The following is a 237,706-nucleotide window of genomic DNA, read 5'->3' as shown; positions in this document are numbered from 1 at the left end:
GCTCGGCCGTCGCCCCCCGGCACCCACTTCCCACTCTGTGTCGCCCAAATAGCCAGGGACAGGACCCGTGTCTGAGGAGATTGCTTTTGGAGTGCTGTGACTGGACCCTGATAGAGGAACACTTATCTCTGCGTAATTACCCTATGTGCACAATGAATAAAATGAGAGACAGCTCCATAATCTAAGGTCTGGCAAACTCAGAGATTACACAGCCACTTATATTATTCGCCGAGACTAATATGCAAAGATGATAAACAAGTGAGGTTATCTTTGGCTTGTCTTGATATAGAGTAGAGGCTGTTCAGATTTATTTTACACTGAAATATATTTAATTTTAATTACTGTAACACATATTTGGAAAACCACTCTATTACCAGATCTGTAGTGTTTCCTTGGAAACACAGTAAAATTACTTTTGTACACCACAGGGAATTGAACCCGCAAGCTTGTTTTAAACCTTGTGTCCACCAATTTGGGCCACATGCACACACACACAACACAAAAATGCATATTTGATTTCACTTCTCAGGAAGGTGAGTCTTTTCTGCAAAGTCACTCCACGCTTATGGATATTTTGAGCTCTCTGTAGTCTCTTGTCTTTGTGGAGGGTATAAGACTTCCCCACTCTATTGTTGAGCTTTGTAATTGGCTGTGTGTTCATGACAAAAGAGGCTCATGGAGGGACCCTGATGAGAAACTGCCTCAATCCAGCTCCTCTGTTTCTGGATGGGCTTAATTAGAATTGCTGCAAAGACCCCGAGGGCCAGAGAGAGGGCCTACTTCATTTTCCTGTTGTCTTTTGTCATACTCACATCGTCTTCCCTAATTATTTCACAGCCAAAGAAATCTGCTCGAAGGATTGGGTAAGTGCCTGAAGAGGTCAGTCTCTTAGATTATCTAGAAATGTATCATTAAAACCGCGAGAGAATTAAAGTTTGGGAGAGATGAGACTAATTCAAATAAGGTTCTGTATAGGACAAATATCATGCATGCATAATGTGCCCTACAATATGTGTAGGGCTTGGCTTATGTACTTCATAATTCAACCAATAGAGTTTATAGCCAATTATATAGAAGATTCTTGTGATTCAGGCCATCATTACACCATTCAGGCTTACAAATATATTTTTTGTGCAAACACAATGCCTTTTATAGCAAAGACCAGTTGCACTGGTTCTTTGTAAGTTCAAACTTAGCCTTGTTGTAACAGAAGTGGAGATTTCCTCATCACTAAATTAAAACAGGTTGGACCACACAAACTAGTACACACAGTTACGCACAGTAGAGATTAGTTGTTACTTAATATTTACACCCAGTAACTGCTTAGTGTAAGTGTTATGCAGCTAACGGAAAACTGACAAAAGTATCATTAGCTAGCTAATGTATGACCCGTTTAGAATAAAATAGATAATATGGAATACAGTCGGCACGAAAACATCCTTTGAATTACATTTAGCACTATATACCCCAAATTACAAAAACATTATGCTAATAGCGTCAGACTGAATGACTAAATAGAATGGGTTAGGTTAGCATAATCAGATGTTTCCCACTTGTTCTACAGCTGAGTCTGAAACACATATTTCACGTTGTACAGTAATACAGGCTTTGGCATTCAAGTTTAATGCTTGCATGGCTTTCTAAAACTGTTATTTCTAGCAGTTATGTTACATTTTGTGATGCTACAGTGACTTCCTGTTTTTAGTTAATTGCTTTTGTGCTGCAGATGTTTCCTAGCTATGAATTTAAAACATTACTACATTTTTTTTTAACAGCTAAGATATTTCTTAGCTACTGAAAAGAAATAGTAATTAAATTACTAAATTCAATTTAGGTGCAATTCAATTTAGTAAATCACTAGTTTGAATCTAGCTAGCTAGACATTACAAACTTAGAAGACAAACAGCAGTCAGCACAAATTCACTTCACATACTGTACATGTAACTTCTGCATATACGGACTGAAAATACACGCTGGCATAAATAATACCTGACTGTGCAATCTGGATCACAGAATTTTACATTTAACAAAAGGTGCGAAAGAGGCTGCTGTGCAATTACTGTACACAATATGACTCATTCGGTGAAACTGTTGGAGCAGTTAATCACTTGACATAAATAGCTTTAAGAGTAACAATTTACCTGTCGAATTTTACATGTAAAGTCAATCACATTCGTTCCTACTGCACATACTGCCTGTACTGTAGTACAGAGCTATTTAGCGGGGATGTTGCGCTGTATGAGGGTGATAGGAGTAATCAAGGAGGGGAGGGGGCTTCTCCATAGGAAGTTCCTGCAAACAGAGTGCACCCACTTTTTAAACCCCATTTGTCTTGTTAATGCTCCCCTCTGATTACCTGATTGCACTGGATGACTGTGGAGAAATCTGATTGCGTAAAATTATATAGAGCAAACTTTTGATTGGGGAGGGATCTGGCGAGCTTGCTGCCACCATTGACAGGCTTTGTGAAATTTGGCCTCGCTGATTTGAAATCAGCTAAGTGTCACGTCCCGTAATTGTAATCAGAACTTAATTTTTTATCCTTGTTCTCTTTCACAGCACAACTTTTCTCACGCAAACTTTTCAAGCTTGAACAATACTGCAGCTATGTTCTACATACAGTAATGAAAATGCAGTCATCCCTCTTCAAAATGATCTTTCACTGAGACATACTTTGCATCTATATGGGTCAATGAGAATGGATACTCATTATCTTCAGTGTGTGCAAAGCTGTCTTAAACATGGCACATAATGGATTCAATAGCTTCCTCCGCTGTTTAAACCTATTGCTTTAACCATATATACTGTACGTGTTCCTGCCCATTCTCACTTCATTTTGCATTCTGAAGCATTTATCAAAGAATTGAACCTCTGCCTGGCCCCTTCATCATCTGGATCAAAGCTGCTTAAATGTCGGGAAATGAAAATGAATGCTAAATAAAGTAGATACCATCTTTATTCAAAGCCAGCAGTTGGATCATAACTTGATTTAGTAGAATTTTGTACAAACATGTTTGAAGGCCTAAAAAAGAAGTCAACATTGACAGGCTGAAAATGATGCTCTTGGACTCACTAATGTTATCAGTCCTTTAAAATAGTCCACTTAGCCCCTACTAAGTCAATGGTGTAGTTCAGAAAATGTATATTGCAGTGTGAGTTGTTGGTCACAGGCAAAGCTAAATACGATGTGTCCTTTATTACATCAAGGTATAAAAGGTAGTACATTTTTCAGATGTAATACTGGTGACATTTCAATGATTGGAACACGATCATAGGCGTTCAGAAATCCATACTTCACAGCATTGCATACTCTTCATTAATTAACTTCCTATTGATCGCTGACCTCACCACTTCAACTTATTTCCATTTCACACATCAGCTTACAATTCAGTCAACTTGTGTTTTGGGAGAATTCAGTGCAAAGGAGTAAGAGGAAGTGATGAGGGCAAGTGGAAGTGAATTAAATGTTAGCATGTTCAGAATAATGTAAGCTCCATTTTTTCTTTTGTCAGTCAATAAGTTCATCTTGTTGATGATGGATTTTTCAGAAATTTAAATGTAGGCTTTAGACTTACAGTCAAGGACCCACCCAACAGCAGGCTCTCAGGGCTGGAGGGTTTTATGAATTCTTTCTGGGTCTTACATTGTCTGTGCTTTTCACATATGGTCAGAGCTCATTTTTCACGCTTAAGAGTTAAGTTCAAGTAAAGCAAAAAATGCAGAAATACCTAGATTTTTATGTAATGCTGTATGGATAGTGTATGCAGAAATCTCACAATAAGGTTTCAATTTCAGTAAAATACCGGCTCATTGCTATTTTCATCTGTCTGCTGTTTGGTGCTGAGCAGGAGGTGTACAGGTGGTTTATTAGAGCTTTTTCATTGAAATCAGCTACCTGCTGCAGCTGGAAATAAGATTGATGAAAGCACTGAGACTGAACCAAACAGTGACGTTGCAGGCCATAAAACCAAAACAATCAGCTGAAAAATGCTGAAAAGCTCCATAGCGCTAAGGAAGACTACAGAGACGGTTGTATTCCCCCCTTTATAATTATATATTTGATCCACTGTTTATATGAAAATGTTTATACAGCTTTAAGGATTATAACTTTAAGAGTAGCTGAGTCTCAAATCTACCTCAAATGAAAAAGACAAATCAATAAAATGTTAGTATCACTAACAGTTTCAAAGAAAGGGGGTGGCCCGTCAATGTTTTGTAGAAATTCCTGGAATGCCAAAAAGGTGATAGACCTGCTTGCTGTGCAAAGTACACCATGGATACCATAGCAGCGTGTGCAATTTCCTGTATTTAGGATGGAGTTAGTTTAAAGGACTGTGTCAAAGGAGGAGGCTTACATAGAGCCTTTAATCTGGGTTTGTTCACACGTCAAAGTCAAACATCTTAGTTGGGTAGATTGCAGCATAGTGGGAGGTACACTGAAGGACAATATTTCTGCTTGTTTTGTCCAGTGTGCTTCTTCAAGTTTTGACAGTATGTCAGCAGAGACTGTCCTAAGTATAGTGACAGTCATACTGCAATACTGCACAGAGGAAACATAATTATAAACTCAACAACTCCTCAACATTTTGGACCATCTCCATACAGCGTTCTTTTTGGCTCCTGAGCCTCCAGCCACCTGCACAACTTGTAATAAAACTGTCACAAATGAATGAAAGTCGGGAGGAGGAGGAGGAGGAGGAGGAGGAGGAGGCAGGGGGGTTTAACACAGATGTCCAAATAAAGTGTGAATGATTCATTTTGCCAAGATTAGTGGCATTCTCAGGCAGAAACTTTCCCATGGCAAAGGAACTCCGCTGCTTTCATTACTGCCCTGCGGATTGTCATCATAAATTGATTTTCTCTCTGAAAGACAAATTAAATTGCATATGAAATACAACAGAAAGAACAAGAAAGTGTCTGTTTCTCCATTTTCTTCCACAGCTCCCATTCCCTCCCTTCTCTTTGTTGTCCCCTTTTTGTCAATTTCCCATGTCTCTCACATCTAAGTGATCCAGAGTGTTCAAACTTAAATTAAGATCTCTGGCAAGATAAACAGTTAAAACCAGTTCCCATAGTTACGGCTCACACAGCGTGGTGATTGCATTATAATCCGACAGCAATCAACTCTAAATGAAACAGGGATGATAAGGGTGCTATTTTCTGTGTGTGCGTGTGTGTGTGCGTGCGTGCTTGAATGTAGCTTATTTCTTTCCTTTGTTCGACTTAGATTTTTATTACCTTCCAATCAGGTCAGCTCCACAGCAGAGGCTTTTTGGACAAACATGGCCATGATGTGGGCAGAATGAGATTAAGACACTACAGCAAGGCCTCAGTGAAGGGCCTTCTGTTGTTGTGGAAAACTCAGTGTCCTCCGAGGAAAGGAATGGCATTATGTATGAAAGTGAGTTTTCCCTTAAACCTTGAACGCCTGTCTCATTCTACAATACATTTATAATAAAATAAAAAATATACAATACAAAATATATCAATGTGATGTCAGTCTGGACCTGTAAACATTACTGTTCTACAAAGACAGAATAAATAAATGTCCAAAAATACTTGGTCAATGAGCATCTATTGAATCTCATTATGAAACTAATGAAAAGATGTGTATTTGACTATTCAATACAATATTTTATTTATCATAGTTAGTCCTTGGTACAACCTTTAAATGTTACAGAGATAATAGGAAGTAAGACTCACAGGAAACTGTACTGAAACTGAGTGTCAGTGTAGAAGAAAGCACAACAATGGCACTAAGTGGTCTGGTTTCTATAATCAAACATACTCCGCCCACCTTGGCACAAACAGGTCCATGAAAATACCAAACAAACGCAAATGTAAAAACATAGACTAATGCGTTTGCGCTAGCGCTAGCTTTCGTGAGTTATTCATGACAACTACTACACATTGAACTTCATGTGTGAAAAGGGTGGAGTGCCCCTTTAAAGTTCTTCTAATCAATGACTATGTGTAATGTGAAAGGTGTCGCTTGTATTAATAAACCCTCCGATAATTCTAACTGTGTAGTTCTCCTAAGCTATACGGAGCTTTTTAGTGTCCTTCAGCTCATTGTTTTGGTTTTATGGCCTGCAACATGACTGGTTTTACTGTTTTTAATGAACAAGCTCTGATAAACCTATTGTACACTACCTGCCCAGCACCAAACAGCAGACAGACACTGAGGAATTGTTGGAGAACAAAATAGAGCTAAAAGAAGAGTGAATATTGAATTCACATTTGTCTGGCGGACAGAAACAAGACTCAAAATGGATGCTAATGTTGCTCCATGTCTGTATTTGTGGGCAACTGTTTGCTAACAGGTTTGCTATATCAACTTTATAAGGTGATAAAATGTCAATATTATGTTTACAGCTTGTTTTTGCTGCCCCTGTGTGGCCAAAAAACACTGAATGTAGGTTTAAAGTTTGGTTAGGTTGAGACACAGGTTAGGGAATGATTGTTGTCATTCAAGGATATAAGAAACTTTTGTTGACAGTCAGTAGGAATTGACTCTCTCATCATGAAATCACACACTTTATTGACCCTAACATCCACCTGTCCTCCTCCCTAAGAGGTTTAGTGACATCTCGTAACTCCTGACAGACATGACAGTTATTATTCACAACCATAACGGTCCTTGTTAGGTACGCATTGTTTTAGGAATTTGAACAAACAACCAACGCTGTAATTTTTCTCCAAATTGGATCCATTATTGCTCACAAACCAAGATTTCTCAAGAGATATCGAAAACATTTTTTTTCAAATAGGAGCACCACACAGCTGAAATTGGTTTGAAATGCTGACGCATGCAGTAAAGTCAGACGTAATTTCTTGCAAATGAATGCAAGTCGCTGTCTTTCAAATTTAAGTTTGACTCGCATTTGTTCTAGGCCCATAATCTTCACAAATCCTGAAGCTCAACCAACTCCTGAACCGCCACCAAGAGCTTCTCTCCACCATCAGTTTCTCATGGCCTCGCAGAAACAGCAACACTAAACAGAGAGGCTTTCCTGTTCATTCTTCCATGTCTGAGACTTGGTGTCTCTGTGGGAAGAATGCTGCTCATCTGAGATGTCTGCAGGTTGTCAGAGCAAGAGGGAGAGGAGCGAGGGTAAGGCGAACCCCGAGGCAGCCCCAAGACAAACAAGAGAGGCATCTGTGAGTGGAAGCCATCATCAGTCATCCTAAAGAAATTATCCTCTCTGCCGTGTGCCACTGATCAACAAGGAGCTGCGTGCTCAGACCATGGCCTCCTTGCAAAAAGACAAAACCCTCTTTCATTATAGGCTTGTTTAATCTACATTAAAGGGAGAAGATATCACTGCTTCTTACCACTTCTTTCATTTGAAGTTCTAGATGAATCAATAAAGATGGACCGGGTAGATTTGGCTCAATGCCTCACTGAAAGAAAAATGAGCAAATTCAGAGGAGGAGGCGAAGTTGAAGAAATGCCATTCCTGAAATAAACAAAAGAACCACATCATCTCCCACACTGTTGTATTGTATAACAGAGACTGTATGCACTCTGTGCAGTGCAGAGCACCTCGCTGTAAATAAAAAAGGGAAAGAGCAGTCATTCAATAAAGTGGGGTTAGAGCCAAATGAAATATGCTCCCAATTATGGCAATGGTTGTAAGGAGCTAATAAAGTGAATGTCCCTACAAGACACTGAACCCTAATGGATCCCAACTAATTTGCTTCGACTGATGAATTTCCCACCCCAGTTGTGTGGGGTTGAATAATTATGAAATTTATCACAAGACATTGAGACTCATTAAGGATTCACGACATTTCATTAAAGCAATGTTGTTAGAGGCAGCACATGGTGTTCTGTTTGTGTTTGTACGTGTGCACTTGCAGAGAGTCTGAAATAGTGTGTAGAAGTAATTATCCAATGATTAAAGCACTTAAAGGAAGGGCTGTTTTGGTTCTCTGTCATTTAGTTTCTGAATTCCATCATTCCACTTTTTTTCCCCCCCATCGCTGAGATGTTTTCTGGCTCTGTTATGCACATTCATTACTGTCAAGGGCTTCTGGTGTGTTTGAAAATGTGCACCCTGATCCATCAAAAACCTACAAAATCCATTACATTTATATGAAAATGTCATGACAGACTTGATGGTTTCATTATATACTGTAGCTTCACAGGAAAAGTCTGCATTCTGAGGCACAAAATCCTGTACAGACTGCAAATTTTGGGGAACAAAAGTCCCTTCTTGTTTAGAAAGGTATCAAATGAGAAAAGCTTTGTGGGAATGAGGATACATTTTTCAGTATACTGTAAAGCTGTAAAAATGACAAATAATTCAAAAAATTCAGCCAAATATGCAGACAACAAACATGAAACAAAAGAACAGAAATTCTTATACACTTTGATCACCTCATGAAAGGGTTAGAATGAGGATTACTGTCGATTAAAGTGTAAAGCACCCATTGGACCCTTTTTTTCGTTTTGCTTTTTGACTAAAATCTTGTCATTTGCTTCACTATAGATACTTATGTCTGGCTAGTCAGACTGAAGCCCTTCAGGTCAGTCCATTTGCAACAATGGACACTTCCAAAATTCAACAAAAGCAGCACATCTTGTTCCACACTATGATGACTTACTAAAGACATATGGGTAAAAGATGTACATAAAGGTAATTTATTCTCTTCTTCTTCTTTCCTTACAAGAGTGAAAGGCAGGGATGGATATCAATCTTGTGTTGGTGCATGAAGTACAGAGCTGGGGTCAAGGCATGGTTAGCCTAGCTTAGCATAAACAGCAAGGTGTAGTTATTGTGGGCAGCATTCTTACACCTGCATTAACAGATTTTTGGCAGCAGAAACAAGCTGTAAACACTCTGTTTGGGTCAAATAGGGAGAGAAATATCTGTTTGTTTTTATCTGCTAAACATTCCACTATCGCTAACTTGGCTAAATTGCTTCAAATTGCCGTCTGCTGTGGTAAACAGCTCTGATGAGACTGGTGAGAGTGAACCAAACCTGTAAAGTTGCAGGCTGCCAAACCAAAACAATAAGTTGAAAGGCGCATAAATGTTCCATAGAGCTGACGGGAACTACAGTGTCAGGTGATTATCTGTGGGGGCATCATTATGGGTGATACAATTCCTAAAATGTTTAACTATACCTTTAACACTAGGAAATAATGCTACTATAGCAGTTTGGATTGTAATATCTTATAGTATGTGTCACATAGAGGACAAAATGAGCTGGGCTAGATTCACAGATCACTTTAACTACAATATTTCTTAAGGTTTTTTTTTCCATCTCTTGATCTTCAGAATATTGTATTGGCTCTGACAGAGAGGGCTTTAGAAAAATCAACTGACATACTGTACAGGGGCTATTTATTGAGTTGTTCACTTGTTCTCTTTTTAATTACAAACGATAAATGAACAAGATCAATAACACCGAATAAATGAGGTGAGTCATATTTTGAGCGGAGAAAATCGAGCAAAACACTTCTCGCTGTTTCATTGTTTCGTGACCCAAGTCGAGCTGGAACCACATGGGAAAGTGGAAGGAGTACAGAGAACATACCACAAGACAAAGCAACGCAGCCTTGAGCTCAGATTGAAGGGTTTGATTACACAAATTTAGTCATTCTGAATGTGCTTATTTTCATGCCATTTCAACTACACATTGCATGACTGTAGTCTACCATAACCATGAACTCACTGAAGTGTATTGATTTACAATGTGTTGAACTGAACATGGTTTTATTCATTATTTTTCACAAATGCACCAGAGTTATTTTTTTCTTTTTTGTATCAAACATTTCACCAGGCTTTCATATGAGAACTGTCACAGTTGTTAAATGTTTAAAGATCCCCCACACACATGTATTAAGACATACAAAAATACAATAATGTGTGACATCATTTTTGCAGTATAATTAGACATTAAAATTGTTAAAATGGCATTTACTCCTTCTCCCTCATTAAAAATTCTGGATTCTATAAAATATTGTAGATAAGTGCAAATATTTTTAATTTCAAACATTTAACTGCTGGACACAAGATGTCTCCTACTTCACTGTAAAGTCCGTTCTTAGTGTTTGTGCACTGGAGGTTTCAAGTTTCCACATCACACTTATGTAAATTGAATTTTAGACCAGAATTGGCTTCCAAAATAGTTATGATGTCACAAATCATGCTCGTAGACCCACCCCCTAAAATTGGATTTTCAATGAGCACAGAGAAACTTTCCACTTTCAGCAAATGAATGTGAAAACAACCTTCTAGTGTCATTCTCTGCACATACATCATTCTGCACAGTGAAGCTCAAACATCCAAATGTAGGAACAAGGAGAGAGTGGTACAGATCTTCCCATCTAACTCTCAGCAAAATCAAGCAAATAAGCATAATTCCCCAAATGTCCAACTAGTCCTTTAATGCATTTTTAGGTAAGTAGCCAGTTAATCATTCAGTAGATTTCATTTGGAGATCTTTCTGTGGAGTCTGCCATCCTCTGTGCGGTCATGGAGTGAGTGGGTCCTCTCTATCTGTAGATAATCTGAACTCTAATCTTCCTTCATCAGTTGGCTCAGCTAACTGAATATCATTCTCTCTAAAAGACAGCCCACACACACACACACAAACGCACACATGCGAGAAAGCGAATGTGATGCTATATCACGCACAAAGCCACACTTTGCTGTGGTAAACAGTCCAACGTGATCATTTAAAATGAGCGTGAGAGAAAGTTATGGTGACCTGTGTGTTGTTTGGATAGAAGATTGCCTGTGGTGTGTAAACGTACAGATTGAAACAGGCCTCTGTATGGCACAATGTCATGTTAATAGAAGATAACGTTGAGCGAATCCAAATCTGAAGTTAACCGGCATTCTGAATGTGGCTCTCTTGCTTTTTCCCACAGGACAAGCAGCTTCATTATGAAGCACCGTGGTCTCCTTTTCATCTTGGTGAGATCACCCCTGTGGGGAGTATCAACACTGCGAGCCACATCTGACACTCTCTTGTCCCTGTTTAAACATTGAAATAGTGTTCTGCCATATTGTTGTGTGCCGCTATTTTTTTTTTTTTTTTTTTTATCTGGTCTGCTTCATAATGCAGCTGCTTGGAAACTGCCACAGGACTGAAAGATCTCAACGGAGAAAGGAGATGATCAATTTCTGAGGGAACGCCCCACCCCACTCCTCCCCCTCAGCCCCCCCACACAGCTCCCTGAACCCTCCACCTCCTCCTCCCCCTCACTTCAAATAGCCATAATTATTTTGCAAAAGAGCTCCAGAAAAAGAACACGCAAAGTAATTTCTCTTGCCCAGTTATGAAAAGCTCATTAAAATAGGCCTGGAACAAACAAAGCATTTCCTGTGAGGCCCCTTTTCAAATTCATTTCATAATTTCCTACTGTTTTAATCATTTATATCAATTAATCATTCCTTGGTGGAAAAGATATTCTTCGCCATCTTCTGTGGTTTTTGTTCTAGTGAGTGAGAGGCTTGATGAGAATGTCAAGAGAATGTGGCTCAAACCAAGGTGGAGTAGCATTGGCTTTGCCAAAGGGAAATCAGCTTGATGCAACACAATCTCCTTGGAGCTGCAGGAATAATTAAACAATTAAAGTCAAGAAAAAGATCATCTTTATACATCTGATGTCTTTCTAATGAAGCCGGGGGCATCTTTATAATAAAGCTGTTTTGTCATGTAAAACCACTAAACCTGGTGAATCTCAAACAACTTTTCTCTTGAGCAACTTTTGTCCAATAGCAACTCTTTTTAGTTGACGTCACTTGTTTTTTACAGAACAATTTTAGGCTGGTACACTGCAGCTCTTCAGCTCTTCTTTTGTTAAAAAGCCAAGTAGACCTATTAAAAAAAGGAGGAATTCACTTGTCTTTCAACATCATGTTAGAAAACATGTCAGCACCACATTACTTTTATTAAAAGGTGCTGCAATTGCTTCCCATTTGTCTCCCCTTTGATGTCTCACATGATGGTGAAAAACCAAAACTGTGAGACTGAATGAATTTAAGGATCTCAGCCAAATCGAGGTCTTGCAGATTAGCCTTAATAGGTGTTGAAACCAATGACCTGAGGTTTAATGAGGTTGTAAACGACAGCAGGCCTTGCTGCGATTATTTTCAGTGACAGACGATGGCGCCACTACGCAGCTATTAGGCCTTGATATCTCCCAGAGGTTGGAGTCACCCCCGGTAAACTAAGTAGTTATTGAATGTCAACTAATTAAACTCAGACGTGAGACGAATGCAGCTCACTGGATGTTGCCATGCAGCTAGTATTTAGAAAAATGCTCTGTGTGATCTGATAGGAAACCAGTCAAAAAGGAGAGAGAGCCAAATCCATCAGTTTTATTGGGATGATATTCTGCTATCACAGCCAATTACACCCTTTATGAATAGTGTAGACGATTAAAGAAGATAATAAATTACAGTTTATTAATTCAAACGTATCAAACTGGACACGTGATAATTCACATTCAAACTGGCTTATTATAAAGGTTTTCTTTAGCGTCTTGTCAGTCGGTGTGTTTCTCTCATAAGTATCCCTGTCAATGTTTTTGAGTGTGTACGTTTGACACTCGTCTCTTCTCCGTTTCTTTCGCACCTCTCCGGTCCATCTCTGCCGTTCACCTCCGTCTCCATCCCTCTCTGATTGGCTGGATTTGTTATTCCTCTTAAATGGGCTGCTCGCCGATTGGCTGCGGCCGCCCCTTCGTCACGCGGCTAAAAGGGGTTTTTACTGGAGGTTTCATCCTGTCAGCGACACATGTAGAACAACCAGCTAACGGGACCCGCAGACCAGAGCAGAGGACAGTCAATTACAGCCTCTCTGCCAGCCTCGTTATATTCTTCCTTCCTTTCTTTCTGTCTGCCAAAACACGCACTTGTCACGGTTTGAGGACATTACGGCATGCGCAGACCTGTAATTACGTCTCGCAATGGACTCCTTTTGTTCCAGCGGGGAAAAAAAGAGCTCTGAAGCAGCAACAGCAAAGCGGGAAGCATCCAGTGGAAATACTATCTGATAACTCCATTTGCTCGGCTCTCTCTCTCCGCTTGTGGCCGGTGAGCTCAGGTCCTCGCTCAGGTTGGCTGTCCGCGCGGAGCTGGAGGCCGACCACGCGCGATAGTGTGTCCGCTTTTTTTTTTTTTTTTACCTGTACTTTTTTGGGGGGAGACTGTTGTACCTGTTTACCTGCCTACCTTCAAGTCATTAACTTCACAGCCATTACTCTTAAAAGAGGCGAACGAGGTGAGTATTTGTTGGTATTACAGCTGTGCTGCATGGTGACACGGTAAAAAAAAATTAAGTGTTTTTTTCGAGCTAATTACAGCTAGTTTACACAGGAAACAAGCCCAGTGTATTCTACTTGTATCTTTTTCCGGTGTGTTTTTCTTTTAAGAATGCTTGTCGTGATATTTGATAGCCTGTGTTATTCTTGCGACATTATCTTCCTCCTTATCACTTACTCACGCATTTAGCCCGTAATAACACCAATGTGATGCTACATTTCTTTTCTTTTCCATTAAAAAAGCAGCAGCCAGTGGACAGGACCTTTTAGCACATGGCTGCCTGATATGTTTTCTCTGTCTTCTATTTCCATGACTTACTCTCTGCGCCCAAATTGCCTGCCCGTGTAATTACTTGAGTTAGCCCATTTAAGTTAAAAGCCAGCCCCCTCCTCCTCCCCTTCCCCTCCTGTCCCCTCCATCCCTCAGCGGAAAAAAAAAGAAACTCTGAATGAAACTTGACGATGGTCCGTCTTGTTTATCCAGGGAGTCACTTTCAGGTCGGCTTTTTGATTCATCTCCTTTTAGATTTAATCAGCACTAAGGTACGCTGTGGTTTGTCCCTAAGAGCCATCGCTAATGGGCTTACTGAATGCTTTTCTCTGTGCACTCCCTCCCCTTCCCCCCCACAACTCTAATTAGCCTACCTGCCTTTCAACAAAGATTTGGCTTTATCCAGGCATGTAGTCTGCCTGACCAAATTGGAGAGGATTACATTTGAAAGATCCCACATTCATTTTGTGGGTGAAACAAATGCCTGCATTGCATTAGATGCATTAGATTAGAACACTTGGCATCATTACAGTAGATCTGTGGTATATCAGGGATATCTGTCCTTTTCTAATGCTGTTCAAATATTGGTTTCTAGTTGCAAGACGAATCATATCCATCGCTTAGGTCAAAGGCCTACCGGGCGTCAAGTGTTGGTAAACAGAGAGCCAAACTGTTTCACATGTCAGTTTGAAGCCAGTCCTGTCTCAGCCTATTCATACTGTATTCCTTTGTGTTTTGCAATAACCATCAACTCCCAGCTATTCAGAGTGCAATCGAGTGAAGAATTGTGTGGTGAAGTATTGTGCTATTTAGAATTTTAACAAAAGCCCATGCTGCATAATTGTTCCTCTGGCCCCCGGTGTTATCAGTTAACAGACATTCATCATGAGAGGTCCAATGAAGCAACAGCACGGGGATGAGACTGAGATCAAGGGCAGATTAGTTCACTAAATGACTCGGAGCTCTCTTGTAGCAGAACAGGACGCGGAACTGTTCCCTTAATGAGATCAGCTATTGTGCTTTGGTACGAATTGCAGTCTGCAGCCGCTCAAAGACCACGCTGGTGCAACAAGATGTTCAAGGGGCTGGAATTTTAATCTGATAATTGATAAATTCACTTGTGGTTGTTTGTGGTTGACGTGATCATATAACCCTGTTCTATATGTAACCAACAATCCTTCTCAGGTCCTGACCCCATTGTGTATAAAATAATAGTTTCCTGCTAAAAGTATCAAACTGCAACCTTCTGGGTGTGATATGAACAACCGCCAGACTGTCAATATCATCTTTTCTGTGTCTGTGTGTGTTTTTTTAGGGACAATGGTGAATCCCGGAGGAAGCAGCCAGCCACCACCGGTGGGCACAGGCTCTCTGTCCTGGAAGCGGTGTGCAGGGTGTGGGGGTAAAATCGCAGACCGTTTCCTCCTTTACACCATGGACAGCTACTGGCACAGCCGATGTCTCAAGTGCTCCTGCTGCCAGGCCCAGCTGGGTGAAATCGGCACGTCGTGCTACACGAAAAGCGGCATGATCCTCTGTAGAAATGACTATATCAGGTGAGAAAAAGAATTGACAATGCCAGCATGCGTTATTTAGAATAGCACTAACTTTGATTGTTATTACCACAGAAGTAATGTTTCAGCGCAAGTTAGAAAATGTATCTCACATCTTGCGTTATTTTTTTAAGAATTGTATTTCTCAGAAAGTATATAACTTTACTTTAAAAAGTCCTGGAATATATGAAGAAATGGTATAAAATTATTAAAGTTAAAAAACAGAAGAAAACAGGGCTGAATTAACATGGATTTTTGCTGGTTACGCAGTGATCGGCAAAGGTTGGGTATATTTCTGTGGAACATGTGTCTCAAATTGTACTAACATCATCAGTGCTCATTAAAGTGTTGTGGTTGAAGTCTCCCTGGTCTACCCTGAAAGAGGTCAAACACGCTGGCACGGAACACAAAGCAAAAGAGTTCTGCATCTGTCCTGTTTGCTGTTCATGGTCAACTGAAGGACAGAAAAATTGGTCTTGTAGGATTTATGTTTGCTCTGCAAAACATTTGCACAGTGTTTGGGTTGGGCACACATTATTATTTATTTTTTAATTGTGTTGTGGTCTTTTTTTTTTATATAACAGAAAAGGACCATTTAATTAGCAAAGAGAGCCTTTTTAAATATTCTAGTAGGTGTGCCAGACTACCCAACCAGAGCTTATTGATGACACTCTCATTCTGGTAATGTGGAGCAGTCTGATGTGTCGGGACGAGTCACAGTTTACTGAAAGTTCAAACACTTTCTTGAATCACTCTGAGGTGCAAGAATGGTATTGATTTTAACCCTTTTAACCAAACGTTTAATTCTTAAACACTTCATTTCACTTTTATATTTATACAAGACATGTTTTAGAGTATAATTGTTTGAAACAGATATAAACACATGTATCTGACTTCATTTCTTTTGCGTTAATAATCTAGAATATGGAACTGTACTACACTCAACATGAACATGCAACACTGCCATTAAATCTGCAGGGATAATTCAAAATCTAAAGTGTGCCTGTGCGCTCTCACACCCACCTCATAAAAAGGATGAGGAAGTCAATGGGGTACTTCATTCATAATGGGACTATAACGTAATTAAAATTGAAGGGGGGGGGGGGTGGATACACCTTTCCACTTGTAATGAGAGCATGCTTGGTGGAAGAGCTAAAACGCATATTATGGAACCATGAGATCTCTGTAGAGATAAAGATAGGAGCGGGGAAAAAAACATCTGACAGTGAGTCTACACAATTAAATGCTTTAATTATAGTCCCCCTCCATTTCCTTTAGTCCTGATGGGTTTTATCTAATGAGATCTGGTCCCTGGCTTGTATCCGCTCCCAATGACGTGTCCGAAATGAATGAGAGCCACACTGCAAACAAAACATTTAATTAAGCAAATTGGCTTTTGAGAGAGAGCAAGAGAGAAAGACAGATAGAGAAGAGGGATTATTGCGAAGGCCATTTGCCGCTGTTTTTTCCCCCCCCTCATCTTAAAGGGCCAGACTCTCTTTTGTAATAGATTGCTAAACTGCTCATACCACATACATTTTAAGCTGTAGCTCCCAACTTCTATTAATACAGCTGATATAGAAAATGCTCATCAGATTGATTCGGAACGCATCACATCACGCCTATAATGGGATGTACGCCTGGTCCGGGATGATATCCATCTCCCATCAATCAAGTAGGAATATTTACACGCCACAGACATCACAGGACAAGCAGCCAGTCTGTGTTTTTCATGCAGTGCAGCCATCAAAAGCTTTAATGTCAAACTTAATGGCAAAGTTGCATTTGCTGTGGGGGATCGTGTTGTTTTTAGCTGGAGGTGATATTATTTCTGTGGGCTGCTACTGTAGTAGAGGGAGAATTAATTTACTTGTGGCTGCTGGATTCAGGGAGAATGCTGTCCCCTTAATTGAATAAGCCTAGGTAATTAAATGGCACTTTTCCAATAGAACGTGTGAGGTAAATCTAATAGTTGGTTATTTAATATCACTTTGAAGTCTGCCCACTCGAGCACTATGACAGCACAAGAGAATGTGAACTATTAGGCCAGGAAAAACTGGGATCTCAGAAATTAATTAAATCGCATGCAATTTAGGGGAAACGTTTATCTTGATTTGTCATAACAGAATTAATTCAAGGCCTTCAATTCACTTGGGGCCAGATCTGTTACTCTGAATTAACCAAGTGTAATTTGGCTGATCCCCCCCACCGCTGCCGCCACCACCACCACCACCCACCCACCCTACACACACACACACCTCCCCATCCCCCCTCCTCCCAAAACACATGCACATACACAACACAGATCCACGCGCACCCTCCCTCATCCCCGCAATCTCCCCACCCATCCCCGTCCCCATCCCCACACCCGGCCCCTCCACCCCTCTCTCTAATGCAGCTCTTGCCATTATGCAAAGCCCCGCTTCAGTATCAATATGGCCTAGTGCTTTTAAGGTGCTTTGGCTGCTGATGTAGAGAGGCATTTTTAATGGACTGTGTTGCAGAAATCATTGTTGTGGGGTAATTTTACCCTACTCAAAGGCCTTGGTGAATGAGGTCTGCATTTGCCAGACAGCCTAGCAGCAAGCCTCACTATATTTCACCTGGCAGTCAGTGCTGAAATGAAATCCAAGTCATTGCCTATATAGACAACGGACAGCTCCAAATGTGTTTTTTGTTTGTTATTTTATTTAATCAAAGATGTTGTTCGTAGCGAGTCAGATTCACGAAGGGAAGAAAACAGATAAATCAAGATAAAGCCATCCTCCAGTGTCTGTACAGCATGAGAAACATAGGAAGAAGCACTGATATTTTTTGGGGGGGGGAAAGCTGAAACCAGATGTGTCATTGCAATTAAAGAGTCCCTTGGCCTTAATTATAGTGACCTGCGGTGTCTACTTCACCTCGGTGCTGTAGTTCACTGGCAGAAGAGGCCATTAGAGCCCAAGTTCAAACCGATATAGCAACTTAATTGAGCACCTAAAGGCTTTGGCTCCTTAAATCAAACACTATCAAGAGCTATCCCATGGTAAAATAATTAACCTGGTATGAAATAGAAAGAGCTGTGGTGAAAACGTCCCGCAGTTTCAACAGCATTCACACAGAGGAAACTCCTCTAGGAATAATTTCAACGATTTGAGCAAAAGTTCGAACGAGAGAAGGAGGCGGCTTTGAAATCAGGAAATGTCTTCGCAAGGTGAAGTGTAGTTTGCTTTTCCTACACGCGTCGCACGAGCACGAGAGTCTTAAAGCAAAGGCCTATATGTTCATTTCCACTATCATGTTTGTCCCAGTGAGAGCTGAGAATTGGCAGTGTTGTGACGAGTCTCCAGTTAATTAGTTTCCGAAATTGAGTTTTGATGGATCCTTTCCAAATGATGCCAAGACAAAATTTGCTTCTGCCTAGGCTGTCTTATTGAAAGCCATTTCTGTGTCCCTTTGCAAAGAGCTCTCGCCTGTTTGTTTGTCAATATATCCAACAACTGCTTGGGTTATGGTTGGGATGGTAGAAGCGTTTATTCCCTCGCTCTGTCTCAGTATGAACTTGTTAAATACTTAACATAAAATTGTCCTCCTTACAACACTTTGTTTCCTTTTCTTGTTTTTTTTTTTTTTTTTAGCCAAATAACTTCATCTGATCCACGCACACCACTGTTAACCACTCCCCCCTATCCCTTTCTTTTTCCATCCCTCTCTACCTCTCTCCCCCTTCTCTCCGGAGCATGTCAGATGCCGTGGTCTTATTTGATTGCTTAGGAAAAGTGCAGTGATAGAGCAAACACCCGGTGAGATATGATGACAAATGGGTCCAGATCCCAGTAAATTACTTTCTGCTCAAATCGAAATTTCATTCAGTTTGCTGCTCACCGAGATGAAGTAATCTAAATTGTGAACTCAGAAGGAAGATAGAAGGGAAGCTGGAGCAAGCATTTCATTATCAAGAGGCAGAGGGAGAGAAGGAGAGAGAGAGAAGGTTAGGGACGAAAGAGATGAGCAGAAGCAAATCTAAAGTGTTGACACCATGATTGAAAAGGTTAACCCATGCACATTATATATCAACCCGAGTAGCTACGGGTTTCTAATGGAAACACGGCACTGACAGAGCATTCACAGGAGTCCTAATGGCAAAAGCACTATGTCTCCGCCTGGATGTACAATCAAATCCTCTTAGGTCGTGATTGCTTATGTTCCAGGTTATTATTAGGTTGCAAAAAATGTGCAGCAAAAGTAATATGCAGTTTCAGTGCTAGATGCTGGTGGAGAGCAGAGTACTGGAGGATTAATTTTTTAGTTGATATTGTGATGATTTTCTATTTCTTCATGAAGTCGGATTTCTTTTTTTTTTTTCTCTCTCTCTCGTATGTTTTCCCTTAAAGTTCGAAATGGAGCCGAGGAATAGTAGTGAACTTGGCACTGAATATAGTTTTCATTCAGCCTCATACTCAGCAGCCTAAAGTGTGGATGCCACACTCCATTTCACAAGACTAAATCTATGCAGACACATACAGTGGCTCCATAGTAACACTTCACCTCCCTTTTTTTTTTTTTTTTTTTTTCCAGATTATTTGGAAACAGCGGAGCTTGCAGTGCTTGTGGTCAGTCCATTCCAGCCAGTGAACTGGTGATGAGGGCACAGGGCAACGTGTACCATCTCAAGGTAAACTTCAAGTTTGATGAACTAAAGAATGTTACACACAGATGACAGGGTGAGGGTTTGGATTATGATTTTTTTATAAGGCCAGTAAAAGTTGAAAATATGGCTGAAACGAATGATTATTTTCATTATTGAATAAGCTGTTAGATTCATCGATTCTTTTGTCTACAAAACGTCAGAAAATCATGAAAAATGTCCCTCACAGTTTTCCGTAGCTTAAGGTGACATCTTTTTGTCCAATCCACAGTCCAAAATCCAAATATAGCAAAACTTCACAAATGAGATGCTGGCAGTAGCAAATGTTTGGCATTTTTGTTGGAAAAATGAATCAATTTTCAAAATAGTTCCAGATTCATTTTCTGTCAATCGACTAATTATTTCAGCTCTGGTTAAATAGCCAAAATCTTTGTTCTCTTGGAAAATGAAGATTGACAAAATGTTTCCAAGTGGCATAAAAATTCTACTCGAAAGTATGTAAAACTTTGATTAAAAGGATGACCAAATGAAGGAAACAATATTTTTGTTTTTGCAGTTCTTTAAATCATTCTAATTAGCATCTAAAACGGAGTCGGTAGATATTTTAATTGCTGTTAATTTGTTGTGCCTGTGTTTTTCACCTTTAACCCACACCTACACATACAGTTGTGTGGTAGACATATTACATAATAGAGTTTAGTGTTGTCTCGTGGTCCGTGGGCCTGGTTGTGATGGGTTCTCTCTCCGTCCCCCCCTGCAGTGTTTCACATGTTCCACCTGCCGGAACCGGCTCGTCCCCGGGGACCGGTTCCACTACATCAACGGCAGCCTGTTCTGCGAACACGACAGACCCACAGCACTCATCAACGGCCATTTGAGTTCACTGCAGACGAACCCACTACTGCCCGACCAGAAGGTAAGACTCCCCCCTCCTCCCTGTGCACCAGTGAAATATGTCGGGGGGCTCTCTGGTGGTGGAGAGCGCTCCACAGTTCTTTGTGGTGTCATTTCAAAGTATTAAAAGGGGGCGGCTGCTAACTTCAAAGTAAAGGACAGTCAGTAAAAGCTTGTCATCAGTCAGTTGGAGTCATTAGCAGGAGGAGAAAAACATCTGTAATTTTCATGCCAACATTTTTCACTCTGTTTATATTGATGTAGTTGATTCAACTTTACTGCAAGGCATGCAGCAGATATTAAATCTTTCAGAGCAGAGATGAATTTTATTTTCAGGCAGCCAATGGATTTTTCCATCATTCTTGTTGGAGGACATGCACTCAGAAAATCTGTATTAAACGTCAGCACAAAACATGTGAAAATGATTTTTTTGTACCGCTGTCCTCACACTCGGTTTGTTATGAGCAGATACATATTTGACTCATCTTGAATTTATTTGCTGTCCCGAGCTAGACTTCAAATTGTGCTGAAAAACGACACGTTGCCATTAATACCGAGTGTTTAAAACAGCATTTGACTACTCTATCAACAAGACTGGGATCACCTGGGCTAAGTTATCACTCCAAGGCCAAAAATATGTATCCAGGGCCCGAGGTTGAACACAGACAGCAAGCTGCAGCAGCTAGTATATCATGAAAGCTGTCATCATGGCTTTCCCTGATTTGATCTTGATGCCTCCAGTGAAAGCAAAACAGAAGGCCTAATCATATAGGAAGGATAACTTCATTCTGCCTGCAGGAGATGTAATCATTTTTGCCTCACAACAAGGAGCTTTATTGATACCTTGTCTGCACACACAGCACTGAGAGATATGGGAGGTGTTTGGAGTGTGTCAGAGTCTGACTGAAAGAGGAATTATATTGTTGGGAGCATGCATTTCACCTTGAGTGGTTTTGTGAGTAGAGGAGAGGTAGAACTCCATTAAGCCCCCCCCCCCCCTCCTCCTCCTCCCTCCCTGCCTCCACGTCACAGGCCTTTTAAGGGCTTGTCACTTTTACAAATCAGCTCTTAGAGCTCTTAGAGCTCCTCACATTTAAATTGAAAGCCGTTGCATTATCTAGCTTAATTTTAAATGTCTGTTTAAGTCCTTACTCCCACCCCCATGTCTCTGGTACCATGGCTGGTGTAGTAAATATGAGGCCTCATTGTTTATTTATGTGCTAACATCAATTGTAGTGAAAACTGCTGAATTATTGATGCTAAAATGCAATCTGAATATTGGCCCTGGTGCTTTAATTATAGCAGAGAGAGAATTATTAAATAAACAGAGACACATCGCTGAGTGGGAACAGTCTCAGGATGCTTTTGTTATCTCCCTGAGTGAAATAAGGAGAATTATCCCGCCGCTGAAGCACTTTATCACGCAGACATTCACATTTCTTTTGCTAAAACATAATTTGCACGACCTCAAATAACACAGACTTACAGTAGGATAACAGCTCGTGGTGAGAGGTTCTCAAAATCAATATACCTCATGTATCCTGAGCAGCACAACGTAAATTGAGGCACACAGGCTGGTTAAGTGAAGGAGAAAATGAAGTAGTCACTGCTCACACAGAAAGGCAGGGTTATCTACTGACCATTGTTTTGATGATGCGCGATTTTGCCGTGACATAATTGGTGTTGCTGGCGTTCATGGCACAGGACATTTGATGCTCATTTATTAAGCTTTCTTCCCAGCTTCTTCCTAATCTCTTTGTTCAGAACAGACAAATTACCTCTCTCATACAGAGCTGCTTTGACCCAGGGGAGTGAGACCCTCCCAGCGTCAGTCACTTTAATTAGCCCCCAAGTAGGAGTTTGCAATTACTAATAGACTGAAGCCCTCCTAGTGATTTGAGGGATGAAGGGAAAAGTAAATCGCCCCTTAGAATCATGAAAAAAGAAGCAGGAAAGATGAAAAAAAGTTGAATGCTGGTGGAGCCCAGACAGATAATTGTCTTTACTCCCCTGCATTTTTCTGTTTCACAGGACTGAACACCTCCCGCAGTTATGTTGGAGCATGGTTATAATTATACCAAAGAGAATCGCTTCATGAATGCACTTTTAAGTTAATGCAAAGTAAATGGGACACCAGATGGTTTTCAAAGCCTGGCTGATCAATAAATTAAACGAGGGCCTTACACTGGAGCTGCTGGAAGGTTGATTTATCAGGATGAAACATTTTGTGAACCGATGCTCTCTCAATGACATTTTTTAATTTTTTTTTTTTGTTTTGTTTGAATTTTCCACTATTCAGGTGTGTTAGACGGACGACGTGCAGGAAGCAGGATGTGTGCCTTCATTTTAGCCCTTACTCATTGTCACCCGAGACAGCGTGGATCAGCAGCACCCCGGCCTTTTAGCTGTGCTCCCAGGCCCTTTTGCCCTAAAGGAATCCTCCACCCATCTTACCAGTAACCTGACATTTATTTCTGCAACCCATACCCAACGCTCAGCCTTCAACCTTGGCTTTTCCCCAAATATGGGTGGATACTTGCACTTAATGCACCTGAATCGGGAAGCTGAGGACTCCATGACCTTGGAATAACAAAGGAGACCGATCAGAATCCAAGGGACTCTTCAGGAAGAGAAAATTAAATAACACACAGAGGATGTTGTGACTGAAGTGAGGGAAAGAGAGAAAAAAAAAAGACTAATGAGGTTTAAGAGATGCAGGCTTTTCAACGCTGCATATTTGTTTAAAGACATTTTGGGGAAAAACCAGGACCTTTTTCATTTTTCCTCTCTTCCTTTTCTATCCTCATTTCCCAACAACATGGTGTTTCCACTTTATATATTTTAGGTGTTGTCAAAGGGGAATGTGTTTTTTTTTTTTTTTTTTTCTTTCTTTGGTGGTATATATTAAAAAAATGGGGTTTTAAAAAAAAAATCTGTGGCTTTTTGTGGAAAACAAATCATGAACACACTCTTGGTGTATTTGTAAAACTACCATGTATGTACAGTATGCATGTAAATGTCGTTGTCCAGGCGTGGCTACAGTACATTCAACCCTCCGCACTCAGCTCCAGTCCTCCCTCCTCCCCCCCCCTTTCAAACCTGAACCCATGGCAAACTGAAGAAATTTGCTCATAGTCAGTAATGTAGAGATCATCACCAACATATAAATGCTGAATGAAAGAGAAATTTATTTGTGATATTTTCCGAGACATTTGCTCCAGTATGGTGTATTTAATTAATAAAAATATTGAAGATTTAAAAGCCTCCTTAAATTCATTGTAAGCTTCACAATCTTCACTCAAAGTTACTGAACTTGCTTTATAGATTCTGTAATCATGACTAATGAGAGTTCTAGTTAACACACTCAGAAGTGCATCTTTACAGCACAGCGCTGTGAGAATGTCACTTGTTTTTACCAATGAAGCATTTCAGGGTCGCCTTTATGTCTGAATTACATAATTACTACAAGATCCCATTTGCCAAGTGTCCAAGAATTTATCTTTCACGCAAAGGTCTGATATCAGTGCATGACTTGTCTGCTTCACCATTGAAAATAGTCCATTGAAGATACTGCAGCGCTGCCATTCAATTTCCAGCCTAGCAATCATCAAGGCGCATGATGAGCCTCTAACAGAAAATGGATAAACATGTATCCTCTCTTTCTGTTCAAATGACCGTTTGCTATTCATCACTCTAATACCTGACAGAAATAGAGGAAAATGTCCCTTTGAAGATTCAATTACTGCAGAGAGGGAGAGAGGTGTCTCTCTTTGGCAGGCACAAATTGAATGGGCTATTTGCAGAACAAATTGGTGTTTGAAGTCCTTGCAAGACCTAATAGGTCTGAAGGAGGAACCCAGTAATGGCAGATGTGCTTATCTGTGGAGTCTGGGCCCCTCATGAGCCCGCCGCTGCCACTGAAACAATGCTGCTCATACATACAAGACCTCATGCAAAAATCTGCTCCAGCAGAAGAGGAAAGAGTAAACAGATTTTTATATTCTTTTTTTTTTTTTAGATAATTTTATACCTTTATTTGACAGTGATAGTGCAGAGAGGCAGGAAATGTTTGGAAAGAGAGTAGGGGAATGACATTCAGCAAACGTTTCAGCCAGCAGGGAATCAAACCAGGGACTTGCAGCTCAGAGCATCTGCACCCATGTGGTACACACACACTAACCACTCTGCTATCAGGTCGCCCCAGAGTTTTATATTCTAAAATGGACTTTTAATGCTTCAAAAGTCTTGCATAGCTGGATAAACTAATCTTTTCTAAATGTATTCAGTCCAATGTCAGGAAGTATAATACTAAACAAGGCGATGCCTCATGTTTAAAGGAGAATTCCACCAATTTTACACATGAAGGTCAGTTTACTCATCATAAAGAGCCTGTAAAACAGTTGAATAATGTCCTCTGTGGCTCTGATGGGAGCTTTCTAAATTGTGAAATAATAACCCAGATGATCAGTTATCACACAGTTTAGACTTGAGATGCACTTTGAGTTTCATTATGAGTGATAAGTGTGGTACAAATTACAGGATCCAGTGTTTTTTTGGAGTTTGATCCAAAACATCATGACTATTCTCTTCATCAGTCCAATGCTAAATCACTGTCCTAGAGTTTGTCGATGATGGAGCATTCTGAGCCTGTGTTTTGAATGACTGTGGATCTGTCTACAGCTCATGAAATCTAAATATAGCTGGGCAAAAGATCAACTATTTAATCTTTCATCCACATATGATCCTTTATACAGTAGATCACGGTTTATCTCTGATGAGTGTAAAGCAGATCAATGATAACATGCACCTTACAGTAGCAAACATTGGTACCAACATAACAAAACAACAATGGTGCAGACTTAAGATAGAAGTTTGGAGGATAAATGCACATTTTAAGCTTAAAAAAATTTGGGCTGCATCTACTGATTATTGTCCTGATCAATCATTTCATCTTTTAAATGTCAGAAAATAGAGTAAAATGTTTATAATAATTTCCCAAAGTCCTAGTTGCCTCTTAAAATGTTTTGTGTTGTGCTACTAACAGCCCAAAACGTAGAGATATTTAGTTACTAGTATAAGAAACAAAGAAAAGCAGCAAAGTCTTCACATTTGAGAAGAGTTTTTGGTTGAAAAATGATGATTGACAGGTAAAAAAAAGTATTGTTCTGTCATCTAACCCCACACTTCTCCTACATGTGGTGGAGAAACATTAGAGGTATCAAAGTGAACTTTTCAACCTGCTCTTAGAGCTGCAAAAGCAATAAGGTCAGACTAACAAATATAAAACAATCTCGAAGGATAAATCACATGACATGGAAATGTAGTTTTGGCTGGAGGTTCTATGAAGCACTTAGAACTGGAATTTTGTGGAACAGCTATGTAAACATCATCAAAATGTAGTCAGCATTAATACTTGGATGACTGCAAAATGTTTCAAAACCATCATCCTCATTTAGCTTAACTGTTGCATTTGATTTAAGGTCTTTTAGGATGATTTGAGTATGAATTATGAAACATGCTACCGTTGTCATGTGGGTGTCATGTGAGCGTGCATTCCACTTTCACCTGCTTATTAAACGCCTCTCAGGCCAAAGAAGCCTCTGAGTATCAGGTTTTAAAAAAATGAATTATCCTTTAAGTTGATTTTGGGTTTGATTTGAAGTGACCTCAGTAATCCACATCATAACAACACTATTTCGTGCTACACCACGTTGGCCTTTTCCATTATGAAATCCGCTTGGTTCCATTAAGCTGTTTACACACACACACACACACACACACACACACACATGCATATACACATAAATATACATAAGCTGTACACATGCACGTGCACACACATCCATTCATACGTCTTCCTTTTCCAAATCAATTTATTGAACAAGTCAAATTGCTCAGTTCCAGACTCACAGAAATTATTTTTTTTTAAAAACCACTATTTACACATAATCCATATGTGAGAATTGACTTTGATGTGGCGAACCAGAGTGAGGGCTAATGGGTCTCACCCACAACAATGGAGCACACTTAAATGGCATGTCTGCCTGAGGGAAATCACTTTGCTTCAACTCCAGCTCCTTCCTGCTCTCGCTGGGGAGTCTGCTGATGCACCACAACTGGATTACTTATGATTAGTCACCTTGTATTTATTTATAATTAGTTTATGTCCTCATTCTGCTGTATGTTTTTGATTATCGTTTATCTCAGTATGATTGGTAGATTTTTATGGCAGAGTACATGTTGTGTTCTGCACCATCGTCTGCGCTGAGCAAGGAATTCTATTTAGAAATCTCAGTTTCTGCCAAACTACTTTGCTGTCTCAGAAATAGTAGAAGTTTAGATTTATTTGTTGTATAATGTGAAGGATATTTTTTTTTGTCTAAAATGCTTCTTTGCTTAGTTATGTAACACAGGCCTCAGTGCTTCTGAATTCATGAATTAAACTTAAAAGACCTCTATTTAAAAGTAATATTCATCCAGCCTTGTGTCGTGAGCTCAGTCCATTTAAAAAACTATTTACACCCAGAAGCGAATCTTAAAGTGGAACAGCTTGGCACCACAGGTACCTCTACCATCCACTCAACTGCCAAATATTGTATTTGAAAAAAATATTGTTGCACACAATTTGTTATGATGGCCGATGCAAACAACAAGATGTATCGTGGCAGTTTTTTAAGAAATGACAAAATGTCATTTTGTGTAAACACATAAGTTTTGAAGACAAGATTTAAAAGCATTAATATTCTTTTAGTATTAAAAAATCCTTGTTGTCTGGTCAAAAATAAAAATTCTGACCAAACAGGCTGATAGAAAGAAAAAAGAGTCTGACTTTGATCTGAATGTGACTTATAGATGGAAACTTGAATATTAATGACATAGACACTTTAATATTAATCAGCTAGAGTTTGGTTAACATGTTTGTCTTTGTGAGTCGTGTAGTTAACTTTAACCAATGTGACAAACATAGTTTCAAGTTCAACTTGTCATTTCAACCATAAAAAATAAACTGGAATAAAATATTGTCAGAGAAAACAGGGAAACTGTTTGCCAACAACTATAGAATGGCTAAAGCAGAAAGCTAACGCAGCCATCTTCCTCTTGTAATGACATGCCAAAAACATAAATTATTACTATGCTACAGCTTTATTTCATGTTATCTCATGTTTCCTTAGAATTGATCTAAAATAAATGTGTAGCCTCCTGTATTAGCCATTCCCTGTATTTCTTCAATACATCTTCCCCCATACCATCATTCAACTTTCACTTCTTTATTTGTTGCTTCATTAGCTCAGCCATCCATCTGTTTTCTTGGCCAGTCTTGATCAGATTTTGCCAAAACCTATGAAAATTATGCATCTCACCATGGTGTTCCAGCATTTCTGTAATTACACTGATTAGGTCCAAGGGGCTTTGTCTGTTCCTTTGTTCATTTGTATCTCATAAACCATTTATCAGAATTTGACAAAACTTGGGCAAGTGATGCATCTCATCACTACAGTTTGTTCTCTACTTACAGGTAAAAACACAGTAATACAAGGAATTTACTCCTGATTGATCAGATCCAGGAGAGTATTTGGCTAATGACTAACCCTTCTCCTCACTGTTGCCTCGTTCAGTAAGTTAAATAGATGACTAATAATACTAATAATCATTCGCATATTACAATAAATTAGTTATTTTAGAAATATCCTCTTTCCTGAAAAACTAACATCAGGCAGGTCTAAGTGTTGGTGCATAAACATAGTATTCAGTCGGCCAGAATCCGAGCTTCCAGTGAAACTTGAAGCCCTTTAAATCACCATAATGGTGTGAAATGTGGTTCATAATTGTCTTGTTTCAGCCCACCGTGGAATCAGCAAACAACTTAAAATAGTGCCTGGGCCAGGCTGCCCAGTTACTTAGCAGGGTGTTCAATAACACAGAGAGGGACATGCAAATATTGGTAAGGCAATTATTAGCAGTCATGTTTGGCCTGAAGTAGCAGTATGCAGTAACTCTATCCTCTCCATTATGTATGCTGTGAACTCCGGCGCAAGGAGAACTGTTAAAGCTCTGCTTTTTACTGTTAAAAGGCTTACCTTCTGACGAAAAAAAGGCTCACTTTACACTCAGATGTCCTTCACAGTGGAAATGCACTCATAATGCAACTAGAGAAACAAAGCACCTCCTGCCCCAGAACTCTTTATCTTCTTAAGGCCACGTTTACTGTGGTGTTTACAAGCAGCGCTGTTTCTTGAAAAAAAGAATAAATCAATTTCACATAGAAAACCTTCTTTCAAATTTCCTAAAAGTATGTGAAACAAAATGTCCCGTCTCTGTATTTCTTTACCAGAACTTGCAAATCATAATGACACAAGGAACAACTATTATAAGATTAGGATACTTGATCGGTTTACAAAAAAGTAACTGCATCATCTTTTTCACAGAGAAAATAAATACAAAAAAGGAATGGGAGCCACTTGTTCTCCATTGACATAAATGTTTATTTCACGAGAGATTATTACAAACATGACATCTGGGCCCACACAGCTTTTATGGGACGCTATTGAAAAAAATGAGGATAAATACAAAAGGAATGAGATAGTCAACATTCATGTTATGTTTACCCTCTGCACACACACACACACACACACACACACATACGCACACACACTTCTCCCCTTTTACTGGTTTGCCTCTTGAAAAGCATTCCTTGTTCCATTTTCCCCCATTCTCCTCAAGAATGTAGTAACAATAATAATGCATTAAGTGGGCTGAGTACTCTAAACACTCAGAGCTTCCTCTCACAGTAAGTGCAGAACCAGTTTGCCTGCTGTTGAAAGCATCTTACACAGAGTCCTACAGAGAGTGGAGAGTTTACCCCTACACCCCCCACCTCTCTTTTTCTGTCTGTCTGTCTCCCTCTCTCACACACACACACACACACACTAAACTCCTACACACTGTCTGTGACTCTGAATGATGAAACGAAAGCACAATCGCTGTCAGATTCTGGGTCTCGCATTGTCCGGTGAATCAGAGGACCTCAACATGTAATAGAGTATTTGCGCAGGCGTCCTGTGATTCCTGCAGAAAAAGTCCCATCTGAGTTCCAGCGCACATCATGCTCCTGTCTGCTGGAGCCACCAGCATGGTGCAGCTCTGAGCAGGGGGTTAAATCCCCCGTAAGAACACCAAAAGGTCACCAAATGCTGTTGTTTATCAGCCATCCTAAAATGAAGCGCTGAGCAGGTATCCTGTGGATTGATTATAGCCCCTCTGTGCCTGCAGCCCTCTAAACAAACCACAATGATCCTCCCGATATGCCTTTTTACACAAATACTGTGTAATAAATACAGGTTCAAATTTCAAGGAAATTCTTTAATTGGCTATTGGACTTAGCAATCAATCTGGTTGATTGGTTTCAATCTGAAACATAACGTGCATATTTTTCCATAATAACAGCCTTTTTAACTACTGGCATGGTACATAATTGCCACGAAATCCAAGTAAATTTGGTATTTGAGCAATAAATGAAATAAACATACTTTAAATTATAATAGCAAAACAATACCTTCACTTAAAAGTGAAGTGCTCTAACTCTCTTGTGTCACTATTCAACAAATGGCCCAGAAAGTTAAAAATATTAAATATAAGATATGCCGGACAGATTTGGCACTTAATATAGAGCTATAACAATCAGTCAATTAATTGATTGTCAACAGAAAATTAATCAGCAACTATTTTGATAATCGATCATTTTTGAAGCAAAAAGGTCAAAATGTCTCTGGTTCCAGCTCCTCCAAAGTAAGGCTTTGCTACTTTTATTTGCTAGTTTTACATCAGTATAAACTTGAATATTTTGGGGGGTTTTGGACAGTTGATCAGACAAAACAAGACTTTTGATGACATCACCTACACCATAGGAAAATGTGATATGTGTGTGAATGTGATGGACGTTTTTCAATATTTTATGACATTTTAGAGATGGAAAAATAATCAGCAGATTAATCAGTGATGAAAATAGAACTGCAGAGATTAGTCGATTAATTGATTGAAAGAAAATCAGTCAGCAACTATTTTAATGATTGACATTAAACCGTTTAAGTAAAATTTCAAGCAAAAATATCAAATATTTGATAGTTCCAGCTTTTCAGATGTGAGAATTTTAGCTTCCTTTCCTTGTTGACTGGTCAAAACCATAGACTAAAAAATAATCAGTCACCGTGATTTCACCCATTGGTTTATGAACTCCCACTTTAAAGCCTCAAGTCTGGCATTTTGACTGTCGCCATCTTGGGTTGTTGGAGCCAGAATGAGAAGTGACCGTACTTGGATGAGAGGGTGGAGCTGACCCTAACGCTAGCTGCTAGCTTGGTTAGCATGGTGCATTTACAGTCTATGTTTAACTGTGATAATGCTAATTTTCACTAACAGAAAATGGGCTTAAAACCATTAAAACAAAATGTGCTTACCAGAGAAACTGAACATCCGACTCCTTAGAGGGACTTTTAGTACAACAACAAGACTTTCTTAGGCATCCAAAATGTTACAATTAACTTTCATGAACTGAAAACACACTGAAAGAGCGACGGCTACAGCTACGCCTATACTCTGTGAATCTGCGGTTATCCAATGTTTACGTTACCTAACCAATATTGTTGCCATGGTAGTGATTGTCAATCACAATGTAGCCACACCCTAAAGCATACCCTGCTTTATTGTCAAATTTAAATTAAATGGGACCATAATTTACAAAACGAATATAATGCTGTGTTGAAGAAGACTTGAAATAGCGATTAAGGCCATGAACTCACTGGGAAACTGTTTACCGAGATAATAAATCAAGTGAGAAGTTGGATCATTTTCTGATAGACTTCTATACAATCGGACTTCTTTTTGGAGCCAGTGGAGTCGCCCTCTGCTGGCCATTAGAGAGTATGCAGGTTTAAGACACTTCTACATTGGCTTCACTTTTCAGATCAGGAGCTACCCACTGGGTCAAAACAAGACATTTGATGATGTCACTTTAGGCTCTCAGATTGAGCATTTTTCAGTCTTCTGACATTTTAGAGACCAAACGTTTATTTGATTAATCAAGAAAATAATCTGTAAATTAATTGATAAAGAAAATAATCATTTAACAATTAGTATAAATTAGTTACAGCTGTAATAGATAGTCTAACCAAATTTTTCTTGTATCAACAAAAAGGGCCAACAGCAAATAGCTGTTACCAAGTAAACATAAAATATGTTACACTGGTCTGGTCTTACTGGCTTTATATAAGAAAACAAACATACTTTAGCTACATGAGTGTTGTTTGTTCACTGTAGCTAGTCCAGCTGATGAAAACACCTGCTCAGGTGGAGCACATGTCCCACATATGCACAAATACTTCTGTTCTACTCCACCAAACTGGGGAACCTTTCAACACTTCACTTCCACCAGTAAACTGGATTTACACCCACAAAATGGGGAATGTTTCTTAAAAAGTTCATGGGCATTGTTGTAAATTACCGCAACGGCAGCGGTGCTCTCCGCTGTCTGACGCACAGAGGCCTGAGGTGATTGGTTCTGTTGAAGCTGGTATTTTGGCATTAGCATAAGCTTTTGAATAGCTAGGTAAACCAGACAGCCACCAGATACCAACTCAGTAGGATTCACAGTGTTGCTTTTTGTTACAGGAGTCACACATCAATCACTGGCATCCATAAAAAGAAGTGATGGGAAAATCTGCTTGCATCTAAATCTTTTCTAAATGAAAACATAAAACACATTATTTTTCAGTTATGGTTCCAGTCCAGATGAGCTGCTTGACACTATGAGCAGGAACGAGGAATTTCTCAGAGTCGTCAAAGTTGGAGCCATTAAAGAGCACTAAATCAAGTTGCCAGTTGTCTCAGCAAAGGTCTGTGTGATTTGGCATTATCTTTGCAATTACAAGGAAGGGAGGAGGATCTGCGTAAGATCTCTCTGTCTCTGCCCTTTACGCGCACACACACACACACTCACACACACACACACACACACACACACACACACACACACACACAGTGAGTGAGTGCGAAAGACAAGCACTCTAGGGAAAGAAAATACACCTGAGGGATATCCTCTGTCTTTGATTTCATAGCTGTGCACTGCCTAAGTCCTAAATTAACTTAAATACCACAGTAATATAAAAAAGACAGTGGGGGTGGTGGGGTGGTTTGAGGGTGGGGGCATTTTGTGTTCATCTAAGTTGAGTTATGTCCATTAATCATTGCTTTTTTGCCCAAAGTATCATTTCATTTTGCTGCAGTTGTCATCATATATTAAAGGAAGTACTTCACGGATGTAAAGAACAACAGATTTCATTAATACCCGAAGACAAAAGTGCAAATCACAAGACCTGAAAGTGAGATTTCTATTCATCCCCCGGTCAATGACCTATACATATAATTATGGGACCAGTTCAAGCAGCTTCAAATATACCCTGAAGAATGTCCTGCACCATCACTTCATCGCCTCAGAACTGATGTTTTTTTTTTTTTTTTCAGGCATTACAACTCGCTGTTTCTTCATATGTCACAAAGATTCAGAATCTGTGACCTGAAACAGCCTGAGGAGAGCGACTTCACAGGCAGTTTCCTCGGGGACTAATGTGTTTTCAGAGCGGCGACCATCTTTTTCCCTGTTTAATGAGCTCAGTCATAAATAAATGCATGGCCTTAATTAGCCTGCGTGTGGCGGGAGCACTGGAATTAGCATGGAGCTGTGGAGATGGAGGCTTCATGCCCGAGTTCTTCTGGAGATGGTGATCCGGGCGTGGGGAGGTGGCCTTTGAGCAGATGCTCTCCTCACTCTCTGCTGGTTGAGGCTACCATGACTCCCTCCTTTCATCTAAATCTATTAAGCTGCTTCTCACCGAGCTCTGCTTGGCCAGTGCTGGGGCTTCTATCAGACAGAGGGCCAAACAGCAATCTGTTTTCTAAGACAATTAGGTGAGAACAAAGAAATTAAGCTAAAAAAAAAAGGGGGAAAATGACACTTTGGTAAAATTGGTAATATATGTTTGTAGTTGCAGAAATGAAAACAAAGGTGAACAATAAAATAATTACCTAATCTGTCTGTTAAAAGAGATTTTAAAGTCTTGGGTTCAATTTTTGATCTGCCATATTGAGTGTGCAGGCAGTGATACAATTCTGATGATTAAGATCACATCATTTAGGGGGGATGGTAGAGATGGGAAAGATTCCCATGTTTACGACTTCTGAACACTTACATCATTATGTATAGTGTAACTGAATTGGTCATGTGAGGATTAAAAATACTGTGCACTGGCAATACAGAATCATATCCATTAAATTTGGACTTAATTACCTTGAATAACAGACTTTAGTTGACATGAGGCATCCATCCATGTGTTTTGTTTTCAAGCACTTAATAATAAAAATAATAATGCTTAAGTACCGAGTCTGATATATGGGAGCTCTGGGTTTCCTAGTCATAATTACAACTTGGACATTGACGTGAACGCTATTTACAAGTGGGAAACTACAGTAACTCTGACATAAATGACATAAATGTGGCATTTGATTTTTGCCATTTTAACTGAGTGTCCAAGTATAAATTAAATAGTGCCCTAAAAAATTCCCTCAAAGGAATGAAAAATTTGGATTCACAGCATGTGCACTTCCCTCGCCTTTGATGTGAAAAGTTATGTGACACTACACCAAAATGATGATACATAAGTGTCAAAAAATATTAATTTATTGCTTTCTAGAATTAACTATTTATGTGCTATTCATGTACAGTAGCTATTTATTATGTAGAGAATACTAAATGTGTGAATGAGTGATTTCAGGCACAGTGCTATCAAGTGCTATATATGGTTAAACAAGTGGTCAAATGGGAAAAGCCATTTATTAGCCTGCTAGTTGTAGTGTGGGCCTGAGATAACAGGAATTTCTGACAACTGCTATACCTCCTACTTAACAAAAAGAAGTCATCAAACTATTAGCAAAATAGCAGCAAAGGCGCTATCAGCAGCAGTTACATCGAAATAAAATTTTCCATTAGCCATTAAGCCAATTAAAAACAAGCTTTATAGCATTTTTTTGTTTCTAGCTTCACTTGTTAACACAATAAACTGCAAATTTACACTAATTACATGATGTGGCTAAGGGTAACCTTAGGATAATGTGTGAATGCTTCCAGAATTTGGCATACCTGCCTAGTTGCTCATACAGTGCCTTTTGTTTTTTTATTGTGAAGCTGTGTAGGGATGTTGTTTAATTTCTGACTCAGTAATAAGCTGGTAAGCAAAACATGACACAACCCATAGTGATATGTGAACTAGCTACTAAAAACTTTCAACAACACCTGAGGTTAGATTCAAATGTATAGCTACACACCAGCTCAAGTATAATTTATGTAAAAGCAAAGTTATAAATGCTTAACAATGAAAGTAAAATCATAGTGCAAGAGGTAAATGATCTGTATTGACATGTCAACTGACAAAAAAGCACCATTGTATTACTAACCACAAGCTAGCAGGTTAACTTCCCAGCTGGCAGAGGTCTTGAATGCTAACGATGCTAATATTATGCTGCCATTTTAGCCTAATTGAGACAAACACAAAATTAGCAACCATCTCTTCTTAAGGTGACTTAAGTATCTACTTGAGAGTAAGTAAGAGGCTAAATAGTCGGAGTCATTGCTTATGATCGATGATGATCAATTGTTTTTAGTTTACAATTACAATTCATGTAACTTTAATGTAGAAGCACCGGAAATGATCAGGTTAGTCAATTTCTATTCAAAACTCCTGAACAAAATCTTTCACATTCTGCTTTAAAAAAATCTACTACGTGGGAGTTACTGTAGAGCAAGATTCTTGAATATAAATTATTGATTGACAGATTGATTGATTTTCATCAACCAAAGGTCCAGAAGTGAGGTGAGTAACTCAGTTTGATCAGATCAGGTGGGCAGCTGCAGTGAGAGACAGGGCCATTTACAGCACGCAGGTGGTGACAGAAACATTACTAAAGTGGGCAAATGCCTGGTGGCGACGTGGTGACTAATTCCACTCTCAGATTGCATTCTAGGTTACAGTGCAACTATGAGAAGGCTGGGGGCTCCTCCGCTTTGGCGCTGGCCGAAAACCTGAGCCCACACACACACTGTTGACTAACCAGCCTCACACTTATGAGAGCGTCCGTTGTCCAGAATGTTACTGCTCTTGACCACCGTTACCAGCTTCACTTTGCCATCTCACCACACATCAACATTTGTCCAAAACAATTTTTGGAGAGTGGTCCTGGATCAGGATTGTTAAAATACATTAGGCACAGACATTAGTAATATTGCTGGGCCATATGTGTGGTAGACCACTGAGGTCACCTGGCACTGAAGGTCACCTTTTTCTGTTCAAATTATTAAGTGCTTCCCCTCTAATCAGATGAGATGTCCCACATACTGCCCATGCACATAGCAACCAGTTTATTTATAGGCTCCAAACTGAAATGACCAGTTGGTTTAATTTAATAGTGAGCAATAGGATTATACATGGAAACAAATTACCTAAGTGGGGGTACTCAGTACCAAAATCTTTTAACAATGATGGAAACCACGGACATGATGTCTCCCAGTATTATTTCATTATTGGGTTTAGCCTCTGCATCTGTCATCTAGGCCTGGCTTCTGGATGGGCCCAGTTTGTGTCCAGACTGACGCACAGCTGCTAGCAGCTCACATAGACCCACACCCCGGCCATCCCGCACTGCAGGGTCATGGAGAGGAAGGGCAGCATCCTATCCCACCAGCAACCCGCACACACAGGCCTATTACTCAATTACAATTCAATTTCATACCCTGCTGTGGTCAAAAGAAACAAGCCAGACATGAAGGTTTCACATGTTCTCTACCCCGTGCATCATGGGAGACCAACAATGACTTTATCTGCAAATCATGATATCTGTTATTGTGTCTCCCGCATGCTCCTGGTAGTAAACAGACGCTGAACCTTTTGAGTAAATGAGTAAGAGCAGACATCATTTAATCTGATGGAGTACAAGGGGCCAACATCAGTATACAAGCAGAAAGCTTAAAGACGTTGTAGTAAACCATTTCTCCTCTAAAAGAGTTGTGCTGGTGACAAGATTTTTTTTTTTTTTATTATCAAGGAATGCAATTAGACTTCAGCCTTAATATCTCAGAGGCTGTCACATTCTCAAACTACTCTGTTATGCTTGCCAACTGCAATCAGAAATAACTCTGTCCCTTCAACTTAATGAAAAACAAGTACTTGGCTATAAACTTGTAGTCATCCTCTATCCAATCACATTGTCTTGAGTAATTAAAATGATTAGCTTAATTAGCTTAATTAACTAAATTTGACTACAGGACATGGCCATATGGTGAAGAAAAACAAAGATGGGAGCTAATTAAAGTTAAAATAATGCAGGTTTTAATTAACTCAACCCTTAGGCATCAACATTTTCAAATTTATCCAAGCTGATAATTAAAAAGTCCTCTTGCCCAAGCAACATTTCTTCTCTGAGCTAATTAAATCTGGAAATAAATTAGCAACATGACGCTCCAAATATTAATTCCTGCTAGAAGATGACTTCACTTTCTAATGAAATTAATTAGCTGCACTGGACCCTCAATCAGATGCCAGGCACTGTCCGTGAGCATAGACCTCATGTAATCTAGCGCCGGGCTAAGGGCCCGAGGGCAGAAATTTACAATTGTAATGAACACTCTTTAACTGTCTGTCTCTCTTAATATACCAAATGAACATGTAGATCTATTTATGCCAAGGGCTTCCTCATTTATAAAGGAGTGGTAAGACCAGCTAGTTAAAACTTTCTCTTTTTTTCAGGAAGAATGTGTAGAGCACATAACCACATACATAGCTGCCAAAAGCAATGCCAAGACCAGCTTCAGCAGCCTGTAAGGTTCCACAGGCTGTGCCTGTGTGTGTGCCAGCCTATTACAGAAAACCCTCATGAATTCACCCCCCTACACTCTCTTGGCAGCTTAAGGGGATGACACTATGGTCGGGGAAAATGCAGTAACATGTATCCGTCCGCATTTTCAACTCTGTGTTGTCCCTTTCGCCTGTGCATATAATTTACAGTATATACTGCGCTGGGGCAGTGTTGTAAAACAAACTTCATTATCGAACGTTATGGCTGTTCAAACAGCAGCCTGCATTTCTCTGAGACGTCTGGTGTGGACGCCTTAAAGAGTCAGCAATGGCACGATTTTACCTCATAGTTTTATACATTTTGGGAGACCTTAAGACTTTAAGCATTGAGCACAAAATAACCAGTTTACTGCATCAGTGGAAAAGCAGGTTACAACATATTCAAACAGATTTTAAGATATGATTAGCACGATAAGATCAAGGATGAAATTTTAATGATCCCCAAAGGGAAAGTGCATAAAAATTCAATAATTGCAGCTAAATCAAAAAGTTCCACTAATGCAGAGCCACGACAAGAAGTCAGGTATACAATACTTACAGTATATCACAGATTGATAATGTACCACAACTACTGCAGTAAAATAATCATACATGCATCATTTGAACAGAAATAATTCATAGATATGCCTCAAACACACCGGAGAAAGACAGTCATTCAAGTCCCTCTTGAATGTATTTATCTTAACTGATGCTGTCATTAATAAGATAATCTACAGCTGCACAACAGTGAAGAGTCTGCTCTACCTGGAATGAATGTGCACAACAATCTGCAGCTCTGTGTCCACTTCTTTGTTAGCATACTGCTTTATATTCAATAATTAAGTCAGAACAAGTACTCACGCTCAATGACACTGATCAATATGATGCACTTTCTATTATTCAGAGCCTGCTCAGCACATCAGCAGCCTGACACACAAACAAAGATGCAGACTGTACTGTAGGTGGCTCTCCAGAGGCTGTACCGCGGCCTCTCTCTCAGACGCTTGTTACAGCCTATTGGGGGGAGTGCAGCATGAAGGGCAAACCTTCATTTTACTGTGGTGACAGAAGATGCTCCGGCCTTTGTGTTGAGCGTGTTCTCTCAAGAAAGCCTGCAATGTCTTTAAAATTGAGATAATTGTGTTTACTGGGCATAGAGTGGCTTTCAGTCTGTGCAGACAACAAACTATGAAGAGGAAAAAGCTGGTCTTTTGATTTTTATCAGTTTTTTTCAATAATTAATGCTCTCCTCTGGCAATTTTGATCCGATATGTAAATCGTTTCTCATCCTATTATGCAGAGCATTGATGAATATGACAAAATTCTAAGAGATGACAGTCCAGCTCACATAGTTGTGGGCAAACATTATAATACGCTAATGACCCCGGCCTTTAATGTCAACCCATCTGAGACATTAGAGAATTTGAAATTAAAGGTACAGTTGGCTCACATGACAAAGTGGAATACTCACATCAGTCAGGATGCAGCCATGATGCGCCCGAGCCGGGCTTAAAGCTAGTTATAGCTCACATCAAAGGAACGTCATCATGCCCAACAGCTACCCTTGCCATTTGGATCCCACTGAATCCGATCCTTTAGTTACATTTTTCGAGCTATCTCTCCTCCAGCTTCCACGCTTAAACACCATTAAAATGGAAAATATACTGTTTTCTGCATCAGCCTGGCCTTCGTTATTTCACAGACTTGTCCTTGTTATCTTGATCGCAGTAAACAAGCAGCATATACTCCACTCTGAATCCTCGGCTCTGGTGTGGAGTTGTCTGACAAAGTGGTCAAGAATGTAGACACAATTAGCGCTACAAAGAAATGTCTAGATATCAACGAGGTGGTGCAATGACCTTTAAAACAAAGGATCATAAACACTGGGATCATAGAAATGCACTGGCTGCTGCCATACGGGTCGAACTCATTTATTTCAGGTGTTTTTCATATGTTGTGCTTTGAAGAATAATAAATCTCAATACTCTAATCATGCTGCTCGAGGCTGTGATTCTTCTCAGATATTAATAACACACAAAAATATATAGAGTATCTGAGATTGCGTCACATACAAAGATGAAGAAGCTGATGATGATTGTTTATTTGATGTTGAGCTACAGATTGAGAGCTTCAAGACTAATTATCTTACTGAGGATTATAGAGATTCAGATTTTTTTTCCCTTTTTTGGATGCAGATTCTCTTTAAACTAGTTCAACAGAGCATGACTGCGATTAACTTTAAAGGGTCATTTAAAATAGCTTTCAGGAACCATGCGATGAAACCTGGTTGAACGTTTCTAAATGATGTTCTCGGAGATGAAGACACTACACCAGTCTTGCTCAGCGACCCCAGAAATACACTTTATGCTTTAATAACCCCTGACAGCATACAGAAGTCATTTCTAGACCTCCCGGCACATGTACCTGCAGCAAACACAAGCTGTCTATGAGCAATAATATATCAAGATTCCCCTTAAATGAGTCTTAACATGTCTCCAGCTGCACCTTTTGTGACCTACCTCAGACATGAAAGGTTAATCCATGACAGGGTTAAAAACTTATCTGGCCTTTCTGGTCACATAACATCCCAATTACTTTAACAATCTCCCAGTGAAGGGGTGAGGGTGGGGGAGAAAAATACAATAGATAAAAGTCTGTCTCAGAGTAAAAGATAAGTTCTTATCTTAATCTAATGACTCCACAGCCTTAATTTGTCAGACCTGGCTTGCCTGGAAGGTGGGAAAAAAGAGAGTTTCTTGTACACAGTGTTAATAAGGGACATCTCTCAAGTCTCGGTGTCTGCGAGCGGAGGAGAAAGGATCATCCGCGGAACATTCAGTGGCAACAGCAAGATGTGCTTCATTCTGTGGATGTAATTTTTTTTACTTCTGCTAACAGTCGCTAATTAGCACCTTATCACCCTCCAAGTAGCTCCATACTGTGGAGACGCCAAGCACGGAGTATTTATAACCCAACTCCAGTGACTGAGGAAATAAACAGCTCAGTGTGGCCAATGGCCAGATCAAACATTTTGCTGGTGTTGGAAACTATTTAGCTACATTAATCTAGACAAAATGTGGGGATTCATAAAGAAAATATTGCCTTTTTAGATCAATTTTATTGCTTCAAAGGGCACTCTGGGTATTGTAGTGTCTTGTAGGTTGCAACACCAGAAATGTAGTTTAAGTAATTATCCTTAAAATCAGTTTATGAGTATTCACACGGCCATAACATGTCTCCGAGATGTTTTTTTTTTTAGCCAAATCACTCCAGTGTTAGCGGCCTGCTAATGCTACATGTGTATTCATTTATTGCTTGGATGGATCCCTTTGGAGTCAAAGCATGAAACCTGGCAGTGTTGGTGACATGCTTTGCTAACGGAGCTACACAGGACCAGACTGACGTAAATGACATGAAAAAAAAAAAAACTAAAAAAAAAAACTCATGCTGCAGTTTCTTTGATGAGACAAAGAAATTAGAATGTGAGCATTGTGTGAGAGCAAATCTCAATAGATTAATTTGAAGTGTTCACTGAATTGTGATTCCTTTTAATTAATGATAGAATTAACTGCTTTGTTAATGCGTTCCTGGAGGAAATGAGCTGCTGGCAAATTCTGCAGTGAACAAAAGGAGGACACATCTCTCTTGACATTTATACAACTCTAACTTTGCCAGTGCCAGGGTGCAACAGCTCATGTTGGGTGAAATTTGTCTTGAAGGAATGTTTTCCTGCTTGGTTAGGAGACAGAGACTCAAAACCTCGACTGTGTTTGAAATCAATAAAGGCAGCACTGCTAAAACTAACTGAGACCTTGTGTTTTCATGGTAGCTGAAGGTGAGACATGTTACAGGGGTGTTGATATGATTTTAAAGCTGCATGTATGTTGGCTGCTGTGAATGATTATCTGCTTGCTGTTGTTGTTAAAAAGCAGTATGTCATCAGCTGAAGTCTAACGAATCACCAACAGAGCTGCCTGTTTAAAGGATCATTTTGGTTCATTACAACATTTTTGTTGTTGCGGCCGTCATTTTAATAGGTAATAATAAGATTGTACTCACCGAGGTAGTAGGGTAGGAAATTAACTTTTTTTTACAAGGGCATTTTTTGGTCTTCATGAAATATGTTTCGGGGGCATTTTGGATAATTTCCAGGGTATTTTTTTCAAATGATGGGAAATACCTCAGTTTTATGTTGCATGACAGGCCAATGTTCAATGACTCTTATTAAAAAGAGTGAAAGGAGCAGCCAAACTTACAATGCAAGAACATTTAATGAGTAAAAATACTCACACTGAGTTATAATCCCAATTACAGATTATAATTGTGAGTATTTTTACCATTTAATGCAGATTTTATTTTCAAAAGTATGAACAATAAACACAACATTACACATCAACGTTCAACATACCAACAACATTGCTCATTGTCTGGCATGTTATGTGCGGCACTCTATGCTTTAAAAGCTTTGGTAGTTTTTTTTTTTAAAACAGAGCAGACTGGGAGAGGGTCAGAGACTGCCGTAAGTACTTTCATTTTGAACTGATTGTGACTCAGCTGGAAGTGAGACAGGTTTGTGAATTTAAAAACGCTCCATGTTGGTAATGTTACTGTTATTAGCTGTCGCAGCTGCCTCACAACCTCACAACACTTGAGCAGGAGGAGGGGACGGGGGCTGTGCAGGTACGGAGGCCTTACTGTCAGCCATTTCCGAGCTGCAATTTGAATACAGAGCAAAATCCAGACACGCTTTGCAAAATGTATTAAGTCTGTGTTTCACTGTTTATTTTACATGACCGTTTAAAAACCCATCATCTCAGTTCCATTGACAATTTTACATTTTTTTAGGGACATTTTGTCCCGAGCCCCCGTCAATTTAGGACCTTGCGAGGTAGTTATGGAGATCTGTGAACGTTGCAAAATTGCAAGAAAGAAGTCAAAAGGGGTAAGAAACACAAACAGTGAAGTGATCGGACAGGCTGTAAACATACTCTACTATTAGCCTAACTTACTTTGGATTGGACTAACTTGAATTTGCAATTGCCCTCAAAGAAAAAGTCATAAATATACTTTAACACTTACCGCCTGGACCTCTGAGAGAGATGAGTGTTTCCACTTTTACAGATAAGAATTCTGTTTCTAAGCACCAGAGTTGTTTTTGTAAGAAAAGGTCATGTTACATGTTTAACTACTATACATACTGAAAGAGGTCATTGAAATGAACAGTCTGCTGCATTAAATGAACTTGACAACAAGAAAAATCATTACAGCATCTTTGTTATATTCCACAAAAGCCTGCAAAAATGTAAATATGTTTTTCACAGAATGACTGGAGACTCGATACTCCTTCAGTGCTCCTCTGTGCTCTCCGACAACACCGTCTATGTATGTTTGGAGTGGATTCCGTGTTTCAGAACATTTTCCTTTTTGACAGTATACTTTGTGATGATTTTGTGGTCGGGCAAGATGTGGAGACAGAAAATCATTGAGATTTCAGGAACAGTGATATTGGAAGTGGAATTGAGTGAGTATTACAGGCTCCATCCCTGCAGCGGCTTTTAACACATACTAAATTACTCTGTGTCCACGCCCATACTCGATATAAATCCATCAAAGGCGAGAGAGGAGAAAAATATCAAATCTGTGTGAAAAGTGAACACAGCGCTGTATCTGTTCATCCAGTCATTCTAGGCATTTAATGAACTATTTGATGTATCCTTTAGTAAGAGGAGACTTTGAAGGAGGTGTTTATCCAGAAACAGCAGCATGTTCCTCAATCCTGTGTCACTGGGTATCATTTGAAAGCACAATGTGCTCTTTGAAAAGGGCAAATGACCTACGTAGCTCAAAATTAAACTGACTTTAACTGACAATCCACTTTCCAGTGGATTGATAGGTACATATAAGCACTGGCATAGGATTTAAACATCCATGGATCCTGTCGAGGCCGAGATTTCACGATGGTCCAGTCATGAGGCAAGCAGGTGCACACAGGAAGCACGTGTTCAAGCAAATGTCACCTTGTGTGAGTAGCGCTACCCCCACCGACCCTCCAAAAAACAAACAACAGCTGCATATTCTATTCAAGAGCAGGGCAACGGGGCATCCATACGGAGCATAATATCATCGAGCAGGCGATTCCCTGCACAGGCCTGTCGAGCATGATGTACGTAGTGGACCGGTATCTTCCCCACCAGAGCTCAGATTGTTTTGATATTTTTATTAACATGTCCTCAATCATAAATCACCCTGGGGAAGTGAGGCCGATCCCTCCTCTCCGCACAGTATCAGATTACAGGTAGAAGACAAAGTTATCGGACACCTTGCCACGTGTCTTGCGTTTAAGCTACAACACTTCTTCCTGTGTTCGCTCATGAGGACTTAAATTCAGTTTACATTCAAACATTAGAATGGAGCGGAATACAATATACATAACATTATGTAAATTGACTTTCCCATATAGTGGCTGCATGGGATTCAAAAGTAGCCTTCTATCCTTCATCTGTTTTTATCAAAGCTGGAGACAAAACCAGTTGGACAGGCAGTAAGCACTTCTTGCAATGTCAGGATTTGATGTCACACCGCTTTAAATAACCTCGGAGGACATCATTTTGTGTTATTGTGCATCTTGTGATGTTATCTTCTCGAAAGGGATGTATTAATGCATTGTTTAAGCACAATACTGTGTCCATTTGCATCACAATAACACTCCACGCTCTTCTTCTTTTTTTTTTTTTTTTGACTTCTCAACAAGCCAACCACTCAGTGTCTCCGACTCGGGCCAAGCAGCAACCGAGCCCTTCTGCAGCCGCACACATTTTCATGTCATACTAACTTGCCAGTGTGCGCAAAACTGTCAGACTCTCTTAAAGGCTCTGGATGCTATGTGTAATTCCTTTAACACAAGGCCACGCAGATATCCTTATCATTGTTGTAATGGCATGCTCATGCCACCCTGCATCCTGCGAGCTTGCACAGGGCAGCTGGTAATTTGTTTAATTTATTCAACTCGACCCATGGTGGATCAGACCGTGCCGGCTGGAATACATGACCGGACACTCAGCAGCCTTCGTCCTTCAGAGGTGATCTCAGGGTCATATATGATTCTATCACCGGCCAGAAAAACATCATTCATGACTTCCTATCAGCAGCCAGACACTCTGCTTTCATGAAGGAACAATGTGGTAACACAAAAAGGAAAGAAGTGTCTTGATCAAAACAGTGATGGTTTATGAAAAGCAGTAGAGTAGATGTATTTCAGCTATTTAATGTTATCTACTGTGTTATCTTCCACATTTAAATATGACCTCATTGATGAAAGCATTTTTCGACACCATCAGGACAGAGATTGCCTTTGTTTGTTTAGTATGTAAACACCATCTGTATTTTCTTTAATCCTCCTCAACAGGTAGCCAACTCTAAAGCGGATCCCCTGTCACTCACAACCTAGGACATTTGGCACTCTGACACGCTGATTCAAATCTGTGTGTTGGTGCTTCAAAGCAAATATCTTGTTCACATGTGGTCTGAAGCACTGCTGGTGTGTTCAACTGGATCTCAGTCAGTGCAGAGCGGGAGCTTTATCTCCCCTGATGGATCTGGCCATTCATTATGAGGTGGACTGTCTAATGAGCCCTGTTTTCACAAAGGCCTTGGCTTGAATTTAGTTAATCAGGAGTGTGGTTCATTAATAAGTTTGTGCTGAGTTTTCTGAGCATACTCAATGCAAAATTTAATTTGAAAAAAGAATGATTTACGGTTTCGAATCTGATAATTTGTACATCTTACATTAATAATTAGCAATTTGTAGGTACACCTTTTTGACTGTAACCAATACTGTACCAGTGTCGCAATGTAGTAATTGTGGTGATCTACAATAAACTGGGCTGCAACTAACAATTATTTTTCTATTATTTTGACGTTTTCAAATCAATTTACAATGACAGAAACCAGAGAGAAGCAACTGCAACATTTGCTGTTTTTACTTATAAATGACTGAAAGCTGCACCAATCTATATTTTTATATAAACAATGGATCAAATGACAATGTGTAAAATTGTCACTCATTGTTTGGGTTTTACAGACTGCAACTTTACTGTTTTGGTTCACTCTAATCACTCTCATCAACTTTATTTCCAGCTGCAGCAAGCAGCTGTTTTCAGAGAAAAAGCTCTTGTCCAACACCAAACAGCAGACAGACAAAGTTAGTAACTAGCTGGTTAACATTGTGACACATTTAGCAGGATAAGAGTTGGATATTTCCTTCAGTAGTAGTGGGTGGAGACCAAAACAGCAGGCTAGAAACACAACTCTAAGTGAATGCTAATGTTGCTCTGTTTGCTAATACATTTGCCATAATAGCTTTGAAGGTGATTATAGGTCAACGTTTACTGTGTGCTGTGCTCGCCCATGGTGGCCAAAAATCAATTAATACTGCTTTAAATACTGAATTTTCTGATTTATTAACCAATTATTGACTATTTTTTCCTTAAGCCATAGATTATTACCTTCTTGTCTGCCTAATAAACCTTCTATTGTCTGCATGAGCTTGTCTGACCGCTGATGGTGCCAGCATCCCATTTCACAAATGATTGTCACTCACAAATTGTAGATAAATTTGTAAGTCCTACAGTCCTCTATTCTCATGCATGGGTCGCAAATATAGTGTTTTTTTGATGAGTTCAATGAGTCTAAATTAATGTAAGAGGATCTCATGTTGCAAGTCGCAGCTTGCATGTTGCAAATTTGGTGAAACGGGCCCCTGAACATAATGATATAATGTTTTGATTGCGGTGGTGTGCTCATCATAGGGGCAGTTGTAGCTCAGGTGGTGGAGTAGGTGGACCATTAATCATAGGATTGGTGGTCCACATTTTGAAGTGTCCTTGAGCAAGACGCTGCACTCCAAATTGCTCCCAACATGTGTGATGAATGTTACAGAGAAAAACATCTGCCAAATAAATGAAATGCAGAGAACGTTATGGTCGCATCTTACAGTGAACACACCTGGAAAAAGTGGTCTGTTGTTGTCAGACAGGAAGCTGAGGACAGAAGACATGCTGCTTGCCAGGACTCAGAGAAGCATTTGTCTTGCAGGATGGTCTTGTAACCTTTCGGTTTGCCATTTGCGTTGATGCCCTGTCGGTGGGTATAGATGTTAGAGAGCCCACTGGAGGGGTGCCCTCCCCACGTGCCCACCTGCCTCTCTTACTGCAGTCTGCTGTACCATGTGGAGCCCCAGATGTAGCAGGCAGAATAATCCACACTCATACACTCATGAAAGTGTCCATCTGGCCCCACACGCACACATTAAGCCCTGGAACCATACAGGCACCGGGACACTGGGAAGCCTCTGCAGTCCTGTTGTTGTGGCATTTACCAGATTCAGGAGTGTGAGATACCGCTGTACTTCTTCTTTTCTGTCCGCCCATAGAAAGGCCCGAGCTGAGGTGGTGCACAGCTGAGAGTCACTTGGCTGTGACCAAGAGGTGAAACGGAGAGGGAGTGAGCGGGATAAGCCTGTAGAGCTCACTGCTAGCAGAGCAGAGCAGAGTGAGGAGGATCTTTTTACATTAGCTGTGCCTCAGGCACATGCAGATAACAGCAAAGCTCCTGGCTGGCAGGACAGACACCAACATTACAGCCCTGTATCACAGCTGCCAGTGTTTATCCAATCAAAAGAAAGACTACTTTTTATATATTTCAAGGTTTTCTTTGCAGATCTGAATAATATCACATGTATTTACCTCTGCCTGAATGCACATAGATCAGAAAATCATTCAAAGAGATCAACAGATAGAGGCCTGCCTCAGTTTTTATTTTATTAATCAATATAATTACTTAATATACAAGACATTTTCCTATGGAATACATTTATAAAGACATTTATAAAAAAAACCATTATGCATTAAAGGGAGACTCCTGTAAAAACGGTTGTCTAATGTCCTCTGTGGCTCTGGAGGAGCTCTGTCAGGTCTGACAAAATGACCCATGATGATCTCATCAAGGTAATCAGTTTGGGCTTGTAGACTATAACTTTATAACAGAAAGCCGGTGTTACAAACTGGAGTAATGAGCATTTACTGAGCAAGGACGTTCTAACAAGAAGGTGCTATTAGTTAAAATGTAGAAGGGAAATGTAGGAACCAGTGTTTTTGGAGAATAACCCATACTAGAGACAAAAGATCAGGATATCTCTACCACTACTGCATCAATCGTGACCTTTCTTTTTGAGTCCCCCAGTTTTATGAAATTACAATACTACATTGCTGGAGCCATACTGTTGCATGGATGACATATAACTGCATTACCGTGATAGTTTATTTTGACTCAATTCTACATACACCATCCTGCTGCTGGAAGTTATAAAGCATAAAATGTGTATTAATTTGCAACTGAAAATAGTACCAAAGAAAAAGCCCCTATAGAATAATGCCAGCTTTATCCTTGAATTAAATGTTCTGTTTCCTAACTTTAACTATACATTAACCCATACTTTAGTTGCCAGTTAATCAGTGTATGTCTTATGGCTACGTCCAGTATGAACGCTCTGTCTGATAAACTGAATATATGTGTAATACGGCATTGCATCTCCCCCAAAACATACAGTAGATGTTAATTCAAAGCTGTTGTATATGACCATAATCTGTAGACGATATGATTGTAATATAACATGAGGGCTACTTGTTAGCACTTTTTCTATCTGTATGATAACGGTTTATGTTTTAAGAACTAGTGTCTCACTGGGAAGCTTTACTCTCATTTCTGAAGCAGCAGCGGCACAGACGTTGCTCTCGCCCCCGTCCTCGTCACCACTTCACAGGCTATTCAATTAGCAGAAGAGGCATGGGAGATGCAGCCATAATGGAGCTGATGAGATGCACAAGGACAGGTGACACTAATCAGAGCGGCGCCCCATTGTCTCTGTGTGGGCATCATTAAGGAAAGAGAGTGATTTCAGGCTTTTTTTTCTCTTGGAGCCTGAACACACTCATGCAAGCTGCGTGCGTTCTCTTCCTTATCATCAATTTGCAACATGTGAGAATATATCCACTGAATAAAGTAAGAGTGTAAGGGTTTGACATAGAGGAAAACAAGAATGTTTGACACCTTGAAAATAGGTTTTAAAGTGTAAGATCTCATAAACGCCACGCTGATAAACTGATGTGATATCTCAAATGGCTGTTAGACACATTGTAATACCCAAAGGATTTACTCTCACCCTCTATTCTGTAAACTCATTCTGTTGAAGGTTTAGAAAAAGCAGAGACATCCACTCTTCACCACATCCACTTTCCTCTCCTCCACTTGACTGGGTGAGGCTGCTGATGAAGCGTGACCTGCCGCTGCTGAAGCTGCCTCAGACTGATCCCAGGGGCCCAGGCTTGTTCTGTCCTCTTTACAACCTCTGGCCTGGACTGTGAAGGAGCTCTGCTCGGCCTGCCGGTAACGGCTGCTGAGGTAACTGGACAGACACCTGAGAAAACACCAGAGAAGTACAAACATTAAGAACAGACAGAGACCCAAGCTCTGACTACTTCATCCCACATATTTCTGTCACACAGAGTCCAATTAGCTACATTCACACTTCGGCTCATCCCAAATAACTTTGTTAATATAATAACATAATCCTAATCCCATTATTAAGTCCCTCTTCACCCATTAACTCAGAGTATGTGAGAACCTCCTGTGGAATCCGGGGTGCTGGAGCCTCCTGACAACATGTGAACATACAGTCCAGTGACACCTTGTCTCTCCAAAGACTTTTGTGTTCAGTGTTCACAAAATATTCAAGAATTGATGCAGAGGTTAAATATTGAAAAAGTAAATTATACACATCTTGCTTTAAGCCACCACTGACTTTTTCAGTATTTTACCAAGAACACAATCTCTTTCTAACATTAAAGCTGCAGGTGTGTTTGGCTACTAAGGGGCAACATGACAAGCTGTACACACAATATTGACATATTGTCACATTATCACAAGTTAATATGGCAAACGAGTTAGTGAACAGTTGCCTATTTACGCTAGTTAATAGTCACTACCTTTTAGATCTGTTTTTGGTCTCCACCACCTCCTAAGAGAAAAATCTACTGCTTTAGCCACTAAATGCTCCATTTTGTCCACCAGCTAATCACTAACTTTGTCTGTCTGCTGGGCAGGTAGTGAACAGTGGGTTTATCAGAGCTTTTTGCTGCCTGCTGTGTCTGGAAAAGACAGAGATGAGAGCAGTAAGATTTAAAGAATGAAATTGTGGGTTTTACAACCAGAGCAATGAGCTAAAAGATGCTAAAAAGCTCCATAGAGCTGAGAGAAACTGTGGAGTCTTGTGATAATCCTCTTTGGGTTCATCACTATGAGTGACTCCTTTCACATTAAACAAAGACATTTCATCCATCCAATATTGGTTAAAGAGCAGCTTTAACAGCTTTGAATTGCCTGAACATACACCATCAAATATTAATCATGCTTCAGTTTCTAGAAGCAGATTTGACAGGAAAACTAATTAAATAGGTTGACACTGAACATCTGAAGAACAGATACGTTCAATTTAAATGTTTCCTCATGTTGATAAAAGCATAATCCATAGGACATTACCTTTCTTACAAAACACATTTGCTATTCAAATGAGTTGTATATGAATGTAATTCTAAGGAGGCAAAGCTGTTAAAGTATACAGTATCACTGCCAAAGGCTGCAAGTATCTCTAATAATTTCCACCAAGTCATGCTGTGGGCAATGTTTAAGACATAATGAGCAAATGTGCATACATTCTGTTCTAAAAGATCTGAAAGTTTTACACTAAAAATATAAATAAATATTATGCAAATCATAAAACTGTAACAAACCTAACAAAAGGTACAGTGTTTCAGCTTATTTTCTGACACAAAAAGCATGTTTTAGTCTCTGGAGAGGGTTAAATGCTTCATGTTGGTGCATACTAACTATCATTGCAATGAGTTGCTAGTTGACCTGAGGTTCATGTGACTGATGTGGGAGCTAATCATGACAGCTTGTCTCCAAGGTGGTTGGATGGCCTCATACTGTATCATTTCCTATCATCAGTAGCCACTTAATATCAAGACATCCACCTTTCAGTACTGCCTGGAAATCTGATTGGGCACCTGAGGAATCAAGGCCGTTTTTTTCCACTTGTGCTTTTCCAACTTTAACTGGATGCGTAAAGCTGTATACAGCAGCACCTTAATACATTTTAATTCAACAGTTTAACAATTTCAGGAACTGTTTGGCACAAAGTAATACATTGGACTGCAAACAGAAAGTCACTCACCCAGCAAATAGACTGAATGCATAACCTCAGTCCACATCGTAATTGGCTGCTGAGGCAAATCAATACCTCAGATCAGAAATGAAGCATTCTGCTTGTTTACAACATCTATCATTTGCTCTTATCAAGTGTGATCAGAGCAATTTTCCCTCCCTTAATATAGGTTTGATGGGACAAAAAAAAGCTCAATTCTCAGAGAATTGGGAAACACATTTTTTGTGCTTTGTGGTAACTAAACTGTCAACAGATAAGAGAATCCATAGTATCAACTTGTGGGTAATTCATCTTACAATTGTGCCCTTGTGTTTTCCTTTTGGAGCAGCTTGGAAATATGGTTTGAGGCCTTTGCTCAAATGTCACAGCAAATGTCTCGTCCAAAGAAAAATGTAAAGCAGAATGTAAAATGTGTATACTTTAAGCACTGTGCTCTCTGTGTCCCCAAATTCTTTTCACTTATGTGCATAGTACTGTAGCTGCTACTTCAAAAAAGCACATTTGTATCCTTGTGTACACTTATATCTGCAAAAGGGCGATGAGCTACTCGTCCTCCGGCAGCTCTGCAAACTGCTGTAGACAGTAGCGTGAGGTGAGAGAGCAGTGTAGGCCACTTTGTATCATGTCAGCACTAGCGGTTAGACGCGATCTCCACAGTGTCCCTTGTCACCAATCACATCCTTTTAAACCACCCAGGGAGCTCGACAACCCCCCCCCCCCCCACCCCCCACACACGCACATACACACACACACACTCCCTTATCTGTCAATGCTGCTTAAATAATGTAATTAATGACTTAATTAACATTTCCATAATCTATTTTAATAAATCTAACACGGCATAATGAGAGTTTCTAACCTCCAGGCAATGGCATATAAAAATTCAAAGTGCAGAGCTGCATGGTCAGGGCACTGTCTCAGTGCTGCTGCTCTCCCCATGACAGTAAACGAAGGAGAGGGTGCATATTGTGTGACAGCCTTCTGAGAGGCAGTTCAAGCCTGACAAATGTCATGTGACTTTGTGAATGTGTCCAATAAGAGACCTGCAGCAGGACGAGGAGGGCAGAAAGGATTATTTTGCAGGTTCAAAATATTTAAATGAAGCCAGAGCGCCACTGATGTGGTTGATTGTGAGGAAAAACAAGCCATTCAGTCAACTAAAATTGTTCAGCGTGTTTTCTTTAATTTTTTTTTTTTTTAATTTTGTCTTACAGCACTTGAAAGAAAATTAAGATCTTTTTCTTAAGTAAAACTAGCAAAACCACAATGTGAAAATACTCCAGCACTCAGAATTTTTCAACCCTCACCCTAACTACATTATAGTGTGTTATTAACTATTTATTAACTGTTTATAACTGCTTATAAATACTAAATAGGGAAATTTTAAATTAAGTGTTACCCAGAATTCTATTTGAGTATTACCAGCAAAATGTCAATAAAAGTACTAATTATGCAGAATAGCCCAATTCAGAATGTTAAATGGACACCCCAAGGTCCCAAAGGATTATATTTTTTTATCTTATGTGCACAAGATAATAATTTGTCAAGTTACTATCTTGCGCAACAACATAAAAATATTTTAATGGTTTAAGAGTTTTGTTGCAGGATAAGTCACAAATCATTCTTATTATTGCATGGAGTTTGGTGACCTCATATAAATCCCACCATAGCTTTGCACAACTCCAAACTGAGCAGAGATTTATTTAGCCACAATAACTGAAACACCTGTGCATGCAGGACATTTAATCTAGGGTTTGCAGTACATCAGAAGATGCCATGTTTCAACCATTTTAAATGGAAGTAGTCTTGGCCAAGAGGAGAGGTCATCAGGTGGTATCCCACCTTCACAGAGCCTTCGACCCTTATCCACAACACTCTCCAGTTGGTGGCTTCCAGCTGGTGTCCTCCCTCTTGTGACAGAGCCAACAGGAGGCTCTTTCTGCTGCTTCCTCCAACCTTTGGGCAGCTGTTTTTCTCCTGTGGCCCCTCACTCCTACTTTTGTCAGCAGATTCCTTACAGATTGGGCTGGGAATCCACGACATCTCACCTCCACTGCAAACAGCCATGTTGTCAACCCTTTTTCCTGGCAATCCTGGACCAGTTTTTGGTACTTGGTCTTCTTTCTCTCTGCTGCTTCTTCACAGACCTCTTCCCACCGAACTGTTAGCTCCACCATGATAATTTTCTTTCCTCTAGGAGACCAGGTGATGACATATAGTTTCAGGGTTGTGGACAGCACTGCTTCTGGGAACTGGAGTTTTCTGCCCATGTTGACCCTCCTCTCCCACCCCTGGGTTAACTGCAAAAGGTTTTGTTTGGCTTGACCCTAAGCAACCAGCCTCTGCCCTCTTTGATTAGGGTGATGGTGTTCGCAGTGGTTTTGTTTTGGCTGGATGCCTCTTTCTCCTTTTCTGCTCTAGGATGTCTGCAAGTGTTGTCAACACCCTATCATGATGCCATTGGTATCTCCCCTGGGTCAAAGCAGTTTCACACCCTGACAGGATGTGCGCCATGGTTCCTTTCCCTCCACATAGCTTGCAGAGATGATTCTCCCTCACCTCTCACTTGTGCAGGTTGACTGGTGTTGGTAGGGTGTTGTACACTGCTCTGAGCAAGAAGGAAATGCGAAATGGCTCCAGCCTCTACAGTTCAGCCCATCTGATAGCTCTCTTAGGGAGCTCCCACCCTGTCCAGGCACTTTGAGTTCCAAGCTCTATGGAGTTAGCTCTTCCCCTTTCTTCCTCAGTGTTGCAGACTTCATCCTGGATTATGGTTCTCTTCTCCCCAAGGCTAGAATTTGACCACTGCTGGAAAAGTTCCTAGGCCTTCTCTTCCAATGCAAGGGTTTCCAATGATGTCTCTGGTCTGAAGAGCGCATTCTGCCTGGGTGCCTGCAGTGCTGGTGGCCCACTTCCACCCGGATCTTTTTCTTATGCCAGCTTCCCTGACGAGTGGATCTTGGGAATCTCTGTATGTCAAAGAGAGTCTGCACTTGGCAACTTTGTACTCCTCTACTATAGAGGACAGGGTGAGGTGGAGCTGTCCAGATCTTATGTGTAGCTCAATAGGTGTAAAACTTGGGGGTATCCCCAACAATCTGCGAAGGTGCTTATTGACCTTCCTCTCCACTCCCTTGACTGTTGTCATAGGCACTTCATACACAGTAAGGGGCCACATAAGTCTCGGAAGCATGTGTTGTTGGTAAAACCAAAACTTGAATTTTCCAGGCAAGCCAGACTTGTTGATCTTTTTCAGCTATTTTTCCACTTGCTTCTCTATGTGGGATATGCTTTTTTTGTCTGTCAGAGTTTCATTGTACCATTTTCTAAAGCATTTGATCAGATTTCCTTGTATTGTTGGAATCACTTCCCCTTGAACAAGTAGCTTGAACCTGCTTGTTGGTTTGCCCTTTTTGCTCTGATCAGCTGTTCTCTGAGACTGGTTGTTAGTTATTTTATTGTTTGGGATTTTTATCTCCTTTAGTTGTTTGATTTTCTTTTCTCTTCTGTTGGGCTGCTTTTCCAGTTTGACTTTGTGCTCTTTCTTTGACAATGTTCCAAAGCATTCTTTGGCCAAGTTGTAGGTGATGGCTGTCAGTGAGTCGACTTTCCTTTCTGCAGTTCATGCTTGAGTATCTTCAAGCACTTTGTCCAGGTCTTTGTCCAATCTGGACCAATCCTTGGCATCACTTATCTTGGGCCACTTGATTCTTTCCTTCACTGGCTTGGGTGGGCTTTCTGGGATGGCACTGGAGGTGATCCTCATGTGTTCTTGGGAGATGCAGACACTGAGAGGTCTCTAGGACTGTGGTGTGCCTCCTGCCCAGAATTCTCCTGCGTCTCACCTGAATGTAAGTCTGTGTGGCGCGTGTGAATCACTCCTTGTCCACACTTGGACCTGCTCTGATGTATCTTGAGCCCTCTTGCACATCTTTCCGCAATGGCATTTGACTTCACATACCTCCCCTGTCAAGGTTGTTTGTTTTAGCCTTCTCTGTGTCCATGTCCTTGTCCTAGCCATCACTGTTGTGTCCATCCTGGTGAGTCTCTCATCCTCCCCCCCTCTTGGGAGACACTGGGGATATTGCTCATTTGTCATTTCTGTAGCTTGCTTGGTGCCCTCTTGCAAGTGCTGCACTGGGGTTGCTGGACCCTGTTGCCCATGCCAGTCTTTCCTGGAGGTCACTGGCTTTCCAGGGAGTTAAGGTTTGCATTATAAATAATGCATCGTATTCTATAGATTAATCTAATGTTTTGTATGTTAAGTCAATGTAATTAGTAACTATAGCTGTTAAATAAATGTAGTTATTTAGAAAGCCCAACATTTTCCCTTTCAAATATAGTAGGGTAGAAGTATAAAGTAACATGAATTGTAAGTATTTCACATTTGTACAGTTGTTGAGTACATGTAATAAGTTACTTTCTGTCACTGAAAGATACAGAAAAGCAAGTACAAGCACTAATCATAATTCTTTCTTTTGATTAAAGGATACTTTTTCAACAAAACTAAAATGTCTAATTTAATTAGGCCTTCACATGGACTCCTGTAACGACTTTCATAAAAAAATGACATTAACTGCAATACAGCAAACTAAACGTGCATCTGAAGTGATGTAGCAATGGCAACTGACAACAGGTAACAGAGAAACAGAGGCTCAGTCACTGGGAGTGTAGCAAAATCCTTTAAACCCCCCCCCCCCGCATTAGACATGACATGACCACATGTTACCATTTCACTGAGAGTCAGTGTAAATGATCACAATAAAAGGTCAACTGTTTACTTGTTTATTTTTGTCTTAAAGTCTAGTTTCAAAGATTACCAGGCCATGTGGTCGGTGAGAGACATGAAGGTTGCTCCTTACAAGGACTTCCCCCCTAAGGGTGAAGAGTGACTGAGATGCACCCTGACAGGGGGCAGCAGGAGGCTGGCACATCCCAGGCAGCACAAGCACCATGGGGCATGGGTCTGTGAGGCCCACCGATCCTATAAAGGGCACCCTCCAACCTTCCTATTGTACCAGTAATAATGTAAGTACTATCTGACAGCTAACCTGTGTAATGCAATTGGGCACCTCCATTATCATACATTATATTGATTTGATTTATTTATTTATTGAATGGGACAGTGTGCAGTTTATTAAAGATGCACTGCACCAGAGTTAGCTTAAAGCTAATGTGCTAATTTGCCCCCCCCCCCAAGAAACCAAACAAACAAACAAAAAAACACACAGAACACACCATACAAAATACAAAGCTACACACAGCACATCACATACACTCACAATGTCAATTAGAAATAATGTAATGGTAGGCATAAAGATGTACAGTATGTATATGATCATTTCTGTTCTATATAATATAGTTGTATATAGACTTTGAAGTTTCAATAAATATATAATTGGTTATTTTGAATGATTCATACACATTAATAAAGTGTTAGTATATTAACAGTATAACTGTTAGCATGACAACATATTTGAACCTCTTTCAACTCAAACAATGAGCAAATACCTGCAACAAACGTCTGCCAAGAATGTAGCTTGTCTGAAGCTGCTGAATGTGTTGTAAACAAACCAATTTCCTGTCATAAAATTACAGCTCATTACTAGCACGGATATGGGCTTAAACAACATAATGATGCAGAAGCACATTACCAGTGCAACCATATTTATTAATTACCAGTTCACTAGCCACATTCCTTGCAAAGGCGGTTAATGGGGGGAAAAAAAAGTTACGAGCCTTGTTGAGTTAATTACAAACAGCCTCTCTTATTTTAGTTGATACAAATATTGGGGAAAGCACAGATGTAGAACACAAAGTTTTAATTTTGCTACTGGCACGAAAAGCAGTTTAGGGTGATTGGAGGGTTACATCACTTCTACTACTAACATCATATTTTACAATTAATTCCAAGAAGCAGGGGGGCTTGTCTAAATCCCAGCATTCAGTTGATTAAAGTCAGTTAGTAAAGTAACATTAAAAATGGGGGGTTGTTTTTACTATTAGGAACATACAGTCAAATTACTATGGACTATCATTTCAATATTAATTCTAAGTAATCCAGTAAGTATATATTTTCTAGAAATTTGAAGCCTGCGTGAGTTACTGCATTGGGCAAAAACAGATTACATAACCTGTATTTGTAATCTGATTACAGTATCAGCCATATGTTGCTTTCTAATCACAGAGTAGATATTGTTTATGCCAGGAATCTAATGCATTATTTACAAGTTAGATGCTAATAAAAACAGACTGTTCATTTACTAATGGTTTACAGTACCGCAGGCATCGTTCCAATTAGCAATATCAAAATGGGAAAGAAGACTAAGTGAAAACAAGAGAAGGGGGGGTGTTGGGGGTTGGACAACAACATGTTTTCAGAGATGATTATTTGGATGACACGGGCACTCACTGCATCTTGTTTTGAAACTCACATAAAAATGAAATGTTACTTGAAAGTATTGTTTGCATTTGGCAGATGAAAACACATCTGACCAGAATGGGAAGATACATCATCATATTAATCATTCATATTCTGACTGTGTCCACAGTGGCAGATCAGACCAAAGGGAAACACATGTCTAAAAAGTACAAATACACAAGTTAATAAATACTAAGTGAAAAATGAAATACTCACTTGATCAGGAGGATCTCTGTTAGCAGACCAAAAGAGGCTGCTGCCACTTTAAAGGTGCTGGGAGGAGGAGGGTCGGTGAAGGCGGTCATCATGCAATGAACAAGATAAGGCACCAGTCCCAGCAAAACAAACGCAATGATCAGCACAAGCCACGTCTGCCACTGGACGCTCACCGATCGCCATGGAGATCTCCTCTGAAGCTGGTACTGGATGAGACAAACAAGCAAGCAAGTCTGAGTCCTCATGACTTCACACAGTCACACTGAAAATCCTCAATATTCATCAACATGGTTCTTGTTTTAGATGCATAAGAAATAATAAAAGCTACAAACACATTTTAGCAACATTAGCAGCATGGCTCTGTGGATGACTGTCGGTTGGTGGGTCCACCACTTTGGTCCACGAATAACAACTATTGGATGGATTGCTATGAGGTTTTGTACAGATATCATTGTCCCCATAGGATGAAGCCTACTGATTTTGGTGATCCTCTGAGATTTCACCTACGCCACCATGAAGTTCACATTTTTGGATTTGAGTGAACTGTCTCAACAACTATTAGATTGCCATGCACTTTTGTAGAGACATTCATGTCCCTCTTAGGATGAATTGTAATGACTTCAGTGATCCCTTAACTTTTCATCTAGAACCATCATCAGCTCAAAATTTCAATTTGTCCAGAAATAATTACATTTCCATTAGCCCAAAATGTATTTTGTGTGTATACTAATTACCGAATGTGAGCATGCTAACATGGTAAAATAAGGTGACCATGGTAAACATTACCTGCCAAACATCTGCATGTTAAGATTGTCATTGTTAGCATAATGATATTAGCATTTAGCACTGCTGTGCCAAAGTACAGCCTCACATAGCTGCTAGCATGGCTGTAGATTTAACCTGATAATTAGACTGAATAACAATTTCTGTTTACCTCATTCATTTTCCCTGACATAGTGTTCTTGTTTCTGGTCAGAAAAGGGAGTTATTTTGTTTAATTTTTGCCCAACCAGTCAGTTGCAAATGGCACATTGATGCGGAAGCTGCAGTAGCTGCTGCTAGAACCAATTTACATTTTTGATGACAAAGAAATAAGCAGATTTAAAGCTTGTTATTCTGTACGTTGACTTACAACCACCTGCACAAATGCGCTATGCTTGTTGCCATTTTTCTGATGCTACTTGTCATGTATGTTGCTATAAGTAGCTAGCTATTTATGAAGATGACTGTCAAGACCATTCATAATCCCGCCTACAAAGCTCTGATTAGTCGACTGTTTCTCCAACCTGCTGAAATAGCTGTTAATTGGCACAACAAAAGATCTCTCTGAATCACTGAACAAATCTGAGATGTGGGCAACGATTCAGAGGTCTGAAACCAGGCAAGTGGACTCTTAGTGTTGTTGAATTCTAAGCCAACTGTGAAAAGAGTTGGTTTCATTAATGTCTGGCAGATTACAGGCATAGCCCCCTGTGCTTAGATGTGTGTTTTAAACCAGTGTAACATACATGATGATTTGTCCAGACTCTAGTTGTAATAAACACTTCCTAAAAGTCTGAGATAAGCGTTTTCATCCTAAAGCCTCACATTACAAGATAATGTCTGCTTACATTGTCTATGGTGACCTGCCCTGTTTGACACAAACTAGTGCACTGGCCAAATTGTGGTTGTAATTGGGTTTTAAATTGTGTAGCGTGTTCTCAGCTCAAAACAGTCGATATCTGCTGAGCTACAGAGCCAAAGAGTATAAAACAGGACAAGTTTTTTTCCCCCAAATGAAAATCCTAGTAACTGTAGTGTGATACCACAATGGAGAGTAAACTGTTCTGTGCATCCAGCATTTTTTTAACTTCAGGCTTAAAACAATTAAACAGATATAAAATACCCACTAGTAACATACACACATAGTCACATACATAAAAACACTGAAGCATGCATGCAGTCATCAAGCCAGCATGCAAACACTGCCTTAAATCCTGGCCAAATATTGCCTTACTCTGGAGACAAACCAAACCACTTGAACAGCGTTTGATTAGTGTCTGGAATTCATCTGCAAATGCACACTTGCCTTGTCCTCTTTCATGGCTGCTATTCATTAATTAGATTCTTTGTGCAACTGAGCTATCCTCAATGTTTAAGGTTACATCAGGCCTCAGTAAGTGGCTGCCTGATAACAGAATGCATCCATCTTCATTACTCAGCCCTTTCTGTCTAGGCTTGCTCCTCCACAAGTGAGCTATGTCAGTAGGTTCTAAGGAACTGATACATTTCATTGCATTTAGATCCTGAACTTTTGCCTCCTTTGATTTTGGTTGCTCTGATTAAATTACTGGGTTGTGTTTTCCACTCTTTAGTGGTGATTTTTCCTTCTCAAGGTGGAACGGTGGTGCAGCCAAATGGAAACCAAACACATTCTTTTGGTTTTTAGATGACCAACTCTCTTTATGAATCCACAGTAAGGATTGTCGGATAAACAGCCACGTAATTTGTAAATCTTCTGTTAACGTTAGTCTTGACTCATTTATGCAAGAAACATTCCATCCTGTCGTAGTGGATCAATTAAAAAAAAAAAGTCATTATTGTCAGTTGTGCCAAGCAAAGAAAGTCTGCAACAAGGTTCTTTTAAATGAATCTAGTCTATTACACATTTTGAACATTTTGTCTGATCTTCAACATCAAGTTAAAGATCATATTAAGTTTATTCACTTTAAGTCATTACTTCTGTTTTAACTCATGCATATCATGTCAACCAATAATTTAGAAATGATTAAATTTGAAATGAGATTTCTATCAAATTACTAATTTAATTAATCATATATAAATTAAAAGCTCATGTTGAATTTATGAATCTTTTTGCATTTGGTTTCATGATGAAAACCAGTCTGCGTTTCTGCTGGTACAGAGGCTATTAGAGAAAGAGAGAGACAGAATAAAAAAATGTAAGCTTATTCCATCTTTTTTGCCAAAGAAAGCCCAGGCATTCAGATAAATGTCTTCACAAACCAAAACACATGTTTTCAATCTTTGAGGAAATATGAATAGACTCAACTCCCAAGGTAACAACGGAGTGAATGTATTGCCACACTGTGAAGGCTTTCTTTTGTTATTTAGGAATAGAACCTGATAACACAAGCAATTACAATGGAACTAAATGTGGTGGTCAGTCCTTAAGGTTTGAGTGACTGAAAGCAATTGAACATATTTTGGTAACAATCTTGAAAAGACACATTTAATTGAGGCTGTTTGCATCACATCCATCAAGCGGGGCCTCAGCTTTTAGTCATATCAAGGCCAAGCCAGTTTGAATCAGGTTAAAAGCAGCTCAATATGTTTATTGTATTCCCTCTGCCAAATTAATTATCTGTGAAGAAGCTGAGTAACCATAAGGAGACAGACCATCACATCTGTCCTGTCTCCACATGACTGTGTGGAATGTAAGCATGTTTTATAATATTTTGGAGAGATAGAGAAAGACCAGTGGTTCAGATAACGAGACACAATGGTCCATTTATTCCTTCAAGGAGACATATGATTAAAGACACTGTATATGATGATATGTATCACAGACCTGGCAGACTCACCTGCCCCTTTTTTGGTTAAGAACACTGTCTCATCAGAAATTACATTTGCTGTGTGTCTAATCTGGAATTCAAATAACACGTGGTAATCCAAACACTGCACTGAGAAGAAAGCTGTAGCTTAAGAAGTCAACACACAATACATTAACCACTGGTTAAAAATCACAGTGTGTTAATTACATCCTGATGTTTTATGACTGTGACCTTTAAACACTATACCAATCAATCAATACAGGAGGGAAGCAGCCTATTGGGAATATTTAGATCCACAGATTCTGAAAGTAGGGCACTATTTATCCAAGTACAATCATTATTAATAGCTGGACAGTCAACCCAAATACATTTTCTGCATATTTTCCACCTTACCCCTTCTCCCTCCAGAAGTACAACCGCTACCACATACACCACCAGAGGTTCTCAACCTTTTTTGGGTAAAAGACCCCCCAGTAGGGGAAACCTACATTGCTTTATTGTAATACAACTGCATAAAACAGCATATGTATACACAATCAAAATGAACATGATCTTTATATTGCCTCTTTTTGCTCTCTGTCTTGGTTTTCTTCTCCTGTGGACCAGATTCTGTTCGACCGGTGTCTGAAACAGACAGTGGTTTGTTACCTTTTGGCCATTTCTCCATATTGCTAATGCTACAGTGAAAAACACTTCTTCGTGTTTGTTTGTTTGTTTGTAGCTACATTTCAAGTGCTGTATGCCGAACCATGCAAGTCAATGTTTTCCACAACACATTCCTGCAAATGTTTCTCAATAAAAGCCTTGTTCAGAAATGAAGGGTTTCTGTCCACTGAAACACTAGAGGGCCTTTAATTTGAAATGGATACAGGAGGTGTTGAGTTCTGGATTAACAGTGTAATGCAGTAATTTTAAAAGGGCAAACGGGAGCGGATCAAAACAAGGCTTCGTACTAAAATATGACCAATTATCAAATAGAGGGAATGAAAAATAATGGCCTGCTATCTTCTGCAGCTGAGGTAAATAAAGGCCTTGGTCACTATTTGAGGAAATACGGTTTGTCTGTAAAGGCCATAGGATTTCACGGACCCCTTGCATTTACACCATGGACCACTAGGGGTCTGCAGACCCCCGGTTGAGAAACAGTGACACACATTGTCCAGCAAGGAGATAATTAACCGGAGTTATCACATTGGTACAGCAAAGGGAACAAAGGGACAAATGCAATATCATCCTTGTGAAGTCATGGTCAGACATGTTTGACCCATAAGTGACTATGATATTTCCCCTGATATTATATCGAACACCAATGATTATAACAAAAAAGTTTTATCGTAATGTTCTCAGATGTAATGCTCAGGGTGGAACAAACTGCTGCAGGAAAAAAGTAATGATACAGCATACTCAATGCAACAACTGTATAGCTTTCATTTTCATCCCTTTTTACTTTGCATTCTAGCACGGTATGTATGTAGCAGTAGCAGATGACACAAAAACAGGTGGCCGTCATTTTGCTAGCTGAAATTACAGTTGCTGTAATAAATGTTACCTCTGTAAATTAGGCAGAAATGTAATCTGAAGCTGATTTTTCCAGCTGACTTGTTTGAAGATGAGAAACCTGCAAAACAGTTCTAAATATGATTTGGTTACATAAATGACATCATGCTAACGCACTTAATGATAAAAAAGAAATCGCTAAAGCTAAAGCTTAGAGGTGCCATAATTGCACATAAGCACACAAAGGTTACATTTATGCTGTACTGTTAGTAATAAAACATGTTTTACTTTTATAGGGGAAGATAATTCAATATCTCTTCCTTGAATTCAATAAAGAGCAGGACAGAGTGGCTGATGTTAGCCTAAACGTTGTTATATATAATATATATTGGATATATTGGGTTTCCACCATAATTATTAGAAGTTATCCACATATGCTAATGTCAGCGGCTTTAGATCAGATAAATAGGGTTTGGTCAGTGTCCAGTTTTGCAGGTCCGGTTTACAAGCTTAAACCAGTTTGATTTTATGCAAACCGACTAAAACGGCATTTGTCATTATGAGACGTTCTGGCAAATTAAAAAGTAGCCTACATCAGCAACCTGCGCCAACGATGCTAAATCCAACTTGTATTGCATTAGTAATAAGTGATATGACAAAGTGATTGACATAATATTATGTTTGTTTATAAACAGAGCCACTAGTGCCTGAGTACAAAAAAAAAAGATTGACAGGCCATGCGCAATTTAGCGCCAAGGCCGGCAACAAGGAGATCAAATTTCAGTAGACCAATCAAAGGTGGGTGGGGAGAAGACATTGCCCATGGCACATGGTGTGTTGTTTACTAGAAAGTTCATGTGTTTTTTGGGGAGATGAGACAAAACATGGCAGAGTTATAGTCAAAGAAAATGCAAACTGTGCAAATATAGCAACAAACTGATGAAAGAGGTGAGCCTAAAAACACAGATGAGGCAACGTGTAAACACTGCATGAAAAAAGTCATGGCAAAGGGTAGTAATACATCTAACTTGTATTCCCACCTGCGAAAATATCATGCCTGCATTGCTGCACAGATGGGCCCCACAGTGAAAGGGGGGCAGTCATCTGGGCTTACTTCAACACAAATGTCCATAGAAGGGATATTTACCAAGGGCTTGAAATGCAAAAGAAACAGTGCTAGATGGAAGAAGTGCACTGAAGCATCACTGCATTAGTTTATTTATTAGTTTGATGTTAAATTTTAGAAGAAGAAGTTGAATGGTTGTTGTGAGAAATATAAACGCAATGTGTTCACTCAGTTGTCCTGACTGTGGTACCACTACACACTCATTCATGGGCTCTCATTATGTTCCACTACCAGTATCTGGCTTACTATCAAACCGGTTGGCCAAACCCTACAGACAAATACATTGTTTAATCCATTCCATATATATATATATATATATATATATATATATATATATATATATATATATATATATATATATATATATATATATATATATATATATATATATATATATATATATATATATATATATATATATATATAAAAATTATTCGTTGTTCACAGCTGAGGGTGTAGCCAACGGTCAATTCCACCTTTAGATGTCAAAACAAACTAACATTTGGAAATGAGGCATCATACACATTTGCATATGTGATAATATATGGCAAATTTAGCATTTGGCATATTTACCAACTAATTTTTTTTTAATTACCATAATTCTTAATTGTACCTGCTGCAATGGAGATCTGAATTTGTTTTCTTGAACTGGCTCAGTACTTAGTGACCTTTTACTGGCAGTTATTGGTTTATTGACAAACTTAAGTTAGATCTCCTAATTTCAGGTACAACACAAATTAACTGTGTAATGTGGAAATGCCAAACAGCTCTTGAGTCTCCCATGTACATGCTGCTTGTTTGCTAACAACAGGGATGAAGTTCTACTTAGCAGTACCAGGCTAGAAAGTCTATTAACTTATTGAGATTAAAAGCCTGATGCCTCCCACCCGCCCCTCCGTGGCCCCTTCCCCCGGCCAGCATCACACCTCCAAAGGAGAAAGGTGATTGATGAGAGCCATCAGGCAGCTTGGAATCTCTTCTCTCATTAGACTCCTTATGCATCTGAGCTGTTTCAACACACTGGGAGAGCAGGGCAGGGGAAGGGAGAGAGGAGGTGTCCATCCTCTGACTTTTTAGAAGATAAGTACTTGCACTAAAATATTTATCTTGTACATTAATCTCTGGGAAATTTATTTGCCATTATACTTTCCCTGAGAAAAAAAGAGACTTTTTTTTTTTAAATAGAGAAGTGTGGTTTCCACTCCCTAATCTTCATGCTCAGTGAGCTTTCTCTCTTTCGACTCGCTCATGGGACTGGTTGGAAATTAATGTCCCTGAGGGAGCGGTGTTTGGACAGTCAGGGTGGATCCTGTCATCGACCACTGAGGCTCTCTTGAGGAGGGTTAGCTGGAGTGGCAAAAAAGAAGGGAAAGAATTTTACATATGCAGTTCCCTAATGCAGATGTGTTCAATCACATTAATACTAGTGTAGCACATTATTATGTACTAATTGCCAATGGATAGTAGCATTACTATAATTTGCTGCTGATTAGATCACTGCCATTCTGTTCAGATAAATAATATCATTGTACCTAAAACAATAACCAAGATGAATGGTCAGAATCATTGCCCTGTGCGGAAACAATTTAGTTTAGTCAGTCAAGTGAAATGTTTTTGAGGAACTATGGACCAAGGAGGAACAAAGAACTATGAACCAACAAAACTATGCAGTGTAAATATCACATATAAAATGAGGAAGATACGGAAATCGTGCCTTTTATGTGATTGAAACATTAAAATTGACCGTTTGCTAACACAAGAGCGAAAGTGGAAGGAACTAATTATACCGTGACCATAACATAAACTGCAAACATTAGCATGTCCAGCTAACAATAGCTGACTACCTACAGTAGTAACCCAACCCTGTGTTACTACGAAGGCCATATCATTAGCTAATTACACTGCTTTGTGGGTTACAGCTTGTTTAATAAAAGCCTTGTTCATGAGTTGCACGTCCACTGAGGGGGAGCTGGCTGTTGATTATCAGTGTGCACGTAATGTTAGCAGCTCAGTCTTGCTCTTTATCGGATTTGGGGAATTTTACACTCCAACAACCTCCACCAAACTTGTTACCCAAGATATTTCTTGAACATTAAAGTTTGCCAAACATTGATTAGTTCATAAACTCAAAGCCTTTTCTCATTGAATGTTATGCTGCATTCACATGCTCCTCACACGGTCCCATTTCCCCAGTTGGGAAGTCATTCTTCTGACTTCAGTGTGTTCATGTGCTTTTAAGTCGTAATATGGAAACAACATGGATGCTACAAAGATATTTTATATTTTTTCCCCAGACTTGTTGCTGCAAGTCCGGGGATATGTAGCTTTATCATCAGTCTTTTAACATGGTATCACATATGTATCCCTCAAATGCATATTTAATACCCTTTTTACGGGCTTCTCTTTTAAAAACAAGTCAGCTGGAGACCACGTTATCAAATAACTCATGTAGCTAACATTAGCTTAATTAGCTAGCTACCACGGATAAAATTTGCTAGTGACAGTTTTAATTTCAGTTGTGAAAATTGATGGTTTCCAGCTAGAAATATGAAGCCTGCTTTTGTCTAGGCTACTTCTGTTTGAACCTATTGTTTAAAAAAATTACTGACATTTTCAGTGGTAAATTTGCCAGCGTTATCATTGTAAACTTTGTATGTGCCGTGTGAGAGCTTGACAGAGGTGGCAGGGCTTAGCTCACAGTCAGTTGTGGCTGTGTGCGTCTTTGTGTGTGAGGAAGTGTAAGAGTGTGGGAGGATGTGCACGTGTGCATGTGAGTGAGAAAGACAGAGAATGCATTGTGTGAAACAGTTTGTGTGTCAGAGAGCGAGAAAGAGGGAGAGTTTGTCTGTGAAGGGTGGGGTTTTGGTCATCTGCCATCGGATAAGATATCCTGACAAGGCAATCAGAGAGAAACAAATTCTGCAGCCACACGGGTTCAACTCTCTCGTTCTTCACCCTGATGAGCTTTTGAAAAATGGAGTGCAGTTGAAATTGGTTTTGTATGAGAGCCTTCAGATCTGTCTCTTGTCAGGATTATTGCCACCTGTCTTCATTGGCTGCAAAGGTCTGTTAATTAATCTGCCTCTCCTTCTTAGTGGCCAGAGAGGCCCGGGGTGCAAATGGAACATAGTGCTGCCTTCCCTCCTCAGCATTGGTGTGTCAGATTAAAAGGTTAAATGTGCTATGCCAAACAAATACATGTTTAATTTAGGATAAGAGTACTGTGATGTTAAGCAACATGTCTAATCAGTATTATTAAAATACTACATCATGTCCCTCTTTTCTAATTTCATGAGTGAAGCTCTTTAATTGGATATTCAATTTAATTTTGTTAATGAAAGTCCAGGGAAATTTGGTTTGAGGGACAGTGATATGTCTTGTGATCAATGAAGCTGCAAATAGAGCTCTTCAAAGATCTTCTCCTGAGTGATCGTGAATGTTTTTAACTGTGAAACTGCTTAGTAAAAAACATGACTTATAAAAAGAGGGACAATTGACAATTTGGCATTACATAAAAAAGCATAAAAGTAATGCAATGTGCTATGTTCTATATGAAGGTGGTCCTTGATAAAACATGTCAGCTGATATCAGTTAATGTAAGTGGAGGCTTGCAGTTAAGAGCACCAGCGTGTGATCCAGCATTGATTAATTGGACATGGATAGATTAATATACCACTGGATACCCATGCCAAGCTTATCAGAGTAAAAGTGTTATTACACAACCATCAGCTGTGATGCTGTGAATGAGCAGGAGGAACACATAGAGCATAGATGGATTTACTAAGCCAGGATACTGCAAGATAGGAGGTGTGTGTGTGTGTGTGTGTGTGTGTGGGGGGGGAGACAGCGAAATGGACTTCTTTCTTTTGTTGCATGAAGCCCAGTCACAATCCCACAGGAACTTGCCATTGGCCTCGGCCCTGCAAAATGTCAAATTGATCAAGTGTTAGCAAGCAGGGATTGTCTGCTGCCGAGTGTCTGCACCTGTGCATTCCTCTAAGCGTTGAGATCCCAGCAATTCTTGAAGGGAAGTTTGAACTTGGCCTGCTGTTTGCGGCTCAGGCGTACCCAGACTTGCCTGGCTGAGAGCAGCTTGTATTGTACACACTCCTGTCACTCTCTGCTGTTCCTTTGGAATGTAAACCACCAGTGTCACAGCGGTGTGATATACTAGGGCTGCATGTTTTGCAGTGCAGGTGCAGTTCGGGGTGCAGCACAGCCCTGTTTTGCAAAGTTACAGCGTGCAGACCGTTCAACATCACAACAGTTACTTGGACTTCACTGCATGCACAATAAAGTTTCTTTTCCCTTTACAAGTCTGAACAAAGAAAATCATCAGATAATGTTCATTAGATATTTTCCCTCTGAATGCATGCCACAGTACCCTTAATTAACAGCACTTTTACATATGTTTGATTAAAGTAAAAATGGGCTGTTGTTTCTCCAAGGACGTCTTTTCATGTGAAGAATACTTTTTCATTTAGCAGATGCTTATATGCAGAAGAGTGTTGTTGCCGCCCACAGGTATAATCAACCAGAAAATTAATAATCATTCTGCAGGACTACAATAAATCATTACGTTTTGGACAATTAATAATGGAGGCGAAGCTTGGGATGTCTGATTACAATAGTTACGATGCATATCATCAAGATTTAAATTTAACATTTCACAATGGAATTTCAGACACCAGTGCACATTACTGATGTTTAAATTTGGCATTAGGGTGGGTCATGGCAATTGAGGGATGGTGTGTATCTCCATTAAAACTCTAACCAAACTGCTATTGAAAAAATTACAGTGCAGAACTTTTTTCAGCAATAAATTTACGTTTGATACAGGATAAGAGCTTTAATGCAGATGACGTGGATGACCTGCTGCTTATGGTTGTAATATTTCTGTAGTTAACAGGATGAGAAGCTGGTGGAGGATAAAAGGTATTTTTCTTTCTTTCACAGTTCTTTTTACTGAATTTTACATTTTACAAAAATTTACAGCAAACACTCCCCACCCCTTGATGTCACACGATGGATGTTAAACTTGCTCTACTTTATAGAAAAATGCACAACATGGTATGCATGTATATCAAAGTGTACACAGTGAAAGACCATAGCTAATGCAAGGCACTTAGTAATGCTAAATGAAATTCAGAAATGAAAAGCATTAATGTTGTAATATCAGGTCAGACAGCACACCCAGGCCCAAGGTGTTGGAAACAATACCCAAATGTGTGTCCAGGGCCGAAACATGATCATTTCCAGTATCTATTCATGTGCTTGTGTGGAGGGGTTGTCAAGGATCGTGACAAAAGGTATTTTCAAATCGTACTGTGCCTTAATCATATTAATACGGTATGATTTCTTGGGGCCATTCCTTTTCTCTTTCCTCAAAGCCAATTTAACAATGTTTGCTCATCTGCTAATGTGGATAATTTAAATAGAATATTGAGAACAATTTAGTTTTAAAAAATAAAGAGCAAGGTTTTTGGCTGCAGCCATGCATGGAGGAGAGAAAAATCAATTATGTCTCCTCATCAAGGCTATTTCTGTAGAGCAGAGGCTATACTTGTCGTACATACAACTTTTTGGAAATATCCGTGGAAACAGTGTTAAGCTTCAAACCTAACTAGGTGGGCATTTCACATGGCAGCGGGAAACGCTGGTGCACTACTGAATGGTCATAGCTCTGTATGGACCATGAACATTGATACAAGTTCATTTTACTCTGTTTCAACAAACCCACATAAGGTTGGCTATTGTCATTATTGTTAGCGGCTCAAGCCACTGTGCTAAAAACCATTGTGCTAAAAAGTTTGCATTCCCTTTGGAAAGTTGAAGCTAGTAAGCTAACATTGGCGCAAAAGCTGGTAATTGCCTGTGTGGACGTTGGACTTGAAGTGATAAAACATACTATATTTAGTGCCCACATATTGCACAAATCAAACTACCTGTACCAACATTGTCAGTTGGTATCAAAAGTTTCCGCCCTCTGGAGAACACTAATGTAGGGGGTGCTGTCACTGTAGTTCTATTTGGTAATCACAATTTTGACCAAATAAGCACAGCAGTCAAAACAAACATAAATAATAAACCGATTTTTAGTAAAAAATCATTTTAATTTCAGTTCAACTTTAATATTGACCTCAACAAGAGTACTAGCTTCCAAGGTTACAACTAATGGTAATTCAAAATAAACAATAAACAACAAACAATACCACTTAATGTTTATTTGCAAAGAAAAGTTGCTAACATTGAGGGCCTTGTCTCCCTTCTTCTTTGGCAAAATAATCGCAATTTATGAAAAAGGCTTTTTTCTCTGACTAGCTGGCAGGATCACCAGTAAATCAACCACACATGCAAAAGCTTGACTTCTAAGTAAAAATCCCAAATGTTGCCATTATTTTTTACAGCACCCTCACATCCCAGGTGTGCAGATATCTTACACGCTGCAAGGCTAACCTACATTGGCCCCTCTCAGTTTTGACATCAAGCTTTCAAGAGTCAAAGAAGAAACACCAAAGAGCACGGGGGTCCAATACCTGAGTGAGGTAGTCAGCTCATTGAGTGGACATAAACTTCCTCTGAGAGGGATACACCTGACATGTGATGGGAAGGGGGAAAGAAAAAGGATTAGTTAAACTCACTCAACCTTGGCTGACTCACAGTTTGTGGAACCACAAAGTAATCTCAAGCACATTCACTTCGGAGGCAGCTTGATGAGCCCAGGCCAGTGATTTATTCATCTTAGGCACGTTGCGAGGCTGTAAGAATTTGTCAAGTTAGAATCCTAATTAAAACTGTTAATCACAGATTCCTGTTTGTTCAGCACTCGAGTGAAATGAAAAATGTGATCAAATTATTCATTGCTCCCTTTCAGACAGGTAAGTCAGCATAGCCCGGAGCGTCAATGTGCCGCACAACTGTACAAAGTTTTTTTTTTTAAAAGGCTTATGAAGACTTTAATCCCTGACTTTTTAATTTATTTGATATACATAGAAATGAGAAGTTGACATCAACAATTTAACCACCTGATCAGTTTGAGTTTATCCATTTATGTAGATCAGCATAAGTTGAGACATCTAGAAAATGGGCTCCAGGCAGTGTAAAGTATGCAGCAGACTGGATCAAAGTGCATGCTCAGAACTCACAGAAATGTGCTGCTCCTACTGAGAGTGAAGCCTGCAGCTACATTACACTAAGGTTAAGTGATTAAGGAAAAATTGCTTTATTTTCTCATCCCTAATACTTCATACGGCTTACCAGTCCTTGTTTTTTCATCCTGTTCAGTTTGACTCAGTCATTGTGTCATTTGTGCTTCTTAAGCACAGGTCACATAATAAGTAATGTGCTATACTTCTGATCAAAACAACATACGAGCTTGGATGAAAAGCCCTGTCTCCTTTTAGTATTACTGTACTTGTAGAAAGGAAAACCAAGGAGTCTAGAAGAAGGGCCCAGCAACACAAATGGTTGTATCACCTCCTGCTGTGATGACTCTATCAAAAGAAATGTGGACACCAGCAAGCAGTCAATCTAAAGACCACTAGTGGGTTCCTTTGATGTACAGTAGCTGCCTGATAACAACTCCAAAAATGGATGAAATATTGCATCAGACAGTTTGACTGAGACATTTTTCTAAGTGTACTACATGGATGCAAGACATTGATTATTGAGAGGTTAAAGCGTGCTGAGTGAAAAGTCCTCTGAAGCGCTCATATCATGTCAGAATTTTGTTCCAACCTTAAATAAATATTCGAGTTGTGATCCTTAAATATATTTATTGCTCATGTTTAGCAGTCACACACACAGGTTAGAGCAAAGAGCTGTCAATCAGTATGATTTACTGTCCTGTAAGCTCCAGTAGGATCCAAATGATGGCTCCACAGGGGAAGCTTGAGTTAGGCCTCGTAGGATGAGGTGGTAAGAGGTAAAGCCTGACCAATAAATCTGCTGGCTGATATTAGCTTATCACAAATATAAATGGTCGGATACATACAGTACATGTAGTGGTACAAACAGTGTTAAAACTACATTTTGACACAGGGTACCTCTTCAAGATCAGGTTATAGAGCAGGTCTTTAATAATCAAATTTAAGGGACGCATATCAAAAATGTTAGATTATGTCATGCATTTATGTTAAAAAATATATATTGGATGACATATCCTTATCTTTTTTTAAAACTCTCAAATATTGATATGGGTATCAGATTCAAAAATTCAGTAGGAGATAGAAAAAATACATAATAAATAGAATTTTTAAACAGACATGTTTTTTTAAGTCGTGGGTGCCAACATTACATAAGGAAGCAGGATGTGACTGCACAGCAGAAGGTGGTGAATGACTTCAGCAGTCATTTGACCATTTTTGCCAGTTTTTCATGGTGAGCCATTATGTTGCAGGATGGACAAACTCCAGCCTCTCAAGACATCAAGTGCACCCTTTTTTCAACAGGAAAAGGAACATTGCTAGCTATAGTGGCTGAGTATGTTTTAACAGGTAAGGAGAAGAAATGCATGAAGAAAAAGGCAGTGTGCTTTACTAATTTTAAGCAGGAAGATTGTGTTGCAGGCGTGCAAACCCCACTGAGTTGTAAATATCAATCATTATTGATATGACTGGGCTGGTCTAGATTAGTCCATGAGACAATCAAGGTGATTTAGGTTAAATCTGTAAACCTCTTATTATTTACTACTATAGTAAATAATGTGTTTAGACTGTAATACCAAACAAAAGTGAGGGCTTTCCCCTACTGTCAGGATGCTCCAACACACATCAGATGTACTGTAATTCAAATAAGCTAAAAAGCAGTATACACAGATCGTCTGCTTTTAAGCCCAATAGTGAAAGCTGTTAAATGTATTGAGTTACTGATGTTACACATTCACGCGTTGCTGATGTGATGTATTCAGTGTGAATTCTAGGTGAGACAAAAACTGTTGCTGTTGCAGCCTGCAAGCATCCTGTGATGCTACTTCATCTAAAAATCTAAAATACATATAGTACATGTCCAATGTTCAGATGCTTATTTAAAGTGGGTTAGGTTAAAATGATAGCATACCTGTGTACAGAGAACTAGCCTTAAGTCAGCTTCAAATAGCAGTCAGATAGAACACAGAAATGTGTAAAGAGTAGGGACGGGTATCGTTAGGATTTTATTGATACTACTACTCTTATTGATACTCCTTATCAGTTCAGTTCTTTATCAATACTCTTATCAGTTCTTTTTCACAACTAAATAATTGCTTTTTAAAAAATATATAATTTAAAAAAAGAAATTCAGAACTGGATTAGAATTGATCTATATTTTAAATATAACTAAATATTGTTTCTAGAGCAGCAACAGTAATGTTTACAACATTAAGTCACTATATAAACTCAATAATATCTCACTGTAAACTAGTCTAAAATGTCAAAAACACAAATAATATTCCTGAAATCAAAATACTGAGTGAAGTTTAGAAAGAAGACCTGCCTGCAGGTACTGCTGGTAGAGTGAAGGGGGTCTGGTTTGGAGGGGGAGCTGCTGTCTCAGCGAGTAGCTGTTTACTCAGTAGCTGAGTAGCAAGTTTACAAAAATTTGCCAAATTTTAAGATGTGTGGCAAACTAAGATAAACAGACTACATACAGACAGCTTTCATTTTAGCTTGTTTGTACCAATTCACTATTAGCCGAACTAGGCGGCTGTGCTTATGTAAAACATACCGGCGGTGGATGAGAGACTGCAGACAGAGCAGGTAAAAACATCACTCTTCTACATGTTTATGCTTATTGAAAAGGTGTATTGATAAAGTATTGGCTTTTTACTTGCAAAGGTTTATTGCACTTACAGTAATGATTTGAGTTGTTGTCAACTCTGTGTGTGTGTGTGTGTGTGTGTGTGTGTGTGTGAAGGAGCTGAGCCCCGCCCTCGGTCAAACAGTGACACAGAGAGCAGAGGAGAGGACAGAGGAGAGGCTGCAGCATGATAATAAATCACACCAAAACGGGTTTTGGGGGGCATCCCTAGTTTAGAGTAGGGAATAATCATTTCAAATAAATCAAATGAACTGCCTTGGGCAAATGTAATTACTGAATTTATTTCTTTAAGTAGTTGGATTTTTGTTTGTGGCTGACATTACAATGTTGATTATGCTGTAAAACAAGTGTCACATAATGTGTGTGGACAATGAGCAAATTATTTAATCTCTTAGTGATTATCTGTTTAGTTTGGTTGGATTGGACAGCTGACAACATTCAAACTCCAGCATGCCCCAAATCGCCACATCAAGAGCCAAACAAATAGCTTATCAACCCACTGGAAACTCTCCAGGGACTCCACTTTGGGAAACTCCTGGTTAGTGGATAATAGTGAAGAATGTGTGGGGGATACTGCAGATTAATTGGCCTACTTCCTCCAGTGTGACATCCTGTCTCAGTCACCAATGAAACAAGGCAACTGTAAAAATGTACAAGATAGGGCTTGTCCAAAGAAACCAAACCCACACAGTAAGGGAAATGAGGGGCCTGGTGCTGCACACTAAGTGGCTGTGATAAGATATAACGCATTACATCATGCCATGGTATATCAACATGCAGGTTAGTGTCTATAACTCAACAGCAGTTTTTGATCACTCCCAGCCATTCCAGTCAAATGTAAAACTATAAAAAAGGGCAAGATTGATGTAACTAGGGTAAGTCTATCTAGGCCAAAGCTTACAAGATAGAAGTCCTGGAGAGCACTGAGTAGTGAAACTAAATACAGCAATATCATGCTCACTGATAATACTTATACAGGGGGTCTTACTTTAGCTTTATCTAAAAAGATGCTTCTTTGGGTTTCTTAAAATGATTTTTGACTCCAGCACTGCAGGAGTTCGGATCTTAAAAATCTAAAAAACTAAAGGCTTGTTTCGCCCACATGTTGAAGAGAAGAGAAATACACTGGCTTTGTACGGACTTTAAATCATACACCAGGGTTTCTGGATTTGGAGCATTTCCCTCTAAGCCCCTTGAAGGAGGATCTGAAATTTCTGATTTTAGCAGCTACTAGTGGAAGAAAACAAACATGCAACAGTATAGTTGCAGATAGAATTTCTTCTCATTGTTACACCAGGGGCAAAACTAAAAATCTATTTATTATTATCTAAGTCAAAACACTGGGCTTTGATTTAAAATCATTACAGTATGTTTGAATAAAGAAAACAATACAAAAAGGTGATACAATCTGTGTGCAGTCCTTGTTCTCCATTTTTAATATGAAATTTTAACATATTTATAGAATAGCCTATAGATACAGTATTGGCCTCAGATTTTGACCTCAGCACTGTTAACAATATTTATAACAAGGCACAATCTTTCAGTTGAGGAGGTACAAATTATGTACAGTAAATCAAACAGTTGCTTAAGGTCCATTTATTTTCTAAAACCTAGAAAAACATGGCCAATGTTACCCAAAGCCACCCTGCAGCACGGGGTTAAAATAAGAAAAACAAGGGCAGTGCTGATGACTGCAGATGATTTTGGGGATTTTTTCTATTTGCTAACAATATATTCATCCTGCTCTGGTTACTAGATATACGTATGCCCTGGTCACCAAAGTTGCAACTAACCATGATGCACTGACTACAGTAGTTTATCCCACAAAAAAACAAAATGCAGAGTTAGATGGGTATAATTACAGCAGTCCAAATATGAATATATGGCACTGCAAATATCTTGTCAAGGGCTGGTGACATCAGTTCTTTAGGTGAACCTAGTTTCATTGAGCTCATGTTGTTCTTTCAAAGTTTGGTTATCCTCTTTTAATGTGTAATAATTGGATTGGTTTAGAGAGAATTAATGCATGTGCATTCAAAATTTCTTAACCATTTTCATTCCTCCTCAGGGTCTACTTATTACATGACTGGATAACAAATATTCAGTACATTAATGGCAAATAGCAATAAGCCAACAAATCAGAGACTACTAGAAATGATCAGGTAAAGTACTATAATATTGCTTCCTTAGTTTTATTTATTGCATGTTACTGTGATAATGTGATGTTAGCAATGCATTTCAACTTAATGAGCTGAGACAATGGTAAATTAGCAGCTAGTAAATTGATACATTGCTGTTCTTTTCACTGATTTTTCCTATGGGAATCTGCTGCTGCTGATGGGCCCATGCTGAGAGTTGTAACATTTTTTCTGACTCTTGGGCCTTTGTGTCACTTCCCTGCAAAATAAATAGGGGTAGTTATTTTCAATTGGTGTCTATAACTTCTGAATAAAACTAAACTGAATTTAGAATTAAAGTTATGTTAAGTAAATAATATTGTAATATTATAGCATTATGTATGTACAGTTTGGCCATCATCACCGTTTCCATATGTCAATGGATTATTACCACATCAACCAAAGAGAGATTTTGGTAACACTTTATTTTGCAGGTCTGTATTTCCTAACAATTTCCTGGAGAGGATGATGTAATTTGGTAAACATTTTAGGGAAATTGAAGTTCTGAGGCTATTTATTGAGTTGGTATAATTGTGTTGAGTTTAAAAGCTGTTGTTGATTTCTAGAGGAATTTTCTTGAAATAACTGCTCCACTTAAACCTATTAAATATTCATTCATAATTCATTTATTATTGGAAACATTATTCTCCATAAATATCGAATTGCCTGTAGACAGATTGCTAACTTTTACATGTATAGTGAACCTGCTGTGCTCTGACTAAAAGACTCTAGGTTATGCTAGCTTGTCATTTAATTGGAAATAATTCACTGGAGGGGGAACAATTCAACACTGTCTATTTTACCTAAACTGAGAGCCAAATGATATAGTTCTTTCTTGGAAAGTTTACTTAGAAGTAGAAAGTAAAGTAGTATAGGAATTTACAGACCTGTAAAAAGTGTTACCATGATTTTCTCCCCCTTGTTCTATTTGGAGCGGGTTTAGAGGCCTAGTTGTAAAATTATCCAGTAATCCAAAATAAGAAATAGTCAAACTGAAAAAATAAATACAATTGTTTATCATATCGCCACCCATCACATTTATCTTACTGATCCCTGGTTGGGAACCACTGGTACAGACAATTCCATATTACAGTATATGTATAATGTTGCTGTGCAGTCAATAACATTTCGAAATAGAGTAGAATAAATGAGTCTGGTGTTATAAGTGCAACTCAAAGTGATGTCTGAACAACTAACTACAGCAACTAATTGTCGGAGCATTTTTAAATGGAAGGTGTGGTTCAACATGGGTTACATTTACGAATTAGTCCGAGTAGCTGTCACTCAAGTCCTCTTCATCTGTGGCAAATATCCTAAACCTCAGCTCAGCTTAAGGTGTTCATTCTACCATGTGACATACCCTGTAGGTGAGTGGTCCGTACTCTAAAAGCCCATCCAGACATAGATGCGTAGCACTGGTGACCTTTAATTTCATTCAGACTGTGTACAAATGACTTCAGCATAGCCCATTTAAGGAAAAAAAGCTTGTGAAAGAAAGTCTTTGCAAGATTGTAGCTACTCTGGGTTTCGGCACACTGGCATTATCTACTCCCTGGCTTTAATGACTTCCTGCCGAGAGGAGCCACGGTGAGAGCCTTGGCAGTCAGACTAAGAATAGCATTAGACACAAGGTTATCTGGGCATTACACTCACTGTAACATGCAATTAACTCTACTCCTCCATTTTCATTACACAATTATTCATTAATGTCAATTTAATTTTATGCATTGTTCTACATGACCAAAGCCTGATTACGGGGCCCTTGCACTCCAATATCCCAAGTTAACTGGTGCCAGCCTCACTTGCAGGCCGACTAATTGCAATTTAGCCCTAGACAGCACCTCCCTCTTTAGGCCCTCCTTAATGGAGCAACTGATTCACAGACAGGTAACGATTGGAAAGACAAAGTGCTTCTCTCTGTGAATGGAAAACAAATGCACTGCTGCTAAGCTGGTTTCTTTGTGATAGCACTAACGTCTGCCCTGTGTATTCAGAGAGGGACAAAAGGTAATATGTTTCCTTAAATCCTATTTGTCTTCCAATTCTATCTCCATATAGAAATAAGAAACTATTAAATCACACAGGAATGTCTATACAGCAGGAGCAATGGAATTTAGTTTATGGACAGATAACAATTTGCATTTGCAACGTCAAGATAAAGGTAAATCTTACATTATGAACTCGCCAAAAATATTCTAAAATGGTCTAAAGATATTGGAAAGAATACACTTCTGATCCATTTATTCTCTGTTTGGGTTGTTGTTGTATTCAGTTCTGTGACTCCCCCTGTAGCTATAGCCCTCGTACTTCTTCTAAAAGTTTGGGCCTTACCAGCTTTAGGGAACAATTGTTTTTGCAAAATATATCAGGAGAATAAAAGGAATCAAAGGAAATTTACAAGGAGTGAAAACTGATGCTTAGTTGACTGTCTCTCTTCCATGTAGATATATTTTCATGCCTCATACCTCCATTGCTTAGCCACAAGGAGCCTGATGAAAGCAAGCCTAATTTATATATATATATATATATATATATATATATATATATATATATTTAAAACACAGTGATAAGGTAGCTAACGTTACGTTTGTTGCTATGCAGTACTGCTGTAGCAGTAGGAAGCTGCCTAGTTGTAGGCAATTTCTGTCATCATGCCAACTATGGTTAAGTTTAGCTTATTGGGTTAGAGAAGTTTGTGTATCTCAGTCAATTTTGGTGCAGTGTTGTTGGGAGTTTGGTTAGGGAGGCTAACCAGACTAGCCGCCTATTCATTGGCACATGCCAGTTTATATACTTGTGTGAGGCTGTGGTTCACTGATAATCTAGCATTTGGTTATCCAGCAAGTTGCCTTGGAAGCAGATCCTAATGAAATTTGCTACAGTAGCTAATCCAAGGCCATAATTATGTGTTTACTTTTGGTGATTTATGTAAAATGTAAGTTTATTTGAGAAGCTGGGAAACAGGAAGCAGCACAAGCCTTAGGAGGCTTGTGCTGCTTCCTGTTTCCCATTTCAACAATGGAGGTGGTGAGTACAGAGTTCCATAATCAAAAAAGGCCAAAATTATGAGAATAAAACCCAGGTTGAAATATACCATAATTTTACTTTAAATTTACTACCTCCGCTTAGTCCATGAGGTAGTTTTCATGTTGTGTATTTGGGCAAGTCAAGCTATGGGTTGACTGGTGACCAGACTATGCCCAGAAAGCACCTTTCAGTGGGAAACCTGATGATTCTGCTCCGGGAGACATTATCTTGGCTATTGTTGAACCAGTCATAGTGGTCTTGTTTAACCATGGTTTATCTTGACTGGACTTGACTGGTACAAAGTAGGTGGACTGCAGTGCTCGCCATTGATTGTTCAAAACAATAACTGTGTTTCAACACCAGCACTGAAAAAAAATGACTCTGTAGTTGTTTCATTACTTTGGGTCAAATGTTTAAATGTTGAAATACTGTTAACTGATCACTATCTTGTGGTGAGATGCCCGGAACAGCAGTGATGACTGTTGAAAAGGCCTGCAACCCAACAAACGTCTAATGAGACTTTGATGGGAAGGCCTGGTGGATGACTTTGCCTGGAAGAACCACACCTCAGAGCAAACATTTTCTTTTATGTGGTTGGGGGTTTCAGACAGAGTCAACACAAGGAATACTAGCCAACTTGTGGTTGGTCCTGTTATGGCAGCAATCCTAAAACTCGCTGGTGAACACTGGTAGCAAAGAGGCTGAGGAACAAGGCCTACTGTGTCTGGTTGGACTGGGTGACTCTGGTGAGAGAAGAGAGTTTGAGAATGGCTAGAAGTGAAATGTGAAGAAAAAATAAAATGAGAAAATGAAGATATGTACTTTGTAAGGCTTGGTCCAAGATTCAGCCTTAAAGATTTCAGCTGTCCCTTCTTGCTAATTTACTTTCATTTGTACAGTTTCTGATGTTCAGCAAGAAATGTTTACCATATTTACATGCTAACATTTAGCATGTTGGTATTAGGGGTGTATAGATTAACCAATAAGTATTGAAAAATGTAGCTACATTGATACACAACCACAGATGAAAATCAAAGTCTACATGAAATTTGTAAAAAAAAAAAAAAAAAAAAAAAAAATCAAATAGAAAAATGTGATGAGCAACTTATGCTACTTCTAAGTGGTCTGTACCTCCTCATCAACTCCTATTTCTACTGAAGCCATGTGCAGTTTTACATGACATGAAAAGGATGACAATAACTCAGACATTGATGAAAACCATATCCAGTAAGCAGCATGTTAGTGAAGGATTTCTCCTTCTCATGGCCAAAAACTTTATTTGATTCACACTTTTATTATTATTAAAAAAATAAAAATATCAAATTCTACTCATAGCTGAATCAAATTGTTTCTAATTGTTTTTTTGAATTGTCTTATTGCACATTCTATCTACATAGTTTTTGTATAGGACCATGGTCTGTTTGTCTACATGTGTGTTGAATCATCTGAGAGGGAGCATACAGATCCCTAGTCAGTGTGCTTAATGTTGGATAAATTTCAACCTGCTGGTTGTGCTTGATGAAAAGCTAGGTAATCACCAAAGTCATGAGGATTCATCGTCTAGGGATCATGAATGCCTTAACCAAATATCAAGGAAATCCATTCAATGTTTTCAAGATAACTCACTCTGGACCAGACCAACATCAATATCCCCAGAGCCACATTGGTAGCGTGGCTAAAAAAAACTACGACTGACCTTTCAGTTCCATGCATCTGATGGTAATTAGGTGCTGCAATACCAGTGTTTATGAAGGTATTAACACAACAACTGTTTTGGCTTTTCCTCCCATCCTGTCTCTGTCCTCTATAATGTCTTTAGAACAGCTAGCAGTAGTGTTTTTGTGTGATAGCTAAAACCATATTTAAGGGCAGAAAATTGTTTCACACTCTTCTGTCAGGAAATGTGCCTCATGCAATAATGGTAAAAAATTATAAACCACGAGAGACCATTTTTTTCATACACCTGACATGGAACACATGATTAAAGAGTGCAAATTTGAGGGTCACCCGAGGCCAATTGGACCTGTCTTTCATGCACTGATTCACATCAAAGACTCTCAGGCAAGACTCCTCAAGGCATACAGTATGTGATCAAAGCACTCTCCTCTTTGTAAATTCTATTTTATGCTTGTTGTTCATATTATGTTTCAGAGTAACCATACAAATCTCATGCATAATTGGGAGGGTAAAAGACATTTTAATTTCTCCAGAACCATGTTTCATGCACAAAACAAGAAATTGTAATGTAAGATAATGATTAATGTACTTCTTTGTTGATTGACCATTGAAAAGACTACTCTTTTATTCTTCTATTCTGCAGACTTTGTAAGCAGTAGGGCAGCAATTATTGTTCATTTTCAGACTGGGAGTAATCAAGGCCTTCAAAAGAAAATTAGATAATAAGCATATAAAATATGAAGGGAAAGAAACAGCCAACTAGAGTCTTCACCGGGAATAAAAGAAGATGTGATTAGCATGGCCAAAGGTTTACAACATTTTGTTTGAATATAATAGATGTAATTACTTTCATGTTGAATTGAATTCACTTCATAACAATATATCAGAATGAGGTGAAATATGTCTGGATTAAAGATGTGTTTTTTCTTTCTTCCATGTCTTTGCTTGGAGTGAATGTGGATCATATTGCAGTCAGTTGTTGTTGTTATTTTTATAAGCATAAAAAATATTTTAAATAGCATGGTAATTAGATAAATGCTTTTTTGCTCTTACATCAACATACAAATTCAGACTGCTAGAGGAAAAAATACTGCAAAATCATTCAACATGTATGATGTGTGTAGTGGCTTTCATTGCACTTGAGAGCCTCTGAAGTAATCAACAAAAGTGCTCTCCATGAGGTTTGACGTATTTGCTGCTCCATCGTACGTCTCACTACACTGAATTCCTCTCATAGTAACACATATGGCACCCTTTAAATTAATGTTACCACTTCAGATAATCTCAGTGTTTGGAAAAGAGCCACACAATGTGCTAAACTAGCTTTTAGTGTATCATCTCTCCTTAAGCACGAATACACTTCTGAATAACTCTAAATCAAGTACTATAATAACAAACTTTATGTAATGATAATGATCCAATAATTTATGAATTACACCCATCAGAATCAAAATTCTCAAAAAAGAGACAATCATATTCAGTGTAAATATACATAATTATTCACTTCCATATTTATATTATTTTTATTATCAGCTGCACAGCCACACCGGATGCTGGCAAGCTAACTGATGATATAACTGAAGCTGATATACTGTATAAGGTTCATCCCTCACAAAATGTTCACGTTAACTTCCTCTTTGCTTTAAATAACTTTATTTCTGTAAGCCTCAGCTCTTTCTCTCACTGCCTCTGTCGCCACTATTTACAAGGCATTTTCACTGTAAACAATATGCAAAAGTGAAGTTTCAATTATTAAACTGTTAAAAGATGAAGCTGGTGTAGGTACAGTCAACACATCCCCCGAAAACCAACCAAAAACATACATCTATCTTTCAATACTTTCTGACTTTCCCTCCCTGTCTGTGGCACTCAGGCCCAAGCCCATTGGTTCCTACTGAAGTAATTTATACTTTATAGACAAATACATTATCTATATTTGTCTGAAATCTTAAAAAAGACGGTTACAATATATAGTTTCATTAAGCGAAAAATGCTCAGTAATTACCTAAAACAGCTAGGCACTGTAGTTTTTAGCAGACATTTTCTGGGGACTATTTTCAACCACAGATTAATACACATTTGGTAAGATGGTATTTACAGCAGCAGGATGGTATATTTGGAACTGACTCAAAATAAAATATGTTGTCAATTAGGTTCAAGTCAGGATTTCAAAAAATCGAGTTCAACCAAATCTGAACTACACATAATTAGTTTGAATTAATACAAACACAACCCACATAGCCCCATATCCTAAACTACTGTCTATAATCAATGCTCTGTTGACTCACGTTGCTTATGCTGCCCCACTTGAGTGACAAGCTATTGTTACTGTAAGGCAACTGCCTTTTACAGAGTCAGCAAACAGCTTTACCTTCATCCACAATTTTTCTCAATCTATGGTGTAAAATCAAATGATCTTACTTTAATTTTCGGATGGTTTTGGACTCGCCAGTGTTATCATTTTGTGTTAGCAAAGACAAAAATAGTCTAGTTAACTGATGGCTAACTTTGGCTACACTTGTTAGTAGAATCAATCCATTTTTAGTTTTCAGGGAATTTGTTCATAAAAAGAAAATATATCACATATCCCTTGCCTTGTCCCTTAACCTTATAGCCAACAACAGTCAGCAATGAACATTTTACAATGGGCCTTCTTCACAGCAGACATTTTGACTTGGCATAGTGGGCAAAGCACATGTGTTACTCATAACATTAACGATGGCTCTAACGAGCCAGCATGCACAATACCAGGAACCTGAGACTGAAGCAGCTAAATGGATTTCAGCCATCATTCATTTTATTATTTACACCTGTGCTTTCCCTACTGTGACCTGTCAAAATGTCAGTAAGTATGAGTACTTCTAATGAAATAAAAGTTTGCCAGATGTTAATAGATGTTACAAAGGTTCAGGTCCAACAACAGACAGACCCCAAAACGTATACTTTTGAATGTACACACCATTTCATGTTTCTGCGTTTCTCTTTTCTGCGTTTCTCTCTTCTCAAACTGTATGTAAAACTGTATGTGGTGGCTAAGCTGGTGCAGTATAATCTACAAAGTAGTGCTAATTTAGCAGACATAAAAGCTTTCATCATGACTGCAAATGCTGATTTAGATTAGTGATAAAGGGGGAAATGTTATCAATCTGTCTGCTCTCTATTCTGTTTATGCTGTTGATGGCTGTGGTGCCATCATCCAGGCTGATTGGTGAGGATTGATTAACAGCTCTGTGCAATCCCCCAACTTCTAATTTCTCTTTGTCTTTTAATTAAAACCCAGTTCACTTCACCTCTGGCTGTATTGTGCAGCAGTATAACTAAAATGAATGAACCGCTGCCTTGGGGTTAGAGCACTCCTCATAAGATTATAATTGTCAAGATGAAACTCTCTCCTAAACAAGCTTCAGTGAAACAAATCTTTGAGTATGAATTTCATAGTGCATGCATACAGTATTTTGTTATTGTTGTATTACTAACCCTTACTAATACATCATAAATGCCACTGTAAGTGTCTTGAAGCATGAGACATTTTTCATAGATTTTCCTTCCTTTCATAATTTATCATTTGGATAAAACAAAATGAAAAAAATCTGAAGCACTACAACCAGAGCTGTAGTGGAGACTAAACACACCTAAACAATACCTCTAAAACCTCTCAAATTCTGAAATAGCGTTCCCCCCGAGCGTTAACACATATTTACGAGGGCTGGGTATCGATTCAGATTTCCTGAATTGATTCAATTACGATTCACAAAGTCCCGATTCAGTTCAATTCAATATTGATTCAGTTAGGGATATTTCCGTTACAAAACCAATTTTGCTTGGATATGAAAGAGTTTCAAGGAACATTAATGTTTACATTAAAATTGACCCCAAAGCACTTAAATGTACTTTTTTATTTAACATGAACACACTACAGCAGTCAACACAATATAGTGCTACAGACTCTACAGTCAATGAGCACTGAGTGACCAGATAAGTGCATTCTTTAGTGCAGTGTATAACAAAAACTTCAGATTTTAAATCTAATCACCAGGCAGCCAGTGTCAATAAGGTGGCTACAAACATCCTCGCTGTAATGTAAACATCACTAACACCTCAGGAAAACATGCACTTTGCTGTGATTGTCTCACAAAGCTTTTGTGCACCAGGCTTGGCAGTGCCTTCAGTGGGGCAGCTCCCGCAATGTCTAAAGGCAGATAGCTGGATTGATTTATGGATTTAAAGTCTATCGGAAAAGGCATATATTGAAAGATTGATCTCAGATTTTATGAATCGATATCAGAAAATTTAAATGAAGATCAATTTGAATCGGAAAATCCTTTTTTAAAACCCAGCCCTAATATTTACACCTATTAATGCGCTAAAAGTGGATTTCCTCTACTTGTTTCTTCTGCAAATTATAGGATTGCTTGTTTTGTTCTCAGCTGTAACGTTGTATTCCCATATCAGCACCACTGTATTCTGTTTCCAAAACTGACCAAACCTTTGCACTGAAACTAGTTGGCAGTCCGGAGACACTTTAATGGAGCAGAGTTAAGAGAGTGGACACATTTTATGAAACATGCTGCATCAAATAATACCTGTCAAACAAAAGACCACGTAGTAAATAAATCTGCAGATTTATAATTTGGCAGTTTTTGTTAGGAACAGCTGAGAAACACAAAATGCAGATTTTTCATATGTAAGTCAAGCTGTCCACTGATTGTATGAATGTGATGCAGCGTAAAGTTCATGGAAATTAATTTCACCTCAGTCACTTTTATCATTGAGTTATATTTCAAACAAACACTGATCTATCATAAATACCACAAACATAGGGCTAGCTGTTAATGGAGATATATGTATTTGAGAGGGGAGACTGTCTTTTGAGATACTGATTGGTTCCTCTTTACCTCCATCACAGCCCTCGTGTCCTACAAAAGAGTACTGTAACTGAGACAGGGTAGGGTTTACACACCCTTTTCTTTTACCTCTACAGTCCTGACTACAACATATTTTCATGTCAAACAGAAAATCAACTGAGGATTTTTTTTTCCTTCCAATATAACATGGCATAGATACAATGTTATTGGTGTGAGTGGAGTGATTTTCATCTAATCTTTACAATGGGATAATTACAACAACAGGAAAATATGCAGCTTTTAAAATGCAGTCTTAACATTAGGCAGCTGATATGCTGCATATCAGTATTTATGCACAATTAAAGGACATGTGGGAAAACATTAGCGTGAGCACAGGAGGCCTAGGATGTTAATGGAAGACTGAACTCTATCTGTACTCAGTTCTCCAGTTGGAGTGTTGAGATGGGTCCTCTGATTGTCCACCGAGAGTTGTTTACATTTCTTCAAAAGCTCCATTTAGTTTCCCCTGACAAGGTGGAATAAGTGACTTGGCCATGATGGATGGAGGCACCTGTCCTAATGGTGGCTCAAACTGTGCCCACTAGTGCACGATACATTGATAAATTGACAACAGTTGGGACATGCTCTGCTAGCAGGGAGAATGAGGCTACTAGGACATCCGACTGCTCACCATGTTTCCATGTCAGCGTTACGGAACCTCACAACGCCGAAGTCCCCAAACAGCTGCAATGGAGGAATGAGTGCTTGGAGGGGTATTTGACGATTAATGTTTAATCTTTGTCATTGCCAAAGAATAGAGACTTGCATCTATAATGGTTTACATTGTCTGAAAATCTGCCACTGGGTAGGAAAAAAAAAAAAAAATCAGGAATTTGAATCATTTTTGTGTTCAAGAAAACCAAATTTAAATTTTTATAATAAATAAGATCAGATTAGACTAGTTCTTATAATGCTGTAATGAGAGCTATGACTTTTGGACCCTACTGTATGTAAACAGTAAACAACAGTAAACAACACCTTAACAGCAGTTTATTTCACTTTCTCTTTTGAGTCTTAAAAAGTATTGCTTTGGTGTTAAACCAAATCTAGGCTTTAAAGCCGCACTAATCAATATTTTTATATTAACAATGGATCAAATAACAATGTGTAATGTTAAAAGTCTCGCTAGTTTTAATGAACCAACAGAGAATCATCACCCAACTTTGCAGTTCCCCACAGCTCTACAGAGTGTTTTAATGACTTTACTGTTTTGGTTCACACTCATTGCTCTCATAGACCACATTACCAACTGCAACTGGCGGCTGTTTTTACAAGAGAGCTCAGATAAACCCACTGTACACTACATGACCAGCCCCATATGGCATAAAGACAAAATTAGCAACTTGTTAGTGAACACAGTTGAGCATTTAGCAGCTATAAAGACATATATTTTTTTCAGGAGTTGGTGGAGACCAAACAGAGAATATAGGACTTACATTCTGCAGGTGGCCAGAAACACGGCTTTGAATGAATGATAATTTTGCTTGGTGTGTGCTAAGTAGACATGTTCACCACAACAACGTTATAAGACAATAGTATGTCAATGTTGTGTTTACAGCTGGTTTTGTTGCCCCCAAATGGCCAAAAAAACAAAAGTTTTCTGACTTAGCTTCCATATTAGCAGAAAAACACTGTGGCCCATGAGATTTAAAAAAAAACAACCAAGAAGACAAAGATTAATATGACTGTTTTCCAATCTGCCAAGATGGTGAGTGAATCCTGGCCAGGTGGTCAGAAACATGACAACAACTTTAAAATGTGATAATATGTCAATGTTGTGTTTTAAGTTTGCCCTGCTGCCCCCAGGTGGCAATAAATGAATGAATAATAAACAAATAAATAAATATCAATCATTACTGCTTTATTTGCTGAATTTGAACAAATGAACAATGGTGTCATTTTGTTGGTGAGGACTTTATTCTGAATTTAGGCCTCCAAATAACTTGAGACATAATGCATGAAATAAAATTAAATTCCACTAATAATGACTACACAAACTGCAAATGACTATTTAATGAGCTCCAGATAGTTATGTAATCTGTATTTCTGACTATCTCTCATACAACTCATACAACTACAGTTTATAATGAGCGTCTGTTCAGCTTACCTCAAATGAGACTCATAAAGCTTCCCTTGGCATCCTCCCTGCCAGTGGTGAACTGGCTATTGGGCATACCGGGACAAATCCCGGTGGACCACCACATTGGTGGGCCGGTGGGCCTCTCTGTGTGCCTCTCTGTGTGCCTGTCATTCTGGGTGCGCATGAGAGTGTGTTGCGTGCGTGTTCCTGGACTGGGCTCACTGGCCAATCACAACTAAGTTAAATACTGTACATATGTAATCAACCCTCACCGACCCGACCAGTCCCAGCGGATAAGTCCAGGGCTGAATTTCTTTCTCAGTACACCCCTGATCCCTGCTGTCTGTTTTGCCTTAGTGTGATATGAAGTCCATAACAATCAGCACTGCTCTAATTATTTTTGGCACTCAGAACTTGTTCTGAAGGAGAAAAGACCAATTTGAAGCTTTTAAAATGCCTTAACCTTCTTTTAAAGAGCCAATTAGTCAGCATATCTACCCATGAAGCCTAGCATTACACCATTTCTGTCACTTCTTTGGAGAGAAACCTATTTTGCACAATTAATGAGGATGCTTTTGCAGCTTACATTTCAAAGTCCAAGCTCTCTATTGTTGTCTGTGCGAGTTTGTCTTTCAAAATCTCCAGCACGTATTCTCTACCGCGACCTAACAACAACAAAGACCCAGTTTTGAAGGGTGTTTAATTAAATTAGAACATGCACAGGGAACTTTGAACATACATTATGCTCTTTGATAAGTCTCTAATAGCATATCCCTTTACAGACTGTGGCAGGTTCTGTTACACTAAGAAGAAGTGGGAAAATGAAAAAGGTCAATCACCCATCACCCCTCGTATTGACAGAATAACTTCTGCAAATTCTAAATGAAGTTATTTGGAGAGCCGGTCCCTGCAATTATCTCACATCTGCAATAGTTTACTTGGGTTATTCTGGTGATTAGTCAGACTCCTCAGGCCTTACTGAGATCAAATCCAGATGTGGTTGTTTGTTCACAGCTACGATAGTAAAAAAAAAAAAAAAAAACCCATCATGTATCTGAATTGTTAACAATTGGTCTAAACACTGACCAAACTCTGAAAAACATCCTCACTATTAAGGATAATTTCACATAACAAACTGACTGAAACAGATTTGTCTAACGGTAACTGATCTACATCTCAAATATCTGACATCCTATAGGCTATGATTTTGATACTGTATCACAGTAACACCACATTTGGAGGCTAAAGCCGGTCTACACCACAAGTGACTCATGTTAGTTAGTCATTTGTCTCATGGACATAAATGTCATACATGCTCTCATATCAATTAAAGCTGTTGTCTACTGGCTCCGTGCAGGCATGTGCTCAACTTTGTCACACATGCGTCATTGCAACCTGCTGCGTCCTGGAACACTTCAGTTCATGCACTGTGTTTGAAACACACAGCAAAGCTTTCTACCCATTTTATTACTGGTTTTGTTTGTTTTTTTTTTGTTTACTTATTAAAGTTAACAGGCTGTGATGTTAAGTGAGTGGGAATGGATATTTTAAACTAAAATCTCTCAAGTGCCGGAAAGGCCCCATCCTTCCTTTACTTACTCCAATTTTTTTGACTTTCAATGTCTGTATTTTTACTTAAAAATAATATTTATTCCTAACAAAAACCCTCTAAGAGTAACAGTACAGCAGACTAAAGGCATTGGTATTCAAACATGAGTCTCTTTACTTTCTCCATTGCTCAACACTGAACTTTTCATTGATCAAGTGAGCACCATCACAACTCCATGGAAACTGATTTCACATAGAAGATTTACTTGTATACCTTTGCAACAGCAGAGTGACGAATTCACACATGACATATGTCTGTGGATGAACTGAAAGAACTGTCATTCTCAGCAGGTCTGCAACAAATGTGACTCAAGATAAAAGGTGTTCATTACCTCTGCAGTTAGTTATGTTGCTAAAAATGTGGTAAATGGTGACACTTTTTTAACTGGAGGACTTCACAACTCCTCACATCCCTAAACCTCCCACCAATGCGTGTGTGCTGTGTCAAAAACACACATGGCCATGTTATGCGTGCATAACAGTGAGCTGGGTTTTAGGCCCATTTAGCTGAAACTCTCAGTCAGCCACAGGAAACCTTGACCCCTTCTTGTAAACTGTCATTACTCCTCCTCAGTCAGAGATTTCCTTTGCTGCATTCACTGACAGAAAGTTCATGCCCCCTGTTTTAGTAATTTTTCTTTTCATATTTCCAATTTACCTTTTTCATTTTAAATTTTTCAGTTTTATTTAAGTTTGGTTTAAAAGGGTCTATTTAAAGTCTTATTTACTTACTTTAAAAAGACTTATGAGGAAATGAACTAATTAACTTACAATGGTAGTACAATGTCATTACAATTTTACATTATAGACCAGAGTAAAATAAAAAATACATTTTCAAAGTTTTATTCCTGCGTGAATTCTTCAGTTATCTCTTGTATGTTAAAAAAACATTGTTTTTATAATAAAATCCCTATAAAATGTTAAAATATTTTTGATGACTCATGCTGAATTCATGGTCTTGAAATATAAATGTCCCCTCTCAAATGTGTTTTGGGGCCTCGCTCATATACTTGACAGTCAGCAGAGCAATATTTGGATGTCAGCTGGCAAAAACTTTGTTTACCTTTCCAAAGAATGTGGTTGAGGTCTAATTTATTCATTTCTCCCTCCTCCTCCTGATATAACAACATGGGTGAAGCTGTGTGTGGATGGAGGGTGGCAGCCCACTACTGCTCCATGTCTCTCCACAGCTCTGTACTGCACCTTATTTACTACGCCACACCTGCTTTTGAAAAAGCCAATCAAATCTGTAGGATTTGATTTTAATACCTCTTGTGACTAAACTCATCACAGATATTCAGTAGGAAACATGTCACATTATGGAAGCTAAAGATGTTGTAACTTTAAAAGGTCAGGAGGACAATTTGCTATTGGTCAGTGGTGCAAATTTGCATGTAAAAGTTCACCAGTTAAACTTGACAGATTGATTAATTTTGCCCCCACAAACATTCATTGATTTTGCTGCAAAATTGCAGGATTTTAAATTCTGGTGTGGCCAGGCCTTAAAGCCAAACCCCCTATTTTCAATTTCCAATGTCATTATAATTTTACTTACTTTAATTGAATACCAGTTTAATAAAAAAAAAAATCATTGTATGGCAATGACTCAAATCACTGCTGGGATGTTGCAGTGAAAAAGAATTTAATTTCCTTGCTCTAATTTTCTACCTACAGTAGGCTATACATTAAAGCATAATCAGTACAGTGTCATTTGTGAATTCTGTTTTCACTCCCACAACTTGTATTTGTCTTGGAGTTTTACAGCATTGTGTGAATTATACTATTTTTACGGTGGACCAGAAGACTCAAAGTCATCAAAGAGGTCAATCTTGAAAAAGTCAACAAAATCAAGAGTCACTTTAGCAACTCAAAGGCAAAGGACATCCATTATCTAGATTCTGCACTGATAAAGAAATACAGAACCCAACTGCTTAAGCCAATAACACACCTTGTAAACTTATCAGTTAAAACAAGAACTTTCCCTCAGACCTGGAAAACAGCCGTTATCAGTCCAATCTTTAAATCTGGTGAGCAAGACTTGACATGTAATTACAGACCTATTGCCATTCTCCTAGCTGTCTCCAAGATCTTGGAAAAAATTGTAGCAGAGCAACTCATATTGCATTTAGAGACAAATCAGTTACTGCATCGACAATAATTTGGATTCAGACCCAAGCATTGAGACTGCTAACTGCTATTTAATTGAAAAAATAAGAGGTCTTTTGGATAAAGGTCATGCTGTGGGAGCAGTCCTCTTAATCTTGAAAAAGGCCTTCGACACTGTTAACCTCAGCATGTTGATATCCAAATTTCCCAAATTCCAATTCTCTGACGATGCCTCACAATGGTTTGACTCGTACCTCAGGGGAAGAGTACAACGTGTGAGAGTGAATGGGGAAAAGTCCCTCTGTGCCAATAACATGGGGATGGTTCTAGGTCCATTGCCATTTAGCAAGTATATAAATGACCTACCTGAGAGTTGTCCTGGGGTTGGCTGCCAAATGTATGCAGATGATACGGTCATTTATACATCTGCTAGAAAATCTAGCAAAGCAGCTGACCAGCTTACTAAATCCCTATATTCTGTATCGCAATGGCTGGAGTCCTCTCACTTAACAAGAATGTAAAAAAAGCTTTTCAATCTGTTTTTCTATATCTAAACAACACAACAATGAAAGAGTCATGGTAAAAACAAAGAATGAGGTCATCAGTGAGGTTGACAAAGTAACGGACTTGAGAATCATCTTAGACTCACATCTAAGATTTGATAAACAAGCGAATAATCTGCAAAAAGGTTAAATCAAATCTCAACTGCTTCATATTCATCAGAAAGTATCTGCCTTTCAGCACAGCCCAGCTCTACATGCATGCCATGATATTCTCACACCTATCATACTGCATCACCACCTTGTCACAAGCCTCACAATCAAGTATAAAACCCATCATATCACTATATAATCAGACAATAAAAATCATGGACAAAAAACTAATGAGGTGGCACCACTGTCACATCTTGGAGAAACAATATATTCAGTTCTGAAAGCTTCATAAGCTATTCCAACCTAAAGCTTATTTTAAACGCCTACATGGTCATGCTCCTTCTTTGCTTAATGAATTTGTTACAAGATACCAGCACTCTAGTAGAGTCAGCACACAGGCCTCGATAAATGGTAACTGCCGCATTGCAATGTGCAAAGCCTCATTTGGACAATCAGTTTGTGTGTGTGTGTGAAAGAGAAAGACAGAGAGAGCGGTGGGGGGGTGGGGGGCCATGTCAATGTCACACATTTCAGGAATCACCCCCTCTGAGCCTAAAATCATTTATAGGCCTATAAGCACGTTGCCATGCATCTGTTTGACTTTGTCACTTCTATGATGTTGTCATCAGCTTAGCCCAGATGTTGGGAACTATTATAAATTTTGAGAACGTGAGTTTATCATACCTTTCACTTGTGTAAAGCTACATAACCTACATGATTTTTCACTAACTCTTTAAGCTTTGGTGATCACACAGCAAATGCAGAAAGCATTTGACTTATAAAACAAACAAAAAAATGAAACAGCATATGCATGAGTGAAGTGTCCCAGCTTGCCAACACAGCAGTGAATCAATCAAACCAAGAGTAGAGGCGATTGTCTATCTCACTGATAGCTGCAGGGCAAAAGTTGCAAAGCATAGGGCCAGAAAAAACAACACCTAAAGGCTGATGTATTTTCTTGTTTGGAAGTAATATGAGTTCACACAAACCTTCTTGTGATTTAAATCAAGGTCATTAACTGTGATGTGTTGGAGGATGCAGAAATTGGGACATTAATCCTTAGGAAATAGTTATCTGCCTGAAGAGGTGTGATCAGAATGCAAAGAGACTACATAGATAGTAGTGGATGAAAAATGTGACAACAAGTCTATGTCACCAGACATTATCTTCCACAACTTTTGCACATAACTCCTGAACCATTCGCAGTGTCATTGAGGGAGGAAAATCTAGGACCGTACCTCTTATTCCCATGAGCCTCATTTTCTCAGCTATTTATTGTGCATTGCTGAAATTGTCCCTCTGTTCTGGGCCTACATTTCAAGAGGAAAGACACATTAACAACAGGCTTTAGTTGCATTTTAGATAAGAGTAATGGTGGAATTGCGGAGGTGTGTGTTATCAGGCATATTTGGCATTGTCTGTTTTCAAAGGGTGAGACCTGAGGGTCAGCTTCCCTCCTTTCCTCTCACATTCTGGCCTTTAATTACCTAATTTCTAGAGAAAAACAGGCCTTTATTTATTTACCCATTTTATCTTTATCATGTATTAACAAGACACCTTCTTGTTTCCTGATCTGCTTCTGTTGAGTATCACATAACTCTGATGTTGTACTGATGGAATTAAGGTTCTGTTCTGTTCATGTATCATTGTTTAAATGGGCTATATTATGCTTTTTCTGGCTTTCTGTTATTTATATATTGTTTAGATTTTGGATATCTATACTAAACATGGTCAAGGTACCAAAATGGTTAACGTATGTAAAAATACTCTCTGCAAGTCAAAAGCCTGCTCTGACAGCTTCATTTGCGAGGTTTTTTTCTATTCTTTTGAAGAGCTGACGTCGTCTCATCGCACATGCTCATAAACGGCCATCCTCTCCGTAGCCTTGGTTGCAGAGGTTGTTGCTAAGGTTGGTTGGATCGGATTTTGGCTCAAACATATAAGGATGTATTTGAGAAGTTTCCATTTTGTGTAAAGAACTGGGAAAAAAAGCGACATCAGACTGCTATAGTTTGTTTCATCGTTTGTTGATGTAGCCTCTGGAGCCACCGGAAGTCTCCTGAGGGGCAGCTTCCAAGAGCTGGCCAATTCGGACAGAATGGGTTTGTCAAGATGAGGTTTTTTGAATGCAAATCATGCAAAGATATTCCAGTAGAGCCTTAGATTAAAAATACAGACCTTGAAATGTGAAAAGGCTCAAAGCTGTTAGAATTTTCATCCTAGCACTGCTATTATGTCATTGTATTTTTGATACTTTTTCAAGTGAGAAAGTAACTATTTAGACTTTGAATATGTGGTGAATTTATTAGATTTGCAGCAATGTTTCCTGAGATGGCAGAACCCCTGGGCTGTGTGAAACCTTCACTTTTTCTTCCCTCAGTTAGACTTTGGTAAGGCGACGACACAGAACTCGACCACACACACTGACTGACATTTACCAGTAGTTCAAATACAGACATAGTGTCTCAATGAAAAATGAAGATAGGGCCGTAACAACGAAATAACAAGTGTACGTGACAAAGAAAATGACTAAATATTTTTATTAAAATGACAGTGACAGCTGTTTTTCATAGTGAGGGAGTGCTGGCTTTCCTATAGGTTCCTGAAAGAAAATCCCACAGCATTTCAGGGGCTCCAGGCTTGTTTTCACTGTGGCACCGGTCCTGACTGGCTCCTGCCCAGAACCGCAACAGACTACACCCCTCTGACGTGCCTAGTTACAATTGGTAATGATTTATTTTCAGGGGAGAGGTTTAGCTAACAGTCAATTCCACATTATTTAAAGATAAGATCAAAACTAGATCAGGCCATTCCTGACAAACACCTCTCCTTACCTCGCCAACATTTAGCTGCCTCATGGTTTAATGAGTTGAAAGACATACATCCTTTTCTGTATTTTTCTCTATTATAAAGGAGATTATGATATTCTGTGCATGTATTAATTAGACTGGTGCATCTGCAGCTTGTGGCAAAGGTAAATCCCTTTGTTGGGAATTGGCAGGTGTATAAAATGTCTGAGAGGTTGAAGGCTCCTTGTGTATTGCGTTTCAGTCCATGTGCTAACATCTCACTTCACACTTCATGGCCTTTATATTTTCTACCTTTGGATTCTGTGCTGTAGGTTAGAAAAGCACATCAGATCTATGTGTAAAAAATGGGATTTCTCTCTACATCAAAATTAAATTGTGACCAAAGGAGATTAGTTAAGCTAAACCCAATCTAATTTCAGCTTTGCTCTCCAATTTGCATATTCTGGGGCTATAAGATAGGATGATTCACCTTTTTACACGTTCACAGATGGGATCATCAAGGATCAACCGATGCATCAATGTATTTAGATTTTTCTTTTTTCCGGCATTAAGTAGCTTTTGATAAGGTCTTAATTTCCTTACTACATCATTATTAGCTTTTGATACCAACGTGCCATCTGGCAAATGTTAAAGAACAAGCAGATAAGAATTCATAATGAATATGGTTGACTCTATGACAGATTGTAATAAAAGAGAGGGGCTGCGACAATTATTGCAGAGACAGAGCGTGAGGGCATTTGACAATGTGGCAGGCCTGCACTTGTTAATTGCAAAGCTGCTCGTACATTTCCACTATCTCACCGACCATCAGAATTCCTTTATGTGCAATCACATATTTTTTTATGTATCCACTCCTAAAATCCCACTCTCCTACATAAGTCAGATTGTGTATTTAAATGGATCTTATTTAGCAGTTAAATTGAGTTCAGTGATATATAACAGAAGACCTATAACACTCTCCCACCTACACATGGTGAGAATGAATCCAAATCGTTCTATTTCGCAGCCGTGTCAACTCCTCCCCAGCACCACCTGTCATCAGGATATTTTGCAGCAATATCAGAGGAAACACTTTGGAGATTGTACAAGCTGTGTGCTTTCATCAGTGTCCCTTAATTAAATCTACCTTTCCCCAGGCTCTCCCATGATCTCTGCAAATAAAATACAGAGTAAACACACCTAATTAAAGAAGTTAAAACACAACCCAAGCAGGTTCTGCCTCAATGTCAGTGGCTGGCATATCTGCAGAGGCTCTGCAGTGCACTGTAATTCCTCCCCGACTCACAGGCAGTGCAGGCTAAAATCATGTGTCATTAGTAAATTACACAGGTGCCAGAATGAGTTTATCATCTTGAGTATGAAAAGCCTCATAATAACCTAAGGAGGTGCTTCTAAAAGGGTCCTATCTTTTAAGCTAAATGAACACGCCACACTGATATGAGATTATCCAGCTTTGGAACAGACACTGTTGCCCCGAGGCCTGCAGCCAGTTTATGATGCACTATTTTCCCCTAATCTTTTTCAACCTCAACAAGCACAAGTATGGGGCGAGTGGAAGAAGAGAAGAGAGAAAAATGTGTTGTATAGGTACAAAAATGTATGTTAAAAAAAAAAAAAAAAACTGTTTTAAGACCCTACTATTTCCAGAAAAAATCTTGGAGACTAGTTGACAGTGGTGGTTTACTGTTGCTGTGAATTTTCAGTGCTGCTGTACAGCTGTGTAGTGCTTTTCACCCAGATGCCTTATGGTGGGATGGAGGTTTAGCACTTTACTCATGCTGCTGCATTATAGCAACAAAATAATTTGTTTCATTCATATTCAACGCCTATATTTTAAAAGGCAGTTTTGTGATTCATATCCTGGATCTCTCTGGTAAAAAAAAACAAAAACTATAATAATAACATCTTACATCTGGGGCATTTATTCTTGTCAGTATCTAGTATTTGTTAAAGTTAATTATTGCCAGTAAATTAATTATTTGAATCCCTCCCATGTCTATAAACCATTAGGTTTGGAAAACCTAAAAAAAAATTGATACATTCAACCTGTTTTGCTCCTCCTCAGCATATTTGAGAAGACTCATGTGAGTTTTCAAAATCCAATAAATATCCACCAGTCCAAATGCAAAAACGCTCTTATTTATCTTAAGAAAAATGTCCTTTACATTATAAAAATACAGTTTGTTAAACATAAACCATAAACCTTAAAATAATTAAATAAATGAACTTGGACTTCACTTTCACTTTTAGTCAGAACATAAAATCAGAAATATGTTTTAACTTGTTTTAAAATGTTAGTAACCTGTGCTTTTTCATGGCATTTATAAAGCGTATCTGTGTGCTTCCGTTACATAGCAAACCTTCACTGGATTGAGCTGCTCAGTTATGGGACCCTCTGATTGTCATATGGTATTTTGCACACTGGGTATACTGTATCTTACAAACTAATGCCTCAAAACCTACTTAACAGTTGAATCAATAAGACTTAAACACTATAAGCTTCAAACAAGGAAGTAAGCATGAACTATTTACTGGATTGATTTAAAAGTGTTGTGATTATCATGTTTATCCCCCTGTCTGGTTCTTGTCATCTTTGTCTATGACACAATGTAGATGGCTGCATCTACTCTTGCCAATAACCAGATCAGACTTCTTCTTGCACTTGTCAGAAGATTTGAATGTGTCGGCCAGATGCAGATTGTTCATGTCTTAAATATATCGCAGGAGGGAGTGCATACATACCTTTGTACTTTTACGTTAATAAATGTATAGGATGTGTGTATGCTGTGAGGTGCATAAATAGATGAGGTGATTAACAAAGTGACTGATTCTATGTGAGACCATGTTTTAAGAAAACATGTTGGATTAGCAGTCTATAATTTACTCTACAGTCCTATAGGCCTGGGCGCATACTTTTCTGAGCGAGGGTCCAGGAGCTCAAACATTGTCAAACAAAGAGATTGCCATATTAATCAAGATTAAAATGGAAAGGGTGGAACAGGTGACTGTGAGAGTACCCAGGACAAGGTCCATTGTCTAAATCAGAACTCATAATACCACTGCAAAATGACTTATAGTGTTAATGTTGAAATAAATGCCCTGTTTATCCACAGAGTTGGGGGTTGGTTTAGCCAGTATTCATTCAAACATTCAAATATTTTTTAAAAAAAGCTGAAATAAAGTAGTAAAAACAGGAAAGTTTTTACACTTGGCTGAGGTGGAAAATTTTTTTACACGGAAAAATCCAAAATGCAACACAGGATAAAGGAAACAGATTTTTAGAATACCCCTTACTGTCACAGTAGCTGCTTCTTCTACTGACAAAACATTCATGTCAAGCTGCTGCTCACAGTCACTGGCCTCTATTCCACCAAAAAGCCCAACAATTAAAGAATAAAAAGAGCAGAGGTGGAACGGATGTACGTGACTACAACACCGCCATCACCCTCCCTCCCCCCCTATAACACCAGGGATGCATAGAAACACTACAGGGTACACTGTGGATCAGAAGTGACAAATTCATCCAAAAAACAAGAGACACATGTCCTGATTCACATTTTATTTTGCTAAAATTTCAAAAACTTGGGTTAAAACTCGGGCAATAACTTAACGATAACAAAACCGAAGTGCTGTATTTTAGTACAATATTTTGGTACTTGTACTACTCAAGTATTTCAATTCTATGCTATTTTATACTTCTGCTGCACTACATTTCAGAGGGAAATATTGCACTTTTTACACTTGTTACAATTATATCCACCTTAACCAACTGTAACATTAAAATGTTGCTACATGTTAAGAATGCAATAATAATCAAATAATATAATATTTAGTGCAATAATTGCTTTAATTTTTGATAATTATTTACAATAATTAATTTAATTTTTGATAAAGTATATTTTTCCACCATTCTGCACTTTAACTTGATTTGTCAATGAATATTTTTACATTGTGGTATTGTTACGCTTACTCAAGTAAAGGACATTAACATTCCTTCACTATTGCTAATGAGGAACATACAAAAAACTGATTAATGATCAACAACTATATATTATACAAGTCAGGAAAACACTATAAAATGTGTATTTGAATTGCAAGGTTGTCTCCAACCAAAAAAAAAAAAAAACGTATAATTTGACTGTGTACTTTAGCCTGTAAACGTGTTTGTCAGTCTATTGCACTTCCACCTGTAAGGCCTCCAGTATGTGGCTGTCTGACGTGAATCTCTCCAGGAGTTATAGGAGTTAATGAGAGCAGCTTGACAATGTGAGACTACCTGGAGCCCGAGGGCCTGTCGGGGAGTGAGTAAACCATTAGCCCTAGCCCCAGGGCAAACGTCTCCTAAAAAGTGGAGAGTTCTACAACACCATTTTATTACGAAGTCTCAATGTAAGGGTTGATACTGTGCTGTTATTTACTGGAGACAGGGACAAGCTGCTTTGTCCTGCCACTGCCATGGCAGATATCTAATGCTGTGTATTGTCCGAAACTTGAAGCCAAGACTGGTCAAAACACACCAGAGATATAACACACTGATATAACACTGACATACAGTAATCCCTGCAACTGACACACATGCTCCAGCTTTTTAGAAAGGCAGTGAGAGTTGATACAGACAAGAGTAATGGGTCTCTCACCTGTAACATGATTCTGTCTTTAGAAGGAGGCCTGAGGATGGGTGGGTGTGCCCGCCCTCAGTCCTCCCAGTTGGACACCACTATTCTGCAGCTCATTGTCTTTGTGTGATGGGTCAAGAAGATAAATCCTCTCAGCTCTCTGGTTTCGCAAACACCCTCAGAAAAATGATAGCCCTGGGAGCATATTTTTGGCATCATATAAATAAGAAATGAAGAAAAAAAAAAAAAAAAAAGAAATTATACTCCTGAAAGAATTATCTGGTTTGTGAGCCTTGTGGGGATCCACAATCATAGGCATGTGAAACACTTTTAGAAGCCACGTTTATAAGACCGTGTTTTAACCCCTTCCTGTTTAGCATTTATAAGAATTGATACAATAATTAATAAATTATAACGCGCTATAATGTAGTTGTAAACAGAGATAAGCACAGTTTATGAACACTTGATAAGTATAACACTGATGTAATCATACATAATCATATATTTTCAGTAGTTAAACACATCTGTAGTTTTATAAATACATAGTCATGGTGAATTAATGCAGTAGAATATGTTTTACCCAGAAAAGGGGACCTAAAGTAAAGTGTGTATTATTTATCCTTTATTAATACTGATATATGATTACAAAACATTACAAACATCAGGAGTGTGTGATTGGACATTATATTATAGAGCATTAATGTGAATCTTAACTCTGCATATTATGACTGAAACATTTCCAGCTGCAAGTGTATTTACATTCACAAAGTAATATATATTAATGTTGTATAAACTTACGTGTTAACCATTTCTCATCAAATGTCTATTGACATTAATAATGCTCAAAGAATGTTACTATCTACAAGTCATTGGTTAGAAACAGCAGGGATGAGCACTGGAAAATTTTTCCAAACTTAAATATAAAGTGGTTTTGTCACTATTCTAATATCTACAGTATAAAAATGAGTTATAGTTACTATATAAATCATACTTAACTGGGATAAAGAATATTTTTCAAGTTCAAAAACAAAGAGAGTCATAAAGGCTCTTTCACTTCTTTTTCTTGTTGTAATCTGATATTAGAAAAATCAGACTCCCTTTATGATATTATTTATGTTCTGCATTTTTTCAGCAATAGTCTTTCAGTGTATTTACAGTCTGTCATTACCTCTCTATAGTAGTTCACATTGGCAGTGGCAGAGTCGCAATTCCTGCGATGGATTAAAATGACCTTCACACACAGGAAGGAATCACAGGTGCAGGTATGTAATCCAGCATTGCTTTTTGTAATTTTATTTTATTGACAGCTGTTTATTGTTCACTCTGTTCCAGCTGTATCAAAGATGTATGAAGCTACTGCAAATGCAAACTGAACATACCCTAATGCCACTGCTTAACATTAAAGATGTTAAACTGGTGAAACACAGGGTGGCTTATATTGTGAAGCAGTCACAGGATAGATAATGTATTTGTCAGTACGGTAAGCACTAAGTGCAATCATTCATCAGAAACAAAACAGTGATTTTTTACCATTTTAATTAAAGTCTCCAACAGGTCTAACTGTAAAAACCTTGTGTTGCCCTACATTCCAACCCATCCTGCACTGATAGAGCTATTTTTATAGTAACATGGCAGAAGTTTGATATAGGTGGAAGATTGAGTTAAACTTTCCATTTCTTAAATCTACAAAAGGCTAAGAACAGCAGTGGATCACCACACTTGAGGTCTTTTGAGTATATTACAATTATTCTAAAACACATGAAACAATTCCAAACATGGAGGTGATTTATCACATTAGTGGCGAGCGGTAGAGACCAGCACAAAAGGAGATTGTATGAAGATTACAGTGATGAAATAGTCAAATTTATTATCCTGACAGCTGGATATTCCAATTTCTTTGCCGCTGAGCCATGTAGATTTTCCAGAGTGCAAACACGTTTAAGTACTTCTTCAGAGTCAATTAAATCAGATACTAGTTAAATTTCCATTTTTATTAACCTACAGGTTCACATTTTTGTAATTTTAATCACTATTGGAAAGACTATTAGAACAGCTTTCCTATGAAGACAGAACCAAGGGTCATTTAGAGAGCGGCAGAATTAATCACACAATGTCACTTCAAATCTACCTTTCAATTCACTTTAAAGCTCGCTCTATGATTTACATGTGCATGGAGAATTATCTGCGGTTAGTTAAAGGAGAGATTAGGAGTGGTGATGGGCTGCACCCAGCTAAAGCTCCAGGAAACTTGAGCATCACACCTGAGCCAAAGTAAGATTATTAAAATGAAGGTTGTGCAGTATTTCAGAAGGCTTAGAGCTGGACCATTAAATATCCAAAGTTCATCTGCTGTCAATATTACGCTACAAATCATTCTCCATTTCCCTCCATACCTGTGGAGTTTCCGTTCCCTCCTCCGCTGTGTGGGAGCCAGCCTCTGGAGTGTGGACAGTAAATAATATACCAAGAGAACATTAACCTTTAGTTGTGGTGTTAAGATGGAACCTCAATTAACAAGAGTAAATAATCCTTGTGATTACTTTTGGCTGGCCTTTATCTCGTACATAACCTAATTAAATGGACCATCCAAACATAAAACCACAACTAATCAAGAGCTTTGCTGAGGCATTGCAATACGGCCGTGTGAGATTTTAAAACACACCCACGCATGTGCAACCATTCATGCGTCCCCCTACACACACACACACATATTATACTGTATATACTTAGCTTTAATAGTCATTGAAGAGGTTGTGAGTACATACAATAGGCTTTTTTTTTTTTTTAAATGAGATAAATGAAATACATGTGGAGAAGAGCCCACTTGTTTTCTAACTAAATTAATTGAAACCAATCATATGATGGCTAATTTAAAAATGCACACAATGTCCATGTTTCATTAAACAGGACCTCAGGGTATCAGTGAGTTCTTTAAAGAACAACTTTGGCCTTCAAAACGAAGAAATAATGCAAATTTTACTGTAAATCAATAAGACCACAGTCTATTTGTAGCTGCGATCCTCTGCCAGTGGTTATATTAATATTAAGTGTTTCACAGAGGCCACGTTGCCAAAAAGAGATATGCCATATACTGCCCCAAAAGTGTACTGATAATGTCTGAGTCACAGGCCAACCTCATTTTGATAATGTCAGTATAGACTTCATCTAAGTGCTTTTGGGTATGTAAAAAATGTAAAAACAGCTGAATTCAGCTCTTTGTTTCCTCTTTTCATTGAAGCCATATGATGTTTACCTAAAGCTGAAACAATTAGAGGATTCATTGATGAGTCAATTGATAGAAAATGAATCTGTAATGGTTTTGATAATTGATTAACCATTTAGGTCATGTTTGAAACAAAAATTGGCAAAAAATATCTGGTTCCAGCTTCTAAAATGTGAATGTTTTCTACTGACTGATGGTTAGTTAATTATCTTTGGCTTTGGAGTGCAAGACTTTTGAAGGTGTCACCTGGGAACTTCTATAGTAGAGGTGTAAAGGTCATTTTTCATTATTTGCTGACATTTTATAGATCAAACAATTAATCACTTAACCAAGAAAAAGTTAATTAATCTATAATGAAAATCATTGTTACTTACAGCTGTAATGTTTGTACTGAGGGGAACGTTCAATCCCAAGTTTCTGTGTTTTTTATGGCTGCACTGTTCAATCAAATGGAAATATTCTAGATACTGTATATTTTGCATCATTTTATATGAATTTCATTACTTTCTGTCTTCCCCTGTCTGCACTGTATGTAGCTTTCAGCCCCAAGCCTATTAGTTCCTTCTGAAGACATAAATCTTTGACAATGGCTCACAAATATATATATATATTTTGGTGATTGCATATTAAGGTGATTTAATGACCTAAAGCAGCTGTGAGCTACAGTTTTTAGCAAACATTACTCAAACATGAGTGAATAGTGCATTTGTTTGGGACTATTTTCAGTTGCGGATTACTACACATTTGGTGTTGAGGTGAGTATTTACAGCAGCAGGATGGTATATGTGGAATTGCCTCGAAATTGACGACAATGCCTGTGTTCATCTAATGAAGGAACATGTCATCCAGTGCAGCACTGTGGCTCATGTTTTTACTGGATTTTAGACAACAATGGAAGTCTATGGCACAGAGGAATAAGATATATCAGGCTTTAGATACAAAGACAATACTTGTTAGTAGGGATCAATTCATTGTTGGTTTTGGTCTTTTAAAATATTAAGAAATACAGTATATTGTCAACCTTATCCTTTAAAATACAGTTCTGTAAGTTTATATGTTTGGCTGCGCAGAATTGTGCAGAAGAATTTGTAGTGACTAACCAAGTGGTTCGTCACTGAGGTTTCAGAAAATATTTTTTTTTCATTTTTTTTAATGATAATAATCAATAATGTGATTATTATGAAATAGATTTTTCACCATACAATTCTTTTCCCTCAAATTTCATTCCCCTTATTTGCATCACATTATTCACATATGAGACAATATGGTGTTGACCTCATTATAATGATTTACTGGCATTACAACACTTCACATAACACCTCTTTGAAAACTAACAGCAACTGTAATTATTGAAAACTATTTAAGTATCATGGATTTGCTACTTTAGAACAATTCTGACCTTTCACATATGAAGTTTTTCATTAATTAACATTGTCCTTATAGCAGACCTCGCTAGCATGGATCAGGGTTTTCATTATACGCCCCCCCACAGCCATTATGCACAGAATCTTTTGGTTCCAAAGTGAGCTGTAAATTTTGAGAGAATCTGACACCCCTGCCCGAGGGTTACAACAGAATGCTAACGAGGCCACCGCCACATTTCCATCACCATACAGTCAGTCGCATCATACATCAGCTCTGCACTGAACATCTCCAGCAACGCATGAAGTCAGAGACAATCTCAGACGCAACACTTTATTAGTATCCCTCCCCATATCCGCGGTGTAATGAATGAGGCCATTTAAACAGGATTTACGATATCTTTAAAACTTGATTGCTTAGAATTTGAGAATTATTCATAAGACTAAAGCATCATTTGTCATACAGCGAGTGCTGTTTTGGTGGGAACAAATGGTTTTGTTGTAGTTTTTCAAATGAACTCCTTTTCATCCACTCTTCAAATAAGCCATTTGTATGCATATACAGTATGTCCGTGCAAAGGCTGTAATTAAAGGAAATGTGTCTCAGGTGACAACTCACAATCAAGTTTTCTTCATAATGCATTGTGCCGATACTGAGCTGAAGTAACAGATATGGATGCAAATGATTAAGAATACATACACGTATTGTATTACACTGCAACTTTCGCTGAAACAAAGAGTACACTGTTCATACACTGGCACAGCTGTAATTCTGAGGTGTTAAGGGATATCTAATACATGTCAGATTTTTTTAGTTTGCTTAACGGTAACCTACACTGAACTTTTTCTATTATTGAACAATGCATTTAAGGAATTAAATTATCTCCCCCTCGAGTTACATTTCCTTATTTCAACCATGAGAGAGGAAGAGGCATCCTTGCCTTGTTACAAAGATTATTGTGCTCACTTCCTGAGGCAGTATGACCATGCTTTGTGCACGATGCCCAGATCATCTCTCAATTACACAAGGATCCTGAGGCAGAGGGTGGGGACCAGAGTGAAGGACCAGTTATGTCCACACACACACACACACACACACACACACACGCTGCTATAGCTTGGAGGCATGGCTTACTATAGCCACAGCCAAGAATGAGGCCTCTCAGGATAGATTTACACACAAATAAAACCAGTCTTATCTTGGCCCACATGTGAACGAGAACTGATTACACGGTCTACATTTCAATGCTCAGATTAAATGGAGTCAATTTCCTATGCCCTATTTAAACCTAGTCCAACCTGCAAACACAATGAAACCAAATCTGATATTATTGCACTAAGACCTCAAATAAGTTCAACTGTCCACTGAGAAACTCTTTTCAAACACTTTTGAAGGTTTAAGATGTGCAGTTTTTCAGTGTTTTAATATTAGCGGCAGAAAATGTTTCAAATTTTTTATTTTCTTCCATAATGGAAATGTAATGTATATATACAATACAATACAATGTCTTCCCTGTTCATTATATCCCATTTTTTTTCTTGGTCTTATGACAATAATAACCGTTATGCCAGACCCTGGATAATGCTATTTTGTCACTTTCCTTTCATCATAGTTTCACACACATGCTTCAAGTGTTAATAAGTTGTAAGTATTACATTTACAATGTGTGCATTAAGCTGACACTTTTCGATTCAGTTCTTAGGTCGCCAAATTTAAAACTAAATTAAAATTAGCTTGGCTCAGGGCTGCAACGAACAATTATTTTCTTTATCAGTTATTCTGCTGATTAGACCATAGAAAACAGGCCGTTGTCCATTATAATTCCCCAGAAACCAAGGTGGTGTCTTCTTCCACCAACAATCCAAAACCCAGAAGTATTCAGTTTACAGTGATATAAAACAGAAAAAAGCAGCTAATCATCACAATTTAGAAGCTGGATCAAGACAGTGTGTTGAGTTTTTGCTCGACAATTGAAACAATTAATCAATTATCAAATTAGTTGTTGATTAAATTTCTGTTGACTAATTGACTAATCCTCTCAGCTCTATATGGCAGTAAATGATACATAGGTTTTCTTTTGGTATTGTACATACGTTTTTATAAACACTAAAACATCAGAAGAAAAGGGATTGAAAACTGAATTAATTTTGCCATGGAGCAGGACATAAGTGAATCAGTGAGCCATATCTGAAGTTGTAAATGTCTACATTAGCAAAAACACAACAACAACAACATAATAATATCAACATAAATCTTTATGCCTTGATATCATTATTCCTTGATGATTAGGTGTAAAACAAATACTGGTGCAGGCCACATTTTCCCATCTGGCCAGAGCTAATTTTTCCAAAAGTAGACACATTTTTATTTCATAGAAGTGTACTTTTAACTGGCCAACTTCAGAAAACTAACAAACAGGGCTCCAGCTACCTTTGAGGACACTGAGGTCATTTCCTCTGTACTTTTTCTGGGATTTGGGGGATTTTAGCAACCATGTTGGATTCCTGTTAAGAATGTACACATACCGATTCCAGTATTTTTAGATGCTGTATGTTTCCACCCAGAGTCAGTATTTGTCCCCATGAATTTTATTCCTGGCAATGCATTTCCCAATAATTCCCAAGGAAGTTTCCTGGAAAGGAGCATGTAACCTAACTACAGGGAAGATAGAGACAGAATTCTGAGACAGTTGTTTTGGTTGTAGATTTTTTGAGTTTTAGAGGAAGAACGGCTCAATTGAAATAATACTATACAATCAAGATAACTAAGAAAAGCTAACAGCTACATAGGAAAAATCCAAATAATTCAACCATTTCCTAAATCCAATCCTGGTTGCAGACCTGGTAACAAATCCATGCTGACATCTAGTTTGATGCAAATATTCAGAGGTGAAGATTATCTTATACATATGGTTTCATTGTGCTTCCTCTTGCCATGTTTTGTAAAAACTGTAAACATGTAAATTAGATTGAAAACAAAATTACTACATTATGAATGTCACTGCTGGTAAACTCTGAATGCTGGGCCTCATGTATTGGAGACAGCATTTAAATAAATACAGGCTTTCCAATGTTCCTGCATGCGGTGCTCTCCCGTCCTGCTTTAGACGTCTCATTCCTTGAGCACTCTGCTAAGAAGGGTAGAAAATCTGAATTACAACTAAGCTACTTAACCACAATGAATTAAGGTCTAACATTTGAAAATTTGATACTGAAATTACTGTCATTATGGTGCATTATGTCTGAGCATAATGATTGCTTTGGCGCTGTTTGAAGACAAAGGCAGACTCTGGGGGGAAAGTATAGTCAGAGAAAAAGTTGATTTTATGGCTGTTAATGATATGTGAACTTCAAACCTTAATTTTAGCAGCCATAATTTCCTGCCATTTCACAACTCTTCTTTTGTTAGCTACCTAAATAGTAATGCATCTGCAAATGATTTCTCTCTCTCTCTCTGGACACAGAGTGAGCCATATCCACAGAAAACTACTTGTCAGATTGAAAAATTGCTCTTTTCTAGGCTTATGTTTGCTTTGTATGACATGTGCTCCAATGAAGAACAAATATGAGAGAACACACTGTATAGGCTTAACAGGACGGTTTTAATCTTTTCTCACTAAGTGATAGAGAACTGATGTGGAACAGTAAATATTTAGAAACCATGCAAAAGTAAAAATACTTACGAGATACTGTACTTATGCGAGGCTTTCTTTGGCTTCTGCTGTGTTTTTGTGGGTACAAAGTTTGCAAAAAATGTCTAGGGTGTTGACAAAGAGATGAATTGCATACCAAGAGCGTGGACCACACAGCAACTGTGACCATGTATTCCTCTCAGCTGTACTATCAAACTACCAAACACACACGAAAAAAAAGAGACCGGCTTTGCCTCCAGTCTTAAGGATGTTTCCAAGGCTGCAAACAGTGTGGGGGCCAACTGGACCTGTTATTAATTCTCCATCAGTTTCAGTTTGGATGCCTGAAAGCCAATTAAAGAACTTAATTGAATCAGCCTCAGGACCCTCCCAAACAGGAACTCAAATGAATTGTGCTTGGGGATGGATGGAAGGAAAGAGAACGAGGGCATGGAGGTTAAATAAAAAGGGTGAAATTACCAAGACTCCAAGTCTTTGCTGGGAATAATGGCTACAGACTGACCCTGCTATGATGTAAATTAAATCTTGTTTGCGACCTTATCCAACCAAACCAGATGCCGCAGGTTTTGTTTTTTTGTCTGGTGACCTTGTGACTCTCTTCAGTCTAAACCATTAAGAAGTTTCAACCCAAAATTTAGTGTGGAATTTGCACCAAATATAGATGCTACATTCACATTTGTGGAAATGACTATTTGTAGTAAGTCAAACAGGGTTCTTTTTTTTTTTTTTTTTTTTTTAAATCGGACTGAAACAGTTTTGTTTTGTGTTCTTATTTGGTCAAAATTGTCATGACCAAAAATAAGGTTTTATTTATTTTTCTGTAGCAATAGCTACATTAGTGTAATGTACAACTCGAGATTATGGGAATAACTGTTCCTGACAGCTGACAGCTCACGTTAGCTAGACCTTCTCTTCTGTTTAATGTGGGACAAACAAAACACAGTTTGAGTGTACACAAGCCGCTGATGACTAAGTAGGTGTTAAAAAAACATGAACAAAAATGAAGTTAAGTGTTAACATTTTTAAGCTAGGCTAACTAGCTTCCATTTTCCAAATGGATGCTAGGTAGTCTAGCTTGCTAGTTTCCATCCTCTGAGTGGAATACTTAACAGTGTGATGGGTCCTTCCAAACGTTTAATGTTGTAAAGGACAGTTGGCTTAAATCCCCTGCAGCTGATAGTCAACACTAGATGTACAGTATGCGGGTTTCGTGAAAATGGGGTAAAATCTTCTTGTATCAATGTTAGTAATACATACAGTATTAAGTTCTCCAGTCAGTATGCACCCCACAGGAATTGACAGTGTGTCTCCTAGCAACACTGGCTCTCAGATATCAGTCAACCACTGCCATGCCCCTCTCTTTAAGAGAACCTTTAAGAGCTTTAAGAGTAACTTGACACCGCCTGAAAATCTTGTTTTTACTGACCTCCATGGTTTAACTTCTCACCTTGCTGCAGTGATGTACAGGTGTACTCCAGGGTCCAGTGACATCACTGTTGGGGTGGTTACAGGTGCAACACAACAATTGAGAGCACATCCATCAGTAATTCTGGGTGTGGTCAGAGGTGAAATAGGTTTGCAATTTTCAACCAAAGAGGTCAGTGAAACACTGTTTTTCAGCCTGCTGTGAAGTTACTCGTTAAAGGCTGGTTCAATAAATATTCCCAAAGTCAGTTTAAAATATGCACAATAGCTCATCATTAGATTTATTACATCATTATAATTACACAGAATTTCCCCTCACAAAAAGTCAACAGAATCTGAATTACAGTTCATCAGGATTTTTTGTCGCGATGAGAAAATGAAAATAACATTTCAAGAAATAAATTAAAATATTAAAAATTTAAATATTGTCTGTTTTGCTTGTACTATATGCAGGGTAAACAACTTTGTGCTGTCATGGGTCCATTGTTATACTGAAGTGTTCCACTGCTACACACACACACACACACACACACACACACACACACAAAACACATGCAGACACACACAAAACACATGCAGACACACATGTACTACCTCAAGGCCATGTTTCATTGTCCTGGGAAAGCCACGAGGAGGAATTCCTTTCATGTGTCATCTCCTGTCACGGTACTGTCCTGACAGAGGCTTAGTGACATACGAGAGGCCTCAGCAGAATGTCCTGCTTTTAGTCAAATGAAGAGTCTGGCAGCTGCTGCATTCATCAAAATCAAAGGATAATCTGCTTTCCATTTAAAATCAAGTGATGATTAACATTTTTTTTTCCAAAGAGGGGGATGGGAGTGTAAATGCTAGCACCTTTAAGGAGACACTTGAGAGACACGGGGCGGGGAAGGTTCGGAAACGGTGCGGAATTGTGTCAGGAGATTTGAAGTTGGAAGAACGTGGTGTATAAACTAAGCTTTTAGGTTAGAGTGTTGCTCTGTGTAGACTGACTTCTATATTATGACTGTGATTGTACACTGCTTACTAAAGCCAGACAGAAAACAAAAACTGACTTGTTTATTTCAGTTAAAATGTTGTATAATGGAGTATATAATTTTAATTATCTCTTAATAATATATCTATCTGTGTGGTAGAGTAAAACACAAACCAGGACACTTACTGTTTACTCTACGATCTACTATTGAGAAATGTAGATGTGCTTGTCAGGTTTCAGATGTCTTGATAATGAATATAAAATCTGTTCAAAATAGAGCAAACAAGGGTTTGGCTGTTTTCTCAAAGCAAATATGACACAAGCAGCAAGAAAATGCTGCAATAGTGTAATAATATTACAATAGTGTAATAAAAGAAAACACATTGTTTATGTTGGCTAATATGTCTGACCAATACTGGATTCCTGAGGCTATTAGAGATTTAAAGAAAAATGATAATGATATATCATCTGATATGATTACTGAAATAAAGTATCATACAGATATGATATAATATGTTTGCTGTCATAATCAATACAATCAAGATTCACAGGAAAAGTTATAGCCTCTGATTTTGCATTGTAGCCATAAAAATATGACCCTCCACTACTAAGACACTCACATTAGCAGGGTTCATGATTTCTCACTACACTATTTATTGTTATAAATAAAGCCTTGTGTTCTGTCTATAAAATTCTAATTAAATTTATTACCAGACAACTGCTGTAAAAGTGAGGTACACAGGACACAACACAAATTAAATTAAATTTCCCGACAAGACAGAAAACACATTTCTTTTGAAAATAGTTCTCTATTATAAAAATATGGATCCTACAGTTATCAAGTGATGTACCCCTCCTGGTACAAAAAATTCCTATTTTTGATTAAAAGTGCATCATTAGAAACACAGCCTGTCCTCCTGACCCCAGCCCTGTGTTGGATAAGGGTTAATCAGGGCCAAGGAAGGGCGCTGTGAATCTCTTCCTCCTTCACAACTCCCCACCAACGTCTTCTCCACCGGACTCCAATCAAAGGGAGCAGAGGCCATTAGGCGACTCTGAACCTCCTTTTCTTTATAATTACACCCTCCTGGACTGACCAAGCACCAGCTAGCCCTCTGCTATTTGCAGTAATTAGTCCAGAATGTGAGCTGTCAACATGCAAAAATCGTGCCAGTAGGCCCACACATTGCCACAACCACCCCCACTGTGTTCAACAACAAGCACCTAGCCTCGGCCACTGGAATGCATTAACTTTCTCCTCTCTTTTTTTCCCTCGGCGACTCATGTCAAATCCAGGTCCCTCAGAACAAAATCTTAATAATTAACTGGCAAATTTTAACATGATTGCTTGTGACACACCTACTCTGGTAATTATTGCTTTGAGGCCATGTGCTAATGAAATTAATGCATTCATTGCCCCAACAAATTAGCATAACTCATACAAATGGCCCACATTTGAGACCTCGTTGCAAAATGGAAAACAACATACAAGAAAAAGCAGCATCAACAACAAAATAAAGCAACAAAATGAAATGTCTGGCACATTGAATTGGAGACTGTATGATGCGCGCTGCTTGCTCAAAGTCTTAATAGCTAAAGCCTCTTAATGTTAACCAAGGGTGATTGCAGTAATGCATTACAGAGTGATAGCAGCGCAGGACCAAATGATTATCACTATCATCATTACAGCCATTGCTGATCTACATATACATCTCTCTGTGGACAAATATTAAATGGCCATGCCACTGCAGACATTAAAATGTTATTATACTGATGCATTAACTTACTGTAGCAGAGTTCATATCAATATACAGTAGAAGCTTCCCAACAATCTGTCTCTAAATGGCACAGCTGCCACTCGCAGCATTCACAAGTCCTGCCACTAACCCCTGTTCATGGCTGCTTGGTCTCTCAGTGGGATGTCTCTTAGACATTTACTGCTCCCCATTAATAATTGATGACAATGCCATCAGTACAGTGGACGAAGACAAGTGCAACAGTCAGTTGGAGATGCTGCAAAAGTGCAAGAAATGTCCCATCATAGGTAACAGAAGAGGAGAGATTTTTGTAACACCTAAAAATGTGTTTGCCTGCAGCCAAATACTGTCAGGGAAACAGAAAAAAAACTGAAAATGACTTCCATTTAAAAACCGAGTTACATTATTACAGTCAGCTGAGGATGTGCAGGTTAGCATGACAGCTCATGGTGATATTTCCACAAATTCTGTAGATATATCATGTGGGGACCTCACAGAATCATTAAAGATCATATTAGCTGTGGCCCAATGCAGAATATTTGTTACAGTGAAATAGTGCAGGGTGCTTTGTGTATAAGTTGAACTGAAATTCAAACTAATTTTTGCCAAGAAATCAGTAGACAAATCCTTGGCGTTTGTTATGACTTATGGAGCTATTTGGTCAAAATTGTAATTACCATATAATGTGGGACAGACAAACACAAATCTGAGTGTGTGGGAGATGCTACTGACTCAACATGTGTTGAAATTAAATGACTGAGTAAAATCTAATGAAAATCAGTGCTAACATTAACAAGCTAGGCTAAAATGCTTCCACTTCCCGAAAGGAGGCTAATGTAGCTTGCTAGCTTACATTTTCTAAGTGTAATACAAACTTAACAGCAAGATGGGTCCTCCCAAATGTTCAATGTTATAAAAGGGACAGACGGCTTAAAGGCTAACTACCAGAGCTTTCCATAAGTGCTGACTACTCATTTAACACCAGCCGGCTACTTTATTATATTAATTTTTGATTTTAATAAAATTATTTTGATTGACAAGTTGCAATTTGTTATACATGTACATTTACAACCACTGGCCTCCGCTTCAAAACATCTGTCTGTATCAGTCCCACCCACACATACTCTATATGAAAGTGTGTGTGCACTCTCAGCTGAGAGGTTGTGTCCAGCCAAGCAGAGAGTCGTCTTCTCTGTTTGACTAGTATTAGCAAAATAATTGATGACAAAACACATTAAGAACTGTATTGACTGCACAGACAGGGGACACCCTCATTAGACGGACTACTTCAGAAAACACAGGTGGCAGCAACTTGAGGATTGCACAGTAAGTATGAAAAAGTCCACTGAAAGTGCTGCATTCTCCATAAATGCCACACAGATGTTTATGGGTTTGATGAATGAACGAATGAATGGATTATCTTTATTTACATTGCGCTTTTTACAGGAGAGCCATCTCTACGCATTGTAAACACATATTAAAACAAGAATTGTTGTCAAAGTAACAGGCTTGTGTCATATGAGGAAAATGTAGGCTGTGCCTCAGGGTAAAGCAGGGTATACTTTAGGGTGTGGCTACCTTGTGATTGACAAATCACTACCACTGGGATGGAGGAAGTTGTGTGTAGCTACCCTTTAAATAGGATTGATAATGCTAACACTATGTGTGTTTTGTTGAAAAGGGGAGGAAAGCATCTTGTATCAAAGTACTTAGGATATATGTTTATGATGTGTTCCAGTCAGTAGTGCTCCACAAAAGTTGACAGCACATCTTCTATCAATGCCAGCTCTCAGACGTCAATCACCACTGCCATGGGAAACACCCACCCAGACTAGATGCTAAGAGGCTGTTTCCATAGCTACAACCAAAAACAGCTAACATCACGTTCTGGACCAATTGCTCTTTGACCTCAAATGGAGACAAACACAAATTCCTGGATGAATAACAACAATCACAGGAGACTTCCCCACAGACTAAATGTTTTGTTTAACTTTCATCAGTGTGTGAATGTGTGTGTGCATGATTTCATGTTTAAAATATCTTAAAATCTTGAAAGGTCGTCGTCAGAGTTACTGTGACATTTCCTTCCACAGACAGGATCTCTCCCATACATAGACACAGGAACAGACAGCGAGGATCACATTTTCAACCCGGCGGTGTAGAGCAAACAATGAATAAAACACTTGGTAGCCAGCTTGTGATGCTTTGACCCATGGCGCAAGCATGAATACATACAACACATCAACAACATACTTCCTAATCTGAGATGGTTAGTAATGCGGCCACCTTATCCAGCATGCAACCCCATCTGTGATGACACATCAGCTCCACCATTTCATACGAATAAACTCACAAACACAAGACACAATGTGTTGACGGAAAATTTGCATTAGGGATGTACCACAGGAAAGTGTGATTAATTTCTGCTCATGAAATGAATACAGATTTTGTCATTACATGGCTTGTATCCTTTGCCAAATATTGTAATGTTTCTCCATTTCCACAGCGAGTGTTCTGCTGCAATAATAAGGAATAAAAGACAGCTTACAGCTCATAAGAAACACAACTGCTGGCAAATCAGCTAAATCACAGAGCAAAACAAAGACCTGATTGCTCATTAGTATTATGGATCTGCTCTGTTTAAATCTGTTTTGTGGGATGCAGGCTCTGTTTAATGACTTAAACGGTGTTTGTTTAAATGCTCGGTACCTACATTTCACACAGTAAGATTAAAAGAATGAGACATCATCAAATATCTCATTGAATTTTTATAATACCCCCACCCCTCAAAAAACAACAACAACAAAAAAACAAAAAACACATCAATACACTTACCTTGGCTTTGCACACGATGCATCGCAGCCTGTCTGCGCTCCCACATCCCTGTAAGGAAACAATATTTAAATGTACTTTATTGACCCTGCATGCAACACTGGACTTACTGTAGAATAACAAATCATTTGTAGGTGTTTTGATCACTAAAATAATTATGTTTGTTTGGAAAATGTGATTGTTTTCTAAGGAAGCATTTTTAACCCAAAGGTGCATTATGTATAATAACACTAATTTAATTACAGTGATAAGAAAATGTCTAATAATTAATAGTTAGGCATGCATGAATAGATGTTATTTTAATGCATGCACTTCTGTAGATGTCATATGAAAAAAAAACAAAAAAAAACATGTTGGCAATAATCTTCAAGCTGGTGTTAACTGACTGAAGATGCTAATAACAAGAAAAGCACTTTGTACAAACACAACTGCCAAATCCACTGCTAATATGCATGGCATGTAGGAGCACATTTTGATAGATGTTAATGGCATATAATTATAGAACACTGCTATTAGGCAATGTGATTTTATAAAGAGGACCATTGCCCCTGGCACTGTGGCCTGATTGCTGTGAGTGTTGGGCTAATGAATGTAAACCAAGTCTGTTTGCAATGATGAGAATTATCAACCCATGAGAGAGAGACAGAGAGAAGGGGGTGGGGGTAGCTTAACTTCCTATTCACACCACTTGCAATTAAAGACAGATATAGGCACTCACAGTTAAGGGTACACTCACTAACATAAACACACACACACACATATATGTCACATATAATATCGAATACATGTCAGCGTATAAACTCATCTTCTGCTCATCTCATTATGTTTTTCATCTGTTCACACTTTGGTCGATACTCCACTCTCACTTGCAACGACGCTAAGCAAAGCTCCTCTGCATCTGACTTACCACCCTCGCCCTCTTTTGCTCTCTAACTACTATGTGGTTTATTTCAGATGGATGGGATTACAAATTCTGAGGAGCAATTTTTTGCAGAATACCATTCCCATTAACTTCAATAGAGTGAAACCAGATGGAGTCTGTATAAAAATGAAAAACATATTTATCTGTTGGGATAGCAGAGGGAGAGTGATTGCGATGGCTTAGCGCAGGCTTTTAGAAAGTAATGGTATACACTGCCGTCCTTGCTCTGTATTTTCTCAAGCCCCCTGATTTAACAAAAAAAGGCCGTTGCTGGGTTGGGCAGTGAGACACACCAGGCCACACTCTGCTGGTGTGGTACGAGCCATACAGTCCTCCCATGCCCTTGTACTTTGTGCTGTGAGGGGTTTCACCCCTCTAGGAATGCACTCCCTATAATGAGGGTCAGAGGTCAAAGTGCTGCCGCGCCTGGAGGCCGGGATCTCCCAGGCACACTCAGTCACTGACTCTGTCCCTATATTTAAATCCTGCCTCAGGACATGTTTTTCAAAGGGCATCTCCTAACTAGTTCCTGGTTACTAATTAGTTTTGTGCCATGCTATTTGTCTTTGGGAACCTGAATGTGGAGGGAGGGAGGGGGCGCATAAATGAGTCAGTCTAAAAAAAGATAGCGTATGGTTTGCCTCAGTGCAGATGATAATCATTCAGATAGTCCTCTGCTGCAAACACACTGAAGTATGTATCAACAGTTGTGGAAATGAATGCCAGCGCTGTTTTGTTGTGTTTGAATTCACCCTGCCCGCTGTTTAGTGACAACATCTGTGTGATACTGTTGTGGGTGAAATTAAATAAGGACGTGGAATTTGCCCTTTTTTTTGTTCAAGCTGCTTTTAGGAGTGGTAACGGTGCATGCTATCACTCCCAGCTGGCTGGCTCTCTAGCAAGTCAAATCATTATTGGATTACATTTTGTGGCTTCATAAAATGCGGTTAAGAGGCACTTTAGACATATGTGCATGACCTGCTTTCCAGAGATGGCTATCAGAGCAAAAGTGACAGGTCAATTGCTGATTTCTGTTCCGTAAAAGGGAAAGGGGCTCCCTACCCTGAGCACTCTAAAAGGTCGCACGCTCTCTCTCTCTCTCTTGCTCTCTGTCTGCCTCTCTCTCACACACACAAAAAACTAAAGTAGCTTTGTAGCATCGGCACACACTCCCGACAGAGAGCAGGGTTCTCTCTGTGTGTGTGTGCGCATGCCTGCCTCATGAGCCTGTGCGTGTGTGTCTGTATATAATTGTATAGTGGGAAGACACACACTTAATGGAAGTGGCTCTTCACTCTGACAGCTGGGTGGTGCAGATGAAATGTCTGCTGTAGCATGTTGTCTGCCACTTGTGGAGTATCCAAAGGGACCCAAAAGCTCACAGGAGTGGACGGCACAGCAGCACACGTTCCAACAGCAGACTCACGTTTTATCTTTAATTAATACAGAGTGATCCAATAACAACTAATGCATAGATTATGTATAGAGACATTCAGATTCTGGTACAGAATTAGATCTACATGTTATTATTTAGAGGCTTTTTACTTCAAACTGAGAATGAGTACAGCTGGTGCAAGTGTGACACTGACACTAATTAAATACATTTTCAAATCATCTGAACGTGATGTCTGCTCTTTGGCTCTCTAGTTAAAGAGGTACTCCAGCAATTTAGTAATGCATTTCCATAAAGTTTGAGGACAGATTTTAAAAAGAATGATCAAAATTTATGAAGCAGAGGTCAAAGAATTCTGACCTTTTTATGACCTGTCTCTTTCTTAGACCCTCCCTGCCTGGTAAACACCTCCATCTTTCAAATTCCATGCTCCCAGTTTGTAATGTAGGACTTTGTGTAATAAATGTGACGATGATGTCATCAGGGTTATCTTTTCAGACTTGACAAAGCTCATTTAAAGCCACAGAAGAAGACATTATACAGCTGTTTGTCCTTGGGGGAGTAAACTGATCTTTATGAGTAAAATCCATTAACCCCCCTTTAAGTAGTTGACTATTAGCAATTGGAGGCACATACTTAAACCTGCATTAATCAGTTTTCAGATTTCCATAATGAGCTAAAAGGGTTGGCAAACTACCGAGCAGACACAGGACAACATTAGCGTTCATTAAGACTTGTGTTTCCTCCTGATGAATATCCAGTATTTGGTCTCCACCAACTCCTAGGGGAACTATATGGTTCTTTAGCTTTCTTTACCATGTTCACCAGATAGTCAGTAACATTGTCAATCTGCTTTCTGGTGCTGGGCAGGTAGCGTACAGCGGTTTTATCTAAGCTTTTGCTCCTGAAACAGAATTGATAAGAGAGCGGTGAACCAAAACTGTAAAGTTATGGGGCAAAATAAAAAAGAGGTATAAGAGACTAAAAAGCTCTGTAGAGCTGAGGGGAACTGCTGGGTTTGGTGATAATTCTCTGTGGGTTTATCACATAGTCATTTGATCCCTTGTTCATGTAAAAAAAATGGATTAGTGCAGCTGTAACTTACAGTGAATTGTATGCTATGGTGCACAGCGCTTGCTTAACAGTGAAGTTTATTATAAAACGCCAAAGCAGTATGATAATGTCAATGCTATGATTCCTTTAAAGGCAGTTAACAGTAATTAAGTTGTGTAAAAACTGAGTGGATCCGTATATCAACAGTCGATGGACACAAGCTAGAAATGTATTTTCATGCCATGTGACAGAGAAATCCATTTGGATACAAGTGGGGGTTAATTAGTTATGTGAAAAACATTTACATTTTCACATTAGCAAACATCTTTACTTAGGTTTTAGCTTTTACTTTTTATTTCTGGGAAAATACTTGGGTACACAGAGGTAATTATACATTTTTACGATTCTGGCAGCAGTGGCAGCAGTTTTCTGGAATTAATGATGGAGGAGTAATTAGCATAAGCAGCAATAAGCACCATGGCTGAACAGAGAGAGAAATGTATGCCACCTACAGAAACATACATTTCATTAACTGAGATGTCTGTAAAGTGATGTTTTGGGAGGTGTCACAGCACAGCACTGTCCACTGTATCAATACAACCACTGGTTCAAGGAGTGCGACAGATGTTAATGAGCTATTTTGCAGTCGGTGACAGGTGTCAGCTTCTTGGATTTCTGCCAGTCCATTATGAGACACTTCTCACTGTTTCAGCCTCTGTGTTTCAACTGTATAACAATGACACATTATCATTGTTAGCAACCCTCATTAAAACTAATTGGTATTGCTATTTGAAAGGTAGCTCATTACCTTGAGGCAAACAGCAGCGTTTTGTCTCAATAAGGAATGCTAACATTGCAAACACATTTATACACTGTTCAACAGAGACATTTCCCCCTTCAGATTTTGACAAATGGCTGATAAGGAAAACCAGCAAGACTGAAATTCAAAATATCAAGGTTCCCTGCATAGAAAGTCCTTCTTACCCTCTGGATCCATGTGGATAGACACACGTGATGGGCAAGTAAATTCTTGCAGTCACAGAAATTCCTCAGTGGGTCACTGGCTCGAAGTTCAACATCCCTGCATATAAAGCACTCTGACACGTCTGTAGAAGAAGAGATGGAGATAGAGGTTATGAATGGAAGTCTATCTTTTCTGATTACACTGATTTCACTTTGCTATCCCAGATTCACCTCAAGATTTATTGCTGGTCAGACAGTTGTTAATTGATGTAGCATTTATCATAGTTGTTAACAAAGTACATTGTGACATTTAATTCAGATGAAATGTTTTGGCAAACATTCTCACTTATATTGCAACTCATTTCCTATTACAGCATTCAACACATACTGTTCAGCTCCCCAGAGCATTAGACCTTTATTTTGTTCCCAGTGGGAGTGTGGCAAAATGAATCTGGGCTTTAAAAGTAATTGTAGCAGGCTGACAGACCTGACAAGACAATAAATGCAACAGCGCAGAGGTGAGAGTGACAAGGAGAAATAAAATTCATTTTTCTTTAATTAATTATTATTTTCGATTGCTAGAATCTTGTTGATTTTTTTGTGTGTTTTCTCCTCTGCTAACAATGCCATTATTTGACTTAGGTCAAAAAAGAAGTGGTATAGATCTCATTTGTCATTTTGTTACTTCAGGCAGAAATTATCTATTTTTGTCCAATTATTAACAAATGAACTTGAAGAAAAAAAGAAGAGAAAAAAAGGTTTATTCTGCAGAGGTTCCATAAACTTAAAACTGAACTGAACCTGCATTTAGAAACTATTTGAAGATTAGATTGACAGGCCTATCAAAAACCCAGTGGCTTACGTTGGATTTTTCTTATAAGCTAGAGCCAATACATAAAATACATCTAATCTTACTCAGTAGAGAGATGACTTTATAATTGCTGTCCTCTCATATCATCCATACATTAAAGCAAGAAAAAACATGTTGCAATCATAAATGGATAAATCTATCTCATGGATTCTATAATTTTCTCCATCTCGCTATAGTTTTCTCCATTCAGGTAATATTACCTGTGTAATGACAACAAACTTATTGCCAAACACATTGTCAAAGAAGACCCATGAGAAACCTCTTAATGAACATCCTGGTCAGATTCAGATTCCTTTATTGTCCTTTAAATTTACATAAAATGGAAATTTGTCTTTGGCACTAGCATGTGAGACAACGCACACCATACACAACAATACAATAATAATTAAACATTAAGGTAAGATGGAATCTTAAAAGTGACAAAGTGGCAGTAATAAAAGAGATGAGTGGACTGTTCTTCCACCGGCATGTAAGGCTGTCATAACCATCACAACAAAGCATAATACACAGCAGTACTTAACAATAAATAAACAAGTGTACATTAAAATAGGTGATGGTGTTGGATGCCCTAAAAAGCAACCTTAAAAGGAGTGGGCTTAGGGGAAAGGGTTAAAAGAAAGTGTGTGTGAGTGTGTGGGTGGATGGTCACAGCTGATGGAATAAAAGATTTCTTGTAACCGTTCTTCCTGGCCATTGGGATTTTCAGTCTGTTGTTCGATTGCAGCAATTGAAATGCTCAGTGAAGAGGATGGGTGGGGTCACTGTAGATCTGAATTGCCTTTTTGGTTGTGGATTGAGAAAATAAGTCCTGGAGTTGGAGTTGTTTGTCTCCAATGATCTTGCTGGTGTGGTTGACAACCTATGTCACTTTGTTCTTTTGTTTTACCGAGACGTTTCCATACCATGAGACGATGTTAAATGTGAGAACACTCTCAGTTAGTGACTTGTAGACCATAGACAGGGTGTGCTGGCTGGTGTTAAGTGTTCTCAGTTTCCTAAGAAGAGCAAGGCGCTGTCTTGCTTTCTTGTAGATGTAGTCAACATTGTCCTGAAAGGTGAATTTATTGTCTATTACTGTTCCCAGATATTTGAAGTGGGTGACCTGCTCCACTTCCTGGCCCTTCATACTGATTGACACAGCTCCTTGGTCTTGATGACGTTGAGGTCTAAGAAGCTGTCATCAAACCAGGAGGCAAGGCTGTTGATAGGCTGGCACTAGGACGTACTGTTCATATACAAGGCTATATCATCCCCATACTTGATAAGGAAGAGGTCACCGCTGTTACACTGCACTTCATTTGTGTATATTGAGAACAACAGGGGAGATAGTACACATCCCCGAGGGATCCCTGTATTCAGGGCAAGGCAGTCATAAAGGGTGTTGTTGATGCAGACGTGCTGGGGTCGTTCTCTCAGGAATTCCCTGACCCAAAGGAGCAGATTGCTGCTAATGTTCAGGTCAAGGTCTGGAATGTATTAAAAGTAGTGGCAAAGTCCATGAAAAGAATACGGATATGAGTGTTGGCTTTGTCTTGATGACAGTGGACTTTATCCAAGAAAGTGAGTCTAGTATTTTCAACACCTCAATTAGCTCAGTAGGCAAATTGCATGAGGTCCATAAACTCAGCTGTTTGAGATGAGAGTTCTTTACACGCTCCATATATTTATTACGTAGGGGTGTGAGAGCGATGGGTCTGAAGTCATTAAGAGATTTGTCATGAGGTGTTTTTGGTACAGGGATGATGGTCACTGTCTTCTAGGCCCGGGGGACAAAGCTTGAGTTGAGGAATATTTGGAACAGTTGGGTGAAAATAAGTCCCAGTTGGTCTGCACATTCCTTTAGAACCTTCCCCTTGAGTCCATCTGGGCCAGGAACCTTGCAAGGATTCATGTAGAGAGGGCCTAGCCTAGCTAGCAAGAGATCAATGCTGTGTCTCAAATCATGTACTTCTGTACTTACACTTAACATTTTGAGTGCATAAGTGAAGGAGCGAGAAGTATGGAAAAATGCAGTGCACTGTGAGTACCCAGATGGTGCACTCAAAATAGTCAAAAATTTGAGTGTGCGCCCTCAATGGTCGCCATCTTGGCTACGTTGCGGAAGGGGTAGGACCACTTTTCCAACTGAAAATGGCAGCCAAGGACGTTGTAACTACGGTCAAAATCGCCACATTATATAAATGTAAGTTATACATGTGGTTTTTAGCACTAAGCACCACTATACTGTTGTCAGATATAAGCCATCAGTATGTTTATTGGGTTAATTTAGTAGTCTCTAATGATTTAATAGCACAAACGATAACGCAAATGCTAACGCTAGCTAATGCTAATTTGCGATTGTCATTTCCAGTAAGTGCAACGGCCGTGTTTGATTTGATACAACACTACCCTGTTGAAATTCGCGCACTACGCCAGTAAGTACATAGTATACACAGTGTACTACATGGAAGTGTACTGACGGAAGTATGTGATTTGAGACACAGCTCAAGACTGGACAGTGGTCTTTAGCGGTCTTTGGTTGGTCTGTTGCTGGCATGCTGCTTGGAATGCAAACATTTGAACTTAATGGAGATCAGTCAAAGTGAAATTAATTTCATGTAACAGAGGCTTGAGGATTTGCCTTTCCTAATACCAACACAGAACAGTCAGAGTGGTTCAGGTGATTTGTAGGTGAAAAGATGTCTAACTGTCAATTAAAACTAGATTCAATTTAGCTGGAAAACGTGTTATCAATCATAGCCTTTTTCCAAGGGAGTTTCAATGACCATATTTTGCACATGTAACAGGATCTACAGGATCTCCCGGTTGTATTTCTTGGATAAAGCGATTAAAAAATAAAATCCTTTTACATATCACAGTGTAAAAACACAGTTTAATGCCACCACTAATGCCTGCTTGTATACTTCTGCTCTCAATGTGAATTTGTCTATAGGATGTTAATAATGTGATTCACTAAATCTGAAAGAGGCAAGAGGCAGAATGCACCATGAATGGGTCACCAGTTTAGGACAGAGCTAACACTCACATACAGACAATTTCTTTCAGACTCGCATTAAATTCCAAAATTCAATTTTTCTTCAGTGGATACAATTCTTCTTCTTGTTTATTACTGAGGTTGTAGTGGGGGGTGGTGGTGTGCTGGAGTGCATTGCATTGAAAAGTGTTCCTAATATTTTGCCCCCCTCATGTATGTTAATGGAGTGGACAAAATATTAGGAAATATACACCATTCAATATAATGCACCCCCAGTACACCACCACCACCCATTGTGACTCCAATAATAAACATAAAGGAAAATGATCACCTTATTGACAATGTCAACAAAAACAGAAAGCTTAAACAAAAACTACAAGCTTCATAAATGTAGAATTTATGGCAGTGCAGCTGTATTGGATTGCATTAGATTGCACAGGTGTACCTAATGAAGTGGCCAGTGAGTGTATGTATGTGTACATATACACACACACACATACACATATATATCTCAAGATTAGGGGTGGATATAAAAGATGAGTGGAGTACATCATGCGCTAGCTGCAAGACATGTGGTCTTAGGGTTAGCCACAAGATTCATGCACTGTTTTATGCTCCTTTGTGCTGCAATGTGCAGCATCTCTGATTTAACAGCAACAATATCTTTGTCAGAGATGATTCCCAAACAGGGGCTTTGAAGCAAAATATTGGACAGTAGCTGGGAGCCAGATTTGCTGGTTTCATCCCATAAAAATACTGGGAGACAGCAGTGAGGGCTAGCTGTCATCTGCATGGGGGATAAACTGCTGCCTCAGAAGCTCCTGTCTCTTTTGGGCCTCTCGTTGAACCGGATTGCTGCAGGTGGAAATCTATCTTCAGATGAAAAATCTTTTAATCAAAGGGTGAGCTTTTTAATGTAACCCATCAGATTCTGTGTAAGCAGATTTTATTACTGACCAGGCATATAACTCTACTGGCATTAATATCTCTGAGGCAAGCTGTGAAATAGAGAAACCAGATAAACTTTTTTTTCCCCTCAACACTCATTTTGGTGAAGTCTGTGGTGTCTGGCTGCCACTTGCTTTACCTCACAGTTACTGACAACAACCACCTGGCCCACGTGGAAAATATAATGAAATCATTCCAGTGAAACCCCCTCTCCCAATACCACTGTGTGCCAGAATTCATATGTTTGTGTTCTCTGTCTAACAATATATCTGGTTAAGTTGGTTTTCACATATTGTCAAAATAACTTTGTATGTGTAGAGGAGTTTGCAGAAAATAATGGAGCCATGCAGACACATATAGAGTGTGACAGTCTAGCTAACAGGCAGTCTGCGTGTTTCAACAGCCTGACCGAAAATATTTCCAAAGTTACCATGATGGCAGGTTCACCAATTATACCCACAAGTCATTTTTAACATTTCATTGCCCCGAATCTGTACTGCTTTTACGATCATTATGGTGAGCCCTGAGGCAATTCTGGGTGTAAATAACGGATGCACTGCTGCTGGGAAAATAACTCGGGAAAACAACATTACAACAGAGATGTAAACATGCGGCGTGTCAATCGTAGCCGAGATGACACGTCTGCCTGATCTGTGACTCCCATAATTAACTGTCAGCGGTGTCAGTGTTCGGCAGCGTTTCACATGAAGGTGAGTGCTAGACTAACTGGCTGAAGTCACCCTCTCTACACGTTTTAACAGCTAACAAAACTTCCTCTGTGCAGCAGTGGCGGCAGCAGCTCCAGGCTGTGTTGTTTCCATACGGGGTGATGATGTACTAAAACAAAGTTTGTCAGTTGGAGACACTGATCTCCTGCTATCACAGAGGAGAATGTACCAACACAAACTCTGTCAAGAGCTCTGTTTACACTACTTGACTGTCTGAAAATGGCTTTGGTGGTGGGCGTCTGTCAGTGATGTTTTAATTCAATGCTGCACTGCATCATGGACATGAATAATAAGAAAAAAATGAAAAAAGAATACAGGCCATAATATCAGTAGAGGCTGTCAAACTGAGCCGTGTTATTTGATGAGTGAGAAACACTACAGTACACCATACAGTAAACAAATGAGGAAAATGCCAGATTGAGATAATTTAATTGTCCGTTGCATTGCTAACGACCTCATTAACAAAAGAGTGATGGGAAATCAGCATGGTCTGGGCAAGGAACCGCCTGTGTGACAGCCATCTGGCTACAATGGGGGGTGGGGTTGGTTGGGGGTTGGGGGACTGGTAAGCTAACACCACGGCCGTCCTGACTTCTAAGCGCAGGCCTAGAGCACCTCTAGATGGAAGAAGGAATTAGTGTTTCACTGACCAATGTCAATTCACCTTTTATTTTTCTATTTATATGAACTAAAATATGGTCCTAGTCACAAAATTAGATGATAGAGCGCAATAAAAAGTAGAATATTAGGGACATCTGTCTCAAGGCTTCAAAATCTGTATCTAACCTGTGAGTTTCTGTTTATCTACAGCATATCTCTTGATATTTTAATTGATATGAAAAGAATAAGGGAAAAACAATTAAAGGATAATGACTTAAACGTAGACTCACTTCATGCGTTCCCAGTATTCTTCACACTTAGGTTAATACTTTAAATGAGAAGCCTACAGTGCATTTATAACATGCTGTATACATCAAACATTTCAGAGTAAGAAATCAATACTAACTGGCCAAATTCTCAGAGGTTATCAAAAGATTTTTGGCAAAAAAAGATTTTTTGTGACTGACTGTGATCCAAAAGAGAGCACATGCTTTGAAACCTTAAGACAACAGGGAAAAATTACTTTTTTAAAGATATAAAATACTTTTAAACTAGTCATGCTGGAAAATCCTGTTGGGAAAGATTCCCAAAGATACCATGAGTCCACAGAGCAGAGTCCTCACCTCTAAAGCTTTACCTCTCATAAAAGTAAAACATTAAATACTTCAGCAGGATGTGAATTCCACATTTACAGCTTGTCTGTCAGTCACATACTAACACTCTCTCCTGTCATGCTCTTGGAAGTGGTCAGAATGATTTACTCTGGCAGTGTGCATTTTTCAGACTTTTCGGTCTTTTGGTCTTTTTGAGGTGCTCATCATCTGTGACACCAGTCATTCTTGCCAACTTGACAGATGATTTGGGCCCTGTTCTCTTTCAGCTTTACAGACATTGGGAGGTGATTGATTCATTTTCACTTATTTTTAACTAATTTCCCACTTTTTAAAACTTTATTTCCAGAAAGAAATATTGTTTAATATTCGGGCCAATAGGACCTACCATACAAATGACTTATCTGTAAATATCTTTATGACATTTAAGCTATTTATCAATCTTGGCATCATACTTTTGCATATACTGTATGACCTAGATAAGCTATAGCTATAAATATGTGATTGTACTCATGAAGCCGACATATAAAGAAGTTGCTACTTTCTGTATTTCATATTCAACCACTTTCTAATATTTCAAACTGCTCTCTCTCTTTCCCAGGATTTGTCATACTCCTGCTGAAAGTAAGTGTAGGAGGTTTCACAACTAACTCTTCAGTCCTCTTCAGTGGGAGTGTTTTTAGTCTGAAGTTTAACTTTCCTAAGAGTGATTCTGAGATGTTTGATAAATACAGGTTCTGGTCTCAGTATGGTAACATCTGGGTTACAGAGAAAGTGGACATTTCCAGATTGAAAAATAAAAAAGATTTCTACCATGAAATGTGTGAACAAATCAACTCCAAAGCATAGTATATGCTCCTCATGAAATGGCAGCTAACTATTTAGGACAAAATACATACCTATGAATAAACTTTTGCAGGATTCTGCTGAAGACAGTGGCTGGTACTCACTGCTCATATTTCACTCTTCTTTTCACTCCTGAGAGACGACTTCTTGTGTTCACTTCTAAGTGTTTCCAGATACAAGCAGTTTCCTCCACTTCCTGTCAACATTCCTCTGTTTTCTCGCGCTGAGGTTATATGAACATGTAGAGAGAGATTACTATGTCAAAACAGAGATTTACGATATATATCTGCACTTTCTACAGCTCTGCTCACTCTCAGCTGATCGCTCTGTTTTTGTTTTTGAGGAAGTTGTAACAGCGAGCACCCAATCACAGCTGCGCACTGGGACACGTCAGAACAGGAAACCAAATGAAGAAAAAAAAAAAAAAATCCTCCAGTGGATGTGGTGCACTCTCTGTCAATACATCTAAATATAGATGTTGTCGGTGAGAAACAGATGACTGTACAATAGTGCAAAGGTAGATTCTATTTAATTTCCACTTCCACTTGCATCATTTCGTTGTGTATTAGGTTGGTTTCATTTGAAGGAGGAGCATGTAATAGAAGATCACTGCTTTCCTATGAACAACACTGTGTTGCAACAAGCCATCCTGTATGCTCACTGCTGGGAAATGACTAACAGGTTTTGGAATTTCCCCGCACATCGTTCTGCATTTTGACTGAGTACACATATCAATCACAAGTTTCCCAGCTAACACTTGCTAACTATGGCTAATAAAATCAGCTACCGACAGCTGACAAAATCCACAGTCATTGGCTAGAAATGAGAAGGCTGCTTTTAATGGCATCTGTGTGAAATAAAAAAAAAATTACTATGAACTTTGATCGGTAAATGTGGCTTTTGATACCAAAAACAGTAGTGTGTTTAGCTAACTGAACCAACCCTTTTGATAAATTGCCCATTCCTAAACAGCTGCCATAAGTTTGGTTCAATTGGTTGTTAGAACTTTAGCAGTGTTGTAATGTAACTCAAAATATACTTATTGAGGAAATGTTCTATTGCTATCAGTGTTTATATTGTTTATAACCCTACTTAGAATTACTGACAAAACCACAAGATCACACTCTTTTCTTTATAGAGATGCAAAATCTGAAGAGTTCCAGACTTTCTCTAACAATACTCAACCCCACCCCTCCTCCCCAAAAAGAAAAAAGAAAACCCTGGAGAAGTTGTGGAGATGGGATAGGTCTACACTCTGCCTAATTAAATGGCACGTCTCCTACTATTCATGAAGAGCACTTATTAAAACAAGCATTCACATCCAATCCACTAGATAAATGACTTTACACCAAGTGCCATGAAGCCCATTAAATTGCTTCTTTAGAGATGGATCAGGTCCAAACACACAATCAAAGGATTTGACTGGGATTATCTCAGATTAGAAACACTCAGGGACAAATGAGGAGATGACAGGATATCATACATTGAAAGGATAAATTAGCAGTCACATACCAGACCAAATTTGTGATGGGTGTTAGGGAATAAAGAGCTGGGGAAAGATTGAGTGCTAAAAAGCAAGGAACAGTGCTTCAGTTTTTAGTAAGCCCAATGATACATGGCCAATGTAAACTGCAGTAAAAGCTTTTCCCTCTCCCTCTAAAACCTCCTGCCATGTAAATAAAGTCCACATCAGGGAAAGAAAGGACCAAAGAGAAATGGACACAAAGTAACTTGCAAGAGATTAATAAATTAGTTTATGACCTCATGGTGTCACTTTCAAATACATATTTTGTTCAAGAAACTTTCTCACTCATTCCATTCCTATTAGAGCATTTTCAAGTTGATTTTCAAGTTTAACAAACATTTTGAAGTGGAATTAAAGTTGTTGCTTAAAGTGGAACTAAACCTATGAAATACTGTCCTTGCATCACAGAGTATTCTTGAATTTCACATATTACAGTATAACTGTGTGGCTGACTAGTTATTGAGTGTTTTGTTATTTATATGGTGCAAAAAATGGACATTTTAAGGTATTTTATTTTGTCATTCAACATCATTTTGAGCTTTTTTGGGGTCAAAACCAAATGTGTGAACATGGGATAGTGAGCAGAACTTGAGCAATCGTCGGTTCTTGAATGTATGTGAGCCACATAGAGAAAAATGATTGATCATTGTGGGTAGCTAGGCCTCCGGCAATTCCTTTAAAAGTTCTAGCTCCACAGAATTTGCAATAAACCAAACCATTTTTAACCAAACATATGAGAATTGTGAGCTTAATTTCAAAATCAAATGTAAAAGGGTCCTGCTTTCTTGCAGGGGAGATATTTTAGTTCCCCTTTAATTTGAATATTTAAAAGTAAAGTAAAGCAGGCCTAGTGCTGATAAAACACTTTTCAGGAGGATAAATAATGTAGGCAGTGGTTAATGTTAGCATGTACTTCTTTGCATATTTTAAAGCCAATGAGGAGCTCCGTTCTATCGCATTAAAGTAAGGCTTTCGCTTTCTCACAGGCAGCAATAAAAGGTATTTTAGAGGGTTTGCGCATTAAAGAAATGTGACCTCTGAACTCAACATAATCTTCTCTGTCTTATGCTCACTTGTCAGGCTCTTTTCTCTTTGTGCTATGACTAGGTGGCATGGACAGAGAAAAGCAATACCATACCTGCGCTGCCTGTTGAAAGTTAAAAGGCTCAATTCATCTACCCTTTGATCTGTTTCATCATCTTTAATGATGAATGATGTGACTTACAGGTTGTCTTTGTGTGAGATTTCCTTTCAGTTTTCCACTGACCCAAATTTCATAAGTTTACTGACTATCTGTTTAAGTGTGGTTCTATATTGGGATATAGTATTTATATTGAATTATCACTAGAAACAGGAGATGCTGATAGGTGCTGCTGATAAAGAATTATGCATACTTTCTGAAGAACAGATTATTTCCTGTTCTTTATATTTATACTAAATTCAACATTTACTAGAAATCATCCAGTTAAGAGTCTTACACCTATAGCAACCTTCTTAACAGAATAATCTTTTTTTTCTAAACTTAAATTTGAGTTCTCCACATTTTATTGTGTAAGGAACAACAAACTATAATGACACTGCGGCTCTCATGCACACTTTTTCATTGTGCATTGAACAATGTAACGGTTTTTGGACAATATCCAAGCTTCAAGCATTTGCATGGGTGTGTTGTTGACAAACCACAAGCAAAAATGTTGCTTGCAAGCTTTTCTAACTAGCTTCCATTCTGAAAAAGAAAGCTAGTTAGTCTTGCCTGCAGTGATTCCCACTATACATTACTTTACATTCATGTTATTTCAACACATGCCGAGTCATTGGCAGCTCCTACTCAGTATTGTATTCATCTGACATCATAAACTTAAAAAAAAAGTAAGGAAATTTGTGTTTGGTAGATTATTTCTTTGTTGTAAAAATGCTTCTTGGCAATAAATCTTATACAATTGGAAAGCCTGTTTATGGTGCCACATTTGTAAGGAACATGCATTTGTGGGATGAGCAGCAGAGCTGACTATGTGGGTTGCGCCCATGAAAAATTTGCCAGATCTTCTCTGCCAATGCCAAACAGCATATTTTGCTGTTGCTATTGACTCTTGTTTTGAGCTTCTGATACCCCCAGGTGCTGTCAATCAGGTGCCTGATTGGCAGCACCTGTGAGCATGGGCCCTGCTACAGTGGTCAGTAGGTGTCTGCTCCAAGAATCGGCATGCCACGTTTGACTGATCTGGATAGGGCCTCTGCGATAGGGCAACTTCAAGCTGGTGTTCCACAAAACCAAGTTGCGGCATTATTTGGAGTGAGCCCTTGTACCATCTCCAAAGTGATGGCCAAGTTCCATACAATGGGGGATGTCAGAGACAGGCTGCGAAGTGGGCATCCCAAGAAGACGACACCCGAAGAAGACCATTCCCTGCACACAGCCAATCTCCAGTCTCATAGGGCTGCCAGGAGGCCTGCCATGACTATCCTTCACCGTCAGGCCCGTTTGTGCTGGTGTCGGCAACAGGAACGTTATGTTCAGCGATGAGCCCAGATTCTGCCTACAGCAGTTGGATCGTAGGGTCAAAGTGTGGAGAAGACGCAGAGAACGCTATGCTGATTGCTGCACCGATAGAGTAACATCTTTTGGTGGAGGCAGTGTGATGGTGTGGGGCGGCATCTCCCTCACTGGAAAAACGAGGCTTGTCATCATTGGAGGCAATCTCAATGCAGAGAGATATTGAGATGAGATTCTGCAATCAGTGGCAATCCCATATCTCCACAGCCTGGGACCCAACTCTATCCTCCAAGATGACAATGCTCGCTCCCACAGAGCGGGGTTTATCAGAGACTACCTCCAGAATTTGGGAGTGGAGAGGATGGAATGGTCTACCAGCAGTCCTGACCTCAACCACATTGAACACTTGTGGGATCAGCTTGGGCGTGCTGTTCGTGCCAGAGTGACCAACACAACCACATTGGCTGACTTGCAACAAATGCTGGTTGAAGAATGGGATGCCATCCCACAGCAGTGTGTGACCAGGCTGGTGACCAGTATGAGAAGGAGGTTCCAGGCTGTTGTGGCTGTGCATGGTTCTTCCACACGCTACTGAGGCTCCTATTTGTTAAATGAATAAATTGTTAAATTGCCAATATGTCTTGTTTCTTCAAACTTCAATCATCCAATCCACCAAACACCAAATAAGAGTCAATGGCAGAATAAGCTGTTTGGCATTGGCAGAGAAGATTTGGCAAATTTTTCATGGGCGCAACCCACATACTCAGTTCTGCTGCTCATCCCACAAATGCATGTTCCTTACAAATTTGGCACCATTCAAAAGGGAAATGAACAGGCTTTCCAACGGTATAAGATTTGTTGTCAAGAAGCATTGTTACAACAAAGAAATAATCTACCAAACACAAATTTCCTTACTTTTTGTGCTAAGTTTAGAAAGGAGAAGGTAGTGGTCATGGTTTATGACATGAATGTCAAAACTCACAGCAACGGGTAGTCATGTAAACTCAGCTCTTAGTAATTTTCCCGATTCGAATCACCACTCAAAGTAATGCAGGGAGTGCTCAAATCACAGATGGGACTAAACAATGGCTGAAAACATCAGTCCCCATGTGTGGCCATTGGAACTGTAGTAATATTATAAACTATTTTTAATGCTGGCCTGCACAGATATTGCACCAATCATATTAAAATAACCACACTGTCAGTCTGAACCAAAAATTCACCCCCCTTGAAAACAGTAATACAGAGGACGCTGTCACCACTAAAAAAAAAAATCAATAAAACTCAATTTTCTTCTTCATGGTAATTACAATTTTGACCATGAATACAAAAGTCAAAACAAACAATGATGATGTATATACTGATTTCTTGGCAATACCTCTGGACACCCATCACCCCCCCCACACACACACACACACACTGTACTTCCCAGTGGAGTACTGAATGCCTTTGATCATTCCACTTGATCACAGCTTGAAGATGTCAGCTGCCTTTGAGATAGAGAGAATTTGTCATTGGCTGCTGCCAACTTTCTCTCTGTCATCCAATTTTACTGCCTTGATTTACAGCAGAAGCTGACAATTTCACTGTGAATGAGGGCGTTTCGCAGACATAACGCACATAACTTCATATATAACACCTTTTCATACACAATAAACTGCTGAAGTTATTTTGTTCTTGTCTCATCCTGCTATTAACAAGCCTTTATTAACAAGCTCTGCAGGGGAACAAATTCTCATCTTTTGCATTACTCACTGAAGTTCTGCTTGCTACATAAAAATAAGAACAGTTATTGTCACCAAGTTCTGTAGCAAGGTCAGACGTTCAAGGTTGCAACACAGTTGAAATATTCAGACTTGACCGTGTAAAGCTTCTGGAGGTAGAGCATTTTCACTCCATTAGAGAAGGGACAAGCATAATTATGAAAATGAGATAAGGGAGAATCAAAATGACCTGATTGAAAAACAGAGAAAAAGTCCTCCAGAGCAGAACTTAGTTTGATTGATTCAGAGCAGATGAGCCCAGGGCTCCACTGTTGGCAGCCCAGGGTTCATGCTGTAATGATAGCTTTATAATTAAGATTAAAGACCACAGAGCAGACAAGACACTCGAGTGGTGTTGGGGGCTTCTCCGATGACACTGGGAATAATTGGAGAGAAGTATCTACAATCCCTATACCTCCCCAAAGAGTAGGAGACTGTGGGCATCACTATATGCAAACACTTGATGTGACTGACAATTGGAATGAGGTTGATATATCAAGATTGCAGACTGTGATAACTCACAATCATGGTGTAGCTTCAGGATCTAAAAAAGGAAGAGCCTGATTTATGTATTACTGTAGTGTATAATTTAAAAAAAATTGAAGCAAAAGGCATGTGTTAAACAGCAAATTATGTGTGATTATGATGATTCACTCTTTACATGGGGCAGATTGGAGAGCCATCTGGGCAGCAGTTATGATTGAGACAGACTGACTTCTGTTACTAATGAGTTGGACAGCATGAAAAGAACAACCACATTCTAAACAACTTTCTTCTTTTATGAAATTTGAGGAAAAACAGCAAGGCTTCTGTTATGGATGATATTCAAAACATTTTATGAGGAAATTCATGCGAGTACGGAGTAAGAAAAATCTCTCCATGTGGACATCCTTTGTTCAATAACATTTTCAGTCAGTCGTCTGCTTTTCAGTGTTTCACTGCAGCCTGTCAAGGTTCGTGTTCAAAGTGGCCATCATTTCTCACCTTCGCTGACATCTCCTATCTGATGAGGGTGAAGTCAAGTCGCTTAGATGACTAATAATCATATCAAAGGTGCCTTGTCATGCAGCAGATTTAAATAAGAGGGTTTGGGGGAGCATTTGCATGCATCTGTATGCCTGGGCTAAGAGGCTAATGTCATAAAGTACGGCGCAGACATGATTTAATGTAATCTGTCATGTCATATGCTAATCTTCAGTGCTCTCAGTAACATACAGCATGTTAGCACAGAGAGATTTCAAGGAGCACTAAGTCAGAGGTGTAGGACTGAACAGTCTGCGACAACCCACAGTATGTGATTGTGTTGAACTAATCATTTTATTGGCACTGCCGGGTAAATATATTGTACATTTTTTGTTCATGTAGTTAGTGTAAATTTTGTTGCTGTATAAATGAATAGGCTGACTAAATTAAGCAGTTACTACTAATTTGTAAGGCCTTATAGAACTCTATTATTGTGCAACACTCTCTCTACATGACATCAAATAAAGCAGCAGATTTATTTCAAAGCTTACTAAGTTGTCACCCAATACCACTGAGAAGTCTTTCAGCAATTAATGATAGTGAAAAGGCTGCATTTAGGCCCTGTTTTTGGAGGGAATACTGTAATGTAATGAGTTAAAAGAAGCAGCTAGTTACACTATGTGCAACCATCATATTGATGATTACAGTAATTATCACTTGGTTAAGGTCAACAGTAGAGTTAGCATTTATAAGGACTGCATTAAAGAGGGAAGAGGGCATTCACACAGAGAATGGGGAAAAAAAATAAATCAAATGAGTGGAATACAAACATTCATGCATTAAAATGTCTGCAAGTTATATCAGTATTCCCATTTAGCCAACCTTCTCAACCTGACTGTGGTGTTCACTGAAGGTGAACACTAAGCAAATTTTGGCCTCACATTACACAACATATACCAACTGTACTGTAGCTGTGAGCTAGCTAGCAACATATGCACCGACAGCTCAGCTTGAATCTAATCGCAAAACTCACCAGAAACATCGGGGGCCAGATGCATAAATGATGCGTACTGATATGAGGTATGAGATGTCACTGCTGACAATGGTTTACAGTCCATGTGATGAATTAATGATATGGATGCTATGAAGAGCCACACAGCCGTGTGTAATGGTCACACGTAATGACAGCTGTTCTGCTATTGCAGAATCTCGCTTGTGCAACACGTTCAGGGAAACAGCACTTCTTTCCTGTTTGTTTCATTGACAGGTGTACAGACTGGTGGAGCAGGCAACAAACTCATATGAAAATGGCTGGTTTGGGGCGTGTCTTCATCCATTTATGGCTAATTGTGGGAGAGGAAATGAGGCTCGTGCATGTGCACCCAGTTCCTCAATGATTGAGATTTATAAACCAGAACCATGCATACGCAGAGCTTTATAAATCTGATGAAAAGAATGCGTATGCATATTTCTCTTTGTGTGTACACACAGTTTTAGTCATGAATCTAGAGTCTTATGCATGTGGCCCCTGGTCTTTCTGATGTTTTGAATGCAGTGCATTCTTTCTGAACACATTTCAACAAGAGTCAGGGTATCCTGTAATCTTTGCTACTAAATACCGCCTAACTCTAAACCCAACCATGACTTAGAAAAAAGTCTTATAATAATTGGTATGAGCCATGTTGCGCAGTTCACAAGCAACAAATTGGATGAATGAATTGTGAGGTTCTTGTACACTGCAAACTGAACAGTGCCTTCTTGCACTTCATTATATGATTGTGTCATATTTTATGCTTCTTGATGCAATTTAAGGGATAATCTGCAGTATTGAGTTTTAATGTTTGGTGACACAAATGCGCTTTTTGGTATTGGTAGATCACAATCTATGGCTTTACGGCAAGTGTGAACTGATATAGCTGTTCTCCATATTGAAGTGAACTATGAACTAATACAATACTGTTGCATGTGCCCGTTCATCAGTTCTTTAATGTGACCTTTTCTTGATGGGGGTTAATGTCCTCTTTTCATTAGTACTGCATTTTCACACACTTTTATCATTGGCTCGCAGTACACATGGTGGGAGAGAAGAGCTAAATTTGGTCACAAGTGGCACTGCTGCCAAAATACCAAAGAATGAAAAATAAATTCATTGGAGGAAAATGTCAGGTACGAAGCTGTGAGAGGGACTTTGGAGGTCTGACAAGACACAATTACAGACCGGCCCCCCACTGAGGACTGGGATGTGGTATTTTCATGTTGGTAGTCTCTCAAGTAAACCCACAGCGGCATGGCACACCCTCTTTGATCTGTGTGGAGGGGGTGTCTGATGCATCCCTCTTTCACTGCTGATATAGTGTGGGAATGAATGTCAGGACAAAGTCAGTAAAGGGCCAGCCCCTCCCAAACACACTCCCAAAGCACACAAGCATTAAAATGTGTAAACCTGCATAACAGCGAGCCTTCTGTCTTTCGCTGATCTCTGTAAGTGTGGACAGACTCTGTAAATAACTGCAGTTCAGTTTGCATTGCATCACATTTGACTAACAAGTTATCAACTATAAAACAAGGATATGAAAAAATGCAATGAGTTTTATAATAAAATGTCATATTCCATATTAACTTCAGTCTCAAAATATACTATATAGTCTTACATACAGTACAATATGTACTGTACTTCCTGATATGTACTCTCAACTAATAATCTTTCCAATTATTCATACCCTGAAGACAGCCTGATAAATTGCCTGTGGTAATTAAAATGATTAAGTGAGAAGTGCAAAATGGTAATTTATCCTTGTATGACAGAGTTAAGTAAACCTGGTTATAAAACTGGCCTAATTAGCTGTCATAAAATAGAGCAGAATGGTAAACCAGTGAACAGGTAGTAACAGAGAATGAAGTAATGCATTTCAGATTTGCTAGATAGCCCCTTTGCTTATTTTCACCTTTATTAACTAAAGCGCCTTCTCTTCAAATTTATATTCATTGATATATTCTGTCTCAATCTGAAAGACCGCTCCTCACATAAATTTAGCCTCTCTTGTCCTGTCTTTGATATGAAGCTACATGGTAACTCGAAGAAACATCATGTCGCAGCCAATGCACAGCCCGCAGAGAGTTGCACAATAACCTTTCCCAACATCGCCTATCTCAGCACCAGACTGTCACATGCTCAATAGCATTGCATGTGACACTACACTCGGGGGCAGATTTCTCCCAAATATGATTTGAGATGATTGAAAGCTTTTTGATTTCGAAGTGTATTCTCTTAAGCTAAGTGCTCTCAGAGACCATCAAGGAAATTTAATTGCCTCACTTAGAGAAAAAAGCAGGTTTTCTGACCCAAATGATATCAGATCTTAACATCTCAATAGAAACACATGGAATTGGATGGTCAACTGGGCGCCTAATGTCATTGGGAAATGCAATTTTCTGATGGCATTTCCTAAGTCTGTCTCACCGAAAGCACAAGATTGATCAAAATCTTAATGAGCCATTTTCAGAAGTGGACTTTGGCTTTGGCTTTATGGAAGATTATGGAGCCAAACAACCATGAATGTTGACCTTATAAAAGGAAAGTTTCTACATTTGAAAAACAGTCGCCATGACGTCCCATGACTACCCAGTCACAGTGCACTAGTACAAAGGATTACAAAACCTGGATGTAAAAAAATAACTAGAATATACAGCACATACTGTACACATAAACAAACTTCGAACCAAACAAATGCACAGTATGCAAGTAATTGTTTGTAAATTTCATAAGCTTGGAGGTGCAGTATGTAAGATTTAGTGGCATCTAGCGGTGAGGTTGAAGATTGCAACCAACTGAATATCCCTCAGCCTCCCCTTCCAAACATGTTGGAGAACGTATGGTGGCCACGGAACTTGCGAAAAATGTAAAAGGCCCTCTCTACAGACAGTGTTTGGTTTGTCTGTTCTGGGCTACTGTAGAAACATGGTGGTGCAACATGGTGGCCTATGTGGAAAAAAGATCAGCTTCCTATGTAGATATAAAGGGCTCATTCTAAGGTAACAAAAACCCAACAATTCTTATTTTCAGGTGATTATCTACTAATGAATATTATATTCCATTTCTGCCAAGTCTGTTCAACTAGATGTGACTAAATTCTACACACTGCACCTTTAAGACTCTGTTCTGAATTGATTTGTCTGATTCCTCCATCATGCTTGATTACATCTATCTGAACAGAGCACACATGCTACCCAGCAGTATGTGAAGTCCATGGACGTAGGTAATGCCAAACTGAGGTGGATCATCCCTTTCTCTTCAAACAAGATGAAGATATTGTCTGGAATTGAGGGTCCAGCACATCTGTAGAATAAACCAAAGTGTGCAGGAAAAATCTCTGAGGAACATAAAAGATTCTTGTGTAAACAAGGAGAAGAAAAGCTCATGTAGAGGAGTATTATTATGCTGAAGTTGGGTCAAGGGCAAAGCTCCTACGAAGCTCTGTCTCCTTCCATCAGGCCATACATTCAGGTTGTTGATATTCAACTAAAAGCAAAGAGTGTCGCTCATTCCAGCAAACCACTCAACACTTTCACAGCTATTAAACTATGTTCAACTTGGCTTGGCTCCAGAAAACAAGCAATAATACCAGAATGACAATGTTAGCTATTGCTGACATTTATTGTTGACCATTTTCATTTATTATTTTCTGCCTGACACTCTCTATAATTCTAAGATACTAAAGGGCTGAATTGGGCTAATTGCTTGGGCCTCTGCATTTTCCACTTACTTTAATGTGAAATATGATATTTAACTATACTATAACTATAGTATATATAGTATAGTACTATAACTATGATATTTATCATGATCACCCTACCATGATTACCATAACATGTCAAAGCACTGGTTGCTTCTGTTGATCATTTGTAATGTTAGTGGTTGAGAAATTTAAGCAGATCCTTTTGTTTTTGTACCCAGTATACGTTAATCTTAATTAAGTTATGTAAAATGTAAGTACAAGCCCAAATATGACAAGTATGCAAGACAGAACAAGGGCTTAATGTTGGGCCCAGTACATACACACCATGTGAGTGGCTGTTGTTGCTAATTGTACAGCCACTAGTAAAGGTGAGGTGAGGTGGGGAAGAAGCAGGCTTTTAGCTGGATATGAGAATTTGTAGTGCTTTTCCACTCTGCATCTAGTCCAGTGGCTTTCTATTTCAAGCCTGGCATTGAGTGAACACTGTTATACAGTAAGAGGATGATGAGAATGGCCAATGCAAACTCTCATTTTGGTGACTGTGATGTGATTAGGGTCAAAGGTAAGAAGCAGCTGCTCAGCTTTGACTCTAAACTATTGCATGCTGGTGGAAATCTTCATGCAGCACTGACTCCACCCCTGCAAACATACTGTATGACCCAGCAAGCATTGCGTCATTGTCAGCCCACAACAGCAACACTTCAGTCAGAAACAGTCATGGTTAGTTAGGCACACAGCTGGCCTAAGTTTGTAGTGCGCATGCTCTGGCCATAGAGCATGTGCAGTGCGGGAATGTCAAACACAACACCAGATTTAAAAACTCTATATACTTTGAAATACAGAGAAATTGATCTTGCAGTGGTAAGACTTAATCAGCATTGTGTTTGGCATGAGCTTGAACGTAGCAGACGTTCATTTATATGTAAAAGTTCCACACTGCAGGTTTAAAATAAAAAGAGTTCCAAAGCCTACACAGGGACTACCACAGACAACATACATAGATTGACAGACAGGCAAACGGGTGGATAGACAGATAGATAGTAGGGTTGGGAAATATGATGATGTATTGATATCATGAGACACAATTCTGTGTCCTAGATTTTTACATCTATATAATATTAAATCCCAAGTTCTCCCAATTACTTTGCATTACGACAGCATACAACAGCATTACCTTTCCTACATAACTTATTTGCTGATGTAAAGTAGTTGTACATAAACATAATCTCTAGGACACAAGGTTGTGAGATAATATACATTTGTCAGAACTTGCCATATTGTTGACACTGTGGTAGCTGTCTTATTTCTGTCTTTGGTTGTATTAGGCTATTGTTGGCAATGTTGCAAATCTAGGAGCAGGACTTAATGGCAATATTGGATTTTTATGATTAATTATTTTATGATTTCTGCATCAATGTAACAATGTACCTAGATTTGTAAAGTATTAATTTTCTGGATTAGCCAAAAAAAACAACAACATCTGGTTATTTTAATGAAAAAAGGTAACGCCTGCACACTTACTCATGGCCACAAAAGTTTAATCTGGACAATGTTTCGATCCTACTCGGATCTTCATCAGGTCAGAATGTTTGTAAACCACATCCATATTTATACATCACGCACACCAATAGGCTGACACGCTCTATGATGACAGGTATGGTTAACTATCCAACCTGTCCATAGAGCTTGTCAGCCTATTGGTGTGCATAATGTATAAATGTGAGTGTGTTTTACCAACATTCTGACCTGATGAAGATCCGCGTAGGATCAAAACTTTGTCCACTTCTGTGTGTCTGTATTGTGTGTTGCTAATCCTGTGTTTCTAATAGTCTTACACCTATACATGATGTGTGTATAATTACTCCTTTCCAACTGTCTCGTTATTTAACCCATAAAGTTAAAAAAGAAAATGTACTATATTATGATAACTATCAATACTGCAATATAAAATTATATATACACCATGAAAAATATTTAAATCATAATATATATAATTATATATGATATATACTCTTATGAAATACTGTAGAAAGATTTCTTTTCATGATTGATAAAGTACAGGTTTTGAGGACAGTTTTGCAACACTCAAGGTTTTTTTAAAAATATTTTTTCATAATTCTTAGAATTTCTTTGGTATCAACTACAGTGTGTTTTAAGTGTATCCTGCGCAGCACAACATTATTTTGATTTTTACATTATGATGTTTGCAGACATCCCTCTAGATGAAGATAAGCAGGAAAGTGCAATCTAGTCAGGCTGATCACAGACTGTCCTTGAGGCTTTGAAACAAGATCCATTTAGATTGTATGGCAGAGTAAAAGGAATATGGTCTATAATATCTACAACAGCTTTGTAGATAATGATCAAATGAAGAGGTCTTAGGAAAATAGCTTGAACCCCAATGCTGATTAGGATCCAATTATAGGGTGAGAAAAAATCTGAAATTAATTTTAGGATGGTGTATTTCAGACATCATCCCACTTACTGTTATTGCTTGACTTCTGAGGACAAATGTTGTTTTCTTCAACTGATTAATTAATAACAGATTAAAGCTTATTTATTCATAGTTTTAAAAGTAACAAAATTCAGAACAAAAATAAATACACAACCATATAATATGTGCTGTATGTCCTATGTATGATTTCATTCCATTGTACATTGTCCCTCCACTGTGTTTTCTTATAACTTATTTTAGTGTTTCTGTATTTATGCATACTTATATTTATGTTTTTTACAAAACCTAATGAGCCCCAAAAAAAGCCCAGACATCTTTGTCCACAGTATTGCTGAAATTTCATGTTCATGGACATGAGTTACATTTCCAAAATTAATGCTAAATAGAATATGTAACTTATGGAGGCAAATATGGAGACTCAATGTGTTCAAAATTAAATAAATAATCAAGACACCATGACATAAATAATATGAAGTCCAGAAAAAATATGTAATATAACCTTGAAACAGTGAAATATTTCAATCAATTTTCAAAACTGTTATTAACTGTTATTTCAAAAATGTTATTGGTATCATTCCAACAGTATTTATTTTATGATATTTTTACAAAGTCTGTTTTCATCTCAGAAGAAATGTATTTCGTAATGTCAGTTTTTGTCAAAGTGTGGATTTATCATTTGAGACAAACAGGGCAGAGCCAGTTATGTGATTCGCTGCCTGTTTATTCAGACAAAAGAAACAACAAATCACATAAATGCCCTGTTATAGTTATGAAATAAAACTAAAAAACTGAATTACCTTACAATTTCTTCAACCTCTTTGGGTTTCCGTATCCACATGTGTATACCATCAAACTAAAGCAAATTCTCCTCATGCTTGCTATGTCATCTAACCTTGTGACAGCATCCAGCTGTCGAGCAGATTTAAATGTAATCTACTGAATGATAGAATTAACGATGGTATCAGTACTTTATACGCATTGTCAGTCTAGACTGTTACAAACTGACAGCCTCATCAACGTTTCTCAACAGCAGGTTATGAAGAGCATCTCCAACCAAACAAACATGCTTGTTTTAAGATTACCTCACCATACACAGTATGAAAAATCAGAATAGCATATTATTCATAAATTTTACTGATCACCTTTAACTGAGAGATTCACACAGCTGATTCACATATCCTACGATGACTGAAAGTTCCAAACACCAACAGCAAAATCACACAATAACAGATTCCACATGGATAATACCAAATCGAGGTGTAACAAATAGGACAGAGCTAACACCAGCATGTTCCTTTAGAGTCATCACAGGACTGTAAGGCCTACTACAGTGTTTGTTTGCCATGTAGTAATGAACTTGCTTGATTCACTAAAACCGAGCTGCCACCGTCACACTGTGACAGCAGAGCTTGCAGCTGCCTGGGAAATAAGATAAACTATTAGCAGATGAAAAAGAGCTATCGGTTCCATCTCACTTGAATCAGGAACTTGTTTGCCTCTGCACTACCTTCAGGAAATACACAAGGCCTCGGCTGGTACCATGAAATGACGCCCAGACACCGAGCGCAATTAAGCCCTGTGTGGCATGGGCAGCCATTATGTATGAAATCAAATTACCTTCATTAACCTGCCAAGTTGGCTGAAGGTGCCACTACCCACTGGTTCTTTCTCCGCCCTCACAGAGGAAGATGAATGACAAACCAAAAGAGGTGTAGCATGCTGATATCCCTGTGGAGTTCTAATACAACATCCCCTCCCAAAATTTTCTAATGCATTCATACTCATGGAAACCATTTCTGCTGCCTCCACCACGTGTTTTAATGTTGCAAAATGAAATGCATGGGTTGAAAACAATATCGCATGGTATGAGATAATTAGCTCTCCTGGCTTGACAAATGGGCCAATACCTATGTGCATACATGCTTTTGAGCACTGCATATGTTGCCTTCATAAATAGGCATTGTGCTGCATCCCCAGTTGTAATACAAATATTTATTGCTATAACTCTTAATGCCTGAACAATGGCTGTACAGAAAAAATACAACTAAATTGCAACAAACTGACAAATAAGATACAGTGAATAAAGATATGGGATCATAAAGGAAGCTTATGGCCATATCACAGTTGTGGTGATACAAGGAGGCATTTTTCTTTCACAGCTCTTAAAAAGTACACTGGCTTCCTACCACTGACCTCATTTTCCACCATGGAGGATGTCAAACAGTGTTGAATTTACACTCTTAAACAGAAAAAAAATCTCCCCCACAAATGGTTATTTCTCATAGGAAAACACGAATCAAGTTAACAACAAAATGCAATCCTGTCTGGATGCGCACATAATCATTTGGCCTTATGTAAAACTGCCGGCTGAGGCACCGGGGGGAACTGATATTTGTGGTGACTGGCTATCAGAGCCAGCATCAGAGGTAAGTGATTCTATTTAGATAGATAATAAATATGCGGTCATGGGGAACCTATATCCAAAACCCACATAATGACTTTCTGCTGTGGCTGGAGGAGGGGGTTGCCAATCAGTCTTTACAATATTTACAGCAATTTGCTTTCCCTTCATCCTTCTCAGTGCTAATTCAATTCCCCCTTCATTATGAACACCATATTTTTAATGAAAGAGGCCTTTTCCAGTCTAAATGTCTCCTCAATTCTTGTATTTATCAATCACACAGAGGCTTTTAGGCTGGAGGCACACCGGTATCACATGGTGAAATTAGTCTTGAATTCCACTTAGCCGCTGCACTGACTGATTGGGGAATTAGCTTGAACGCTATTTTGAGTGATGGTCATGGAACAGTTCTGAGACAACTATATAACAAAAGCATTTAATGTTCTGAAACTTGCCGAATGCGTGCTATATTATGTCTCTTTCAATTTTAGAGGTCACAATGTTAAGAGATAGACTGATTCTCATTGAATCTGGACTTGCATGCTTATTTATGCAAATTCCCTCAAAAATTTTGGAGTCCTTGATAACTAATACATTATGTATGAAAGCCAATGATGCCTTGTCTGAACTGAGTTATTGCTACCAACACATTCTGTGGTCATGCCACCTGGAGCTGGGCAATGTATCAATATAATACAATATCCTCAAATGAGACTGGATATTATCTGGGATTTTGGCTGTGATAATACTGTGATGAGGCCTAAATGTTGTCTTCTCCTGGTCATAAAGGCTGCATTACAGTTGATGGAACAATCTGTCTTATTAGGCTCTTCAAGCTGAGTGAAATGAAACATGAATCCCTCTACCTGCTTGATCATCATCTCCCCACTACTAATGATCATCTCTCAAACATTTCATATCTTTTGAAAGTACCAATAGCTAGGCTGTATGATACTATTTAATGACCGTACACAGGTATGAGGAAAGAAAGAGTTTTTAAGGAACAGTTTGATGTTTAAGGAAATGCACTTATTTGCTTTGTTTCAGAGTTAATTGAAAAGATCAATACCACTCTTATGTCTGTACGGTAAATATGAAGCTGGTGCCAACAGCCGGTTAGCTTAGCTTAGCACAAAGACTGGAAACAGCTAGCCTGACCCTGCTCAAAGATGACAATGTCCACCTACCAGCAGGTCACTTATTAACATATTATATTTATTTATTTTATTAAATTTATTTTTTACTTAGTCTCTACAAAAACCAAAGTTTAAAAAGAGCACGGTCTTTCAATTTGAGGGCAATTTGATTTATTGATTTCAGGTTCCGTTTTGTAATTCTTTCTCTCAAACCCTGTCCTCGCACTCAAATAGTCCCTGCTTGCGCTTAGATTTGCTTTGCTTCTGCTCAAACTGTATCCTTGCACTCAGATATATTGTTGCTCGCACAGATTTCCAGCACTTCTCCTCGCATTCTGGCTGCTTCTGTGTGCTCGTGAAATGTCTGTTCTCAGATTTCTGCTCTGCTCTCCAATTTTTTGTGCAATAACCCTGTCAAAATCCCCCAACCAATAGAAGGCCAAATAAAATGATCCCTGCCTCTTGTAATTCTTATAGTAGTGTTTCTCAACAGGGGCGGTATCGCCCCCCAGGTGGCATTCAGAGAACGTCATGGGGGTGCTGGAAGCAGTATCTTTAAAAGGGGGGCATTGAGGTGTTCTTGGGGGGCGTTTGTACGTGTCTGTTTTTAATGCCAGTTTAGTCCTATATTTGAATGCACATTTTCACAATTTCATCATTAGACTTCAAGATTTCCTGTCTTTTAACAGTGCTGTCAAGTCTGTTTTTCTCCATTTTACACATGGAACTACAGTCAAATTTGTGTATTGGGCTCTGAGCCCTTTGAAAACGCAGATTATGCTCAACACTGTACGTGAACACCTCCTGTGTAGACACCGGGAAACTATGCTGAGTCTCTACCGCGGTTTGCTGTCATTTATAGTTGCGCTAGCTTCTCTTTCCTCTCCTCTGCTCTATTTATTGGTGTTTGTATTTAGCTTAGTTTGTAACTTGTGTTAAAATGTGTTAAATTCCTGTAAACTTAGCTACCGGCTGAAGCAGCCCCTCCTCTCAACCAGCAGCAGAGGGAGGAGGAGGACAGTTTGAAGATACTGACCGATGTCTGTTTTCTTCATTCTTTCTGAATTTCACTCAGTATTTCAACGTCAGGAATATTATTTATTTTACTGACATTTTTTTAATTTACTTCAAGTGAGATATTATTATTTATTAAAAAAAAATTCAAAAATTCAAAAAAACCCAATTCTTTAGTAATGAAAAAGAACTGATAAGAGTGTTGGTAAATACTCTTATTTCTTTCTTCTGACGCTTCGTTCAAGAAAAAAAGTCACCAGTATTCTCTGAACTTTGAAACAAAGAATTTGGAGCAAAAGTCAAATATTAACAGTATAAATCTTTATCAGCTGCATCATTAAGTCTGGTATGTGCCTTTTATTCCAACAAGGAAATAAAGTGCTGAGATGGCATTAATGAAGTCTATTGTATCTATGTGATGCAAAACAGGACAAATAAATAGTTTGTGGATAAGATAAAGATAAAATTCTAACCATAGCCGTCCCTACAGCTGGCTAGTGGCTATCACCTGCCAATGGGAGGATGAGAAAATCGTAGTTTGCATCCATTCATTATAAGCCTGTTTCTCCAGTGTTTTGTGATTATTATTTCTCTATGTCACACAGTGCCCCGACCAAAACTGCTGTGGGCCTTTGACCTGGTATTTTATTTGAGCGCTGCAGGTCTGATTGTTTAGTACTCTTCTATTGAACACCTTAGCTATGGACACATATTCTTCTGCTTTTTCTCAGTAGCCTCAGACTTTTTAGTAACTGGGCAGTTACTCTTTGACCGGCCCCTCCAAGGCTTTTCCTTGCTTCCTTTATGACTTTTGGAATAAAAGGACAGTTACTGTATATACCAATATATACAACGTCCGTACGTTTTCTTTTACTATAATAGCTACATATAAAAGTAGCCGTATAGCACACTGGCCTCCCGTCAACATGTTAGAGAAGAAAACAACGTCAGCTTTATGACTCAGGAGTGGGAGTCTAGAGGACCACCAAAGTCAAGGACCTCAAGTAAGTTTTTATTTTAATGGTGCTGTTACTTCTTCAAATTGATTTGGTTAAGTCAAATTTGCGGCACGAGAATACATCCATGATAATAATGGCAAGTGTTGTATGTTATGGGAAAACTGTTGCTAGGCAACTAACAACAAAATCGGCGGCCACTGTGTTCCTTTTTTTTCTCCATATGTATATATATGTTAACTGTCCTTTTATTCAAAAAGTCACGAAGAAAGCAAGGGAAGTACATTTAATAAAGCCCCAGAGGGCAGGAGTGGACGATGAATCCGCGCCCATATGGGACGCTCTAAGAAGTAAAGCGAATGCCCCCACAAGGAGGCAGGGATCATTTCATTGGTTAACACTACATTTGGCCTTCTATTGATTAGGGAATTTTGACAGGGTTATTACACAAAAACATCAGAGAGCAGAGGAAAAATCTGAGAGTAGACGTTTCACGAGCACACAGAAGCAGCCTGAGTGCGAGGGGAAGAGCTGAAGCTGGAGCAGCAAAATCTGTTCAAGCAACAATATATCTGAGTGCAAGCACACAGTTTGAGCAGAAGCAGAGCAAATCTAAGCGAAAGCAGGAGCTATTCAACTGCGAGGGCAGAAAAAAATCTAAACGTGAAATCAATAAATCATGCTCTCAAATTGAAAGACCATGCTCTTGAATAAAGAAAGGAAAAAAGCCCTATATGTGGTCATCATCATGAGGTTGTCAGGCAAACAGCGGACACTCCTGTCACTGCTATTGGTCAAAAAATAGTCCAGCATATGGTCACTCCAGAGGTCAAAGGAAAAATTCCCCCAGATCCTTGGATAAATGGAAATCAAAAATGTTAGAAACCCAGGATAGGTGAAAGATCCTCCCTCCTCAGACAGAGTGCATTAGCAGCAATGGTGGGAAAATGGAAATAACAAAAACATCAATGGAGTTATAGTTTAAATGTAGTAGTTTAAATGTAGTACTGATGTAATAAATCCAATATTAAATCCTCTCAGCCTCCTGAACCTCGTTGGCCTCTCAAGTCATCTGGCAACTGTCTGCTGACTGGGTCCAAACTAAACATGGAGAAGCAGCATTTAGTTACTTTGCACCAGACAGCTGGAACAAACTCACAGAAAATAGAGGACTTGCCCAAACTTTGGCAAATTAAAGATCTTTATGTTCTCCATCATTGTCCATCTTGCTCTTACATCTTGACTTATTTAGCATCTCTGTTTTTATCTGTAATTTCTTTTAAAATGGTTTCCAACGTATTCATTTGCATTGTAATATTTTACCATATTTTTCCTTTTTAACATTTTAAAGACAGTTTGTAAAGCACTTTGAATAGCCTTTGTCTATGTGTGTGTGTGAATAGAAACAGAATACTTAATACAGCACTTTCACCATCTCATCACGTCTCATTTCACTTCTTCAATTAACATCTTTAGGATTTCGGCAGACATGCAGCATTACGGTAACTAAAGGAATCCTGGGTAGTATGTCACCGATTGACTCTAATAGGTTACGGTAAATCACATTTTTTTACCCTCATCAATTACTCTCATTTATTTAGTGGACCATAACTCTATTTGTGAATGAAAATCTTATTCAAAAGACAAGAAAAATTAGCTTGTGGGTGCTGGATTGTTGGAAAATGAAGAAAATGAGGTGTCTAACCCAAAGTGACATTTACAAATTACCTGTTAATTTCAACTGGGTTGAGGGATGACAGGACTGAATTACACTGACAGGAGGGTAACCGGGTAATGAAAGCCAAGTCTGTAGTGGCTAAATAAGTAACCTGCACTTAGAGAGAAAGTGGGTTTATTCCATGTGAGCACCTCAAGTATTTCCAGCGTGGACCGTTTAATAACGGGCTCATCTGAACTATATTCCGTCTGCACCCACCTGAGAGGTTGCGCCGCCCTACAATCTACTTTTGGTCCAATTAAGTGGAGGCCGGATGATGAATAGTTACAATCAGCCTTGTTTTAGAGGCTTGTGCTCAGGAGGATACTAACCATGCAGTGAGAGTGCGAGAGAACGTCCAGGTGTCAGAGTGCAAGGTGAAGCGCAGAGACTTACAATGGTGTCACCTTGCATCCATCGCCGCTAATGTCTGCTAAAAAGTCCCTCCCAGTGCTGAGACAACAAGGCACAAAAACCGGTGTCTCTAACCCCTCCTACTCTCCCCCACTCCCCCATGCCCCAAGCAAACATTAGGGAAGAGAAAACAGTGCCAAGTGGAAACGGGTGACATTTGAATTGAATACCTCAATAATGGATGCCATCTCCCTGTAACCTCCATTTAGCTGGCAGAGCCGTATAGCGGCGCAAAATCAAGACAGGATCCCTCAGGTCAATGGAAACAGAGGACGTTGCTTAATGATGCCTGTACTGCTCTGAAAGCATCATGCTAGATGCAAGAGGAAAGATAAAAGCCCCTGCACCTGTTAACACTGATGAGAATGTGCATTTTCAATAGCTTTCCTGGAATCTGGATTTAAACATAACCATAATCCCTAGTTTTGTGCTGTCATGTCAGTAGTTTCCTATAAATGGTGGCGATGTGAGAGACAGGAAGAAAGAGAGAGAAGGTCAATTAGGACTGTGTGCTCATTTACTTTAAAAAGGTCACCCGTGTCTTCAAAGCAATCTTACTATTGTAGGATACTGGCTGGAAACTCCTTAACAATCTCTACTGTGGCTGTACACAGCACTAGACTCCACCCTGACCTCTTTAGAAAGGCCGGCCCAGCTTCTCCCTCACTCTCGTCTGACCGGAGAAAACTAATGAGTGTGAGGCTGTGGGTAAAACCTAATGGGGCTCAGTAGTTTTTGCTTGGGGCTGACTGCTGAAAATGAACATTTAACCACAGCTCTAGTAATTGAAAAAATGACAAGCGGTACATACAGGCCGATGCCCCACACAAACACACAGCGCCCAAATTATTCTGATTATTTGCCACCTCCGGATTACAAGCGCCTCTCCATACTTACAGCACCAACCAGTAGCAGCGTCAGAATACACAGGAAGAAGCAGAGATGTGGAAGTAACATCAATTAAAATGAGAATGTTAGCCTCTAGTTATGCCAGCCATGGAGTAAGTGCAGAGAGGCAAGGTCTTGATGTTACATAGACTTAACTGCTTGGAAGCAGGCTGCACAGTAATAATAAGCTCATTTATGAGGAACCTTCACAGGAATAAAGCATCAACACATGTCTCTCTTAGGAAAAAAAAAGTAATGTTACTGGGAGTTTCTGAACTTAACTTTGCTCACAGCTCCACCTGCTTGTCATTTATTGACACTGACACTTATATCTTTTGAAAGGCAAATTGGAATTGAGGTGTATGTTTGATGTAACCTTTGAACCTCATTACACATAGCTTGTGTTGTATGGAAAGCATCCAACCACAAAATAATGGATATTGTACACAGAAGAAGAAAATCGCAAGACTGAAAACTAAGAGCTACATTACAGATGTAAATCTAGCTTTGATGTTACAGTATGTGTTTCATTTCTGAAATTTGGTATGTAAGAAATTAATCCAACATGAAAACAGAAACTGTGGTGATCCACAACACCCAAATACACACTGAGCACTCTATGCAAATATTAGCTATTTAGATTTCTAATTTTCTCATTTTATTTACATATTATTGCCTATTTTTCTGATACAGACATTTACATGTCATACCACTGAAACAGTCCATCTCATATGGAATTACATGATGCACAATAATATCACGGTGTATTGTTCCTTAACCAAAAAAGAAAGTAAATCGTGTTTTAGACGATATAAACACCACATTTTTTTTCTCAGTGACCATGTGTTTTCCTGATAGTGACAATGCAAATGTGTCTTTTTTCATTATTTCTGCATCTTCACAGAAAAAGCAATGTTTTTTTTAGTTCTACTGGATAACCTCTTTCTTAGAACATGACATAAAGGACAATATAAACAAAATTGATTTCACTTTCTATTTCATTTAACTCACATACCCGACAGAGCCTACCTTGTTCATCAATGTAATGGTATGATACAAACAGCCACATTGGGCACACAGACCTTTCCTCCTGCAAAGATTAAACTTCACATCATTTTCAGTACTGGACTTTGATTAAACAATATGTTCTCAGTTTTGGCCTATTCCAAATCTCATTACCCTATTTTTAAACAACAGAAAAAACAAAATATTTAATCAACCGATATTAACTTTTTCTTTCAAAATGTACTCTTCATTGGATCACATTCTCACCCCATAACTCTTATCACAGCTATGGTTTGAGCAAATGTAGCAAAAGCAAAAAGTACCTCATATATACAATATACTGTCAGAGAGTTATTTAGTTGTTATATTATGTGTGTTTAAATTGTTGTGTTATATGTTGTGGACCAAAAATATCACCTTACTACCTTAGGAGGTAGTGGTGATTTCAAATATACAACATAAGACTGATTAAAGCTAAATTATTATCTCAGACATTAACCAGATTGAACACGAGCACTGGGACTGCGATCCATCATAATAGTTCAGCATTATCTTAAATGTCCAATGGCTATTCCATTTATGAATGTTATGCTTGATGGATGATGGCAATTAACAAAATTTAATCTCCAAAGAGTTCTCAGAAATCTCCACCCACATTTAAACACACGCTCACAGAAAAGGTAATGCCTTGTTTGGTGTGCCATGCTCGAGTAGATTTACCATATCATTTGAATGATGCAGTCATAGTTCAAAAGGAATTATAGAGTTTTTTTTTTGTTTGTTTTTTTTTTTACACACATTATCGGAAATGGATTTGATTGCTTAACTCAGATATCAGCCATTCCAAAAGGTTTTTCAAAAGATGTTTGTACAGACCTAGATTTGCAATTACCAGCAGTTAATGGGGTAGTCTCACATTTTACACCTCGTTCCAATGAAAACAGCATTTCCGCTGTCTCAGACAAAAGGTCCTTGTGCTTCCATATCTAATTTAAATCCACATCTAAACAGCTGTGTGATGATGCAACAACTGGTTTGACTGGGTTGTCCAAGGCTAGCTGAAGTGCACTGTAGTAAACAGTTATTGCTTGCACCAGTTGAATAGCAATTATCATTTTTTATATATATATATATATATATATATATATATATATAGGAGTGAGGGCAGTTACTGGGAACAAAGCTGCTTTCAACAAAATGATTTTGTTGTCTCCAATAAACTATTATCTAAACTGCCACCACAGAGTGCTACATTTCTATGAACTTTCCTTTTTTCTTTTTCTATTTACTCCATTAAAAACAAATATTAAACATCCAAGCCTGCAATTCAAACTGATTTGCAGCCCTCGTCCCTGACCAGGCTTTTAAATTAAATAAGTTAAAATGTAATAACACACGGCAGAAAGCTAAGGCATCTACTGTTTCTCAACAGTTGAAACTTTGCACGTTGTGGCACCACAGACTACAAACCACTAAGTGATGTCAAAGCAGGTATTTTGCCGCCTTTGACTGCTGATGGAAACGCCCACTGTGATTTCCACATGCCTCAACGTTTCAACACACATGCAGAAGTTCAGATTGAGATCAGTGTTAGTTCACATTTAACTATTTGGGGCTGAAGATCAAGCTATTGCTAGCCAGCTATGTTACATATTATGTAGATCAATTATTATTTTTCTGCTAAGCTCACATTAAATTCATTGCACATGTACATTTTTTGATCAGATTTTCTTTACTTTTAGTTGATCACATTTTCATACACACAGAACATACAGTATGTACACTTTCTGAATTATGGTGATTATGTGTGTCTATTAGATGTATTGTATAATTAATGGTCTAGAGCAACAAAGATTTGGTGAATTCATTTCAATACTCCTTTACTATCAGTGAAGGAAAAATGTCTGTCCAATAAAATCCTAATATTTTCTTTGTTCCTTTTTTAATAAAATTCTGACTTTCAACATTTTGGTTCCCTCGAGTTAAAAAAGATTTTAAATATATTGCCCCTTCTTCTTGAAACAATGTGAAGAAAGATTTGAAATGGTCAGTGATTACTTCTGGTGAATTAAAGTGAATTTTAAAGAATTTGAAAATAGCACTCTCAGTCAATGCCTTTGCTTCTAATTTATAGGGTTTTTTTGCCATGCTAGTGGCGTGGCTCTATAGACAGCAATGTCTGTCAATTGGTTGGTCCACCACTTTGGTCCAGACTGGAACATCTCAACAACTGATGGATGGATTGCCATGAAACTTTGTACAGACATTCAGGGTCTCCAGAGGGTGAACCCTACTAAGTTTGATGATCCCTTGACTTTTCATGTAGCGCCACCATGAGGTTGACATCTATGGTTCAGAGTAAAATGGCTGAACTATATATAATATATAGGATGAACAGCTATAGGATGGATTGTCATCAGATTTGGAGATATTCATGTTCCTCTCAGGATGAATTGTAATAACTTTGATGATCCGTTCCCATCAGCCTTAGCTGTAGTTTGTGTTAAGTCCTAATTAGCTGTTGTTGGTATGCTAACGCTAAACTAACGGTGAACATGTTAAAAAATGTATCTGCTAAACATCAGAATGCTGCATGTTGCATAGAGCCTGAAAGAGCTAGCCTGGCTGTAAACTCTTAAGTCTTGTTATTGTATGTTTGATAGAGTTGGAGACCCTGTTTATGGATCTTTACTGGATACTGTTTTTACTCTTGTAGTATGACAGTTTGGCCTGTTTATGTTGTTTGTATCGTAGATATTGTTTTCATAATGATTTTATGCTACCCTCTTGGCCATAATTTCAATGACATGTTTGACTGGTTAAATTGATTAAAGTTAAAATGAAATGAACATAAATACTTTTGTCTTAATTGTGAGTTTCATGCAAAATCTCTTTTTTCATTATTTATTCAACAATAGTGTTTACAATAACAACATCAATGGTCATATAAAAGAGTATCCTTTGGAGTAGTTGTACCAGAGTACCAAGGGTTAAAAATTATGACTAAAACTCAACTAAAGCCAGTTGTAGCCAAATTATCACCCAAAGCTGAAAAATAAATTCAAAATATAGTTTTTAGATTAGGCTTAGTGTTTTATATAATAATGTAAAGATACAGTTATTGCAGAATTACCGGTTTTAATTGACATTTTTTAAACAGTACTTTATAAAAAGGGAGAATTTATTGAGTTAAAATGTTTTGCAGATGCATTTTTAATGAATAACCCTGACATTACTTCCAGTATTGACCTTCTTTCCCAAGCACTCCACCTGTTTTTCCTCTCCTCCCACTCCACTGTAGCCTTTTCCCTTGGCCTCTGTGGGGTCTTCATTACCACGGCATCAAGATGCTGCTGCCTTGACTGTCTGCTGTAATGAGGGAGAGGCTCAACATATGGACACCAGAGCAGTGCAGAATCACTGCCATTGAAAATGTTGGAATACTTTCTTAAAGGAATTCTGCCATCTAGAGTGACCAAGGTAATGAGGGGTCAAGTGATTTGGTGGTGGGCCCAAAACACACTTGATTTATTTAAGCACTTTTTGAAACCTCCACTAGCTCCGCCTTCTGTCATTGCCTTAAAGTAGTACAGTCCTCATTCATAACTGTCAAGAACCTACTCATCTGTAACCCAAGCTTATTTGGTTGAAAATCACACATAAAATGTGTTTTCCACTGCAGAGAGGAAATAAGAGGGGAACTAATCTCATTTCTTTTGACACTTCCCTATCATGATTTTTTGGAAGGGAGACAGTGGAGGATAATCCTTGTATGGATATGAGCCTATCCCATGTCTGCGAGTCTGGTAAAAGCAGGAGGTTGACTTTCAGATGTACCCACCAGCCTCTGCAGCCGTTGAGGTTGAGGTTGAGACTGAGGGTGGTGGGGGGGTGGAGGGGTAAAGAAGAGGTAGAAGACACTAACAAGTTCATGCAATATTAATGAGGTGTTGAGATGTGGGACATGCAAGGCAAATCGGCCACTGCTGTGTATATGCAGGAAAATGATATTGTACATGAGGATGAGGACATGCATTTGGAAAGGTGAGTGATTAGTGATTACATAGAGAAAAGGGTGTGAATGTATATTAACTGAAAAACATCTTTTTTTGGAACCCTTAGCTACATATTTTTACAAATAATTTTGTACCTGGGCCTACAATAACTGGGACTTATGAGGAAATGTCACAAATCCAGGGAAAAAGCAGACCAGTGAGCTTGACATATGGTATGTCAGAACTGGCCTGAGCCTGCTGTCCAATGAAATAAACATTATTCCTAATATTTATATGTAACTGGTGATTTTAACCTTAGACTTTGCAAAAAAACATTTTGTATGTGATTTTGGTCTTGTAGGGTGAGAAGATTAATGTAATAATTACAGTGTGTATCAGGATAATTTTAAACCATTTGTACCTATCTACGTATACATTTGAATTGCTTGGGGCAGCAGAGGCCTTTTTACATTATGCGGGCTGCCCATTTCTGCTTTTGTCTCCTAACTTCCTGTCACTATTGCTGGCAAATTAAAAGTCTCTTTCCTGATCTGTTCACATACAGTAGCTGCTATGTATTTCCCAGCTGGGAACACAGGTTCACAGTTAAGAGTTGATGGTCAGATGGACAGATGTCAGACTGAAAGGACGACCTTTGGTCCAAAGTTACCTTAAGCCTTATCTTCAGCTAGCTCACTTTGTGTTGTAGCAGTAGTGAGATGTTTCTATCATCAGGAAAACTTTCAAGAGCGCTGATGCTTAACTTGTACGATGTGTTGGTCTGGAAGCTGATTTATAAAAAATACATTTCTCCTAACGATTGGTAGTTTATATTGTGACCAGTCACCAATCAATAACATGAGCTGATCCCAGTGCTGTGTGGGAGATGTGATCTAATCAGCCAATATACTACCTCCTACAGCAGTTGATGTTTGTAGGACTGCAGTGGAAGAAAGTCACTCATTTTCTTCCAGTTATGAAAGTCATTAACACTATATGTTGTATTGTAATATTGGTCAAATATTTGCTAAAATGCAGGTAAGGGTCACCACAAGAAGCAAACAGCTGGTGTGACAGGAGGTTAAAAGACAAAATTTTGCAGTAGAGCACTTTCTTGTGGCTGGGAAACATAAGGTGGGTAAGGTTGGAGAAACATGGCAGGACAAATCTGGGCAGGGAAGTGTAACAGTATCACTTGCAAATTTTGTTGTTGGTATAACCGATGGGACACATCTACAACATTAGCTGACTTGATCAATGGACCCATGTCTAGAGGCTTACCAAAGTAGGTCAGCAACGACATTAACTGGTCCAAGCCTTGGTCCATTTTCATTTAATACATTGGTATCACCACAAATTCAAAATACAAATATCATCAAAATTATTAGTAATATTAATTCTACAACAGGCATCACCAATATAATTAATATTTTTAGGGAAGATGTTGCAAAAAGCACTGCATCACTGCAGCACGTAAGTGAGACAGTCCCGGTGGGGAAATGAGACCATCTGCCCCTCTGCAGGTGACTGTCCCGGGATAGAGGATAGTGTTAAGCTGAGACAGCGAAAGAGAGCAGCAGGGTAAACTGTCCTGCTATGAAGCTGCTGTAGCAGACAAAGAACAGCAATCGGCCCACTATAAGCCACCTTACAGCTGGCACTTCTCTGTTGTTCTACTGTTGTTTCTAGTGTTTTACAGTGATAAATTTTACTTATAACTGAGTGTGCTTAAACACAGAGCCACTGCTGTCAGTGTTGACTGACATCTTCCTGGGTTTCTCACCAGGGGAGATACTGTGACCATGCTTTTTTCACTGGCTTAGAAAGGCTAAAAGTGCCACATGCTGAGAATACTGCATCACTTTCAATACCCAAATTAAACAATAACACAGCAACAAGAGGGGTTGGGGGTTGGTGAACGGTCATGAATTATGTTCTTGTTTTTGGAATCATCAACAGATTTCACACTTGGTGAAAATGGTGCTATGATGTCTACAGCAGTGATGCACCAACCCATATGTTCACTGCTGGTAATAAACATAAGAACAGGATTTTATAAACATTTTAGAACAATATAATTACACTTTGCACAAGCCTAAAAAGAAAGATGGTGTACTAATGTCTCATTACAGTTACCTGTAGGTACTCGATTACTAAGAGTAAGAAGTGATGTGTAGTTACTGCCACATATCACCTCACATGTACAATTATGATCTCATTCAGTCCCACAGCAGTCTAGAGATTTTATAGTGAAAAAGAAAAAGTGGTATAAGTTCAGCACTCCTATTGGCTACAAGCCTGAGTTCAGTTATCTTGCTGTTTTAAGAGTTCCATTTTGTCACAAAAGCCATGCAAACATTGCAATTTTCTTACTGGAAGAGTGAGTGCCTGAGAAAAACATTTTCAAAACTGATTTCAAGAAGCCATGTCAGCCTCACCCTTTGCACTTGGCTTCACAATATACTGCTCCAACTCCAAATGCTCATTATGCAAATATGTAGCCTTAGGTAATGCAAAACCAAACAGCCAAAGCAAATTAGACGATACAATTCTGTGGAGTAAAGACGGTACAATTAGCATCTTATTTAACGATGTTACTGTATTTTGGATCAAAGGAATGAGGGCTGTGAGATAACCTTGTTTTGCTTTAATGTTTAGACATGCTGCTTGGACATATAATGTATAATGTGCCCTGTGGTAAAAACCTTACCTAGCATCAGTGTATTGGCAAATGTCCCTGATAAGAAGATGGCAATTTTACATGCTTCTATTGTAGCCAAAGAAGAGCTGATCAACAACATAAACTAGGGCAAACCTGGACCACTTCATCGCACTAAAGAATATAAGAATCTGTCCGAGTAGCTGGGTAAATACATTAAAGGAAACAACAATTAGAATTAATTGGGCCAGGATTAACTTAAGAAAGATAATTAAAGTTACCCTGTGGAGTTTTTATTGTAAACAAACATCCTTTTGTTTGCATTCAGTGTTGCTCATCAAATGCTTTGTGTGTATTCTTAAGGCCTTACAAACATGCTGAAAAATGTGAAAAATCTGATCTGTAATCATCTGTTTGAATTCCAAATGTACTGTTTTATCATTTCATTGTTGGATTCAAACCACAGATGGAAAACTCATGGATAAAGGCAAGGGTGCTTGCTGACTTTGTAAAATACTCCCTTACAGTAACGTTAGCTTGTTACTCAAATGAGGCAGCAGAGGCAATGTGAGTATCAGCATTAATTCTATAATTAAATTTAACATTACAGTTGCATCGGATTTTGAATTTTGAATAGATTATGTTTTAGTCTGAATTTGATCAAACTTGATTGAATAAAAATCGACAGCCCTAGTATATTCTTTTCGTGCTGAGTATGGGGTATGGTCTGAGGTACACTCCAGTGTTACTCATACATGGGCTCAACTTGGGCAGTCTACCTAGATAGATTAAGACCTGCCCAGGTAAATAAAATCCGAATTCCAATTTTTTTTCCAATCAAGACACACAATTGTCACATCATAATGCACACAGACCAGTGGACCTTCAGCCCCCCATATTTTCAAACCAGTCAGTTAGTAGAGAAATAGCAGGGCAAAGTGGCGATACAGCAGGGAAGAGTGGAGAGGGTGAGGCAGCAGGGCCAATTGTGGAGGTGGTGGAGGCAGATGGGAGTGAAGTTGTCGCAGCAGACACCACAGCTGCAGGTATTCCACTATCCCAGAGAAAGTTATTGTGACAATGTACCAGTCAAGTATTGTAATAATGATTCTAAACATAATGCATTCATTTCAGATGATCTCAAACACCGCATGGAACTCTGGGTGGCTTGAAATGCAACAATTCAAGCCGTGGCTGTACCTTACAAAAGCAGGGTATGTCTAATCAGAATTATAAGCAACTATTTGTTTTAAAGCTCTTAAGTCTTACCACATTTGATAAGTGTGTGCAGGAAGCACAAGCCAACAGCAAAAAAAGGTCCTACAAAAAGGACTTTTATTGAAGATGGGACTCTTGTGTTCTGCAAAGATTATTTGGAGCACCACATCACCCCTGAGTCTCATACACAAAGTATGGAAAAGCAGGCATCACTTGCCTCTGGTATGTTCTGATTTTTCTTTATCTTGTGTAATAATACATTAGCAATCTATAACCAAATTAGCTGTCCCTATTTAACATGGTATTCCTTTACTCATTGTAAAGGCTACTCAGTGGTGCAAGCTTTCGACCCCAACATCAGCATTGAGCACAAAGCTGTTGTCGGGGATTTAAGTGCCTTAAATGGGTTGTGAAAAACAAAACAGCACATCACACCAACTACCCAAAATTATTAAGTCTGGCTGGGCTTTTGTGGTGTGATTATTTTACCAAACTGAAGGTAAACCTGATTAAATGGTAACCATTTCTGTAAATGAGCAATTACAAAAGATGTACATGGTAAATTATTAATTCCTTAATCCAAAAGGAGGATCAGAAAAACAATTACCGATCCCACAGAATAGTAGCCGAGATGCTGGAGATCCTGGCAAGAGTAATTGAGGAGCCTCTCCTGGAGAATATGAAGTCATATCAAGCCATTAGCCTAGAAATTGATGAAACCACAGATGTCTCCGAACCGACAGCTCAACATACTTATCAGGTATGAATGTGGGAGCTGTTGAAAGGTGAATTAAAAAATCATGTGCCCATACCTTGAAATCATACTGTACATATGCCAATAAGCATCACTTTATTTCAGTTACCTGGACAAAGTGGGACAAGTATTTAACCAGCTGACACCGCTTTGCTGCTGCAAAGGACATTATCCAGAAAAAGGAGCTCCCAACAGAAAGACTGTATGGTCTTGGGACTGATGGTGCAGCAGTAATGACAAGTATTGAATGTATTACTAATCAATATTTTACACAGGGTAAAAATATTGCTATATATTATTTGACACTTTCCTGCACTAAGGTCAGGTGAATGGGGTTGCAAAGTAACTCACTGACAGCTTCCCCAAGCTCGTTTCAGTAGCATGCGCCGCTCATCAACTTGCACTTGCATGCAAGGATTCATCTAAAGAGGTAAAGTATATGGGAACAATCAGAGACCATCTCCAGGAACTCTATTTGTACTTATGCAACAGTGCCAATCGAACAGCAGCACCAAAGTCAGCAGCCACCGTCCTTGGCATCAGTGACTTGAAAATCAAGGTGTGCTCTCCACTGTTTTTGTATACAAGAGCCCTATGGCTTACACTTTTATCATCTTGTTTATTTGGTACTAAACAATATTCTACTTCTAGGAGGTAAATGATGTCCGGAGCTGTCCCAGAACCTCACCATTCAGAACCTGCAGAGGAACCGTCCAGCTGTGCTCGCTGCATTAGCAGAGGAGGCAGACATTAAAAAATGTCCAGTGACTGAAGGGCTATACACATTTTGTGCAACCTACAGATTTGTTGCTGCTCTTTATCTTCAAGCTGATGTTTTGCCCCACTTCCCACAGCTGTACAAGGTGTTCCAGAAAGCTGACGTAAATTTTCTGGACATCATAGAGCAGGTATTTTCCAGATGCATTTTGATTTTGATCTTTCATCAAGACCTTAGTGACCCGAATGGATTTGGATCCTTCGATATCACCCATGAGGAGGAGAGGAGCAGGAGAGGGTAGGAAGCACAGGAGCAGCCTCAAGAGGAGCTGCGGACCAGACTCCTTAGAGATGTAAATGCATACATTTTCACCATAACTTTTAAGGAATTATTTTTTCCTTATTTTGTTGAAAAATGTATTGGTATCCGTCACTGCAGGTCCTCAAACCTTATATCATCAGCCTTCTTGAGAGCAGATTGCATAATCTCTACATTCTTGGAGCCTTCAGTGTCCTGGAGCCACAGGCACCTACTGTGGATGACACAGCCAACATTACTCACCTACAGACACTTACCAGGAAATTCCATCCTGGACAGGAGGCCACAGTTGTCCAAGAGTAGACGTCATTCAAGCAACGTGCTGTAAGGAGCATTCATGGTCATACTCACCTCCTGTAATCCTGTAAAACACGTGTGATCATACTTATCTAACTGTAATGTAAATCATAACAGTTATTGTAAACATGACCCAGGCATGTATTTATCAAGGAACATGTGTGGATGTCATTTTTGTATTCTTTGTATTTGTTCCAAAAATGATCTTTGAACTCCACTTTAAAATGAATCAATTTGCAGGGATGTGATTTCTCTGGAAAGCAGGATTCCAGTGAACTCAACGAGTGGGCAGACATCTACCCTGGTTTGTCTTTCAAAATGGTTATGCAAGTTTGTTTCTATTTCAGGTCAAAACTGACCTAAGAAACAAACTGAAAGGAGAACAACTGGCTACATGCCTCAAAATCTCAATAAATAGACCTGCCCCTAGGCTTTAGAAATGTTTTTTTTCCAAAGCGAGGAAAATTAAATGTTGCAACAGGGAATGCCAACTGTGCAAGTAGGCACATGACAAAAGGCTAAGGAGAACAACTTTGGATCAAAAGCAGAGTTAAAATGTTTTCATATCTTGAATATATTTTGAAAATGTGACATGTATTTCATTATGTAAATAGCTGTTTATTTTTAAATAGTTATTTATTTTGACATGTTCATCAAAAAGCAGAGTTACAGTCTGTGTTCTTTAATATATTTTAATATGTAAATAGTTATTTCTTAATAGTTATTTATGTTGACATATACTGTAGATAGTTATGTATTTTGAGTAGCTACTCATTTGCAATAAATAGTTATTCATACACCTTTGTTTGACTAGTTTATTACTGAACCTGTTTGTCCCACAGCGGGCCGTCAGATGTCGCATCACCACCACCACAAGTACATTCTAAACCTGTAGGAAACACTGCAAACCTGCTCACTGTAGCACTAGTGGCACAGTAGAAAGAAAAACCTCAATGCAGAAATTGTTTCCTGTCTTTATACGGTGAGAAAAAAAGAGTGGTGGAAGGACATTACAGACAGGATGACTGTACATCTAATGTATGGTATTCAGAGATATGGCACCCTTCCAAACTGCTGAACAGTGGTGAAAAAACTGGAATGGTAGTAAAATCAAGCCTCAAACATTTTTCCTAACATGTACTGCAGCTGTATTGTGAAACTCCCAACTTAAGCCTACTTATTTGTAAGAGAACACAAAGGGAAAAGTTATATTTACTACTCAGTCTGTCTTTGGTAACATTCTTTAGCAGACTGACTTCTTGGTTTAACACTGGCCTTTGGTACCTACAGCAGTTGTACATTTTTTTCTATGCACTTGGAGGTTAGGAGCAAGTGTTGCACATCAAATACTCACATACTTCTTATGTACTATTCAATGTATGAATGACAGCCAAAACTACCAAATATAAAACCCATGTTTAACAAATTGAGATTATGACAAAAAGAAAATAAATATTTATCATTACAGTAATTTCAATTAAGCAATTCAGTTGCACTTTAACTCTGTGAGACATGAGCCGCTGACATGGCAGTGTGAGTACTTTCTTAACCACCTGGGGTAAATGATTAGCAAATGTCTAAATTAGTAAGGCACTGTGGATTTAATGATGGCTTGTCTATTCATTTCTCATTCTCTCTCTTTGTGATGCTCTCAGACCCATATCTCTATTAAAAAACAAACTCAACTTGCTAAAAGCACGTTTTTCTGTTCTCGTTATAACCTACTGCTCCCTATTCGACTATTATTAGCTCCAATACATCGACTGTAACATTATTCTAATATGATAGCTTTTAACAATATCACCCCAGACATCTCTGATAAGAAGCAGCACTTTTCTCAAAACACAAATCATCAAATAATTTCTTGATTGCATCATAATGCTATAAGGAGATGAACATGTATTTGGTAAATGGAACATGAATCCACAAAACAACAAACCAAATGCATATCATCCATTGATGGAAACATCTGTGAATCATTATGGAAACTTAGGCTAATTCTTCAGAGTTCGATTCATTAAGGAGTTTGTTAGTTTCAGTGGCTGAGCCCTTATTATCATGCATTTAGGAAATGAGGCAAATAGAGAAGGCATAAGAGCCCAATCAATAGCTCTTTTCATTTTGCCTTAATGGCTCCCTATTTTTTCCCTCGTGGACTATAAAGAACACAGGGGAGGTTGGTGTTACAACCATAAAATGTAATTTCTCTGCAGGAAAAAACATAATAATGCCTCCTATCCCCTTTCTGCATATTCCTATAACATTCTGCAAAATTGAGTATGGATTTAACATCAAAAGGTTACATGAATTTTTCAAATGAGATATTAAAGTCAATATTTCAAGCAGAGGATATTTCAATTCAGGGGATTACATGATAGGGGCTGTGCGCTAAGATGAGCTGGCTTGCAGGCATGGCTACAGTTTTGCCACAAAATTAACTTGCGAGAAAAATCATGTCGAACAAGGCAAGAGATAAAAAAAAATGCACAAGACCACTCCTTTAAAATGACAACACTCCAAATAAAAACAAATTTCTATGTTAAAACACTACAGCACAGCCTTAACAATCACCATGGAAACAGTTCAGGAGTACTAAAACAGTGTCTAGATTTCTTGTCTCCATTTTAGTGAAAACATTTTCTGTAATTCAAATGTCTACAATATTCAGGACACAAACAAAAGACTGCCGGACTGCACTGCATCACACTAAGCAGAGTGAACTGAAGACTTTTGGTTTTGTACTGCAAATGATGACGAGGCTTCTCACTGTACTAATAAAGTTTAAGGCATACAACAACATGCAACAGCAGTGCACAAATCAATATATTCAATTCAAAACTAAAATATGAAAGACATTTAAAATATTTACTTTTGTAAGAGGTCGAACACAGAAACAATCTCACATCACATGAATTAAACAGCCTGGACAATCACATGGTTTTCTGATTCATGTTAAAAGCCATAAAAAAGTAGCTTGATAATAGAGATACATGCGATCTGTCTCAAGTTGCAGTGACAGCAATAAGAATGTTAAATTATCCTTAAAGGATAAGACTGGTGATATTCTATGTTTTTGTTATTGTCCAAAAATCAAATGAAAAGACCAAAACCATGAATATATGCTTTTATATATAAATGGTCATGAGTATATACTTTGATTTTTAAATAAGGATAGGTAATTTTAACAGATGGGGACTAGTTTTTTAGAAATTGTTACTAAAACAGGAGTATTTGTTGGGGACTATTTTCAGCAGAGGATTTGGTGCTTTAGTGAGTATTTCCAGCAGCAGGTTGGTGTATGTGGGACTGACTCAAAATAAACTACTGTGTGTGTGTGGCTCATTAATGTGATTTTAATCGTTTTTGGAAAACAACAACTCTAAAGCACAGAGGAATAAGATATATCAGGCCTTGACTGCACAGACAATACTTTGCAGTAACATGGATACTGTAAATCTGCTTATATACACTACAGCACATGCAGCAGATCAGTAACCAGATTTATCCTGACCTTATCTTGGAGCCATGGCTTACTGATTTTAACTGTATTAGTGATAGAAGATGCTGCTTTCTGACTTGTTTCCTTTTGGGTGTGTGTGTGTCTGTGTCAGAGCAGACTGACAGCCCAATGAGGGGACAGTCAGAGTGCAGCTTTTCCTCTCAATACTCAGTTGTTCAGTGGCGGAAATTAACTTACTTAGACTTCTACAGGCTACATTGTGTTTGTTTCAGTTTTAATCTGACTTTGGATGGAATTATTTTAAATATGAGGACGCATCGCTCTGTGTAATTGCCTCTCTTTTCATCCAGCCACTCTGGCCTGTGCTTTCTGTCTGCAGTTTTTTTGTTATGCACATGCATACTTGTGAAAAGCTAATTAGAAACCCATTTATTTGTATACACGGCAGAGAAATCTGCCTCTGCATCAGCTGACTGTAGCCTGGTTACTTAAGTGCAGTAAACACGCTGAGTTATATGTATTACCGACCTCTGCATTGGTAGGATTATACATGAAGTCACCCCTGTCCTGGTGCCTGTCCTGTTTTACCACGAGATACAAACAATATGACGACCCACTGATCAATACATTCCTCTATAGTGCCACTACAGCCATGAAAGCAGCTTTGTGAACCTGTACTTTGGCACAGCATTGCTTTGAGGTCAATGCTAAGGTCAGCACGTTAACATGCTCACAATGACAATGCTAACATGCTGAAGTTTAGCAAGTATAATGTTTATCATGTTCATCATCTTAGTTTAGTGTGGTAGAACATCTTCTAGTTACCACTAAACACAAAGTGCAGCTGATGCTGATGGGAACATTATTAGTTTTGCAGGTCATAAATCTAAGCACTTGATGATGGTGCTATATGTAAAGTGAAGGAATCATCAAACTTATAACAATTTATCTTGAGAAGATCATGAAGGTGTGTACTAAATTTCATGGCATCCAATTGTTGTTGAGATATTTCACTAAAAATCACAAATGTTAACCTGCTGGTGGAGTTATAGGAGAGTCAGACGATCACCAAAGTCAGTAGGATTCATCGTCTTTGGATTATGAATGTTGGTCTATAATTTCATGGCAATTCATCTGATAGTTTCTGAGATATTTCAGCCTGAACCAAAGTGGTCGACTGACCAACCTATCTACAAACTGACAGATCAACCGACACTATCTTCCCTTGAGCCATGCTGCTAACATGGCTAAAAAATTATTTTGGACAATTCAATGACAATTACTTGTATGGTACAAAATTAATAATATGGCAACAGGTAGCCTACTGGTAAAAGACATATACAACATAACCACAACATCTGAGGTTCGTTTCCAGCGTTTCCGGCTGTGGACCTTTCTTGCATGTCATAATGCGCTATCCATGTTTTCTGTCTCTCTCTAAAAAAATGCCAAAAAAATTATATTAAAGAAATATATAAAAAATATATAAAATAAAAATAAGGATCAAAATCCTGAGTTTTCATTGGTTTCTGGACTTTCTGGTCTTTGTTCATTCATTGTGTGGTATTAGATCTCCCTTCTTGTTCCCATGTCCATGTCATTTCTGTTTGCTTGATTTCTCTCTGCGTCTGTGAGTGTTTGTCTATTCTATTAATCTATTTGTTTCAATTTTGCATGTGCATGTCTGTAAAGTGCTTTGTAACTGTGTGTTTTAAAAAAGTTCTATATAAATAAAGCTTACTTACTTACTTAGTATTTAAAGGATCATGATGGGATTCTACCACATTGTCCATTATTATTATTATTATCATTATTATTATGTGACACCACTTTGTGAAGCTTATAATGTGGCATTGTTTTAAGCATCAAAGATATCATTTATTGCACAGCTATTGTACTGGAAAGCATATGACTCTAAAGGTGTTTCTGATATTGTATTAATTTGCCCCCCATCCCAACAAGATAATTAAACATGGAATGTCATCCAAGAGCAACAGAGTGTATAGTTGGAAAAGGTTTAGAGGACTAAGGTTGAACTAAACCACTTCCATTCACATTTATGGAGCTGGGAGTGGACTGAGTCATTGGACTGGGTCTCCTGATTAACACACATTACACTGTGGATGACAGTGCAAACGTAGGTCTATTATATATTGCATGTAAACAAGCTGTGTAATCAAGTCCTAATAAGTCATGAAACCCTGAACACAACAGCATTTATGCCAACATTGTTCAGTATTACTGTGACTACAGTCAAAGACGAATTATTTCATGAACTGGTTGTACTGTAGATAAGACCACTATTGTCTGAAGAGGCATGAATTAATCTTGTTGACCAAAGCAAAAATCACCCCTCTATTCTCCTAGATTAACAGCTGTATCTCCAATATGCTTTTAACTCGCTAATTAAGAAACAAGAGCTGATTCTAGCAAGAAGTGATCCAAAAGAAAGTTTTACCTGCTCTAGATCAGTGGGGGTATTCTTGAGGGAGCAGGTCGTGGGGTGCTCCTCTTCCCAAAATCCTCCACGCCTCATCCTTCATCTGCGGCTGCTCGTCATGTCCCATCACCGGCACAGTTACACCTGAACACTCTGCTGCTGCCAAACACCTGGCTCCATCTCCCACTGTCCAAATGAAAAATAAGCATAATCTGCCTTTCTGAGTATCCAGCAAATGAGGGATTTCATGACAAATTGGGTGGAGGTTTATTATGCAAAAGGGGAAAGCAGAACAGAGGCAGCGAGGAGCTAAAATAAAGGGAGGTGTAGTTAGGAATGGCAGAAATTATGGTAATGACTTGAAAAATTTTGGCTTGGTTGCTAACTACTGTGGGTATAGTTAAGGTTCATGCAATGTTTTTGTGGAAAGGAGAAATGAGAGATACTATGGTTTGTTTGAATTTTAACATCATGCTTATAAAGATTTTCACTCTAAGGCTGCATTCACACCAAATCTGGCAATCTGGCACTATGACACAGGGGGCTACAATGGTGAGGGTGTGTTGTTTGAGGTACTAGCGAGACATTGAAATATAATCCAGGAAGTTGGAGTTATAGATTAATGCATTTAAGGAGTTATCAGAAGCCAAAACACTGCACAGTGGTTTATAAAACCAACTCCTGCAGTGTAAACGCACTGACTACTGTTTTTCACGCATTGCCAGATTTGGTGTGAATGCAGCCTAAGTGGGTCATTTCTGAAGCCAAATTAAATCCATACATTTTAATGCAATTCATTTTACATATCCTATGTTTATGTAGAACATTTACTGTATATTTCTATAATAAGTCAGTAAGCATCATCATGATTCTAGTGTAATGCTTAACCCAGTTTGTGTGAGAACCGCACTGAATGTGGTGGGAAACGTGCATCATTCTGAGGAGAATTTCAGATTCACACTGCAATAGTAAATTAACTGCCTCAATAGCTTGATGGATGTGTTTCTTAAAACTTAATTAGTGTGAAGTTCACTCAGGATAAGTGGGCATTCAATAAATGCCTGGCAGTTGAAAACAAGTGGCATTCAAACACATTTCAAATCATATAAAACTGAGGGAGCGCAGCTGGAAAATGAGTCATGAAGAAGCGAGAGCAGTGAGTACAAAGGCAGCCAGATTGTCATGGTTGACGTTACCTACAGGGGTACGTGAAGTAGTCAAGGGCCGTCTCCAAAAAGCATCCCAAAGCTAAGATGATCATAAAATCCATCATATGACCCTTTTTAAGCTTAAGAGCTGTTTCGCAAAAGCATCATAATGTAAGACGCTGTTAGAAATAATTGTAGATGGAGTATCTCTTACCCGGTTGTAGGAGTCTAAGAGCATCTTAAGAAACTACAGAACTAGAACTGAAAATGGCATGTTTCATGTTTTAATTGTTTATTTCAATACTACTACTGTTTTTTTTTAACCACTGTCATTCTCTGTAATGTTTATTGTAATATGAGTGATGTGTAAACTGAAAAATAGGAAAGCAAATGTATGTTAACACACCTACAAAAGAAAGAAAAAATATGATGTATGTTTCTCTTCTGGCTAAATTGTCACTTTCACAACCCCCATCCCGATCTCCAACCAAAGCCCCCTCACTTACCCCATAACCCCCAATGAAGAGCAAAAAAATAAACATAATATATAGACAAGTGTATCATCCTAGTATCTACAGATTTATCCACACACAGACTTACCTAAATACATACAGTACATGCTTGCAGCTGTGTATACTCCAATACACCCCTAGTAATTTACACATGTACACGCATATACAGTATACTGTACAGACACAGTACCGGTCAAACGTTAGACTGATACTGTATACTGTACAACTGTAGATTTACAGTTTTTGTAGGAAAAAGAAACACCTCAGCAACCCTTACTGTATGCGGACATGCATGCATACCCATTTATGCATGTCTGCAGTATCTCCATATACAATACAAAACATTATAATTTATCTTCTCTTATCGTGTTATTCATATTGCATATATTTCCCTTATGCCTATATACAGTAGGTCTAATCCAGACATTATGACAGTGACAGTCACAATAATTGACCTGCATATGAAACTTATAGGGACCATCATGTCTTGATTTTAGTTTTAATTTGTGCTTAACAGTAACTGCCTCAAGCTGCAGCTAAATCAATTACAAATTAAGTTCATCTTCTTAAAATTCCTTCCACCCATTAACATGAATCTTAAAAGGCAGCAACCTGAAAGCTGTAAACTGTTGACTGCACATTAAGCTTCATTTTCATAAGTTATTCATAAGAGTTGTTTCTTATGAATGAAGTATAAAACGTTTCCATGTAAGGCTGAACAATTAATTGAAATTTTATCAAAATCACAATATGGCCCACTGCAATTTTCAAATCGCAGGAGGCGCAATGTTTGTTAAAGGTGAAATGTGTGTCAAAATACCATTTTAAATGAAATACTGTGGTGCTGCAGAGATGTCCTGATCTACACATCATATTCTACAGACTGAAGAAAACATCTTATAATGTTTTTCATTGAAAATGAGAATAATAATGTAAAAATGATCATTCCCTCTCTTATCGCAAATCATATCACAATTGAAATATCAGTCAAAATAATCACAATTAGATATTTTTTCAAAACCGTTCAGCTCCAATTCCAGTGTCTTTTACAGCATTTACTGTTTGTGATGTATGTATTTTTCATATATGCTGTTGCACAGCTTACAGACACACACTATGTTACTTTACTGTGTATTCCAAATTCTCTTCAGCACCACAGGACGCTGATGTTAAGAAGACCAGCAGGCCCGAGCACTGGCTCTTAACTGCTACTTTGGGAAACGTGTAAAAATGTAAGTGTCCGTAGAAACACTCTTAGAAAATGCTCTTAACTTCTAACATCAATCGTTATCAGGAAACAGGACCCTGGTTTCTAGATTACACAACAATAAGTGAAAAAACACGTCTGTGCCCTAACCTAGAAGTTAACTTCAGAGAGTATGCAAAGCAACCTTTCTTATAAGTGACCAAAGCAGATTATTAAGACAACACTAATGCAGCTAAACAAAGCAGTGGTACTAGAGCCTGACAGAGCATGTAAGTTGTGCTGAAAACCTAAACACAACTGGAGAGCTGAGATGAATAAATATCAACTTAAGGAGGACTGGGGACAGACAAACAACAAGGGGGAAATGGCTTCACTCGGAAAATGGGACATTTAAAAAAAACTGCTGACATCTAAGAGGCAATTGAATTTGCATACCACAAACTTTCATCTGGGGGATGTGAAGAAAGACTCCACCACAGGAATCATTTAATATTTAATAAATTAGAAACAGTAGCTATGGCTAATTAGAATTTGCACATTTACAAATCAGCCCTGATAGCAAAACAAATTATGAAATATAACGCTGCTCTGTGGATTACCAAGGGAAAATCAGATGATAGACAAAGCAAATGGAGTATCACTAACAACATACTGTCAGAACACATCACACAGCTAATCCAGTTAGAGGAGGGGGGGTGCCATAGAGGCTTTTGCTTTAAAATATTGATACACTATTCCGTAAAAGCTTTTTTTTTTTCTTTTAGTGAGAGTACATTCAGTCTAACAATTGCTTATTGCTCATGGGTCATTAGCCTCTCATCCTCTGCTGCTTGGCCAGTTTGCTTTGAAAGAAAGGCTTGTGATTAAATGAATGTGTTTGCTCTGGTACTCCATTAGAGGAGGTCTGCATGCATTGTTTATATATGGATACAAAGGCAGGCAGTGTGTAAACTGTTGTTGTATTCATTATTAGATTACTTCCTGGTGCGATGGCTTTTGGTAAAAGCCGTGGAATTCTTGTAAGTGGACAAGACATGCACTCAGAGGAAAAACATTTATCAAATGATAAAGGCCAAGGCCAAGGTATTCAAACTTAAGTAGTTGTATAGCAGATGCCATACAAAATCTACATCAATAAAAGTCAAAGAAATGTGGTTTAGCATATAGTGGATTATGGCTATTCTGCATGTCAGCCGCAGGCTTTTAACATAATAAAGTGAGAGCATATTTATCATAATGTAGCAAACACATAATGTAACACTTTAACTCCATTTTACTCCAGTTTGGAGGTATTTTATCTGCTTTTCAGTGCAGTAAGGTTCTCATCTAACCTCTACACATACAGTATCTCCACTTCACAAAGCTGCTACATCAAACCACAGGAATAAATACAATGAGAAGCCAGAGTATGATGATTAAATACATACTGAATATTATATATGGTATTATACACCGAAAATGTTCACTCATATGCTAGAAGGTCATTTTATTTCCCCAACAGCTCAGTTGTTCATGTATATGCACAATTTTAAATGGTAATCTGTATTTCATCAGTATCACATATTAGTACAGTTAAAGTGCAAAATAACACGTTGCCATGCTCACGGCTGAGCGATATTATATATTACTGATATTATCAATTTTTTTTTTTTTTTTAAATCAAGAATAGTTTTTTTCATATCAGTCAATATGAACTAACACAATATAAATTGAGTAACTCTTCTGAGTTTAAAGATCGCCTTAAACCTAAAACTCCCCAGTACATTCAGCGCCTTAAAATGACCAACAATTGTACGAGCTGCAAAACATGTCTGTTAAACATGGTCAAAGTTCCAAAATTTGAGGTGAACATTTGTAAAAATGCTCTGTGTAAGACAAAGCCCATGTATGCATAGAAATGAAATGTTTTTTGTTTTTTTTTTTATTTTATTTTCCCAACAAGTTTACGTCAACTCATCCTGCACATCTATAAAAATCTTTGTTGCTGAGCTTGTTCGCTTTGTCCACTCACTTATTTTTGTATCTGATTCTGGCTCGAACATGAACGGATGTATTTCAGAAGTTGGCATTTCTAGTAAAGAACGAGCCTGGAAGTCTGCCAAGTAGCATCTTCCAGAAACTGACCAATCAGAACAGAGTAGGCTCATAGGTAGGGGGGGGCCTTAAAGAGACAGGAGCTAAAACAGCCTGTTTCAGACAGAGGCTGAACAGGGGCTTCATAAAGGGCCAGTATAAGATAAATATGTTTTTTGAACTTTAAATCATGCAAAGATATTCCAGTAGAGCCCCAGAAAAAATATATGGACATGGAAATATGCCTTATATGTCCCCTTTAACAACATATATCTACAACCAGTCTGGTTATAATAGCCAAAGTATTGCCACACACTTGTCTTATTACCTCATTTATACACAACAGATGGTCATTTCTCCGGATATCTATCTGACTTTCATACCACAACAATAGCATCTTTGCAATACATGTCGTCCCCTATCTGAGGAGCAAAAAGCTCTCCCTATCCCTCAAACTAATGGCTTGGTATTTTGGCAACAGTAAAAAAATACGTTACATAAAACCAACAAACAAGGCTGCTCAAGTAGCCTGATGGTTAAGGTGCACCTTTGTACATGTCATACTCCTCTCTTAACCCCTCGCTTCCTGTCTGCCTCTACTATCATCGAAAATTAAAATAATAGCAACCAACAAAGAAAGGGCTAAATTGAAGGGGTGGATTTTGCCAAGTGGCTACCAGTTAGTTGTTTATTAGTAAGCTTGTAATATTTTTATTGGGCTACATTAAAAACTCAGAGAAAAAGCATCACCACAGTGTACAGGAAAGATTTTATTATTGTAAAGGCTACTGTGGAAACCTTTGAGCTCCTTGACAACAGGGGGTCAAAAACTGCCCTTTGAGTAGAGAAATGTGTTGTGACATTGTCAGCCTTAATCTGCAACTCTGTTATGAAACCCTGCTATCATAGTTTAGAGAGTGGAGGTTTATAGACAGAGCAAAACTACAGTTTGTGAATATAAACCATAAGTTTGCCTAATCATGTACAAAAGCGAGTTACATCATGATTAGAAGTGAAAAAGGCTGTTCAGCTGAAAAGAAGAAATATATTTTGTATGCTACTAAATAAACAGCTTAGTGTCATAACAACATAACAACCTTCTGCACTAATCCACACAGATGGAAATTTCAGACAAAGAAGGTTTTGTATACGCACACATACATTCTTTGTTCTCAATTATGTAATATGCATAATGTGTGATACAATAATACAAAACATGCCAATTACAGTATATACTGAATATGCCACTTCATATACTGGCTCTCCAGGAAGTACTGTAGCACAGTTAACACAAGATTACATTTAACTGATAGCTATTACAACAAATTAAATATGTCAGAATGTATGCACACTATGTCCATTTTCTAGGGGAATACTGTATATATTTTCCCCAACAACACACTACTGCATGATAATACATCAGTACTTTGACATCAACATGAGGCGACATTGAATGGTATGCATTCAGAAGCTCATAATCTTGTGGGCCTTTGGACTATGTAAGAACATAACTAAAAGAGGGCTGTTTATCTGTTCCTGAGTGAAGTCCTTCTGGCTGCTGGCTGTTGTAGATTCTTTATGGTGTTAAATTACTATAATTCTGCATCAGTCTCAGAACATAGATTTTGGTTCCAAATTAATTAGATTTTTACCCACATTTTTGCATCATTGATTTTCTTTTCCTATTTTTAATATTAAAATTTACAAACTAATGTCAGCATTACACAACATTTGCAGCAAACCTTTTTAAACATTTAAACAACAAGCAATTCCCACTGCAGCATGTGACTGTCATTAAAACCATAGCTAACCTGTAATGAGTGGTCTCATTTTTCACAAATAATGCTGTTTTGTTCCTCTTAGTGTCCCGTTGTTATCATTGGTCTATTAGAATTTGCTGTCTAGAAGACCAGTATTTTAGAAGCCTGTTGTTTCAGATGGCATAAGAAAGACTAAATAATAGAAAAATCTTCATTTTTAGCGATCTTTGCCCTAAACAATAAACAATGCTAATAATAAAACTATGTTTAATTCCTAACCAATTCAGATTGACTGAAGATTGACTGACAGAAAATAAGTTTACATGTAGAGCTGCTGCATGTTGCCCTGATCCACTCAAGCCATGACAAGCCAATCAACATGTCTCAGAAGCAAAATATAAGAAATTTCCAACCATAGTAAATGGTGCATGCTTTTATTTATTTGTTTTCAAATTCTCCTCACTTTATTGGTATGTAGAGTATGTTGACATATGGAACACTCCACTGTAGATCAGAAAACTGTATTTGAATCTATAATTTGTGTTTGCTGTCTGTACTGAATGTAAGCAGAATTTTAAATCGAGGACCTTCAAAAAGACCAAAAAGAAAACAAAAATACATTTGACATGACATTATGAAAAAGATTTTACAAAAATAAATTCCAGACCAAAACATCTAGCCATCAGTGAAAAACATGTGTGTCGCCACTTGTACGCCTCCTCAATGTCACATGAATGCATCAAACAATGGATGAGGAATCCAACATGGCTGCCCTTTTATTCAAATGAAAACTGAACAACTAGTGTAAACACCCATCCATCCTATCATGGACCCATATACTCGAATTTTCTTTTTATTGATACACTGACTTTTTTGACGATTTTGACTTTTTTCAGCAGTTTTTTTTACGCAGAAATTGCTAAATGCAGAATGTGCTAAACGACATAGACGGGAGCGCTCTTATTATCCAGGATATTCTGCATGAACTTAGCATGGTCCCCTTCATCAAAAGCATTGCACATGCCAACCAACAAAACCCTCTCCATTGCTGGCTTAATTTTAGTTTCCAAACGACATGTATGAATGGTCTCAGTGCTGCTGCTGTACTGTGCCGACATACAAAAAATACAGTCAGCAAGAATAGTGAAAATTAACCTTTTCAAATCACACTCTTAGTTTTTCCAAACAAGACGTTATAGAGCTGGGTCACAGATGAAACTCTTGGTATGACTCATTTGTCCGTTTTCAGAATTCAGGAAAACTTCCTTCACTATTACAGATAGAAGATGAGCAATAGCATTAGAAAAGTCCTCTGTGCACTCCTTCAGTAACCAGGCTAGGATGTTATCAGGTCCGATTGTTTTTTATGAATTGAGATTAATAAAATCATCTCATTTGACCTTTGCTAAAGAGATTATTCTGTTTAAGAGGCTGAGGAAGGAGAAAATGGATACAAAAAAAGTTTTTTGAGGCAACATTTTTGTCCTCTCAATTCTCTCAATTAGTATTTTCTCATTTGTTGATTCTTCTTGTCCCAGGACCTTGTTAATAAAAGCCTAACATTTCTTTTCCTTTTTTTTCTGACTTTCCTCAACTTTGCTGATTTATTATAACTCCTTTGTCATCATTGGCTTGTCTAATGAGGTGTATGTTTTTATTATTTTTCTCCCCGGGAAGCACACTTTTAGAGCAGTTTGAATAAAGTTGGATAATATACCTCGAGAATTTTTGTCTTTGAATTCATAAACAGAAGACCGGTCAGTGATATCCAGGAATGCTCCAAAAGTATTTCATTCATGAGTCGTTAAGTGACCTTTTATCTGCTGCTTTTCACAGTTCTATTGTTTGGACTCAAAAGCAGACATTTACGGTCACTGGAGCCAAGAGGGACTAGAACGGTAGTGCACATCATATCTTTTATATTGGTGAAAGTCATGTTCAAAGCGGTTGGTCCTCTGGTCTTATTTCTTATCTGTTGAATGTCAAAGTGAGAAGAGATCATGGGTAGATGGTTAATTCTCTGTTTTATTTGTGGTTGATATAGTATGTGATATTTTAATATTTGAGCTTTTATTTGCTACACTATGGACAGATATCCACAATCAATTCATTTGCCAGTGGAGGATTTTACTGGAGGTCTGGCACGGCCGTGTCTGTACCCACACACAGTGAGTATCATTACTCTTTCCTTCTTTTTGCTTGTGCTCTATTATTTACATAAACAGGCACACACCCACCGCTTTCCCCCCCGAGTCCTAAGCCCTGATCTTAAAAAACAAGACACATCATACAAAGTTCATGGCTGTCTGCATGTTAGAAAACATGCTCGAATTTTTGACGCGTTTAAAAAACATATGATCAGAGGCTGATCTCTTGCTGTGCTCAGTAAAGAATCAAATATTCTCTTGCCTCTACTGATATCCCATCTGATGTTGTGAAATTACGTTTAATATTTCCTTTGAAATTAGCAAAAAAAAGCGCAGTTTGAAAAAGCACAGATCAAACTGTAAAATTTAAAAGACAAGGGGTCGGTCAGTCACTGGCAAGGCACAATGATTCTCTTTCAGTTGGAGGAGGGGGGTGTCATTTGGAATCACATACAACATCCATTTCAAAGGGCACACTTATTTGATAATCAGCCATGATGGGAAGCCCCAGAGAGAGCAAGCCATCCTTGATGAAAAGGGGAGAACTGGCTGAAATTACGACAAGTAAATCCTTCTCGCTGGTGCCACTGTGTCCAGGAAGGCAAGCGAATAAAGACATGGTTACTGATGAAGATCGGATGATATACAGTACCTTAATTTTACAGACTTAACAGACAGACAACAACCTCCAAAGTTAACAACCAAGCTGAGGGTGTACACTCAAATTTTGCACAAGATGTAATTTAGTCAGCATCTACAGCTCAGCATCAGTGTGTCAGCACTTATTCTGTTGATGCAAAATAAAGTATGACTTCCATCATCTCTCATTTGATGCCATGAACATGGATAGTTTTGTAAGACACTGTATGTGATGTAAAGAAGATTATTTTGTCCTTCATGCAGAGCCCCTCCACGGGCATGAGCTGCAGGCTCCACCCCTCCATCCCCATGTGCCAACACGTCAATCAGCTGTAATTGCCATCCTGGAGGAACAACATCAGGCCGTGGAGCTCTAACCACACAGATTCATTGCAACACCTAATCTGTTAATGAGCTCAGCATGGCTATTTTCAGCATTGCCGCAGACATCATAGCCATTGCTGAGGAGGCCTGGCGCGGCTTCCAGTGACAGCAGAGGACAGTTGGCCTGTTGGAGGAGGTACAAAGCAGACCTCAGCCTGCACGCTTCAGGACCGCACAATCACTCCACATCCTGTTTGGAGGGATATGTGTGATCCCAGCGCATCACACTTGCTGCTTAATATTCTGATTTACACAGCCACTTTTTCATTCCTTCAGATGCTGCATAGTGATAGCCCATCATAAACGTATCTCCATGTAATCTAGGTTAGATCTGCTGCTTAGTTTGTGTTTAACCTAATTCACAAAATCATCAGTGATTTTATAATCAAATTGGGTAAATAATGTATTAAACAAGGGACCGAAAAGACACACATTTGTTTCCCAGCAGCTCTCTGGAGCTCTAAGTTCTGTTGTTCAAGAACAAGAGCAAGAAGAAAAAAGCAACACAAACAATCCTTAATGGAACTGATACAAGAGGCTTTTTAATTATCTAACTCAATCAGCTAAAGACCAGCGGATCAATGAATCCCCATTACACTCCCCAGCTCTGTGCCCAGACAGCAGCAGTTTACATCAGTTCAAACAGCAAGGCATGCTGCAGCTAAGTGACAGATTAGGTTGTGGCTAATCTAATGCAGCCACAGCATTTGTACAGAGTACAACTTTAATTCAGACTGCAAGCTTCTCTCATTGTGACTATGTCACTTAACTGATACAACCTCTTTGAAATACTTATTGTCCCCTGCAGTAGATGTGACTTTAAATTTTGAGAGCTTGTGAGAAAAAACATTTGTCTGGGTAGACCACACTATGGGAATTTGTAGAACAATAGAAGCCACATTTTTGAGCCCATCTGATCTCCTGGTTTTCAGATTGCATTGATCATAAATACACCACAAGAAATAAACAATACTGTGAAACCAAAGCATTAATTACAACTCATGACTTGTTTAGATTTGGGTTGTTACTAGGGTTGGCTGCTGATAGCAGGTTCCATTTTGGATGCAGTTTCTAATTAGCAAAACAGCTGAATTTGCCAAGCTTCAATGTTAATGAAACTCTTATTGAACCTATAAAACTCTCCTTGCATTTTTATTAGCAAAGAGCACTGTAGAAAACATTACCGTTGGCAGGCTTCTGGTTTTTAAAAATGACAAACCCGGCAGCAGGTCATATCACCTGTCACTAATAAATATTAAACAGTAACTTTAAACCCCATGAAAACCTTATCTTTGCTAACCTCAGGTGGCTTAACCTCTCATCTTGCTGCAGTGATGTACAGGTGTACTCAAGGACCCAGTGACATCACCATAGGGTGTGGTTACAGGTGTAACAGAGCACATTTCTGACCACACCCATCTGTGGTGTTGGTTGTCGTCAGAGGTGAAACATGCTTGACATGCATGAGGATATCCATTATTTGGAGCAAATAGCTTGTGAGAACTAGGGTGTAAAAAGAGAAAGTGGGCTTCCCCTATTACTTCAGTGTGTCAGACAGATTTAAAGTAATTTATAATTGAAGTTTCTTCCAAATGTTGAAAGCTAAACGTAATGACATTCAATGAGCGATTCAAAAATATTCTGATTCAGTAAGTGAATTCAATAAAGGATTCACAACACACACATAGTGAGACTGTTGCAACATATTCTCTAAAATGTCTTTAATTGTATTTGTAAAAAACATGTTGGGGTATTGTATTCAAACTTAAGTAATATCCAATCAAATTGGTAGAATCTTATTGGATATTCCCTCATATTACTTCATCTATTAATTACTGCTACCTAAAGCTTCACCCCTCTGTGTACAGAGAGATACTGGTGGATTCTCATCAAATTCTATTAGTTGAATGCATCTGGACAAAAGTTTTCCATTTTTAAGATTTCTCTATATCAATGTCTATTTTTTAAGTGATGGGTATATACCCACTGGATTATATCAGACTTGAATTTCATTATGTCGATTTCGAGTGCAGAGTATTTTCATCGGAGGATTGTTGAGTCCCAACATGTCGATCATGTTTGGATTGCAGAGAATTCAATATTTCTCCAGGAAAACATCATCATCCAGAAGCATTCACAGCCTGATGTATGCTGACATGCAAAAGTATTTGGTAAAAGAAAAACTCTATGTTGCTGAAATCATCGATTCATTTCTCTGCGATTTGAGATGGTTTGTTTGGCTTACAAAGAATATAAAATGAACCTAAGATTAAATCAAATCAAAGTCAGCAGCTCAGTTTCACTGAAATGATAAAGCAGTGTGTGATATTGAATGGGCAGTGTTGCTTGTGTCTCGGCCTCTGTGCAGATTTTTTTTCTCATTTGTAGGCATCCGCACAATTATTTTGGGTAGTGCCAATTGAATATCTGATTGGGGTTATGAATTCAGGGGATTAATTTCACTGCAACAATGCATCAATTGTTTCCAGTAAGAGACGCAGAGGCGGTGTTGTTGTTCGGTAAACTGATCATACACAGAGTGTACTAATGCTTCTGTGGTGGAATCCATTGATCTGCTGTCCCCCTGCATAGTACTTTCCTAATGATATCTGAGATGCCACTGTTACAGAAACGGAGAGCAGCATTTCCCCAGCCCTCTAGAGCAATTTATTGTGGGAAGGTAATAATAAGTCTATATTTGAAAAAATGGACTGGATGAGTCCCTGTCTGAATGTGGGCTCTGAGCCCGAAACCACAGCGGCTCATGGTGGCACTGGGAGTCATTTTCAATCTTTCTTCAGTGGGAGACATCATTGACTGTAAGAGAGCAGTTACAAAGAGAAGCTGCATTGTATTTGTTAGAATGCACTGACTTTTTCCAGCTTTTTACTCACTCTGTTAGCAAATATTGTACATACAGTATATATCAAAATCATTATCTTTTCAAAAGTATTTAAAATTACTAGTAAATAAATATAAAGTCATGACAAATTTATGTTATACTGGTTGTACAATTAAGACAGTGTAATCTCTTCATTTATTTATATGCTGTTCTGTTGATACAGTTTTTCAAAGACAATTTTATCATCTGATTCTGGTTGTGGCCAGATGATAAAAATGACAGTGTCAAGTGACATGCTGGGGAATTTTATTTGGTGTTTGTATATCTGATGTACTGTCTTGTTTTACTAACATAATCAGGGATTTTGTCATGTAGTTGAAAATTTAATAAGCAACTAAAACCACTATCAGCAAATGTATTTGCAGAGCCTGTTTTTTCTCCCAAGGGTGATGTGTGTCAGTGCTGCGGCATCAGCCACTGTATGGTAAACATAACACTGAAACAAACCACAGTCAAGTTTCTGGCCATCGATCTTCAGTCATTAGCTATGAGCTCATGGCGCCACTCAATGACCAGCAGGACTCTCAGGGTAATATAAGCTCGTAACTCCGCTATTGATCTTCACACGCCCCTTTCTGTGTCAAACACTCTTAATAGAGGGTGTCAAAAAATTTGAAAAATTGGTTGCAGTGAGACCTAAGGCCAATCCAGTTTGTAATTCATTTTCAATGATATTTATGTTGTATCAGACAGGCGGAGAGAAATAAAGACTGACAGATGGACAAATAACTGTTGATCTTAGTTTCACTTGGTCAGTTTTTGTTATTTTGATTTAGTTTTAGTCTTTTGAGAAACATGTACATTCAGTAACATTTGAGTCATATGTTATTGCTAGTTTTAGGCAACAAAAGTTTTAGAGTAGTTTTATTCTCATTTGTGTATTTCCAATTTTATATCATTTTGAGTTGTTGCCATTTTTGATGTGCACAGGTACCATGCTTATGGGTGGTGTTCTCATGTATCGCATGGTTAGCAGAAAAGGCAGTGTTTACGGGTTTATAATAAACTGTAATAGTTCATACACACAATGCCCATGTCAGTCCACTCTGTGGTAACACAACACACTCAGTTTACTCAGTAAATCAAGTTGTCATTACAAACTCTGGCTTTTTGAACAGAGACACTCTTTCACTGTGGTTCTTGCTAACTTGGCATTATTACAGCTACTTGTACTCACCACTCAAGCTTGAATCACTCACTTGTTCACTTAAAATACTGTCTACTGTCTAGGTTTAGCTTGGGATGAGCAGCTAAACTGTCAAAGGACATTAACAGTGACAGATCCCTAGCAAACACAATAGAGGATGATTTAGCTGGTTGATAGCCTGTATCAAAAACTCCACCAAAACTGTATCCTTTTAGCCCATGACTATAATTTTAAAGTTAAGCCAAATTTCTGCCAGATTGGCTGTCATTGGATGTTCAGTTTGAGGGGGGCCATGACACCCGTTTTATTGCCTGAACAATCAACGATCTGGCTGTCAGATGTAATTCTGGTGTGTCTGAAAATACGGTCAGCTGTCCTGTAGTTTGAGCAGTACCAAGGTCCGATTTCTCAGATGGCTGCTATGAAAAGATCTGATCCATCTGATCTAACGTAGTCTTGAATGAACTGTGCTGTGATAGAAATAAAACTGAAATCTTTCCAGCCATCTGCCACTCCATTTTTTTCTCTTTGCTTTCCATTCATAGTAGAATTGCACAAAATAATGCTGCCTTCTCTTTTTGTCAACAACGCTGAGGACGCAATCATCTTGTTGAACTTAAATGGTATTGTCAATGGACAAAATCAATCAGGGTTCTGTGTTTTCTGTTTAGTGTGGGCATATAAGTGATATGTTTTGGCCATATAGAATGGCCCATTAACAACTAAATGAATAAAAACAAAGTCTGCCCAACGTAATCATGCACAAATGAAAGTAACATTAATACTGAATTCACAGTTCTCGATAATGTTAGTCTACGTTGTTGCTTGATTTCATGTTTTTTTCCAACTGTTTTGTTATCCGTTACTCTTTCATTACAGCTAACATAATGGCAGAGACATAACATTACTGAAATGATGATGCCTATTACTGCAACATGTCAAGCAGCTAAATCTACTGCTGGAGGCCAGATGTTTTGGCCAGATAAAACTTTTATGATAATTAATTTTTTGTACAGTGTGGGCAGTTTTCACAATAAAAAATTAGGCTATATTGTCATGAATTGGCCCCTCTTTTCTGATTTGTATGTTTGCGACTGCCGGTGCACTGGTAGGCTCAACACGCAATGGCTGATAACTGGTGATGTCAAAACCGTCAATTTCAGTTACAACTAGGCTGAAAATATTTTTCTATTTCCAAATTGTATTTGGTCATACCTATGTAATGAAAGGCTTGTAAAAGTTTGCATGTGTTCATGTGGATGAAGACTTTTTAGATTTAATCTAATATGATCTAAAAGCCTAGGTTGACATCATTTTTCATAATAGATACCATGGTTTTGGGTTCAATAAAATTTTTAAAAGATAAAAAAAAATGTTTTATATGCATAAAACAGAAGACTGGAGGCTTAATTTGTCGTCCTCCATTCTTATTCTGGCACAGAATTTGACAAGGAGGCTTTAAGAGGGCATAATTCCTTTAGCACCACAGGACAACACAATAATGGCCATTTCTTTTTAGTATGTTACAGTGTTATATTGGTGAAGTCTTTACTGTCGTCTAGATGTAGGCATATTCACGACCAAGCTTTGTGTTTGTGTATTATTTAAAAAATATACATCATCAAGACTTAAAAAAAGAAATGTTGGGCTACTTTTATGATTGACTGGGTGGATCTGAGTCTATTATGTGCCAGTCAAATCTGGCTACACTGATTTAGGAGCAGGTTATGATAGATTTTACTAATTGAGAGCAAACATTGTGTGATTCTGCAGATGCATGCAGGTCGTTGAATAAGACTTTAAATTAAATTAAATAATTAAATTTATTTTCAAATGTACCATTTCATTTAGTTTGTGTTGTAGAAAAAGGTGGTCAGCAAGTGACGGTGACATGATTAGACAGACATAGAGATTCATACACATTATAGATTAGTAGATAGACTGATTCTAAAATCCCATAATGATTATCAGTAGCAATATGATAATCCAAGTGCAATTTGCTTTTAAAAAGAGCTGCCAATCTAAATTCATGCAATAAACATCAAGAAAAGCTATCTGAGCATCATCATTTCCAATAAAATTTTCTTTCAGCAAAAAGATAATTGGATGATTTCCTGAGTTCCTGAGAAGAGTTCTATTATTAAAAAAAAAAAACACTTACTTTCATTACACCAGACTTTGACATCATTTCAAGTTCTCATTTTACAAAAAGTGAAACTGGAATGGAGCACAGTTCAACCCCTGGGCTAATCGTGGGGCCTTTTATCTGTAGCAGAAAGAGTGTCTTTTGTCAGAAACAGCACCCTGAGTCTGGAGTGAGGAGGAGGAGGGGGAGGGAGAGTTCTGGGCATTGTCTCTCTGGAGGACACTAATGGGTTTTGGTGTCATGTGTTTTTCACTCAACACTTGACACATGGAGCCGTTCTCCTTCAATCACTCCACTTTAATGTCCATTACGATGAGGTATGCCAAGGTAACATGCTGACTTTTGGTCACTTAGATTGTCCAAATTGAGAGTCTATTTTAAAGACTTCTCTCTTTTTAAAATACCATCCTTTCTTTGCATCTCTGCACGTTAAGTTGTCTTGGTAACTGTATCTGGTGTGTATGTGATACCATTTTAAAGGGAAAAGTGTGTAAGAGTTACCATCTGTCTATCTGAATACCTTTAGCCATTTTCACATATGAATTCTGGACAATGTCTGGAGAATCAGGTCCAGAGTTGCCCTTCCACACATGTACCACATAACAGGAGACTCAGAGACGCAATCTCACCTACTGGAAATACTCTGTTTGGTTTAGGCGAGGGGTGGTGCCTGGGTACTTCATGTATTTGGACGCATGCAGGAGGCAGGACATGATGCAAAAAGTACGCTGCTGAAATCGCAGTGTTTTGTTTAAAGCACATCGAAGATGGCAGACAAGGCTACTGACTCATCAATAATGATGACTGTTTTTGCGTTGATATCAATACTTCATGTATTTGGACGTATCTGCAATATTAAAGAAAGAGTGGAAAGCATTATACAGGCGGCAGTTTCAGTTTCGCACCAGTCACATGATAGAAAGGGCTCAATGGGAAATTTAACAGACTTTGTACAAGGGAGCTGGCAGGGTAGAGTCCGTCTAATGTCCAGTCTAACTGATTCAGCTTCTCCAAGTAATGTCTAGACAAGTTCAGGGTTGCAGTGCATGTGTGAGAAGGACTTCTGTGTCTGGCCATGTAAGTAACAAGAAACTATTGGTTGTAATTCTCTTCTCAAGGAACTAGACTGTCTAATGAACCCCTGAATGCCAATGAGGGTGGGGGAGGAGGCTTCACAGTATTTGGGGCAATAAAAGATGTACTCTATCTTGAAAAAAAAAAAAAAAATTCTCCTGAAATACAACTTCCCCTTGTCCTCACCTGGCACAATTTAAATTATTGCTCCATCCCAGTAAAGTAGGACACTCCATACCTCCTAATCCATTAGGCAATTAATTTTGGAATTTAAAACATTGCTGCAGATTTCTGCCGAGAAGTTGTTGTAGTTGTACTAGACAGAGAGCACTCGGGGGCAGTCCCTGAAACTTGAGTAGATGATTAAGTACATTTCTGCTCCTGAGAAGAGATTATGTCTTGTGCCAGTACCCGAGTCAGAGGATGGAGCATGGCTGTGGAACTTGGCAATGGTCGAGGTACATTGAGATAATGATGTACCTGTCCTCAACAATAACGCTAATCATATCTCACCTCGAGGGTATTGCTTTAAGGTCAGAACAAATTCACTACCATACATTAAGTCCTTGTATTGTTTTAATGAAGGTGCATGAATCCCTGCTGCTATGGACTGCACTTACACCTCAAATACCCTGTGTGTATAAATGCCTCCAAATCCTAATTCTCTTCTCACTTAACAGGAAAAATACGCTGAAATACTGTACACCTCGGAACACCAAACATTATGAGTAAGGAGATAGTGACATTTAAGACCGCAGGCCCATTTTTAATGAATGTGAAACCTGGCCCAAGTTTACAATGAACCACAGTCGAGTGCCCTAAAATTATAGCCATGCAACACCTTTCCACTCTGCACACTCACAAGGGCAGCAGCAGCTCTCCAAATGTATGGGGCCACAGAAACGAGCATCTGTGTCGACGCCAGGGCCTGATGGGAGTTTTTCATTGAGGGAGACATAGAGATATATTTATGTTTCTCCCCCCATTACCAGAGCTTTAAATAATCAAGTAAAATAAATAGCATCCATTAAACTGATCACATTGTGCTAACTCAAATTGTGTTTATTATGCTAATGGTACATGAAATTAAGAAAAAGACCTTGATGCCAGTGGATTTAATTAATGGGCTTTGGGAAAGGCACTGAGACATAATTCATTTCTGAGTAAGTAAGTCTCATTTGCAGTTCCATGGGTCCTCATGCTGCTGATTGCCTGAGTTATTCTTGCAGATGTGCTGCTCACAGCATGTCCCTCCATTAGAAATGAACACCTCATTATATAAACTACCTAATTAAACATAATACAGCTCCGCATTGACTCATTAATGCGTAGCCTTCTTTTCTCTGAAGGAAAGAATGTGAGGGGGGAAAAAGGAGAGAGAGGCAAAGATAAAGCAAATGAGAGATAAAGAAAGAGAAGAAAAGGCGCTGTGAGCGGTACAGACAAGTCCACTGTAGTCCCATCGTACAAAACAGTATCTATACCCTTTCACAAATGAAAGTCATTGTTACAAACACAATAAAAAAGTGATGAAAACATCGGCTTTAGGTGTGACAAAACTGCTGAATAGGGTTTTCACTCTCTACTGATACAGTAGGTGATATATTATTACCTACTGTATTATGAAGAGAAACAGTAGGAGGAACATCCAAATTTTCATACAGATTGTAAGTCGCCTTTTCATTAATGACCAAAGGCTAATATACTGGATAACACAATCTCATGTCTCTGTTGCTAGCTAAGTGAAAAAGTTTAGTAAAGAAGGCCAAACAGGGTTTGAGGAAAAACGAGATCAGTCTGTAAAACTGAGGCCACCCCCCTGTGTGGCTCAATCACCCCCAAAACCTAAACCAAACACTTGCTGTGCAAGCCTCAATAATTTAACACTAATTAAAAAGACACTTGGATATACTACAACTTTCAGTGCTGCAGAGTAATCAATCGTTGACAGGCACACAGGGCTCCATTCATTGCTTTGTATATGTGTGTGTAAAGACATTTTTTCAAAATGATGACACTGACCAGTCTTTAGCTCCTCATGAAGCTATTCTAGGATTGGTTTTAGGATTACACTTGGATTTAGGACTAGATTAAAGTCATGGTAAGAGGTGAGGTTTGGAACATAGTGCTGATGGTTGATGTCTGGGTGAGGGTCCTCACAAACATAGCATTTGTGTGTGTGTGTGTGTGTGTGTGTGTGTGTATGTGATCTAAAAGCTAAGGGCCAACTTAATAGCTTTTTATGGAACTTTTAACTGCATCTCATGGTCTTCTTCAGCTGATGGAGACAGCTCAGTTGCCATGGGAGCTGATAATATACACTCCATGACAACTGAACAATAACACTTTAGTTGTATTTATAAAAGTAAAGTATAGCTATAAAATGAATTGTGGTGTTCTTCAAGGTTTAGTTTTAGGCCCTAAACTTTTTAACCTTTACATGCTGCCACTTGGAAATGTCTTCAGGAGGCATGGCATAAATTTCCATAGCTATGCTGATGACACACAATTTTACACTGCCATGTCTCCTGATGAGTCAGGGCCAATACATGCCCTTTTTAACTGTATTTTCTACAGCTCAACCAGGATAAAACTTGGTTATTGGTACTGAAGCTCAGAGAAACAAACTCAATGCAAAACTGCAAGCACTGGTATTAACCCCTGTCAACACATAAAAAAACTTAGGAGTAATCTTTAATTCAGTTCTTCACACTTCACATTAGAAACACTAGTGCAGTGCCCGCTCAAATTGTGCCTGTTCGGAATGGGCCGATTTCTCAGTACTTAGAGGACAGTGCGCATCCCCTAAACGCCTCTCATGCAGTCTATTGGTAGACACTACAATTTACTGATGCTCCCTAAACGCCTCACATGCAGGCTATCAGTAGACACTATAATTTACCCATGATCACTAAATGCCTCATATGTAGGCTATTGGCAGACACTACAATTTACCAATACTCCTTAAACACCATACATGCAGAATATCTGGAGACTACAATTTGAAGTTCAGCTGAAGTTGATTGGCTGAACTGTAGTGCCTGTTCAAACGTGCATGAGACATCCAGCACTGTCTTGGACATACATGCAAAGTTCCGCCTGTGAGGAATGGGAATAAAGCTCAATTCTCTGAACTTTTTCAATTCATTCGCCATAGTAATTCTTATCACTACGGATGCCAAACAAGAATCATTCCTATTAATTATTCCAACAGAAAAGAGCAGCCTCCAAGGACAAAAGTCTGAGGCTACTGGGATATGATTGTTGTTGTTTTATGATGCTATCCAGTTGATTAAACAATTGGACCTGCAGCAGTCAAATAAAATAACCAGGTCAAAGGCCCACAGGGGTTTTGGTTGGGGGTTTGGGGGTCCTCTCCCAAGAAAATTTGATGTTATTTAACTAAAAACTATGCAGTTTCACACAATTCTGGACTATTATCATTAGAATATTTACTTTAAAAAAAAAACAAAAAAAATGCGTGCCATAAAAAATAATCACAGAACACTGGTAAAACAGGCTTATAATGAATGGATGCAAACTGTGATTTTCTCATCCTCCCATTGGCAGGCTGTAGCCACTAGACAGCTGTAGGGACGGCTATGGTTAGAATTTTATCTTTATCTTATCCACAAACTATTTATTTGTCCCATTTGCACATATCACATAGATACAACAGACTACATCAATGCCATTTCAGCCCTTTTTATTTCCTTGTTGGAATAAAAGGCACATACCAGACTTAATGATCCAGCTGATAAAGATTTATACTCTTAATATTTGATTTTCGTTCCAGATTCTTTGTTCCAAAGTTCAGAGAATACTGGAGGCATTTTTTCTTGAACAAAACATCAGAAGAAAGAAATAAGAGTATTTATCAATACTCTTATCAGTTCTTTTTCATTACAAAAGAATTGGGTGATTTTTGAAAAATTATTTTTTTTAAATAAATTCAGAACAGAACCGTGTCTACACAGGTCACCCATGTTTCCGAGGCGCTCAGAGCCCAATACACACATTTCAATGTAGTTACACATGTAAAATGGAGAAAAACAGACTTGACAGCACTGTGAAAAGACATAGGAAAATCCTGAAGTGTAATGATGAAATTGTGAAAATGTGCATTTGAATTTAGGACTAAACTGGCATTAAAAACAGACACACACAAACGCCCTGAAGAACACCTCAACTCCCCCCTTTCAAAGATACTGCTTCCAGTACCCCCTGACGTTCTCTGAAACACCCCCTGCGGGGCAATACTGCCCCCATTGAGAGACGCTAACTTAGAGAGTAAACTTTTTCAAGTCAGTACGGATGTAATCCCACCTCTGATCACAATGTGAGTTGCAATGGTAGAGTAGCACTGTCCATATTTCCACTCGTTGACTCAATGGGCAGAAGAAGAAGCAAATCAAGGTTGTAGAAGCAACCTTGTTTATGAGGTATTTTTATACATTTCTGAACGTGCTTGAGACATCAAGCACTAAGTTTTGCACATACATGCCAAGTTTCATGCACAGTAACATTACACAGTTCAAGAGTAGAGCTTAAGTCTCATTTTCAAGCCATTAACACTGTGGATGTAATACCACCTCCAACCACAACAGGTTTGCGATGGCAGAGTGGCACTGTCTGTATTTCTGCTCATTGACTCCACAGGCGGAAGAAGCAAATCAACGTTATTTATGAGATATTTGTATATATATTTCTCAAGAACCGCTCATACAAACAATTTCACACATTGACATTGACAACACTCGTTTCCCCAGCAGTCCACCTGCCAGACATGAAGTAGATCAGATGAACGGTTCTCGAGATATGCGAAGGACAAACTTACATACATACAGAGATTCCTTGCTTTATATAGAGAGATAAGAATGCATTTTATCATCTAAGAACATTGCCAGAGTGCAACTGTTTCTCTCACAAGCCAACACAGAGACACTAATGCACACCTTTACTATCTGCAGGACTGACTATTGTAATGCTCTACTTTCTGGTCTCCCTAAAAGGAATAGGCCTATAGCTCAATTACAATTACTTCAAAACTCAGCTGCACATGTGTTGACCAGGACCAGGAAGAGAGCACACATTACACCAATATTAAAGTCTCTGCAGTGGCTATTTGTTTGCTTCAGAATTGATTTTAAGATCCTTTCATTGGTTTATAAAGCTCTTAATGGTCTGGTCCTATCTATTTATCAGATTTGCTTTTAGCCTACAAACCCTCTAACCTCAGGTCTTCTGGTAGTGGCCTTTTAATTATCCCTTAAGTCAGAACAAAAACCCACAGTGAGGCATCCATTTATTACTATGGTCAACATCCTTTAGTCTGGCTTTTAATTGAACTTGATTTATTTGTCTATTTATTTATGTATTTTAGTCCGTTTTACTTCTTGGTATATCCTTTATTTCATCTTATTTTCTGGATTGTATTATTATTATATATATTATTATTATTTCTGGTTTTACTCACCTCAATACATCTCCTCTCTTTTTTAGTATTTTATCTTGTGCTCTTATTAGTTTTTATCCATTTCTAACCCTGCCTCTGGTGTTTCCTCATTGCAAATTGATGAGATTATTGATGGCGTTTCCTCAGTTCCTGTTTTTATTGAGTGCTATTATTATTGTTGAGTGCTTTATTAATTACAAAGTCATTTATTGCTTTGTGTGTGGATGGGGGGTGGGGGTGTTATTGTTATTGTTTTGTTATGTGAAGCACTTTGTTAGGCTATATTTTGTTTGTATGAACAGTGCTATACCAACAAAGTCTGATTAATTGATTGATTGCCTGAATATATAAAATATGATTAAAATAAATATATGTAATATGTAAATACTTCATATTTCATGGTCATAAAATATAACTACATCTTATATGACTACGACTATGGTATAGACAATGACAGTTGTAGTCATATACACGCTTACAAAACTGATTGTCAATGATTCAGTAACTGTCTATACACCAGTTACAGATGCTTTATAGTCATAATTGTTGAATTAGTGATCTTTTTTGCTTATGACTATGTTATAGTGTGTCATAAACTTTTCTTAAGTGTTTATGTACTGCTTATACATGCTAAAGAAGAGGGGTTTACAGTGTGTTACCAGACCTTCAGCCTGTTCTAACCAATTCTTTGTCAGGTATATCAGAGATGTGTTTGATCTGACGATGCAGTAAATGAGAAACAGCTGAACAGCGTTTTAACAAACTTGATTTCCTGCATTCACATTCTTAAGTGGATGCTTTGACTTTAACTTGAGGATTTCATTTCTGAGATATACTCTCTCTATTTCCTTGTGTTGCTCAGACTTCTTCTCATCTTTTCCCAAAGAAAAATTCATTATATGACCAAATAACAGAAACAGTCCTTGCTTGACGAGTAGCACTGTCAGTGTCTGTATATATTCTGAGCATAACAATCAAAAGACAATTTAGTAAAACGGGCCATGATACATCCTGTTTCCACTAAAAAAAATCTCATACACGACCAACAGCAGACAGAGACAGTGGGGGAAAGCTATCAGAAACTGAAACTTTTGACCCACATCTTTCCGTCCATCCAGTTAATGGTCCTGGTACCATCTTTTACCATCTTTTGTACCATCAGTTCAAACTGATTATTCCTCCCTATCCATCCCAGCCTCTGCCTTCTCTCTGCTCCTTCTTCCCCTGTCAGACATTTACTGCACAGTTGTATAAAGTGAAAATGATTGCAGACCAAGTCAGCAGTGTCCAACATGTATTCAGCCAAACACCCCACAGCTGGACCAGACTAACCACTACACTTCTCCCTCAAAATAGAACTGGGAAACATTTCATAGGAGTAGTGCTATACACAAACTCTACCCATCACAGGAACTCAATAAAGATGTTGCAGACACAATAACGACATTAACAATCCATCTCAAAATACTGTAAATACAACATTAATATTTAAATAAATAAATACTACTCCAGAGGATCAAGGATCAATTTTCAGATCGCAGGAGGTGCAATATTTGTTAAAGGCACAAGGTGTGTCAAAATACCATTTTAAATTAAATACTGTGGTGCTGCAGAGATGCCTTGACCAAAACATTATATTCTACAGAAGTAAGAAAACATCTTTGTTAGGTACAAATCCCCGCAAACATCACACCATAATGAGAAGAATGATGTAAATATTATCATTCTGTTTAATGTCCCAAATCATATCGCAACTGCAATATCAGTCAAAATAATCACAATTAGATATTTTTTCAGAATGATTCAGCCTTATTTTAGAACTGTTTTCAGCTTTTGGTCGCTGAAGTTGACAACATGGTCGCCATTTTTTGATTGTTTACAGCTTGAGTGATAACCACTTGAGTAAGTATATCTCATATTTCAATAAAGAAAAGATTAGACATACTGGATTTCAAACAGAGATTTATTTTTTCGTTCCCTCTCTGCTATTGTCTCTCTTGTCTCTTTCTTGTCCTGTCTCAAACACATGCACACATAATTTTTCATAAGCAGCTCAGCTTCACTATTTAGGTAAATTTTAAATGAAAAAGAAAAATTAGAAACAGACTAACATTGAAGCATACTAAATTTAAATTTTGCATTTACAAGATAATAGAATCCTTAATGGGCTAGGGTAGGGTAAATTACAAACGGTGCAGTAATGACCACCTGCAAGTCTGTTCAGAGTGTGTCACATTGGATTGAAATCAGTTACGGAAATGTAAAATGAAATAAGGAGACTGACTGTTGCTCTTTGTTTTTGAGAATATATTAAAATGTGTTCTTTTTTATGTGTTGTTAAGTGTTTAGTTTAGCATGATTTGCTGCATTTGCTGATACGCTGCCATGTGATGTCTACTATAATCCAATGTGGCCCTCTCTGCCTTGTCAGATTTTTAAGCTGTTGTCACATTTTTATTGTTTTAAGTCACCTAAATGTATACACTATAGGTCATAGCAATATTTTATTAGGATTTAGTCAAAATTTCTTTCATAAAAACATGAATATGTGTGTGTTCATTTATATTTCATCCATTCAACACAAATGCCCTGATACAAGTGAGTGGATTGAATCAAGCTTCTATTAAGAATTGCTGCAGTTATGTCACAGCTTTATGGGGCAGTTATGCCTTGTGGTACGACCCGAAAACTCATCCCTGGACTATAAAATCTATATTACAAGTTCCCACATAGTCACAAAGAGAATTCACGACAATTGCAAATGCAGATAATTAGTCTGCGATTGCTAGAAATTAGGCCATTATGAAAACCGCAGCCACCCCCGCTGACAACTTCACTCCATGATTAACTGTTAATAATTTTGCCTTGCTGCAAAAACACTGTTACAACTGACTATGTTGCTTCCACAGTCAGTCCAAATAACAGTACCAAGTGACAAAAGCAGGAAAGGCTAGAGAATACATCCACATACCTCTTCCTTTATCACACTACAACATACAGTACCTTTTGTTGTCATTTTTGCAAAGTCATCCCAGACCATCAGAGGCATCCAATCAAACCAGTGTAACAGAGGAAATCTTCAGGCACTGCAATCAAATTATATACCTCAAAGTCTTGAAAGGTGATTCTTAGCTTGTCAGAGGATGACAGTTCTCACTCTGTCCGCCAACAAGACACAGGAACATTAACTACAATGCCAAGGAGGTTGTCATGGTTAACACACTATGTCATATTGCACCATTTTGCAGTGACCATGATTCCAAAGTAAAAAGCACTCTAAAATATTTATGAATGATGCTGTCGATCGTTATTCCCCATTTTGTATCGGGTGGGGAGAGATATCTACTTGTGGATTTGGTATTCCATTAAAGATTGATGAACTATTGTAGCAATAGAGCACTGTTTGACGTCTATTAGTTTGTTTCAACTCCCTTCTGGCCACACTGAACACTGCATTAAGTGGTACTGCCACTGAATAGGTGTGGTGACAACTTTAACTACTAGATGGCAGCAAAAGTACAACTTCTAGCCTGCAGTCTAAGAATTTCTTTACAACACTAAAATTAGTAATCATGATAGGATGCTTCTCTGATGCCATCACCACCGAAGGAGTCACATGGGAGATGCTACCTTTGCCAAACCAGTAAGAGATACAGCAAAAACATCCTTGCCTAATAGAGTTTGTGCTATCTGTTGTTTGTCAAGCTCATTCCATCCAGTATCAATAAATGATATTGTTTATTTTTCTGACTCACTGAGACATGACTAGCTTACATTTCCAGCCTAGTTTTCACACTGCAAATATAAAAGCCCAGGGAGTGGTGAAGTCAAACCTAATCCAATTTGGTCTGAGTTTGAGTTGCTAAGACTATTCAGCTGAGAAATGGATGGAGCCAGACCTGATACAGGTCACTGTGGTGAGGGCCACTTGGCAAAAGCAATGTAACTTGCTGATTGGTCCACTGTAAAATTCTTAATAAACTAACTTGCTTGTGGATAAAAAGAAACAGCGTAAAAAGACTATTTTGCTTCCTTGATGCAATGCATTTCCAGCGGCGGTGGCAGCCTTGTGGGGTTGGATGCGCTGAGCAGAACTCGGGAGTGACTCAGCAGCCACACATTTCTCCGTTCTCCATTTCTCTGTTTAGCATCTTCAGGTTAGGCTAACCCATTGTTGCTAGCTTTGGAGTTAACACCCTTCACTTTTCCAGCAGTTGGGGAAACGACAGACGTGACTTTTCTTTTCTATTAACTGATACACAATCATACAGTGTACCATACAATTACTGCCAGATTGACAACTTACCGCTAACCTTTTCCTCTGCTCCGCTCACATTCACCGTCACTTTTCTGCCACTCACTCTCTGCACACACATTACACACTGCCCTATTCCTTGAAGGAGCTACGTTACCAGGAGCTTCCCAGCAGTGTGCAGCTCTTCATCTAACAGCTCACTCCTTCTTGTTCCATTACTCCCTGCAATATCTAAAAACAATCCGCTGTCAAAAAATGCCAAAAATGACCATGTCTTGTTCTGTGGATGCATTTTTGATGAACAATTGTGGTCAGCACTAACCTCAGTCACTAATATGTTGTTTAGCTGCTTTACAACAAAAGCCACCTTGTTTTTCATTAGTTGAATGCTTTTAATATGGAGAAGCATCAGTAGGAAATGTTAAGTTTATTATTTTCACTATCAACTAATCTACTGACTATTTTCTCGATTAATCAATGAATTGTTTGGTCAATGACATATCCCAATTTCTTAGAGATATACTTCTTGCCAATCTGTAAAACTAACAGGATTATACTTATATTTTATATAATGTATTGCACATATTTTAACAATTAAGATTAAGAGTCATGCAGAGTTACTCTCTTTACTTTTAACATTTTTTCCACATACACTAGAATAAAGCCATTAGAAAATTCATTATTACTTGTGTTTCAGCTTTGTTTTGCTCTTGTGTGGTCAGATTAATCCGAAAAACAAATATAATCTTTAAAAAAGAGCAGCAATAGTGAATACAAAATCTGCCATTAAAACTGAAATGTTAGAACATTTCATGCTGCGAGTGGCTGAGTAACCTTTTGATTAACTGCAATCATTAGTGAGATGATTTGGTTTAGAGCAAAACTACAAAAAAATAGAAAACTAACTTTAAATCTCAATCTATATTGTGTATTTGTTTAATCACAGATCACAACATAAAAGTTAAATGTTCTGCATAATGACATTTACACTTTGTGTTTTAATTACAGATGGTTAATAGTAATCTTTTTATGTACTGTTTTATTGAGTCTATGCTCTGTATAGGGTGTGTTGTGAATGTTGAAGGGAGGGCCTCTGGTCATTGCATGCCAGCCTTTTCAATGTAATGCAAGACCTTCCTGAAACTCTTGAAAGCTGACAGTGCTTGACGTGAGCTGTGTTAATTACAGTAATGGCACGCATTCTCATTAAGTCATTGTTTACGTATCCCGGGGCCTTATGGAGCCTGAGTGGTGCTCTGGTCTGCTTGAGCACCGCCGCCTCACTGGTCTATGTGGCTATGGCCTCGTTAACACAGACAGCTGTTCCTCCCAGCCACAGCCATGGCCAACATGACAAGTGGCGCCGGACATGCCGCTGAACACACCCACTGCGGGAGCAACTGTCAGAAATAGAAGTATCCCACAAGGCAGGAAAACGTCAATGAGTAATCAGCGAGAAAGTGCTCCTCGGGTTATGTTTTTCAGGCCCAGCCCCCAACTCCCTCACAAACCAGCCGCTCCCCTTCACAAGACTGTTCATGAGGCTGTCTCATGACCCTGTCCTATCCCTTTAAATTGGTGCAGTCAAAGGTGCAGTGGGTGTATAATTCTACCAGTGACCTGTAGCGAGGACAGGCATGTGCATGAGATAAACAGTGTCACAGGAATCCAACAGGATTTCTTGGACAGGTCATGCAGCCAAAGAATCAATAGCCAAGTTCAAGGCCGAAATTATCAAGCATCCCAGAGAGGGAAATCAGTCCTGAATGGCTAATGGCCTCCAAGTGACCCATATTTGGTCTCTCTTCTAGGCCTAAGAGAAAAAGCATTTTATCAACTTTCTTAACCATGGAAATGAATCCTAGCACCTTAAGGTGTCCTAAATTGTGAACAGTTACCAAGAGATGTTTTGGGAATGTTTGAGCTTATAAAAAGATCGTTTGGGCAAAAATGAAAAAATTCAGTAACTGACTGCGGGATGCAAATGTGAACTGATTCATTAATCTCCCCTCCACTTTCCTATTGTAGCCTACGCATGTATTTTTCTCCCTCACATGTAGGGCACATACACTAAGTTAACAGAGGATGAGGTGAAGAAAGAACTGGACAGTGATAAACAAGATTCCATGTTGGAGAGAACAGCACCCATGATTGCTGCATTGCATGATATATCCAAGATGCAAAGCACAAGGCATTACAAAACAATGTGATTGGATAGCACTAACTCAGATAATATCTTGCAGCTGAGTCAAATTACTAGGTTTATTTTACATTACATAGTGATTTAAGGCTACACAATTGGCTTGCTGTTTATCTAACAGCCCATGTAAGTAAATAGCACATGGATTAATATGAGATTTAATGTATGTTATATGTTATTTTGGCATCACATTTTTTTTTCCTACATGATTTGCCAGTTCACATAAAGCCCAGGTCTACTCTCTGCATTTCAAAATTTTCCATTGTCTAATACTACAAACTGAAATTAAACAAACAAACAAAAAAAACACAACAACAACTACATGTCATGATCATTTCTACTTTGTGGCTTTGAGTGTTGTCAAACAGTGACATCACACGCTCTTCTACTGAATGTAAGTGTAAGACGTTAACTCTCAAGTCCTTCCTGGGGTGAATGTATTTATTCTTAGGTTAACTTTAAGTGCTATTCCTCTGAGTGAGTCTATGAGACTTGATAAATATGGGCCCAGGTCCTCAGTTTTCAGCTCCACTAGTGGGTGCACATGGACTGCTGGTCAGCTCGGACCACTTTGGCCATGCAGCACGTAAGGAGAATAACTCATAAGAATATCTTATTAGAATATTTTAAATGTACATTAGAAACCTTAAGGGATCAACAGATTCATCGAGTCATAATCAGCACATCTACATGTAATAGATTTCACACAACCTAAAATAATAAGAGTTTGTACAAATCGATTAATACTTGAAATATTTAAATTTCCAACTTATCATGTCAGAGGAAAGATGGCAGTGATGGCTTCAAGAAACGGGGATTGAAATGTCTAATAAGGGAACACTGCCTTTCCTCTGAATGTCTGAACTATAAAAGCTTTAATTTCCCTATCATCACTGGGATCTAATACCAATCTGTATTCTTTATTCAGGCCGTCTGTGTTGCTGCCAGACAAAGCCTTTGAAAAGCCAATTCCTGGGAATTAAAGAAAAGAGATTAAAATATCATTAGGTGCTACATAATTGAATGTCAATTTTGAATAAACTTGAATTCAATTCCTGGTCATTAAACTGGATGTGGTCTGCCTTTTTCCAATCATAGACTTGAGCCAACAGATGAGAGCTAGGTACTAACTTCAAAATCATTAAATTGAGGGGAGTTTGTTTGGCCTTGGCGTGCCAGACTGCTTTGATTCTGGCTCAGAGCAGAGGGATGAGCAGCTGGAGGAGAGATCAAATTGAAACAAAGCTTCAGAAAATTGAAGGAAACATGAGCATAATAATATTTAATAATTAAATTCTCACAGACAATGGCAACTGAATGAAGTAATCTGCAAAAGTGTGCAACATCATTTGCATAATTGACACAGTTCCCCCCTTCTCCCTCCTGTAAATGAATGATGAAGACAATAAAAGATGTTGCTAAAATTGGGAACAATAACAGCAAAATTTCATCAAGGCCCCCATGCTCTGATTAATCTGCGCTTGCAAATCAGTGCGGGGGAAAGAGAGACAGAGAGAGAGAGAGAGAGAGAGAGAGAGAGAGAGAGAGAGAGAGAGAGAGAGAGAGAGAGAACCGGGGAAAGAACGGGTGAGATTGGGGGGAAGGCAGGTGATTAACAACAGCAGGGATTGCTGCCATGGACAACGTGCCCTGTTTTGCTCAGCTCGAGGGGCACCATACGAACAGCCCTTTCATGCAGCTGCTGCAGGCACTGGCTCGCTGGATCATCCCCTGAAAGCTTGAATGAGTGCAATAATTTGTATTGTCATTAACCCCTACTGCACTGTCTCCATTCCTCAGCACTTATAAACCCATAATTTAGCTCCTCAACCCCCCAAAAGGGCTCAGACAGAGAAAAAAAAAAGTTCCATGACATGAAAAAGCAGCTGATAGGATATTGAGTATGATAACAGTTCATGTGACATTCCTAAATGTGTCTAATCTTTCTTAGCTAATTATTTGCTATCTGAGTACATTGCCATTTTTAATTATTCAGTATGAAGGAGCCACATTAAACGAAAACATAACACAATGAAAAAGCTATTTCATATTCAGGGTTTCTAATTAACGGTTTCTCTTTATACACATTTTCTATCTCTCCCATCATTTAGATAACATCATCATCTTTTGATGTTTACAAAATACAAGAAAAAAAAAAAAAACAGGCATCATCTAGATTTATGCTGCATACTCTGCTCCTAATAACATTTGCATTTACTAGTCTATTAACATGATTAAATTCATATTCAAAGTCTGATTCAACTTCGACAGTTATTGCTTAGTGAATTAAATAGCAGCACAGGCAAAATGACGCAACAGAGAAAAGGAGGGGTGGGCTATGTCAGGTTCCATTATGCTGTAAACAACACAGGACAACAGAGAGTACACATTACAAGAAAAACAACACATGTAAGGCTGGTCTCTCTGAAGGAAAACAGTCTGTCCTTTTGTGTTGGTAAGTCTGTCACTACCTGCATTTTTTTTGACCATTTCATATCATTCACTGTGGTCATCAGTGATCGTCTCTTGTCCTCTATGGACTGTAGCACAAGTCCTACAGAGCGCATTAGTATAAACATATGATGCTTTCACTACAATCCTCCTCAATATCACCCCTGACTCTGTATTCCCACAAGCAACTACTCTCTTGTAAATTCCATGCAATTAGTAGCCTTAACATACCCAGAGACATCCATTTGATTTTAACCTCCTCTGTCCAATTAACAAAATGTAGGTTGGAAAATAAATGGCAGACGCCAAAGCAAATTAATTATGTGTCCACCAAGCTGTTAGCCCGCGTGCACAGAGCAGGGGCTGGCAATAAGAGCCGGGCACACACCGCCATATGGCCTGCGTGAGAACGGACATCATTTGGGGGTGCGGTGGTGCACCCCTCAAATTCTCACAGATATTTATGTCTCGGTCCTATTCACAAGAGATATATAACATATGTTGTGATGTGCTGCAGAATTAGTCTGATATAAATGTTTTGATGATTATTTTAAGTAGTTTATTAAAATCCATCTGGGATCCCTTGAGCCATTTTTTTTTTTACTTCTATTGTAAATTTAATTCTACTCTGACATGATTTAATACCAGAAATAGTTTCTGAACATTGCTCTCAACAATAGCATGTGTATTTGAGCTATTATTTCAAGCAACATGGATGACTCTCTGATGAAAACTGTTGCCAAACGCTTGACTCAAGAAGGTGATGCATACAGCAACATCATGCTCTGTGCTGCCTATTTGAGGCTGCTGGCTACATCAGATACTGTGTGGCAAAGTTTGGTTAGAGAATAGGAAGAAGAGCTGCTATGTTCTACAGAATATGATCAACATGGCCACCTAGAGGAAACAATAAAACATAAACATCTGGTCTTATTTTAAAGGCAACCATAACCTAATTCCTCCTTCATAAACAGGATCGTGACATAAGATTATTGGCACAATAATCATAACTAACATAAATGATGATGGTATTATGCTGACAGACATCTAATCCTCTGGGATCTGGTAACTGCACACTAAATATGTCTGATAACAGCAGCCTACATAATAATCCTATTCACATTTTTAACTGCAGTCTGTCACCCGTGTTCCCACACTACATTACAACTATGTAGCATTATACATTTATGGCACTGGATGCACATGAAAGATTCACTCGACATGGCACATAGTGTATGAGTTAATGCTAGATGTTGTTACGTAAAACAAACGCTGCGCAGAGGTGGAATCAGTAAGTGACAAAAACAGCTAGACTGTGTGACTAAGGCGGTAAAACTCATGAAATGAAACAAAAGCAACGTGAGCACAAACTGTACATACGGTACAGGAGATGCATCAGACAGTAGAGTTCACACACGCCACAACGTTCCAAAGTCAACCTCTCCAAATGCATTTTGTTGACATATTTTCAATAAACATGACTTGTGCCATCTGCTGCAAAGATTAAAACAGGTTTAAGTCGTTTAATGTTTTAATTAATAGACCAAAATGACAATAAACCACTTCAACAAGTAACCTCATAGTTTTTAGATGGTTTAAGTAGTGCAGAACAAGGGATCAATTTACTAGAAAAACTATCTGGACGTTCTATAACTATAGAATGAGGCTGTGGACACAGCAGAGAGCGAGAGGAAGGACTCTATTACAGAGAGAAATGTATATTTAAATGAAACAGAACTTTTGTCCAAGCAGACAGGTGTAATTTCTTTCTGTTATTATGTATAAACCTGACTTCTTGTTTCCATGACATCACCAGCCTGCATACATTCAAAGGTTCACACGGTCATGGTGTGTAGATGTTAATCTAGGGGTTTGGAGTTGGGGGGGGGGCGAACATCAACGCCCCTCCTCACCTTCCCCCTGTTTTTTCCTTCAGAACAGAGCACCTTCGTCCTTACCAACAGCACAATTTCATGCCAAGTAGCTTGGAACGTTAACTATTAACTCTGAGGCTACAATTAAAAGCATTTCATCAGATAATGCTTCCTTCCCCCAGATTAAGTGCTGGCATACCACTGTTGACTATGACAGCTGGAAATAGATTTAACTTGGGTATTTATTGCACCAAATCTGCAGCGCACACAAGAACATGCTTCAGGCGTGGACTGCTATCATTTGTCCAAGTACCATCATGCTACAAGGGCCTTCTGCAGCGCTGAATGTGACAGGAAATATCTGGAAAACATTTTAAGGAAAAAAATCTATTATTACATCTTGCAGTTAAAGCTCTTTTTTTTTTTTTAAACGTCACATCCCGAAAATCACACAAAAACTTTTCAGTCTTAATTCTCACTGATATTTTCCAATTATTCCATGATGAAAAACAAAAGTATTTCATCTATTTGGGGACGATGTGTAGTTACAACGCTACCTTACACGTTTTGCTGCAGATCTTCAGGATGATGAGGAGATTATGCTTACTGGGGAATTCTTATTATGGTTGACGTAGCATCCATCATGAAAGATTAAGAAGAAACACTGACAAATTTAATTTGCAGTGTTTTGATAGGCAACGTTTATGTAGCTTAGCCATGACATAGTACCATGGCATGTGTTAACTCACCAGTCTTTTCCTATTATACACGTATCATCATGTACATTAACAGGCGGTACTGTTATTGTATTTCATCTATTCACAGGTGGTGGGAATATCCTATTAAACTGCACATGTTCTGTTAATGTTACGCAAAATTTCCAACATCTTGTTACAAATGAAACACTGACAGATTCCTGCTCAAAACTGCTACAGCATGTCCCAACACTCTAAACACAAGTCATACTGGAAGTGTTTTAGGTTCAGATACACTTTTTACAGAGCAGCTCACATTTGTAGGCATTAATTGATAAGTTATTTTTATGTATATATTTGCATCATTATAAAACTTTCTGTATTTTCCCTTCCAAGGCAGAGCATATCTAAAAGGATGCCTTGTTCACCCACTGTTGATATGACCATGGCTTCCATATTTCTACCTTACAGATGCAGCAGTCAGACGTGCTAATTATGGTATTAAAAAACATTAAAATAAATCAAACACTGAACACAAAATGACTTTTCTCTTTTACATCACTGCTGTAAGAAGAGAATCCAAGTGTACACTAAATACTGTATCACTGTGCATTGTCAAGATTTGTTTCAGTCTGATGTACTTTGTCTCCCTCAAGTGGTCTAAAGGATCATAGCTGAATGTGGTGAACAAACATCATTATCCACACTGCAGTGTGAATATAAACTCATAAATAGACAATCTTCAGAGCATTTTGACAAGTCATAGCAGCAGGTGTTAGCTATAACTTTAATGATGGCTGCATTCTCTTTAGATAAGCCTATTCTCCTGACCTCCTGGCTCACTGTAATTGCTTACTGAGGCAATTAAATATAGTGGAGCCATCATTAATGTTATTCATTTCACCTGTGTCAAAATGATTTGTCATAACATCTATTTGAGTGCCTACCAACTAGTTTTCTCCACAAACAGCCTGCAACTTCTTTGTCCAAAGAGTTTGTTCATACAAAGTATTGAAGACTACTCAATAATAATTGTGTCTGAGTAATTCAAGGACAGGCACAGTTTAAAATCACTTAGTTTTTTTTGCATTTTGTTATCTTTTCTGCTAATGAGCAGAAATTACAACTACGTTAGATAGACATTAACCACATACAAAAAACAAACTCAGATTGAAGATATATTCAAAAAATATTTTACAAAACTACCTATTGTGTAGGATCACAAGCTGAATGCAATATACTGGTTGTTTATTACTGCCTCATTCTGACATTTACTCAAGTTACTTCTAAAATTAACTGACAGAAATGAGCCTTTTGTTCTGAAAATATTTGGAACTTTGAATAAACTTTTCTTAGTTTTTGATCTTTCCACTGCACACTCATCTCTCTGTCACACAGAAAGATACAATGATTGGCTGTGTTGCACTACAATATAATATGTATATACATGTACATGCAGCAGTCTGACTACAGCCTGCACTGTTAAACATTACTGTAGTGGCACTGACCCATATAAGGAGCGGAATATGTTGTCTGGCACTGGAAAACTTTAAAAGGGGATATTGAAGAAGTAGTTGAGGAACAAAAATATGAATGAAACAATTAATGCAAAAATTAACCTGGAAGATTCAACAAAAATAATTTAAGCTGAAGAAACAAATACATTTGCAGCCTCACAGCAAGCTGCCACATACTCTCTCCTTCCTATTCTTCATGTATCGACCAGTGACCTTCTCAGCCTCGCCTAACTAAACCTACCATCTACTCAGGTTACCACAGGGTGAGCCAGACTGATACAAAGCTTTCAAAGAATACACATTATTAATACAGGATTTCTCTGTTGGCAAACACAGTGTTCTGTAGTGACACACACATGAACACACACCAATTATTGCACCAGATTTAACAGACTGTCGCTTACAGTTTTACCCTTCCTACCTGAACTGGACAGTGCCCAGTCACTCCATCACTGATTAAGCACATGATTCGCTGTTCATCTAACATCCCCAAATAAGGACCACAACTGGCAACTCTGAGAATATCTAGAGGGCCTATCAGATTTCAGTCTGACTGAACTTTGACACGCAAAAATCACAAAGCTCTCCAAAGTCTGGTCAGCTTGACAGAGAGTGGGATTGACTTTTCATTTGGGAAATCTTGATTGTTTATGAACTGTTTCATCACTGCATGGCGATGAGCATTACTGCGTGTAAGGACAGTGACAGAGGTTAACAACAGTAAAATGTCTGCTAAAATGCAGTACAATTTACAGCTGCTGTCAGTGCTTTACCGACAGCAGTTACTTATGTTGCACCTTGAGTCTGGTGACACATACTGTATACATGCAATTCCCAACATCGCTCCACCCAAATTTAACCTGACAGGAGTTTTAATCAGTTACTTTGATTGAAAATGCCTGTGCGTAAGTGCAGGGCCTTTAAATCAGTATCAGCTGGGGGGAGGTTTGCATTGCAATTTCTGTATGTATATATTATCCTGAAATCAAGGTGTATCAAAATTTCTCTGATACAAATTCTCTTTTGTAGCCATTTTGAGTGATAATTAGTTTCTAGTTTGTTATTATTCAGCACTGTCCAGTGTGTTTTCTGTGTGTCACTAGTGCTGTAGTCACTCATATTAGGGCTGCAAGTAACAATTACACGATTATTTTCTTGATTAATTGATTAGTTTTTTGGTCTATAAAATGTCAGATAATGGAAACAAATGTCTATCACTGTTTCCCAAAGCCAGAGATGCAACCTGAAATTCCTTGTTATGTCCCGACCAACAGTCCAGTTTATTGTCATAGAGGACTAAAGAAACCAGAAAATAATCACATTAACAAAATTGGAACCAAGGAATTTGTTTTTTTAGAAAAAATGCCAAACAACAACAAAAACACTCAAAACGATTACTCGATTATCTTAACAGGTCACATGTTATGTATGTAGGTCAACTAGAAGTTTATACTGTGTACACCAAGTAAAAACCATTCTCACTTACAACTTATCGTCTGAAACAGACACAGCTTTAAGGTGGTTAAATGTGTCAATTAAACTTTAAATCCATGATATACAAAAGTTGCCACTCATAGCTAATAATGCTTCATTTACAGTCACAGTTACGGTTTACTGGGTTTGCTCTTGTGTTTTTGCTCTATGTTAACTTACCTGCTAGTTTGTGAGTCTTCGGTAACATGGCGGTTCGTTTCTGAGCGGCTGTAAAGTAAAGTAACACTTTTTACTACTCCTGAGATGATGTTTGACCGGACACAGCCGGCAACCAAAACGGGTACACGTTAAATTCATTCCAACTCCGAATATTACCTGTTTTTTTGTTGTTTTTTTTCTTAGTGACTAGCTAAAATGTGCTAATGTTAGCATTGTCTTATCTGGTTTGACTTGTTTATGGCACTTGTAGGGACTCTGTCAGCACTTTTATGCTACTACTTCTTCAATGATTTGGGCTAATCGATACCAACGTTGCAGACTTCCCGCCATGGATGTATTATGAGAGCTGGATGTCCGACTAAAAACGGCGCCTTTTCAGTCATACAGGAATTGCTCGCCTGGCGCATACGCCGAAAAAAAATTCTAGCTTCCGCGTTGTGCGGCCCACTGAATATGCGCAGTAGTGTTTCCCCCGCTGGCCCCGCCCGCGAGCTCCCGCTCGGCCCATAGACTTTACATTGTGATGACGTCACGGATTTTTAAATCGCTTTTCTCGGCTCAAGGAAAGTTTGACAAACATAAAACCTCCATGGATCAAAAGTTCATAATAGAAAGAGTCATAATTGACGTTTTTTGCAGTTCGAGTGGTCCTGTCAACAGTTTTACAGGCGTCTCTTTTACAATGGTGGTCTATGGGGAAAAATCCTTTTTGGGCCGCAGGGAGATTTTTCGCTGCAATACCGCGAGTGGCCACTGGGAAAAATTGGCTGCAAGGCTGAGCGGCAGCGTCCTCTCCAGCTATTATTATCCATTCATGCTTCCCGCCAACAATTGAATTTTACGTGCGCAGGTAAAGTGTCGTTGGTCCTGTTTGTTTTCACAGCGCCCCCTACTGGACCTGTGAATTTCCATTTGTAGTCAGGACTTCGATGCACAAACATTCAAGTAAATAACACGCCATTTTAATAATATTAAGATATTAATAAATAGACAGGACTCATTTTTTTTATTTTTTATTATTTATTTAACACGTTTAATAGTCAATCAATCACAGATCTTTCACTATAGTTAATAATATTATAGTGAAGTTGGCACATTTCATAAACCTGATAGCATTTAATAAGTGCTTACCAGTCTCAATCATTGATCTGATTAGAAAAATCTTTTTATAAAGCCATTTTTAATCACGATTTATATCAAAATAATATTTAGCCATGTTGTCCAGCTGTATCAATACGCTATATTGTGCCATGAACACACCTACCAGCCTGTGGTGTGTGTATAAGCCAGTCTATGGAACAGGCCTATTTAAGGCGTTAGAATAACTGTGACAAACTGATTATACTAGAAACCTATATATGAGGTGTCAGCACAAATAAAGTGCCATGTTCAAATCATGACGTAATTTTACATATTTTGTTGATCACAGTCCTTTGTTGTGGTATTGGCATTAATAAAATAATCCACATGTATCAAACGGCAGTTAGTGAAAAATGAGAAGGAAGTATTGAGTTCAAAGTGCAAGCAGCAGCTACCATCTGCATTTATATTTAGATTTGGTAATCTGTATGTCTACATATCACAGAGGCTCAACACTATCTGGAATCATTTTATTGAAAACTGAAATTAGAACAATTAAAGCAGAATGGTTCAAGTCAAAACAATTCCTTGATTACTTTCTGTATCTGTTGTGTCTCTAATGTTAACCCCTATGCAAATAATGAAAAATATTGAATCAAACAATAACGTATGAAAATAGGAATGAATACGGGATCGTTTACAGTATATCCACTGTGGGACAATGGATAAAAAAACTAATCTCACTAGTTATCTCACATCACACCTTTCATTAGTCAAAAGGATTCATTTCCGTCATGTTGACTTAAATATCATCTCCTTTAAAACAGGATACAGGTTAAAGTGTTGGCACATAATTTTACAACTATCTAGTTTGACTCTGTATTGCCAGTTTGTGCAGCATGTAACCGTCTACTCCTGTTTCCTCAGTATGATGAGAGAGCGGGTTCCTCTTTCCTGAAAATGACCTGAAGTCTTGACACCACATCCCATTAAATCTTATTCCAGTTTTTCAAGATGTTCTCTGCTGCATCGAGAGTACTATCTTGCTGTTAAGAGAAAGACAATACAAGGTTATGTTTTCCTCAAGAAAAAGAGAAGAACTGTATCTTTATTGGATGATTTTGTTGTATTTCTGCCTTGTAGCAATCAGACAGTTGTCTGTTTACCTTAATGAAGCAAAGGCGGATATACTTCTCAAACTGTTTCTTGGACTCATCTCCAACAAACGCTGTCACTGGTATGGCTGCCAGTTTCTATGTCAAATATATTATTATCAAGAACAGGAATAAAAAAGTAAAAACTGAATGGCTGTAATGTGAGTTCTTATGTTAGTATTAAAAATCGTACTGTAGGGACCAAAACTGAAGAACTCAATTTAATTACCTTTTCTTTAATCATCCACTTTACAAACTTGTAGTCGTAGGCTTCATCAACCATATGTGACAGATCCTGATCTACAATGGACACAAAGCAATGGTGAATATTCATTTGTAGGGTTGGGTTTTGATAGCCAGTTCCACTGCTGATCCAGTTCCAAGATTGTAAATTTACAGGATTTATTAGGTTTCAAGTCTCAAATTTAATAAACAAGTTTTAATCAAATCACCTCTTCTATTTATTAACATAAAGCAATGAAAAAAAAAAAATTAATTAATAGTAAGGGTATATTCAAATACACAGATATGTCTAATGGTAATCTCTCTTGAAACAGAGAAAATGTCTCTGAGTTTTGCCCTTTTAAATATTAAGTTATAATGTACATTAAAAGTTACTTAATTATAAGTCTGTTTCACAAAATTCTGTAAGGGATGGTCAGTCTACGACTTTGGTCAACACCGAAATATCTCATCAACTAATTGATGGATTGTAGTTTTCCACTGATGGAAGATGAATTCTGATGATTTTGGAGATCCTCTGACTTTTCCTCTAGTGACACCATGAGGTTCACATTTGTGGTTCTGGGTGAAATGTCTCAACAATTGTTGGATGGATTGCCATGAAATTTGGTTCAGATATCCATGGTCCAAGAAAATGATTACAAATATCTCTGGTGATCCCTGGCATTTCATCTAGTATCATCACCAGGTCAAAACTGTTATTTGTCCAATATTTTGATTAATGACCTCGGCTGTACCTTGTGTTTAGTGCTAATTATCAAATCTAAGCATGCTAAAATGCAAAGCTAATATGAAGAGCATGGTAAACATTATGGTGTTACCACTTAGCTCAGAGCACAACTGTACCTATGTATAGCCTCACAGAGCCACTAGCATGGCCTTGCATATAATTTCTTGTACCAATAGTTCAATTCATTTCTATGAAGCATATAACAAACTGAAAAATAAACAAAGTTTAATCCAACACAAGGTACCACTCTGTAGATGCCCGCATTACTTGCAAGCATCACCAGTTTAAAAGTGCAGTAACTCACTGAGAGCCGTGACATCCACGAGCATGAAGTAGCCCCCCTCCGGGATGATTGGAGACATACCAGCCTCCCTAAGGATGGCAGCCATGCGGTCCCTCTTCCCCTCAAGTTCTTCTGCCAGTGAGGAGAAGTAGCACTCGGGCTGACCCATCAGCTTGTAGTTCAGGAGCAAACCTTGTGCCACAGCCTCCTGACGACAAACAGACACAGACAAGTCTCAACAGTAAAAACTATTATTTTGGCTTTCTCTTATGGATTTCAAGGAGCATATGTAAAAGTTTTGCAGACTTGCCTGTAAAGGTGTTGGGCAGGTGTACAGAGTATTCTGCATGACGGTCTGAAGATGCTTTATCAAGTGCTCAGGTCCTACAGACCAGCCAAGCTGGGAAACACAACGTTCAATTACTAGATGTGCAAGAACTGATGGTTGACTGTTGGAAATAGTGTTTCAAATGCACAGATTCCTTACCTTCCATCCAGTAACACTAAATGTTTTTCCTGCACTGCTGATAGTAACTGTTCTATCCCACATGCCAGGCAGAGTGGCTACATTGAAAGAAAAAAAAAACATTAAAAGCTCTGTGGAATTCAAAGTGTAGCTGAGACTGAGATCCAAGTGATTTTTGAAGGCCAGTAACAAGTTTCTTTAAGTTGTCAGAAAGATTCAATGTATTCTTTGCTCAGGTCAGGGTGGAAGTTCTTTTGAAAGCACTCCTCAATACATACTTAGATTCTTATTGAAACATACTGTACATACTAACTAAATACTTTGAATGCTATTCAGGGCATGTTTTTTTGTTTACAAAAGTCCTATAGTAGTCTAACCTTACCATACAAACAAGTATGTTGTTGACAAGTAAGTTCAAAACATACCAATTTTGATATGCTGGTGGCCCCTGTAGATGAGCCACTCATAAACCTCATCACTAAAGCACAGAGTGTCATGTTTAATACAAAGGTCAGCAATCATCTGCAGCTCATCTCTGGTGAAAACCTGCAGGGAGATGATCGAAGCTGTTAACAACACTTCCTAACTGGTGCATTCAACTGTATGGAAATGTAAGTTTGTTACATTTCTCAGTCAATATGAGTAATATATACTGTACATACCTTCCCAATAGGGTTGTTGGGGGTGTTGATAATGATGGCCTTTGTCTTAGAGTTGAATTTACTGGAAAGCTCATCTGGGTCAAGAAACCAGTCAGCACTTGTGATGTTCTTCTTTCCAGCTTTCTAAAAATATTGCAGAAGAAATCCACCATCTTCAAGCCAGTGTTTTAGATGTAGTAAATACTGTTTATACTGTTAAAGAACATATATGACAAACATCACTGGCTTTAGTTAAAACTTACAAGGCGTAACGGTATCAACACAGGGTTGGCCCCCGCCATTCGTACCATGGGCACATAGCAATCGAAGAAAGGTTCTATTATGATGACCTAAAGAGAATGAATATGGTTAATGTTGGAAGCACGTGTATGGGAAACACCTCAGTATGACCCAGCAAGTGAAAACAATGTCCATACCTCGTCTCCCTCTTCCACCAGTCCCTGCATGGTGCTGAATAAGGAACCATAACCGCCTACTGTGACCAAGATTTCTTTGAGGGGGTCAATCTGACGTCCATAGACCTTCCCATAAACCTGAGAAAGGGCCTTCACCAGAGATGGATGACCCTATTGTATCAACAAACGATGTAAGTTACAGTAAAATAAAGTACGTGGATTTCTAGCATAGCAAATATTTCAACAAGACAGAGACAGAAAGCACAATAGAGCTCAGTGGTTGGTGGACACAAGATAACAACAGTTCATATCTTCTGCATCACAAAATCAGACTGGGAGATCAGCCAATCACCAAATGATCAACTGCTATTTTGACTATTTTAATAACATTTCTTTAAATATTGTCCAAATCAGAGTTAAACACTTCATCTATTCAAAATGACAGCTTACTAGTTGCGGCACTAACGATAGTTTTATTGTATGTTTTATAGTGCAGTAAGCAAGCTCAGTACTTGCTTATGGAGGAGCAAAATGGTAGCACCTTAAAAGTCTTAATCTTCACTACCATAAAGCTGGGTGTCAGAATGAGTTTCCTTTTCACAGTAGTCGACCACAAGTGAGTGGTGCAACAGTCAATGAGTCTTACAAAGCCTCTGGTGTACTGGTTCATCCTGTCCACTGATGCAGCCTCCACTAGTGCCTCCTTGATGTAAGAAGGTGGAGGGATGTCTGGATAGCCTTGGCCCAGGTTAACAATGGATGGGTCAGCTGCCACTGAAGTAAACGCCACCCTGAATTAACAGTAAAAATAAACAGTCAGTAAACAGTCAAACAGCGGTCTGCAATGAGATTACTGTATGTATCTGACGAAAAGGGCATATTTTTAGCAAAAAGGCCAAAAAAGGTTATGGAAACACCTAATCTGGCTTTTGCGTTGAGGGAAAAATAACAAAAAAAACCCTGTATTGCTTCCCCCTTGTAATGCTTCATCTAAGCCTGTTACTTTGTTTATTATCTTTAACTGATAGCTATTCATTCTATTACAACCATGCACCAAAAAAGACTCCCTTGGAGCTATACTCATTATATCAAGACATTACATCCATCACACCACATCTCTCCTTGCTTATTAGTAATCCATTATAAAGGAAGAGGCATGATGGAATATATAGAATCAATATATATTCAAATATATCAATCATCTTGTGCAACTACGCTACATAAATGGTGCAGTGGAGGTAGTGTGGAGAGGAGCGGATGGTGATAGTGGCTTATAAGAGCCCAATATAACTGTGCCACAGTCCATTGCTATTATGTTCTCTGTGCGCATTTACAGACTTTTCTCATTTTAAAAATGATTTTAACCATCAACACCCAAAATAAATCACAGCATGTATGAAAACGTGAAAGGATGAGTAACATTCTGGGGACAGACACTGTGCTACATTCAAAGTCATTCTCAGTCAACTGTTCTAAACTTTTAATGACCATCCTGCTCATAATTATGGTGTTTTTAAGTGTCTTTTATGTTATGATTTTGCAAAGTCCAATAAAGTTGCAATTTACAGATCACTGTGCAGTGTTTGTTAGGTTTAATAAAATCCAGGCAAACATATTATACTCCAGCACTAATAGTTGTGTTTCTGTAAAGTTTGATGAATATTGTGATATTTTTGGCTTCAATAATCGTAATGTGGAAATTTTGTACAGCACATCCCTAATCCAACATCAGAAATCTGTCTGACGTTCACGTGATCAGACGATGGTGTAAAATGGGAGTCTGATCAGATGTCTGTGATCAAGAGGATGAATGTTTTATTCTTTCACTTACCAGACATTCTTGTCCAGTCCCTCAATTCTTTTCGCGTTTGTGTGCCGTGATGTCATGATATGCTGCAACACAAAACCAAGACACATTAGACCTAACTAAACGTCTTATTCATTGCTCAGTTATATTACATTTATTGCTTTTTGCGATGCTACTTGTTTGTACAAAAAGCAGTGTGAAGTAAAATTATCATCAACCACTCAAGGCTGGTACTGGACATTAACACACCAGGACTTTGGTCAGTGGTTTTGTGGCTGTTGTGGCCATTTTGAAACAGTGCCTAATATATCGTTAATAAGTAATTTCAAAGGTTTCTACAGTGGACATACCTGTGAAGTACAAAATGTTCTTCTGCAGTTTATGTTAGCTGAACGACATGCAAACCTTGAGCAAGTCAGGATCTGTCGCACTATGCTCATGCTGTGGAAAAAGTGAAGAAATGAAAAACAGAGTGAGAAAAGACAGCAGACTGACAGTTTAAAACTGAATAACAGGTGTACCTTGATCCAAAGACTTTATAAAGCATTACTAGTTAGTGAATCAGGCGATGTAACTACAAAAACAAGGCACTGCCTACTCATATCAGAATAATTATTCTGTAGATACACATTTGTACCTTTTTTAGTCAGTTGCATGTGGGATGAATTCCATATTGACTCTGGGAAACAAAACAGGACTGAAACTATTAGTAACTATTAATCGATCAGTCAAATAACAGAAAATGTAGGTAATTTATAAAGAACAAATGCCAAAAAAAATTAGTTAGAATTAGAAGTAGAAAAGTCAAAAGAGGTACAGATGCACATGCAGGCCAGTAATCTCACAGGTTTTAAAAGCAGTTTTGGCCTTTACTGCATTCAAATGTTGCTCATAAGTTAGAACAAAGCTGCGTTTCTTTACAGAGTGGGCTCTAGGGAGTAGTAATGGCACATTATTCACAGAATTTTTGGTATTCATGCCTCGTCAGTTTGATTAATCCTGCAAAATTACAGTACAGCAGATGGCGTCAGTGCGCTGGGTCCTGACCCTTACACAGGTACAGCCACATTTTACTACAAAACAATACCATTATCTGTTGCTGAAAGATTCAAAAATCAGGAAAACACTGTCGGAGTCACCCCCTGCTATTCACCCTAAGCAGATACACGCAGGAAAATTGTGTTAGTAAACTATGTGCTATCGTTTGCCAAAATACACACATCCTATCTAACGCTAACACCCTCTAGTTAGCTTTAGCCAACAGTAGCAAAAATAAACTGTGGCTACAAAACCGACAGGCTGTCCTGTTAGCTGATTTTCTGCTACAACCTTCTTTAACAAAAACGCTCCATGTACTTGTCCAGAACTTCAGCTATCAAGTCAGCAGTCACAACTTACTTGTCGGCACACGGTGGTCAGGAGGAGGAGTGTTGTTGTCGCTGCACGGTCTGAGTCGACCCTCGAAAGGCGTCATAAAGTGCACACAGTGCTGCTGCCTTTAAAGCTGTCGGAAATTGGCAACGTTTAAATGTAGGCTACAGACAAGGGACATGAACAGAAGAAGCAAACAGGGCATGCATTTTCAGTGATAGATGTCAAAATACGACTGCAAGCGACTTTCAGCATTAGCATTCAGTGTTTCTCAGATGACTGGTTTGCATTGGCTCGTCTTGTGTGTATTTCTTCTTTAGCATTTGCTTAAATATTTGTGCATGAAGATGATAATCAGTTTAAATCGTATATATGACGCACAACAAGGACCCATTCTGCTGCAGAACTGGGAAAGTCTTCGAGACTAGGCTTATATGTTGTTTCATCCTAGTACATTAAACAACACCGCAGTCACATGACGGAACAATGTGTGTTGCTTTCTACGTAGTAAGCGTGAAGGCAGCACTGTCCCGCACCGGATGGGCCATCTGTGCAGTGATGTCACGCATCTTCGACAAGGCTCTGTAGGTTTAGGAATTATGACTCAGATAAGTCACTTCCTTTGTTTTTTGTGTTTCTATCCAGCAAGGCCAGTTTCATTTTTACTCACTGTTACTATCACCGGAGGTCCACTGATACATTTATAATGTCAAAACCAGGCAAAGATCATATGCGTAGTGAAATGCCTTAGGTACCTGTCCGGGCTCAAATTACAATAAAGTCAGTTAAAACAAATTTATAAAAGAGCTATTAAAATTGAGAACAATCTATACACTAAATAAGTTGTAAAAGTAAAATAAAATGTAGACTATATACTATACACAGAATTGTGTGTTGCCTGTCGCAGTTTGTGCTGCTGTTCCGACAGATGCCAGGCATGTTTTGAAGGATGCAAAGGTAAAATACTGACCTGAATGATTGTGATATGTTTCCTATTTTTGTCACTTATGGTGGCACCAGCAGCTGCCAGACATACCAACACAGAGGTATCTGTTTGGCATCTGCCAGCGAGATGCCACGATTGCAAGATGCCAAACAGGTTTTGAAGGATGCCTTTCTAAACAAACCGACCTGAGTGAGTGACTGTGATAGGCCCATGAAATGCCAACAAAGTTGTTGCTGTGGCGGTGCTGTCGGACAACACCAGATATCTGTTTGGGAGGATATAGGCTACTGCTCTTAAAGGTATACTATGCAGGATTTTTCTAGAAAACAATGTATAGACTCATACAAAAGTAATCCCTGTCATTCATCACTTATGACCCACTAGAAGTGTGTGGCAATGTGTTTATCTACAAAGACTGACCCCTGCATGTATTTTCTTATTATTTTTGCTGTGTCCAGGACTCTTCTGGGCGTCAACTTTTGAGCAGTGGGTGTGTAGCCTCCAGCCAATAACAGCGTGCAGGGTGTGAGGTCAGTACATAGTGACCAGGTTACATTGCTGTGTTTTTATTTGATTCAGTGTTGGTCCTGCTTCTCCTTCTCTCTCCTCTGCTGTGTACAGAGTGCTGCTTTGTGCTGATCCTCTGCTGTGTCGGTTTGACCAACACACACACACACACACACACATGCAGAGCAGTGAGTGGGTGTGTTAATTTGTGCTTTAGAATGTAACCACTGTGAAACATTCAGAAAATAACGTTTTATTACTCTGATTCACGGTTTTGTCCTCACCAGCACCACTCGCTCTCTTCATTCAGCACCTAGCACCACCTATTGGTTATTTTGTATAACACCACTATTATTTTACTCAATCTTGAAGCAAACCTATAGCACCACCTATTGGTTATTTTAAATTCATACATTTAGAAATATACAAACACTTTTTGGCAATAGTAGGCTAAGGGCAAAAGAAAGCAACTAACATAATTGCACAATGTAGGGCCTTTTCAAAGCTTAAAAAGGATAGACTACTCCTGCTACACCTTTGTGACAATATCAACAAAAACTGAAACTGTATAAGTTTGGAGAAGTAGAATTTATGGCAGAGCTGTTGTATTGGATTGCATTAGATTAGTTGTTCCTTATAAAGCACTTGGTGAGTGTATAATAGTTACTGGTTACTTTTCAGATTGAGATTTTCTATTTAAAAAAAACAATAGGATGAGATTATTGAATACAATTAATTTCCTGAGATCAAACCAGTGGCTGCCAACCTTTTCAGCTTGTTATGCCTTATAAAAAGCAATGTTTATTTGTCACGTTTCAGATGTCTTTTTTTAAAAGTTTTATTTTTAAAATGTCAATTATCAAAATAGTTGTGGTTAATTTTCTGTTGATCAGCAAATTGTTAATTGCAGCTTTAAATGTGTGTAACAGAATTTGTTTTTTTCTTCTGTCCTGTCCTCCCTAAACATCTCATGACCCCCCACATTTATCTTGTGACCCACAGGAGGGGCTTGACCCCCAGGTTGGGAACCACTGGACTAAACTACCTAAACTGTTTGTAAAGTAGTTAAAACAAGCTCCACCTCGACCTACTGCAGCAGTCCAAATCAACACTTATACACACTTCATCTTTTGAATGTCATGTGCAAATTGTTTTCTACAATAAACAATACAGTTGTGAAAGTTTTTAGCTAAAGCTTGGGTCAAAATAACAGATTGTTACAGGGTTAAGTTAACCCAAAGTTGTATTGGTGTTATATAGAGCCAAACTGGGTAAAAGTTTTAACCCGTAGCTAACATTGAGGACACTGAGGTCATGTCGTCGGTATTTTTTCAGGGTCATTTAAATTTTTTTAAATATATATATATATATTTTGTGAAATGTTAAATTAAAGTGATGAATTGCTAAAGTACTTAGTTGTATGGTGTGTTGTGAACAAAGGTTGGCATCATCTTGCATGCGTAACTTGTTACGTTATGTGACATACATAGAACAAGTTGCGCACATACAGTATGGTCCTGTCATTCTATTCACTTTGTGGGCAGGGGCGCTGTAACCTGCATACATGCAACACTTAGCTACTACAAGATCACTACTACTACAACACCATATTGGCCTTACCAATATGGTGTTGGTAATATGGATGACGTAAATCTTCTTAGATCATTTAACAACAATATTGAATGTCAATAATAAGGAGGGGCACTCTGGTTATACAGCCTGCCTATCTAAGCAAGATTGGTCAGTGCCATGAATGATAGGCATGGCTACAGCCTGGTTACAGCCCTCCATAGACTGTATTCCACCTGACCTACACACTCAAAACAAGTAACTACACCACATGAACAGAAGCAGCAACTGAGCAAGATCTGAGCTCACAAACTATTAATCTATATGCTTTCAAAACATGACATGTCCAAACTTTTGCACACAGAATCGATTACAAGCTTTTTCTGGAGCTTTGAAGAAACAATTAGCCTACCTTGCTGCAGTCACGCTGTCTGTTATCATCTACTTCAAAAGTAGCCCTTGCTGGGCCTTGCGTGAGGTTCATGGTGATGAAGGATCGCATCAGTATGTCCACAATAAATATGTTCGCATGTATGAGAGAGAAGTCAGTCTCTTCTGGGTCACTGTGTTGCTAAAGATTTTATAATGACGAGATTTCCTAATTCCTTTTGTTTTCTAATGCTGCGCCTTCATGTATCAATAATGCGAACATTGATCAATAATGAGAAATACCTCTTAAATCAGACATATTAGGCTTATGTATCTTTTCAACAGTTTTATACAACTTCCTTGGATCTGTGGAACATGTTAGTAATTTTTGTTGCAAAGAAATTTTGTTTGTAGTTTGTAATTGTAATTTTCCAAGTCAAAAATTTCCCAGCACCTCTTTCTTTCCTTGTATTGATGTTGCAAGCATCAAATTTAAAATCAATTATTTCTGTCCCTGCCTGGCTACTCCACACCCAAAAGGTAAGCAGTGTTCTTGGCTCCGAAAAGCTAAGCTAACTGATTAATCAATGCTAATTCATTGCTTATGTCCCCACCGTGATATCACCAATTGCAATGATTCTGAACAGCTTGTTTAGGCCCCGATAAGACCGAGTGCTTTTTAGCAGCCTGGTGCAGCTTTTAGTTATTGTTTTCAATAAGTGAAGTTATTTGCTCACTGCTTTTCCGCTCTATGCACCTCACGTTTTTGCTGGAGTGCCTTGAACGCCTCGAGTTGAAAAAACTTCAACTCAGAGCAGAAAAGCGCCCAATGTCATTGCCATTTTTTTCCCATTGTTCAATCGGATGATTTGAGAATTACTTCACAGCAAAATTACAGCTAGGCTAAGGACAGGTAACGGTGGTTGCCTAGCAACAATTTTAAAAAGATGCAGTAAGCTGCTCATTTTAAAATTGTAGGCTTCAATAAAAAAGGCAATATGGTGCATCTCATGTTTTGCAACCTGTAAAAAGCGCTCTGTCTGATTGGGGCCCTAGGCTTGTTAATCTGAAGACTTCAAACCCTGGTCAAACGCCAAGGACTACCGCATTTATATCATTTCCCCCAGTGCCTCAATAATATTTCAGCCTGACAGATCCATACAAAGACTAGATGAAATCCATTTCCTAAGTGATCATTGTTATTCTCAAAATGCATTAAAGTCGCCTTCAAAAATGTTGTCTGGGGGGCATGCCCCCCCCCCCCCCCCCCCCCCCACCCTCCCCCCACCGGTGGGGCTAGAACTCATGACCTCAGTGTTTTTAAAATCCTGGCTACGGCCCTGTTCACTAGGTTGAAAAGGCAAATCCTAAATTATTAATTAAGCATAAATGAAAGATATTGTCGATGTTGTTTCTGTTAGTATTATTAGCCGGGTACAGCTGCAGTTTTGGCCTCCCCCTCAGCTGTCTCATAAACAACATAGATCACAACAATAAAGTCTGTGCTCGGGTTTCTTCAGAAGTCCACGCCCCGCTGGCGTACAGTACATGCCTGCATGGTCTGGCCGGAGATCCAGGAAGGTTGACGGTCAGAGAAGAAGGACCTCCGCACATCATGATCCGAAATCTCACCGCATGAAAACCGACTGATCTTCCAACTCCAGCTCTCATCTAAAGAAGGTAAATCACTGTTATGATCTTGACATTATAGAGAGCATATTGGTCCGGCGTATAGAGCACAATAGCGTAATATGCAGTCAGCGGAGCGTCTCAGCAACTATTTTACGCTGAGATCACCGTTAGTTTACCTTCTATATACACAGTCATCCGTGAATACGTGTATATTAATATATTAACACGTAGAGGAGCCTTAAAGTCGCCTTCAAAGCGTTCAACTCTCAGCCGTGGCATCCCTAAATTTACCCTCAATATTTAAAAGGGGGAACTGAAGCCTCTAACCAGATGACTTAATTGATGGTTTGTGCTGATCACAGGATGAATCACACCTCTTCTGACCGTATTAGCACTTTTTACTTGAGCTTCCGTTTTACAATAAAGTCTGCAAAAGTGTGCCTCATTAATAACATTTCTGCAATGCGGGTAGTTTTTTTTCCATATCCTTAACGAGACTTGACTTTCTGTGCGCCTGGGGCTGGGTGTGTTCCAAACATGTCTGTTTTTGGATATCTGGGATTCAGACAAATTTCCTGTCAGGAAGGGACAAGGATATGGCCCGGTCAGCTCAACTCAATGGCTGACTCATCCAGTGGAACACACAGGATTTTTCCAAGTGCTTAATACAAACTGTAGGCTTCAGATACTGGCTCAAAAGCCTCTTTAAACCACTTTTCTCTGTTTTATTTATTTTATTTTTTACATTAATGCATCCTATTATTATATTTTTTAAAGGGTTGTGTTATTCAGACTGTTATTTCTCACCTCCTACTAGCCCGGCAAATAGTTTTAAGATATCTGTGTCTGAAATCTCTACCCTCAAGTTAATACAGTGTTTGTGTTACAGCATTGAAAAAATAGTTCTAAAGAATTCAATAGCAACATCTCTTTCCATAATTAATAACCCTGTAACGCTGAACAATCCACAGAACACCAGTGGTGGAAGAAGTATTCAGATCATTTATCTGCACTGAAAATGTTATTTAGTTCAGATATATCATCTAAGTGTACTTAAAGTATAAGAAGTAAAAGTACACATAGCGCTGAATAGCATTGTATTGTTGGATTATTATTACTGATGATGGCTGCTACGAATGATGATTTTCATTATTGATGAATCTTCTGATTATTTTCTCAATTAAACATTTAGTCTGTAGAATGTCAGAAAATAGTGAAAATTGTCTATCAGTTTCCTGGAGTCCAAGATGATGTCTTCAAAATCTTGTTTTGTCCAACCAGCTGTCATTTGGAGAACCAGTGAATGTCTGGTATTTTTGCTTGAAAAGTGACTTAAACAATTGATCAATTATCAAAATAGCTGCATGAATTGTCTTTAGATCAATTAATTGATTAGTTGACTATTCATTTTACCTCCATGCATTACCACATAAGCAGCATTTTAATGAGGATGGTGCTACATGAAAAGCTGGTTGAAGGTAGCATTGGGTAGTCTCAACTACAGATTTTACAAGCCAGAGCTTCCCAACCCCTGGCCTGCAGACCGGTACTGGGCCTTGGGAAATTTGGCAAAGGGCCATGAGCAAATATGTGATTTGATATATATGATTAAAAAAAATAGAAAAATTATTACATAACTTTATAGGATATTCTTACAGGTAATAACACCCCCAACAACAATATACAGATTTTGATCAGATCACAAGGTAACCAGTCATCACCACCTTTCAGCATTGAGCAGTACATGAACTCTGTGTGAGGACACTACCTGAGTGTTGCTGAGAGGTCACGAAATTGTCGACAAAAACAACAACAGTGCAAAAAAAGTTGGAAACCTCTGTTATAAAATGATGACATGTTTCAATCTTAATCTGTAAAGGAACTATAGCTGCCAGATAAGTGTAGGGGAATAAGAAGTACAACATTACACTCTGCAATGTAGTGGAATAGAAGTATAAAGTAGCACAAAAAGTTGGAATACTCAAGTCAAGAACAAAATACCTCAAAATTGTACCTTACTTTACACCACAGCAGAACTCACGGTCATGGTTCCAGTGTAAATTGTCCACAGCTACAGATTATCCAGAGTAATAGGGATGTCATTTCTAAAGACAGATGTTTCTGTTGAAATTTTTTAAAATTTACAAAACATTTTTCACAGCAAAATTCCACTGAGAAAGATATCTCAAAACCTCAGCAATCTACATGACTAGTGACAACTGGAGCTAAGTGAGAAAAATGTTGTTTTGTACTTTGTCCGAACCGACCCTTTAAAGTCAACCATCAGTAGACAGTTCAATGTAAACAGTTTCTCTCCGTCCTTCCTGTTGTTATGACACTGGTATGGAAGAATTGTGCAAAAAACGTAATTGAACTATCAAAAATAGGATCTCCTTAAAAATCCCTCGGCTTTTAGTAGCCTATTCAACAATATCTACAGTTAAATTCATGAATAATGAACTCACGTTTGAGTGTAGAGGAATTCAGCTATTGACAACTCTGGAACTGCACATGATAAAACACTGTATATTATGGTCTGGCACCTTTTAGATTATTCATTATACCAGCTTACACTTTTAGACACACAGCCTACGTTAGCATGTGGAGAGTTTCGAGATGTTTTACCATGCTGCTATGTTGTTTTTTCATTTTTTCCACCAACATGTTAACAACATAGGTTTATTTAGACATGGTAAATTAATTCCACACTGAGATGTTTCACTACAAAAATCACCAGTGCTTATACAGAATGTTCAGTGAGTAGATTTTTTTCAGTTTGAATGACGCTGCAGCCTACTGCCTGACAGATACTGGAAACATTATACATGCCGCTGTAGTAAGCACTTTACAGAAGGTGACCACAGCAAGAGGGAGTAGAAAGCAACATCAGGAATCTTACTGCTGTTAACAAAGTCAAAGGTTTGTTACAGTCTCTCTGAAGAGATTAATAGCTGGAAGATCTGGTTTGATTTAATTTTGTCAGTCAGCGTGCTTCATTAATAACAAGGTGTGAAGCTTCTTTACACATAAGTGGACTTCTTTGACTATGACGTTAATGTCTAAACAACTGTCACAAGCTCTACAAAATGAGCAATTCATTTAGCCTTTTGCAGGCACTGGCTTTTAAATAATTACATTTGTAAGGTGCATTTGTATAATGTTGGAGCTCCAGTAAAGAGGAGCGGTGCACTTTGTAGAGACATGGAGATTCTGCATTTTCTCTTCAGGGTTCACAGTTCACATGTTTACATGGTGATGTTTAGCAGGTAGCCTACAGTATAATCTTTATAATGTTTAGCATGTTGGGAATGTCTTTCGTTTTGCAGGTATTAGGTCATAAACCAAAGTACTGGACAAATTCAAATTTTGATAATGATAATGGTGCTAGATGAAAAGTTGAGGGATCACCAATGTTATTACAATTCATCCTGAGGGGGACATGAATGTGTGTACCAAAGTCATGGCAATCCATCCAATAGTTGTTGAGCTAGAGGAACAGTCAGGTTAACCAAAGTCATTAGAATACATAACAAGAGGAACTTCACTGATTTTACAGGTTTTGGGCTGTATTACTCATATATAATAAAAGTTGTATAAAGCCTTTCTTGGCTCCAGACGGAGCCGCGTGAACCTGATAAAGTGCCTCAAGTGATGTCACTTGACTCAGCGTCAGTTGGGGCTGAAGACTACAAGTTTGAAATTAGAGAAATGGAGAAAATCTGGGTGTTTGGAGATAGACAGAAGTGAGGTTACAAGACCTTTGTAACCTACTCCTCTTCTCTTGAAGCTAGTGGCTGGAGGCTGCATTAGCCACTACTAGCATAACAGACTTGAATCTCTGACTGAACTGTTGGCGATTGAATTGCATTGTGGGTAATGTAGGTGCCAGGTTTGACGAGGAAGAGGAATGCACGGAATAAAAAAGATATCTCTGTTTCTGCTGCATTGATTTTTATCTGTTTTTTTTAAAACTGTCCATCATGAGTCTGACACGATGGAGACCTAAGAGTGACCCTAGACACCCTGCAAAGGAAGCTCCTTTTGGATAATTGTATCTGCAATCTCAACCTTTCAGAAAGGGAATAGTGATTTGGTGCTTTGTCTTGTGGTCTAAGGGTACTGTAGGCTAAGTGTAAAAGATGCATGTACTGTATGTCCATATTTATACTCGTGATGTATGAGCTCAGGTATGAGATAAACTGGGAATCTAACTGTTACTGTAAGTGTTTTGATGTACGTAGGTTTGGTTTATAGAAATCTTTTAGACATATTATCACTTTGAGGATGATGTGGCGAACATGTTAGCAAATGGTTTCTTTTATACACAATGAGCACACATAAAGTAACATTAGCATTCATTAGTCATGTCTCTGGCCAATAGTCACTCTCCTTTTAGCTCTGTTTTGGTCTTCATCAACTTCCGAGGCAAATATCTGGCACTAGCTGCTTAATGCTCCAATATGTTCACCGGCTAGTTGCTAACTTTGTCTGTCATTTGGTTCTGGGCAGTGGGTGTATGGGTGAGTGGGTTTATCAGAGCTTTTTCACTATAAACAGCTGCCTGCTGCTGGTGGAAATGACGCTATTTAGAGCAGGGAGAAAGGTTATGTGAGCTATAAACCAAAACAATGAGCTGAAACACGCTCCTTAGAGCTGAGGGAAACTACAGAGTTGGATGATATTTTTATGTGGGTCTGTCTGTATGAGTGACACCTTTCACATTACACACAAACGTTTGACCCAGTGTTCATATAAAAATATCAATTAGTGCAGCTTTAAGGCACTAGAATATAATAGATTTGACACTAGAATAGATTTGACTGAGAATTAAATACAAATGTCATGATTTCATCCCTCAATGGCTAAATAATTCCGCTAAACATGTGGCCTAATTTTCCATTTTGTTGTAACAGGCATCATGATTCCTGTGATGGAATTCCGGCAGTTCTCTGAGCAGCAGCCAGCGTTCAGAGTCCTGAAGCCGTGGTGGGATGTGTTCACCGACTATCTGTCTGTAATCATGCTCATGATTGGTGTCTTTGGATGCACTCTTCAGGTCAGTAACACTGCTCTGTTCATAATGTTTTGTAATGGTTTACAATGTTTCTGTGTCCACTCTTCAGCGTCTCTTTGAGAAATAAGGAGAACTGTAACGCATGCTAATGTAACATGAGTTTGAACTGCAACATGTTTATGAGATAAAATCAGCTGCTCTACTATTTTTTCATCAAGTCTAGAGTAATTTAATTCACTTGAGGAAGCCCATACGCTCACTGATGGAACATTACTGCCCTGCCTACCATTGGCCGCAGCCCAGAACCACTAATTCCCTGCTTTTACAGCCTGGACTGTGTGCAGCAAAGGAAGCATTCAGCCCATCAGGAGTTTACCAGTGGAAACATTTACCCACCCAGCCCCTTTTAGTAAACATAAGATTCCAAACTCCAGTGGCCTGACACTTGACTTCTTTCTCCGTGTGGACCAGGGTTTTTGGCTGCTCTACAGCTCTGTAGTGTAAATTCAGGATATTATACCAAAACATTTCGAGAAACCTATTAACAGGGTATTTTATCTGGGTGGGACCAAAGCCATTGTTTCCTACCCACAGAATAACATTGTTTGACATGGATCTTATAAGTAAATTCAATGGACAATTAATTATGTAGCCAAGTTTACATAATACGTCAGAGCACTATCAACATGCCATTCTGTGGAATTACTTCATGGCCTGACACAATAATCCCTGCATTTAGAGTAAGAGGGAGACATTCAGAGAGACGTAGTTTGTAAAACTCTGCAGATCAGCTCTTCAGAGGCCTCAGCAGACCTGACTTTGCATTTTAATCTGTGATCTGCTGCAGCACAACTGCATTGCCCTTACTATAGTTTAATGTCATTTGCCTTTGCTTCATTTTGTACTCACTGTTCATCAATGTATTTTGCTTTATATTGTCATATCACAGTATAATGTCCTGAGTATCAGGCAGCTAAACAGAGTGCATGAATTGTTTCTCCTTCAGGCCTGCCACCATTGAGTTAAAGTGCCCATTTCCTGTTATTTGCCTTGTACTGTGAAGCAGCTGTTTTTAGCTGTTAACATTACAAAATAAACAGGCAACTGTTGTTTACTGATGACAACATATTCAGTATGTTTACAGTATATGCACTCAGAGTAATCAGGTTACGCAGATAATCACAGAATGTTGTTACATTCACTGTACAGTAATAAATTGGTTATTATACATGCAGCTGGTCAATAAACAGATTGCTCTCCTGCCCCTGAACCTATTTTGAAAGCATGGCTTACTAATTTTACCTGTTGCAATATGCGGCTTCCTGATTTTTTTTTATTTTGCGTGTGTGTGTGTTTGTATGTATTGTAGGACTGATGATGCAGTCAGAGAAGGACAGAGCTCTTACAGAGCAGCATATAGTCAAATGTTCAGTGGGGGAAAATGGATTTAGACTTCTAGAGGCTACTTTGTGTTAGTTTAGGTTTTAGTTTGACCTTTAATGGAACTATTTTAATGACCCAGGAAGTCCAGTTTGAGTAGTAGATCCATGAGTTTGAAGAATTATCAGATGCCAAAACACTGGACAGCGTTTTATAACATGAAGAAGGATTTCACTTCTCTGGAAAGTTATCATGTGGGTGGCTATGGCTCAGAGGTAGTCATCCACTAATCTGAAGATCGGTGGTTTGATCCCCAGCTCCTCTAGTCTGCATGTCAAAGTATCTTTGGACAAGATACTGAACCCCAAATTGCTCCTGAAGGCCGGCTTCAAGCAGAGTTATTGTCGGACTAAACGTGGCCTAATCCCTTGTTGTTTTCATGACATTTACAAATCAGTTTACTGGAGAAACCTGACTGTATCCCAGTAACTTAAGTGCATATAAACACTGATTGTTGTCTCTGAATGTCTGAACATCTCTTTTAAGTAATTATGCTAATCTCTCTCTTTTTTCACATTTTGTTTTAGGTAATGCAAGACAAAATCATATGCCTTCCTCAGAGAACATCAGTGAACACAAGTGAAGTGGAAGCGACGTCATTGTTACACCTACCACCCAATACTTCAGCCGTACCAAGAGAAATGAAGGGCCTGAAAACCAACCTGGATCTTCAACAGTACAGTTTCATAAATCAGATGTGTTATGAGATGGCTCTGCATTGGTATGCCAAGTACTTTCCTTATTTGGTTCTTATACACACTCTAGTTTTCATGGTGTGTAGCAACTTCTGGTTCAAATTTCCTGGCTCGAGCTCTAAAATAGAGCATTTTATCTCCATGCTTGGCAAGTGCTTTGACTCTCCGTGGACCACACGAGCTTTATCAGAGGTTTCTGGGGAAAATCCTGAAGAAAAAGACCATAAAAAGAGTGGCACTTCTAGATCCAATATTGCTGTGTCTCCTGGGGAAGGCAGTTTGGAGAAGACACAGTCCCTCCGGTCTATTCCGGAAAAGATTGTAGTTGACAAGCCATCAGCAAGTGCTCTTGATAAAAAAGAGGGGGAACAAGCTAAAGCTCTTTTTGAAAAAGTAAAGAAGTTCCGTTTGCATGTTGAGGAGGGAGACATCCTCTATATCATGTATGTTCGCCAGACAGTTTTCAAGGTGTTTAAATTCCTCTTGATCATTGGGTATAATAGTGCTCTAGTGAATCAAGTGAGGAATAGAGTACTTTGTGAAGTTGAGATACAGAACATGACAGGCTATAAAGACTTTCAATGTAATCACACCATGGCTCATCTGTTTTCCAAGCTTTCTTACTGTTACCTGTGTTTAGTTGCTGTCTATGGATTTACGAGCCTTTATACCTCCTACTGGCTGTTTTACCGTTCACTGAAAGAATACTCCTTTGAGTATGTGCGGCAAGAAACAGGCATCAATGACATCCCGGACGTCAAGAACGACTTTGCTTTCATGCTACACATGATTGATCAGTATGACCCACTGTATTCAAAAAGATTTGCAGTTTTTCTATCCGAGGTCAGTGAAAACAAACTGAAACAGCTCAACCTAAACCACGATTGGACTGCAGACAAATTGCGTCAGCGACTCCAGACTAATGCCAACAACAGACTTGAACTTCAGCTGTTCATGCTCCCTGGGTTACCGGACACTGTCTTTGAGTTGACGGAGCTCCAGTCGCTCAAGCTCGAAATCATCAACAATGTCACCATCCCTGCCTCAATCTCTCAGCTGGAAGACCTTCAGGAGCTGTCTCTTTACCAATGCTCTTTAAAGTTGCACACAACAGCTACCTCCTTCCTCAAAGAGAACCTTAAAGTGCTTCGCGTGAAGTTTGATGATAGCAGAGAATTTCCGAACTGGATGTACGGCCTGCGAAACTTAGAGGAGCTCTGTCTCACCGGATCACTATGCCCTGATGCCTCCAAGAATATAGTTCTTGAGTCATTGCGGGAGATGAAGTGTTTGAAAACTCTCTCCCTCAAGAGTAATTTGACCAAGATACCACAGTCTATAGTGGATGTTTCCAGCCATCTGCAGCGGCTGTACTTACACAATGATGGCACTAAGCTAGTAATGCTCAACAACCTGAAAAAGATGACCAATCTGACAGAGCTGGAGCTAGTACGCTGTGATCTGGAACGTATTCCACATGCAATCTTCAGCCTCACGAACCTGCAGGAGCTTGACCTGAAAGAAAACAACCTTCGCTCTATAGAGGAGATAATCAGCTTCCAGCATCTTCGAAAACTTACTTGCCTTAAACTTTGGTACAATGGCGTCATGTATATCCCAGAGCATATCAAAAAGCTCGGCAGCCTAGAGCGCCTCTACTTCAGCCACAACAAGATCGAGATATTGCCTTCGCACCTGTTCTTGTGCAACAAGCTGCGCTACCTGGACATGTCCAACAATGACATCCGATTCATCCCTCCAGAAATTGGAGTTCTTCAGAGTTTACAATATTTCTCTGTCACCTGTAACAAAATTGAAAATCTGCCCGATGAGCTCTTCTTTTGCAAGAAGCTCAAAACACTAAAGCTTGGCAAGAATTCGCTGTCCATCTTGTCACCAAAGATTTCCTACCTAGTTCATCTGACACACTTGGAGCTCAAAGGCAACCACTTTGAGGTCCTGCCACAAGAGCTTGGTTGCTGTCGTGCTTTGAAGCGCAGTGGCCTTTCAGTGGAAGACACATTGTTTGAAACTCTGCCTTCAGATGTCAGGGACCAAATGAAGGCTGAGTGAGATGCCTTATTGTAGCCACAGTGCCTGCTGTTTATTCTGTCTACCCATTCAGAGCATTTATTTTGTATTAACTCATTATCACATGTATGTATTACTGATAAGAAAATTTTTGTTCAGAATTATTATTTTTTTAAAGTTTTCCTTTCGGAGGGAAAAATTACTTTTCATATACTGTCACATAGAGTGTGACTGCACTTAATGACAGGGGTGATGTTCTGTTGTTATTAACTTATGTCATATTATTTGACCACAATACATTCTTAAAGGAATAGTTCAACATTTTGGGAAATGCACTTATCTGCTCTCTTATCAAGAGTTAGCTGAGAAGATTAATATCAATCACATATCTGACAGTTATGTTTGAAGCTAGAGCCAACAGATGATTAGCATAGCATAGCTTAGCTTAGCTTAGCTTGGCAAAAAGACTGGAAGCAGGGGAAAAAGCTAGCTTGGCTCTCTCCAAAAGCAAAAGAAATCCATTTACCATCACCACTGAAGCTCACTAATTATAGCCCCCTGTGGAGTTTTCTTGTAAACAAACAAAAGTTATGTTCACATTGAGTGTTACTCATCAAAATACACTGTTTGTATCCTTGATGTGTAACTAAAGTGTTGAATGCAACCTCATCAAACATTTGCAAAGTCTATTTTTAAAAGTAATTTAAATCCTGCATTGTTTACATCCATGTTTACTAGCTTGCAGTCTTCTTCTTCCCTGCCTTTGTTGGCACATTGCTGTGTTTCGTTACACATTACAGCCACCTGTGGATCAGTGGAATAGTGTCAAACCACTGTCAGGAACATGTCTTAAGTCACTCACACACATGCATAAGACAAACAAAATGGGAACCACTCATAAAAAAAACTTGCTCCACCGCTAATCACAATTCAGGAACTCCACCGGGTACCTTTAACATCTTGTATCTTGTTTATTTAATCCATAAAAAAAACTAAATATAAAAACACCAAGTTGCTATTTTACTGGGAGTTGCATCCTTGATTTCTTGGCCAGGTACAGTCACTTCCTTGGGGCTTTTAATTAGGGAGCTTTAGAGGTGGTTGTTGATTTTTTTAAGCTTTGGACAGAGCCAGGCAAGCTGTTTCCCTCTGCTTCCAGTCTTTATGCTAAGCTAAGCTAACTGTCTCCTAGCCATAGCTTCATTTTTAGTATACAGGCATGACAGTGGTATTGATCTTCTCATCTAACTCTTGGTAAGAAAGCAAATAAGCATATTTTCCCAGAATGTGAAATATTTCTTTTAAGCATATTTCCTGTCACTGCTACATAGACTGACCTTGATCTCTTGACCTAACTTAAGTCTCAGCCAGTAGCCCAATGCTCCATATGTATTTTATGTTGCCCTGATAAAATATTTTATTTTGTACAAGAGACTGTTAGACTGTTAGTTCTCATGACTGCAGCAGAGGAAATACAAAAAAACGGATATAGCTTACATAAGTACATGTAATACCTTGATTAAAAAAATGTGTATTATAGAAAGACTCATTTTAAAGTGCATTAAACATAAAGGATTGTGTCATACTGGTCTGGTTTTTCGGCTCTTGGCATACAAAAGAAGTCTGCAGCATATGTCAAAAGATGTATTTGTATTAACAGTATTTTTATGTTTTTGACTAATAAAAATGGATTTATTTGTAAATGTCATTTCTTAGATTGGATTTCTCAGTACAAAGTCCTAACAGTACAAAAATCTACCACTGTAAAGACAAAAAGATTGAAAGAGTTGGACAAAGACTGGTTTTAGCCTTTTGTCATTGTTTGTTTGATTGGCCTAGTTATGCAGTGTAGTGAAAGCAAAAGTGCTGAACTGACACAACCTTTGCTTAAAAAAAAAGCTAATTCTATCTGTTGTATCATTTGATATCTGAAAGGCACTCTGTCCTATTCTCAACTGTGTTGTGGGATAAGACATTACCTGCTGGCTGGTGAGGATTAATATGCTAAAGAAGATTAGTCTATTATTATGCGTACATGAGGCACAGATGAAAAACGAAAGTGGGTTTGAAGTGTCTATGACAAAAGTTTTGAAAGTTACTAAGTGAAGAAGAGCTATTTTGGTACACCACATCATTTCCCCCTGAAATTTAAGAGATTGTGCCTGCAACGCAATCCTACATTAAATGAAGAATCTCAATATTTATTCACCAAACACATTAGTACAAGGAATTTGTTTTCAGTACAATATAATTGAAATTTAGAAATAAAAATAGAATTAGGTAACTTAGATAAAAATGAAAGATGAGAGAAATGTGTTATAGAACAATGCAAGCACATATGAACATGTGTTCATATACAATGTATATACAGCGTAATTTACAGGAGAAAATTCTGCTTAATATGTTTAATCTATTAAATTATTTATTGTTACAGGCAAAAAAGACAATGTACAGAGATCAACACCACTGTAAATGTACCACCTGTTGTTCCTAGGGATGGAATGGATGTAGTGTGTATAGATACCAATAATTAAAAAAAAAAAAAAAGATTGTTTGAAGTAAGCTATTTATTAACATGTGTTTTACCTAAAAATTTACCATTGTGCAAGGAATGAAATGGGACACAGATTCAAATAAAGTTAGTTCATTAGTGCCCATAATGACAAAATATGTAAATGTTATATTTTAAAATATATTCAAGAATACTCTACTGAGTTATTGTGACGGGTTCTTAAACCGTTCATTTAGTGAAAGGAATTCACATCACACTTTTCTTTCAGAAAACAAAGCTGTGATATAACTTTAAATTATATTACTTTGCACTTTTACGACGGTCCCTAACTTCCGTGGGTCATCTTCCCGTCTACCGTGAATTCAGGCACAGTTTTCAAAGCGCTATATGCTGTGCATCATGTCACCTGATGAGAAAAAAAAACCAACAGCTGTGCAACATCCGGCGAGATTTATCCTGCACAACACATTAAAACAGGTGACAAATGCTGGGCATGTTGAAAGGTGTTGAGGATCAGTATTGGCGAATGTGTGGATAGCCTCACATCCAAAACGAGTTCACATCCAGCAGCTGGTGCTGCCGGGCCGGCTGTGTCGCCAGTTAGAGGCAGAGGACCCGACCATCTGAAGCGGAGTGGGGGTAGTCAGCTAAGCTGCTTACAGCCTGGCCAGCAGGCCCACGGTTGAATTGATGCGAAGAAAGAACGGCTTCATCACAACAGCGAAACATGGCTGATAAGAAGCAGCGTTGTTCGGCACTGGCATCGACATAACTGGATCAGACCTGCTGAAGGTGCGTATCTGTGCGTTTGAGTGCAGGTCTTCATCTCCTGTCCAACTCTATAAATTATAACCGCAGTGCTCTGGTCCAATAATATTAGCATAGCGTAGTCCATTAAAATGAACCAGTTTTGAATTTACTGCACAAATGTAATCTGAGCAAGTCGTGATTTTTTTTATCGGAACCCTGATATTTGTGCGGCGTTTACGGTCTTTACGGACATCATGTGCACCTCTTGTTTTCTGTTCATGGATGCGTCTTGCTGCTGTAGCCGGTCTCAGCCTGCTCTGCAGCCTCACTGAAAACAGTGACCTTCATGCTTTCAGCGTACACAATAGAAATTAGTCGCAGCGGCACAAAGATCCCATTTTCTCATTTTTTGTGTATTTTATAAAATAATCTACACGGGAAACACATAGACAGATATGTAGGCAGAGTGTCACATACACAGTACACAAACAGTATTTACAGTTAAAAAGTCCAGGCTTCACATAGCCAGTGTGTTACTGGGTACAGTAGCCCATGTATGGTGGTAAGGCACATGATTGTAAACACTGTGGAGCGAGGCTCTTTGAAGTGGGGTGGGTTAAATGCAGAGAAAAGAGAGACCATTAAAAACTAGTGTTATTGATCATACAGTCTACTTCATATTTTTGTTGTGCATGAATGCACGCACTGTCTCCACAGACAACTTTCATGCTGTGTTCTCGTTAAAGGCCAGTGTCCTATATAAATCCTTAACAATATGACAAGGCTGTCCTAGTCCGGGCCTCCCCCCAAATGTCTCTGGTACATGTGGCCTTGCCTAAAATTACAGGACATGACCAATGTGTCCTTCTAGTCCTTACTATCCCAAAATCCATCATGCTCTGGCATCACTGGCCAGTTCTCACTCTAAAAGTCAGGTCACTTTTTTACCAGGTGTGTTCAGACCAGAGAAATAGAAACACCTGTATGATGTAATGCAGTGCAATACAATAGCTCTACGATAAATGCTAAATGATTTCAAATGTTTCATTTTTGTTGAGACTATTTCAGTAGTGTGTTCTCTCAATGTACATTTTGAGGCTGTGTTTGTGCTTGCATTGTGTCGAACTGCATTATATTAAAGGGTGTTCCTAATAATTTGTCTACCTCATTTACACATATGAAGGAGCAGAATTATTACAAATACCATCCAGTTTAATTTAATCCAGTACAAAAACACTACAAACTACAGGCTGGGAAGTGACCTTAGAGTTGAATCAACTCCTCTTTGTCACAGTGTCAGTAAAGAATCTTAAGTTTCACAAAGGCATGCTTTATTACAAGACAGCTATATTGGCTTGCATTGCAGTTTTCTCTATTTCTGGTCACTCAGGGTATCCCCACACAAAATGGACCAATGAACAAGCCACTGCAAGATGTAAATAATTGATTATGACCAGGCATAAACTCTGCTGTGTTTAGAGCCTGGATGAACTGTTCAGCACTATATCAGCTGTTATGATAATTTACACATACTTTATCATGTATGTAATAAAACTTGTTTGCATAATAGGTATTATGGATGTTTGTCACCCATCCAAGGGCAGCCGCCTGGTGGTAAAAATGGAAATTTCAGACTTTGCAAGTTGGCCAGGACTGCCACAACATTCTAAAAGCTTTGCTCTCTGTGAGGATAGGAGCTGGAGTGGCTATGAGTGTCTTACAACTGTCTAAATACAGTTAGTTTAAGATATCCTAAAGCAAAAGCTCCGTCCTGCAATAACAAATATTTATTTTCCTCAGAAATTGTTAGATTGGTCTGCAAAAACAACCAGCTAAAAATGCCTGTTAGAAATAAAATTGCTAAGACAAAGATAGCAGTCAATGAGTCAGCCAGTCAGTGCTCGGCAGGATGTAGTAAAATCTAATCTTAACCAGAAAACCTCTACTTTTCTGCAGAAAGGCAGTTTACTGTCTGCACCAAAGCCTGCGTGTCAAAGTAAGATGACTATAAAAGTCAGTAAGATTACAACAAAAGATTGCAAAAAAAAGTTACTGGGATAGAATTCATACATTCAAATTGAAAAGAAAGAAAGAAGAGTAAAATCAAGCATTATGTTTCACACAATTCACATTTTCTGTTGCAGGAATGTTCACCCTCACAGAAGTAGCCTCCCTGAACGACATCCAACCAACCTATCGAATACTGAAACCATGGTGGGATGTCTTCATGGATTATCTTGGTATTGTCATGCTGATGTTGGCGATATTTGCTGGAACCATGCAGTTAACTAAGGACCAAGTGGTTTGTCTCCCTGTGCTGGAACAAACCCCAGACAAGGCCGGGGGCTTCTTGGGACCCCAACCACCAGAGGCAGCTGATGGTTTATGGAACAGAGAGAGTGCCATCGGGGAGCAAGCCGCTCCTCTGATGGCTAAAAGGCCTCCTGATAGCATTGCCCCTACAATTCACTTAACACCATCAGGCACTTTTGGGCAACCTCCCCCCACGGGCATCAGAACCAAGTTGGATTTCCAGCAGTATGTTTTTGTCAACCAGATGTGCTACCATGTTGCCCTTCCCTGGTACTCCAAATACTTCCCATACCTTGCTCTAATCCACACTATTGTATTAATGGTCAGTAGCAACTTCTGGTTCAAATACCCAAAGACAAGTTCAAAAATAGAACATTTTGTTTCAATCCTTGGAAAATGTTTTGAATCACCTTGGACCACGAAAGCATTGTCCGAGACTGCATGTGAGGACTCAGAGGAGAACAAGCAGAGGCTAGCTGGGGCCTCCTCTCTCCTGAAACATCTGTCCACAAGCAGTGAGGAGGGGAGTCCAAACCAGTCCGCCCCAGTGTTGACTAAATCCGGAGTCACTTTTTCTGCTGAGAAGCTTGTGAGCGAAATTCCCTCCATGACCATACTGGACAAGAAAGACGGCGAGCAAGCAAAGGCCCTGTTTGAAAAAGTCCGGAAATTCCGTGCTCATGTGGAGGACAGTGACTTGATTTACAGGCTATATGCAATTCAGACAGTCATCAAAACAGTGAAATTCATTTTGATCCTTTGCTACACAATGACATTTGTCGCGTCCATAGATTTTGACCATGTGTGTGAGCCTGAAATAAAGCATTTAACTGGATATGCCAAGTTCCATTGTACACATAACATGGCATTCATGTTAAAGAAACTCCTTGTCAGTTATATTGCTATCATTTGTGTTTATGGCATAATATGTATATACACACTGTTCTGGCTTTTTCGGCGACCACTTAAGGAGTACTCCTTTGAAAAAGTCAGAGAGGAAAGCAGCTTCAGTGACATACCTGATGTTAAGAATGACTTTGCTTTCCTTCTTCACATGGTCGATCAGTATGACCAGCTGTACTCAAAGCGTTTTGGTGTTTTTCTCTCCGAGGTGAGTGAAAACAAACTTCGAGAGATCAGCCTGAACCATGAGTGGACCTTCGAGAAGCTGCGGCAACATGTGACTCGCAACCCTCAAGACAAGTTGGAACTCCATCTTTTCATGTTGTCCGGAGTGCCAGATGCTGTGTTTGATCTCACAGATTTGGAAATCCTTAAACTAGAATTAATCCCAGAGGCCAGGATTACGGCTAAAATTTCACAAATGATAAACCTCCAGGAGCTGCACTTATATCACTGTCCGGCCAAAGTTGAGCAGACTGCTTTTATTTTTCTTCAGGATCACCTCCGATGCCTTCATGTCAAATTCACAGATGTCGCTGAGATTCCAAGCTGGGTATACTTGTTGAAAAGTTTAAGGGAGCTGTACTTGGTTGGTAATCTGAACTCTGAAAACAACAAAATGATCGGACTCGAGTCTCTTCGAGACCTCAGACACTTAAAGATTCTGCATCTCAAAAGCAACCTCACAAAGATCCCCACAAACATAACAGATCTGTCTCCACATCTCATCAAGTTGGTTGTTCATAATGACGGTACGAAACTCTTGGTGCTGAATAGTCTGAAGAAAATGATAAATCTCGCAGAGCTGGAGCTTCACAATTGTGAGCTGGAGCGAATCCCTCACGCTATCTTCAGTTTGAACAACCTTCAGGAACTTGATCTAAAATCCAACCACATTCGCACCATTGAAGAGATCATCAGCTTTCAGCATCTCAAAAGACTGACGTGCCTCAAACTTTGGCACAATAAGATCATCTCCATTCCATTGTCAATTAGCCATGTCAAAAACCTTGAGTCGCTCTATCTCTCACACAACAAGCTTGAGTCTCTGCCCTCGTCGTTATTCAACCTTCTCAAGTTGAGGTACCTTGATGTTAGCCATAACTCTGTAGTAGTAATACCTCTGGAAGTGGGCTTTTTGCAGAACCTCCAACATTTTGCCATTACAGGCAACAAAGTTGAGGTAGTTCCCAAGCAACTGTTCAAGTGCACCAAACTGAGGACATTATGTCTCAGCCACAACTGTATCTCCTCCATTCCAGAGAAAATTGGCCAACTAGCGCAGCTGACGCATCTGGAACTGAAAGGAAACTGTCTGGATCGTCTCCCAGCACAGATTGGTCAGTGCGGCCTCCTCCGCAGGAGCTGCCTGATTGTGGAAGACCATCTCTTTGACTCACTCCCCATGGAGGTCAAAGAGAGCATCAATCAGGAATCCAGTGTATCTTTTGCAAATGGTTGCAAGTGTTTAAGTGACGGACGGTAGTCACATCCTGCATCAAATGTTGGGCATGTCTTTTTTTATCCATGCCATTAGAAACAGTCGTTCAGGGTACAGTACTGATATGCTTTATGATGGTTTAGTAAGTTATTAAATAGACATACCACAACACATACAAGGTCAGAAACACTGGAGAAATTTCAGATGGAGCCCAGAAACTGTCATAGCTTGTGTCATGTCTATATTTTGTTCATTCTGTTTTCAGTTGTTATTAACATGAGTAGCAATTAAATCACTCTGCTTATACTTTTATCTTTTGTATGCAAAAATACCTGTAGTACACATGAAACTTTGTATCATTTTGAAACAATCTCCCCCTTTTATCTCAGTGATATAATTTGATTTTCTTTAAACTGACTAGATACAGTTGATTGTCTTCAGTGAACTATCAGCTTAAAGGACTAGTTGGAAAAATAAACTTATTCGCATTCTTGCTGAGAGTTAGTTGAGAACATTGATACCACTCTTATATCATCTAAATATGAAGCTACAGCCAGCAGCAAGTTTGCTTAGTTTAGCATACAGCCTGGAAACAGTGAAACCACTAGCCTGCCTCTGTCCAAAGGTAACAAAATCTGCCAAGCTCACTAATTAACATGTTATATAATGTTTGTTTAATCCATAGAAAAGCCAGACTTGTTGTTTTGTTGTTTCCAGTCTTTATGCTAAGCTAGGCTAACTGGCTGTAGCTTAATATTTTGTGGACAGACATGTGAGTGGTATCACTCTTCTCATCTAAGTCTCCACAAAAAAGCAAATAAGGCTATTTCCCGAATTATCAAACTATTGCTTAAAAGGTCGGTGCACTTGAATTACAAAAAACAAAACAAAACAAAAATAAAGTATTTTCTCATCTCCTTTAAATTATATCTGGTCATGATGTTTTTTTGGTTTTATGTGCCCTAGTTTTGTCTCTGGAATCTTGTTTATGATGCTCACAGCATTGAAAAATTACACTTATTACACAAAAATTCACCAGCAGCACCATAACCCTGGATAATTCACAGACCTCACTGTTTTTTACTGCTTTTATTAAGTGCTTTATATCTACTTTCCACTCAAAGTAAATTTCTACAGTTGTAAACTAATACAGTGAGGTCTGTGGATTATCCAGAATAATTGGGACATTGTATCTGGAAAGAGATGCTGTTGAAATTTTTGAGGTTTTAAGTAACATAAATGAAATTACATTCACTTGTCAAAAATCTCAGAGAGGGAAAGGGACACATATCTCTAAACCTGGGGAAGTAAAAACAAAACTATCTGGAGTTCTAGATGCCACTATGGGAAGTGAGAAAATATGTGTCTGTAATTTGGGTGAACTGACCCTTTAAACACTTTTTTTGACAAAAAATTTCAACTCAACATCCACTCTCTAGCTTTGCTATGATCCTGATAACTGAGCAAACTCTACCTGCTGAGGAAGACTGCGAGAAGTGGTCGAAACTCAGGAAAAAGTTAGTAAGTGGACCTTGAATTAATATTTTTAGTCAAACTACTGTTTGATCAAGGTCAATGTTAATCTTCTACTTTTAAAAACTGTTAATGATGTGTTTACAACCACTACAGTATAAACCATAAACAATGTTATTTGCTGCACAAACAAATTGAATAACTGTATAGGTGTAACCTAGTGTACGTATAACCTAATGCATTCCAATTTCAATATACTTGTAATACATTTTCATTTTATACACCAAAATGATAAAGGTTCCCACCTGATCCTTCTCTCTAATTCTTCAAGAAGTCTTCAGTCATGCCATGATGTTTGATAGAAATGTATTGTTTTTTCACAGACAGTAGACAGTAGATGGTATCTTGTGTACAGCCAACCCACAATGACCCTTTTAATTCTTTTTTACTTTTCCTGTAATGTTTTATTCTTGCAAACAATGCATTTATCATGTATTTTATGTGCTCTTTGTAAGTATTTATTATTTAATTGTCTTTGTCCGTACTTCTTTCTGCACAGCACTTTGTAAACTTGGTTTTAAAATGTGCTATTTAAATAAAGGAATTACTCTTATTTAAAGCTAGAAAAAGCAGCTTAAATTGCACTGTAATGCTGGTTTTGCACAACAAAAAAAATTATTTAGAATTTTTCTTTATAACTGTGCAGGTGAACCTTGATGCCTGAAATATCTGGCTGTCAAAACTACTCCATGAAACAAATTTTATTCATCCTATGTATTCACTGATAAGCAACACACATATATATATAATATAATATAATCATCTCATTGCATGTAAGTAACTGTTTAAACACTATATTATCAGGCAAAGTGTTCCCAGCATGCTGAACTCCTAAATTACAAAGAAGTCCTTGGATTTTGTTGATACAATATTTCGTATTAGAGCTTTTTCTTTCATTTTAATGGGGTTTATACACATTTTGACTAATATTGTATAAACACTGTATGTTCATAACGGTATTTTTTCAATTTGTGAACTATAATGTGACGATATATCGTACTATCATAGCCAGATGCAATTTTAAATAATTTTACTACAGAATATAGCAAAATACATTTAATTTTGTATTTTAAAATGCTATGAAGTAAATATGCAGTTTTGCCTACACTTCCTTTGCTTTTATCCCCCCTCTGTCTGACAGAATACCAAACACTGAATGAATACACAATGAAATATAATGCACAGCATATTATGTATGTATAACACACATGAAACAGTTAAACATCCTGAGAATTTCAAGTGTTCCTGTATTTCACTATTTTGGCGAGTACGTAGGGGTGACTCATGAATTTTTGCTAGCATAAGCGTAGGATGGCTAGTTCACTGGCACTGTGTTGCATTTCACAAAATAGTTAACATTCTCTTTCTTACTGTTCATGCGGGACAATCTGTGTGTGTGAGAAACAGATGGGGATAGCTGTGTACATATGAAGATGAACTTTTCTTTCATAAATATTGAGGGAGATCAACACATTTCAGTGGAATAAATATGGAATACAATAAATAAATGCTGATACTATAATCAGTTTGATTTGGATTTGAGTTTTATGTGATGGCTGCCACACATTCTGCAATATATTCACTCCTCTCTAAATGAAAAGCAATTTTTGAATGATACCATGGTGTAAAGGTTACGACTAACTTTCATAACATAATTCATAACAGGCTGATCTTGAGGGAATATGGACATATATGACAGTTGAAGAGTTCAAGAATCTCATTAGTCCTTTGTGTTTTTGTATTTCTCAGTGTTAAGTATGAAGGAGGTTAAAAATGAAACATGAAACATGTTTCAGTAATTTTATGCTCCATCAGTCTGTATGCAGTGTGTCTGTGACAAATGACAGTGCCAACATAAGACAGTACATCCAGCACTGAAAACCACTGTCATAATTAATCCTCACACCAAACCTCATAAATTTATTCTGATATACACGTGGTGTCAATTATATTTGATCCCAAACATGATAAACGTGATATCACCAGGAAAGGCTGTGGATGTGGCCATAAAGCATCTCAATGTAAGACTGAACACATTTCTTAGATGGTGTTGCCCTCAGGTGGAAGTAAATTGTTACTACATGTTATGAACTGAGTCATTTTTGTCTCTTTCTGTGAGGCATGCTCAGCAGCACTGAACTGTTTGGGATGTGGGCTAAATTATAGTTTTAAGCTGCTTGTGATGATGATTTTGTTCAGGAAATTGTTAGTAATTAATTAAACCTTGAATTTTTTGTAATAGTTTAACTCTAACTGTAAATGAGCTTAGTAAGATGAAGCAGGTGTGTGGTGGGTATTTACATATATTGCTATATGTATGCAGTTAAGAAATGTTAAACAATTAAACATACTGTGCTCATGGCTCTTCTAACAAATCCTCTAAAATGAGGATAAACTGATACAACAGACCTGTGTTAAACTGATAGCTAACCAACCACATAATTTTAGAGAAAAAAAAAAATCATATCATATTGTATTATATATATCATATCATTACAAACATGTTAATGTGACTTGGTTAACATAATACAGTAAAACTGGATTAACACCATGATGTTACTCTTACATTTTTCGCAAGTTATCTCAAAAATCTTTTTAAACAGGAGTTTCCAGTCATCTGAATCTATTTTTAACTCTCCAGAGTCCAGGTCTCCTGTGGGATGTTGTTTCTACAACATATTGACCGTCCAAGTCTGTTACTGTTACATTAGCCCCAGTATCCAACTATTCTCTCAGTGCCCAATTTTGGATTTGTAATTATTTCATGTGAGTGAATTACTGTTAAATTATATGATGAAGGGGTAACAAATGTGAAATGCGGTTGTTATCATTTGGTTAAAAGGTTCTGGGTTAAAATGCAGAAATGGCCAGATGAAGCCTTACTGTACAGAGTTTACATGTTCTCCATGTGCCTGTGTGGGTTTCCTCCAGGAACTCATGTTGCCCCCAACAGTTCAAAAACATGCATGTTAAATGAATCAGAGAGCCTACATTTCCATGTGTGAATGATTGTCAATTATGTGTCATCCTATATCTCATTCTACAGTCT

General features: G+C 38.6%; 5 protein-coding genes across 16 annotated transcripts; 3 read left to right on the top strand and 2 right to left on the bottom strand.

The window, feature by feature from the left end:
* Positions 1-12,456: 12,456 nt before the first annotated feature.
* Positions 12,457-23,894, top strand: lmo4b (LIM domain only 4b). Its single transcript, XM_042417903.1, has 5 exons — positions 12,457-13,245; positions 14,872-15,112; positions 19,670-19,766; positions 20,500-20,655; positions 22,933-23,894. Exons 1-5 carry the CDS (start codon positions 12,672-12,674, stop codon positions 22,939-22,941), a joined length of 1,077 nt encoding a protein of 358 aa, XP_042273837.1. The 5' UTR covers positions 12,457-12,671; the 3' UTR covers positions 22,942-23,894.
* A 23,477-nt stretch (positions 23,895-47,371) lies between these two features.
* On the bottom strand, positions 47,372-203,253 carry LOC121901146. Of its 6 annotated transcripts, XM_042417846.1 has the most exons (8): positions 202,812-202,862; positions 165,591-165,758; positions 159,633-159,737; positions 158,193-158,255; positions 118,690-118,811; positions 114,341-114,388; positions 57,484-57,689; positions 47,372-49,040 (listed from the first exon to the last, which is right to left on the bottom strand). In XM_042417846.1, exons 3-8 carry the CDS (start codon positions 159,643-159,645, stop codon positions 48,818-48,820), a joined length of 675 nt encoding a protein of 224 aa, XP_042273780.1. In that variant the 5' UTR covers positions 159,646-159,737; positions 165,591-165,758; positions 202,812-202,862; the 3' UTR covers positions 47,372-48,817. The 6 variants fall into 6 exon arrangements, with proteins under 6 accessions (XP_042273780.1, XP_042273783.1, XP_042273781.1 ...); XM_042417849.1 differs by lacking the exon at positions 158,193-158,255; XM_042417847.1 differs by lacking the exons at positions 158,193-158,255; positions 159,633-159,737 and adding an exon at positions 126,300-126,469.
* A 1,153-nt stretch (positions 203,254-204,406) lies between these two features.
* On the bottom strand, positions 204,407-211,130 carry LOC121900458 (kynurenine--oxoglutarate transaminase 3-like). Of its 3 annotated transcripts, none has more exons than XM_042416808.1 (15): positions 211,030-211,128; positions 210,269-210,310; positions 209,982-210,072; positions 209,656-209,717; positions 208,471-208,615; positions 207,846-207,995; positions 207,672-207,758; positions 207,430-207,552; positions 207,193-207,313; positions 206,789-206,865; positions 206,612-206,701; positions 206,323-206,509; positions 205,275-205,345; positions 205,058-205,144; positions 204,407-204,937 (listed from the first exon to the last, which is right to left on the bottom strand). In XM_042416808.1, exons 3-15 carry the CDS (start codon positions 210,069-210,071, stop codon positions 204,881-204,883), a joined length of 1,347 nt encoding a protein of 448 aa, XP_042272742.1. In that variant the 5' UTR covers position 210,072; positions 210,269-210,310; positions 211,030-211,128; the 3' UTR covers positions 204,407-204,880. The 3 variants fall into 3 exon arrangements, with proteins under 3 accessions (XP_042272742.1, XP_042272743.1, XP_042272744.1); XM_042416809.1 differs by having other exon boundaries at positions 209,982-210,074; positions 210,272-210,310; XM_042416810.1 differs by lacking the exon at positions 210,269-210,310 and having other exon boundaries at positions 211,030-211,130.
* lrrc8c (leucine rich repeat containing 8 VRAC subunit C) lies at positions 207,929-225,952 on the top strand. Of its 5 annotated transcripts, none has more exons than XM_042416804.1 (7): positions 210,317-210,688; positions 211,511-211,753; positions 212,023-212,247; positions 212,407-212,478; positions 215,914-216,073; positions 220,939-221,081; positions 223,007-225,952. In XM_042416804.1, the coding sequence occupies exons 6-7, from the start codon at positions 220,944-220,946 to the stop codon at positions 225,245-225,247; spliced, it is 2,379 nt and encodes a 792-aa protein (XP_042272738.1). In that variant the 5' UTR covers positions 210,317-210,688; positions 211,511-211,753; positions 212,023-212,247; positions 212,407-212,478; positions 215,914-216,073; positions 220,939-220,943; the 3' UTR covers positions 225,248-225,952. The 5 variants fall into 5 exon arrangements, with proteins under 5 accessions (XP_042272739.1, XP_042272740.1, XP_042272738.1 ...); XM_042416803.1 differs by having other exon boundaries at positions 211,511-211,959; positions 212,071-212,247; XM_042416805.1 differs by lacking the exons at positions 210,317-210,688; positions 211,511-211,753 and adding an exon at positions 207,929-208,015 and having other exon boundaries at positions 212,026-212,247.
* Positions 225,953-228,030: 2,078 nt separating this feature from the next.
* Positions 228,031-235,253, top strand: lrrc8db (leucine rich repeat containing 8 VRAC subunit Db). Its single transcript, XM_042417918.1, has 2 exons — positions 228,031-228,509; positions 230,612-235,253. Exon 2 carries the CDS (start codon positions 230,614-230,616, stop codon positions 233,167-233,169), a length of 2,556 nt encoding a protein of 851 aa, XP_042273852.1. The 5' UTR covers positions 228,031-228,509; positions 230,612-230,613; the 3' UTR covers positions 233,170-235,253.
* Positions 235,254-237,706: the final 2,453 nt, after the last annotated feature.

This window comes from Thunnus maccoyii, chromosome 7 (assembly GCF_910596095.1).
Source record: "Thunnus maccoyii chromosome 7, fThuMac1.1, whole genome shotgun sequence".
NCBI lineage: Eukaryota > Metazoa > Chordata > Actinopteri > Scombriformes > Scombridae > Thunnus > Thunnus maccoyii.
Note: the sequence above shows the minus strand (reverse complement) of the source record. Positions and strands in the feature narration are given on the sequence as shown.

Coding starts and splice junctions, on each gene's coding strand:
- lrrc8c (XM_042416805.1), top strand. CDS start 220,944: ATGATTCCTGTGATGGAATTCCGGCAGTTCTCTGAGCAGCAGCCAGCG. Junction 221,082..223,006: donor TCTTTGGATGCACTCTTCAG/GTCAGTAACACT, acceptor ATTTTGTTTTAG/GTAATGCAAGACAAAATCAT.
- LOC121900458 (XM_042416810.1), bottom strand. CDS start 210,071: ATGAGCATAGTGCGACAGATCCTGACTTGCTCAAGGTTTGCATGTCGT. Junction 207,314..207,429: donor CCAACAACCCTATTGGGAAG/GTATGTACAGTA, acceptor ATCTCCCTGCAG/GTTTTCACCAGAGATGAGCT. Junction 205,145..205,274: donor AGTGGATGATTAAAGAAAAG/GTAATTAAATTG, acceptor TATTTGACATAG/AAACTGGCAGCCATACCAGT.
- LOC121901146 (XM_042417845.1), bottom strand. CDS start 158,274: ATGACTTCATATTCTCCAGGAGAGGCTCCTCAATTACTCTTGCCAGGA. Junction 118,812..158,192: donor GCTACTATTCTGTGGGATCG/GTAATTGTTTTT, acceptor CTTCTTCTACAG/ACGTGTCAGAGTGCTTTATA. Junction 49,041..57,483: donor ACAGAGATCCTCCTGATCAA/GTGAGTATTTCA, acceptor GTGTTTTCTCAG/GTGTCTGTCCAGTTACCTCA.
- lmo4b (XM_042417903.1), top strand. CDS start 12,672: ATGGGCTGCTCGCCGATTGGCTGCGGCCGCCCCTTCGTCACGCGGCTA. Junction 13,246..14,871: donor TCTTAAAAGAGGCGAACGAG/GTGAGTATTTGT, acceptor GTGTTTTTTTAG/GGACAATGGTGAATCCCGGA. Junction 19,767..20,499: donor GCAACGTGTACCATCTCAAG/GTAAACTTCAAG, acceptor CCCCCCCTGCAG/TGTTTCACATGTTCCACCTG.
- lrrc8db (XM_042417918.1), top strand. CDS start 230,614: ATGTTCACCCTCACAGAAGTAGCCTCCCTGAACGACATCCAACCAACC.